General features: G+C 41.1%; 1 protein-coding gene and 1 pseudogene across 15 annotated transcripts; both read right to left on the minus strand.

Moving 5' to 3' along the window:
* Positions 1 to 79,085: 79,085 nt before the first annotated feature.
* ARPP21 (cAMP regulated phosphoprotein 21) lies at positions 79,086 to 195,115 on the minus strand. Of its 15 annotated transcripts, none has more exons than XM_075548920.1 (19): positions 194,981 to 195,115; positions 194,070 to 194,111; positions 193,228 to 193,314; positions 189,076 to 189,220; positions 187,554 to 187,632; positions 186,831 to 186,890; positions 185,975 to 186,115; positions 168,289 to 168,397; positions 166,316 to 166,417; positions 161,533 to 161,570; positions 159,629 to 159,685; positions 155,211 to 155,440; positions 148,076 to 148,309; positions 139,716 to 139,900; positions 138,378 to 138,482; positions 137,004 to 137,264; positions 132,444 to 132,570; positions 80,595 to 80,743; positions 79,086 to 79,343 (listed from the first exon to the last, which is right to left on the minus strand). In XM_075548920.1, the coding sequence occupies exons 1-19, from the start codon at positions 195,113 to 195,115 to the stop codon at positions 79,086 to 79,088; spliced, it is 2,544 nt and encodes an 847-aa protein (XP_075405035.1). The 15 variants fall into 15 exon arrangements, with proteins under 15 accessions (XP_075405035.1, XP_075405034.1, XP_075405033.1 ...); XM_075548919.1 differs by having other exon boundaries at positions 155,208 to 155,440; XM_075548918.1 differs by having other exon boundaries at positions 159,629 to 159,688.
* Positions 195,116 to 256,251: 61,136 nt separating this feature from the next.
* LOC142447227 (NADH dehydrogenase [ubiquinone] 1 beta subcomplex subunit 3 pseudogene) lies at positions 256,252 to 256,548 on the minus strand (annotated as a pseudogene).
* Positions 256,549 to 288,358: the final 31,810 nt, after the last annotated feature.

The raw sequence follows: 288,358 nt of genomic DNA on the forward strand, positions 1-288,358 counted from the left end.
GTTGTGGTAGCAACTCTGTCCATCCATCTCACTGGGGGGCGGCATGGGGGTGCTCCCTCTTTTTCATTGGCCCTCCACTTGACTTAGGAAAATGTCCTTCAGGGCCTGGTCTTTCCTGACAATGTGTCCAAGGTATGTAAGAAGTCTCGCCATCTTTGCCTCTAAAGAACATGCTGGCTGTACTTCCTGGCAGAGATCAGTTTGTCCTGTGAGCAGTCTATGGTGCTTTCCATGTTCCTTGCCAGCACCACAATTCAAGTGCACGGATTCTTCATCTTCCTTATTCAATGTGACTTACACCTGCATAGGAGGCAATGGAAAATACCATGATTTGGGTCAGGGCCCCCCTACTCCTCACAGTCAAAGTGGAATTGGTGCAATGCTTCCCCCTCGTCTCTACTGTCTTGTTTAGTGGCATCTCTTTTATTGATAAACACTTGAGAAGTGTCACTGAGAGGATTGCCCGTGCAAGTCTGTATCCTGCAGGATCTGCACTCCTGTGACAAATGATTGTGCTAATCCCATCACTTTGCTTTGTGGGAGCACCAACCTTCCAGAAGCGTTCCTGGTCATCCTTGTCCTGCCAATTGCTAACTTTTAAAAAGTACGCATTTTTTCTTAGACTTATCCTCTATTACTCTAACTGTTCTTTAATATTTTGGAGATTGTGTGTGTGGTTGTTAGTTACCATTGAAATGTAGCCTATACCAGCTTCATGATGGATTGGATGTTTGAGTTAGCTGTTTCAGTTGTCATGTCAATTTACCTCATTGAGGTTTCCCTCAGTTTTCTCTGATCCTTGACCAGATGTGGTGTCCCTTTCTCGCTATTGGTCCTTCCGCATGATGTGGCCACAGTAAATGAGCTGGCGTTTCTTTATCTTCACTTCTAAGAAACAAGCTGGTTGTAATTCTTCCATCTCTACTAATTTGTCCACTTCTTGGCTGCTCAGAATATAGTCAATTTTATTCTCCAACCCTGCAGTTTGAATGTATCAATTATTCTGTCTTCCTTTTTCATTCTACAGCTTTAGAATGCCCTTTCTCTAACTTAACTTCGTATCTTAGCATGTGTATTTACAGTCTAAGCTCTTGCCTTCTAGAGAATGAGACGGTGCATTTTTCCATCTAGCTTGTATGCTCAGGTATGGTTAGACTTTATGATGGCACCCTATCAATTGTGTCAGAACATGACGATGCCTCGTTAGGGATGTGGCCTGTATGTAAGAGAAACTGGGAATCACTCTTGTTCCTGACCTTCCTTCCTTGGATCTGTGTCTGCCTCCAGGGGTGGTCCCTTGTGTGTTTATGAGCCTGAGAGCTGTCAGCACTCTGCCACATTCCTACCATTCCAGTATCCACACAATGCTGAACCTACCTGCGTGTGCCCTTCGTGGTTCATCTTCCTGGCTCCTGTTCATCAGTTCCTGCAGCTGCTTGAGTCTGCAGGGCACTCTGAGTAGCGTCATATCCATGGGTTTGAATTGGACTAGGCTGGGACACCTTTTTGATATAAAATTACTTCTTGATATAAAATGCTTTCTTATAAATATGGATGAGCGTCCTTGGTTTTCTCTAGATAAACCAGGCTATCACAATTCGGTACTAAGGGAGGGAGATTCTAGAGAAACAAATCATAAGGATGGAGTGGGGGGGGGGAGGCATGTCTTATCCCTGCTTGTGGGAATCCAATGGAATTGGGTTTTCCTTCTGTTTTGTATATCCAGAAGAGGTTAGATGTGGTCATGAGGTTTACTAAGTTGGTCTTTGGAGAGAAGCATGAAGTGGCTGGCTTACAAACTTTTGTGATTATCTTTAGTCTTAAATTAGTGGAACAAGGGAGCATCTCCATTGTACACTTCTCTTTCTCTCATGCATCTAGGGAACAGAAGGCAGAGCACAACGTTGATAGAATTATAGGACTCGGGTATAGGTGTTCACAGGACTGCAACTTTTAGGAATGAAGTATTTTTGTTTACTTACAGAATGTAAGATGTACATGGGGCTGATGCATTTTGGATTATACACATTTTAGTTTTATCCTGGTAGGCACAAACATGATTTTGTTATTGTCTTTGGAGATTACGTATGGTTAAAGAGTTGTGTACTGTTATCAAGTAGACAAGGGGCTATCTTTGGTGGTTAGATGTTATGTCAACTTGTACCTGGATGAAAGGGTTGGGGTGGAGTTCAAACTGTCAGTCAGGTCCCATCATGACGAAGCCTCCTTAGAGGTTAAAGAGACACTAGGAACCCCTCGCTTTTTCCCTTGGCCACCTATGTCTGCCTCTAGGTGTGTCCCTAGGTGGGCTGGTGACCCTAGCAGCTGTCGTCACCTTGTCATGTTCTCAGCAATTTTATATTCATGAAACGCTGCTCCCCCACCCTGTGGCACTCCGGCTGCACACTCCTGCTTAATGTTCATCAGCTCCTGCAGCTCCACGAGTCTGAAGAAGGCTCCAGCTGACATCAGCTTCATGGACGTGAGTTGGGCTAGGCTGGGCCACCTTCTTGACATAAAGTCCTCTCATACAAAGATGACTGTCACGGGTTTTGTGTTCTAGCCAACCCAACCTAACTCAGCTCATGATCGATTTTCTTTTTAAGGACGAGGTACCTAGTACTTTGGTTGGTCAATCTTTGTTTGGATGGGCTTTTGTGTGCCACCGTCTTTCCTCTTCCATTTTAGATTGCTGTCTTTCTGCCCACGTGACATCTTTTCATTGAGTATTTTATTCAAGGGTTTTTTTTAGCATTAAAATTATTTTCTATTTTTTCAATCCCAACACCTGTACGTTCTTCATATTTTCATGTCACTCGGTGGATTTCTTTAAAACACAAAAAAACTCAACATACTATAATTTCAATGCCTTCACTGTTTGTGCTTTGATTGTAATGTCTGTGGTTTCTGTGACTCATGTGTTGTTAGGTACCATCGAGGCAGCTCTGACCCACAGGGACCCAATGCACAATAGAGCGAAATACTGCATGGTCCTGTGCCTCGCTCACAATGGCTCCTCTGCCTGAGCCTGTGGACGCAGCCACGATGTCATCCATCTCATTGAGGCCCTTCCTCTTGGTCTCTGCATAACTTTTAATGACTAACTTATGTACCCTCTTTTCAAATGTTGTCTTGATTATTTTGTTTCCTGTTAGCCGCTTTCTTGTTTGTGTGTGTTTTTCCCCCTACAATTTTGTGTGTGAGGCTTTTTTTTTAACTTCTGGACTAAGTGTAGGTTTTTAAACACAACGTTTAACTGCTTCTCTAAGGTGCCTTGAGGGACTATCCTTCAAAAAAGAAATACTTTGTTTAATTACTTTTGGATCACACAGGCAGTTCATTTGAGTTTCCTTTTCTGTTAAGAACCTAGTTAAGTCATTTATCTATTTTCCCATTGGTCTGCTTGTCTCTTTTAAATCGATATTTTAACAACTTTAAATAAGAATCCTATTTTGGTTTTCTCACCATCACCAAGTTGATTCTGACTCATGGGCTACCTTATCGGGCTGAATCGAACTGCCCCTTTGGGTTTCCAAGATTATAAATCTTTATGGGAGACACAGCCTCATCTATCTCCCTGGAAGCAGTCGGTTAAACTCATGTATGTCAAAAATTTTCCCACTGTTTATATGTTTTTATTTTTGTTATGATGTTTTTCTAAAATGCAGGAAATTTACTTAATTCTGGGAAAAGTTATTGTGTCTTTTCTGTCTGTGGTCCTTGCATTTTACTTAAAGAACACTTCTGCACTTTTAAATCACACGTGTTTTCCCCTATTCTCTTTAAATGTTTTACAATGTATACCTAATTTGTTAATAGTCCTGTGTATCCTATTCCTCTGCTTGTTATTTCCCTTCAGTACTTTGTTATTTTGGCCTCTGACTTCCTATATGTAGTTTAGGTTCAAATTTTGATCTGATCAAATTTTGTCAGTCAGTTTACTGGAATTAGATTGCATCATGTGATTAATTTGGGGATAGCTGTCGCCTCTACTGGAGACTTCCCATCCACGAACATAAGGCCTCCTATTTAGATTTATTTTACTGTTTTAATATAACATGGCATGAGATCATTGACAAAGAAACGAGTGCCTTTTATTAGTTTCATTGATGGATACTTCATCACTACTACTACAGAGGGAAGTGGGCAAAAGCCCACCCTGTGCTAGTAGGATCCCTGGAGGTATAGGGAACTACAGGTTGGGCTGCTAACCATCACGTCAACAGAAATGCCTCTACCAGGAGCACCATGAGAAAGATGATGCTTTCTGCTCCCAGAGCGACTTACAACCTTGGAGACATAAAGAAGTCGTTCTTCTGGGTCCTGTAGACTCACTGTGGGTGAGCATCCACTCCCGGGCAGTGGTTTTATGACTATGTGACCAAGCTCAGCACGAGTCCAATTCTTACCTGCAAATGAGCCCATGTTTTACCTTCCCACATCTACGGGAACCTCATTTCCAGTCACTTCTTCTCCCTGAAGCTAACATTCCAATTCAGTCCAACCTCATCTCAAGGCACCTTGAACCAGCTTATTGATTACCAGCTGTAGGCTCAGGGATCTGCACAATTCTTGCTCTTCAGACCAGCCACCCTCTTTTCGCCCACTTCTCAGGTGATATCACAAGCTAGAAGGACTCTGTGTTTATTCATCAACTGCCACATAGCCTTTCTATACACCGTCCATGCCGAATGAATTCCTTACAAGCCAGGACTCCGTCATTGTAATTCCCTGCACCGTGCTCGCAATTAGCCACTCTGAGCGAAGTCAGAATGCCCTTGCCCCATGTGAGCTTAATCACTCCTTATGATGGCTCACACAATTTATAAAAACAATTCCCTAAGCTTGAGTTACCCATTTATTATCATCAGAAAGATTGTTGTGCATTAAGCAAGGGCTAGGAGAGTTCCTTGGGATGGAGCTTCTATTATCCCCAGAGATGTGCCACACTCATCAGTTTGTGGATGTTCTCGACAATCCAAAAGGCCCCAAAGAGAAAGGAAAATTCATGACTGTGACCTTAGCAGATGACTAAGATCAATCCCATTAAATATAAATGACAGCACAGGTTAGTCCAGGTAGACCAGAGAAACAAATTCACAGACACTCGTGTGTATAAGAAAGAGTTTTATATTAAAGAGCAATTGAATATTGAGAAAACATCCCAGCTGAGTCCAGATCGAGGCCATAAGTCTGATATTAGCCCATATGTCCAATTCCAATCTATAAATTCCTCTTCAGACTCACGCAACACATGTAGTGACATCAAGTGCAGGAAGATCACAGGACAGTGGGTGGGAAGTCTTGTGGATCCAGTGGGGGTATGAGCATCTCGGCTCTGGCAGGGGTCTCTGTGGCTCCTCCAGCTCAGGACACTAGCATAGCTCCATGTTTCTCCACAGGAATGTCTCCCAGGAAGCAAGCCTGTGTCCCGCCTCCAGAGAGCTATTTGTCTCCTTAGTGCCTCCAAATGAGGTTATCAAGCTGCGACCTGATTGACAGGCTAAACCCCACCGCTCACTCTTCAGTCTCAAATTGACAACAGATTATATAACTTCCACATGTGCTCTCCCTTCTGAGGCTTGTTGTCAGTCTTGGGGTTGTGTAGCCCTCTATCTCCATGTTTAAGTGTTGCCTGGCTATAGAAAACAAACCGCATTTTCCCCCTAAAACAAAAAAATACCAAAGCAAGTTTTTGTCTTACACAGAAAAGATGAATGTGGCCTAACTTTCATTAAAACGTCTTTTGGTCCATATGATTTGAACTGCATCATCCCTTTGTTTCTCATTCTTTGAGTGATTGGTTTTGGTAATTCGCGAAACTCAATTGCTAATAATTTTTGTTGTGCATCCACCTCCAGGTATTTCAGGAATCAGTAGTAATGTACTCTTCTCTCTCAAAACTGTAAGTCCCTGCCTTCCTTTATTAGGCAATTGGAAAAGGCAAACACTACATGCAAAAGAAAGGGAATGGGATTCCACTGTCTGAGTCGACGGGGCAGCTTGGGGTCTCCTCACCAAAACCCCAAATGCTACCTGGGACTCTATCCCTTCTGAATTCTGGGATTCTTAATAACCTGCCTTTGTCCATAAAAAGAGGTTCAGTTGGTGAGTCATGTCTCCAAGATGCTCTCTAGACCAAAGCTTCTTAAACTCATGACCACATTTGGGGGGGGGGGTGAACGTCAATGTGGGGGATGGGAAAAATGTGTTGTTGCTGTTAGGGGATCATCCAGTGGGTGATGACCCATAGCGACTTGACACACAGCAGAAGGAAACACTGCCCGCACCCTCCTCACAGTTGCCCAGGTCCTTGAGGGCTTCCTCTGCTTCTGCCTCCTCTGCTTTACCAAGCATGGCGTCCTTCTTCAGGGACTGTTTTCTCCTGACAACGTGCCCAACATACGGAAGATAAATCCTTGCAATCCTTTCTCTTATGGGACACTTGGCCATGCTCCTTCCAAAGCTTGGATTGAGTTGTCCTTCTTGCAGTCCGCGGTACTTTCAATGTTCTTCTTCAGCACCATGATTCAGACGTATCAATTTTCCTTTGGTCTTCTTGACTCAGTGCCCAATTTTCATATGCATATGAGGCAACTGGAAACACCATGGTTGGGGTCAGGCACATGTGAGTTCTCAAAGCCACATTCTTGTTTTTCAATATTCTAAAGAGGCCTTGTACAGGAGATTTACTTAATGTAACTCATCCTTTGATCTCTTGATGGCTGCTCCCAGCAGCATTCATTGTGGATCCAAGCAAGATAAGATCCTTGACAATTTCAATCTTTTCACCATTGTTCTTGATGCTACCTACTGGTCCCAATTGTGCAAATTTTGGTCATCTTTACATCGAGTTGTAATCCATACTGAAGGCTGCAATCCTTGACCTTGATCGGCTAGTGCTTCAAGACCTCCTTGCTCTCAGCAAACAAAATTATGTCATCTGCATGTTGTAGGTTGTTAATAAATCTCTCAATCCTGATGCCACATTCATCTTCAAATAAGCCATTTTCTGATAATTTGCTCACCACACAGATCGAATTAATATGCTGAGAGGATGCAACACTTTCGTCCACCTTTGCTGATGTTAAATCACACAGTGTTCCCTTGTTCTAATCTCATAACTGCCTCTTCATCCAGGTACAAGTTCAAAATAAGCACAATGAAGTGCTCTGGAATTCCCATTCTTCTCAAAGTGATCCACAATTTGTTATGATCCACGCTCTCAAATGTCTTGGCATACTCAGTAAAATACAATTGTTTCTTGACTTTTCTGCTTTGAGCCAACATCCGTCTGACATCACCCCTGTTTTTCCATGATCTCTTCTGAGTCTGCATTTCTAGCAGTTCCCTGCTGATGTACTGCTGCAACTTTTGTTGAATGATATGCAGAAAAAATTTACTTCCATGTGTTATTGTTCTGTAGTTGGGCATTCTATTCAGTCACCTTTCTTTGGAATGTGTGAAAATATGGATTTCTCCCAGTCAGTTGGCCAGGTAGCTGTCTTCCAAATTTCCTAGCATAGTCTAGTATGTGCTTCTATTAATTCATGAGCTTGTTGAAATATTTCAGGGGGTATTGCATCAATTCCTGGAGAGCTGTTCTGGTTAATGCTTTCCTTCAGCACCATTGGTCCCTGCTCACATGCTACCCACTAAAACAGTGGGATATTAACTCATTCGTTGTGGTCCTGTTACTCTGAGAATTGTTTCTATCTCCTTTTGATGTTTCCTGCTTCATTCAATATTTTGTCCCTAGAATCTTCCAATATTTAAACTTGAGACTGTTTTTTCCTTCCATTTTTTTCCGTTTAAGATGCACTGAGAGGGTTCTTCCCTTTTGTGTTTTTAATTCTGTGTCTCTACACATTTCATTCTATATTTGGCTTTGTCTTCCTGGGCTGCCCTTTGCAATGTTGTTGAGCTCTTTGACGTCATCAGTTCTTCCATTTGCTTTAGATACTGTATGATTCAGAGCAAGTTTCAGAGTCTCTTCTGACATCCACTTTTCCCCTGCTTTCCTGTCATTTTAATGGCTCTTTGCTTGCTTCATGAATGATGTTCTTGATGTCAGGGTCTTCTCTCATTCGTGGTTAAGGTGTCAAATCTGTTCTTGAGTGATTCTCAAAATTCCTGGGAGTGTGTTATAAGAGAAACAGGAAAGGATGCAGTAGGGTTCCTGAGGTATGCTGGCTGCCTGACTGCTGAAAGTTATCTCAGAATAAGCAGTATATATATATATATATATATATATATATACACACATATAAATATATATATATATAATATATCCTGCATCTTTGGCTAAAGCTTCTCCTTATGGCTTTTCACAAGTTTTTTTTTGTTGTTGTTGTTGTTGTTGTTGAGATTTTCACTAGTTTAACAAGAAAATACGAAACCAGATACCATATTATGGCCTTGTTAACTTGTCAAAAAGTCCTTTAAAGTGAATGTCTTTGAAATTCAGGATGTGTAACCAGAATGATATTGTGGCGATTTTAAGTTTTATTGCTATATAATCCACATGTCATACAAGCCAATAGTTCAGTTATATGAAGAGGAGTTGTTCAATCATTGCCACAATCGATTTTAGCATGTTTTCTTCTTCTTTTTACTCTTTGTCATTAGTTCCCCATTTCCCTCCCAAACCTCCCCCGTCAGACCCCCAAGAGCCCATTAATGCAGTAACTGTCTCTATAGCTCCACGTGAGATGGATTTTATATTTGGAACAACATACAAACCAAAAATCAAAGAAACCAAAAAGCAAAGAACAAGAACAAAATAGAGGAAAAGCCTCAGTTGAAAAGAAAGTAGAAAATATTAAAAACCAGAACAATTTTGAAACGGATCTAAAGGGAGATCAAGTGATAAAATGTTAAACTTTAACCTCACTACATCTGTCACAAGCCACTTGCCAATGCACTCTGCAGGAGAGCACGGCTATTCACACCCCTGCTCTATGTTTGGAGGGGATTCATGAGAGCTTTAATCCACATGTATACTCCCCCCCCCCCCGCTTTGCCCTTTCAAGCCATTTTATTAAGACCTAATCCAGACATCACACCATTCCGTAGTTCGCTCCTATCAAGCCGTGTTTCATAATCATAGCCCACCATTTTCTTCCTTATACACTTTGATACCAGTCCTCTCCCCTCAAAACACAAACACATAGCTTGGGGCCAAGAAGGCTGCCAACAGTGACAGATTACAACAGAGACACACTACAATACGATAAACAAGCACGCTGAAAATTTTAAAGGCCAGATCAAGCACAGTGTGTCAAGAAGGGGGGAAATGAGATGGTTTTAACCATTCAAGTCAGATTTATCATTTACATCTACTGACAGTTGGCTCTAAAAGACTCTCTGTCTGTTAAACAGGTTAATCTCATCCCTGCAATTCCGGTGAGAGGGCAACCACCAGAGGCGCGTGCTCGGTGCAGATCCTGCGAGGGTGTTTGGAACTCCCACTCTCATCCGCAGCCTTCTGCAGATGTAAATTTTTTAAAAGACCTCCAAATCTCTGCATTTGGAAATGTAAAGGAACTAAATTGAAAGTATTAGTGTTTAGCACACAAAGTAAAATGAACGGTATATCCACTCAGTGCTATGTCTTTGGTTATATTTCTATCATATTTCTCATTTATTCCTTGTCCCTTCCATGAACCAAGGCATTTATGCATGTAACTCTTGGAAATCAGCAATTTCCATTCGTTTGCAAGTACACGCTCTCAGCTCATTTGGAGCATCTTCCCTCTCCCTCCTGAAATAGCTATATCATGGAGCTTTAAAAACAAACAAACGATGTGCTTGGAATAAAGATGCAGTCTGGACTCCAGTTGAACTATTTGCTTACTGCTTAATCTGAGATGACTTTCAAAAGTCAATAAACTATCAAACCTCAGGAAGCCTGTGAAATCCCCTCCTTCTTGTCCAAGGGAGGATTTTCACTCTAGCTGGATCCCCAAATACCCATCGAGTACCCAGATTTTAACTGACTCAAACATCATGAGTGACAAAGCAATGCTTACGTGATTTCTGAATTATCTGGTGTCAGTAAAGGATGATTTTATATATGGCAACCCTTCTGGAAGTCTTTCCTTAGAAATTTCGGATTTACTGGGAAAAATTCCGTTGTCAGAACACTCTTGTGAATCCTCGTGAATGCTGCCCAATCTAGATTGTATTATCCTTCAAACAAACTCGCTTTAATTTAAACAGAAGTTCTAATTTTCTTTTTGACACCTACGCTGTACCATAATTTATAAAATTTATGGTTAACATCTACTTCCACTCGATGTGTGGACAATTCTCAGCTAGGCCTTAAGATGAGCCATTAAATGAGGAATGAAAATAAGATTATGTATGATCTTAAATTAAAAGGCGTTTTCGCTAGGAATCATTCGGAAACCTATTCATTCTCTGAAAGTGGATCTTTTTTCATAAAAGAACTTCAGTTTGCTACTTGACCCCTAGTTTTCTTGATGTTAACTTGGGTACTGAAATGCTAATAATAGCCATGTGCCAATGGCAAACAGCATGTTCGGCCCAATACAGTTAGAGTAGGGGTAGATTAGTAAGGATGTTCAGTAAATACTTAATTCCTTGGGGGATTAAAGAAAACATATTTCAAAAACATCTTTAACTGTAGTTTGGCTATTTCCCCCTGACGTATTTCAGGAGGTTTAATTCATAGTAGAATGCTTTTTTACACACGCACGTGCACACACACACACAACACATCACAACATTCTATTTGTAGCATCAACATAGTTCAGCAAATTTTTGTTGGTGGAAAATCTAAACCTAAAATGTTTCTTTTTCTATTTTGGTTTTAGCAATACAGTCTGAAATTAGAACTGTGACTTTGAAAGGTTAAATTTACTTACTACATTTGGAGAAAATGGTTCCCCTTTGAATATTGTATTTCAGCCAATATTGATTGACTACCTTTTCCATGTCACACTCTTCTCTGGGTGCCAGAGACAAACATTCAGGCAGAATTGCCTAACCTGAAGAAGTCACAGTCTATTAGATAGAGAGATATTTAAGTTTTTGCCTTTACTTATTCAGGATTTAATTTGTGGATGACACTTTGGGGGAATTAATCTCTTGATATTATAAAACAAAACCAAATTGTGAGAAACTTAGCATATATCTATATTTATTTGAAATGTTCTTCACAAAGTAAGCCTGACTAGATACAATTCTAAATTCTAAAGTGTGTTTCAATTTAGATTCTGAGCACCAGGTCTGCAGAAGACTATGGTTAACATTGGCAACCCAAAATCCATTTGCAGGGTCCTCCGTGGGTTAAGCGTCCACTGAATTCCTTCTGGTTATTAACCAGGGATGTGAACAGTCTTGTCCTCAGGCAGAGTGCATTCGAAAATGGATTACATTCCACCACCTTAAACCTCTGGGGAAGGGTAGTTTCTTTTGTGTGCTTACCTTTGGGGTGTCTAGTGGAGTCTGCCATAAGGGGGTCACATATCCCGGAGTCATGTCTGATTGGCTTGGCTAGAAGGCCCTGGACCAGTCTTGTGAGCTCTTCTGCTAACATAATGTATATTTTCCAGTCTTGGTTCCGTTCCCACTGCTATAGTCCCATGAACAGCTACAATACATCGATCCCCCAGCAATCAGGCTTCTGGGACCATTTCCTTCGTCCTCCCAGATCCTTGTAAATCTCTGACTCTATGCGAACTCTCAGACACCGTTATGATATCCTGGGAATGGTCTCCCTTATCAGGGTGATGTGCCATTGTCTTTGTCTTGTTTTCTCTTGTTTAAGATTTAATAACTGTTTTCCCTACACTGTTTGATATATAGAGTTTCTTTTGTACTCTAAAACAGGAGACATAGTGGCCTCATCATGACCTCAGAATCTAGTATGTTAGATTGAAAACGAAGTAGATAATTGGAACATCATTCGACTAAGATAAGCGTTCACCAGTTTAGATGGGCTGGGAAAATTTTTATACCAAGTAAATGCTATATGAACTGATGATATGAAAGGGCAGTGAGTTCAGAAAAGGTAAAATTTGTTATGTGGACATTTTATAAAACAATTAAAATACAGAGACTGGGAAAACTACCTGGGGCAAACCCAAGATTCTATTAGTGATAAAAATAGAATAATAAAAAGTGAAAACCTAGAATAAGTATTTTTCTGAAAAAATATGCTCCTCTCAATAGACAAATACATCAAACAGCAATGGCTTGCAGAAATATACCGAAAAATTCTCTTCCATGGAGGAGAAACGCTCTTTGAAATGGCTTTTAATGTCAAAGAACATTTCCCAGCTGTCTCTCAGTATGTAGGAACTGTCGACTCTCGTGTATGTTACCTTGCTCCTTGGGGTCTCTCATTTTCAGCTTCTCTGATCCTACAATCAATCAGTAAACTCTTCCTGGGGGTTACGAAGTTCGGATGTCAACTAGAGGATACATGCGTCGCTTTGTTGTCACCTCGCTGTTGATCTTATGCCAGTAATCCTAGAAGACAGCTTGTACTGTAGGAAGCCTCCACGTAGACTAGAAATGGCACTGAGACCACTTCGTGTGGAGATAACAAGTGTAATTGACTGAGTCATGTTGAGTATGATGGTGATCTTAAACAAAGCTGCTCGCTCGTTATGCAGGACCGTTGCCCCTGACACCACTGTATGGATTAACTAGAAAAGGTAAAAAGAGGAAGAGACAACCATGGCACAGGCGTCCTAGAGTAAAGAATAAGTCTGAGGGTTTTAAACGATATCTTTCACAATTCCTCATGGGTGAAAATTCATACTCAGGCCATGGATGAATGGACAGAACTAAAGTTGATAGCTTTACATCACCTTCCAGTTCATTCTTTTCTCCTACTTGAACCTATTGGATTGGTCTTAGATAACAGTCAACAATGACAAGCAGCAAGTACAAATGGTCAGCATTTCAATGTGCTTAATCCATCAAATATGAGAACTATAGGAAAATAAAGCAAGGCCTGGTCTGTAATAGGAGTCCCTGGGCGACACAAAGAGTGAGGCACTGAATCATGAATAAAATGGTGAAATTCAAACCCACCCAGAGGCTCCTTGGATGATAGACCCGATGATCTACTTCTAAGGAGGCGCACAGCCTTTGAAGACTCTGCGCAGCATCATGCTAAGTCAACACACATAGGTCTCCATACGCCGGAATCAACAGGACTGCAACAGGTGTGGTTTGACTGCTGATACTATAATGGGTTAATCGATAGCTGCAAAGTTGGATATGTGTTTCCTTATCATTTAGTGAACAAGCATGTATTACTGCTGTTATAACTGGTCTCTTGGTTGCATTGGGGAAATCTAATGCCAAAGACCTCTTTTACATGCTCACAAAAAACAAGGGTCACTTCGAGGACTAAGGTACGCTTGACCCAAGCCATGGGATTTACAATCACTTCATACCGTGAAACTTCTGAAAGCTGCTCGATGAATCAGGAAAAGCAAATGACTGATGCATTTAAGTTAGGGTGTTGGTGAAGACTAGCGGTGGGATGCTTTAAAATGTTGACTAATCAAAGATGTTGCATTGAAGACTAAGCGATACCTGACCCAAACCCAAATTACAATATTTTCCATTGCCTCATATGCATGTGAAAGTTGGCCATTGAAGAAGGAAGTTTGGAGAAGAAGAATTATGATGCTGGAGGAGAATAGAGAATGTACCATGAATTGCCACAAAAACAAGCACATCTGTCTGGAAGAATAGCTGGAATGTTCGCTCAAGGCCAGGTATGGGGAGACGTTGTCTCCAGGACTTTGGGTATGTTGTCAGGAGGGAGAGTCCCTAGGAAGGACATGATGTCTGGTGAAGTCGAAGGGCAGAGAGCATAAGGCCCTCGACAAGATGAAGTGGCACAGTGGCGGCGATGAGCCGTAGCACAGACACCATGGTGAGGAAGGTGCAGGGCAGGGAGATGCTTCCTGTTACACAGGACGGTCTCGATGGGTCAGAACCGACTCAGTTGCACATAACAACAACAACAATTGGCCTGCCGGGGGGATTAACATCTTGGAAGAAGTCCAGCAGAATGCTCAGGATGGAAAGACTTTGTCTTACGTGTGTTTAGCATGTTAACAGGTGGGACCCATCCCTTGAGAAAGAATGGCATCATGCTCAGAAAAGCACAGGGTCGCTGAACAAGAAGACCGTCAAAGAGAACCTTCGCTGCAGTGGCTACAACGGCCTCACAGAGAGGAATGACTGTGAGGCTGCTGAGGGACCAGGTACTATTTTGTTCTGTTGTAAATACGGTTATTATGGGTTGGAATCAAGTTGTTGCCACTGATAGCAGCAGCAACAACACAATAACAAACATAAAGTTATCAAAGGTAGTACTCAGCTCCTCAAGCTCTCTCATTTCTGAAGTCGCAGGGGACTTTGGAAGAAAGATAGCTTCAAATGACCACCTCCCCTCTCTGAGTTTTCCATTTTTCCTAGATCTTTCTTATGGTAATTCTTCATACCCTATGTTTTCCCTCAGGTCTTAGACATCATGATATTAAAATTTCCCAACAGGATAACTTAGTCTAATTTGCCTTGCTTGTCAGTATCAGAAATAAAAGACAAAAATTCCTCTATTTATGATTTTTAGAGCACCTATCAAAGACAAACTCCATTAACCAAGTGCACCTTGTCTAGAAAGGAACACTTAGGTTACCTTTAACTGAAATATGTAAGTTGTGAGTATCACCATATTTGGGGTTTTTAGTTATCTTCATGATGAATCCCTAGAGAACTGTTGATCTACGTCACATGTAAATACTTTGAGAATCATTCAAGAAGGAATAGTTATGAGAATATTATCAGCTTTCGAAGCTATTGAAGGAGAAAATTTAAAAACGATTTAGAGCAATGGCTTTGATGGGCTTCACAGAAAGGCCCGAGAGAAATGGAAAGGATGCTGAAGAGTGACTGAGAAGGGATTGCATTGTCATGAAGGACAGCAGAGTCAAATCCAAGAATATGTAACTTCAGCAGAGAGGCATGAGTTAAAGGAACAGAGACATTTGCATAGGTGCATAGAAATAATATATATTCTCTCTCCCTCCCTCCCTATTGGTTGGTAGACAAACACTAACCCCACTGTCATGGTATCTCCAGACATTTCGCAGCACAGCATTCTGTTGCAGCCAGTGTCTCAGGATGTGTTGCCATGAGAACATAAAATCAGACAGACAGTATTTTTTTTAACAATAAGATGAAAGCAGTTTCTATCTAGGGCATGCAATAAAGCCCTTGAAATTCCCCACTGTGAAATTCCAAAGCCACAATTCATTTGGAGCCTGAAAATACTGGCAAAGGACTATAGATATATAGCGAGTAGACATAATAGTGTGACATTGCTATTAATAACAATAATTAGGCAGAACATAATGACATCTACAGTAACATGCTTCATACTGATGTCTGATGGATATTTGTTCAGAATGATCCATATGACTGCATCTTGAAAGCCTTGCTAACCACCCAAGTGCATTTTTTAACAACTAAGATGATTTTCACCATTTATTCTCAAGCTCTTACAATAAGAATATGTATTTTTATCCATACTTGGATTGTTACCTTTAAAAAGCTCATGCCTCTGAAGAGTGGCAGAACAGGCAGCTGCAAACTCCTCTCCCCGATGGAGACACTGGCAAACAAGCAGAGACTGCCAGATCCAACTTTGTCAGACTCAAAAAAACAACAACAAAAAAAACAGTCCAATGTTTGCAGCAACCAAGTGAATGCAGAACCTAGAATAGAACACTTAAAGATCGTACAAAAATAGGAGAAAGCATAGCCAGAAGGAGAAGGACCATTGGGAACTCTACTTTTGTTTACTTTTCTCCGTAAACCAAAAACTTCTAAAAATATTCTACTAGTTTAAGAAGACTATAGAAACATTTTATGGTACTGCTACTTTCCATTGCTCTACTCTCCCATTCGATCAGTGAGCCTTGAAGTTAGAGCCCTGCAGTCCCAGCAGGGGACCCTGCCCACTGGTTCTGGTAAAAGCAGAGACATTTTATTCTCATATTTTTGGGGTATGGCAAGCCTGTGTCTAGACTACCTGAAAATTGACTCCAAACCTTTATCGCTATAGTTCCAAATTTATACTTCACTCCGGTGACAAAAAGTGTTGGGCATTGTTCTAACATATTATAAAACTAACAAAATATGTAGATGCTCAAGGCTAAAAGGTTACACCTGTAATATACAGTAGAGCACCTAAAGTTCTGATGGAAAAAGTGAGGTTTCCTTGGTAGATTTGATCACTCAAAAGCATCCATAAGTAAGAGGGAGGTTAGAAAGCCCTGGGCCCACAAAGAAGAGGTGTATGCTCAGGAATCTGTGAGAAGACTGTGCTTGGGCCTCACGCAAATCTGTAGGCGCAGAGCAAGAATGGCTTGTAATGAAGGACAGCAAAAATACAGAGCAGTTCTTCAAAATTGGGGGAAGTAGTTATTCTCCCTCTCACTTCCTGGCTTCAGCCATCCAAAGAAATTTCAGTTAAAACATGATTTGCCCATAAAGTCAAGGAACAGAGCTAAGAGGTCAAACATGAAAAGAATTATAATTATTGACAACAAAATTTTAAATGTCACTAGACAGATGTACTACTACAATCTTCAACAACAATCTTCATACAAGAGCATGCCTAGTCAAGAAGAAAAGGATTTTTGGAGTGATCGCCTTATAACATGTGAATGTCTAGTTTTCCACAGAAAAGAAGCACAAGGCACACAAAGAAACAAAAATATCTGGCGTTTTAAAAGAACACTTAAAGCGGCAGAAACCATCCCTGAGATAATCCCAATTTTGGGCGTATTAGAACTTAAAACACTGTCTTCAACATGTTCCAAGAGCTAAAGGAAAACACATACAGAGAATAAAGAAAATAAGAAAAAATCTGTCTGAACAAAATGAGAATATCCATAAACCGATATAAAGTATAAATGAAGCCAAATTAATGTTGTGGATCTGAAAAATTCAATCACTAAAATGAAGAATTTATCAAAGGAGTTCAGTATTAGATCTGAATAGATTGAAAAATCAGAAAACTTAAAAACAGGGAGCTGAAATAATTTAGTCTGAGTGCAGAAAGAAACAGAATGAAGAAAGGTGTGACTGGAGCATCATGGTCCTGTGAGACATCCTTAAGCAGACCAAAATAGACATCACGGAATCCAAAAGGGGAGAAGAGAGAGAAAGAGGCCGAAAGAATACTGAAAGGACCGGAGGAATATTCAAAGGTATGATGTTTTAGAAACTTCCAAATTTTGATGAAAGGTATAAATCTATATATCCAAGAAGCCCAATAAACTAGAGGTAAGACAAACTAAAAGGACACAAGATAAATACAGGTGTGAAGTGGGAATGGTACTATACCATGGTGAGGATTGCAGCTAATATTATAAAACATGTATGAGCTATTGAATGGAAACCCAATTTGTTTTGTAACTTTTCATCCAAAGCACAATCGTTTAAAGATCCAAAACGAGATAGAATGTAATTCAAATTTCAAAAGGCAAAGAGAAGATCTTGAGACAGTGAGAGAGAAGACATTTCTCACTCAAGAGGGATCCTCCGCCTCATGAACAGCTGAGAGCTCCTCGGAAATATGGAACAGGTGTTGGCTTTAAAAGCCACGCTTGATCCTATGTAGCAAACCGCTTCTTTAAAAATGAGGAAGAAAGTAAGATATTTTTAGATAAGCCAAAGCTGAAAGTGTTGGTTACCCCATCTTTTCACTAGGAAACACTAAAGAGAGTCTTTCATGTGAAATCAAAGAGCAGACAGTGACTTGAAGTCATGAAGAAGTGAAGGTATTCCGTAAAGGGTAACTACACGAGCAAATCTAAAAGTCAGTATCATTGCATTTTTGGTTTGTAACTTCACCTTTTAAATGTCTTATATCATTTAAAGGATAAACACATACATGTAATGATAGGCTCCCCCACTGCTACCGATTTGATTCTGAAGCAGAGCGACATTCTAGGACAACGTGGAATGACCGTGTGGTTTCCCCAACTGTCCATCTTGATGGGAGGAAAGCTTCATCTTTCTGACTCAGAGGACCTGTGGGGCTGTAACTGCTGACCTTTCAGTTAGCAGCCCAGAGCCTAGCCCCTCCCCCTCCAGGGCAAATTTGTTATTGGGAACACACTGATAAAGATATGATGCCAACAATATAAATATAAGGGGAAATGGACTTATCTAGAAGTAGCATAGAACTATGCTAAATCAGTATGAACTTACGATAGATTATTATACACTTTGGGTTTCAAATATCATCCTAAAGGTAACCACAGAGAAACTTCTGAAAGTACACACAAAAGGTAATAAGGGAAGAAAATTATTTCACTACCTAAATTCATTCAAATACAAAAGAAATGTGGGACAAAAAATGCAACAATATAGTAAACATCGAGAGAAATGTGTGAAGTTGTCACTTCTTACCAGGAATTACTTTACCTTTACATGAATCAAGCTCTCCAATAAAAGGAGACAGAGAATTAGGCAAGAAGGGGAGGGATGGAAACAGGAAATACCAGGAGAAAGTGGAGTCAGTGATGGTACATTGAGGGAATTCCAATGGATAAATTGAATTAAAAATGTGTATGAATTGTGGATTGTAAAGTTGATCTACTTTCTTTACAGAAAACTTCACCTAATTCAAAATAAAAGTTTTAATAAAGATTGAAAGTCAGTGCTTTTGCACATCAATGTATCTATATGTATATATATATATATGCTGTACAAATTCCTAAAAGCACTCAAATGATCTAATCTTGCGCTAAAAGAAATAGAATATCTCTATAGACCTATGTCAAATAAACATACAGAGTCAGTAATCAAAACCTCTATGAGAGAAAATCCTAGATGACTTAGCCTGGGAAGATCATCTAATAATAATGTTTCTGGAAGCATTAACACTAATCGTTCTCAAATGCCTCCAAAGTCTCGGAGAAGGGAACCTCAAAATTAACTCTGTGAAAACAATATTACACTTATTTTAAGGTGAGAGTGCACCACAGTAAGCAAAACTACACAACAAAATCCTTTATCAATATACTGTAAAATTCTCCCAAAGTACTACTCTGTTCTACCCAACAACATCCTAAAAAGTATACCCCTCGATCATGTAGAAGTTGTCTCAAGAATGCAAAAGTGGTTCTTCAGAAGAAAATCAAGCAACATAATGCACCCTATCAACAGAACAAGTGGCAAAATAAGAACAACCCCTACATAAACACTTTAATTGATGGAAAATACATGGGGAAAATTCTAACACCCTTTATGGTAAAATCAACACCACTTTGTGGCTTATAGCAAACTGGGAAGAGAAGAGATTTCAACATGATAAAATATGTTGATGAAAAATTCCACAGCTAACATTTCATTTAATCAAGGGTGGAAATGGAAAGTTTTCTCTTAATATCAGCTGTTATTCGACAGCTTTGATATGATATGATATGATCCTCATACAGAAAACTCACGAAGACTGCTTTATTTACAACATGGGAGAACTAATGAACAAGTTCCACAAAGTTGGAGAGTTCAAGGTCAACATGTAAATATCAATTGTGTTTCTATACACCAACTCTAAACAATCCAAAAATTAAATTAAAGTAATTTCATTTATAATGCTATCTAAAAAAATAAACCAACTAACACTAAATTTAATTAGAGGTGAATTATTTATACATTGCATTGAAATTACTAACCACAGAGGAAAGAAACTAGAAAACAAATTAATGGAAGGGCAACTCATCCATGAACCTGAAGGCAATATTGTTATGGAGTCAATACTATCTAAATAAATCAACCTCAATATAATTGTGTAATTACAGTATTCAATATAATTCCTAAATTTCAAATATACTTTTGGAAGAAATAAAAAAATTCACCTTCAAATACATGGGAAATTTTAAGGGACCCCAAAGAGTCAAAATAATCTTGAAAACAAAGAACAAAATTGCATGATGCATAAATGCCGGATTTCAATATTTGTTACAAAGCGACACTGCGTGCTACAAATGAGAATAGTGTGCTACTGACACCAAAATATAAGTAGCACTAGTATACGTTTTAGAATTCAGAAATAAATCCATACATCTTGATAATCAATCTTAAAAGCAAGTGTACTATGTCCATTCAATAGGAGGCAAAAGTCTCCAACATTGCTCTGGCTCACCTAGATTCCCACAGGCAAGAGAGTGAAGTTGGGCATATACATCACACCTTGCAAGAATGTCTTTCTGCTGCACGTAATTCTCTCTCGAGTGGCTGACAAGTAGGTTCTCATTCATGACGACCTCGTGGGTTGCAGCGTAGAACCCAGTTTCCTTGGATTTTCAAGGCTGTGTTCTTTGTAAAATAGATTACAGACCTTTCTTCTGAAGTCTGTTGGGTAGATTTGAAGCTCTGATCTTTTGGTTAGTAATCAGGACTCCTATGCATGTGATTAATGCCACTGAAGAGAACAGTTAAAAGGGTTAACGTAAAAAGTGTGCACACGCACATATGTATACTATGTATTTATACTATACATATATACTGTGTGTATATACATGAATGTATATATACAAACATATGTATTATGTAAAATTATATTTCATATATACAAATAGTAAATATAATCTCTTAACATCTATCTCTCTACTATAGTGTGTTCTGTGTTACTTTCAGGGGCAGGACAACAGTAGACCATAAGTAGCTAGCCAAAGGAGCCAGGACCACCAGTAATGCATAAAGCATCTTGGTGAGAATTAGAAATTGACTCTCTTCAGGTATAGACACAAGTCCCCTGATGTGTGGGGAGGGAAGGAGACAGCGCATGCAGGAGAGCTTTAAAGAGGTGCTCTGGAATGATGTCTAGTGGATTTCTTTGAGAGTCTATTGAGGGAGTCTAGTCATCTGGGGGTTGTTGTGCTTCTTAGTATTCTATTTTCTTGTCTTTTATGGTATTACAGAAATTTTCTGCCACCAACATTTCAAAAATTTTCTTTGGGCTATTATTTATTTTTTTGTAATGTTTTTGGTTTTACTTGCTCTCTTCTTCTGGAATATGAAAACACCTAGATCAATTATGTCCCACACAACTTTCAGGGTTTCTTCATTTTTTCCTCGTCCATTCCCCCTCCATCTCCCCCATCCCCCCCATGGTTTCTCTAACAGATTGGTATGAAGGGATCTTTCGTATATTTGCTGACTCTGACTTACATCGATTCCACTATTCCCCTTTGTCCTGCCAATGTGGCATGTTTCTGACATTTAGTGACACTTTTCTGATTTTTTATGGTTTCCAATGGTCTATTTGCTTTGTAAGTTTCTCCTTGTATTATTTTCCTGAGTTCTAGATTTTTTGTGTGTTTTCCGTGATTGTATCTGTCTTTTCATCGATCTTTTGCTTTACGTCTTGGGGCTTCATAGGGATGTGCTTTGAATTCTTTCTCGGGTAGTCACACTGCAGTGTCTTCCCTAGAAAATGTCCCTGTTCCTCTGGGGATACAGTGCTGCTAATCATGAGCCTGACAACTCAACTGCACGAGTCACTCGATAGGCAAAGGATGTGGCTGCCGGCTCCCCTAAACGGGCTGTCTTGAAAATGCAGTATAGGTTTGTTATGACGCAGAATTAAATAGCAGTGGGGCATTTCCAAGTATTCAAGTGTTATTATGCACATTTATTGATTGTGTTTGTTTGTTTCCATTTGATGTATTCGTGTAGGCTATTATCTGTAGTCTCTATAGTGACCATTTTGGTCCACTCATCACCTGTTTTGTAGTAGGTGGGTAGCGACCGGGTGTGAGTCAGGGTCTGGGTTTGTTGATCTTTCGGGGTGGTTGAGGGTTGATTGGTCAGGCATTGGCCATTATCTCTCAATGTCTTCACCGCACAGGAGCAGGCAGCAGCACTAGACAAATCGGTGGGGTGGCCGTTGTGGAAAATGGGGCTCGCTAGTGGGAACATGATGGCTACCCTCTGCTAGATGAAGGTGACTGTCACACAATTGCATGATCACACTGCCATCGCCTCTTACGCAGTGGAGGGTGGCAGGCTGGTGTACATTTGCTCATGCACTAACCACCACTGGCTTGGTAGGGAAGAGGCAATGATGGACTGGGGAAAGGAAAAGGTGGGATGAGCCGTCCATGTGCCATCCCCCTGCCATTTTCACTGAGTGAGGTGGGGGAGAGGGAGCTATCAAGGGGGATGGGCGCTGGGGCAGGTTAAGAGCCATCTCAAGCAAAGTGGTCTATGACTATCGGTGGGGCCAATGGGCAGGGTACCTTGGTCCCTGGCCATTCAAGGATGTGGGAGAGTGTACTCTTCTGATTGCCAGAAGAGGGTACCTGGATTTTCTCATTGGCTGCAACCAGCCAGCAGAGCATTTTTTAACTTTCTATGTTTGCACAGTTGCTTTGTGTCCTGTTGGGGATTCTTTCTATCCTCCTCCTCTGGGTGTGATGTTGTACTTCTATCGAGATTGTCTGAGAAATTGTATTTCCATCAAGACTGTGGGGAGCCAGCCAACAGGGCCCCTTTGCTCTGTTTCTTCTCATTTGCTATTTCAGTCAGGTTTTCTTTCCATCTCTTTTCAAACTAGTTCTTATACCTTTCCTTTTATGTTCTGAGTTTCAGAATTGTCTTCTGCACATATTTCACTTCGTTTCTCAGATTTTTGTTGTAGGTGAAATGGCATGCTGGGTCTAACTAAACCACCATTTAGCCAGAAGTCTGTCCATAAGCCTACCATTCTTCTTATAAGACATTGCCTCAAACTGGAGACTCTTAGTAGTGTGTTGGTATTAAGACACTAGATGTTATGTGGCATGACAAACCATATCAGTTTGCTGTCTTTAGTTACATACAGTGTCTCTGATCCTTGCTGATATAAGTGAAATTTGAACATTAATTAGTAGTGTCTCTGGCTCCTGAGATTGAGTGGTGACCCAAGATAGCATATTTTCAGATATTTCTGTCATTGTTATCTATTTATATCTCTAAAAAAACATAAAAAAACATTCTAAACAAAGCTTTTCAGCAGAATAGCTGTTCTATTTTTCAGATAGTACAAAGCTTAGATGGGCTTAAGGTCCCTGAGTCTAGAGTCTATCATTGTGACATCTAAGGACGCTGTCAATGTTACAAATATTTCTGGATTCTTTATTTCATGTGTCTGTGTTCACCCACCACCACCTCGGCCCCCACACTCTCCAACATTTCATTATGCACAGTTTTCTGCCTCCCAAGTAAAACCAACATTGCGTGCAGTACCAAGCTGTGCATGAAGTTTGGGTGCTACATAATTTCTAGGGCCTCAGGAAGAATCTCTTTCAGGGCAGTACCGATCCAGCTATAGTTTATTTGAACAAGAAATCTCTGGAAGGACAGACCACACACTGCTGCTGATTACGCTAATCGATGCATATGTTACTTCCTCATGTTCCACTTGCACTCTCACCCTACCTCCACAGCTCACAAAATGGAAAACTGCCTTTTCCCATTCATCTTAGCAAAGTGGAGAAAACACATTTTTGGCTACTCTCATGCACCTGAAATGTCAATTAAGGGTTATTATGTCCAGTCAGGAACAAATATACTTCCATGAATTTTTCCAGTGACAATCCAGAGGCCCAGAATCAACAAAAGAAATGATAAAATGATAGTAAAATATCATGTCTATGCAATAAGACAGGGTGACTTACCTTCCAAAATTTGGTTTTAATGTTAAGACTGTTGAGGACACACAAACATACACACACACGCACATGCACACATAGAAGGAATAAAAGGCTTTTTGGTAATTACATGATGTTGTGTCACCTTGAAGATATAAAAGTGTAGGGGTGGAGTCTAGCCTGTCAATCAGGTCACCTCCTTGTGGGTGGGACCTTCTCATAAGGAGGGTCCTGGGAACCCCCACCCCACTCTCTGTGCCTTCACCTTCCTCTGAGAGCTGTGGGAACCCTGTGATATGGCCACTGCCACTGCATCCACAGAACTCTGCACCCACCGGCCTGTGATCTTCCTGTATCCTTGCATGTGGCTGCCTGAGTCTGGAGAGAGACTGATGGACTGGTACTAAAATTATAAATGTTAGTTGGGCTGGTATATTTAATGATGCACAATTACTTCTTTTGTACTCATATATGGCTATCTCTGGATTTGTTTCTCTAGTCGACCCAGCCAAACACATGTCTTATCACTCATATTCTGAGGACTTCCGGGAACTGTAGGATGATGTATATACAAATCTCAAAATGGCTTGAAAAAGCAAAGAGACTGGCTTTTGCAATTTCCTATAGTTAAAGAGTGTGGCCAGGTAGGTTGAATTTCTTTCCACTGCCAAAGGAGGGCGTACTGGACTTTCTTACTCGTTTTCCCTAAATTTGGTTTAAACCCATGTATTATGTGTTAAAGTGGAAAAGCACATGAAGGCAGTCAATTTTCTTTTCAGATTTTCAAAATGACAGGGATATCTGATGCTGTGTGATGCTGATGGTAAGAACCAGGACATATATGAGATGGAGTCAAAAAGTATTGCTATAAAATTATAACAACTGTAATAGAACCAAAAATATTTTTTTAAGTGAAGCTATTGTTTCTCAACTTTCCCTCCATCTAGGTCAACTCATCTTCTGAAGATGACATTTACATCCCTCTAGCTCTTCCGGGTAGAATGCTATACTATAATTCTTGATTTACATATTAAAACAAAATCAGCACCCTCAAGTTTCTTAAATTATTCTTTTTCATTTTCTTTCAGTTTTCTGACTAAAACGACATCTGCAGGGGCAATAGCAGGGTGATAAGGTATTTTCCATAAGGCTCCCTGTGAAAGTCTAGTAGGATAATACGCAAGTCCTCACTGTTGCCTTTCAATGGAAAAAAAATCCTTGGTGGAGCTTTCCTGAATTTTTCTCACCAAAGTCGTGGTCATTTTTCTGAAAACCTTTTCGCTAGCATGTTTTCTAGGTCATCCTGTATCCTTTGAAAAAACAAATCGAGATTTCTGATGCTGAAACCCCCAAATAAATAGCCGTCGTCAGGGCTCTCTTGAATGGCCAGGCGCAGTAGGTTTCCTTGGATGTCGCTGTTGGGATTGGACTTGTTTCTTTCCAGAGCCCTAAGGATGCTGAGGGAACATGTGTGCAGTCAGCCCCTCTTGCAAACATGTCGACACATGTTTGGTTTGAATCAAGCCCATGCAGGTATGAACTGGAACCATTGTAGCCGTGCCCATTTACTTCATTGCGTCCCACTGCAAACACGTTTCCCTGACCCTGCCAATTGCCCGGATACACACTTTTACTGTCATCACGGTCCTCCCATTCTTGGGAAGTAATAGAAAATTATTTATTAATAATTATGTATATTTTTTTAAAATAAGCCTGGTATATTGTAAAATCAAATAGAATAGTTTTAATTCCTTTATTAAAGGAAGCTCATCAAAATCTGTAGTAACTGCCTAAAGAAACCAGCCTGTGTCTTCCTGCATGTCAGTGGTTTCTATGTTTCTTCCATTGTGCTCTCATTCTAGAAGAGTATCCAGGGACGTTAAGTTCTGTTGGTTCCAAGCACACCTTCTTCAAGGGAAAGACGCTCCTTACTATAGGTTCCCATCCAGACGCTTTCTGAGTCCCTGACCCATACACATCACCACATCTTGGACTTCTCCACCTGCTCCTCACAATCGCTGTCTCCAAAATCAGGTGGATCGTTTTTGTTGGGCTTCCCCAGTGTTCTAGTCTTCCATAGTTTCGCAGGCAAGCTGGGAAACCGTGGGGTGCCTCTCCAGTGATTTTAAGTAGGGAGCCTCTTCAACGTTTTTAAGCAACACATACTTGTCAAAGGTCTCCTTGTGCCAGGCAAAATATTAGACTCTGGGGCTAGAGCAGTAAGCATGACTGCATTTTCCAACTTGTCATATTGCATCTACTTTCCAACTCTTCCACATATTGTCTGACCATCGGCAATTTCCTCTAATCACACCCTTTCTCCTCCAGTGTGTTTTCCCCACCAGCTTTTTTCACCTCAAATATTTGAACATGCTGTTTTCCACCTAGAGAAATTCCACAGCCCCTATATCCTTTAAAATAGAATCATCTGTCACCTGACTTGCAAAGCTGTCATGATCTAGCTTCTGTTATTTCACTCGATTTATCAGCAGTCACTCTCCATTTTTCTTCATATGAAACCAAACTTTTTCTCAGTCTACAAATTTGTCATGACTGATATTGAATACCTGGTTTGTCCAATGTGCGATATTTGTGTCCTTTTCTGATATGGTTATTTCTCATCTTTCAAGACCCCTCTGAGTTCACCTTTTCTGAGGGGGATTCCCCTCTCCACCTGTCTCTAACTTATTCCATATTTGAAATTGCCTCTGGTGCATTAGTGATGCAACATTAGGAGTAGCGCTTCATCTCCTACTATAATGCAAGTCCCACCCGAGAAAGACAGCATACCTTTATAGTTTTACTTTTGTATCTCTCCCTAGATGCAAAATAAATGCCATAAATGGATACAAATTTTACAAAAAAGCTTAGGCTTGAAAAATATTGCATTTCTTCATTTTATGAAATTACATAAAATAGTCTGCGTCCCCGCAAACCCCAGTTGGTGGCAAATTCGACAAAAAGAGTGGTAGCATGTTCCGTTTCTAAGGAGATTCAGGTTGTATGCACTCTGCATGCCGAAAGGCTTCAAATGGTTTTCATCACCAGTCCATGCATAACACCACCGATGTGATCAATATGCAAGAAGAAGAGAAATTTGGCTGCTTCTGTCCCAATCACGTTCATGCAAATTTTCACCCCATATCTCAGAAAACCAAAACCAAACCAAGTCCACTGTCATCAATGTAATTATGACTTTAAAGAATCCTTCAGAACAGCATGCTCAATAATGAAACGGCAGGAAAAAGAGGGGAAGACCTTCAACAAGATGGGCTGGGACAGTAACGACAATGGGAGGCTCAAGCACAGCCCAGTGGTGGCGATGGCACAGACAGGGCAGGGTTTTGCTCTGCATTATGAGTTGGCACCTAATAGCAACAGGACAATGTAGACCTTCCCCTTAGAGTTTAGGTTTTTGGTTTTGTTTTATTTTTATAATTGTTAGTAGGAGCATTAAAAATATTTTTATTCTTTTATATTGGGAGTCCTTACAGCTCTTATCACAATCCATGCATGTATCCACTTTGTCAAACGCATCTTTATATATATTGCCATCATCTTTTCCAAAACATTTTCTTTAAACTTGAGCCCCTGGCATCAGCTCTTCATTTTGCCCCCTCCCTTCCCTATCCCTCCCCCTTAACCCCTTGATAATTTTTTTATATGTCTTACACCAACCGCTGTCTCATTTTGCCCACTTTTCTGCTGCCCAACCCTTGGGATGGGAGCCATACATCAATCTTTGAGATTGGTTCCTCCTTATCTCCCACCCCAACCCTTCCCCTCCTAATATTGCTCCTCCCCTTATCGGTCCTGAGGTGTTTATCTGTCCTGGTTCCCTGTGTTTTAAGCTCTTATCTATATCCATGTACATGTTCTGATCTAGCCAGATTGGTAAGATAGACTTGGAGTCATAGTAGTGGCGGGTTGGCGAGAGGAAGCATTAAAGAACTAAAGGAAGGTTGTGTGTTTCATCAGTGTTATACTGCACCATGACGGGCTCTTATTTTCCTTGTGGCCATTCTGATAGGGGGGTGTCCAGTTAACCATTGATAGACTTTGGGTCTCCACTTTGATCTCCCCCTCATTCCCATTGATATGTTTTTCATTTGTTTTGTTTTGGGTTTTTGATGCCTGATACCTGATCCCATGGACAGCTCATGATTGCACAGGCTGGTGGGCTTCTTCCATGTGGGCTTTGTTGCTTCTCAGCTAGCTGGCTACTTGTTTATCTTCAAGTCTTTAAGACCCCAGATGCTATATCTTCTGATAGGCAGGTACCATCAGCTTTCTTCACCACATTTGATTATGCACCCGTTTTGTCTTCAGGGTTTCTCAGGGAAGGTGAACATCAATGAGTGCTGTCTCAGTAGAACAAAGTATTCTTGCATTGAGGGAGGGCATGAGTGGAGGCCCAATGTCCATCTGCTACCGTAATACTTTATAAATAAATAGATGTACATAGCTCTATTCCCCTGCCATTGTATATAAATGTATTTACATATATGCATGCCTATATTTAGACCTCTCCAACTGTCCTATGCCTCCCAGTTCTTTCCTCTATTTCCTTTTACTTTCCTTCATCCCACTGTCAAGTTCAGACTTCATTCTGGTTTTGGTAATTCCTCTTGGGTACATTGCCCTTGATCGAGGCCACCCCCACCCCCACCCCAAGCATCCTATGCCCTCCTCGCCATCAATTTTAAATCACTTATTCTTCCCTTGTCCCTGGGTTTTTTGGCATCCCCTCCTTTTCCCCATCTCTCTCTCTCCCATAAAGAAATTAAAAAAATAAATCAATAAGAGTTAATACAACAAAACAAAATAATAAAGAAAGAGAAAAAGGAAATCCAACGGCAAAATGAAAAGCCTCCAAGCAGTTCCAGTTCTGTCCATTGCCCTTTATGACTATTTTTCAATCAAGTCTGCTGGGGTGCCACGCCCTGGACCCAAACTCCACCTTTGGTATTCCTCAGGGACTTCATTGCTTTGCTCCCCTTGATGCTTGACTGTACGCCCTTAGTGCTCACTCTTGTACGGTGGGATCGGATCAGGAACGTCTCCCATACTGTGTCCACAGTGCTGTCCCCTAGCACTATGTGTCAGTGAGGGACATGTCCTCCTGTCTCATCAGGGGGCCGGCCTGTGATCCTCTCTGCTGTTCTGAGTTGTAATATTGTTCTCAGGGCTCTGTGAGCCAAGGTGTGTTCCACTCTCCATACCCTTTCATTTGCTCCTGATCAGATGAACCCCACTTCCTGAGCTGCAGCTTCAGTGTTGTCCTCTGAAGTGTATTTTCTGGGGTGGGGGTGGGGGTGCTCATGTAGTTGAATTTGGGACCAGCCTGCTGACCCCTTAATTGATTCCGTGGTTCATACCTATCTGCTGCATTCACATCTTGGAGCACCAGAGTGAAGTCTGGTCCCTCTCTCCCTCTCCTGTGGAGATCTAAACAACACCCTCCCTTTGGGTGGGTTAGTGCCCTGTTCCCCCAACATCCCTGTCTCTCTCTCTTAGAGTTTTAGAGATGCAAATATTTGTAGAGGGAACCCTGGTGAATTTGAACCACTGACCTTGTGGTTTGAGGCCCGATACTTAACTCTTTACACAGGGCTTCCTTTCCAGACCCAGGGCCCCGGCCGATTCTTTTCATTCCACGTCTCCCCTATCCTTGGTGCTTTTTCATCATTCCATAAATGGCCTTGGCCCTTGAAGGCACTCGTATATGTCTCCTATTCATAGAAAAGCCATAACATTTGGCAATTTCCTAATCTACACAACCACTCCCCCTGCCCCCCCCCAAAACCCAAACAAAAACATTTCATTGCCATCAAGTCAATTCTGACTCATGGCGACACTATAGGACAAGGTAGAACCCCGCCCCACTGAGTTTTGAGACTGTGACTCTGTAAGAGAAAAGAAAGTCCCATCTTTGTCCAGAGGAACGCCTGGTCCCAATGCATAACCACCACACCCCTTCCCCGTCCTCCTGTGGCACAAACATACTCTTCAGCCATGATGACCTCTTCTAGGTATTTCTCACTGAGGACTTCCTTTCTTCCCTTTCACGCAGTGTTATGCCAGGAATCTGACAGAGCTGCTTTGGGTCCTATTATATCTATCATAAACTGTATTCCATGACTTTTAACTGATAGGTAGATCACTTCAGGATGCCTTTGGATTTTGTGATCCATATGGAATCGTTCCCAAAACCTTAGCTGATGAGTGTGTCACGATGATTAACTAGTTAAACTCCAGAAAACTACAAGAGTAGGGCAAGTAGGAATTGCTTCCTTTCCCCTAGAAAGGTACCCAGTCACTGAGAAGCTAGAGGACTCCTTTAAGATCATGATGTCACAGATTCTTATAGTTAAATATATATCCACTCATTAATTCATTGTACTGAACAATTTCATGTGCATAAAACCTAACTGAAAAAATAAACCTTGGGAATACATAAGGCAAATTAAGATTCTGGTGGAGCCATTAGGCATGGTAAGGAAATATAATATATATATACTCAAAGAATTCTATGCAGTGACAATATGTGACTCTTGAGGGTGATTCAATGAGGCAATATCTTCATCCGTTTTCAAACATGAGTATAGATTTTCCCTACTGGCGATCAAGTATGGTTGTATTGGATAGGAAGGGAAAGGGGTCTATGTAGAATGTAAAGAAATCATTGAGCATTGAAGCACAGCGAACTGAGGTATCACAGGGATCAGACCTGTGCATTATTTATTACAAAATTTGTGAATTATGTAGCAAATATAATTCACATTTCCTGAGCTCGCTGAGTTAGACCAGAAGCATCTTGAAGAATCTGGAGAACGAGGCCTCTTCGAGAATTATGAGAATTAATTGGAAGTAGTTCTGCTTCCGTCAAACGACATGCTACACTTGTGCTGGAAGCCTTTCTCTGGATGAGAGAAAAATCTGAATCCCCAAAGTAAAGCGGTAAGAGGTAATCAAACAAATAGGTTCAAGCAAGGACAGCCATATATTATTTTAAAATCATTTTTCCAAAGTGCCTCTTGGTGGGTTCAATCTACCACCCACTCACTGGTCAATAGTTGACTGTTTAAACCTCTTCACAACCCAGGGACTCCCACTAAGAGGTATAGGGCAGAAGACTTTGTGGGTAGGATGTATTAGGCTTAAGCTCTTTGGGCAAATTTTGTGGATGGAAATCCTTTAAATAGCTTAGAATTAAAAGTAAAACTGGAGGTGACCAAATCCTCCTTGATTATGCTCCTTTATGCAAGCATCTTCAACCTCATGTGGCATAGAAACATTCTGCTCTACAAATTAAATCTGCTTATTTTTTGCAGATTGACATCTGCACTTTCAATTCTAAATTCCTAATCTTAATAGGCTTATCTTTTTCCACCCATTTTGTCAGAACTCATAGCAATCTAACTAATTGCCTTCCTTGCTATTTCCTCCCTCTGGCATAATGAGTTGTACTTTTCTATAAAATAATTCATTCTAACCTTGGTAGAAAAAGCACAATACTTTATTATTTATCACAACTCTATAGTTCATGACATTTCAGCAGGAGCAGCTCTTCTGTTCCATATGCTGCCAAAGGGGGTCACTCAGATGCACTCACTGCAGTTAGCCAAGTGCTGAAATGTGACTCAAATATCCAAGATCAAATTTTCTGACTCCAGTCAGAAAATGACTCAAGTCATTCAATAGAGTAGCCTGGACTTCTATACAGAATGAAAGATGGGCTCTGTGGTGGTTACATAATCTGTCAACTTGAGTTAGCCTGTCAATCAGGTCGCAGTTTGACTGCCTCATTGGAGGCACTAAGGAGATAAATAGCTCACTGGAGGTGGGACACGCCCTCACTCCCTACATGACATTACTGTTGAGAAGACACATGGAGCTACACTAGAGCCCTGAAGCGCCATGTGGAGACCCACGCCAGCATTTAGATGCTTCCACTGCCACTGACTGGATCTACAAGACTTTCCACCCCCTGGCCTCTGATCTACCTGCATTTGGCATCATTGCATGTGTTTTGTGAGTCTGAAGAGGAATTTGCAGATTGGTATCAGACATATGGGCTAATATAGGGCTTATGGACTTGATCTGGACTGGGTTGGGATGTTTTCTCAATATTCAGTTGCTCTTGTCTATAAAGCTCTTTCTTATACACATGAGTGTCTATGAATTTGTTTCTCTGGTCTACCCAGACTAACACAGGCTCTAGGACAGAGAAAGTAGATTTTGCCTATCCTTTGAAGGCCTGAATTCTGAAATATCAGAATGTGACTTTCCCCTCATTCTATTGATCAAATTAAATTACAAAACTAGTCCAGATTCAAGAACAAGAAAATAGTCTCTACTTCTTGACATGAAAAGTGCCAACTGCTCCAGGGATGAGAGGAGTTATTGCAATTGCCTTTGGAGGCTCCCAAACCGCTCTCAGAGTGTGTTCATACACAGATGAGCTGGCTGTCAGTCTACTCTCAGGGTGCTTATGCGCTCAGATGGAATCCAAGGTTCATTTTCAGACCATTAAGAGCTGACATCAGCAGCAAGAGATATTGGGTGATTGCGCATGTTGTCACTCTATCCAGCATTTTAATACGTTCTCTTTTTAAAATTACTCTTGAGAATAGAGATAGCTGTGTCTCATTTTATCTTTCATAGTTACTAGCATGGTGCTAAACAAATTATAAACGTGCACTGAAGTTAGTTGGGTTTGATGAAGTGACTTCTCAGGATCATGTGTAACCTCTCCAATGTGTAAATATATACATTGCCACATATAAAATCCCACTCAGTTGAAATTGTCTGATACAGAGAAAATGCAGAGCTCTAAGTTCAAAAGTGCACTGTGGACTCTAAAACTGAGCTACAGTCTTGATATCGGACATCATTATAATGGTATCAGGCATAAATATTATATAGCAATATTTCAATCTCAGGATTGAGCCTCCTTACTATAAAAGGGCTCATATAATTTTCAAATGTTCCCCTTTTTCTCTTTATTTTAATGATTTGTAAACCATGAAAATGAACACAAAATAAAAAATAAATGCAGTTCAATTACCTAAATAGTATCGCTTCTTACATTTGAGGTGTTACATTTTTAATCTTTGATTATAAAATAATTTAATGATTTGAAGGGCTCTGATTTTTTATTTTCTATATGACTACATGGCTATAATACATTTGACAAGGTATGGTAAACTATATAACTTGAAGGTCAAATCTGGCTCAGAGCCTAATTTATAAATGAAGCTTTATTGGCATGCAACCACATAGAATATAATCTCCTGCCTATGGTTACTTTTGTGCTAAAATCACAGAGTTGAGTAGTGTGACAAAGAGTATGAGTTGCATAGAACTGAGAGAATTTTTACTATGTTCTCCTTTGTAGGGAATATTTGCTGACCTCTGTTTTAAAATTCATGTTCTATCAGAAAAGAGCCCAAGTCTGTCACATCAATTGGCATTTCCTGGAGTCTTACAGAGTGTCTGGCGCAGCATGGGTGATAAGAATATATTTGCCAACAAATTGTAACTGTATTCATAATACTGACCCTGTTTTGTGTGCTTAACATTTTATCACACAAATGTTTGAATTTTATTCAATAGCTGATCTATTTCATTTTTTTAAATAATTCTGTACAATAGCTCACTGGGGAAAGGAAATGAGAACAGTGCCATTTAACATGCATTTTCAGGCATTTTTATTATAATTCTAATAACCCTCTTAGGTAAGAATTATGATCTTATTGTTGCATATGGAAACAGCTGAGTTTCAGTGAGGACAAATAATTTGCATAAATTGACATTGCCCTATATTTAGATTTTTTTCATAGGTTTCCACTATATTTAATAGACAATGGGGAACAAAATCACAGCACACATGGGCTCCTTCTATCGATGAATTAATTCTTTTGAAGAAGCCTCCATATATAAAATTGTGAAGTCAATGATCTTAGCCATATTACTAAATTCCTTTTTAAATATTCAAATACTGAAAACCAAAATCAAACCCACTGTGATTGGCTCATGACTTATCTTGGAAAAAAATATGACTCTGACCATCAGTTTCCTATGAACCAGCAATTACCTGGTAGGTAACACACACACACACACACACACACACACACACACACACACACACACACCACCCCTGAATGATGAGTCTGAATCTATTGAGCAGAGCCTCAGAATCAGCTCTTTAATATAATTTTTTGGGAGATGGTGATGCTCATTAGTGTGTGAGGAGGCCTGCTCTCAATCTGAGCAGACTTGATACGCTGATGTTTGCCATTCAAACCATGAATCTGTCATTTGAACGGGTAAGGGAGAGATGGCATTTTAACACATTGAAGCAGTAAAACAAAATAATGCCGTTGCCTTCAGTCGTAGATAAGGCCTTTCCCTGTAACGCAGCGTATTGAAATAAGCCCAAAGCCAGATCGTCCACTCAGAAAAGAGTTCTATTCGTAGAAGCCATAGCTGCGTTGCCAAGCCTTACTAAAGTAAACAATGACCAAAGATCATTCAATATCAACAACTTAATTAAACATTTCTTTTATTTTTATTATCTTTTGTCATGTGTTGCTTATACAATTTGGCATTTTTTTTTATGAGTTTGAGATACCAATTTGTCAGATTCAACATTCCTGGTTTTTAGGTCCCGGACATAACATAAGGAAAGAGGTTAGATGTGGTAGTTACATAATTTCAGATCAACTTGAAGTGTAGGGGTGGAGTCTATCCTGTCAATCAGGTCACAGCCTGATGGTGCCTCCTTGTGGGAGTGACCGCCTCATAAGGTGGCTCCTGGGAACCTCTTTCTCTCTCTCACTCTGCTTCACCTTCCTCTTCATGAGCTGTGGCTGAGACTTGCTGGAGCCTTATGAGACTTCCATGGCCCTTGGATCCCCAAGACTCTGCACTCACCAGCTTGTGATCTTCCTGCATTCTTCATCATTGCATGTGGCTGCTTGAGTCTGCAGAGGGACTGATGGACCAGTATTAGACTTTTGGAATTCATCTGAACTGGGCTGGACTGAGAGGTTTTCCTAATATGTAACTACTTCTTGATATAAAACTCTCACTTGCACCGACATGAGTGCCTCGGGATTTGTTTCTGTAGTCAACCAGCCTAATGCACTAGAGGTCATGAGCGAGGTCAGAGAAAACCATGATCCAGCGAAAGAGAGAGGAAGCAGCAGAATGCTCCTGGCTCACTTCTGGGCGTGGCCTTCTACGAGGAATGGAATTTTGGGTACAACAGCCCTAGCTCAGTTCCTGACACTGCCAACACCACAAATGCTGGGATAGTGCGGTGGGTGGAAAGCATCCAGCCTTTTCTGAGTCCCAACTAAGTGTGTGACTGACACACATTATGTGTCCCCCTCAGGAATTTGAACATTTGCATCTGCTTCCTTGGTGGCTGCTATTGAGCTGGCTCCAAATCATTCTAACCCTCTCTAGATAGGGTTTTAAAGACCAGATCTTTATGGGCGCAGACATTCTGATTTTTCTCCAGCACAGCGACTAAGGGCTCTAAACTGTTGATCATTTGATTAGTAGACAATGCTTAGCTCACTATGCCACCCAGGCCCCTTGGTGGTGATATTAACGTCCAAACCAAGCCTGTGCCTTCTGGTCAGTTCCCACACATAATTACTCCGTTTAGGGTTTTCAAGGCTATAAGTCTTTATGAAAATAGATAGCCTCATCTTTCTCCCAAGTCTTCAGTTGTGTGTTTGACTTACCAAATTTGTGGTTAGCAATGCAACATCAGGGAAGGTCACGTATCATCCCTCAACTATATCAAGATTGAACCAAACCTATTGCCTTTGAGTCCATATCAACTTAAACGACCCACTTAAACGTTTCACAGCACAGCTGCTCGGCTATACCATTTTCTCGGTTGTAATATTTATGAAAGCAAATTGCCAGGCCTTTGTTCTAAGACACTGCTAAGTAAGTACAAGCTGCCAACCATTGGTGCTTAACAATTTACACTTCTCAAGGACCTAGAACACAGCACCATGTCCACAAATGGAACTTATTCCTTGAACGACAGGGATGAACAAGTGAAGAATCTAGTACTATTTATAGAAAGTTCTACTCAATAACTACGCCTTGACATACTACCAGGGCTAGTTTTTGCCATTGTATCGTAACGAGCCCTATTCTCACTCTCAGTGTCTAAGTCCTGAGAACGGAAATATTTTACCTGGGACTCCCTCCCCACCCCCGGTTTTGTCTTTCTTGCATGACATTCAACTGTCTTTTCCCTCCTAGTATCTCTCCCAGGTGTCTTGTCCCAAACCAGTGCTGATTGTGGTTCTGTTGATGCCTACAAGCAGTAAACCCATGTGCTTCAGAGTATAATTGTCCTTCATGGAGCTTACATGACGATGACCTGCTGCAAGCATATTGCCAGGGCTGCCTTTCCTTAGGGCTTGAACCAACAACCTTTTTGCTTGCAGCCTAGTGATTAGTCCTTTGCGCTACCCAGGGATTTCCCTTCCAGATCTCCCACTGTTGATCCAAACCATCGTTTTACTATTTGCTATTAGAACTATAATCAACTCATTGGATCACTAACAAAAACAGAGTTAGAACAGGAATATTTGAGGAGATGAACTTAAGTAAGGGATTTTTTTCAAGTATTGATTTTGAATCTCTCTCTGATACTGTTTTGACCCCTCTTACATTCCCTCTATATCCACATCTTTGTCCTTAAAGTTTGCTCACTGTCGGCATTTGAGATTCTCCACCTGAAGGCTTTTGTCTGACTACACAATACCGTAGGGGTTAATGTCCCAAGGCCGGAGTCCCAGATGTCACTGTGTGCTTAACAATTAGTTGACGGTTTAGCTGTGCGACCCATTCAGAAGCACAGACTTGCTGAGCGATTTCTGCAAGGTTGCAGAATTGAAAACCCTCAGAATGCAGTTCTGCCCTTCACATACAGGTGGTCATGACTTAGAATGGACTTGTTGGCAACTAGCAACAGCAACAGTAACGATGCCAATGCTATAAAACAGCCCTTAACTAGTAATGAATGGGACAGAGGGGGGAAATGCCCAGACCCTGTACCCCGGCCATGGAATCAGACTGGGGCATGACACACACTGTCCCTCCGAGCCCCTCCAGTAATGTCTCCTGACAGCATCTTCACCACTGTCTTCTTCCTCTTCCCAAGCTTGCTTCTGTGTCAGCATTTCCTGGACTCATATTCCATGTTAACAGTTAGTCTCCAAATCTTGTATTAGGGTCTGCTTTTGAAGAACACTCAACCCCATGAAGAAGCCAGCAGAGACGTTGGCAAAGAGTTCTGCAGTGTCTGAGAAGGCCCACGACCCACAATACCATTCTACCTTTCTTCTTTTCTTTTGTTCACTCTTGAGACCTTGGTTCTTTCCTGGTTAATTAGCACAGCAGCCGGCACAGGGAAATGCTCTGGGCATGAATCCAAAGGATATTTATTGAATTAATATTAGGAACACCAACAAAAATAATTATAGTAGTAGATGCCATTTATTGAGCAGTTTTCCTGTGCCAGATCTAGTTAATCTGCTCGGCTCCTATTCATATTCGTTCCCTCAATCCTCCCACAACCTTATAAACAAAGTTCTATTAATATTCATGTTGGGAGGACTGAAAGGGGGAAAAATTAAAATCTTAACTTGCAGTTTGGTTGAGTTAGAGTCCAAGTGTGGTGGATTTAAGAGCAGCTGGTGGATTGGAACGACTGACTTTGTGCTCAGCAGCCCTATGTATAGCACACTATGAAGCCTCTCTTTCTTTCTCTCTCTCTCTCTCTCTCTCTCTCTCTCTCTCTCTCTCTCTCTCCCTCTCCCTCTCCCTCTCCCTCTCCCTCTCCCTCTCCCTCTCCCTCTCCCTCCCTCCCTCCTTCAGAGCTACACTGGGAAGTAATCAATAAGGTCCACCTTTCAATGTGGTCTTTGGAAGGCCATCATGTATGTATTGACGCCTGTGTGGACAGGCACTCAAGGAAACCCTTTAAAACGAGAACTCAAGTAAGGAAATGTGGGGGCTAGTTCTGGCATCATGGCTTCGTATTTATGTGAATTTGAGGAAATTACATGACCTATTTGGACTTTCTTCCAGTCCTGGGAGGTTGAAGGAACTCCATGGTTTTTAATATATATATATAGATCCACAACCATTCCCTATCACGAGTAAGGGCAGAACCATTTCTCCCATGTCAATTGTTCATATCATTGGGGCCCAGGTGTGATATTTCTTCTCTTCATCTTCTTGACATGATTTCATGTAATTGCCATGCCACTCTGTCTTTTCACGTACTGTATTGTTCACAATAAATAAAATGTGCTGCCTATTACAGACTTCTCTTGGTTGCCTGATCACCCCACACACTTCTATATACCTCTATTAGGCATTTCAAAGCAAACTAACTGGTATTGTTATTTGTTTGGGTGTCTTCGTAATTGTGCATGTAGTTGAAGATTGGGGCCAATTCATCACTTCTTGTTTAGTGCCTATTCACACTTTGCATTTAGTAGAAATCAATGTATGTTCATTGAATTCCATTTAGCAACTTCAATGTGTCTTCCTGCTCTTTCATTCAGCACAAAAGTGTGGCTATAGTTCACTTCTAGCATATGTCCCCACTGCATTATGATTTTTCCCTTAAGAAGTGACACGCAGTAGTGTATTCTAAGAGGTAAACACATGTTCTCAAGGTTACGAGTAGAAGATTACATTAAGGCAAGTAGACGCATTAAGAGGACAATTCAATTCTCTTGGGATAAATCCAGGTGCTAATCTCAACAAGTTGTGTGTTTTCAACGCTCTCTGAGAAAGATGTCCCTCGTTATCAAACGGGAATAACAAATGCTATTTCTGAAGTCAGCTAAAAGGATTGAATTATGTAAAATAGAATGAATGCGTGACATTTTCCTGGGTGCATAATAATGTCTTAATAAATGGTATCTGTTATTATCGTTAACTTTTTCATCACTACTACTACCACTGCAAAGTACCAAGTACAATTCTACAGAGGAATCTCCGCCTACAATTACCATTTCAGGAAATGAAAGCACATTCGATACGATCTTGCTCAGAAATAAGAACCATACTCCCTTATAAACAATAAGGACAGCATACATTTCAGTTTACCTTTGAACGAAGGACAAAGGACAAGGAACATTTTTACAAATATGCAGATGTAAAGCTAGTTGACTTATGTTTATAGAAAACACTGGTCTTATATTCTTTAGTTCAGAATATATAACTATTTTGTCAAGGCAGCTTTTATTACTGTTAATTCTGATTTGGGCTAAAAGATGGAAAGAAGAGGGAGAGAGAAGCCTGATAACAGTCCACTGCATGAGGATGGCCATCGTGTAGATGACATGTTGACAGCAGCAAACCTACCTGGTTATGCATTTTGTGCTGCACCAAATACGACAGGATCACTACAGGTACTTAGTAAGTCCCCCGCCTACCCCACCCCCCACTCCTCATATTTCACACAGGGGGAAAAAGGACTCTCTTAAGCTTCAGGAATGTGGGCAGCTTCATATAAGAACTCGAGGATAAAGCTAAAATTCCAATTTTTGGTGAGTGATTTGTTTGTTCAGCCTCACAAAGCCCATTTGTCTTCCCGACTGATCCCATTTTCAGATAGAACCATCACATGTCCAAACACAATTGCTTAAATTGAATACGTGTGACTCACAGCCATGTTGACATAGTATTCTTTCAACTCCAGAGACCAGGCGACTGATTTTGTCATCATCACTGGGAGTCAGCCAGCCTCCATCAAACACCCAGAACTCATTTGTTCTCATTAAGAAATAAATTTACTGACCACCTGTGCCACAGCCACACGTGACGAGGGGAAAAGAGCAAGAATTGCAGAGAGTGGGGCAAATGGCTCCTGGGCTTTCCAAAAGAATAGTTTCTGAGTCTTATAATTCCAGATTGCTGGTTATCTCCTCTTTGCTTCTCTATCATGACATTGCTCTTTCCATCAGCCCCAAAATTATTTCCTCAAAGTGCAGTTCAAACCCTGAACTACCCAGGCCACCTCTAGCAGCTTGACTTTCAAGAAGTGATTTATAGAGAAAGCAACATTGAACCATCACTTATAAGGATACCAATAAAATGGGACCAGGGTTAAGATAATGCAGGAGAAAGGAAACAATATGAGCGAATAGAAAAATCAGAGTAAGTTTGGGAAGCAGCAAGTTATGCTTTGCTGTTGAAGTCACTCTAGTCAAGCTGCAAAAAGACTGAGTGGTGCAATGGTTAACGTGCTTGACTGTGAAGCTAAAGGTTGATTGTTCGAGTATATACTGAGGAGGCTCGGGAAAAAAATCCCGGCAACTTACTTCCAAAAAAATCCTCATGACTTCAAATTTTAATTTTTCATCTATAGGTGAGGAAAGTATTCAAGGTTATGGGATGCTCTGGTTTATAGTACATATTAAGAGATTCTAGAAATACCTTTCTTTTGCATTTACATAAGGTGTCTATTTTCCAACCACTTTGCAATGGATACAAGGGGACATTTGAACAAAATGCCAAAGAAGTATTGTTTTAGATTAAACAATTGTCTAGGGTTATTCTGATTCTACTCATCCCCAGAACCGTGATCATTATCCATCATTAGCATGTGCTAATCCCTGCTGACCACTGCGATTTTATCTCCCACCTTTTTCAGCCTGGTTTCCCAAGTAGAATCCACCATGACATTCTTAGAGTTTCTATTAGAATGCATGCTTAAACTGACTTACGATCCTTCACCTCTTACTCTCATAACTGAAGAATCTGTTTTCCTAGCTTGTCATGGAATAAGCTCCTTCTCTTTATTCAGGTTTCTATCGCATGGCATCGCCTGGAGGAGCCACTCTTTAATAACATTGATGAAATTAGCTTACTGATCCCTCTCAGCCACAGTTTGCTATATATTAACTTCACTAGTTTTAAATGATTTCATCTATTCTTTGGCTTACAGGTTTATTATTTGTCACCCTCTAATTAACAGTAAAACTGGAAAAAAATCACTAGATGAATGAGCAAACAAGCTATGTTACATCCACACGATGGATATTATTTATCAATAGAAACAAATGAACTATTGGGCCTGAATAAGATATGGATAAACTTAAGTTTGTATTGCTAAGTGAAAGACGCCACTCTAAAGACTAGAAGTATATGACATTAACTTAATAATATTCTGAAAATGGCAGAACAAAAGATATTAAAAATTAGAGTCTGCCCAGATTCTGAAGCTTAGTGACATTTTATAAATGAAGCACAGGAAATTTTCACAGATTAGATGATGAAACTAGACTGTATAGTACTTTAAGGGTTAATGAATACAAGCATAAGGTATTTCTCAAAACCTCATACTTAGCACAAAGAGTAACCTTAATTTATTTAAGTGAAAACCTCATTTAGGAAGATATACAAAATAATTTAACTGTATTACAAATGTATAAAACCACTTCACTGAAGGGGCTGAGGTAATAAAGTTTGATCTGTATAACTTTGGAAATGAATGGAGTCTATGAAACAAGCACTATAGATAAGAGCTCTCTTCTAATTGAGAAAGTGATTGCCGTAGGGTGAGGATCGTGATCATGAGGTCTGAGACACTGGTCTGAACTCGTGTTTAACGTTCGGCTGATGCGAAAGGTTACATACATAGCGTTGTACACGTATGTACACACACGTGCCAGCACTCATATCCTTTTTGGTTTGTCAGCTTGGAAGCTCTAAAACCAAGGATACAACAGCAGCGATGGATACACCCAGCATTCAGTACTTGGGTATAACTCAAAGTGTACAACAAATATCTATGAGCACATACTTATATAAATAAATAAATAAATAAATAAATAAATAAATAAATAGATAGATAGATAGATAGATAGATAAATGGTGATAGATGCCAAATAACTTACATAAATACTCTACCTTCACGGAGATGGCGCCTACTTAGTGAACTATGCATAGTGACTGCCATACAAAAGAGTAGTAAGAAGACACACACACACACACACACACACACACACGAGAAAGAGAACTTAAGGTTAGGGAAACCTGCCCCAAACTACTCAACTGGGTTATCAATGAGCAATGGCAAGTCATGTTGATGCTAAGCACCCTTAAAGGTATGTGACAAAAATGGCATTTTTATCTTGGGATCTCTTTGCAAAAGGCTGCAACCAAAGTATAATCATGACGAAAAAAAATACCAAATAGATCATGGCCTAGGGACAGTCAACAAAATATCTGAACAGCAATTCTCAAAACAGAGTTGTGGTCCTTGGTGAGAGTCCAGAAGAGAAAAAAAAAAACACATGAAAAACCAAGGAACTATGAATAAAGCATGATTTTTAGTTAATAAAATATATTAATATTGATTAATTATGAACTGTGACAAATGTGAATACTGAAAGGTGCCTCTGGTATTGCTGTCAGGTTGACATTCTAACCCACCAGGTACTCGGAGGGAGAAAGAGGAAGTTGTCTGTTCTAGTCTAACTCATGGCAGTCCTGGAGGTAAGAGAAGGACACATTGTCAGCCCTGGACATCCTCACAAGAGCATGCATGTTTGGAATCATTATGATACCTACTGTGTCAACCCATTCCTTGAGGGGTTTTTTGGTTTGTTTTCTTAATGACCTTTATTTTACCAAGCACAATGCCTTTCTCCAGTGATTGGTCCCTTCTGATAACATGTCCAAGGAAAGTGGGAATAAGTCTTGCCAACCCCATTTCTAAAGAGGATTCTGGCTGTAATTCCACCAATACAGATTTCATGATCTGATAGCCCATGGTATATTGAATGTTCTCTGTCAACACCCAAATTCAAATGTGTCAATTGGTAATTATTTTTCATTGTCCAACTGTCTTATGCATAGGAGGTAATTTAAAAGACAATGACATAGACACCTTAGTCATCAAAATTATATATTTACTTTTTAAAGCAGATTATTAACGCTTAAGACACATGCCTTGCAACCCAGTGGTTTAAATGTATTTTAAAAAGTCATGCACTGAGACCAAACTATGTCTGCAGAACTAAGATAGGTCACAAAAATTGAAATAAGTAAGAAAATAGTAAGTATATGGTAGTCAATGAATTGCCAATTATTGGGGAGATATTTGCTTTCAAAGATTTTTTAAAGAGATTTTATACAGCAGATTTTCCCAGTTCAATGCATCATTTGTTAACTTGATTGCTGCTACCATAAGCATTGATTGTTGATCCAAGTAAATTTAAAGTTTACATACATTCAATATTTCCTCTGTTTATTGCAATGTTGCTTATTGGTCCATTTGTGTCAATTTTTGTTCTAGTCCATTTTGCAGATTATGTTGAAATATAATCCATATCTTCATCAGTAGCTACTGCAAACTGTCGTCACTATTGACAAGCAAGGTTGACATCATTTTTTGCCAGAAAATTGAAATTTTATTTATTAACTACAAACCAAACAGTACTACATAATTTTATATTCAAAATCTTATATAATTTCTGCCAAATATTACTTTCCCAATTTTGAAGATGAGAACACAGGCTCATAAATATTAAATAACAAGGCCAAGCACACATAGCTAATAAGAGAACTAAGATTCAAAATAAAATATATTAAAAGTAACAATATGACACCCGTCTCCATGTCTCAAAAGATGATTAAAATATAGAAGACCGGTGCTTGAGCATGGACCTATTCTCTCGGTAGATATCAATACAGCCTCTTATAAAATCATAGTGAAAATGATTGAAAAGAGAGAAAATAAACTGAATAGAGCTGGAAACAATCTCACTGTCAGATAAACAGACAAAGGTGATGAAAAACGGTGTCACCTTCATGCAGACAACCTGACTAAAACATGTCTGCATTAATGAGCACCCGGATGAGAGAATTGTCTGTTATGGAAGTTCAGGACTTCCTCCAAACAATTTCTAACACTATGTCTCTCCTGAAACATAACATGAAAAACACTTGCCCACCACTCACCTCTGTGGTGTCTTCCTTTCTTTTCTTAGTCATTTTATTGGGGGCTCGTACAACTCATCACAATCCATCCATCCATCCATTGTGTCAAGCACATTTGTACATTCGTTGCCATCATCATCCTCAAAACATTTGCTTTCTGCTTGAGCCCTTAGTTATCAGTTCCTCATTTCCCCCTCCCTTCCCACTCCCCCCTCCCTCATGAACCCTTGATAATGTATAACTTATTATTATTTTGCCATACCTTACACTGTCTGACATCTCCCTTCACCCACTTTTCTGTTGTCCATCCCCCAGGGAGGATGTTATATGTAGATAATTGTAATCGGTTCCCCCTTTCTACTCTACCCTCCCTCCACCATCCTGGTATTGCCACTCTCACCAATGGTCCTGAAGGGATCATTTGTCCTGGATTCTCTGTTTCCAGTTCCTACCTGTACCAGTGTACATCCTCTGGTGTAGTCAGATTTGTAAGGTAGGATGGGGATTATGATAGTGTGTGTGTGTGTGTGTGTGTGTGTGTGTGTGTGTGTGTGAAGCATTTAGGAACTAGAGGAAAGTTGTATTTCAACAGTGCTATACTACACCCTGACTGGCTGGTCTCCTCCCTGGGACGCTTCTGTAAGGGGATGTCCAGTTGCCTACAGATTGGTCTTAGGTCCCCAATCTGTACTCCCCCTCATTCACAATGGTTTGATTTCTCTTGTTCATTGATGCCTAATACCTGATCCCTTAAATACCTTGTAATCACACAGGCTGGTGGGCTTTGTTGCTTCTCAGCTAGATGACTGCTTGTTTACCTTCAAGTCTTTAAGACCCAGGTGCTATATCTTTTGATAGCTGGGTACCATCAGCTTTCTTCACCACATTTGCTCATGTACCCATTTGTCTTCAGCAATCATATTGGGGAGGTGAGCACACAATGGTATGATTTTTTGTTCTTTGATGTCTGATACCTGATCCCTTCGACACCTCATGATCACAAAGACTGGTATGCTTCTTCCATGTAGACTTTGTTGTTTCTGAGCCAGATGGCTGGTGGTTTACCTTCAAGCCTTTAGGATCCCAGACGCTATATCTTTTGATAGCTGGGCACCAACAGCTTTCTTCACCACATTTTCTTAAGTACCCACTTTATCTTCAGCGATCTTGTTGGGAAGATGAGCATCATGGAATGCCAGTTTAAAAGAACAAAGTATTCTTGCATCGAAGGAGTACTTGAGTGGAGGCCAATGTCCATCTGCTCCCTTAATACTAAACCTATAAATATATGCACATAGATCTATTTCCCCATCCTCACATATAAATATATTTACATATGCACATGCCTTTATTTAGCCCACTCTAAATGCTCCTTGCCTCCTAGTTCTTTTCTCTATTTCCTTTTACTTTTCTCTTGTCTCACTATGATGCTCAGCTTTCATTTGGATTTCAGTAATTCCTCTTGGTTACATTACCCTTGGTTACACCCTACCAGACCTCTTACACCCTCCTCACAACCGATATGGATCACTTGTTGTTCCCTCATCCCTGAGTTTGTTAACAGCATTTCCCTTCCCCCACCTCCCTCTCTCCAATGTCCCCCTGAAACCATGGGTACCGTTGTTTACTCCTGCAGATTGTTTATCAAGCCTATCTTATTTAGACAGACCTGTGGAAATAATAACATGCACAAAACAAGACAGTGCAAGACAAAGCAACAAAAGAAAACAAAACACCACCAACAAAAAGCCAATGACAAAACAACAACAACAAAAAGAAAAGCCTGTAGTTAGTTCAAGGACTGTTTGTTGGCCTTTAGGAGTGTTTACCAGGAGCTGAGCCCTGGCCCCAAAGTCTATTTTTGGTTTTCCTTGGCGACTTCGGTGCTCTGTTCCCCTTGCTCTTCTGTTGCACGCTCTTTGTGTTTTGCCTTGGTGAGGTGGGATCAGATCAGGCACAATTCTCACACTGTGTCTCCAGTGTAAGTTTAACATCTTTCTATAACAGATTGCTGTGTTTCTCCCTTTATCGTGATGCCATGTTTTTCATACCATCCAGTTCCTGGAATTACTTGCTCAGCATACAGATTCAATACTGCGGTGAAAGATACAGCCCGTATGCACTCATTTTCCATTCCTTTTAAGTTTCCATTCCATTTAAAGCATTCCTTTTATCTAAAAAGAATATTAAGAGCTTAAGTACTTTATGCCAAACAAATAATTGAAAGCATTATCCCCAAAAATGACTAGGCATTTTTTTTCTCACCATTGTATTTCCTCTTTCCACAGTGTTCTGTTTTTTGTTTTTTTGTTTTTTGAGGTTAGGGGTGGCGGTAACATGTATTAGACCAGCACATTAGGTTGCCAATTTCCTCTGAATGTTGTCATATACATGTTCATTCTTCCCTGAATCTGTGTTCATTCATGTGGTATCTTCCACAATAACAGAGAAAGCCAAACTTTACCAATCTCTTAAAACCCAGCAAGAAGCTTTCTTCATTTTTTTTACTGACTTGTCCCTCATCCTCCCTCCAATCTCCCCAAGCATAATTGCCTCTTAGATTCATAATACCTACAGGTATTTCTCAAACTATCCTTTACACAGTCATTTCTACGTTTTTGTCCATAACTTAGCTGTCTCTGTAAATTATAGTCTTGATTATCTAACTGTAGGCCAACTTATCTCTGTATTCCCCTATAGCACCTTGCACAAAGACTGATGCTCAAATCGTACATTTTCAATAAATTACCTAGTCAACGAATACAGGGCACAAACCACAGTTCAATTCTATCTGATTATGTCAACATTCTCAATTGTGTCTTAATATCTAACAGTACAGGATAGATGGGCCCTCTGAGATTAATTTTACCTAAGCAAGGCAGTTGATGTCAAAGGAGAAAAAAAAATCCACATGGGCTTCGCTTCTGAGTTTGACATATGCGTTTCACGGGGCCTCTGGGCATCAGGGCCTCCCTTGCAAGCTTTGATACATCACTTCATCACTAATGAACATCTTCTTCAAACTCCTCTTTTTCGCACATCCAGCTTCCCTTGAAAGATCGGAACAAATGTCAATTGCTTCCTGTTCCAGTTAATCACTCAAGCTGCCTGACAGTGTCCTATTTTAATGAACGCCACCAGCGCCCCTGGTACCTGTAACAAGGCTCTCTCCCCTTCTTGGCTCACAGCCCACAGGAACACAGCTTTGATGATGTGGATACAACAGAGTCTGTGGAACAGACGTAATCACCAGCTACCCTCCATTTAGCAGTCAATAAATTTGGCTGACATGATGTCCTTTTGGCTAGGTGTTTATGTACTGATAACTCTGCTTGGCTGTTAGTAAAATTCTTAGATTGATGTGTTTTTCTTAACATGTGCAGTGGCTATGCCCATTCCTCTGACAAAGTTTTAATCCCATCTTTATATCTGTAAATCAATTTAAATTTAATTCTGAGCCAGAGCTCACCTGTGACAAGGAATTCAATCATGTTTGAAGACATCACTGTTCTGAGGTTTGGAAGTTTGTTGGGACCTGTTACCTTGAGGGAGTAGGAGAGGAGATGGGGCTGTAGTGGCATCACTGAAGGGGTTTGGGAGGTGCAGACCACATCCAGTAGCATTATCAAAAGGATTACATAAATGATTGTCTATTAAACTTTTGTGCTGTGTTTCAGCAGACGTGTAGTATTTTAAAAAAATATATTTTTGTGGTTAAAACATTTTTCATAAACTCAGCTTACATGTAATAATATTCATGTAAGGCTAGAACTCTATGCTAATCTACTTTTTGAAACTTCTGATGTGATTCTTTCAGAATTGTCATTAACTCCTAATGTCAGTGATGCTTCGGCTCATGTGGTTTCATCCACAGTACTACTCCAAGTAGATCCGGTTGCCATACTGCTGCTTATCTTTTTATATTCACCAATGGTGTCAACTTTTCTGGTGTTCTGGCTACAAGATTGTGGCAAGTAATATTTGTGAACCTGTCAAAATCTGTTCTAAATAGTTTTATACAATTTCAATTATATCAGGAAAATTCTATAGTCATCACCACAATCAATTCTAGAACATTTTCTTCTTCCTTGCACTCATCGGTATTCGAGTGATGACTTTATAATGTGGAAAAATATACACAGCAAAACATTCTCCAACCAAACAATGTTTACATGTATAATTCAGTGCTATTGATTATACTCTTTGTCGTGTACGACCATTAAGGATATCAATACTCTTTTTGAGAATGAACTAGTAATTAAAGGAGAAGAAGGAGAACAAAAATCAATTCTGTGTGTTAGACAGTGGAATCCTAGGTCAGTGGTTCAAACCACCAGCCATTCAGCAAGAGATTGATGAGCATGTCTACTCCATAAAAATTTACAGTCTTGCGGATGCTCCGTAGGGTTTCTATGAGTCAGAATTGACTCAATGGCAGTGGGGTTAGGGACCTATGCAGTAAGAATGTACAAAGCGATTTTCTTGTTAGTATTAAACATTGTCAAGGATTTTATCACGCTTGGACCCAACAATCAGTGCCTTGGAAGTACCAGTCGAGGGATCAAACAAATCATTGTATTGGTTACAACAGTTATATAAGCCCTCCTAGAAATATGGAAAAGGAAGGAGGTTACTTTCAGAACCAAGGTGCACTGAGCCTGGCCATGACATTTCTAATCACCTTTCATGTGTGTGAAATTCATTCAATTAATAAGAAAGACTGAAGAAGAATAGATGCATCTGGATTATAGGGCTGGCAAAGATGATGAACATTCCCACGGACTTTGGAAAGAGCAAACCAATCTGTCTTGGAAAAAGTACAGCCAGAATACTCTTTAGAAGCAAAGTTTGTGACACTTTGTCTCAAGGACTTGGGACATATTATCAGAAAAGACTCGTTCCTGGAAGGGAAATCATGCTTGGTAAAGTAGAGGGGCAGTGGGGGAAAAAAACGAAGGCCCTCTACAAGATGGATTGCCACCGTGGCTGCAACAATAGGGTCAAGCATAAGGATAATTATTGGGATAGATTAGATAGAACCAGGCAGTGTTTTATGCTGATGTACATAGGTCGCTAGCAGTTGGGACAGACTTGATAGCACCTAACAACAACAACAAAATGGAATGCTAAATGAACAAAGCAATCTCTCTCGGAAGAAATACGGTTAGAATTCTTCTTTTAAAAAAATAATAACTAGGTTTCATGTCAACTATTTTGGACATTTTATCAATAGATTCCAGTCCCTAGAAAAGCTATCATCATGCTTTAAGAGGACCAAAAAACCCAGCCAAACTCACTGCCAACTCAGAGTGACCTTATAGGGTTTGATAGAGAAAAGCCGCCATGAGATTCCAAGACCAGAGCTCTTTACAGGAATTGACAGCTCCGTGGCTCTCCCAGGATGTGCCTGGTGCTGTGGAAGTGCTGTCCTTGCAGCTTGCAGTCCAACTTGTAACGACCATGCCACCAGCGCTCCTTGGTGAAGTGCAAAGGTATTGAAAAAAAATTTTTTTTGACAAAATGGATTTACACTGTTGCTTCAAACACGATTGCAAGAATGTCACAGGAGAAGCAGGTGTTTCTTGCTGATGTTCGCAGTGACTCAGTGAGTCAGAATTCACCCAATGGCACCTAAGAGTAACAAAGAAGCTTATCTATCTAGTCAGTAAAACCTCTTCGTAACCATATGTACAAGAGAACAAAACACTATGAATTCTGTGCCACACTCACAGTTTCCCTTCTACTGAGTCCACTGTTGCAGCTCTGGTGTTATCCCTCAATGTGAGGGTCTTCCTCTCCTTGGCTGATTACCTGCTTCCCCAAACATGATGTCCATCGATCTCCAGGGACAGATCCTTCTTGATAACTTTTCCAAAGTAAATGAGACAAAATCCTGCCATCATTGTTTCCGAACTATATGCTGAGTCTATGTCTTCCAACACAGATTTTGTCATTTCTCTGGCAATCTTTGGTACATTCAATAATCTTTGTCCCATAATTCAAAAGCAATGATTCTTTATCACTATCTAGTTTTATGTGCATGTGAGACATTTGAAAATACCAAGATTTGGATTACATGAACCTTAGTCCTCAAAGTGACAGATTTGCTTTTTAACACTTTAAAGAGATCCTTTGCAACAGATCTGTCCACTGCAATATATCATTTGATTTATTTTTCCCACACAGTTTTCCTGATTTTTAAGTAATTATTAATTGGGAGAAAATACATATATCGTTCCATGTCTGATCATGTCGAGTAGAATTCTACAGTTGCTACCACAATCAGTTTCTAAACATCCTTTTTCTTCCTGAGCTCCTTGACATCATCTCCCCTTACCCTCCCACCACCTCGGTGCCCCCTTCCCCCAAATCTTCATTCTACTTACTGACCCCATAGGTTCATAAATCCTGTATTTCATACACTGAAATACCAAAAAACATATAACAACTTCAAGAGGGTGATCCCGAGTAACATAACACCTTTGATATAAACCCTAATATGAACAAACAAAACAATACAATACAAACCAAAAAGTTTGGAAACCAGATTTGGTCCAGCATGCATCCGAGGGGCATCTACTGACAACGTTTTAACAGTGAGATTTATGCCTTTGAACTTCTATATCAATCTCTCTGATGAACTCTGCTTAGGAACCACTGTCCTCCCGTCCCTCAATGGTAGACAGAGGGAGTTCTCCAGAGGATTACTTCCTGTTGGTCCACGAATGAATCGTGGGCTCCACTGCCATCCGAAGCCTTCTGCACACCAGATTCTCACAATGTAGCCTCTGATACTGACCCCCCCTTAGGCTTCAGATTATATAGTTTACCAGCTTTCAGTGACTGATGATGGCGCGCTTCTTCTATGTGGACTTAGTTGACATCTCACTTAGATGGCTGCTTGCTTGAAGACAAGCCTTTAAGACCCCAGGTGGTATTTTTTCCCCACTTAAAAAATTATTTTATTTTTTTTAAATCATGTTACTGGGGGCTCATTCAACTCTTATCACAATCTTTAAATCCATCCATTATGTCAAGCACATTTGTACATTTGTTGCCATCATTGATCTCAAAACATTTTCTTTCTACTTGAGCCCTTGGTATCAGCTCCTCATTTTTCCCCTCTCTCCCCACCATTCCTCCCTCATGAATCCTTGATAATTTACAAATTATTATGGTTTTTTCATGTCTTACACTCTCCCATGCCCCCCTTCACCCACTTTTCTGTTGTCCATCCCCCAGGGAGGGGGTTATATGTAGATCATTGTGATCGGTGTCCCCAGGTGCTATTTTATCTGATATCTAGCCATCATCTAAATTCTTTGCCACATTTTTCGATAGCACCTGTATCTTCAGTGGTTCCTTCCTGAAGGTGAGTATCAAGTATTGAGAAGGGCATGATGTAAGAACTAATTGTTCTTAAGTTGGAGCTAGCATTTAGTGTAAGCTCCAAACCCATTCCTGGATCTCTATATATTTTCTTTCAGTTTATTATGTCTTGGGAGATAATGCATATATCCTATCATTCCATAGTTCAAGCTCGTCAAGTAGAATTTTACAAGTTCTTCCATAATCAGTTTCGAAAACATACTTTTCCTTCCTGGACTCCTTGACACCACCTCTCTTTTACCCACCACTAACCACCCCTGTACTGTCCCCCCACCCCCACCCCACCATCACCACCCTTAAAACTTTGCTCTGTTAGCTATACCTATAGGTTCATCAATCCTGGGTTCCATTTATCGAAAAAGAATAGAACAAATAACACAACTTTAGGAGAATGATCCCCAACAACATAGCACCTCTGAGATACACCCTAATATGAACAAACCAAAAACAAAATAAAATAGAATGTCCATCACAGGTTTGCCAGAAAAGATGCTTATTTTAATAAAGCACAATCAAAATCGTGTTTGTCTGCCTACCAACAGTTCACCCATGTTGGTACCAGCTGTCTTGTGCTTCCTCAGACACCGTGTATTTTCTGACTTAAGTCTTCATGTTACAAGTGTGTCTGGTAGAGGCCAGTTCACCCAGAGGAGTTCCTGCAGGGGATCTCATTAATGTAGCCTCTGGAGCATGCTGTGTGCCCTGCAGATCTAGGACTCAGTATCCCAGGATTCCATGGCACCCGGCACGGATCCCAGGATACCCAAGGCTCCAGGTTCATTGTGACCCATTTGGTTCATGCCACCAAAGACATTGCCCCATTTTGTCATTCTTCTTGCCAGTTGGAGGTCCATCCTCTTTTACTACCAATAGGCGTGCATTTGTGTTCCCTCAGATGTATTTTTCCCTTTGCCTTCTCCTGTGTTGTTTTCCCATCAGTAGCCCTCATTCCTCTGATAGGGCTGCTGCCCTGTCTGGGTGGAACTCATCAGGGATGTACAGGGCAGCCAGTCAGTAGACAGCATCCCCTTCACCTCCCTTGACCATTTGATCCCAGCTGATGCACGGTGCCCTCCAGCCAATTGACCTTTGAAATCCTTACCTACAGCAGATAGTGTCGGGATCATTGGGCCTGGTCAGGGTCTCTATCAGGTTGTTGGCGCCCCTCAAACACTCCATCCTCCAGCCAGCAGACTAGATGTCTTACAAGCCGAGCTTGTTGTGCCCATTCCGATGCTTGTTTCTAGAGCAGTGGACTAATTTCAGTAAGCATAATGTCTTCCCGATTCTTCTACATCTTAGAGAGTTTTATGGTTTCATCACTGTTTTTAGAGATATGTAGTATTCCATTGTATGTGTATACCAGATTTTTTGTTTAATCCAATATTCTACTGATGGGAGGTTAGGCTGTTTCCAAATTCTTGCTATTGTGAACTGAGCTGTAATGAACATAGGAGAACAAACATCCATTCATGAACTGTTTCTTATTTCTTTTGTGGTATTTGCCCAGTAATGGTATTGCTATATCATGTGGTATTTCAATTGACATCTGTTTTGGGTATTGCCTTATCACCTTCCACAGTGACTATATGTATTTACAAGTCCACCAGCAGTAGATAAACGTTCCTATCTCACCATACCCTCTCCAGCAATTGTTGTTCTCAGGGTTTTTTTTTAATTGGGCTAGAGTTAAGGGTGTTAGGTTGTATCTCATGGTTATTTTGCATTTCCTACATGGCTAGTGACTGGGAGCATTTCCTCATGTGTTTATTAGTCATTTAAGTATCAATCTCTGTGAGTAGTCTGGTCAAGTCCTTTGTCTACCTTCTCAAAGAGTTATTAGCTTTCTTCTAGTCATAGACTTACAAAATTCTATAGATTTTAGTAATTCGTCTTGTGTCTGTTATGTTGTTTCTGAATATCTTTTCCCAGTCTGTGGGCTTTTTACTCATTTAATGAAGTCTTTCAAGTACACAAGTGTTTTATTTTCAATAGATTCCACTCATCTATTTTGTCATCCATGGAAAGTGTTTCATTTGTCATTCTGATAGCCTGCACTAGGGAACTTAGATTTGTCCCAATTTTCTAATTGATAATCCCGAGAGTTTGGGGTTTTACATTTAGGTCTTTGATCCACCTTGAGTTTGTTTCTGTGCATGGGGTGAGATATGGGTCTTGTTTCATTCTGCAAGCAGAGATCCAGTTTTTCCAACACCATTTACTGAAGACAGCATCTGCTTCTGATTGAAGGTTTTGGGGTCTTTGTCAAAAATCAGTTCCTCCATACTGTGGTGACCCCCAACCATAACATTATTTTCATTGTTACTGCATAACTGTCGTTCTGCTACTGTTATGAATCATAATGTAAATCTATAATATGGAGGATGGATCTTCATTGTTACAAATTAAAAAAAAATTAAAGCATAGTGATTAATCACAACAGCCATATGAAATTATATATTGTGAAATATTTATTTCTAATTACAAATAAATGAAATTTTGTCTTGAAGCATGATGTAGCATGGATAACAGCCTCCACACCGGGTGCTCGTAGGTGGGCGTGTCTGCATGTGGGAAGACTTGCCTGCAGACTGATAGAGGAGCGGTGTCTCAGTTCCTAAGACCATCGGAAATATGTGTTTTCCGATGGTCTTAGGCAACCCCCGTGAAAGGATTGTTAAACCTTCAAAGGGGTTACAACACACAGGGTGAGAACCGCTGTAGTAAACCATTAGGTTTGGGTCACCTTCAGTAACTGACTTTTGTTTCTCTATATTTTTTTACGGTAGCTGATGTTGGCTGCTGTTTACACTGCATTGTCTGTGAGCAGAAGGTGCTGCGTAGTCTTCAAGGATGTGAAGTTGGATAATTTGACTGCTATATGTTTTGTGCTTTGGGGGAAGTTTCATCTAATTGGTGTTTTCTCTGCTTCCAGGATAGTTGTTGTCTCCTCTTTTGTAATACTGGGGACATTTTCTTGTAAAAATTCTCTTATTATTTTAACTGTAGGCTTTTTAAAATTCTGATCTTTTGAGGCTTATTTATTTCTTCCTGCTCAGGCACCCCAATAATTAGAATATTGTATCCCACATAATCCTCAGGCTTTCTTTAGATTCTTTACCTTTTTTGTTTGATTGTTTCCCTCAGTTGAATTCTGCTTGGTTATCTACTAGTTCACTTATTTGATTTTCCATTTCATTTATTCTGTTGGTCAGATCATTGACTTTTTTTCTGTTATGTCATTCCTTAACTCCTAAATTTCCTTTTGGCGTGAGGATACTGGTATCTCTATTGATAACTATTTTGCCAAATTTGTTAAGTTTGCCTAATATGGTTGAGAAAAAGAGACAACTGAAATTTTAAATTTGTCATTTCATCACGAGGGATAAAATATATTTAAATGTATTTAAGAACATTCAGGTTTACTATTTTGTAAACTAATTGGTAAGTTCTGCTTTATAGTGTGTTTTTTATTGAATAATAAGTTTTCTGGTGGTTATGGAATGAGCTGCAATTCTCATAGTCAGCAGTTAAAAACCGCCAGCAGATCCATGGAGAAAGACTGGGTTTCTTACTTTGGTAAACAGCTACAGTCTAGTGAGTCACTGTGAGTCAGTATTGACTTCATGGAAGTGAGTTTTGAGAGTTTGTATATTTTGAATATTAATTCATATTTAGATACATATATCTAAATATGGTAACTTCAATCTATAACTTCTGTTTTTACCTGTGGTGGTCATAATACAGAGTTGTTTTTTCTTTTTTGTGAAAATCAAAATGTTATCATTTTTGTTTTGTAGTAATTTTAGTGTATTTCATATATGTTAGGAAGACACAAACAGAACATGAAGATATTCTTTTATAATAATAGTGCTGCTTACTGGTTACTTTTCATGTTTAATATAAAATTTATCTGAAAGTTACTGCTGTGTAACCTGTAAGATAAAGCTTAATTTTGGGGTATGGATTATATATTACCTCACTTTCATTATTGGATAAGACATCCTTGCCTCAAAATTTGCACTGCGTAAGTCATAGTGGCCAGAGGTTAAGTGCTTGTTTGCTAACTAAAAGGGTGATAATTCAAGCACACTAGTAGTTCTGCCATCTGATTCTATAACTATTTCGGGCTGCAGAAGCCCTATGATACAGTTCTAAATACTCTGTCCAATAGGTACATGTGAGTTTGAATTTACTTTCTGACAATGAGTTCCTTTACTTTTGTCATATGTGTCTTTAAAGGCTGGTTATATTATTATTATTATTATTATTATTATTATTATTATTATTATTATAGATATGCTCATTTATTGATGTGTCAATACCATAGTCTTACTTTTATGGCTTTATGAAATGCCTTGATATTTGATATAGAAAAACCATCATCATGTTCCACAAGATTCATTTGGTTTTTATAATTTATCTTTTATATAACTGTTATGATACATTAAAAAATCATTTTATCTGTGGTTCATACAAGTCTTATCACAATCCTTACATCCATCCATTGGGTCAAGTACTTTTGTACATTTGTTTCCCTCATCATTCTCAAAACATTTTCTTTCTACTTCAGCCCTTGGTATCAGCTCTTTATTTTCCCCCTCCTTCCTTTTTCACTGCTCACCCCTCTCCCATGAACCCTTGATCACTTATAAATTATTATTATTTTGTCATATCTTACACCATCTGACAGTTCCTATCTGTACCAGTATACATCCTCTGGTCCAACCAGATTTTTAAGGTAGAATTGGGATCATGATAGTGGGGGGTGGGAGGGTGCATTCAAGAACTAAAGGAAAATTGTATGTTTAATTATTGCTACACTGCACCCTGACTGGCTCCTCTCCTCACCGTGCCCCTTCCGCAAGGGGATGTCCAATTTCCCACAGAAGGGCCTTGGGTCCCCACTCCACACTCCCCCTCATTCACAATGCTTTGATTTTTTTTGGGGGGGGGTGTCTTTGATGCCTGAAACTTGATCCCTTCGACAACTTGTGATCTCACAGGTTGGTGTGCTTCTTCCATGTGGGCTTTGTTGTTTCTTTGCTAGATAACCACTTGTTTATCTTCGAGTCTTTAGGACCCCAGCTTCTATATCCTTTAATAGCCGAGCACCATCAGCTTTCTTCACCACATTTGCTTATGTACCTGCTTTGTCCTCAGCAATTGAGTAGGGACAGGCTGCTGTGCTTCTTCCATGTGTGTTTTGTTGTTTCTCAGTTAGATGACTGCTTGTTTATCTTCAGGCCTTTAAGACCTCAGGTGCTATATCTTTTGATAGCCAGGCACCATCAGCTTTCTTCACAACATTTGTTTGTGCACCTGTTGTCTTTAGCGATCATACCAGGAAAGTGAGAAGCTCAGACTGAATTGTTACAACACAGTGTTCTTGTGTTGATGGCGTACTTGAGTAGTGTCCCACTGTCCATCTGTTTCCTTAATACTAAACCTATAAAAATATGTACATAGTTCTATTTCCCCCTCATTGTATATAAAGATATTTATATCTGTATATGTCTGTATTTAGATTTCTATAACTGCCATTTGCCTCCTAGTTCTTTCCTCTATTTCTTTGTACTTTCCTGTTGTCCCAATATCAATGTTCAGCCTTCATTTGGGTTTCAGGAATTCCTCTTGATTACATTGTCTTTGATACAGCCCTGCCAAACCTCTTACACCCTCCTTGCCACCAATTTTTGGAACACTTGTTTTTCCTTATCCCTGGGTTTGTTAACACCCACTTCTTTTCCCTGCCTCCCTCTCTCCCATGTGTTCCTGGAACTGTCAGCCCTTTGTTCATTCTTTCACCTTGTTTATCCTATCTATCTCTTCCAGGTAGACATGCAGCAACAACAATATGCTCCATCACAAGACAGTACAACGAAGCAACAATAGTAAGTAAACAATAGTTACAACAACCAAAAAAACCCTATGAGTAGTTCAGAGTCCATTTGTTGTCCTTTAAGAGTGCTTTCCAGTCAAGTGTGATGGGATGCTATGCCCTGGCCCCACATCTATCCCTGGGGACTTCATTGCTTTGCTCCCTCCTCTCCTCTGCTGCATGCCCCCAGTGGCTGACTTCCTCATAGTGGGCTCAGGGTGGGCACAATTCCTGTTGTGTGTCTCTAGCAGACACAATTCCCGCCGTGTGTTTCTAGTGTTGTCCGCAATGGTGTTATGTGTCAATGAGGAACGCTGTATCCCGTGATGAAGCCGGCCCTGTGGTTGTTTCTGTGCATTGCTGCTCAGAGCAGAAAAATTGTCCTCAGGGCTTAGTGAGCCAGGATATGCTTTACTCGCCCCCCACCCCCACGCCATTGGTTCCTGTGTGTGCTGATCAGACTAGCTCTTCTTGAGCTGTAGTTTTAATGTTGTCCTCTGAAGTGAATTCTTTTTGGGGGAAGGGTGTTTCTGTCCACCTAGTTGGTAATGGGGCCGGCCCCTCAGGCTTCTCTATTGGCTCCCTGCTTTATGTCAGTGTGTTGTGTTCTTGTCTTGGAGCACCAGGTTGAAGTCTGGTCCCTCTTTCCCTGTGGAGACACAATCAACACCCTTCCCTATGTGGGTTAGTGTCCTGTTGCACCAGCTAACCATGTCTTTCCCCCACCCCTCCTTTTGAGTGGGCTACCATATGTATCCCATATGCATTCAGGATACATTTTTGAAGCTCTTTAAATCTGTGTTGAAATTTTGTTTGGGATTGGTTTTAATTTATAGGTTAACATGTGGAAAACTGACATTTTTATGAAACTAAATTCTCACTGAAATATACACATTAAACATGATGCATAACTATGTTTATTTTAATGTGCTTCAAAAGTTTTACTATATTTTGGAAAAGTTCTTTCATATAGTTAGTATATGTTTTTAGATTTGGTAGTATTCTAATTTACATACACTTCATAATTTATATATTCTATCTTCTAATTTTGTTGCTCTTGTTATATGTTCAAATGATCTATTCTAGTTGGTAGACTGTGTATTTTTCAAATCTTTTATTATACACATTATCATACTTTGTCTTTATTGCCCTTTACTTCTTCTATATAAAAAATCTTATTATGTGGCAATGACAGTTTTGCTAATTTTCTTCAAATCTTATACCCTTTATTATCACTTTTAAATTGCATTGGTTTATATCACTAGTACAATACTGAATACATATGAGGGTAAGTAAAAAAGTATTTCTACTACTTTTCAAACATGTCCACGTTTACCCAAACAAAACATATTTAAATATGTCTTGGCAAGCATTGGGTGACAGCAGCCAAATTTTCTCAGGAGTGTACTCATCTTATAGTCTGAGGTTTCCTTCCAAACAATAATCCAATCAAAACAATGGCTTCTAAGAGGATCTGCTTGGTCAGTAAATCCACAGCAGAACATTATGGCAACTTTAAAAAAAATTTGCATCGGAAGAATGAATTAGAAAGAAATAATCTTGATAAAAAATTTGAAGGCAGAGGATGCTTATGGGGGGGGGGTGTTATTATGTGGATATTTTAAGGCAGGTGATAAAAATGACAGAAAAGTTACACCGAAGATTTTTTATTCCATTATGACAATGAGCCTGCTGTGTTTGAGGCTAGCTTTACCTGGGAAACTGTACCTAATCCACTCTGAATTCCTCATCTTGTCCCCCTCAGACTTCTTTTTGTTTCCAATACTCAAAGAATATTGAAATTGTTGATTCCACAAAGGATACTAAAGCTGCTGTTAAAGAGCCCAGAAATCTTCAGGGAAAAGTTATAGAGATGCTTTCAGGGTATATCGACATAGGTGGAGGATATGTTATACAGCAATAGCTTCACATTTTGATATTGGTATTTAATACAAGTTTCTATGATTTCATTGTGATAACTTTTGACTTATCTTATTTAATATTATTATATATCCTTGTCAACTCCTTACTTTAAAAATAACTGTAACTAGTGTTTTACATTTAATATGGTGTGCGCTGTAAATTTTATTAGATACATTTATATTTTGCTTGAACATTTAGTTTCCTATTAGTCTTAGTGACCTGGGTAGACTTTTGGTTGTTTTCAATGATAAATGGAACCGTATCAAATAATTGTTTTACTGCATCTATTGAATTTTCTTTTTGGCATTGTGGGTTAAGTGTCGGTTGGGCAGTTAACCACGACACTGGAGAGTCAAACTCTCTGGTCATTCTTTGTGAGCAGCGTGAGGCTATCTGCTCACACAAACTCTCTCAGAAACCCCATTGACTAGTTCTTTATGTCCTATAAGGTGATTAGGAGTCAGGGTTGACTAAAGGGAATGGGTTTGTGCGTATATTTTTTTATTGCTGTTGACGTGGTAATTTGTGTAAATTAATTTTACTAATTTCAAACCACCCCTGCATTCTTAGGATAATGTCAACTGGGTTGAGATATATACATATATGAATGTGATTATACATATTCACTTTTGTTGGGTTGTGTTTGGTGGGATCGTAGCATCTTTTTTCACAAATGAGCACGGTGCTTAAAATTTAACTTTCTCCTACATTTCTTGTCTTGTTTGAATTTTATGGTTTTAGTTGATTTCTTCTATGCTTTGGGAAATTATCCTATTCAACCATTTATAGAAGAATCTACATATATATATTTGTTTTTTAAGTGGAATTGCTTATAAAAACCTCTCCTCATGGGTTGAAGGTGTTAATATATTGTTAGGGTGTCAGTATTACCCAAAGTGACCTACGGAGGCAGCACAATTCCTAGTAACGTTTCAGTAGCCGTCTCTGCAAAAAATGTAAATGCGAATCTTCAAACTGTAACTCTTTATTGGGAAAATTATATATATATATATATATATATATATATATATATATATATATATATATATATATATATATATATATATTTACTACAGCATGGTCAGTGGGTCTTAACCATGATAGGCCTTGTGGTTAGAAACACACTGCCTAACAGAGCAGTCGGGGTTCTTTAAATACCTAGCAGAAGCTTGAAAAAGAAGACTGAATTTGGAGGTCTCCGACTTCCTGATTTCAAAACTTGGTACATTTCAGAAATCAAATCAGTAGGTTGCTGGCCAAAAGATAAATACATACACCAATGGAATAGAATTAAAAGTCTGGAAATAAACCCATGAGGATTATCATAAAAAGGAAAATAATAAGGGTAGGTGATGGAGAAATTGGAATCCTTGTGTATTTCTGGTGGGAATTTAAAATGGTACTGTGGGAAGACGGTTGGATGTTCCTTAGTATGTTAAACATGGAGTTATGATATAACCCAACAATTTAACCATTAAGCATATAACTTAAGAAATGAAAACAGGGGTTAAGCAAACACTTATACACAGATATTAATAGCAGCTTTATTCCACCAAAATGTGGAAACAATTCAAGTGCTCATCAATAGATGGATGGATAGACAAATGTGTTACATCTAGATGATGACATATTATTCTTGACTATTCAGTGTAGATCACATATCATTACTTCATGATTTGCCCTCATTTAATATTCTTATGTATCTTTATCAACTCCTTACTTGTAAAAGAGTTATAAGTAGTGTTTTACTTTTAATATGATGCTCACCATAAGTTCTATTAAATACCTTTATTTTTGTCATCATACATACTATAAATTGGTTGAACCTTGAAAACATGGTAAATGAAATAAGTTGCACATAAAAGAACAACTATGAATAGTACCTCATTGTATTTATATAATAGAGCTAGAATAGGCAACATGCATAGGGACAGAAAATGAGTTAGCAGTTAAAAGGAGCCCAAAGGAGAGGTGAATGAGAAGATATTGCTTAATGGCTACAGCGTTTCTGTTCAGGGTGATAACAAAGTTTTGGAAATAGTTAGTAATTATAGTTTTACAACATTGTGAATCAAATCAGTGGTGCTTCCATTAACAATGCTTAAAATGGCATATTTTTATTAGATGAATTTTAACAAAATAATATGTACATGTAAAAACTAAAAAAGAATACTTGGTCAATGGAGGAAAGGGTAGGTAAACAATTAAGGAAAAAGAATTAGAAGCATTTGTCAGCAGGATCCAAAATGAACATGGTATTTTGGGGGACAAATTTAGGACAGACATCTACAAAAAAATGAAGAAGAAGAAGAATGGAAAAACAGGAGGGGAAACATGATTTCTACAATAAGACCCTATAATCCCTTGCTTAGTTCCAGACAGTTTTTGAATCTGGAAGCCATTGATTGACTTGAAGAAATGAATCTGAGGTACTGATGTAAAATTTGACTATTTCAGACATTCTAAATCAATACATAGGTCAATTGACCGAATTGGAATCCTGATGGCACTGTTGGGTAAATGTTGGATTGCTATCAGGAGAAAAGTGTTATCTCATCTGCTCCAATGATAATTTGCATGTTGCACCTCACAGCCATAGAGTGGATTCCAATTCATTGGGACCTTACGGAATCTGACTTCCTGGGTTTCCAAGATGGTAACATTTTATGAAAGTAGAAAGCTTTATCTTTCTCCCACGGAATGGCTAGAGGTTTTTAAGTGCTCACTTCGGATCAGCAGTCCAACACGTGACCAACTATTCCACCAGGGCTCACAGCTTAAGATCCCTACATAGGGATGTTATGAGTAGGAAGCAAATTGATGGCGATGGGGTTGGCCTGGTTTAGCTGAGCAATAAGGGGGCATATCCAGGTACTTCAAGGATTATTGGACACATCGTTCCTAGGTACCTGGCCCCAAAGTGTTATGACGGTCCCCCTGTTAGAGTAGGAGTTGTAGGAGGTGTCTAATGCATGATGCTCTGGCTAAATCTGATTCACAGTGGGCCTGTACGTTTATGAACTCACAAAGTGGTCATTTTCTCATTTCTTAAGTAAATAATGAAGGAGCCCTAGAGGCTTGATAGTAACTGTTGGGCTGCTAACTGCAGGGTCCGAAGTTTGAAACCAGCAGCCACTCTGCCAGAGAGAGATGAGGGTTTCTCCTCCTGGAGAGACTGACAGTCCCAGAAACCCACAGGGATCATTGTAATCTGTCATCCAGGGAGCACTAATAGGCCAAATCAACTCGATAGCAATGAGTTTTTTGGTTCCGTTTCTGTTTATTTTATTTAAGTGTATGACTAAGGGCCTTTAGTGGTGCTTTCAGAGAAGTGTTGGACTGATAACTGCAATGTTGGTGGTTGAAACCTAACAACTACTCCATGGGAGAAAGATGAGGCTTTTTTCATCTGTAAAGATTTATCATAACCTTGGAAACTACGAAAGGTTGCTATGAATTGGGATTGACTTGACGGCAGCAGGTAAGTATATAACTATGAGGCATGATGGTCAGTGGTAGGATTCTAGTCTTCAGCACCGGAGGTCTGGTTTAAGTCTTGAAACTGATCCAGGGCCACAGTCCATCAGTGGTGGACTGAGCATTGCTCTGATCCTAAACAAGTTTCAAAGGAATTAAGATAGATAAGGAAATAATGACCTGGCTATCTGCATTCAAGGACCAATCTGTGACAACCCTCGGTACATCGCCATAATCCAGTCCTCGGGGAATTATGAGGTAATTAGAGTATGTGGGAGTTAGAGGGACCCCTATGGGGTTATATGTAGGAAACATCATAGTAGGCAATCTCTGAAACTGACACCTCATCCCTAATCAGAATAGAAAATAAAAGCAAAATTGTATACTGGAGGGTTAGTGAAGATTAGCATGACCCTTTAAGACCTAAAAATAGGTAATATTTACCTGCCATAGCTGCTTATGTAGTTCGTTAATGTACCCCTGAAAATACTGAGCAATTTGATCAGTCCTGACACATAACTTAACTACCCCAGCTCAACCAAGCCCTGATTACTCCTGCTGAGCAGTTCATGACGTCGGCACTAGCTGCTGCGGACTGGACTCTAACCTGTAAGACATCTGCACCTGCGTGAGCAGTGAATTTTGTTTTCACAGCCTTCTGAGTGTTTGGACTTTTTGTTGTCCTCATCGATTGATAAAAAAAAACAAAACAAAAAATGAATCACTGTTTATGAAAGTAGTACATCTTCTCAAATCCCTTTTCTCTCATACATGGACACCACTTTTCCCTCCTCAAATTTTAAAGCCGAACAGGTGATGTTTGTTCCAGTTATGAGAGTGAATACAGTGAGTTCTTTTTCAAATGTTTATGAAAAGGTCACAGACCAGAGAGAAAGAGAAACTCTGCCTTTCATCAGGGAAGGGATCTATACTAAAGTCATATTCTGGGACATAACCCCTCCTATTAGAACCAGAACTCTAGGTGGTCCTAAATCATTCCAAAAGAGGGGTTAATTAGCATGTAGCCATCCTGAGGATGACTTCAAGACTGAGTTATTCACAAGTATGTGAGCAATTGCCAACGCACCGTTTTTTCTCCCACCGGTCTTTTGATTTGGAAAAAAGGCCAACACAGTGGCGAGAGAGCGCAATGGCAAATTAGGAAGCACTAAAAGGAAGTACTCTTTGCATAAAGAAACATTTCACTCTGTCAAAATGAACATTTTAAATCCCTTGTGTTCAGTATGAACTTTACCACTTTGTCAAGAAGAAGATAGATTAGAGATATTTTGTAATTAACATTGGCTGATAGGAGCTATTAATTACAGAAAGAACTTACTGATTGATTTTTAAAAATATATATACAAGACACAGAAAAAAAACCCGAGGAGATCCTAAGTGCCGAGTTTTCTGGACTTTTTAAAATTGAGCTCACCTGAGTAATAATTATTGGAAAAAATATGATAATATCAGCACCCTAGAAGCCCCTTCTTGTTCATCCAATCATTGCCCCTCTAAAGTAAACACTATTTTGGTTCTTTACGTTATGCTCTTTATATAATGGAACCTTTGTACGTACTCTTTTCTTTTTTAATAATTGGCTCCTACCCTTCCACAGCATATGGACATGGAGGACAGAGTAAAATATGAATATATTCATGGTTTGCTCTTGCCTACTAGAGGGAAGTTTGGCAGTTTGAATGCAATCAATAGTTCTACATAGGAAAGGCCTGGTGATCTGCTTGCAAAAGATGACAGCAAATTGAAAGCCTTATGAAGACCTGAAACGCTCTGAGTGAGGCACACATGATAAGCATACAATTGTAGCCATTGAAGTTCTTCTGTTAGATTTTTGTGCAAGGTATGAGGTAAGGGCTATTTCAACCTATGATTTATTGAGATCCCCACTTCTATCTGAAAAATTTATGAAAGCTCTTTAAGTAAATGAAGAGTCCCTAGGAGCAAAATAATTTATACTAAGAAAATAATTTATACTAAGAAGTGATAAACCAATGATTAACTATAGGATAAAGGATAGAGACTAGAAGACAAACTTTATGTAAAGAACATGATATCTACTTAATAAATGGTATAGTTATAAAAAAGTCCCCAAACAAATCCCACAAAGGAAAACACCTAAGCCTGAGTTTCCTAACAGCCAAGGCGCGAAGGGAAAATAATAAGTTACACAGGATTAAATGTTTACCAGAGAGGCATGCCACTTCCCAATGGGAGAAATAAATTACTCCTTATGTTTTGTTTAGAGCAATTTGCTACAAAGATTTGTAGAAAGGCATTGTTTGTTTCATTTAGTGTTCGGGAAGATGAATTGCAGCCACAGAGCAAGCACTGAATCACAACCACTTTGCCTGCCTGTCCAACAAAGAAATGGTGTGTGTTTAACTGGATATACAGCAACTAAATTCTACAATGCAAAAAAAAAGACACCTCCAGAAACTACAGCAAAATTAATTTGTACAGCATGGAAACATATTTAATAAGTCATAAAGATTTTTTAAAACCTGGCAACTAATCCAGAGAAAATGGGATGCAAAAATATTTCCATTATCTCCTAGATTAGATTTTGTCTCCATGAATGGCATGTTAAGGAAAAAATGTATATTAGAAAAGAATATTAGCCACTGCTAGCAGCCTGGAAGACAGTATAGACTCTTTAGTAATCAAAACCTCCAGCTAGTTCACACTCATATCTAATCTTTGTGGTATACTCTTTTTTATTAAAATATCATTTTATTGGGGGCTTTTAGAACTCTTGTTACAATCCATATACTGATTGCATCAGGCATGTTTGTACATATGCTGCCTTCATTCTTTTCTGGACATTTACTTTCTATGGAGACCCTGGTATCATCTCCTCTTTTTATCCCTTCCCCCCTACCCTCATGGCCCTTTGATAGATGGTAAATTATTATTATTTTCTTTTTTTTTAAAACATTTTATTATGGCCTCATACAACTCTTATCACAATCCATACATATACATACATCAATTGTATAAAGCACATCTCTACATTCTTTGCCCTAATCATTTTCTTTTTTTTCCTTTTCTTTTTTTACATTTTATTAGGGGCTCTTACAACTCTTATCACAATCCATACATATACATACATCAATTGTATAAAGCACATCCGCACATTCCCTGCCCCAAACATTCTCAAAACATTTTCTCTCCACTTAAGCCCTTTGCATCAGGTCCTCTTTTTTTTCCCCTCCCTCCCCGCTCCCCCCTCCCTCATGTGCTCTTGGTAATTTATACATTGTTATTTTGTCATATCTTGCCCTATTTGGAGTCTCCCTGCCCCCCCTTCTCTGCCGTCCATCTCCCAGGGAGGAGGTCACATGTGGATCCTTGTAATCAGGTTCCCATTTCCAACCCACTCACCCTCCACTCTCCCAGCATTGCCCCTCACACCCTTGGTCCTGAAGGTATCATCCACCCTGGATTCCCTGTGCCTCCAGCCCCCAGATGCACCAGTGTACAACCTCTGCCCTATCCAGTCCTGCAAGGTAGAATTTGGATAATGGTAGTTGGGGGGAGGAAGCATCCAGGTTCTGGGGGAAAGCTGTGTTCTTCATCGGTACTACCTCACACCCTGACTGACCCATCTCCTCTCCTAAACCCCTCTATGAGGGGATCTCCAGTGGCCGACACTTGAGCCTTGGGTCTCAACTCTGCTCTTCCCCATTCATTCACTATGGTATATATATGCGCATACACACACACACACACACATATATATATACATACATATACATACACACACACACACACACACACACACATATATATCTTTTTTTTTTGCATGATGCCTTATACCTGGTCCCTTTGGCACCTCGTGATCCCACTGGCTGGTGTGCTTCTTCCATGTGGGCTTTGTTGCTTCTGAGCTAGATGGCCACTTGTTCACCTTCAAGCCTTTAAGACCCCAGACACTATCTCTTTTGATAGCCGGGTACCATCAGCTTTCTTCGCCACATTTGCTTATGCACCCATTTGTCTTCAGCGAACCTATCATGGAGGTGTGCAGCCAATGATATGATTTTTTGTTCTTTGATGGCTGGTAACTGATCCCTTTGGGACCACTCGATCACACAGGCTGGTGTGTTCTTCCATGTGGGCTTTGTTGTTTCTGAGCTAGATGGCTGCTTGTTTATCTTCAAGCCTTTAAGACCCCAGTCACTATCTCTTTTGATAGCCGGCACCATCAGCATTCTTCACCACATTTACTTGTTTACCCACTTTGGCTTCAGCAGTTGTGTTGGGAGAGTGAGCATCATAGAGTGCCAATTTAATAAAAGAAAGTATTCATGCATTGAGGGAGTGTTTGAGTAGAGGCCCAAGGTCCTTCCGCCACCTTAATACTAAACCTATAAATGTAGACTCTTAGATCTATTTCCCCATCCTCATATATATGTTTGCATGTACATGTCGTTGTCTAGACCTTTATAAATGCCCCTTGACTCCCAGCTCCTTCCTCCATCTCCCTTGACTTTCATTATTTTCATATCTCCACCAAATGCTGTCTCCCTTCCCCCATATTTTCCATTGTTCTTCCCCCTGGAGAGAGATTAATATGTGGCATAACTCTTTGAAGTATGAGTTCTGTCATTCAAAATATGCCTGTTCTGTATATGATAAAGATATGTCATGAGTTTAGCGATCTCTGCGTGGCACCAATGGTTTGCTCTTGCCTGCTAATAGAAAGGTTGGCAGTTTGAATCCAACAAATGGTTCCACATAAGAAAGACCTGGCGACCTGTTTACAGTTACTTGAAAGCCATATGAAGGCTGCAGTACTCTGATACGACCAGGGTCGACCTAAAATTATAGTGCTTGAAAAAAGACAGTTCTGCTCTGACCCAGATGGATTTTTCAGAAGTCAGAATCAACATGGCTCCATGACTGGAATTAACTCAGTTCAATTTTTCAAGGAAACTCTAAGTTTCTGAAAGCTCTTCTCAATTCTATTTGTCCTCAAAAGCTCTAAAATATGTCTTCCAAAAGAAGTTAAACATGATGGCTTAATCTTAAAAAAAAAACAAAAAACTTAGAGAATTACTCAAAATACTCTCATAGTCACGAATAAACTATGGATTGATATTTTCATCTAGAAATATGCTATGAAAGTCATGTGCATCTGCTGTGTTATCAATTTCGCACAGTGGTTTTAAGCCTGGCTAATGAGCAAAACCACTGGTAGATCTTTGTAAGCATGTGAAATCCTAAAGTTTCTTTCCCTACCCCCGCTTCACTTATCGAATGTGAATCTCAAACACCACCATGCCTCAGGGCAGCCCAGGAAGTGGTTTAGGTAGGAAGCCACAGAAGTCTGGAGAGAGCTCTTTTTCTGGAATCTCACATTTTTTCTTCAAACTGTAATATGACAAAAGAGTCATCTGCTTTATTTGAAAGACGAGTCCAACAAAAGTCAAAGAATGACAATATTGCGTTTATGAGGAACAGAACAACCTTGGTTGTGTAGTGGGTTACATACTGGGCTGTTACTCTCAAGGTCAGCGGTCAGAATTGACTTGAAATCTGTGGAAGAGGAGCAGATGGACCCTCACAGTCAGGAAGAGGTGTCTTAATTCACATACCTGAAAGACACCTGTGGGGGAGAATATCCTTATTCTGCCTCATTAGGGCACCCAGAGGCTAAAGTAAGTGTCCAGAGGAAAAGAGACTTCAAGAAATAGAGACCTGGTCAATCTACCCAAGTGTTATGTTCAATTAGTTGAGATTGGGTCTTCTTTATCTAAAGGTAGAGCTGATGAAATAATTCAGCAGATAGCATAGACTGTGAGTTAACTATAGTTTGAATCTTATAGTTTTTGTATTCGGGGACAAACTGTGCATGTTCTTCACACCTGGCTACCTTTCTGAGTTCTCTGCTTTTATGATTGATCACTCATTATGAAGTAGAATGTGCATGCAGTCAGATGGATCCACAGTGTCTGTGGCCCCCACTGGTAGTGCGGGACTTAAACCTATATGTGTTAAATACAACGGGTAAAAACACTATATATTAGTATCTCTCCAGGGTGGAGACACCCTGTAAACACAAATCCCTGGCCTAGTGTTGGTGGAGTGAAAACAATTACAGATTGATCATATCCACCTGTGGTTATAATCCCATTGGGGGATACATTTTCTGTAGGGTGTTAAAGAAGCCACGTCACCTTTGAGAGATCGAGAGAGGCAGATTAGGCATAGAAATAGGGATGGGACAAACAGATGCCACGCAGGATGAATCCAGACAGAGTTAAAGCAGAGGGGCCTTCCCTCAGAGCCACAAGAAAGAGACAGCTTTCCATAAGAGCTGGCCCTTGAATGCAGGCTTGTGGCCTCCTGGACTCTGAGCAAATGAATCTGTTTTCTGCAACTTCCGGCTCTTGATGCTCTTCTTCCAGTAGAACTAGATCACAAAGGCAGCGATAGAGACCGGCCTCGGGGGTGCCATGCCTCCTTCCCTAAATGATAACGGGAGAGCAGTCTCAGGAAGGGACGTCCCAGTAGAATGAGTCCTCTAGGATGGCCTAAGAATACCTTTCAGTGTCCACTTACCATGCACAGACTTCCAGAAAGTACCGTAGCAGTGATGATTGTAAGGAATATTTCCCTGGCAGATTCTCGGTTCATTTAGCCTCACATATACAGGTAAATTAAAAGATACGTATTCTCTCTATATGAACACTACTTTGCCAACTTGGCATTCAATGTTCATATCTATGTAATTTTACAAAAGTAAACTACGAGATTGAAGGAGGTTAAGGGAATTTGCCAAAGTGGTCTTCATGTGTGTGTGTGTGTGTGTGTGTGTGTGTGCTTTGTATGTGTGTATGTGCTTTGTGTGTGTGCATGTGCTTTGTGTGTGTATGTGCTTTGTGTATGTGTGCATGCACATGCACACACTCGCTTCTGGTAGTTCAGACATAGGCAAGGAACACTCCTTTGCATCCCATGCAGTAGGGTACAGCAATACGATCCTGTGAAGTAATCACTATGTCATCTCCCCCATGCCTAATAACACAGACTGGTAATCAGCTGTCATTTGCAACAACAAATCAATTAGCTACTTGAGAAGATTTGAATAAGATGATTTTGTCATAAGTCCCTGGGTGGTGCAAATATTTAATGTGCTCAGCGGCCAAGCAAAGGGTGTTCAGAGGGTCTTCTCAGTGATCTTCTTTGGAAAATTTAGTCATCAAATCTTTACGGTTTTCTTTTGGTTGTTCTGATGCATGTCACCTGGACTTGGGATTAAGTCGAGGGCAACTGGTTAGACCTGCACACACAAACAGATACAAACATGTACACACGTGTATATAAATGGGGGTACATGATGTTTCCCCATATAGTCCTCCTAACTGATTTGGTTTCTAATTTTTCCTTGCCCCTTTCACCAAGATTCTGTGTAGAATTTCCCCTTTTTTTGCATAATGGAAACCAGGATACAGAGACAGACATGCTGGTGCAGTGTGGAGTCTTCCGCGCTCATTGTAAAGCAAGCTAGTCCTGCCAGGTAAGTCTCCAGTGGGGCTGACACAAGGCATAGTAAGGCAATAAATCATAACATGATCTACCAGCAGATTTAGTGTTTTTATCTACTCTCCTTTAAACAACTCTTTTAATGCCATCTCACTCTTTCCCCCTTAGGAAATTATTTCATTGTATAATTGCTTTTGCTTCAAGTGAAAATTTCTTAATGTCCAATTTAACTTGCTTCTTTTTCCAGTCGCAGACCATTGCTCTCCATTACATCACTATTAAGCACCTTAAGTAATTCCTCTCTCTATTTAAAAGGATGAAATTGGCTTTCACATTTCATTTGTAAATGTGGTCTCATTCTTTTAGACCAAACATTTTAAACACTTGAAAAACATCAGGTGATCACCCTGCTTCTTGAAAAGGTAGATGGTTTCCTGCTCCTGCGTTTTTCATCAGCTTTGAGATAATTCATGGGGCTTATAAAGCCCCAGAACTGCACTATGGCACATGCTTCCTATGAGCCTGTAATGGAAAAATGTAAACTCCCAACACATTACTTCAAGGAAATGTGAGCCCTGTACCAAGTGAGTTTTACTCTTCTTTCACACAAAGGGAAAAGGAGCGTGTAAAGCCCAGCAAATTGGCCTGCAAACTCTATTCTCAGTTTGTGAGAAAATAGAGAGTGTTATGCTAGCATTATGGAAATGCACATTTATCTTGTCAGGGATATTGATCCGGTAGAATCTTCTGGGGTCAAAAGGGAACAGTATGGCTCTACACTGGTACTTACCCATCACAGCTAGTTTCCTCCCACCATTCCTGTGGCTGTCATGGATTTTACAGCGAGAACTATTATTGGAAACTTCATATCACACTGCCCTATTTAGAATTCTAGAGCCCTTGAAAGGGTGTGGGATTAAGTTCAGCTGAGGTACCTCAAGAGCAAGGCCAAGCAAGTAATTAACTTCCCCGAAACCAACTATAGAAAATCCCAAGAAGCACATTCCTGTCCTGACACATGTAGGGTTGCTTTAGGCTTCAGAACTGACTTGATGGCACCTGGGTGTCATTTTCAGTTCCAGAACTTCTGTGCCTTTTCTCCCTCCTTGCATTAAACCAGAAACTAAAAGAACAGGGCCCTGGGTATCAAAAGTGGAGCCCCCTCCACTAGGATGCTATTCATCGAATGAATCTGAGCCTGCTCATCATCTGAGCACGCATCATATCCAGACCCAGCTGGGTTTTCCCTGTGACTTCAACCGCTGCAGGGCTTGTCCATCGAATCAAGTTTGGGGCTCTGTCTTATGACCCCTCCTTTTCTCTCTCCTTTCTTTCTATGCTTTAGGGGCCAGGCTACACTGTGGGTAAGATGAATAAAACAAGATGACACAACAACAAAAGAATACACTAAAGAGTGGTTTGAGCTGTTACAATTAGGGCTATGTGGTTAGCATTCCCTTAGAGAAAGGATCATTTTACCCAGAAGAACCATTTATCTGGGAGGACATCAAGCAGGAAATGACTTTGCTCAGTTGGAAAAGTATCATATGCCACTTGCCCCAGTGCATACAACAGCCATAGCTGCAGAAAACCCAGCCAAAGGTGTGAGCTCTTACCACATAATCGTGGCTGGAAAACCCCACTGAAAGCAGAAGGTAAATACTCGACACTTGAAGCAAACATAAAGACCGAGGATTAGTGCCTATTCCCTGAAGAGGGAAAACAACCAACCAAACAAACAAACAAAAACTGGAAAAAATAATATGGGAAGCAACAAAGACTTGTGAGTTTATGTGGCAGAAGTAGCATACCTAAAAATTATTTTGTCAGCCATCATAACCAATGGTTTTTCATTATTTTAAAACAATGGAAAATGAAAAGTTAGTACCAGATGTCACTATGCATCGAAATTGAATATAGTGTGAAAGGGACTTAGCACCCCTCCCTTTAATGCTTTCACCACATTCAGGTTAGTCATTGCATCAACAGAGTGCCGTAATTGGGCCTTTAGATGGGGCTTAATCCAGGGTTTTGAGGCAAAGGGTTACGTCAGAAGGTTAAATGAGGTACAGACGTCTAACACTTTGCTGTGCCTGCAATAGAAGTACTAGGTGTTAAAAGTTAAGAGAGAGAACTCCTTTCAGACTTATTCCAATAACGCTAATGGTAGTTATAGCTCAGTGCCAAATTTGATCAATTAGTATGCTCATCTCTGGTTTCTGATTGAAAAGCCTTTTCATGTCTAATCCATCTTACTTTGCAAGGTACACGCTTCTTTATGAAACATGGATGAGATCATATTACCTTGCATTCTACAATCTGGTTACCTGTTACCTCTATGGTCAGCACAAAAGACCACGTCAGTCATGCTCACTTTGAAATGCCTGATACTTCTCTCTAGCTTGTCTAACCAGTCTCCTTATACTCTAGCCAACTGTGTTAGTCTGGATAGACTAGAGAAACACATTCATAGACACTCATAGGTGTATAAGAAAGAGCTTTATATACGAGAGCAATTGAATATTGAGAAAACATCCCAGCCCAGTGCAGATCAAGTCTGGTATTAGCCCATGTCTGATACCAATCTACAAATTCCGTTTCAGGCTCACGAAACACATACAATGATGCCAAATGAATCACAGACCAGTGGGTGGGAAGTCTTGTGGATCCAGTGGCAATGGAAACATCTCAGTGCTGGCAGGGGGCTCCATGTGGCTCCTTCAGCTCTAGAACCCTAGCATAGCTCTATGCGTCTTCTCAACAGGCATGCCTCTCAAGGAATGAGTGTATGTCCCACCTCCAATGAGCTATTTTTCTCCTTAGCACCTCCATCAAGCTGCGATGTGATTGACAGGCTAAACTCCACCTCTTTGTTCTTAAGCCTCAAATTGACAACAGATTAAGTAACTACCACACAGCCCTGAATTATATTCCCTGTTTTCCTGAATTCCTTTCTTTTTCTTCCTGGCAGTTCTCTTGGGGTTATGAACCATCCATTCTCTCTGTATGTCCAAACATTACCCATCCAAGATGGTCAAACTCAAAAGCCCAATAAAACCACAACTGAAAAATAATCTGTTTTTTTCTCTAAAATTCCATATGTTACATGCATTTTTTCATATGAGAACTATGACTAATTCCTATAATTTTAGCTCTTAACTGTATTGATGTATTCTGAAGATTTATATATTTCTTAGATTGGACCATTGTGGCAGAGGGTCATGATATTCATAAAAGACTGGCAAAAATCATTGCCAGTATAAATCATTGCTTTTATCTTTTATAGACACATAGAGTCATACAGGATTATTAGAGACAACTATGTCTCTCTCTATATAATGCTACCTAACTATATATATATGTACGTATATAAAAATTATATACAAAACCATATCTATACACTTGTATTTATTGTTGCTAGTATTGGGTGGTGTTGAGTGGATTCTGACTCATTGTCACCACATGTGACAGAGTAGAACTTTTCTTTAGGATTTTCTTGACTTTTGAAAGATCTTTTTTCAACCGAGCTTCTAGACAGGCTCAAACTACCAACTTTTCCATTATCTGCTGAATGCTTAACTGTCATGCTATCTATCTCTGTATATCTATCATTTCCCTCTCTATGTATCTCTGGAAATAGAAGCATTTTATTTGTATACTATGTGGAGAGACTGAGAGAGTTGAAGTTCAACATCAAGAATTTTAAAAAGTAAAAGTAAGGGATTCTCAGCACTATCCTTTCTAAGTTCATATGTCCATAGAGAGAACAGTGCGCTCCAGAGGCTGTGACCAGAAGATGTCACATCGGAAGGATGGTTGTGATATTACATTTTGATATATGGCATAGTTTCTATAGTAATAAAAGAACTGTACATGTGTTCTTATTTTTGGACTCTCTACCATCATGTTGTTGGTTTTTATAAATATGTTCGTTACAATCATAGTCTTTTGATATTTTCTTCATGTTCCAATAAACTTGAGAAATACTGCCAATTATGTCTTTCTCTTGGAGAGTCATAATTTAAGGTGATATGTTAAAGGTTTTTAAAAAGATTGTTTAACCTTGGTTAACTCCATTTCCCATTTACAGTCATCCTTGGAATAATCTTTTTCATGGAACAATTACAAATATTCCGAGGAAAAAGCATTACATGAAAAAAATTTTGGAAAATGCTTTTCTAAGATAGTCTTTAGATTTCACGCTATCTATAGGATTCTTCTTGTTTGTACCTGACCAAATTACCTGTAATGTAAGTTCTGAGACACAGCTAAGGAACAGGTCTATACATGGTGTCTAGGATTGCATGTGGCCATGACCCAGAATAAGATGACAAGAAGTTGGAGGTATGTGAGCATGTTGTTATATTCTCACTGCTGGAAAAGTTGAAGCAGTGTCTAAATAGGCATTTATTAAATCTCAGAATCTATTCCTGCTGCCACAATCTTTCTTCCTCAATTGTAACTGCTTTGTCCCTCAAATCGTCCTTGAAAATCCATTTGGATTAAAATATACTGGATTCATTTTTCTAATGGTAATATAGAAATCCATTTCAATAATGTTGCAAAATAAATTGCCCACCCCACACCCTTTGGACTATATTTAAACAAGATCATTATGTCAAATTCACTGACATCCTCATTAGAGCATTTACTTTCCACCATCAAGGAGTAGCCAAATGTGTGATAAGCTGTATTAGAATAAACCCAAGGAGTTCAAATTTATTTACACGATCGTATTGAATGGAGCCATATTCTGAGGGTAAATTCATGTATGCAATCAGGGTTTGCTAAATGAATTAGTGAACACATCACACTTGATACCTTTTATACTCACATAGAGTTGTAATGGGTTGTTAGGGGTGATGATATAGGAGATTACTTCTAAAAAGCTTGTGGGGAAATTGTACTATTTTGTCATTTTCCTTTTCCATGAAGTTTTTGGTGTGTGTAGGTTTTTGTGTGTAGACAGATACTCTTAGCTCTTTGAAAGTTCACTTGATGCCACTTCACCTTTACTAAAGACTTATTATTAGTACCTGTGTGCATTAAAATAAACCCAGAGAAGATTTCTGCTCTTATGAAAACAGGTGAAAATCAAAACTTGAGCTCCAGGTTTGTTTTGCTGAGAGCTGCTGAAGAGGCAGCACACACCCCAAGGGGCGACAGTGACCGACTGGCTCCCTCCCTGGGAAGTACATGCAGACTACTGCCATTGAGTCTTTGCTGATTCATAGTGAATCCCTTTGGGTTTCTGAACCCATAAATGTTTACTGGAGAACAAAGCTCGGTCTTTCTCCCTCGGAGTTGCTGACGGTTTTGAACCACTGACCATGTGGATCGCAGCCCAGAATTTAACCACCATACCACTAGGGTTCCTGAGGAATACACTATGCATACATTGTTTATACCATAGACAGTTATGTGCATGTATCATAGAATTCCTGATTTTTTATGTTTATATTGTTTTGTGTGTCATTTGAGAGGTGATTTTTTTAACCATATAAATTAATTAATGGTGTTTCTTTGCTTCATGTTATTCAGTTTACAAAAGGTCATATAGGAATGTTCTATTTTCATGTAGTGAGGGAAACCTGTAGACGGACATCTATGTATCCATACATCTCAATATATGCTTATAAGTGGAATCATCTGCAATTAAAAGATGTGATTGTGATTAAACCAATTATTAAACATTGTGGACAACAACAAAAAATGTTCTCCTGTCAGTAAATCAAAATCTATAAATGTTTCGTTCATAAAACCAGTGAGGTAGTTAGTTTATTGTGCCAACCTTCCCGATAAACACATGTGGGATTAATTGAAGGGCGGAGAGATAAATGGCTATGTGAGCCTCACCTTGTTTGTCTCTAGCTCTTTGGTCATCGGACCAGTGTGTAGCTGCCTTGCTTGTTCTTTGCTTCAATTTGCAAGCTACACTACCTTTGGGACACCTAGCCCATGGACTGTGTCACTGTAATATGAGGTTACTTCACGATCTGCTTCGCCACACCATTGGAATTCACATCTCTTGACCTGGGGACTGTTAGACCCTGTCATCTGGCTGACTGTTTAGAGACCTGCCTTCCTGTTTGCTGCCTGTGGCCGGATAGCCTGAATTGCCCTACAGAGGACTACCCGGCGGCCCTCGAGACTTGAAGGACTGCCATTCTCTCATAACTGTCTCACAGGAGTGAGTTGCACTGAGCCATTTGTACTGCTTTATAATTTCATTAACTGTTTACTTCTTATGTTATATATCTCTCTGTATAAATATATATATATACATACAAATATAAATTATTAGCATTCTGGTTTTGTTTCTCTAGAGAACCATGTCTAACACAACCAGGTATCACTCTCTCTATAGAGTTATATAAACTATCGCAATGTTAAAGAACAAAGACAATATATAAAACTGTTAGTATAACCTAAGATTTAGAGAACTGTTATACTCAATATATGTTTGCTGACAGTAGAGTAGAAGGTTTAATATGAAACAAAAATGAAATGGATTTATACAACAGAAAAAAAAATCTTAACATGAAAGAAATTATATTAGGAGAAGAGTAGCCCAAGAGGAAACCATAAAAGCAATTCCAAATATCCAGATCTTTATGAAATAAGCAAAGAACAAAAACAAAAATCTCATGACCACAGAGTCGATTCTGACTCATAGCAACCCAATAGGACAGAGTAGATTTGTTCCTGTGAATTTCTAAGGTTGTAAATCTTTATGGGAGCAGGGACCCTCTTCTTTCCACTTTAGAGTGGCTGGTGGCTTCAAACTGCTGAACTTATGATTGCAGCCCAATGCATAACTTACTCTGTCACCAGGGATCCTTTGTTTCCATACTAGCATAGTGTCAAAATCAAATTCATGGGCAGGAGGCTCAGCAATTAATGGAGTCTTTAAAAACAGGGTCAGAACCCCCCGGAATCCTATGAAAAGAACATCCAGGCTTTTATTGGATCCTTCAGTTTATATCATTTCCAAGATAAGAAGGCCAAATGAAGAATATATTCTGAAACCAAATCAATATGGTTCAATATTCTCCTTCAATTAAAGAAAGTACTAATTGGAAAAAAACACATTACTCCTTCTAAGAGCAGATTTTGGTTTAATGGCTGTTCAATTGATTGGTCTAATGGTATAGCTAGAAAAAAAGAAAGAGAAAGGCAAAATTTACATTTTGATCATTTTTCCTGTGGTTAGAATGTATTAATGATGAAGATATCAGCACACTGAGATACGGAGAAAGGAATCTGACTAATGAGAATATGAACAAAGGAGCCCCTTAAAAAAAAAAAAGGAAAACAGTATCACACTAGAGAAGGCTGATCTCTTGGGTGGAGATCTTAATTAGATGCTTTTTATCTACCCCTGAAGAACATTAAAATGGAAAATCTAATATAGAGAATGATACAATATGAAAAACATTGGGAATTATCTGGACATACTTTCCACATCCCTCTCATTAACGATAATGATTTTAGGCAGAGAGTATAAAATGCAAAACATTAGCCATGGTGCTGTGATAATAAAGTGAAAGTTATGGGGTTATTTTGTCCATTAAATATCTCCCAGAAGGATGAGAGCTGGCTCGACAGGGCTCTGTGATTATTTTGCAGGGACTGTCATAACTCTACTGTACCTGGAGTAGCTCTAGAAGGGTAGCTGTTTTGGGGATTAACCAGTCATAGTCTTCTAAGTATTGTTGCCAATTTCCTCTGTTTTTGTGACTGAATTATTATTACATTTTGTTTTAAGTTACAAGGACAAACATAGTGTCCTAGAGCTACTCAGAGACTAGTGTTAAAACTAGTGATATTTATTGTATATTTAAATTGCATGACCTTATGTAACTGGTGGAGTTAGATTGTGCCTGGTTTTATAATCCCTCTGAAGAAAGGCACCTTGTTTCCCAGGAATATGGTAGAACCAGAATGAAGGTGAAGAGTAGTTGGTATTGCCTCCCACACTCAGATTTTATGGGTTAGTGACTGATAGCTAGTTATGGTTGTTCTTAGGAGCCGTCAAGTGGATTTTCTGCTCTTAGTGACCCCATGTGACAAAATTATCCCAAAGGGTGCTTTCTGCTCACTACATTCAGCAAGAGTTAACTGACACAAGATATGCTAGAGGGAGTGTGGCCTTGCATTCCCAGAACAGGTGCCCCAGAAATGACAAGTTAGTGTTTGATGGTTGGGTGTAGCTGATTCAATTTTGATTCAAAGCTATCCCAGGTGATAAAGTATAACTGTGTCATGGATTTTTTGAGGCTTTAATGCTAACGGAAGCAGATCACTAGGGCTTCTCTCTGGCAGAGCCACTGGGTGGTTTCAAACCACCAACCTTTCAGTCCATAGTGGAGCACTTAACTGTTGCTCTACCAGGCTTCCTTGAATGATAGCTCTATGTATTTAAATATCTTAAAACTAAAAAATAATTGTACATTTAAAAAGTGTGCCTTCAACGAAAGAAAGGAATATATGTCATCTTATCTTGGCCCGCGTAGTAGTAGTAGTAGTCAGATGACTAGAAATGACAGCTAAGTGTTTGCCTATGACGTGGCCCAACCTGGAAGACATTTTCAGTGTTGTATTCGTTAGATCATGCTCAACGAGGAAACCAGAGACACTTAATAAAACACACATGAGAAGAGCAAGTGAGCCAAACTGGTAGTAAAAATGACCTTCCTCCATAAGGTCAAATAACTTTATTTCGATTAAACACTACAATACAGTATGTATCCATTAAAAAAGAAAACTCTATAGTGTATATAAATTATTCCTTCCATTCATCACTTCTTCTTTTCCCCTTACAGCTTTGGTACAAGGTAATTTCAGTATAGATTTTTTTAAATACTTTTCTCATCACAAACTCAACACAGAGTACAAAACTAATTCAAATTAGAGATATTATCGTCTACACAGTGGTATTCAGTGGTAGGAAAAAATCTTACCTTGATGAATTCATGTCACTAGCTAAGCTGTAAAGGTATACCTAGCAGACATGACAGAAATATGCACCGTTAACCAGCTAAGATGTGTATCAGTCTTTGTTTTGTACAGAATACCAGCAGCAACCAGTTGAGTGTTAAGAGAATAGTGAAGTCCTCGGCCAACTTTTCCACGTGGCACCTCTTCCCTTCAAGGCCATGAGCAATGTTTGAAGAAATGGACCACAACCAGAGCTCTCAGAACTTGACCTGCCATCCTGCATTGCTCATGCTTGCACAGTTTGTCCTGCAGCTAGCTGACATCACCGGGACAGTACTGGAGGGGCAGTGGGGGCCAATCAGCCGCAGGCTGTTCTGAGGGGTTGGCGGTGTGACATTACAGTAAACAGGTATTCCAGTTGTTGGGAGTGACCCTTGACCTGTCTGGTTAGGTAGCATGATTGGCTGTTGGTATGACTGTTGGGGCAGTCCTTGAGAACCTTGGGTCATTGGCACCTGTAGGAAGACACAAGAGAGAATTCTGCATGAAAAACGGAAAGTGTTTGCATGAGCTCAACAGGCCACCAATCGCCACTGAGCCACTCATTAGCTCGTTCACATTCAGCAAGTCACATCACCTCTCTGCTCATCTAGACCAGTGTTTCTCAAAGGGGTGCAACTGCTCCCAGGGGATGTTGGGGGTGGGGCTGCAAAAACAGCTATCTACATTTTGTTCTGGATGATGTGTTGTAGTACAGAAGCTCTTCATTGCCAGGGGGTGCTGAGTGAGTAATTTCTGAAACCTCTGATTCAGGCTCCATAGATAATGGCATGTATAAGGGACACACATGTCACTTAGAGTGCCCGGTACCAATGCTTGGAGTGCAGGGCAGGGGGAGCTAGTTCTTTCCTGCTTCTCTTGATTCCCTCCAGGGTCTGTGATCTCGGTCTCCTCGCAGATTAGAAAATCCTGTTCCCATTCTGGTTTTAGGCAAAGTAGGAAGTTGGAACTCAGAAGTCGGTAGCCTTTCATAATAAGAGGGCGATTCATCCCAGGAATTAATCAATAATCATTCTCATCTGAAGTTTTAGAGACCATCTAATTTGGAGCTATAGATAGATCTTGATATAATCTGAACAAGGATAGAACAGGGTCTGTGAGGACCCAGGGCAGATTTTTTTAGTGTCAGAAGGAACTGTGATAACTAGATTTAATGACAATATTTCACTAACCCTTCACTTCCACTTCCGGAATGTTCCAGGAGACAAGTCACAAAATAGTGCGTAGCACTTTATAGATATCCAACTTGGGTTTGATATGAAAATTGCAACTGTTAGATCCCACAAAAGCCCTTTTAATGAATCTGAGATGCCATTAAAATATAACTGAGAATTATGGTAAAACAAATGTTTATTTGAAAGTATATAAAAATGTACACCCGAGGAATAGCTCATGAAAGCTTTCTATCAAGAAACAAAATATCAATAGAACACCCCAAAGAGCTTCATGAATAAAAATTTAGATTCAAGAATTTTCTTCCATTAATAGAAAGTTTATATAGAAAGACACTTAGCAGGTTATTCAAACGTCATGGCAGCTACACAAGCACATCTCTCCCCTTTCATATCTATTATAGTTTCAATTGAAAGACAATGATCCACACTGGCTAAATTGAGCCTCCACTGCCCAGTTGACTTCAGCCAAGGGTGTGCCAACACTCTCCACTTTGACAAGTGCTGTTTCCTGACCCACAATTTCCCCAGCACCTGATAAGAAGACATTGTTGGATAGGAGACCATCACGCTTTGCACCGGAGTTCCTTGTTGGTTGCTCATCACACTCTGGCTTTGAGGTGGCTGCTGCACTCCTATGAGGCTTTGGAACCCCTGTTGACCAGACAAGACTGGCTGGTATCCTGGGGAGAAAAATCATGTTTTGAACTGGCTGTTTCAAGAAGAATAGGAGTGATGTTTTATGGCGTAAGAGCACTGGTTTGCAAAGACAACCTTCAGAAATCTCAATCTCCATATCAGGAGGATGCTACCAGATGGCTATCATTGAAAGATGCATTTTGACCTTTAAGAATGGACAGAATTTTGGCCCTGAAAAATTCACCAACATTTCCACGGTTATGCAGTGAGCATTTTGTGAGAATAGTAAGTTCCTCAGGCCACACTGACAGAAGTTGTTATTGATGTGATTTGCAAGCTGTAAGGTAAACCTTTAATATTTGGCTGTTTCCTTGGTTTTGATGATATTTGGAAGTCAAAGATTTTCAAATATTTCTTTAATTAAGTTGACAGATTTCCCCTAGTCTCCAATCTTCTTATGCTACTTTATTTTACATGGAAACCACCCAGCAATACTGAGGTTGGGTTGCATCTTTGTGTCTCCCGGGGAACAAATAAAGTGGCTACGTGGAGTGATACGCTGTCTACATGTTGCATATGCTCACTCTGTTTCACCCAGTCTTCCCAAGAGCACATGTGGTAAAACACTCTAATAAGTGACTAAGAGATAGTCTAGAAAAACGAAAACAATTTCACTGCCATCGAGTCAATTCAGACCCATGGAACCCTACAAAGAATCTAGAAAGCTACACACACACATATGTATATATGCACATATATGTGTATGTGTGTTTGTTCCTTTTATATGGGTCATTTTGCCTTTCTGCATGATTTCTTTTTAAATTGGACCAGGATTTATTGTAATTATTTTTTTTAATTTTATTTTGCAGTCTAGAAATGTAATTTATTTCAGCAATATCTTCTTTTTTTATTTTAACAATTTATTGGGGCTGATACAATTCTTTTCACAGTTCATACATATACATACATCAATTGTATAAAGCACATCTGTACAGTCTTTGCCCTAATCATTTTTTTCTCTTTTCTACTTTTACATTTTATTAGGGACTCAAACAACTCTTACCACAATCCATACATATACATACATCAATTGTATAAAGCACATCCATACATTCCCTGCCCCAATCATTCTCAAGGCATTTGCTCTCCACTTAAGCCCCTTGCATCAGGTCCTCTTTTTTTCCCCCCCCCTCCCTCCCCCTCCCTCCCCTTTCCACCCTCCCTCATATGCCCTTGGTAATTTATACCTCGTTATTTTGTCATATCTTGCCCTATCCGGGGTCTCCCTTCCCCCCTTCTCTGCTGTCCCTCTCCCAGGGAAGAGGTCACATGTGGCTCCTTGTAATCAGTTCCCCCTTTCCAACCCACTCACCCTCCACTCTCCCAGCATCGTCCCTCAAACCCTTGGTCCTGAAGGTATCATCCACCCTGGATTCCCTGTACCTCCAACCCTCATATGTACCAGTGTACAGCCTCTGTCCTATCCAGCCCTGCAAGGTAGAATTCGGATCATGGTAGTTGGGGGGAGGAAGCATCCAGGATCTGGGGGAAAGCTGTGTTCTTCATCGATACTACCTCACACCCTAATTAACCCATCTCCTCTCCTAAGCCCCTCTATGAGGGGATCTCTATTGTAATTATTTTAACGCACCCTACAAGTACTTTACAATACACTTTTAAAATAAGATTATGAACTGTTCCCACACATGTTGGAAAGAAATGTATGACTCATGACTTTAGGTGGAAATAGCAAGTGGCAGAGAAATTAAACAACTCACCTAATGCTATAAAAGAAGGTTCTTCCTGAACGCAAGCTATTAACCATGCCAAGTACCTGAGAATCCATGGAATTATCCCAACACAGCTTTCTGAGAGAGAAATTCTTTGAACATGTAGATTTTTCTTAAAGCAAACATTAGCTAAAATTTATAACTAGGTCTTTTAAATTCAAACAAAAGGAAAAAATGTAATTAATATATACTGCTAAAAATAATATATATTGAATGCATTTGGGAGTTTTTGCTTTATATTGAGAGAACAAAATTATAAGTGATCCCAACAGGTGACAGTAATTCACTACGATTTGTGTAAAATCCTCAGGGTGTGTGTGTGTGTGTGTGTGTGTGTGTGTGTGCAAGCAACACACACACATACACCCATGTGTTAGATAATATGGGACAAAACCAAGAGCTTCAAACTGAGTCTTTCTGGTTTTACCCCTGGTACACATTTACCTTTTTACTCCAGATATACCGAGTCAGAACCGACAGATTAACAAGAACTCCAGATCATTTTTATAATTCTTATATACCTATATAGGAAAAGTTGATTTAGTTAAACTGTAGATTCTGATTCAATATGTCTAGGATGGAAAGGTAAACTTTCAGCTGGGAATCGAACTAGAAAACCAAAAAAGCAGATAAGTCATTCCTGCATTCAGAAAGATGCTCTGTTTCTCAAACAAGATAGAAACCAGCTGCAGCCAGTTGGGAGCACCCAATCAAGGAAGGCTGGGGAAACGCCAAGCTGAGAGGCCTGCCCCAGGCCTGCGATTGTGAGAGGCACACGTCTGTAATTTGTACCCTCCCTTTCACCTTCTTTACGTGTCCTGTCTGTGACAGGGTGCTCAGTACACACTCTAATCCTTTCTCATAGTGGCTTTCACTTGCTGAGCTAATTAAAATTATTATTAAAAATACAGTACATATTATGATTAAAATTAAGGTTACCAGCTACCTTCCCTCCGGCTACCTAGTACATAGTCAACATCTTCCTTTAATATGCTTCGCCTATTTTAAGCCCTTAAGAACATCAGCTCCACAGACTGCATACTTGAATTGGTTATAGTTTATACAAGAGGGAGTTGGGAGGAGGAAAGAAACACCAGCTTTGAGAACAAGAAAGACAACTGAGGCCAAGTCACTATCATTTAACACCAGAAGGTCTATTCCGTCAAGGCACTTGAGAGAAAAACATTTTTAATACTAAATAATACAAAGTTCTCTAATATTTCTCATTGTCTAGATTGTTCATTCTAATTCCTCTATCCATTATCACTGAAAAATTCTATTGCTATTTTATGACATTATTCCAAGCCCATCAAATTAGTTGCATGAAGAGTTCCATCCGTAAGAAAATAACAGTGTAAAGGTTGAAAGCTGGCTAACAACAGGCGTCTTTCACATTTCGGTCTAAAGTAAAGGGTAGGCAATGTGGACTCACTCGGAATCCATGTGCTTGTAAATATAATTATTATAATACACAAGCAATATATTATCAATACCAAATAAGTACAATTAAAGAATGTTATTTCTGGATGAACATTCTAAGCATACGTTGAAAATGAAAGAAATGTCTTAACAATTTGGCTCATATTTGATCATTCGACCAGAGGCGGATTGGCTTCAATGGGCCCTTTACACACACACACACACACACACACACACACACACACACACACACACACACACCTATCCTATAAACAAAAATAGGTGAACAGGAGAAAGGATAGGAGACAGGAGGGGAGGAGAAGGAAAGGAAAGAAGGTGGGGTGGTCTCGGGTCTGAAGATTATTTATCTGTTTGCTTATTTAATCTTTCCATTCTTTCACAGAATTATCTTGTTCGAAAATAAATTGAGGTGGCCTCTGAGAGATTCATTTATTGCATCAGCCTCCAACGCAAAATGGAGGAGAAGGGAAAATCAGTCTTATGATAATAGAGTTGTTAAGACACTCGGAGAACAGATGGCCTTGGAAGGGAGAGGACGCAAAATCAAGGGGAGAAAAAGAGTGAGGAGGTAGGGAGGCTTCATGGTAATAAAAGCTCAGAGCCAAGAGAGTGTGATTCATCTCTGCTGAGAGCACAGAGGCAGCCACACTGAAGTGTCTCCCTCCCTGCCTCCTCTGCCCCATGATTTGTGAACTTTAATATTCAGTTATGTATAGCATCTGCACTGGGGTTACTATAGTAAACACACTTATGACATAAAGATTTATGTGGGGAGCAAACACTGTAATTTCACAATGAAAATGGAAGGCTAAGGAAGCCCCACTTAGATCCACAAATCCCATTCATTCCTCAATTCTCTCTCTCCGCGAGACCTTTACACCTGGAATGTTTTAATTGGGGATTTGCCCATTTCTTTAAATAATGATGCCATGGGAGGTGGCAGAATGGCCTTAAAGACAGGAGGCTGTCTGAAATGTCAGTCTGAGATCTGGCCCAGTAATAGACATGAAGACATGAGGGAGCCGTGACCTAAGAATGAACCAGCAGTGTCTGCCCAGGGCACAACACACTCAAGGCAGCTATAGCTGCACTGGTGGAAACCTGTTTACCTTGTCTATTCAAATGAGAAATGTGTTCCTTATTGTCAATTGTTGGCTGTGAAGAGATTATTTTTTTCATATTCATTGGGGATTAGCAACATAGAATGAATGCTCTCAAACAGACGAGCAATAGTATCTGCCCGGCAGGATGGCCATGAGGATGAGAAAGACATTAGCTATTTTTGTTCTTTCTTAGTCAAGATTGATTCAATTTTAAAATCACTTATGTCATTTGCTTTCCGAGGGCGAAAAAGGTTAGGGATGGACCAAGCAATGAAAAGAATGCTGTCTGCTAAGACTGAGACATTGTAAGACTTCAAATGTCTGAATTTTACATATCTGAAAATTTAATAGGATTTATATTAGAAATTAGCACTAGCTGTTTGCAGATAGTCTGCTAGTATTCAGGCAAAGCAGCATTTCTCTTAATTCATGGAAACTAGAAAAAATAGAAATGTGAATGGATTGGGGTTATCAATTGATATGCTTGGGAGTATAGTTAGTTTAACTCTTAAATGAGCACTTGGTTAAAGAAGCATAATTCTAGACATGGATGAAAAGGTAGACAAAAAAGTAAGGTCTATTTTCACTTGTTGTTTCTGTCATCACTGTAGCAGTGGCTACAAATAAGGTAAGAACTGGGGAAGGGAAGAATCAAGAGAGCACATTCCTAGAAGCAGATTTCCTGAGAAAGCCATTCTCCCAACCCACCCAAGCCGCTGACTTCACACGATGAGTTAAAAAGGGTACTCTTATCATGATTGAATGTGTTTATAAGTGGTTATAGTTAATAATCTACTTAATATGAAATTTATCTGGTGCCACCTCGAGTCCATTCAGAGTGAAGGGGTGGAGTTTAGCCAAGCCAGTCCCTGCTCGATGACCTTACTTGGAGGTGCTATGGAGATAAAAGAGCTCACTGGAGGCGGGACACAGACACTCTCTGCTTGTCTCCCTGTGAGACATTCTTCTTGACAAGCCACTTGGAGACACACTGATGGCAGACAGAGCCCTAGAGCTGGAGAAGCAACGTGGAGACCCACACCAGCACTGAGATACTTCCACTGCCACTGGGTCCACAAGACTTTCCACCCACTCACCTGTGATCTTGCTGCATTTGGCATCATTGCATGTGCTGCGTGAGTCTAAAGAGGAATGTATGGACTAGTATTGACATATGGGCTAATATCGGACTTATGGACTTGATCTGGACCAGGCTGTGATGTTTTCTTAATGTAAAATTGCTCTTCGATATAAACTTCTCTCTTACACATATATAAGTATATCTGAATTTGTTTCTCTAGTCAACCCAGGCTAACATAATGCAAATAATTCTCAAAGTTTCTAAGATGCCTGATTCTGATTTCAAACTCCGCTCTGAGTATCTGCTTGGCTGTCAGTTTGTCATTCTGTGGTTCAAAGAGCAGCGAGGTAATCTGTGGTTGGCAGGTTTTCACTGAGTGTCCAGATTAAGACAGATTAGGAAGAAGAGACAGAAGGAGGACCACATTGGGGGAAAAAAATCTTATGCATACCACTTGAACATTGTGTGGTATAATGACGGAAGGTAAGCAAGCCTCTTATGCTGGGCGTCACTGAAACTACAAGTGGAGATGAGCTGTCTCCTCAAGTAGAGTCGCCTTAATGATGCTGGACTAAAGCTTTCAGGGCTGCATTTGCTGTGCTGGAAGGACTGAACATGGCGAGAAACAGCTGCGGAGAGTCATTAGTAACCAGAATGTTACATGTATGAAGTCTGTATGACTCTGGGACAGTTGAAGTCTTCAGAAATTGAGTGGAGTACATACAATTCAATATCTTGGTCATTTGTGAGCTGAAATGGACTGGTATTGGCCACGTTGAATCAGACAGTTATACGGTTTACTAGGCAGGACATGACAGATTGAAAGGTAATGTCATTTCATTCATCATCAAAAAGATCATTCCCAGGTCTGTCTTCAGGTACCATGCTGACTGGTAGGATGGAATCCATAGAGCTACCAGGAATACCAGTTGTTAGTGTTATTCAAATTTACATCCCAACCAGTACGGCCAATGATGGAGAAATGGAAGAATCCTACAAACCTGTTCAGTCAGGTTGATTATATTCTAATCAAGATGCATTGTTAGCTAATGACGACTGGAATGCGAACATTGGACACAAAGTGGAAGGATCAGTAGTTGGAAAATATGGTAATAGAAAAATAATGAAATCCTGTGATAAAACTTGGCAAAACCAATGACTTACTCATTGAAAATGCCTTTTTTGTTGTTCCAACAATATAAACATTGACTATACACGTAGAACTTGATAGATGGAACACACAGGAATCAAATGGACTACATCTGTGAGAAAAGACAATGTAAAAGCTCAACAGATACAGGATAGACCATCAATTGTTCATATGCAAATTCAGTTTAAAATTAAAGAGGGTAAAACAAGTCTGGAGGAGTCACAATATGATTGTGGGTTTATCTCACCTGTATTTGGAAACAATATCAACAACGGGTTTGACACTTTGAGCACTAGTGACCCTGGTGTAGAGGCATTCTGGGATGATATCAAGACTATCGGGCACGAGAGGGCCCCGGGTTATTCAGAAGACAGAAAAGAGAGTGGAAGCCAGAGACGAAGGAAGACTTACTCTTGAAAGTCGATCAGCCAAAGAGTAAAGGGGAAATGATTAAATAAAAGAGATGAACAGAGGATGTCTTATGGTGGCTCAAAATTCAAAGAAAATATTATAATAAAATGTGTAAAGGCACAGAGCTTGTAAATCAAAAGAGAAAAACATGCTCAGCCCTACTCAAGATGAAAGAGCAGAGGGAAGATCTCCAACTGCAATACTGAAGGGTTGTAAAAGAGGGTGAGTGATTTGGGGCACAGCAAACAGAAAAGGAAAGAATACAGAGTAAATACACCAAAAATAATTGGTCAACATGAGATCATTTCAAGATATAGGAGATTATCAGTGATTGAAGTTGTTGAAAAAAGAAGCGCAAATTCACTGAGGGAATTAATGAAAAACAAGTCTCCATGAATTAAAGGGATATCAAGTGTTTTTAAAAAATGGATGTGGTGCTGGCAGCCACCTGGACAACTGACTGGAAGACATCCATATCTATGCTCATCTCAAAGAAAGGTTACCTAACAGAATGAAGAAATGATCAAATACCACCTTTAGTGTCACATGCAAGTGAAGATTCCTGCTGACAATGAGAGACAAGTTGCAGCAATCCATTAATAGGAAGTTACAGAAATTCAAGGCGGACAAACGAAGACCCGGAATAAGGGATATCATTGCTGACATCAGATGAGTCTCGGCTGAAAGGAGAGAAGACTAGAAAGATGTTTACTTGTGTTTTATTGACTATGAAAAGGCATTCCACTGTATATATTGAAACAACATATGGATAACATTGATAAGAATGAAAATTGAAGAATTAAGAACCCAGAACACGTAATTGTGCTCCCAGAGAACTTGTGCATGGAGCAGGAGTCAGGGTTGAAACAGTACGAAAGGGTCTACCCCATTGCCATCAAGTCAACTCTGATTCACAGCAGCCCTGTAAACGGTTCGTGAGACTTTAAGTCTTTACAGATGTAGACATCTTAATCTTTCTTGTGTGGAGAGGCTGGTGGGCTTGAAATGCCCACCTTGTGGTTAGCAGCCTGATCATTATTTGACAGTGCCCCAAGTGCTCATTCAAGCAGAGAATAAGGGGTTCAAAATCAGGAAAGGTATGCCTTTGGGTTGTATCTTTTCATGACATTAAGTCAATATGTAAAGCAACCAATCTGAGAAACTAGACTTTATGAAGGGTACAGGCATCATTACTGCAGGAAGCCCCAGGAATAATCTGAGATGTGTAGATGGCACAGAAAGCAAAGAGGAGTTAAAGCATTTACTGATGAAGATCAAAGACTATAGCCTTCAGTATGAATTACACTTGAATGTGAATTCAACAAAAGTTCTCAGAGCTAGAGCAATAAACACCATCATGACAAATCGGTTTGGGGGAAGATTGACATTGTAGGGGATTTCATTTTACTTGTATCCACAATCAACGCCCATGGAAGTATCAGCTGATAAATCAAATGATATATTGCATTGTGCAAATTTGTTGAAGTGTTAAAGAGAAAAAGATGTCACTTTGGGGGCTAACGGGCCTAACCCAAGCCGTGGTGTTTTCAATTGCCCCATATGCATGTATAAGGAAGACCTCAGACTTGGTGCATTGGAATTACAGTATTGGGGGAAATATTGAATGTCGAATTATGACACAACAAAAACAAGTTTGTCTTGAAGTAACTATGGCCAGAATGCCCTTCAGAAGTGAGGATGATGGGAATTCATCTCCTGCATTTTGGATGTGATATCAAGAGGCTGAATCCTTGGAGAAGACATTGTGCTTGGTAGAGGGTCCGCAAAATGGAGTGAGAGCCTCATTAAGATCGATTCCCACATTGGTTGTAACCATGGGCTCAAACCTCACTTTGTGAAGATGGTACAGGACCATGCAGTGACGGACCTTTCCCATGGTGATTTTTCTATCTTTCTGTACTTGCCAACATTCACCTGCTTCTGTCTCCGTTTACTGTTAACTCCTTTACACTTTCATCTTCTTGAAGGTATTCCATTATCAAGTCATATAGATTAATTACTTATTCATCCAAGCTGTGGCCTAAACATGTTCCCCAATTGTCACCAAAATCCTCAGCAGTGATCATTATAAAATTATTGCTAATAAAAGCGAAAAATCTAACAATGATTTGTGAAAACTTCTCAGGACTGCAAAACTAGCATGAGGAAAAACTGAAAGTTAGTCATGATTTTGGCTTTTCTACAATTTTTGATTGTTGATTACATGGGAGTTTATATTTCAGATCATCAACTTCATACTGAGCAGTTTGCTTACTAAATTGTAGTACTATTGTTTGATTTTCCTACCCCTAACATAATTTCTTTTCATATGCTATGTACTCAATGACTTTTTATTGTACTAATTGTTTCCTTAACACTTGATGTAATTAAGTAGAGGACAAAAGTTATACTCCACAGTTCAATGAGTAAGATCTTGCTAATATCAAAGAAAGAAAATCAAAAGTAAAGGCATGACTGCTTTCTCGAAACAAACTCATGTCCCTGAGCTGTTTTAAAGGCTCGCATAAGGAGGCCTATATCCAGAAAGAGAGCTCATTAGCTTCTGGTCAACCTATGCTACAGTTTTCAATTACAAGAGTCATTTTAGCTTCTAACTTTCCTCAAAATTCTTGAAGAGCCTGTATATTTTCTTTAAATTATTTTCTCAAAATATTCTTAAATCTTGAATTATAAGATAAAAACAAATTAAATATCTACCTTAAATCTCCACTTTCTAGCTGTCAACTGCATGTGCTGTGGGGGCTTGTGTGTTGTCATTATGCTGGAAACCGTGTCACCAGTATTTCAAATAGCCGTAGGGCCCACCATGCTGGTTAGACTTCAGCAGCTCTTCCAGACTAACACACACTACGAAGAAAGGCCTAGTAATCAACTCCCCAAAATTAGCCAATGAAAAGTTTACCGATCCAAACATCACGCTGTTGAACAAACTATGGGAAGATGCACCCTCTACTTTGAAACACTCAACAGCTACAACAATAGACTCAAATATATCAATGATAATTAAGATGGTGGAGCAAATTATGTTTTCTTCTGTGATTTATAAAATTTCCAGGAGCTAGAGTCAATGCCATGAACAATTTGACTAATAGAATAATATTACGTGCATAGGTAATTCAGTCACTGACTGTTTCAGGTAGCTGGCTGACCCTAGGTGAGTCAAGAAGCAAAAATAAAAAACCAAAACCCTGCCACTGCATCAGTCCCAACTCCTAGGGCCCTATGTAGAGTTCCTTCAACTACATCTCTGGGGGGAGCAGACAGCTGTATTTTTTCTCCTTGTTGCTGCTGGTGGGTTGGAGCCATCAGTTTTGTATTTCATAGCCCAAAGTCTAATCCGCAGTACCACCAGAACTCATCAGAAAAGTCATGCAACCCAAAACAAACCTAGCTGCCTACACATCGATTCCAACTCATAGCAACTCTATAGAATGGAGTCGACTTGCCCCCTGTGGCTTTCTGAGGCTGTACATCTTCCCAGAAGTTGGAAGCCCCATCTGTCTTCCTTGGTTTGGTCTGCTGGCCTTGTGATTAATAACCCATTTCAGAACCAATTGCATCACCAAGCTCCTGGAGGAACGACACCAGGCTTTGGAAAAAAACATGGGCCTCAGGACTTCCAACATAAAATTTAGGGAAGTGGGGGTGGGGTGGGGGGGGATACACACAGACTTTGAAAAACAGCATTGGACATCAAAGGACCTAGAAATCAAGTTCCCTAGAACACTTAGACAGAGTGGTCCTTTTTGAATCTTTAGGCTGCTCCCATTGTGTTTGCAATTCTGAGAATAATATAGATTTGTTTCAAAGTTTACATTGTTGCCAGGCATTATCTCAAGGTCCCTAGGGTTTCAGCTACCTAACCTGACTCCCAGCTGATAACTCCCAGGTGTAGCAGTGTAGCTCAGGGAGCTGAACTTGGAACCGTGGACTCAACTGTTAATCTCGACAATTTCTGCTTCAATGCCAAGTACTCAATTAGTTTCTAAAAAATTTACAGCATCAGAAACCCCATGTAGGTTAGGAGAAATCAGAGTTGCCTCAATGGCCAGGTGTGTGGTTTTGGGTTTGGAGTGTCATGAGTAGAGGCTTTACAAACAGAATAGACTCCATGGAGATGATTCTCTCTCTCTCTCTCTCTCTCTCTCTCTCTCTCTCTCTCTCTCTCTCTCTCTCCCTCCTATACATACAGACATAACACTCAAGTATAATAAAAATTAAGATAAAATATTTCAAATCCTAGCACTAGCTTCGTACTCAGGTACCATTGTGTTCTTATAAATGAAGTACAACGGCTCAAAACCATTCTAAACATTTGACAACGTAAGTGCAAGCACTGGCCTTTTCCTATCTTTCTTGTTGAACAACGGCGATGACGTCTTCCCTGTTGGATGGCAACGGCTGCTTTCACCCACTGACCGGCAGTCTCTGTATCTAGCCTCTTTCTTTCCCTCACCGTTCATTATTCAGTGGTTTTTATTCTTCAGGAAAGTGGTTCAGAATGACCTGGGGTGGGAGCTGGGGGTGCCTGTGCAGGCGATGCAGTCCACGTCCCAGTGTAGACCATTCCATCCTAAGGAATTTGAGGGAGGCTGTGGCAGGTCCTAAGTGGAACCATGCTTTCGGGGTCACTAGTTTTTCTTCGTGCTCGCTCTTTGCTCATTAGCTTTCATGCTGCAGATTGTAATTCTGAGAAGCCTCTTCACCATCCCCTGAGAACATACATGCATGGGTCATTTTCTAACGGCGGTACCCATCAGACGAGCCATCCTATTACTGCAAGCTCGGGGCCTCTTCACTGCAATTACACCATCCTGATCCATGTTATTGCAACTACAAAGCTGGTTTTCTTTCTCTCTCTCTCTCTCTCTCTCTCTTTTTTTTTTTTTTTTCCAAATCAGGGCAAACATGAGAGACATTGCTAAATGACTACAGGAACGGATCATGCATGGAATTTCAATGAATGCCTCAGAGGGAAGCCAGCATTGAATTCCATTTTAAATGGAAGAGGCTGTCATATTATTGAAGTAATTCTCTGAACTTTCCTGGCCCATGGTGCTGTGCTGATAGCCAGAGAGCTTCAACAACCCAGAGAGGGAAAGCTGCAGGAAAGACTCACAAAGGTTGTACTTTCTTAATGAGGCTATGTGGCTCAGAAGAAAACGTGGCATTCTTATACCTCCATCAGAAGTGTTCATTGTGGATGTATTGAAAAGCAGGCCGTGTGACATTAAACTGCTGCTGAAGCCACACACTGGACTTATTCTCCAGACTAAGCTTAGGGCAAACACAGTGATACTCGCTGTCTGTGAGCCAATTCCTACTCGTTGTGAGCCTATGGGACATAGTCGAAGTGGTCCACGGGGTTTCTGAGGTTGCTGATCTTCACAGAAGCCGAGTGCCATATCATTGTCCTATGGAATGGTTGTTAGCTTTGAGCTGGCAACATTTTAATTAACAGCGACTGATTAACCCATTATTTATAAAGCTTTCATTATACTCGCCCACCTGGTGGATATTTTCATTGCAAAATTGCTGTTGGCCAGCAAACTACAACATGACAATCATAAGGTTAAATTTCACGGGGGGTCAAATATTTTGTTACAGATGTATTTAGCACTATAGAAGGAAACAAAATATGGGGTCAACAGTACTGTGATTGAGTTACTGTTAGTATCTCATGGCTACACTGTGTAATCTTGTTCAGAGCAACTATCATGAAATAAGTAATGTGACCACACATTCAGTCTGAAGAAATCTACCTATCACTCTATCTGGACATCTAATCAATGGTGATCCAAAATTATCCTCCTTACAGAGAAAATCCAAAAAAATTACCAAGCCACACTGACTGGCAGCAAATCGATTCCAACTCACAGTGAGTCTGTAGGGTTGGGTGGAACTGCCTCTTTGAGTTTTCTGAGACTGTAACTTTAAAAAAATAATAATTTTATTGGGGGCTCTTGCAGCTCTTATAACATTCCATACATCAGTTTTATGAAGCATATTTGTACATATGTTGCTGTCATATAAGCTTCTCTTTTCCCCCTCCCTGCCCCACCGTCATGAATCCTTGATCAATTCTACATTGTTGTTATTATTTCGTATCTTACACTGTCCATTGTCTCCCTTAAACCACATTTCTAAACTATATATATACCCAACTTTGTGATGGGTTCTCCCTTTCTCTCCCTCACCCCCCACTGACCATCCCCCTACACTCACAATATCACGATTCCCACTACTGTTCCTGAGGGGTTTATCTGTCCTGAATTCTAAGCAAAAGGGAGAAAAGAGAGTGACAACAGCAGGGATCCTACACAAAAGAGAGGTGGAGCCACACTCCCCCCTTGCCTCTTCAGCACAGAGAAAGGCAAGGTCAGTAAAGCAACATTTCCTGATCAATGGAAAAGAAGGATAGATGGCAAAAATATGTGGGTTAGGGAAAGACAGATGTTCACTCCACAGCCCCCCCCCCCCCCCACAAATGGTTGAATTGATCCTGGGATCTGGAGGTCTTGGGACAGGGGCACAGCACGAACCCTGGGCGCAGAGGTCTATGGACCTGGAGAGGGGAGGTATGATAGAGAACGTTAGCCAATAGGAGAGGATCCACTAGAAAGGCAGTCAATGGTGGAAGGATTCCTATTAGCAGATTAAAAAGCTAGCTCTTCATTCTACACAGCCCTGTATTAGTTGGGGCCTCAGTAAACTTCCTCAGAGTTTTTCTCTGACCTTGGTCTGAATGCGGTCCCTCCTCTGAATTCTTTCTTGTGAGTGGCAAAGAACTGAGAGGAAAGGCTCAAACCCTTCAGTCCCCTCCTGGTAACAAGGGCCATGGACGCTACTCAAGAAAACTTCTGATAAGAATCTGAAGCACAAGAAAGTTCTCAGTCAGTTTATGGACATGATGAGTGTTGCTTGATCCACATGGAACAGTAATGACCCCAGGAAGTCTCACAAAGAGATGACTGAGAAGCCCCGGGGCCTCAACACTCTCCAGTCCAAATCAGTAGTCAAGATCCAATATCGGCTGTGCGACACATATGCTCTGCATTAGCTACTAAATTGAACAGCAATATTAAATCCACGAGGAAATAGAAGCACATTCTCATACATAAGAAAGCACACACGTGAAGGACGAGAGTGAAGAAGGCATGTACTCAGCGGAGAGAGCCCAAACCCTGAGAATGCACGAGGGGCAGTGGATAGGGCATGGTTTATCATCATTAGAGCAGAATAAAGAAAAATCTGTCCTGACAACTGCTTCCTCTTATCTCCTTTGCCGCTGGCAAAAGACGTTCCTTCCGACAGGAAATCAAAGGGGCAGGGCAGAGTCCTCTAATTCCATATCATGTTACTGAGATAGGGGTAAGGATAGGGCCAAACAGAAAAAGAGAAAGAAAATGTGGAGAGGGGTTAAGGAAGAGAGTGAAGGCAAAAATGTATTCTGAAATTACATTTGCCATTTTCGGACCTATATGTTAGATTTCAATGATTGTCACACTTTGAAGTGTGCTTCCCCAGCCCCCCAAAATGAATGCGGGAAGATATATTGAACTCCTAACAACAGTGCCTATAAATGTGACTCTCTTTGGAAAAAGGGTCTTTGAAGGTGTAACCTGCTAGGTTAACACAAGATCATGCTAGAGTAGAATACTAATCCTAGATGACAGGGATGCTTATATGAGCAAAAGATACATAGAAGCAGGGAACCAGGGGCGGGGGTTACTATATGATGCTGCAGCTGCCAACAGGGGTCACCGGAAAGCTCACTTCCCAAAGTCAAAATAGTTAACGTAGCCAACATTGGGATTTGGACTTCCAATCTCTTGAACAATGAGATAACGGGCATTGTTCTCTAAAGCTACTGACCCTGTTGTATTTGTTATGATGGTCCAAGGGAAATCAACAATAAGCTAGTTGGGAAAACAAGGGAGAGCTTGTAGCTTCATGGGTTTCAGGAAATAGCTTTGCGTTTGAGCACTAATGGTTGTGCTCCCTTGTGTCTGTTCTTCAAAGTTAATTTGCCCTAAAAGAAAAGTAACCGAGAAACCTGGACCTCCTGCCCTCACTCACGACCTCTTTGGGGTGTCATCCAGCTGGTCTTTTAGGTTTTCATAAACTTCTTGGCCCCCACTACACACTGTATTCACCTCCAGTGTGAACAATGGTACTGGGGAATCTCTGGGTCCAACCACCTCTGAAGGATAAAACACAGGCTTAGAAGACTAAGAAAGCAACTGCAGGATCACACCGGAATTTCTCAAGAATCTGGGACTAACGCCCATTTTCCCCTTGGTCACTTCCCAAGCATCATGTACCACAATGCTTCCTCTGAATACGGTAACCTGTGCTGTCTTACCTATCTAGAGTTTCTGCATGTCCTCTCTAGGGGATTAAGCTGAGTCATTTGGGGGCAGTCTGTACATGTTTCAGATTTGAATCCGAATGTCATTCTTATAATTAAGGGCTTTGAGAATATATCTGCTCATCGGCATACATGGACCAGAGGACCTCGTTGAGTTGGCCAAACAGGGTTTCTCTGATAGCTTACACCATGGCATCAGGGAGAAAGAAGATAAAGGTTTGGAGGCCTTATACTACAATGAGTTGAAACCCTGCAATCAAATGATTTCTTTTGGCATGATCAGGCCAATTGTATGGGGATATTCAGTTATAAATATTAGTGAATCTTTACCAACAGACAATACTCAGAGGTGGCCATAGAGTTGACTAGTAAAGACAAAACATATACTAATTCAACCCAAACCCAAACCAAATTAATGACGCTGTCAACGAGTCGATGTTGACTCATAGCAACCCCATAGGACAGAATGGACCTGCCACTGGGAGTTTCCTTGTAACTCATTGTGGGAGTAGAAAGCTCCACCCTCCCCTTTTGGAGTGGCAGGCGGTTTCAAACTGTTGACCTTGTAGGGCTGCATATGCATTCAAACCAGCCAAAAATTCTAGCTCCTTCAGGTACATATAGAGTAAGGTTTATTGCATGGGTTGGTTAGGCTAAGTGGCGACAGACACATTCCCATTTATGGAGAATGAAAACTAAAGTACTAGGAAATGAGTCGGTTAAGCCCAGAATGTACCAGGATTGGGACACGAGTTGGCTTTAGGGTTGGTAATCCATTGACATCTCCCACTACCTCAGGCTCCCACAGGCAACAAAATTCCACTCAATGGATTCACCAGAAGGGATAGAAATAAAGGAAGTATTTCAAAATGTGTAGGCAAATTAAGGGACCACCAAGTAGGACTGAGACACTCAAGAGTCTTATTGGCCGTAGAAAACTCATTTTCCTCTAGGCCTAAAGGTTTTAGGAGGAAGAGGAGAGATACCAAAGCTGGGAAAAGGGTCCACCTCTCAGGTCAAGTGCGCTCAAAGCGGGGAGTAAAGGCCAAGGGCACAGTGATCTTTTTCTCCAGGACCCTAGGCATCCCAGTTATACTTCCCATTAAGAAAACCCGCCTGGAAGCCACAGAGAAGCATGGAGAATGGCTGGCTTTGTGATGGGAGGAGAGACAAACAAGCAAGAGGCAGCATGCCCATTTCTTTCAAAGATAAGAAGGAGTGCCCTGCTAGGTCATGGAGAATGTCCTAAGCTACTGAGTCAACATGTGCTAATGAAGATTTAGAGAGAGTTGGATAATGTTTTTAGGAGAATACTGTCTCTTGGTTTTATAGATGTCTTTTTTTCCCCCTTCAGAAATGATCCTTTTTAACACCTGATAATATGTCAGATTATGCACTTAGCATGACTGCTTCTGCAATTAAGTAAATGTTAACTCTCACATTTATATGTCATTAGCTCTGAGGGTGGAATATTTGACTCTTTGCCCTAATGGCAAGCTTTGTAGGAAATAGATACTAATGTAGGAAGTGCTGTTTAAATATCCTGTATTACCAAAAAGAAAAAAAGTCAAATTATGATTTACCCCCAAGCAGAACTGCGCACTGCATTGAGTTTGACATTCCCTTTGCTGGCTGCAGAAGCACATGCCTGCGACCAAGTGGATAATAATCAGTGACTAATGTTTCTGGGGAAATGAAAATAAACCCAAAAAACCCAAACAAACAAAAAAGGAAGATCTAGTCTATTTCCACAGCCGATCCTAAATAATGCTTGCACTCTGCAAATGTTTTTGGTTTAGAAAATGCTGTATGTAATTCAATCTCAAATTTAGTGTGCTTAGCTATAACGTGTACAAATATTTAAAGCAACTACCAGCAAGATGAAACAGACAGGATACTTAAATGACTTTAAATAAGCATCCGTCTGTTAATGTAAGAAGTTTCTGCATCATAGTGGAAAAAGCACAGGCTCTAGAATCAGACCGATAAGTCGCTGAACACCAACTCATTACCCACTGGGAATGCAACTCTGGGAAAGTCACTCACGATCTTTTCACTTCTTCTTATTTGCCTGTTTTATAAAGAAAATCCATAAATCCTCCCTGCCTTTGAGTTAATTCTGACTCACAGTGACTCTGTGGGACAGAGCAGAACAACCATCCCTGTGGGATTCCAAGACACGTCTTACAGCTAGCATCTCCATGTGTAAGCCACCAGTGCTTCTTGTTTGTCTCTCAGTCAGGGAACAACTCCCAATGCCCCAGGATTTTTATGAAGGTGAAGTAGCTACTAGGTAATGTGACTCACACGTTGACAGCATTGTAACCAACATTGCGGATGCTGCAATTAGCTGCCATTGACCTGACCTCCGACTCACAGGAACCCGATGTTCGATGAAATAAAAGATTGTCCTGACCTGAACCATCCTTTTGCTGATCAGATTATTGTGACCCATTGGATTTCATTGTTAATATTTGGATGTTTCCTGGGATGATCAGTTGTAGATTGAACTACTGTGTTCCAGAGGGTTTCCAGGGGATGATTTTCAGGAGCAGACCACCAGGTCGGGCTCTCTATTCCGTCTTCCTCTGGATGCTCCTCTGAAACCTGTTCCACATCACAGCTCCACTCAAGCTGCCATTGACAGAGAGGTGGTGGCTGGGCATGAAGTGTCTTCACCAGGAACGAAAGCCAGCTCGTCCATGTGGAAGGCAAGACTCATACCGCTGACCACCGCTGCTTCCACTGGTTTCTACAACATTGTGCTAAATAACTGGCAATATTTTCACCCAGCTAGAATAGTACCTTCATGTAGTCCAAACTGGGATGTGGTCATTTTGGAAGGGACTCTACCTCACTATCCCAACTGGCCTGGCAATGCTCCTTCTACCTGACAAGAGCCATGCTTCCATACCCAACCTTTCTTGGTGAGCCAAGGCACCGTCAATCATGGAATATACGCACTTTATTTGCTTTGGGGTCAGATGGGAAATGAAACCTTTAATAGGAAAAGCAGCAGCAGCAGTTTTGATGGCACTGGTGGACCATGAAGGAATGGATCATGGCAAACTGAAGGCCAGTGGAGAGCAGATGCTCCGACAAAGATCACTGGGAGAGGTGCAGGACGCAGAAGCACTGGTGCAAAGCTGCTTTCTGTGCGAAACTTTAGGGCCTTCAGGCGGTCCTATTCTTTAGGTAGAGGCTCGACTCCATGCACAGACCACAGACCCAGTGAAATTGAGACCTTCTCTTGCTGCAGTGTAAGACACGCACACCCACGTGCCTTCTTGTCTCCCGTCTCCTAATCAAAGCGCTGCCTGCACCTTCCCAGGGCATCTTTCGTTATCCCTGTTCAGAGTCCTCTGGGAAAGACATTCCCTTCATTTAAAGCTGCCCCAGAGCCAAAGGAGGCTGAGCACACTTCAGGTTCGAGGAGATGCCTTTCCAACTCTTTGTAGTCACTTATTAAACGGAACCCCCGGTCATCGCATCAAAGACAGCGTACACAGAAGCACACTGGCCCCTCTTCTGCTTCCTGTGACCAGCTGCTCACACTAAGGGCCTGTCTCCTTCTCTACTATATAATTAGAGTTTCCCAATGCCTAGGTTACCGGATGCCTTGGAACTAGACAGAAAATCTGCTTTCTGAATATTTCTAACCATTTTGTATTTCTTTTGCTGTAAGTGATTAAAGAAGTTACTTAAAAAACAAAAAATATTAATATATTACTAATTCTATTACAGTGTTTTTAAATGTAATGATTAGTCATCTTCGTAAGACACATTGATTGATTTGACTCTTTCCCATTACAATACGTGACACATAATTTTAATTGATTTTCAATATAGTTACATAAGGGAGAAAAAAAAGGCATGATTTGTGAGCAAGTATCCTTGGAAATGTTCATGTTTGGGCCCAAATGAGTAATGTAATAGATTTTTAAGCTAAATAAACATTAACGCATTGGCTAGAGAGGAAATGCTTTTAAACCTGTTTGGGAATGTTATAGTTCGTGCATTAAAATATCATGCAACTTCACTCATTAAAATAGTCTAGTTTTGACAACTGGCATATTTTTTTCCTAAGTGATGCTATAAGACCAAGGAAGTCAATCAGCCCACTGCACTATTTTCACCCACCAAACTGGAAACCATTGCTGATAGCCTTGATCCCTCCCCCCAAAAAAGCCAAACTGAATGACTCTGCTTTGCTCTATGAAATGTGTTGACATGTTTGTTTGTATGTAAATACCCACTTTTCTTTCTATACTGATAGATAGCCAATTTACACAGTCCTTCTAATTCTAGGAGCTCCAGTGGCATAGTGGGTTATTCATCAGGCTGCTAAGCATAAAGTCAGCAGTTCAAATCACCAGCCACTCCAGAGGGAGAAAGATGAGACTTTCTACTTTCATCAATTATTACAGTTATAGTCTCAGGAACAGGCAATTCTACTGCCCTATAGCCTCCCTAAGAGTTGGATTGAGTCGATGGACAGTGAGTTTCTAGCCATAATATCCTATATGATGTATTATAATCTCTGGCCTCTCTCCCTGTGGTTCTGATTCCATTTTGGACGGGGTTCTCTGCTATGCTAGTGGCTAGAATTAAGGTGGCGCTAAGTCTCCACCATAGTTGAGAATGAGAATCAAGACACTATCCTCTGTTTTCTTATAGGTCTAGTCTGCTGAAAGACAAAGGCTCCCTTCCATCCGAGCCGTGCCTCTGTATGTAAGACCATCTCAGAAACACCCGAAGAGCATGCTTGACCTGGCAGAGCCAGGGCCAGATGCTCCAGAGGGTGGACTCATGGGCTACAGCAAAGAAACCAGGCCAAGGCTAGAGGCCAGGCAAGGAGGCCCCAAGACTAAACAGAGGAGCAGCTCAGAGACTATGAGAGGTGAGGCAGAGTGGCAGGTGGGCTTCCTGGTCTACAAAGGCAGAAGCCCAGAGGCCATGAGGGTGAGAGACTAAGCACTAGAGAAAGACTTGGCTGATTGAAAAGAGACACTTTTGTGGACCAATGACTACATCCTTATTGATCCTAACTGGTAGTAACCTGCTCACTTTCCTAATAAACCCGCATTGTTGTGAGTTTTGTCCGTGAGTTACATGTGGCCATTGCCAAAAACTTATCCAACCCAGCATAGAAGTAGAGTACCGTAGGAGGAGCTGCTGTCAGGATAAGTAAAGAGATGGCGTGTGGAAGCATGTTTAACTTCTGCCTGCAGCCATAGGGAAGCCAGGGGAGGTCAGATATGGCCTTCTGCGTGGTTTCATTCATATATATATATATATATCACAAAACAGTGTGCAACAAATATTAAACTCTATTTTTCTCTTTCTAATGTTACACAGTATGTTACAGAGTAGAGGCAAATTTTGAGGTTATATACATAAGTTTCAAAGAATTACCAATATCTTTTGATTCCATTTCCCCACAATTCATTTGAAGCTCCTTTGTTTGTTGTTGTTGTGTGCGCCGTGACAGTAACTCCAACTCATAGTGACCAGCTAGCACAGAGGAGGATTGCCCAAGAGAGTCTCCAAAGCAGGGTTCTTACAGAAGCAGACGACTGGGTGTGCAGTCCTGCGGAGCACCTGGTGGATTCCATCCAATGACCTTTCGTTTATCAGCTTAGGGCTTAACTGTTCATGTTACCACTGGGGAAATGCATGGAATGACCTGTATGTGACACATTTCCCAATTTATGACTATTGCTCTAGGACATTAAGAAGAGTACTCCTTTTCTCAAATGTATATGTGTTCAGATGATCAATTGTATGGTTACTCTATATGTATGTCGATACCCATATACATACATGTGCATACATACACACATATAAACACATCTATGACTAGATACATCTCTATGCATTTATCATGGTGCAGTGGATTACATGTTGGACTGCTAACTGGAAAAGGCAGTCAGCTCCCATAAAGATTAACAGCCTCAGAGACTCTAGGAAACAGTTCTAGTTTGGCCTATAGCATCACTGTGAGTCAGAATCAACTTAATAGCAGTGGGCATACATCTTTACAACTGTGTTTAAGTGTATACATATGCATAAACATATGTACATGCACATATACCCTGTTTATGAATAGTTATGATTTTCTTGATGTGAGTTAAGCGATCAGCTACTAAGTGAAAGATTGTTGGTGCTGGTCCAGCCGAGGCAGTGCACAGGACATGCCTCCTGTTCCACTTCCCCAACAGCATGGCCATGACAAGCCTCTTCTCCTCCACAACATGAGTTGGAATCAATTGACTGTAATCATTTATCTATTCTTTATTTTTAATTTCTTATCTGAACTTAGAGTAATGTTACTCTTGTTGTGCTACTCACAAATAGCCTGGCAACATTTCCTCCCCTCTTATTATCTTTGGCCAAAGATTCATTAAGTTAAGGAATGCATCACTCAGAAGTAGAACTATTGGAAATGGTCTGGTTGCTATTTGGGTGCAGAGCATTGCAGAGAAGCTCATGACCGAGTCATAACCATGCCACTCACATCATGTCTCCTGAAGCCACCTACTCCTAGTGCATCTTCAGAATTTTGGATGGAAGACAGAGTGTGGCCATATTAATTGGATATATTAATCCTTTGCAATTTGATATGTTTAGTATCTTTAAAAGCAGTTGCTCCCCAAAGTCCCAGTTCTACAGCTTAGGAATTGCTGCTCTATTTTCTTCATCAGTTTTTCACCAAAGTGGAACAAGGTAATAAAACAATAGGCACCATTGAGGAAGTAAACTGAAGACAGGTCCCATCATGTATGCTTGCCTGGATGCAAGAGGAAAGGACCTTGAATAAGGACGATTGAAGACAAATTATTGAATATCCACCCCATGGTTGCCAGAGGAACAAGCTAATCTGTCTCAGAAGTACAACCAGAATGCTCCTAAGGAGGATGAAGACGCTGTGTCTAACATATTTGGGGCATGTTATCTGAGGGAGTGGCCCCTGGAGAAAGGCACCTTGTTTGGTGAATAGAAGGTCGGTGACAAAGGCAACCCTTCAGCGAGGTGGACTGGCACAGTGGCTCTAGAATGGCACAAGGCCCGGCAATGTTTCCCGGCAATATTTATACGCCGGTTGCTCTGAGTTGAAACTGATGCCCCTACACCTTAAAACAATGTCACTGAAGGATGATGGGAGAGCATGGATGACAATGAAGATCCAATGGCATCTTAATCTTTTTTCCTAGACAATTGTATAAACAGACAAAAATTTGCCTAAACTGTTCCTGGTTGCAGGATTCTCCCACTCCCCCCAAGTCCAAACCCACAGCCATCAAGTTGATTGCCATTCACAGCGGCCCTCCGTAGGGTTCCAGGCTTTGTACACCTCTACAAGAGCAGAATGTCTCGTCTTTCTCCCACAGAGAGGCCTGCGAGTTCAACCATCAAGCCTTCAGCAACTCCAGACCTAGAGTCCAGAATCCATGGTCTAGCAGGAGCGGTCAGCCACTTCTTATTTTTCATTATTCAAATAGAACACAATTAAAGTTGAGTCCACTTCTTAATCTGCTCCTCCAGCAAGAGTCTAGGTATTAAATAGGCGTGGGAGATGTATTCACAAAGAATACATTTGCGTGGATAAAAGAGAAATGGAGTGTCCGTTAGACAAGGGCTGGCATCACTGACTGAGCAGAGTGACTACCAGCTAAAGGCAGGCATTCCTTTGAGAGGTCTTTGGGAATTGAGTTAAGGAGGACTACTGGCTTATAGGGACATCCCGAAATATGAATCATTTCATATTTCATTTAAAAGGTTCTCATTTAGTAATATTTTCAGCTATGTTTTAATTGCTTGTCATATGGGAAAATCTTTTAAAATCTATTATTACACCGCCTAATGCAATTTCTAGAATTTCTCCCCAGGAGCACTTAACTAAGCCATTAGGCTTTTGTACTTTGCCATTCACGTGATTGCCTCAGCAAAAGCTGGACCCTGACACCGTCTTACAAAAGTGTTTGATTAAACAGAGGCATCAGACCCTCCTGATAGAAAAACCAGCTTCATTGACACCAGTGTTTCTGGACGCTCACAATGATTCATTTCATTACTACTAAAAACACATAGCGCTGTTTCTTTTGAGGACAAAATGTTAATTAAAGAAAGTTGATATCTCAGCAGGTCAGGGCCCATGGAAATCTCTCATGATGAAATTCCATGAGGGACTCCTAAACGCCCCGGTGGTATTAACAAGGTCATGATCAGGGCCATCACTGAGCAGCTTGAAAATAAATGATTACAACTGCTTTAGCTAGGAGTCAAAGGGCTGTTGTGCGAGTCCCTGACATCCAGGACTACACATCTCCTGGTATCTCCATGGATGCCCACATTTCATCCTATGATGGGTGAACAATGTATTTGTTCTGGTGATGGCGGTGGGGGTGGGGGAGAGGGGGCAAGTGTGATTATTGTGTTGTTTTATAGGCACAGATTCTGAAGTCACAAAAGAATATATTTTGGTGAAGACCCAGCCTTAGAAAACAGAGTCCTTGTGCGTCCTAGAACAGTGGCCTCCTCTTGCCAAACCTCTATCGTCCGGAAACTGGGGAAGGTGATTCAGAGGGTATGAGCCTCATGGGGTTGTGTTGAGGATTATGTGATGGATGCTCTTAGGTACCTCGACTGGCATATAGAAATAACTCAAGCTGCTGATGGTTATTATTTTTCAAAGGTGATATCTACTTGCTGCTAAGAGTACACCACCTCCAGGGTTCACCCCAACGGCCCCATGCACTAAAAACCTGCTTTGTCTTCAGGATGATATGTTTTTCACTCAATTTTCAAGGCACAGACTTCAGCTTCTATGAATAATAAGAAACTCCGTGTGTACGCTAAAGATACGGCCAAGAAAGCAATTTTTTAAAGCACAAAAATCCTTTGATCTCACTTTAATAAAAACTAAAATGTCTATGAAGAACAGCCTGCTGTAGGCAAAAATAATTGCAACCTAATCATACCAGGCTCTGTTACCAGAGTGCTATTGTGAAGAGCCACTGATCCAGGCGCCAACAGGAAGCCTGCACGCTGCAGCTGACATCAGAGGAGGCTCCCAGACAAAGCCCTTGCCTTTCTCTGTGACTGAGAAATCTGTGATCAGCACACAGATGATTGCCCAAAATAAAGTGAAACGAGAAAAGGAGGATTAGGTCTCTTCAAGGTATGTTCACAGGACCCAGAAGAAAACACGTTGGCTCTGAAAACAGCCTCCTGGAAATGGGATCCAGGATGTGAGACTTGGGGCTCGCCAGGGAGGCGCCAAAGGCAGAACACTCCGAATGCCTGACTTCGGAGGCAAGGAGGCTATCCGGAAGACTGACTAATTGTTGTGACACCTGGATGTCAATGGACAACTTTTGCTTAGTTTTGCGATCCTGCGAAAGTCTATTAGCCCTCTTGGACCTCCTTTTAATGTCCCTGGCCTGCATTGGTAGGAAAAGCCAAACCGAACCTGCTGTACTTGAATTGATTCCTACTCATGGTGAAATCCCTGAGTTTCTGAAGCACAAAAATGGTTTGCAATCAACCATTAGCCCCAAAGTTGGCAATTCAAAATCACCCAATGGTGGCTTAAAAGTAAGTCCTAGCAACCTACGTTCCTGAAGATGACAGCAAAGAAACCCGATGGAGTAGTTTTACTTCATAATATACGGGGTTGGGTGTCAAGCTGGGGTCTCCGGCTAAATTGAGTCTGTGTAAAAGCTCTTTTGTGGTGAACATTCTAAAACTCAAAATAAATTGGTTTACTAGGGCAAGTAGGTAAATAATCACTCTGAAGCAAGCTTTTTAAACTCTGTGAGATTTCTCCCATTTAACTCTCCTTTCTGTTTATCCCACTTCTAAAAATAGTTGCAACTGGATACTCCAACAGATGCCACCAAATGCTTCAAATTAAACTTGTCAAATTCATCAAAGGTTACATTTCTGACTGGTTGCAATAACCATCTGCAGCCAAAATTAGAGCTTTAGTGGCTTCAAAGAAAATCTACATTTGCTACTTTGAAAATACACTGTTGAGCCTGAACCAAATCTGAAATTGTGGTATGTGAATTTCCCTTCATTCTTTTATGTGAATTAGATTTCCTTGGGTCCATCAAACTCAACCTGTGTATCAACCAATCCGAGGAAGAACAAACAAATCCAAAAACTTGTGAGCAGAAAACAATCCCAAAGGCCGCTCAACCTCTTTTCTCCTTATCGTATTGGCTCACTATGAATTGGCACCGACCTGGGGATGGTGAGTTTGAGTGAGATACTATTATGCAGTCATTTAAAAAATAACTTTTACTCTCCTTCTGGAATATAAATATTTAAAGAGACTCCTATACCATTTGCTTTGCCTTAGTTTTTTCATTTCAACCACATCTGCACGCCATACAAGGTCTATATGCACAGGTGATGCCTACTGAATGCTTTGTTATTGTTTCAGGGATGTTATTATACAAAATATAATTCCCTCTGGATGTTATATAATAGTGCATGCATATACTCTGTTTCTATAAACTAGAAACCCAACCAGCAAGTTAAAAAAAATAAAAAAGGCAACAGACCGCCATCTTCATGTTGCCCAGGGAAATGTATTGAAAGTCCCGGCTGGGAAGAATTGGGGTTGTCAATTCTTCTGGTTTCCCATCCTGGCCAAGAATGACCTCTGGCCCTTGGGAAACACAGTTCCCAATCAAAGTAAAAGGAAAAGGTTCTCTTTCAATAGGCTAGGGGCAGGTACAGAGTTCTGGGTTTGGGCAGGTGCATGGCCTCTGCATATCCCTTTCCTTAGGTTAAAAATGAGAATATGGAATGATTCCAGTAATTAATTACTTTAATGTTTTGCCAATGTCATCCAAAAAAGTCTCCTAATCTACAGTGGAAATTATGGGCCTTACACAACTCAGGATTATGTTTGCAATGTGGAACAGCTATCCATTGATTAAAATAATGTAAAAGTGAGCCAGCATAGCATTTGTCCACAGAAAGGATTCCAAGTGTGTATTTGGGCCCAAAGAATTGTGGCATGGGGATGCCCTCTGCAGAGGACAGCTGATAACGTGTGGGCACGTTCTGCATAATTCTTTTGTAGGCTCTTTCCGATGCTCCAAAATAGTGTCCAGTTCTTGCGGCATCCGCTACAGCTAGCACCTCTACTTTCTACTCCTAAGAACTCAATTTCAAAGGGGTTCTCACTTCCAAAATCTGCGTGTGTCTATTCTTGGAGACCCTTCTTGGAAACGCCACAGCCATCAGATATCCACACACAGCACATGCTTGCAGTGAGAAGAACCATGCGCTGCTCCAGAATGTTCTCTTCCCACATCATCGAGATGCAAGCTACATACATCTCCAAGAGCAGAGGCCGCCTGTGGTAGAAAAGCACCCAATGGTTGCTGAGACTCAGTGCACAACCGTTTTACTCATCTAGCCAACACATACGCTTGAGGAAATGCCTGTTGGCAAAACAAGCGACGCTTTCCTGCACCAAGCGGAACATAAAGGAGTGTGTGCAGCCAGGCAACTCAAGGATTTTCCTCTGTTTGAGAATCTCGGAGCTCCATTTGGGGCACAGTCTGAAAATACATATAGTTTTGATTCCAGAGTTAACAACAAGGAACTATTTTTCAGATGATTATTTTTGGTGGAGAAGTTTCCTCAACAACAATTGTTCTTTTGAGTGTGGTGTCCATTTATCTTGTCAAGAATCTTCCTCTTTTTCACTGGCTCTACTGATCTGTACATGGTAAAGAAGGCTTCACAACGTTCCTAGACCAGGGAACTTAAAAGAAACATTTTTTCATGAACTTTTGAAGCACCCCTCATATTCTGTGATTGTCTCCCACAAGTAAACTAAAAGTGTTATAAGCTATTCGAAATTAGTCCTGGATCAGGCGTCAGAAAGTTATTTCAGAAACTTTCTATTTATCAATAGAAGAAGGTGACAACCTCTAATGATGATTGGCATTCCACCAGCATGCTCTGATAAAGAAGCTGTAACTCATAACTGGATAGTATCAATAGAAAACCTAGAAATGTATCTCATGATGTAACATAGTTAAACATCCCTGGATTAGCTTGTCACATACATGATGATAAAATTTCCCTACAGTGACTCAACACCTACGTGAGATGATACCGGGGTTATAACATATAAAATGATATCTCTGTAAGCTGGCCATGAGCCACTGAGAAAGTCATAAGCAACCGCTTAATCTTCCACCTTGAAGGGGGGAAAAAAGATATACCAGTCTTTGTAAGCATGACTCCTGGCTCTAATTCTATGAGGCTAAAGTTCAAAATGCCTACATCTATATGCTGGATGGGGGCTTATCTTTTGAGAAAAGCGCTCTTTCTCCAGGCTCAACTCTCCCTAAGACTAAGACTGGTCACTCGCTGCAGGACTCTAGCCCTAAGGGACCACTCGCCACTCGAGAGGTATATCTACAGAAAATATTAACTGTGGAAATTGGTTTAAATTGTTGAATGATCTCTCACTGCTGATCATAGAAACCGCAGCGACCAACAGGAATTTCTCACTGGCACCCAACATGGCCAGCTCCAATGGTGTCCAGGGCATGCGCCATAGCCCCCACCGCCGTGATTTACTGGGATGGCTATTAAAAGCATCTTCAACAGTGAGAAGCGCTGCAGGGCACATCAGATATTCTTCTTCTCAGGCAGCACAGACCCAATAGGAAGGAGAGTGCTTTGTCCTGTTTCTTTTCAGACTGGTTTCACTGACACGAGAGCAGCATCTCTAAATGGCGTTTAACCCCAACTGCAAGCATTTAATTCCTACGTTATTATCATCATAATAAAGAAGTAAACTGCTGCTGTGAAATAAGCAGGACAAAAAACGTGCCCTTTCCTTCGCATCCTTGAATATATTCACACATAAGTTTGTATATGTACATATATACATTATATATAATAAGCTACCTAATTTCATTTTAGGAAATGGGTTATGATGCATTACAATTCACACAAATAAAAGTCTTGGAGAGCCTCATGTCTATAAAGCATGAAGATACCTTATTGTTTTGGCAAATGATAAAACTGCTTACAGTGGCAGCTGTGATTTATTGAAGCAATTCAAAAACACTTGGAAAGTATATTAGCTTCGCCTCTGCCCACAAAGGGCGCATTTGAGCAGGGTAGGACACTCCAATGATAAATCACAGACCAGAACCACGTAAAGGCAATTGGCACATCAGATGCCTAAAGGCTCCAAATTACAGCAAGAATGTGTTTTTCATGATAACCCTTTGCATGCAGTAGCATCTAGGGCAGGCAAAGAAACAAATTAGTGCTCCACTGTGTGATTTGGTCACAGTGTTTTTGTTTTTCTAAAACAAAGCTTCTCTTATTTATTTCAAGAAAGAGATTGGCACCTCCGTGCTGCACCCGAGGTTACCTTAAGCACGTGTGCCATTAAAGCTCAGCAAGTGGAGATATGCAAATTGCTTCCAGGATGGAGCTTGGCAGAGCTGTGTGTTCATGACTACCGAATAAGCAGAACTCAAAATGCCCAGGTGCCTCACCAAAGAGTAAAATTATGACTTGAAATGTGTGACCAAGCCTTTAAATCCAGACAAATTTCTAATGGAAGATCACGGAGTGGAACGTTTCACTACACTAGCTATTGGGTACTCTCGGGACTTGAAAGAGGGTCTTAGAGTACAGCATGTTTTCAGAATCGGTGCCCATCTCTTCTGTGGGGTGCTAAGAGCGACTGTAATGATCTTGTCACGGCCATCTTTGTGTCGACACTTACAAAGTGCCAGCAAGCTAACTAAGCAATTCACGTGCATTTCTCAATGTCGTCCTTGATGACTAGTCTTATGATTACCTGCATGGTCTTGAGGATGAGAGCGTGGAGGCACAGAATGGTTAAGTTACATGTCTGCGGTCGTACAACTAGAAATAGCAGAGATGAGAACTTGGGTAACTTAACTTCTGGGTTCTTTTTGTTAATCACTCTACTAAATACGATAAATTATTGCTAGATAATAACAATTGAGGCATAGCCATTTAAAATGACTTATAAAATCCTTTCCATCTTCTCACTTTTGATATCAGTAGGAGGAAACTACTTACATTCAATTAACTTTCATGAGCATCCTAAACTCTCTGCATTCATTTCTAACGTCCCTGCTTTGGTTTGAGGAATGGCTGCGCTTTATTACTTGAGCAGCAAGTAGGCAAAGCTTTATCTCAGACTGATGTCCAATATACTGATGTTTCACTTACAGCACCACAAAGTCAAGACCTTGGGGCAGAAGAAATGGCCCAGGTAAAAACTTGTTACTGATTGCTTACTAAACCCTGTTCACTTCCTTCTTCGCTCAGTTTCTTAGCTATCACTCAGAATCAGCCTCAGACACGTTTCTAACAGGCTTTTTATCATCCCAAATCACACCAGAAGGTACAATGCAGGACAAGGCACACCGCTTAACATTTGACTTTTTGACAAAAGCATGCCAAGACAAGAAGTACCATCTCAGAACAGTTAAGAACAAGTGATTTCATCTTCCATGTAGCCGCTGCTTACTAATGCAGAGAGCAAAATCGCTGCCGTTAAATTTCCATCCCATTCGTCAATTACTTATTTTACATATATACATATACACATGTATTTCGTATAAGTAGGACAGCTTGTCCTTCAACAATACTGTATTTTCCATGATTTTAGTTCTGATGTGGTAACGCTATGTTTAACCAAGTAAACATAAAGCATCAGATTCTGTGGAGATTACTTTACAGCTGATATTTATTGAATTTCTGGCCATAATGCAGTACTTAGTTGAAAAATCCTCCATAGACCCTTAGATACACAGACATATATGGATTTTATCCTTCACATATAAATGGCAGAACTGTATTCTTTTTTTAATAAAAGTTATGAACTTCCGTTTATCTCTCCTCCACCATTTGGAAAATCAGAATGCATATACATGCAAACAGAAGACTAAAACTCTCACAATAGGAAGTGTTCTCTATCAAAGATCCCTCGTTTGCTCAGTAATTTTGTATCCTCAGTGACCTCTTTGGTGACCAAAGAAAATTGCCTGTAGTAAGAATTTAGGTTTAGTATTTTCTGAGGTCAGTTCCTGACCCCTGTCCACTATATTAACTCAGCTATCTTGCCACGGGGATGCAGATGGGAAAACATCTAAGGATGCAGATCTAAATTAGAGGCTTAAAGGCATAGCTACTAGTACTTGGAGAAAAAAAGGAAACGAAAGAAAATTTGAAGAGAAAACAGCAGCTAAATTCTCTTGCCACGCCATTTGATGTTAGTTTCCAGAGTAAGAGGGCAGCTCTTAAAATAACAATCATATTCAAAGGAAGCATTTCTAAAAACTCTTTACTCATTATGCAAAAACTATGTGATTGATACAGCCATAATTTCCCTGGAAGAGTATATGTCTGTGTAAGAGATTTTACGGGGCCCATGCTAAATGCTTTAAGACTGATGAAAGCCAGAGCCTGTATAAGGTGGAAACCTGCCAGAGAAGGAAAATTCGAATATTTCCCACTATAACAAGTGATTAGATATTGATAACTCTGCAATCTGTCCAAGACTAAAAATGTGTGCCCCCCTCCCCAAGCAAACAAAAAAATGAAAGCTATGGTCTGTTATGGCTCATACATATTTCACTGTATTTCTTTTTATCCACTTTATATTTTTACCTCTGAAAGGTTACGGCATTGAAAACCCTGCCTGGCAGTTGTAGTCTGCACATGTGGGGTCATGTGTTAGTGGCAACTAACAACGTCCTACTGGATTCTTTGCTGATACTATGGGACGTCCCTCCTTATCGCCACGGAAGTCTGTCCTGCCTTCAAACAGAAGATGGATACGTCAATTTAATCTGATAAGATTGATTAGATTTTACAGTGGCCACTGAAAGATTGGAAAATGCTAAACATTTAGTTATCGGGTTATCATTTGGGTGTCCATTCAAGCTCCACGTGGTTCCATGAGATTAAATAACAGTTGTTGTTGTTGTTTAATAGCTGTAAATTACCCAGTGAAAAGCATGGTGAAGGAGGAAGTCATTACCCAACTGAATGCCACAGATGGCCAAGTCTTGTTAGAAGTCTTATCATATACACCAACTATAGTTCTGGGTCACCCCCAAGTCATCCTACGAGGGTCGCTCTTCTAGGAGTTGTCCTACCACGATCTAAGCATTCCACCTTCTTCCATGAGCCTAGTAGGCAAGAAGAGACACAAGAGAACTGTGATTCCAAATTGATGGGGTCTTCATAGACCTTTGGCGTGTCATTTCACTATGTCAGAGAAGTTCTTAGTTTTCCTCAACCACAGCTGGGTAACTGTATTCTTAAAATGACACCCAACCCACTAATCTTAGACCTTTGTTCAAGATGTCCTCCTTTACCTTTCCCAACTATCTGATAGAACATTCATTTCTTCTATTGTGGCCTCTGATTCAGTTCTCTAATGGACATTTCAAATGTTTGAATGTTTAATATTTGAAAAACCTGGTCTGTCTGAGCATTGGACTCAGTTACGTGCAGTAGCAGGATGTGTTAGGCAGTGCCCTTAGACTCGGTTTCTTCAACACTAAGCACTAGTGATTTAGGAACTTTTGTCATTTTTGTATTCAACAAGGAATGCTTCAGAAGTCAAAGATGTCTTCATACCTCAGACTTTGACCTCCGCAAACCCAATATTGATCACATATTATAAAGCTGTGAAGGGATATGAGGGGCCCGAATGCTTCAAACTAAGGGTCCAATATACTCAACTCAATGTCATCAATTCTATTCCAATTCATAGTGACCCAGTAGGACAGGTCATAACAACCTCTGTGGATTTCTGAGACAGTAACGCTACATGGGGAGTAAATGTCTCCTCTTTCTCCCGCAGAGAAGCTGATGGTTTCAACCACTGAACTTCAGTTAGCAGTCCAAGACGTCATCGCTACTCTACTAGGGCTCTTCTCCAACATATTAGTGACCTAAATGATAACACACCTGCACATATATGCAATGTCTGTTACTAACGCTCCTGCTTTTATATAGAAAAAAATAACAGAAATATGAGCATTTTAACTGTGTTCAGGATATAGTCTATCGTATTTACCAGCACAAGTCTATTTTCTACAAAAGAACAGCTCTGTGATTTCAGGTAATAAATATATGTGAAAGTAGTATCTGACCTTGAGAAAAAGAAAGTCCCAAGTGTAAGTGTAAAGATAGATCCCCCTTGTCGTTGTGCGATCATTACACGCTTTCCAACCTTGTGGGTGTGCAAGGCTCTGCTTGGCAAACGCTCTTTACCTCGTTACTGAAATGTGTTGTCGAATCACAACAAAGTTGAAAGGCTTTGCAGGTGGAGGGAGGAGGGATCATCATCCATGTGGATGCTAGCAGGTCTGCATCTGCAGACATCACTGGATTTCTGCCTGGGCACAGTACAGGCACAACCAACAATTGCTAGATCAATACATATCTGGCTGCAGAATTTCCATTCTTCTTATACTTGGACATGAAATATGGAGAAACAGAACTCATGTTTCACCTCCAACAAACATTTTCTCTACGCATGAAAATCAGCCAGGCCTGGAGTGCTAGTCTATCTCATCACCCTCCATGTAGATGGAAAAGGGATGGGGGAGTTGCCAGGGGATTTCCAATATCTCTCAGAATCCCTGTTCCATCATTTCCTAAGGATGAAGTTCATTGGTTCTTAACTTCACTCAGATGATAGTTCAGTTGTCAAATACTTCTTTAATTTCCACCACCCAAGCACTCTCGTTTTTCCATTCCAGGATAAAATGAGGCTTTCTATTCCCCTAAAGATTTGCTGTCAAATATTTTTTTTTTTTAAGATTTGCTTTCTCAGAAAACCACAGGGTGCGGTTATATTCTGTCCTCTCAGGCTATCGCTATGGGTTGGGATCAACTTGATGGCAGTGAGTTTGGCTTTGTTTTGTTTCTTTTTAAAGCCTAGCGGAGCTCAAGGGTCCCTGGTAGCCTCCTGACCCCCAAGCCCAGGAAGGAGGTGGCCTAGAAGAGGAGTCCTCAGGAGGAAGGCTCTGACTCAGGTGAATAGTGTTAGCATATAAAAAAGAAGCCCTACAAGAAAACTCAGAGATCTCTGTGCAGCTTTCATAGCATTAAAGGATAAATACTACCCAGAAATGACTTGATTATTGTTTTTAATAGCCATCGTCCCCACTTGACTATCACCCTCCTTGTAGTCTTAATCAACTGTGAGCTTGTTGCCAAACAAAGAGAAAGCAAACACTCATGGCATCGGATAGTTCTCAGATTCCTGACAACATAAATGCCTTTGAACATGGGAAAAGGAAGTAAAAATCAGAAGAACTCTGAAAGCAAATGAGCTTTAAGCCAATCGTTTTAAATTATTAATGGCATATTCATTGCTTGCCAAGGCATTTTGAGACTTGCAGAAGATCATCTGAGCAGTAGAATCAGTTACATTTATTCTTTAAAAAGCTTTTGAAACAGACTGGCTGTATGAATGCTCCCCTCGGAAACTGAGTGATGCAGGGAGAGGAGGTGCTCTCCCTCAGCTCTCAGCACTGGGGCTACGCAGATGTCTGGGGGGTTGACACTCTGCTCCCCATGCCAATGTAGATGGGGACATCTAAGAAACAATGACCCCGGCACCCTGAAATCTCCCCGTGGCTAATTGCCATCCTATCACCATCTTTTCTGGACAAGAGTGGGCTATTCAACCCCCAACATGTGCAGTTCTCACAGCACCTCTAATTTTGTTCATTTATGTCAATTTTCTCAATAAATTAATGAGCCTTACGAGTAGCAGGCATCAGACTTGCAGTCGATTTCTTTTTCTTCTTCCCCTTTCGACTTGCCCCGATAAAGCCATCAGTGGCCGTTTCACAGGAGTTCTGCCTTCCCTGGAGCCTCCCATCCCCCAAATCTGAGACAGGCTTCTCTTACAACCCGACAGAAGGAGCCAGATGGCACTTGTCAACGTGTAAGTGCTCGCTGTCACCACCAGGCAAACGTACAGAATTCAAACAACTAGTCTTGGGGACAAGACCACAGACCCCAAAGGTCGCCAGTGTAAACTCAGAAATGAGATGAGAGGATGCCGGGAGACAAGGGATGCTGACAGCTGACCTTACTAACCCGTCTCATGTACAGCAGGGGCTCTCAACCGTCCTGAGCCACAACCTTTTCCTACACTCCCTCATGTGGCGGTGACCCCCAAACATAAAATTATTTCATAGCTACTGCATAACTGTCATTTTGCTGCTGTTATGAATCAGGCGACCCCTTTGAAAGGGTCGTGCCACCCCCACAAGGGTCTTGACCCCCAGGTTGAGAACCACTGATGTATAGTCAGTTACTGTCACTACACAAACCCCCACCCAATAACAAAAGGAAAACGTGTTTTAACTTTCTTTTTCACAGGACTCTGGAATAAATCCTAGCATGTCCTTTATTTGTGTGTGTGTATGTGTGTGTGTTTTCTGTCCTACTCATAAAGACACACACATGTACTGTGTTTAATCTAAGCCATCTCTTCCCTAAAGTTATAATGTGATTCCTACCACATCAGAGCGATTCAAAATGGGAAGGAACACCCAAGATCACGGTTTCGATTCTAGTTATTTCTAGTTGGTGGTAATCGATCCAAAGTGTCAGCATTTGTTGATAACATTATAACAACAGTTTTGGCAGAGCACATTGGTTTTCTGAGCTTATTATCTCTTTTTAATTCCTTTGTTTATAAAGAATGTGCAGACAGCCCCTCTCTTATCATTTCTGCTCATGCTGAAGTCTGGTTCCTAAATAAGAGACAAAACTATATCGGCAAACTCAGAAGTTCTGAAAGTTCTAAACTGATCAGGCATCTCAGTTATCATGTGGGGGAGAGAGGAAAAGCTAACAGCACACGAAATATCCTTCCATAAGTGACAAGTGCAGCTTCCGAATCATTAAAACCCAACTGCTATGTAAATATGCATTTTCTTTGTCATTATTCTGAAAAAGCAGGAAATGGAGATAATAGGTATAAAGTGGATTAGGAACAGGTGAGCATTGGTTCCTAACTGATGTGAGTTTATTAATCTCCTGGGGCATAGACAGCTTAGGACTTAAAATTGCACCAGTTGATCCCCACACTAGCTAGACGATATGTCTGGAATTAGATGTCAGGAAATTCACCTGCCTGTGGACCCCAATGTCTGTTATTTGTGTTGCCATTTAAAAATAGAAACAGAAAAGCATTTGAAGTTTCATAATCATAGGGGCGAGCGTCCTTAATGCACGTGTCATATCCTTGCTGTGGAGTCGATTCGGACACACAGTGAGGACAAGGAAGAACTGTCCCCCAAAATGTCCAAGACAGTCATCTTTAAGAAAGCACTTTCTCCCTCAAAAAGTGGGTCGTTTCGAACAACCTACCTTTAGGTAAGCTGCCCTGCACTAAATCACCATGCCACCCAGGCTACTAAATGCACCCTAAGTATTGATACAATAATGTGTTTATTTCACAGTCTTAACCAAACATGCCAAGAGTTTTCCTATGAACCTCAGAAACTGACAATACACGTATAAAACTCAGATCTAATGGGCATTTAAAAATCAATCTGAGTTAAAACACACAAACACACACACACACAGAAATACTTGTGTCCTTTTTTTTAAAAAACAATTTGAATGGTATAGAATTAACTAGTTCAAGACCATATTGAGACAGTGACTAAGTGACCATTTCACAGCTTAACTGTTTTCACGAATGGGGAAATAGAGTAATTATGTTTTGTGTTGTTTTTGCCTTGAATTGGAGGGAGAGTGTTTTGCAGCCAGCAGTTCAGCCTCTAGGAGCAGGGAGCGGGTTTCTGGGTCTGGCCAACAGCAGGCTGAATGGCACCAGGAAAGGAGGGGCAGAGCCAATGTTTCCATGGGGTTTTTGCCACATTCCCGTTGCCAAGGAAACCAGTTTCTTTGTGTGGCCTATTCAGAAAGCCTCTCAAGGTAGACTCCACCTGGAAGAGTGCGTGCTCATTACAGTGTGTCATTTATAACAATGGAAAGTTAAAAAAATAAAAGCACTTGACAGGAGGTGGGAAAATACCTAGAAATTTCTATGGACTCATCCCTGTTTGGGCAAGAGTTGCAATGAAATTGATAATAGCAATGTCATAGGAAATCTTTGTTGAATCAGGAAGGTAAAGAAGATAGGAACATGATGGAGTTGGACGATGCATTTTCTATAAGCTATGCTTCTTCCGGCCCCACAAAGCACCGCAGGAAGCAGCTGTCAATGCACAAATGCTGCATGAGGTCGTTACTCTTACTGGACAAGATGCTAATAGGTGCGTGGGCCGGGCTTTGTGTGGGCCTGGGTGACTGAGGCACGGCCTTACACCTACAAGAGAAGAACCTGCACCTGCAAGGAAAGGTAGGGCCATTCATTGTAACAACCCCTCCCCCCACCCGGTAAACAGCCTTACAGACACCACGCACAGCCTTTTAGTGTTATATAAGTTTGCTCTCACTTTGAAAAGACAGAACTAATTCCTACTGTCAACACATTCTTCATTAGTATGATCATCTTTGCTTGCTACGATGTGCAATGTACTTTAAAAAAATCATTTTATCGGGGGCTCATCTAGCTCTTATCACAATCCGTCCATCCATCCACTGAGTCAAGCACCTTTGTACAGATGTTGCCATGAACACTTTCAAATCATTTTCTTTCTACTTGAGCCCTTGGTATGAGCTCCTCATTACCCCCCACCTTCCCTCTCAAGGCAGTACACATTTTAAAACACACACACACACACTAAATCATAAGGACGCACACTGCCGTGTCTTTCTCACGCAGAGCCTCGGGGGCTTCTACTGCCCACCTGTGAGCTAGCAGCCAAATGATGAAGCACTCCACCAACAGACTTCGTGCACACTCATGCCAGACCCACTGCCGTCCAGTGGATTCTGACTCATCGTGATCCTAAGGGCAAAGGAGAGCAATCGCTTTGGGTTTCTGAGACGGAACCTTGCAGAAAGCAGGCAGCCTCGTCTCTCTCCTGCAGAGCAGTCTGCAGGTGCCAACTGCTGGTCCTGAGCTGGGAAGCCTCGTGAACCTCCTGTACACCACGACCCCTTCTCTGGCACTAAATGACACACCCTTGGTCTAAGTGCTCCGCACGTTACCTAAGCTACCTTAGTTAGGGATGGATGTCCTTCTGAGTCCAGGGGCAGCCATATGGCAATTACAATTGGCACAGGAATGGAGGCGGGATCAATGTACATGCAAACGTAGAATAACAATGAGGAGTTTTGAATCAATAAAAGTGCTGTGTTAATAGACATGAGGTATGCTCTATGATGATGATAATGATCTGTCTGTACATATAGCAGGAGCCTGGTAGTGCACTGGTGAAGCACTTGGCCGCTAACTGAAAGGTTGCTTGGCAGGAGAAAGACGTGGCTGTCTGCTTTGGAAAGATCCACAGCCCTGAAAACCCTAGGGAGGCAGTTAGAAGGTGAAATGTACCTGATGGCAAAGGGTGTGGTTTGGGGTACATGCAGCATGCACATAGATGGGCTCAGAAGCAAAAAACAAAAAGGTCAAAAATAAAAATTCAATGATGTTTCAGGGTGAAGTTTTCATTTTTTTTAGCTTTTCTATCAATGCTGTAGAGTTTTCATAAGTTACAAGATATCATTTATGCAAGATAAGATGGCACAAAATAGCACAAGGTCAGTACTTTGAAACCACCAGCTGCTCTGAAGGAGAAGGAAGCAGTCTCTGCTTCCATGGAGATGTGCAGTCTTAGAAGCTCACAGGGGTTCCTTCAGGGCGGCTGGGAGTCCCAATCAACTCAAAGGCTGTGTGTGTGTGTGTGTGTGTGTGTGTGTGTGTGTGTGTGTGTGTGTGTGAGAGAGACCTTTTCCATCTCTTATTTCTGACTACAACTTTCAGCTAGAGAGAAGCTTTACTCTCTGTCTTGTATTTTGTTCTTGGATGGTTCTCTTCGACTCATCTCAATCCCAAGGCTTCAAACCCAACCACGCTGCGGTCCAGCCCATTCTCATCCGGAGTGGCTACAGAGGACAGGGGAGGATTGCTAAAACTGCTCTTGACGGTGCTTGAGACTGCAACTCTTCATGGTCATCAAAAGCCCCTTCTTTCTCCCTCAGAGCTGCTGCTGGTTTCAAAACCTTGACCTTGAGATTAGCAGCCCAGCCCATAACCACCCCACCCCTGGAGCGCCTCAGCAAAGTGTGAGCCTTTCCTGCTTGATCCACGTAGTGAAAGGAGTCCTGGTGCTGAAATGATTAAGCAGTGGGCTACGAACCAATATATATATATATAGATAAATATCTATATCTATATCTATCTATCTCTATCTATCTATCTATGTCAGGTTGAACCCACTCAATGTCTCCATGGTATGTGGGGGAGGGGAAGGCCAAGCCATCTTCTCCTGCAACGCCTAACAAACCCTATGGGACAGTTCTGTTCTTTCTCATAGGGTCTCTATGAATCAAAAACCCACTCCAAGGCCCCAACAACATCACCCCACTCATTCCCTTCATGCGATTCCCATTCTGAGGAGCCTGAGCCCGCAGGACAGTGCAGAGCTGCCCTGGTGGGTTTCTGAAATGTTGAGCCTTGATAGGAGGAGTAGCAAGCCTTGTTTTTCTCCCAAAGAGTGGCTTGTGCTTTCGAATTGCTGACCTTGTGATGAGCAGCCCAACACAGAACCACTACACCACCAGGGGTCCTCTGATGACACAGGTTGGATATCTTCAACAGAAAAATCAGGGACTCTCTCAAAATTAACTGCAGGGTGCCTCAAGCCCACTGGGCTCTGTTTTGGAGTACCGCATCTTCTGGTTAACACCACTCACTCATAGATCATTAAGTTAAAATGGTATTTTTTTTAATAAGGCACTTTTCTTGAAAAATGCACTTGTAGCTAGCTTGACGGATTTGACCCCACAGCCTCCTAGTACTTACTGCCCAAAGTCCTCTCCATGCATCTCAGTATCCAAGGTATGTTTTTTGGCTTCTCTTGTTTCTCTCTCTCTCTCTCTCTTGTTTCCAGGGAACAGTTTTGACCCATAATGGTTTATAAAATGTGTACACATGCTGGGCCTACTGACGGAGCCTCTGGGTGCCTCCAAGGAGGAATGGTGTGGGAATAAGGGGTAAGATACCAGCGGGCTATCAGGACTGGTGGGGTCCTTGAAGGGCTTTGAAGCCGCACAGCCTTCAGGGAGGTCTGGCTGCCAACCTTGAACAGAGCCAGGATGAATCCACAGTGAGAGGAGGCCTGTCATGGCTTCTGGGATTTCAATAAAACCCAAGTGTGGAGGCTCCTGCTCACAGCTGGCACGCCCGCAGCATGAACCCAGGTGCAGGTGAGACACGGCCACCGCTGGGGAAACAGGCTGTAACCACTGGAGCAATTAGAGACTCTACATGTAAGCAGGGGACCCTCAGGCTCTAATGAGAGTGTAGGAGTCCCTGAATTTCTAATACAGCTTTAATGACTTTACCCGGCACTTCTAATCCTGGAGCCTCTTGGGTGACAGCCATTTCTGCTTGGCTCCATTGTTGGCCCGTTCATCTGAATCCCATGGACAGAATCGCCCATGGTGTTTCAGAGGTTGTGGTTCTTGCTGATAGGGGCCATCAAGCCGGTTTCCACTCATGGCAATGGCATGTGACAGCATACAACTGCTCCACAGGGATTCTGAGTTTGGAGTCTTTGCAGAAGCAAAGGGCAGGTTGGCTTCCCTCTCTTTGTTTCCCTTGAGTGGCTTGTGAAGCCATTGAGTGAATTTAAATCACCCACTTTTGAGTAGGGGCCAAACGTCTAACGACCGTAAGGGTCATTAAAACATGCATCATACGGGCATGGTTTGAGCAAGGGGAAAAACCTAAATTGCAGTACGTGAAATGAGCCCACACCTATGGCTTTTGTTGAATCCATATGTGTGTTCCTGCAGAAAGCCAGTGCAGCTGAAAACAGGGAACTGAAGGAAGATTTGATGTGCAGCTGATTTCATGGATCGCATTATTTCTGAGGTAGTATCATTGAAATGTAATGATCGGTAGGTTGCTGTCTATTGAAAGTTGCGACATGGATATATTAGAACGAAATGGAACCTTTTGGCAGTGACACATTTGGACCCTGAGAAAGCTTCCCATGCTACCGTGTAGATCAGGTTCCGCACCTGGGACACACTATAAAACTGAACAAGATGCGGCATTCTCTCTTCCTCGCTTTTGACCACTACGAAACGGAACGTGAGTTCACACGTTTTGAGTGCCAGTTAGACGCTCATTCTAGGACAATCAACATGCAAAGGAGTCGTCTGGGTAGTACACTGGAGTTCTATGAAAATGTCCAAAAGGAGTGTGGACTTAAACATGTTATTCTTAGTCAGGTGAAGGTTCAAGTAAGGACACCTCTGCAAATGGGATGCACCCGATCTCACAAGGAAGAGGAACACAAATGAACCAAGTAGATGAATTGACAATAAAGGGGGAAATGCAGACACTGAAAATCTGACATGAAAAGCAATCACAGCTACAGAGAAGAGCTGGAAACAGGGAATCCAGGACTAATAAACCCGTCAGGACCAATCATGAGAGTAGCCACACCAGGAGGGTCAGGGGAGGTGGGGAGAAAGGGGGAACAGATCACGATGATCTACAGTCAACCCCCTCCCTGGGGGACTGGCAACAGAAAAGTGGGTGAAGGGAGACATCAGTCAGTGTAAGACATGACAAAATGATAATAATTCATAAATTACCAAGGGTTCGTGAGGAAGGGAGGGTGGGGAAGGGAGGGTGGAAATGAGGAGCTAATACAAAGGGTTCAAGTGGAAAGAAAATGATTCGAAAATGATGATGGCAACAAATGTACCAATGTGCTTAACGCGAAGGATAGATGTATGGATTGTGATAAGAGTTGTATGAGCCCCCAATAAAATGATTTTTTTTAAAAAAGAAAATAAACCAATTTGGAAGGATTAAACATTGTTCAGTGCAAGGAGAAGAAAACTGGCAAATGGAGATGGAGAGAATTTTCATAAATCGCGTCAGGAATTAAAGACAGAAAACAAAAAACACAAGGAGCTAGATGTGGAGTAGGGAGAAGGAGACTACCAAGACTGAACGGTGAACGCGCTGCTGAAAGGAGAGGAGACTGAAAAACGAAACCATCCAGAGCACCGAGTGACAACTGACAGCAGTAGACATTGGCAAAAAAAAAAGAACACTTAACAAAATAATCCCCTGGAAACACAAAATGAGAGACAGCCGACATATGCCAGGAATTAATAAAAATTAAAAATCCCATTTTCATTTAACTCGGTTAAATTATCATGCAAACCTGATGCTTGAAATTTGCATTTGATTCCCCTAGGACCACTACAGAGTGGGGTTTTCAAAAAGCACGTATTTGTCTTTTCTTGCTATCTTCTTTCTTTAGCAACATTTAGCTCTAGCCCAACTCTTTTTTGCTTTTTTCTTTGCTTTCATAAGCTGCTTTTTATTTTCTATTACACACTACAAAGAGAACAGGGAGCGTAATAGTCTGTCTTATTTTTCATCTTTACAGAAAAGCCACATTTCCAACTATAACAATAGAGCTTAATTGCATCACAAATGAAGATGGAAATACCTAAAGATAAATAAAGTGCACAACGTTAAAGCAACTACTGCAAGCGGGTTAAACGTATCCCTTTTACTATAAAATCTGAAGGCACAAAAGGAACCTGACCATCTCAATGGTTTGGTAGACTTGCAAGATTCTCAGTCTCAAAATAGCATGATTCCTATTATTGCTCCTAATAATGTTAACATTTCTCATAATCCCAGCATAATGCTTCTCACTCCCACTTCTCTAAATGGAATAATTAGGCCAATTAATGAAAGAAACTCACGAACATTTCCATAGTAACCTTTCCCAGACTAATATTTTTGGAACAATGTGTCCCGCAAGGATTTATCCATGTGACTCCCTCTGATGTTAGCAGAAATCTAACAATTAAATCCTCGTGTAACTCTTTGATAATTTTTTTCTCTGCTGTTGGTAACATCATAATGTAGAGATTCAGTGCATAAATCACTCCCTTAGAACTGTCAAGGTTAACAACTTTTGTATTGTTTCTTTGTGTGTATATTGGGTTTTTCCTAATTAAAAATGTATATAAGTGGGATTTTCTTTTTGTCCCATCCCCATAAGTGGGGATTTTAATGTTAAAATATATGGAAAATATATCTATGATGATTAGGTAAATTTATCTTTTAAAATTTTTGTGGAAGAGAATTTAGGTAGGAAGTGAAAATGTCCTTGTCTATTAACTAATGGACCTTAGTGGTCAGACTGATATCTAGAACTATTTTTTAACACCCTCCCCCTAGAATTATTTTTATCAGAGATGCCCACCTTCCTCATCTCCAGCTAGCCTCAAAGGGGGGAAATTATCCAGCAATGAACTCAAACATAACAATTATGAGGATGGACCAGGATTGGCTACCAATGTTTGGTTCTGTTGTGCAAAAGGTCACTCTGATTCCAAACCAGTGGTACCTAAAAGTAAGATATGTTAATGAGACATGACCATTTAGCTGATGCCAACTCAGCAACCCTAAAGGACAGGGTAGAACTGGTCCTGTGAGTTTTCTTGACTGTCATTCTTTACTGAAATATAAACACCCCACCTTTCTGCTGCAGAGTGACTGGCTTTTATTGAATTGCTGAACTTGGAGGATTGCAGCCCAAACATCACCACCAACCACTGTGCAACAAGGGCTCCTGTTAATGAGACAGGACTATGTTATGTTCAAGAGAAGTAGGTTATGTCTGTTGCATAAATAAGAAAGGATTCAGGTGGGATACAACACTCTTTCTCAGGTCCCTGTCCTGATCCAGTGTCTGGGGTGTTCCCGCTGACATTGCCATAGTGCCATTCACAATACAAGAAAGCAAGCAGAGACAGGGGGCCTGAACACTAGCCAGAGAGAAGAATCAGGAGATTCTGTTTGGACCCAGTCCCTGCCTGAGAAATCCGTAGACCCGAGAGAACGACTGATACCAAGATGCATGGAGATCTCAAGGAACACAGGACCCACAAAAGGAAGAAGGAGGTAGGGACCTTCCCTAGAGATAACAGAGAGAGCCATTACTTTGAATTGTACTCTGAGCAATCCAAACTGTGAGAAAATATATTTCTGTTTGCCAAAGTCATCCACTTGTGGTATTTCTGGAAGATGAACACTAGACCAAAAAGCGACACCACTTCCTCTCCTGCTCACTCAACTCACTGCCATCAAATCGATCCCGATTCATCGTGAACTTGTAGGGTAGAATACAACTGCCCCTGGGGTTTCCAAGACTTTAAATCTTCGCAAAAACACACAGCCTCCTCTTTCTCCTGGAGTGGCTGGTGGATTTGAAATGCTGACCTTGTGGTTATCAGCTCCATGCATAACCCACTGTACCACCCGAGCTCCTCCCGTTCCTACTACATACTGTTAATACAGACACTGTCAACACTTGGTAACTTCTATGGCATGGAATCATGCGCATGGCTCTTCAGAGAACATCTATTCTACAGTGATTTATCAGGACATGAACTATGACTTCAGAATATTTTCCAAATGTGTCACAGATAAGAAAGTGCTACTTTTGGTGGGTTTCCCTGGGTCCAGTTAATTGTAATGCATTCAAAGAAGAAAGTAAATTCCAGGAGTAGAGGGTGATGTGGATAGAATCTTCAAGACCTACTTATCTCTGTTCTATTAACGAATCCTTCTGCGTTTCAATGGTAACATTGCTATTTTAAAGTTTTGGAAACTTCCAAATTGCTGAGTTCAAAAATCCAAACACACCATACCCCTGAAACTAGCCCAAAGTACCTGGAATGTACTCACTTGGTGTGGAAACTTTGAACAATGTGCTCACGTGTTGATATGGATTGTTTTGTTGGTCTTTCTATTTGTTTCCATAATATTTAACTACAGTCTTATTCTTACTGACATTTCAATTGAATTAATGGCTCCAGAGAATAATCAATGTCTTAATCAGCCCCCATCCACAGCACGCCACATAGACATATTTGAACAGGCACATGCCAAAGTTCACATAAGTTCACATGTTCTTCCATCTTTCAACACTTATAAGTGCTTTCCATGCCATGGAATCATGCTATAATTTTCTCTTATCTAAAATTTGGATTGAGAAACACAAATTTTCAATGCTTTCTAATTCTAATCCATAAGACCAATTGTGCTATGAAATCCATGATTTATGACAAAAATAGAGACACCATCACATGAAAGAGTGAATTGGGGCTGTTCTCTTTACTCTGTACAATTTTCTAAGTATCAAACATGGTTGAAGAAGTAGTTTATTACTTTGCTCTTAATATGGTAGGTAGACCAGTAGCATCAGCATGACTTAGAAACTTGTTAGAAGTGAAAAGTCTGTAGAATCACTATATCAAAATGCATATTTTAATGAAATTGGGGTAATTTCTGTCAATTTCAGAACTGCTGGCTACAGTAACTCCTCTTCCTCTGTAAGTCTTCATGACTTGTGAGCTATCCACTCCATTCCTAAAAGACCTAGCATCAATTTGTGGTTGGAAGGGGCTAGAATTATATTGTTATCATGGGATCAGCTGCCAAAATGTGAAATAAAACCAAAGCTAGATCTGTAATACTGACTTGGTTTCTGTCCCTCACTCTTGTTCCATAAAACATTTCTTTATATATTTTTAAATTATATAATGACCTATTTTATCTGCACCCATTATTCTCTTTGCCGACTGATTGGACAAGCAGAAGGCCTCTTGTCCACCATATTGCTCCCTTCTCCACCAGGCGGAGAAAGATGGGGCTCTGAGAAGTGAAGGATTCCCCATTCCTCTGCAGGGAGGTGGTGGACACTGATAGCATCTCACCAAGTCATTCGTAGTTTAACTGGCTTGTGTGTTGTCCCTTTCAACCGGCCTACAAAAGTGACATGGACTTTTGCAAGAGGGTGCATTTTTAAGATTTCCTTTACCTAGTTCCTTTCTGCATTATAGTTAAAAGAAAAGCAGTGGAACAGCAAAATCAACCTATAGAATATAATGAAAATATATTGAAAAATTTTCCCAACAGCAGCAGAACATATATTTTCTCAATGCCTTAATCACTGTCCACTGAACATTCACCAAGATAGATATGCATCATAAATGCAATACGAATATATTTTAAAATCTAGAGTATTTGACTATACTGGAAAACAAACTAGAAATCCCTAACAGAACAGCCGCAGGAAAGTCTATAACAAACACTTACACATTGAGCAACACAATTCTAGATAACCCATGTTTTAAAGAAGAAGTCTCCAAAGATACAAAACGAGCGAGGTCAAGAAGAAGAAAAACACTGGATGAAAATGGGACCCATCAAAATTTAAATGACTGACATCATAGCAGGTTCTCTGTGATGGAGTGGAGTTCAAAATCAGTAACACGAACACCCCAAGAGAATCTCCAAACACTTGTACAATAAACACGTCATTTTAAATAATTCATAGATCAAATAAGATACAAAAGCCAAATAAGTGAGTGGAAACAAAGCATATCAAAATCCATGAGGTATAGCTGAAATAGTGGTATTTACTGCTTATATTAGAAAAACAAAAGGTCTAAATTAATAATCTAACCTCCTACCTTCAGAAAATGCAAAATCAATAGAACAATCAATTCCATGTGAGCAGAAGGGGGACATAAAAAAGAGCTAAAACAATCAATGACATTGGAAACAGTACAACAATAGAGAAAATCAGTGAAACAGAACTGGCTTATTGCACCACGGTCAACCAATGGCCTGTGGAGCAGAAACACCCAAATCAGATAGGGTGCAGAAGACATCACTACAAGTCCTACAGTCATTAGGAGATGTCCAGGGAGAACCATGAACAATTTTACACTTTCATCAGTTCAAATGATAAAGGTACAACATGTCAAAGAAAGAAACCAAATCCTAGAAAATCATAAACTACCAAAATTTAACAAAAATGAAGTCTCTATATTTCCATAAACATTCAGGAAATATACTGAATTCATAATTTAAAAGCTCTTCAAATGATCTAAGAATAAAAATAAAATCATTTTAGAACTCCTGGAAATATCTAGGTTTCACTGGAGAATTAGACTACATGTACATATATTAAAAACAAATCCACAACCAAATAAATAAAAAATCCAAAGTTGTTGAGTTTATTTCAATTCATAGAAACACTATGTAAACTGTAATGCTTTCCAAGACTAAATCTGTACTGGGGCAGACAGCTCCATCTTTCTCCTTCAAAGCAGGTGCTGTGCTTGAACTGCCAACCTGGTGTTAGCAGAACAGTGATTACCTGGTATTGCAACAAGGGTATTACACACACACACGAGTTGGAATATATATATATATATATATATATATAGTCTTTTCACTCTGTGTGTATGTGTGTATATATATATATATTAGTAAATAATTTAGAGCCAACTTTATGCACTGTCTCCCAGAAAAAGGGGAAAATAGGGAATATTGCTCAGTTCCTTGAATAAAACTAAGAAATGAGGCTTCTTTCATTCTCCAATATTCACCTATGAAAAAAGAGACTTATGAAAAAATGCCCAAGATATTGAAGAGCCTAGAAAAAATAAACCAAATCGATTTTTATTGGCAAATCAAAAGGACGTTTGAAGTCAAAGACATGATCTAAGATGAATTCTTCTTTTTTTTTTAACCCCTTTTCCAATGTGTGATTTAAGTACAAATGTCTTGGCTTTTTCTACCATGTGCTATTCTGGACCATCTTTGCCGAATAACAAGAAGCCCAAGCTGGATCGAAAGGCAAAATTTCAGCTATTTTCTGCTATTAAGCCAATCTGTTCACCTGAATGATGGCTTAAACGTTATTTGCCTCTGGAACATGAAATTGTTGGCTTTGTTCCAACATTCTGGTTTCTATATAATTATACATGCCAGCAAATAAAGACAAAACCAGTAATCATGTTTATACTGTCATGATCAAGTGGGTAACATGCATGCATGAAAACAACCAAGCCTGAGGCTGATAAGGGTCTGCTGTCAGAACTAAGCCGCTGGGTCAACAAGCCCTAAGATGAAGGCTTGACAGGAAATCTATGGGTCAGAAAAAAAGAAAGAAAGAAAGAAAGAAGGAAATCAAAACTATCGGCTTCAAAACTATCGGTGTAAAGTCCTTATGAAAACCATGTATGAGGGGTGGGGGCGTTGTATGAAAATTTGTATTACACAGATGTTATCTGTGTAAAAATATAGTAAGCACTTCATTTCAGTATTTGACTACTGAGAACATTTGTTCTCGGGTACGAAACTTCTTGAGGATAATTTAAAAACAAAAACAGTCAATTTAGCTATATTTCATAACTGCATCCCTGCCAATAGCACAGCCTCATAAAGCCAACTGTCCCCCACTGTTGGGTGACCTGAGATATCAGCTTTGCACTAAACAATTTTTCTACTGGAAACATTCCTATATTAAGTTCCCTTATTTTCTTCCTAAAAGCCAAGCATATACCTACAGAATCCAAACATCACTGTATGAAATCTACCATTTTATTTCTCTCAAGTTGCTAAAACTTAGTAGCTTTAATTTATTATCACCTGTTTCTTATTTATTATCACAAATAGGCTTCTTATGTCACTGGTTGGCTTACAAGGATAGGTTAAAAAATACATTATTAGAAAAAAGAACAAAAGCCTTTCCCCTGTGACTAGGTATAATCTCAGGATCTTATCTAATCAATTGCAAAATAGTTCAACGACATCATAAAAATGCCCTGTGCACAGTTTTAAGACCCAGGGAAGATGCAGAGATCTTAATTCTGCCAAAAATAGAAGAGAAGGCGGAGGCGCTTCTCGAGGCAATTAAGAAAAGCTCCCGATTGGCGCCAAGATGCAAATTGAGATTAAAACCTCATTTGGCTTTAACTCCATAATTTTGCCCCCACTGCAATGTTTGCTCATGACAGCTGAGGACATTTTGGTACCATGCTGACTCGGTAGGAGGTAGGGGCAGGAGACACAGGGCTGTAGCAGACAGAGGGGAGCAAGAAAGGGAAGTCAGAGCCCCCCTGCTAAGCAATGCTGCTGTGGATTGGATTGTGTTCCCTAGACTATGTGTTGGGCTCCCAACCTTGATATCTGGGGATGGAAAATTGTTTGAGAATAGGCTTTTCCTTATTACACAAATGAGACCATATTGGTGTAGGGCAGCGGTTCTCAACCTGTGGGTCACGACAGGTTGGAAGTCGAATGACTCTTTCACAGGGTCGCCCGTTTCAGTAGCAAAATTACAGTGATGAAGTAGTAATGAAAATAATGTTATGGTTGGGGGTCCCCACAACCTGAGGAACTGTATGAAAGGGTCGCCGCATTAGGAAGGTTGAGAACCACTGGTGTGGGCTTGAGTCCTCCACCAAACCCTTTCTTCGTGATAAAATGAGTCGTTAAGTCACTATGGGAGCAGAGATGAGGGAACAGAAGGAATCGACAGTGCTCAGACAGTGATGGGACATAACTTGAAAAAGAGATTTCTGTTCATTAAAGCCACCCACCTATGACATCCCTACTAGAGTAGTAGCAGGAAACTCAGACAGGGGCCATGCCAACAGTGGTGTGACAGGTTGACCTAAAGCTAAAGAAGGTTTCATGTAGAACTCTTCCAAGTAATTGAAAAAAAAAATCCCCACTATGAAGTAGTCCAGAAACATAGTGGTGCTTGCTTCAATAATCTGCCATGTCCCTTTGGCTCAAGTTGGCTATCAAAAGCCTGCCAACTGTGGTGCGTGTGTCTTCACATATTGCCAGTCATGAGGTGAGCACGGTTACCTGGACTTCAATGGCAGTGGATACTGTGTTGGATTTTATAGCTGATGTAGTAGTCACAGTAAGGACACATTCAAAGGGCTCAATCAGCATGTGCATCTCAATGGTATCCCTCTTAGGAGAAGAATGGGTCCTTATCATTTCCCCATCCCTGTAGACTACATTATTGGTCACTCATTTCCTTGACATGGAAAATATTGCTCTTTCTTCTCTCTAGAACCATACTAGAAATATAGTTTTCTTCATTAGAGGGCCATTATCTTCCCCTGGAGCTGGGATTTCCAGAGTGCTATGGGAGCTTAGACTCTCTCAACGCCACCAGCTTGTCACAGAGATGAGTTTGGGGACAGGCAGGACTTGCTTAAATTGAGTCGTGGTGGTGTGTGGTATGTGGTGTGTGTGAGGAGGTGTCTCTCCAGCTCTAAGTACTCACACATGTTACAAAAGAATACAAAAACGCGTTACACATACTCTCCATGGCATGGACATTCATCAGTGACATCAGTGGAGAGAGGAAATAGCAAGGCAGGAGGCAGTCGCGGGGAGGGGCGGACACAACAAACAAACACACACAAATTCACTGCTATGGAGCCAATTCTGTGTCATAGTCAACCTGTGGGTGTCCAATATAAGCTTTATCTTTATCCAGTGGAGTCACAGGTAGGTTCAAACTGCTCACCTTGTGGTTCCGAATCCAAAGGAGAACCCACTACAAACCAGGACACCACAAGGGCGCCTAGGAAAGCTGAGACCTGCAAATCTAACTCTGTTCCCCTTTCAATCAACCAACGTACTCAACTTCACTCCTCGCATATACCCAGAGCTTAGAGCATGTTTGTAAAGACAACCCTATATAGGGGCTACCCCCTAACACAAGACTGAAATATCTCTGTATCAAACAACACAGCACAATGACACTAAACTAACTAAAAACACAATTATAATCATTAGATATCTGCATCTTTGTTCTTCTAAAGGCAACATCACCAAAAGGAAAACTTCACTGGAGCCTTTTGACCAACATCTGGTACATTATAAATAAATTACTTGATAAACAGCGGAAGAAAATATGGCATTTCAAAAAGCAAGCAACTTATCAGCCCAGAATATATTTACACTGGTAGCAAAGGTGACCCCAGATGCTGGAGACAATGCCGTTTGCCAATCACCAGAGAGAATATTACCAAATGCATTTCTGGAAATACTTAGCAGTTTGACATTGTTTGTATGTATGCGCCGGTTTTATTAAAAAAGCATTAAGTCTATTCAGCAGTATATATTGTGCCCCAACAAATACAATGCAGAACTAGAACATGGCAGCTTCGACTGCTGTCCATTCCTCTAATCTTCCCCCACAGACGTTCAATCAGCCATGAGATGAACTGAAACCTATAGCTCTCGATGGCACAGCCATATTTAATCCTTCCCCAGCTGGCAAAACGCTAGAAATGTCAGCTCCAGTACTGTGAAGGCATGCTCTTGATATGAATCTCTGCTAGGGGATCTGTCTATCGTCATGATTTATAAGAAATGTGCATACCATGCATATATTACATGTGCTGACGCTTACATATTTGATGGGTTTGTATGTGGAGTCAGTGCAGAAAGCAGATCACAGAGCGGGCTTGGATGAGTGGCAGCAGGGAGCATGTGTTCTTTTCCATGACCTACTTACAGAGGCAGCCTCTCCAGCCAGGTAATCTTCAGCATGACAATTAGCAGTTTCCCCCGCAGTTTGGTCAACAGGAATGACACAGCCCTGTCCCCAGCTCAAGTCAGCAGCCCGGCTGGGTTCTGCTGTTCTCTGGACACTGGCATCCACTAGGAGTGTGACACAGTAGGGAAAGAGACCGGTTCACTGTGAGACCTGCTACTCACTCTCGTACAGTGTATCGGCCCCCCTTCCCACTGCACAGAGGGTGCCGGGGCTCTGCGCAGGACGCTGTGGCGCTGGTCCTCCTCCGGAACACGAACTGGACTCAAGGTTGGCTTCACTGGCAGGGACTTCTTTAAAAAAGGCAGGGACTTCTTTGAAAGACAGCGGGTTTTAGGATGCCTGAGATTCAATGGATCCAGACTTCCTATCCTTGGAACCAGGGAAGGACCTCACTTGGATGTAAAACATCCCTTGTTGTTGTTTAATTTTAGGGGGTGGCAGGGAGCACGGATTAAAGGATATGGGACTGTGATTGTCCTTTTAAAAATAAAGGAATAAGGTTTACAAACATAATGGAAATGTACCGGAGTTGTGTTTAGAATGCACGCCTGGGCACCATTATCTTGTACCTTGCATTTGTTGCACATACCGATCAAGTGCTTTGTTACCTGCCTAGAATAAGAGAGATGCGGCGATTTGAAAGGCTAAAGTTGGATGCTCGTTCGTTCAGTGAGGGCAGCTAGGAAAAGCACCTGCGCCAGGTCAGAAGAGAGAACAGGAAAGGAGCCCAGGTACCTGCTTGTTGTGCTGCCTGTGGCATCTGCTGGTTCCGCTGAGCACTGTACTGCACGGAGGCCATGGGCCGGTACTGCGGAGCGGTTGAGGTAGGGTACTGACCAGATGGGTAATAATACACGGACATCTGGGGAAGAGGAGAGGAGCAGGGATTGAGAACTGTATGTAATGGAAATTTTTAAAAACACTGTCAAGCAAAGATAGAGTAGGCCATCTTACATGCCTGTGAACATACTCCCCAAATCCATCCCCTCTGCATGGATGTAAGGGTGAGCTACTCCTTCCAGGAAAAGGGGAAATCTATGCCCCTACCCTTTGAAACTGAGCTGGCACTGACATCTTATTTGCGCCATGCAAAGAGGGTGCAGCTTCCACTCTTCAGGAAGGAAACCCACCTTTAGATCAGTGATTCTCAACCTTCCGAATGTCGCGACCCTTTCCTCATGTTGTGGTGACCCCCCAACCATACAATCACAAAATTATTTCCGTTACTACTTCATCACTGTAATTTTGCTCCTGTTATGAATTGGGCAAGCCCTGTGAAAGGGTCTTTCAATCTCCAAGGGGTGGTGGCCCACAGGTTGAGAACTGCTGCTTTAGATAAGCCCAGCCTTTAGATAAAGAGGTCTGTACTTTCCTGCTGTGGAGAAATGCCCTGAAGGAAAGAGAGTCAGCCCACCAAGCTCCAGGTGTGCAAATAAGCTCCAGTCCAACCAGCTCAGAAAATACTATGCAGAATGCACACTGGCCGAATCCTGATCAATAGTTCCCCAATGCAGAATTCACTGATCGAATCCTGATCAATACAATGGTTGTTGCCGTTTTTCATTTTAAACCAGTGCATTATGATTGTTTGAAATGCAGCAAAAGCCACCTACGATCAACAGAGCTTGCTGGTGACGGTTTAAAAAATTATACCTACATAGATACTTTTAAATAAATAAGATGCCTCACTGTTATAGATTGCATAGTGTCCCATGATTCTCAGTATTACATCATTATTTTCCATTTTCTGGTCTGCTGTAATTATCTCAGGTGTTGTAAATCCTAACCTGTATGATGTTAAGGAGGAAGATTTTGAGGTCATTATGTTAATGAATCAGAATATATTCAACAGGATTAGGTTGTATCTTGAGTCAATAGTTTTTAAGAACCAAAAGAGACCAAACAAGCGAGCAGAAGTCAGAGAGCTCTCAGAAGCACCAAGATAGAAGACAGAACTAGGAGCAAAGAGTGCCTTTTGAAACCAGCATCCCTGTGCTGAGAACCTCCTAGACTCAGGTGATGATTGTGGCCAAGACAGTCGCAGCTCTCCAAGGGATGTGGAGCTCACAGATGTGGAAAGGAGATAAGGACCTTCCCTCAGAGCTGACAAACATAAAAAGCTTCCCCCACAGAGTTAGAAGCCTGAAACTGAGGGAACAGATTGATATTCCAAGACAGAGACTCTCATCATCCCAACTGAGAAAGGAACCTGAACTGAGCTAAGAGGTATTTTTGAAGAATCAGGTATTTTTGAAGATAGGTCAGAAGACCCTGTGGGAGGAGGGTGGTGAGAAAGGGGAGGAACACCCCAAGGCATGAAACATGCAAGTTTGACTGACTGTGGTAGAGACTTGTGTGTTGCTATGATGCTAAACAGATTCCAGCGGCATTTCTAGACTACGATGGACCAATCAGAAAGGGCTGGTGATCTATACCCCTTGACTCACAAGTATCCAATTCTCAACCGACCATGCAGCTGGGGCAGGGAGAAGCCATTTGGTCCTATTAAATGTGAGGATGCTAGAGGTGGGTGGGGGTGGGAAGGGAACTCGATGGCACTTAATAAGAACAACCCGGGTGTTAAAATATGGAGAATAGAAATTGATGAGTGGATTAGAAAATAAATAAATAATGGAAAACATTAGCATTTTCTCCACTTGCCTTCTTTAAATCCCTGTTCGATTTGTTCATACGCTTCCTGCTTTAAGAAAGCATTCAGAACTCATGCATAAAGAGCCAAAAAAAAAAAAAAAAGAAAGAAAAAAGATCCTCAAAGCTTTTTTGTTATTGTTGTTGGTTTGTTTTGTTTTCATCAAAGCTTTTGAAACAGGGTCATTCTCTGAAACCTTTCATGCTTTTCTGATAGAGTCATGAGCTAAATCTCAAGCGAGCTCTTTTAACAACTGTTCGATAAAGTTTTAAAATGTTTGCTACATTTCAAATCACTATACATTATCTACTATACGTTTTCCTGTCGCTCAAATGAATTTCGCAGATGCCCAGACAGATCATGAGCCATGAGAGTGTGTTTTTGTTGTGTAGTCTTCCCCCCTTGCTGTTTGTAAAAGCATTGAAGAGGAGACAAAAGTATGGCCGAAGCAGACACAGCAACCCTCAAATCAAACCCACTGCCCTCTAAGGATTCCGATGCACGGCAACCCTGTGTTACAAAGTGGAACACTCAGTGGGGTGTTCCTAGTTGCAACCCTTGCAACTCTGGAGCAGATCATTGGAACTGTTTTCCATGGCACTACGGGGAAAGTTTGCCCCGCCAACCGTTAGCTTAGGAGACGAGCGCAAACTATCTGTGAGTCCATAAAATATAGTTTCACAGATGTCTAGACTGAGCATGAACCATGCACATCTGTTTTTGCTTTATGTTTTTATTATCCCTTTCCTTGTTTTTCCATTTGCAAATGCACTGAAGAGGGCGTGAAAGTGTTTCTGACGCAGGCACCCTGGGGGCTCCGCATTGCCTTTTCTCAGGCAGTGTACAAATACCGAAATCCCTTCTTCCAGGAAGAGATTTTCCTTCCTTTTCTTGAAGACTTCGATGAACTATCCTATCATCTCTTGTCCTTCACAACAGAAATGGGTAAAATACTTAGATGTCATTTAGCTACATAATTAAAATCATTCCATCCTGATAATGAAACTTGAAGTGCTTGAATTATTAAAAAAATTAACATATTAATAAAGCCCCTTCGCCTGCGATTCGCATTATTTTTTAACATCTCCTACATGTTCTACTAGCAACGAGATATTTTAGAGGAGATATCATAGATAATATAATACTCTGAATTATTAATCACTCCAACAAAAATGAACTACTGAGTGAGACTCATTCCATGGTCTGGTGTGACAGGTAAAAAGAAACAATTTATTCAAGATGTTAACAGAGAGAAAGGCATGACAGAAAAGTGATACTGCACTTTACGGAGCTTGTCTGATGCAATGCTTCTTAATTAGGATGAGATTTGCTTGGGATATATGCGCCTTGAAAATGGACCAGAAAACACCTCTGTGCATTTTGCATCTTGGCACTAATCACTTCCAATATTCTGCAAGGGATACCCAGGAGAGTGCCGGCGATGTTTGGTGGTGAGCAGTAACACATAATCAGTCTTTGAGAAGACAGTAAAAATCAGTGATCTGTGGTGTCTTACATGCTCAAGTCAATTAAATATGATTAATGGCTACCCGGCAGAGCACAAGTGAGCCCTGCTTTTCCCTAGGGAGAGGAAAGGACTCTGGATATCGCTTACCTTCCTCCTTTATATTCATAGCAGAACTCCTGCCTGGAGCACCAGATTAACTCCAGAAAATGCTTATGAATTGACAAAAAAGGAGAGAGTGCTTTGTCACTAGCTGCAGCAAGAGAGTGCCAAGGCCTCCCAGGTGCAGGCCTCCCCCTTCCCCCGGGAAATCCCTAGGCCATCCCTCAGCAGCACCTTGTATTTGTGGGAAAGCTTCCCTGTGGTCTCTTCAGGAGCAGTTGAAAAAATTGGATATCCCCTTTTGAATCATAGAGAGTTGGGTCACTTTCATGACACTTGCTCTCTGAGCTGCAAGACTCTGCATATGTGGATGAACAGAAGCACAGACCAGGCCCTGGCCATGGAAAACATCAAGAGGGGCCAGACGGGCATGGCAGATTGACCTGCGACGTTCTGCATGGAAGACAGAAATCAACTCACCCAACCACTGCCCTGGAGCTAATTCGGACCCAAACTCACTGCAATAGACTGGATTCTAATTCCTAGCAACCCTATTTAGACAAAGTAGACCTGCTGCTCTGTGGGGTTTCCAGGACTGTAGGTCATTGCTGGAGCACCAGCCTCATCATTTCCCCACCAAGTAGCCAGTGGGTTCAACTTCTCGTCTTGTGGTTAGCAGCCTGACACGCAACTCATGATTGTTCCCATCACTCTCACCGCCGCTGCGTCAAAGCTGACTCCTAGCGATCCCCGTGGACAGAGACTGTGTGCGGGAGCAGAAAGTCCGGTCATTCCCCCGGGAGCTGCTGGTGGTGGTTTCTCCCTGCTGACCATGGGGATCCCAGCCAAACTCATAACTATGCCCCCAGGACTCCTTGAGACCCTAACTGGGGTTTCTGAGGCTGTCCGTCTTTATGGGAGCAGACAGCCTCATCTTTCTCCTTCAGAGCGGCTGGTGGGGTCAAAGCTAATTTTGAATTGAGCAGACCAAAGTGCACCCTAAGGACTTCTGTGTGGAGGTAAAAAGGCCCCACAGATCCGCTGCATGTCGCAGGTGTGAGGGGAAAGGCACACATACCTGTGCAGGTGGAGGCTGTTGCACAAATCCCTGTGGTGGGGGAGGGGGCTGGAGGACTTGTTGGGGGATGGGTGGTCCAGAGCCCGAGAAGCCCCCTGGTGGGAGCTGCTGGCCAGTGGAGGCGATGACATAGCTTGGTTGTTGGGCTGGTTGTGGCATGAGGGATGATGGGTAGACAGGACCTGAGGGGGGCTCAGGGGTCTCTCCTGAGGACTGTCGACTCAGGTTCATCTGACTGAACTGTGTTGCCACATCTTCTCTCTGCAAATCACAGAGACATGTGAGAAGGTCAGCAAGGTATTAGTCATGTGGATGGACATCAGGTAGCCACAGGCCACATGCTTGCAGTAATGAGAGGAGGAAGAAATACAATTTAGAAAATAAATAAATAAAGGAAAGCAATTCTCTGGCCAGTACAAGGAAAAAAAACCCCCAAAAAAACACCCTAAACTAAAAAAAACAAACCAGGTTTTAAACATCCTCAGGATCCTACATGGAAAGCAATTTGATCCAAATCTCCCACTTTCAATGGATGCGAATGGATTATTCTTTCCCTGGGAGCACAAGCTCTTCAGGCTGGTGCTGCAGAAGCGAACGTCTTCCCAGCAGCTTCTCTGCACCGTGTGCCTTCTGAAGAGAGGCACAAGCACCCGTACCCCTTGCCATTTGTGGGTGCTGCAGAAGGGAACGTCTTCCCAGCAGCTTCTCTCTGCACCGTGTGCCTTCTGAAGAGAGGCACAAGCACCCGTACCCCTTGCCATTTGTGGGTGCTGCAGAAGGGAACGTCTTCCCAGCAGCTTCTCTCTGCACAGTGTGCCTTCTGAAGAGAGGCAGAAGCACCCGTACCCCTTGCCATTTGTGGGTGCTGCAGAGAAAGATGGAGCTAGGCCTGGTGACACCGCCAAGCTGGCTGGTATTTAATTCCCTCATTAGAGAATATTTGTTCCCTGGCCTTGCCTGAAGTTAGGGTCTTTACTCAGTCTTTAAGCCGTTATGGAAAAGGACTCAATACATTCAGGGAGTGGGAAGCCAAAAGGGGGCTGTGGAGTGGCAGGAGTACAGACTTCAGGATATTTTCCAAACCCTTCCACCCAGTTCATGACTCTAACTCCAAGAGCATTCATTTCCTGCTTAACTGGTCGACTCCTGGAGGGGCACCCAACTGCAGGAGCACTAAACAGAGGGCAAACGAGAGAAAGGAAATCACCATTTTGCAGAGGTGGGCTGCAACGTTCAGGAATGAGACATTTATACACACCCCCATCACAGTCAGCACAGCATACCCACCCAGCGTCAGCCAGCCCTGTGCAAGAAAGTCGTACAACTAGAGCATATGTTCTCACAGGGACAAGCCATACACATGTAATACAGTACCACAGGGAAGTGCTGCGTTGGAGACACAGGCAGGAGATGCTGGGGAGGAAAAGAGACTGCTGGATATTGCACTGACTGAGAGGAAGCCTGCAGCCCCTGGACAGACTGGAGGAAAGAAAAAGCTGATCAGGTAACAGAAAGCACTGTTGCATCTCACAGAAAGGCTGTGTTATTTGAAGCACGCCACTGCCCCTCAAAGGTTCTCTTGGTTTAGTGGCTCTCTCTCCAGAGAGAGCCATCAGCCACCAAGTGAAATCAAGGTCAGGTGAACCAGAGCCAGTCAGCCTGCAGGGAAGGCTCATTTCTGCATCGTGAACACACACTGGCCTCTGCTGCTAGACAAGACAATGGTGGTGATTGAACAGCACATTGACTATAATTAATGTCACGAAATTGCACATGTAAAACATGTTGAAATGACAAAAAAATTTTGTTACATACGTATTACCATCATTTCAAAAAAGAAAAGAAGAAAAATGTGGTCATACTTTTGATGGCAGCAGTGGCAGATAGACTCTCGGGGTATAAAAATGTTTCTCAGGGACTAAGAATTAAGAAAAAACCAAACAAAAACAAAAACTTTCTAAAGTGATTCAGACTGGGCCACATTAGGTTTCTGGATTTTCTTTTTCTTTTTTCCCATACATAACCCAGGAAAGGAGCTCTGAGTGATGCCAAAGGCTCAGCACTCCACCCAAAAGTTAGTGGATGGACCTCACTGAGCATCTCCATGGGAGGTGGCCCCGGGCGATTTCCTCCTAGAAAGCCTTGAAAGCTCTAGGGAGTAGTTCTACTCTGAACATATGGAGTTGCCACAAGTGGGAATTAACTGGACACAAATAATAACACAATAACCAAGAAAAGAGTGTGGCTGTACGTTCCTCTACAAGGGCATATGAACAGCTGGGCAAGCCTTGCAGTTCACCATTCTTCCCACCAATAAAGACATCAATTCAGACCCAGAGGCATGAGCACTTGGATTGTGATGGGAATGGATGGCGAAGAGGATTCAAAAGAATGGATGCTATTTTGAGTTTAGCCTCAAGATAAAAGTTTCTTGATATGTACAACCAGCATTTATACTAACTAACAAATTAGTGATAACCCTTTCAGTGCGAGTCATAGGATTGGATATAGGTCTTCATCTGAACTTAAAGATTCAGATGAAATCCTATCAACAGGCAAACCAAGGATGCTAAGCTGTCAGCTGTCACTGACAAGGCATGAGTGGATGCAGCGACACCTGTAGGCAGTCTACCCTCTCCCAGGTGCACCACTGCTCTGAAGCATGCAGTCTTCCTCTTGGGGTGTGTCCTCGCCCTGTTTTCCCCTACTAACCTGAGTGACCAGTGGGCCCGCCATCTGCGCCTGTGGTGTTTGGACCTGCTGCTGCTGAGGCTGAGGAGAGGGCTGCTGCTGCGGGTGCTGAGGAGACTGCCCCACCATTGTGTTCCGCAGAGGCTGCTGGCTGGTGGGTGGGTTGTATATTGCAGGAGTTCCATCAGGATTCACAAACGGCTGGCCTGCAATGGGTTCAGAGGTCGATCTGGTTACCTCAGTCTTTTCTGTGGCATAGAGAACTGTGCTGAGAGGTATGCTACAGTACCAGGACAAGACAGGAAATGTGAGACACTGCAATCTATACCAACATGAGGAATCGACTGCTCGTTACACTAGATGACCATGGAAGCCCAGCAATTTGAGAAGTAGTATGTGCATCCACCACTTTAGGCAGACCTACTAAAGTTCAATGCATCCATGCACAGTGGCTCTCGGTCGGAAAGGCCTGTGGAGAATCAATCTTCACAAAGCCACATGTTTCCTTGCCCTGTACCTCACAGCCATCAGCTTGGTAGCACATGCCAAGAGATAACAGCTGCTTTCCCCTTACATAACTTTGACTGCACTCTGTTACAAATTATTTAGAGAAACAATTGTTTCCACTATCTTTTCACCAATTCAGAATCATTGCTACTTTCACAAATGTATACATACATTGAGACCATAACAAATCCATTCATTCTCTGCTTCAGATAGACACACTGAGGGGTAAAAAGGAATTTCGATTTTCAAGCTGATGCAAAATAAATATCATAGGTTCCTCTTATAAGAGCGAAACATTGACTTTTTACATAAAGATATGGTTTCACTGTTGTTACGGTGACCATTGATGACAGCATTGCGTTGTATTTGAGCAGTAGGATATATTCAGGGTAGAGCTTCTACTCTTGGATACTGTTTATCTTTGGAGTCCCATGGAGGCTCTGTGTGAAAGGGAGGAATCAGTTCCCAGTTATTCAGTAGAGAAAGCAACTTGACCAATGACTGCACTTCATTGTATATAAGTAACAGAGTATTGCTACAAAAGCCTGGAAGCTCTTGCTACGCAAAAAAGATAAACCTATTGTTTTTCTACATAGCGTCCATATAGGTCTATGTAATTCTAAAGCAGGTGTTTCTATTTTGCTAACACTTCCCCAAATAACTTTGTGCTTGTTAATTTACACCATTTCAAAAGGCAATTTGGGCATCTTTGAGGGAATCAGATTACATTCTCTCTAAATGGCCCTTGGATTTAGAGCACCAACATTTGTTTGATCAGAGTTATCTGGTGGGAGGGGACACATTTCCAAATCAAGGTCTTTGTGTAGGGCAACCCTGGCTACCCTCACAGAAGGTGTAGAGGAAATGTCATGGTAGAAAAGAAAAAGTCAATGGTGTCGTTTTCCTGGCCCCTTTTTGACCAGTGCGGTTTTCACTTTTCTTAAATCTTTATAATAAACTCCATGAAAGTCTTATGTTCTTGAGATAGATTTCTCAAAATGCCTCCTTTGGAATCCCAGAAAAACAGTCATCATAACCTTCTCTGTCTTGAATTTTGCTGGACCCTCATATCCCTTCCAAAGGCTGTGTTTCGATTGGGCCCTTTTTAGGGCACCTTAATGAGATTAAGATACATGTATTATGGAGGCAACTTGTCTGCAGTCATCTGCTGATCACAGAGACATGTTAAACATGTACCTCTTGGGGGCCATGCATGAACTCTACATGTAAGAACCTGAATCATAAGAGAAATGCTCTTTTTTACATCCCCCTGGTAGTTATACATCAGTAAGAAGACTCAGAAAGTGAAATGGGGCAATGTGGGGAGACAGGCTGATGCTGCAGGGCAGTCCTACAAAAGTCTCCCATGTAGAAAGTCATGTCGCTCACTTTAGATTAGGTAGGAAGTGTAATGGACTTGACCCAAGCCATGCTATTTTCAGTCATCTCATATTCATGCAAAAGTTGGACAATGAATGTGGAAGACTGGAGAAGAACAGATGCATTTGAATTGTGGTGCCGGTGAAGAATATTGAGGTACCATGGACTTCCAGAAGAAGCAACAAATCTGTCTTGGAAGAAGTACAGTCAGAAGGTCCCTGTAATGTGTGAGTCTCTGTCTCATATAATTTGGACACGTTGTCAGGAGAGACCAGTCCTCGGGGAAGCACATCATGCAGGTAAAGGGGAAGTGGAAGTAAACAGGAGGAAGGCCCTCCACAAGATTCATTGGCTCAGTGGCTCCAAAAGTGGGCACAGAGATTACAACAGTTGTGAGGATGGTAAAGGACCGAGCAATGTGTCCTGAATCAGAACCAGCTTGAGGGTGCCTAACAACAACAACAACAACAACAACAGAACACGGCAACCACAATACAATTCCTTATCATTACCAAGAGTTCATAGTCCACGGTGATGTCTGCATCTGCACTACAAACCCTGAAATTCTGCATACTCATGAACGCACAAAATCTGAGACGGTGCTGATAGCAGTTTCAAGAGCAGCCACAATGCGCCGAGACAAAAGCAACAAAAGCACCAGAGTGACACAGATCCCTAGAACAATGCCTCATTTTAATGTTTTTATTTTAAATGTTCATCATATTGTAGATGGATCTTTCCCTGTCTTTGTCATTTAACTTTAACCACGTTTTGTAGTTTTTGATTCTTTCTTTTGGCAAGTTTCTTATAGATTTAAATCCTGCAGCTCATCCATTTTTTTCTCTCTCTCCTAAGTGGCAATTTGTGGATGAATGAAAAGATGCTTACATTTTCAAAGTGCCATCGCACACAAATATACACACACATTGAAAAACAAAAATTAACTAGCTTTTCTATACTACTATTTACTTTTGATTGACCCCTGTGAGCAGTAAGAAGCTGTGAAAACCTGAGCATAATTAACAAGAAAAACAGAACTGCAAACTGTTCAGGCATCTGTTTTGATAAATTCTATATTCTCTGCTTGAAATATGATTCATATTCGGTGCACTAGAACAAAGAATGCTCTAAAATAAGGGCATGTGGAAATAAAGCCTAGAGAGATGTCAGGCTTTCTGCACACATAAAAAGGGTGTGAGTGACTGGTGTTTGTGTGTTTCGAAGAGAGATGGAAAGAAAGGACTGAGAGAAATGACAGAGTAAGTTGGATGTCTGGGAGAGCAAAAAACCGCTTCCGAAAAGAGCCAGGATAGGCGGCCATTGGTTTCCAAGTCAGGCACAGGCAGTCTTTCTATATTCTATGATTTCTTCCAATCAAGATGTCATTTCAACTGAATACAAGCAATTAGTTTGAATGACAGCTGCTGAAGTCCTAAAGGGAAAGAAAGAATTGAGCATCCCGGGTGTATTCAGCACGAAGAGGCATTCATGCCAGAAACTGCACCCGCATGCCCAGCAGGTACTGGCATGAGCACTGGCAGCGGATGACAGAGGTTAAGACAGGGTTCTGTGAGCTCAGAGCCCAGGCAGAGGAAACGATCAAGGGCAAAGCAGTTCTTCCTGAAAGCTTCCTTTAAAAAGTGAAGCAAGGAGTGCAAACATGAGATTTTCATTTCTTAGCCCTTGTTTTTGTCAGAGACAGTTGAATTGGTCCCCGACTGATGGTAACCCCATGCCTAAGAGAACAACATGTTTTTGGTTTCGGCCCTTCTCACGATCAGTTGTCATTTATACTGTTGTCATCCATAGGGGTTCATTGGCTAATTTTTGGAAGTAAAACAGTCTTTCTTCCTAGCATGCCTTAGTCTGAAAGCTCCACTGAGACGTGGTCAGCATCATAGCAACATGCAAGCTGCCATTGACAGATGAGTAGTGCTGGACATGAGATACACTGGTACAAAATCAAGCTCAGATCTCTCACACAAGTAAGAATTCTATCACCAAGCCACCAACATCCCTTTCAGCACACAAAACCAAACAGCCTGCCATTGAGTCGATTCCAACTCATAGTGACCCTCTAGGACTGGGGGAATCCTCCTGCGAAATGGCTGGTTGTTTTCAAGCAGTTGACCAACTGGATTGGAGTCCAAAGCGTAATCACGATGCCACCACGGTTCCTAATCCTTACAAGGTGATATGCAGATTACAAGAGAGCTGCTGGCTATGGGTAGAAATGACTTATGCCAGAGTCTGCAAACAAAAATGTATAGATAGTTTATACCATTTTCATCAGACACTGAACAAGATGAAATCAGTTGAGAGAAATACTCTAAACTCTTTAAAATATAGGGCTGCCATTTGGAAGTCTACCAGAGGGACTTGAAGATGAAGTTCCTGCAGGTGGAGTTCCCTTACATAACATGGTCACAAATTTGTGCGAGATGACAGTAAAGGGACACGAGTGAAGGAATGAATGCATGCGGGTGCAAATGCTCGCTGGTATCTCCAGATAGGACTGGGCTGAGCGAAAACAGCTCAATCAAGAACAGCTGTCTATGAAGATATTTGAAGGAGGCTGGATGAAAGACATCTGGATAAAGGTCAAATCCAAGATTCTGTGCTTGCCTTTACAAGAATGAAGCCACTGTGTAGAGAAAACTTGGAATAAAAACCCCTTTTGACAACTCATTGGCTTAGGTGTCTGAGAAGCATGGGGCATGGAGGAGGGGAGGCAATAGGGAAAATAGGGAATAAATAAATTTAAAACTAAATAGATAAATCAGGGTAGGGTGGGCGAGGGAGGGGATCAAGAGAAGCTGATATCAAGGATTTCAAGAAGACAGAAAATATTTTGAAACTGATGGTGGTAGTAATTATACAATACTGCTTGATATATTGATATGATTGAACTATGGAATGTAATGATATCTATAAGAGCTCCCAATAAAATGATTAATAATTTTTATAAAGGCAAGATAGTCATTTGTTACTGACCAGTGGAGATTTGTGGTTGTATGTGGGGCTGATTTCACTGTGCCAAATATTTAGTATTTAGCTCGGTTATTAGAAGTTCAAATTCACCAGCCATTCTGTAGCAGAAAGATGTGGTAGTTTGCATCTGTACATTTTAACCTTGTAAATCTTGTGGGGGAAGATCTACTCCATCCTATGGGGCTGCTATGAATTAGAATCAACTCAACTGTAGTGGATTGAAGAGCCAAGACAATTGGGCTAGTGAAAGATGCTTCGTTTTAATTTCATTTAGTAGATGCATGACTATCAGGCACCTTAATGTTTTCAAATCATTGCTTGTCTAATTCTTGCTTGAAAGATATATTTTATTAATCATAGTTTTAATCATGAGCCACATTCTAAGTATATAGGAGCAGGTGAAAGAACTGCTTTACTATAATAACAAAAAGAATAATATGTAGTACATATTATTTCAATAATATGTTGTACATATTATTTCAATAATATGTAATCATTGAGTGCCTACACGGTGCTTAAGAATTTGTTACACGATCAACTGAAATCCCAAAGACAAAGGCGCTTATTAATGTTCTAGTAATAGTGAAAGGCAACCAAGTGTAATTCACACAAGAAGCAAAAGAGTCACATGCTCTGGATTCTTAGTACTAAAGCATTTCTGCAGCCAGGTATTTTTGAAAGGGCGAAGGGAGAGGATTCCAGGAGTTCATAACAATGCCAGAAATTAGAAATTGAGTTCAAAGGAGACACATATCAGTCACAGCCATATGGGTAATGCAGACAAAGATAGATAGACAGACATACAAACCGATAGATATAAGTACAGATGTGTGTAATACCACAGATACATATATACATTTCATTTAGTATATATGTGTGCATCTATATGTTTATATTCTCTATATAAGTATATTTTATAACAATATAAAATATAATATGGGAGGAAAAATATAATAGTTTACTTTGCAGCCCATTTACACAACCAATGTGTACAATATATTAAAACACTTTCTTCTGGTCTAGAAATATTCGATTAACTAGGTTTTGTCAGAACAGCGAGCTTTCCAACACCATTTTGGATCCTTTTCCTTTTTGGGATCCATCCCAGCAGGATATTGTGAGAAAAGCTCTAAATGACTGGTCCAGTGAATAAGAATTAGGACTTGGCACCAGCTACCGTTCTTATTTCTTTTTCTATAAACAAGATTATTGATGATCACATACACACACACACGGACAACCTTGCTATCATTATAAATGATATTGCTAAATTTTACCTTAAACATTTTTTTAAAAATACGATAATTTTGTTTAAAGCACACCATTGAAAACAAATGCTTAGTATGCGCGCTTGTCTGCAAGCTCTCCATCTCGCTGAAGCCAACAGTCAGGTCATGCTTTGTCCCATGCTCAGAGTAATGAATACGATCCTGATCTTCTTTAATTTCCTTCTGGTGTGTACAACCACCTCATTCCTCCCCAACTCCCGCAAAAGAGATAAAAGCAAAACAATCGTCTCCTTAGAAGTATCTAATCTGAAGCTTTCAAATGGTTTCCAATAAAATGATTATGCCTTCTTTCCCCTCCAGCTTCCAGCATTTTCAAAACGTCTCAATCAAGTTCGCTGCCTTGAGAGGGTGCCATATGTTTGCATGAAAATGTAGCAATTATTCAAGTAATTATTGTACTATCATTCTCACGTGTTCTTCCTGAATGCCCTCATCACTAGGCACACTATATGAGAGAACTTTTAACGTTCGTGGAACACTGGAGTGAAAAGATGAAATTTCCCATGAACTCATTGGCACCAGCCACCCTTCTACCCCTCCATGTGAGAAAACTGAGTCAGATCACTCTTATGAGGTTTTCATCTGTTTTGAAATGTTCAGACTTTGCTAATTGAAGGAGGGGTCTGGAACGATCCACACCAAACCCTGGTTATATCCAGCCAATTCCATTTATACCCAATCACTTAAAACAAAGGCCTGGGGAGAAGTGATTAGTCAGCGGCAAGCCTCTGAAATCATATATATATATATATATATATATATATATATATATATATATATATATATATATATATATATATATATATATATATATATATCATGGTACTAGTATGATATCGTGCTACCTAAAACAATTTGGCTGAATGATTTTCTGTTGTGTGGGAGGTGTCCTGTGCACAGTAGGAGGTTTGCAATATCTCTGGCTTCTACCTGCCTTGGCAGAGAAGTGAAGCAAAGGAAAGGAGAAAGACCTGCCACAAGATGGATCGGCACAGTGGCTGTATGAATGGGCTCGAACAAAGAAACACATGCAAGGATGAGAGTGTATACATCTGTGCATACATCTGTGTATACATCTGTGCATACATCTGTGTGCCTGGGTGCAAACTCTTCCCCAACTGAGAAATGTTCACGATGAAATAGATGTTCTTCAGTCTGCTTGATGATGTTAGAATCTCAATGCTCTACTTTTCTTGGGAGAGAATCCGTGTGGGACTTAACTAATCTCAAAACAAACAACTGCTGGCCATAGATGAAGGACCTAAATGTACACACCAGAGCCATGAAAATCATAAATAGGAAAATTGGTACAAATCTAAGAGCTCAGTTGTGGGGCATACATGGAACCCCAAATATAATAAAGAAAGAATAAATACATAATGGAAGAAAAAATGGATCCCTGGAACCTATTACAATAAATAAACAAAACATTTATGCACATCAAAATACATGATCAAAACGGTAAAATGAGAGCCCATGGATGGAGGGCACTGCTTGTCTTAATATAGCTCAATGTTTAACCTGCATGTTACGTGAAACATTTGTCAATAAAATGATTTGAAAAGAGAACTAATTGCCATCTTTAAAAATATCACAGAATGACCAATTTTCAAAGCTCTGTTAAAATAAATTTACGCTCCAAATCCCTAAAACATAAAAATTTTATCACTGGCCTCTTTCTTATAGTTAGTCCATTAAGAATTGAGCCAAAATTGAAAGCCACAGAGCAGCTCCTATAATCCCCTTATTGAATCTGACTCCTAGAATCTACTACGTGTCTCAAGTGATAGCTTAAATTCCTGAAATCTTTTTGGATGCCAGCACACGTCTGATGTAATGCAGAGATCTAGTCTGTGGGGATAGGAAGACTCAATTCACACCTACCAGCCCTTTAGAGTAGCCTCTCTGACTTTAGGTCTTGGGAGGACCTAATAACCACGATAGTCAGGAAAGAGAACAGTTAGGCAAATAGGTACTACTGGGAATATCTATGTGAATGAGGAAATGTATGGATATGGACAAGGACATCTGGAAAGATGAAATTGGAAATAGACCTAGAACTAGAAAGATCTACAAATCTCTATAGACAAATAACTGCTCTCCCTAAACAAGCATTGCTCTCTCCTACTCAGAATTTCTCAGCCATCCTGCTGGTGAATTAATTACTTCAAACAATTATGCCCTTGCCAAAACATAGGTAGTACCCTCACTAACCTGTGTGTGGATTGAGAAGGATGCTTCCGGGCGGGATCCCCGTTGCAGCTTCCAGTGGAAGGAGAATGTAACCGGTGCTGGTGGGCGCCACCTGCCCTGCCATTCCATTCTCAGGATAGGGCACACAGCCCGCGGCACTGGCTGCCACACCGGCGACCAGGTTTGCACTTTGGAGAGGTGGATGGGTGCGAGACAAAGATCCCGAGGAGCCTGTGCTGCTGGAAGACTCAGAACCTGGCAGAGATACAAGTCATCAAATCATTTAGCACGTTGAAAGGAGGAGAGAAAGCACAGCTTCTGATCTGCATGCTGATGTTTCCAAGACTCATCTCTCAGGGACTTGAAATGCAGGCCACAGGGCTACATGAATGACTATCCCTTTCGAATTCAGACTCCCATCTTATTGAAATTTCTGTTTTTTGAGATGTATCACCTTTTTATGGGGGGGGGGGGGAGAAGGGCTAGGGCCGAGCACTTTCTCAGTCTTCTCACCTGCCACTGGGGTAATACATTGGGAAAGGGTACCCTACGTCTGTGAACTCAGTGCCTGAAAAGTCCCATCTTCCCAAATAATTAATGCCAGGGGAATGTCTTACTGAGCCTGGACAATGGGAGCAAAGAGACTGAGATGGCAGTTGAAGAGACAGTAGTTTAAAGAGACGCCACAGGCAGGTCATTTTCATGGGTCCAAAATATTCAGAAAGCAGAAGTGTGAAGGCTCCTGGTTAATTTTTCATCTTTTCCTGAACGTGTCAGTAGAAGTACTGAATCACCCATACTGGGAACATAACTTTGCTGAGTGAACTAACTTCAAAATGCAGCCAGAAGCAGCATCGGTCAGGAGAACATACAAAACAGCAAAGGTCAAGAAGACATGGTCCAAGGCAGGACTCTAACTGTCTAACACTCTGGCCAACGGCCACATTAGAGCACTCCAAAAATGAAAGATGTAAGAAATCAAATAGAGAACCCAGCACCCACTATAGGACAAATATATGGCCAAAACCAGACCAAAATCCATTGTCTTTGAGCGATTCCAACACATAGCAACCCTACCAGACACAGTAGAACTGCTCCAAAGGTTTCTAAGGCTTTAATCTGGCACACAAATCTGTCCTGAAAGGAATACAGGTAGAATGAGAGTGGCAATACCAAGAGGGTGGAGGGAGGGTGGGGTAGAGCAGGGAACTGATTACAAGGATCTACATATAAGCCCCTCCCTAGGGCACGGACAACAGAAAAGTGGGTGAAGGGAGACGTCAGACAGTGTAAGATATGACAAAATGATAGTTTATAAATTATCAAGGGTTCATGGAGCAGGGAGCGGGAAGGGCGGAGAATGAGGAGCTGATGCCAGGGTCTTAAGTGGAGAGCAAATGTTTGAGAATGATGAGGGCAATGAATGTACAGATGTGCTTGACACAATTGATGGATGTATGGATTGTGATAAGAGTTGTATGAGCTCCCAATAAAATGATTAAAAAAGAAGAAGAAGAAGTGAGGGTGATGGGATAACATATCATGGACTAAGGACCTCTTATCAAGAGGGCCCAGTTCCTGAAGGAAGACATCACCCTTGGTAAGGCAGAGGATTACCCAATTAAAGAGGATTATAAAGAGTGAGCTGGCTGCCACAAGGGCCCAAACATAACAGCAATTGTATGGATGGCCAGTGCCTGGGTGGTGTTTCAGCCTGCTGCACATACAAGAGTCAGTGTGTTGAAGCTGGCCCAAAACCACCTAACAAGAAGAAGCTTTGCAAAAGCAGAGTTCCACACCTTCCTTCGGGGTTCAAACAAGTGACCCATTGGTTAGCAGCCTAATACGTTAACTACTGTACTAAATATATGGTAGGTGTTATCATCATTATTAACATCATGCATTTATATCCTTGAGATACTGCACTGTATTTTGCATAGATGCAGAACTATTATTAATATAGTTAATAGGTGGGGGGGGGCTCTTGATAATAATGAACCATTCTTCAGATGACACAGAATTGAGAAATCATGGGGATGGGAGTGGGTTGTGCACCTCACAAATATACACATCGCTGATAGAGTGTGTAGGTGCTTGAAAGGATGCATGTAGCCTTAGTCCATTCCCATCTCTCTGAACTTTGGACACTGAGAACCACCTTGCCTTGCTCCACATCACAGTACTCGCCACCCTTCACTGCAGTCAAAGCCAAGGACCTTAACTATGGTGGCTTAGTGAAGTGCTCATTAATCCGGACATCTGAGCAAAAGCAAAGCAGCCAAAATTTCTATATTCATAAGTTCAACTAATAGTGAATTTGGATGCTATCATACCTATGTCATAAGAATAAGAGATTTATTAAATTCGTAACATACAGCTATTAATCTGTATCATAAAAATAGTTTCTTGTATCACTCAAGGTCAAAACATATGAACACCAATGAACATGTTCTTCAAGATTTAGAAATGCACTCTGTCAACTAAATCTTAGGTCTTTTTAACAGTGGGATATCAAATACAGCATGCAACTCCAGACAGCAGGATAGGATAATTTTGAGGAGGAGAACAGTGATATTAATTGCATATTGGCAGATGTAAGGACCTGCATGAACACCATTAGAGCTATGTACTATAACTATCTCACAGAGAGGGAAGCTGAAGAATAGGGGTCAGATCCTGTCAATTGCCTCCGAGAGCTAGGTAATGGCACAGCTTGGATTTGATGAAGCTAGCCCAAGCTTTAACTACCACCTCGTATGACCTCCCCAAAAGCATCTTTATATATCTTTACATGTCAGGGTCTTCCACAAGGGTTCTCAGCTGGCATCGCCTCTTCTTTCCCCGTGATTTGATTATTGGTGGTGAGAACATCATGGGTTCGTTCAGGGTGTTCCACAGAAATGGTTCAGAATGCTCATGGGGTCGGAGAAATTATGAGGGGGGACAATCCAGGCTGTAAGAGAAGACTGAAAGTGGTCTTCCTGCTAAGAAGAGTCTTTAATCCATGTTGCTGACCTGCTCTCAGGTCACAGTGCTAATGCACACTGTCGTGTGTGTTTGGGATTTGGAATGTATAGTTGATGCTGCACCCAACTTGGACTTCAGTGCAGAATGAGCAATGACGACATGACCGTAATGATTCAATGGAACCTCTTGTCTCCTGGCATTTAGCCAACCTACCAACTACCATCCAATCAATGATGCATAACAGTGCTATAGGACAGAATATAACGCTCCCCAGGGTTTCTGAGGCTGCAAATCTTTACAGAAGGGAAAGAGCTCATCCTTCTTTCATGGAGCAGTTATCGAGTGGAACCGCTTCTCTGTGGGTAGTAGCTCAAAGCCTAACTAGCCCACGATGCCAACAGGGCTCCTTCCAGGAACGTAAGGCCCTGCAAAAGCAGCGGTTGCACACGTGCCCAGCATCTTCCAAATCAGGATTCAGGGTCTGAGAGCATTTCGAGATTGCAAGGACGAAGCGCGAATCCAGCACGCACTGGTGCAGCTCTGAGGATAAGGAGGAGCAAAGGGTGGGGGGAGGCTGCAGGCGAACGAGGAAGGCAACAACAACGTAACGACAGTAAACATGACACTTCCTCTAGAAAGTGAAACGCTAGACCACTAACGTAATCCAAATGAGTCGAACGAGCATCGTGTTACTCTAAAAACAGTTGTTCTCAAAAGGGTGACCACCAGACCAGTGGCATCGCGCTGGTCAGAAGCACAACTTCCCTGGCACCATCGCCGCTGGTCTCAGAGCTCTTGGAACAAAACCCCGCGGTTGGGTTTGGACCCGGAGCTTGTCAACATCCCTCGGTGTAAATTTAATGGAAGGTAACCTTGAGAACCCTGCTCTGAAAACCGAGCAGGGATGGGGAGGTGAGAGCAGAAAAGCCCTCTTGAATTTGTTATATGTTTTTTCAGTCTATGGACTTCCAGAGACAATGAGCAGAGTAAGGGTTCTTTGGGGGTCCTGTTGGGGTGGGGGGGCCAGTAAACGGGAGCTGATAGCAAAGAGTTCAAGGAGGAGAGAATGTTTGAAAACCGCTTGCAGTAGGAATTGTACACAATTGCTTGATGTGATTGAACTGGAGAATGGTAATATCTCCTTATGCGCTCCAAATAAAATGGTTTGTTGGGGGGAGGAAAACACTATGGAGTTTGGCTAGAATGAGAAACCATCGTTCAGTGTATTCTTATTTCTTAACTGTATTATCTACCAGAAAACAGCTGCAAATGAGGTAGAAATATCGTTCGAATGGTGCTCCTGGAGAGGATCGAGTAGCAGCATCTCACGCTGCTGAGCATGCTGGGAAGCCCTTAGGTGACCATCACTACGCTCAGAGAGGGGGATAAAGGGAGGGGAAAACCCAGACCAAGAATCTGCTTTTATGTTCAGCTGTCAGTAACATGACTTTCCAAAATGTAGGAAAATATGTTCCCAACACAGTAAACCTTGTATTTATGCATGTAAAGAAAGAACCTAGGCTATTAGAAGACCAGAATAGGAACTTCAATGTCACCAATCCAGACCTGGTTTCTGAAAGGTCAATAAAGGAAATAAAACAAAGCGTGGAACACCCGTGTGGACAATGAGGTGCAAGCTGGGAAACAGCCTGCTTTGGAGCTGGCAGCACAACTCACGGCTGAGCTTTCTAAAAGCATCTTGGGAAATTGTAAGTTTGTTTTGACATCCTAGCTTGATCTCCTGAACACACAAAAATGTTTCCTTTTCCTGCCTGCACCTTGACAAGCTTGCAAATGGAGACACTTCGATTAAAGGAAGAATGGGGGGAAAGTCAGAAGCATTTACAATTTCTAATCGTTCTTTAAAGAACATAGCATTTAGCATTCTTGAAGTGTTTCACATATTTCCAAAGAACTTTCCTTTGGAAATGATTGGCGGTTGGTGTATAGAAAATGACGATTAATTTAAACATCTTAAGAGCTCTTTTGGTGTGCTGGAATTTTTAAGTGCATCATTTAAGGTACTTGGTCCCAGAATTTTAAAGAGATTTAAAACTATTTAACCTTTTTCACTTTATAAGAGCTCAAGTGCTCCACAGTGGATTTCCTTGACTTCAGTTGCTGCAATAGTGGAAGAGAAGAGAAATTAATTAGAGAACAATCAAGAATTCACCAATTGGTGGTGGTGTAATAAAGATTACAGGAGGGCAGCGTGAGCCCACCAGAACCTTTCTAAGAATCAGGATATGTTCATATATATTATTGTGTATATGTATATATGTCAAGGAACAACGCATATGAGGGATAATTTATAAGCTCCTTTGAACGTGGTGTGCAGTTGTGTATGTGTATAACATGTGTAATAGAGCACTATTAATCTTTTGGCTATGTAGGAAAACATGAGACAATTTCTTAAGAACCATTAATGACCGATAAAATTATGCTAAACTATCAGCATAATACACCCAGTATTTACGGAATCTCCCCCTGATCCTGAACATGATGCTTGGTTAGGACAATTCACAGTTGAGGTCAGTCCTTGCTAAATTCTAGCTGTCATTTTTCATTTATCAATCTCATCCTTGCTTTAGCCTCCATTCACCTGTTACCCTGTCCCCATAATTATACCACCTAAACCAGTATATCCTGAAACTAGGCCGTGCCACGGAATCAGAACTCCTAACTCCGTTTAGGGTCATGGACCCCAATCTTCTTGCAGAGAAAACAAAGCAATTTTCTGTCAAAGCACAAAACCCGTGTGAAAGGCAGACCATGGGCACTGCAGACACTTCCGAGAGCAGGAAAATGAGGCTGCACCCTGTCAACGACTCAGGAAACCCAGGTGGTCCCACTGGGTTTTATCATCTCCCACATGTCTCACTGTCTGAATGTAACTCATAACCAGCCCCCGCAGGGGCCCTCTCACCTTCACTGAAGTTGATTTGGTGTTTTAATCCTAACTACTTGAACACAATGCTGACGCATCCTTAGGAGAGCGAACAAAGAAATAACGCACATGAGGGGTGATTTGCAAGTTTCTTTGAGCATGGTAGTATGTATGCTTCCCTTGGGTTAAAGTTGTTTTAGGTGGATGGTTCTCCTAGGTCTCACTTTATCCCTGCCTTTCCCAAAACTATCTACGTAAACTCAAAACGCTACTTCAAAGTACCATGCTTTATTCAGGAACCAAGCCATAGTATATCAATGGCCTCACATGCATGCGAAAGTTGGACATTGAATAAGGAAGACCAAAGAAGACAGATGTGTTTGCATTTCGGTGCTCTAGCAGAAGATGGAAAGTCCCATGCACTGCCCTCAAAACAACACATCTGTCTTAGAAGAACAATAGCCAGAATGTTCCTTAGTGACAAGGATGGTGAGACTCCATACAGGTGTCGGGAGAGATGGGTTCCTAGAGAAGGGTCTGATGCTTGGTGAAGTACAGAGGCAACGGAAAGAGGAAGGTCAATCCACATAACGGATTGACAAAGTGGTTACAACACTGGGTTCAAGCGTGGGGACAATGGCGAAGGGGCACAGGATGAGGCCCTGGTTCTTTCTGTTGTACCCGGGGCCACTATGAGTTGGATCTGGGTCAATGGCACCAAACAACGACGACGACAGTACTATAGAACTGAGACACTTATGCAGCAGCGTTCCCATGTGTTAGATTGTCTCACTGTCGTCTTTGAAACAACACTGCCCTGAATTCTGGGACTATTTCCATTTCTCAGACAAGAAAGACACAAAAACCTAAAGGTGAAAGAAGTTTCTAAGATCATACTAACATTGTGCTTTGCAGGAGTCCAAGCCAAGTATATAATACTTACTTTATAAGTGATTTTAATTCCTACATTATATCACCGAATTAAAAAAAATAGCACTTGACATGCATTCCATGTCAGGGCAATCATGTTCACATACGTGTCTAATTTAAGCAGAGGTGGGTTAGCATAACATTTTATTAAAACTACATTTTATAATGAAGGAAACAGCATTAGCTTAACTCGGGTACATGAGTAGTAGGAGGGAAGGATGGCATTGAAATCCCATCTTCTGAGCTCTCAGGTCCCCCTGCCATTAATATCGCCACCATTCGTCAACACGTAGACCCAGGGAACAGTGATCGTATGGCTTGGGTAGAATCCAGAAGATACCACAGGACACAAATCCATTTAGTCATAACTACCTGCTTTGGACAGTTTCCCGGTACTCCTGGTACTGGATGTGCTGTCTCCTCTGGTCAGCACTGTGATGCCACCGAAACTCGCTGTCTTGGTCATGGCTGGTTTCAGATTGCGGTTGGAACTGTCAGAGTCGGTGCTGCTCCAGGCCCTTTGGTGGTCTGGCCACCTGAGTTCATTCTCTGAGCTGCTCTGTCGACTCCCAGATGTTCTTCCTGAGCCATCTCTGTTGCCCCTGAAGCATGACCACGAGAAAGACGCACGGGGACAATGTTACATGGCACGAGCAGTACGGGTACCAAGCAGGCCCCGTTGTGGACCCTTCTTGCAACTCATTCGGTGACAGCTTTTACACCTTGCAAATAATGCCACAAGCAAATCAGTGATGTGCGGACAGAACATCTCACACAACCCCCCAGGTCACAAACAGAAAAACCAAACCTAGAAAGGTCAGGTGGTCTCTCTGCCAGTGCAGGAAAAACAATGAGGCGGGAAAAAGCTATAGAAGATAAACGGGAACTTCTCTCAAGAGAAAGAGAGCAGGGTAAGTCTTCTGGAACCAAGTGAGCCATGAATGAATGTCTGGGAAGAAAAATGGTATCAGATGTTTGTAAAAGCAACTCCCCCTGAAGAAGAGTTTTAGTTTTCCTGCAACATTCAGTAATTGAGCTCCCTAGAATAGATGTATGTCCAGTCAGAGAAAAGCGACCAATGAATGGAATTTCCAACTTCCTGACATGTCTAATGTTGGCTGTCATGGAGTCTATTGCATCCCATAGTGACCCTACGTGTGCAGAGCAGAAGTAGAGTCTATGCGGTGTAGCTGTGTCGGCAGCAATCTGTTAGACCTTACTCCTAAGGTACCTCTGGGAGGGTGGGAAAAGCCAACCTTTTAGTTACTAGTCCAGCATCCAACCACCTGCCCCACCATAGCCTATACACACATTGCCAGGCATGGGCACCAGCCAATAATGATCCCCGGTGAAGTCTCCAGGGCACTACTGTAAATCCCCAAGGAGAAGAGGACCTCATATTTCCCCCTCAGAGCTGCTGGTTTGGTTTATACCCCATCCTTGTGATTAGCTGTCCAGTGCTTATGACAGACAGAACATCACCAGGGTTTCATGGATAAATATATAAGGATGTAAAAAAAAAAACCAAGCCCACTGCCATTGAGTCAATCTGACTCACAATTAATCTGCACAGGGATTCAGCAGCTGTCAATATGTATGGGAGCAGAAAGCCTCTTCTACTGGTGGGTTTGAACCACTGACCTTGTCGTTAACAGTCTAACACTTTCCAAACAGTGCTACCAGGGCGTAAAAATGTACAAAAGCCATTGTAAAAATTGCTTCAACATCACAGAAACTTTTATTAAACAAAAATAACAAAAGGCAAATCTATTGTTTCTTGACGTATTTTCCTTCTAGGTCTAGCCGCTTTTGAAGTGTATCTCTACCCAATAAATTTTATCAACTACCCCAATAATCCTTTTATTTCATTCACATCAAAATAATCACTTTGGCATTGTCACGGGCTTCAACATTGTCTCCCTTTGAAATGTTCTTCAAGATTGGGGAACACAAAGGAGTCTCACGGGGCAGGATTAGCAGTTATGGGGTAAAGATTCCTAACAACATTCTCATAGGATAGCCCGTGCTAGTCTCAGAGAGTGTAGCTTTCCTGGAGACTTTTCTGATCACTGCAGGCTTCAATTTTCTTAAAACTTCATTATAATGAGTCCCCATGATCCCTTGTCTTTGGAGAAGCATTAACAAGATAAGCCATAAACTTCTGATTTCTCTGCCTTTAATTTAACTGATCTAGCAGATCCTTTCAAAAACCAGTTTTTGTGGTACATTTTTAAAGGGACTCAAGTCCAAATACATTACCAAGAGAAGCTGTCAGCAGCCAGCTACAGAGACAGGTTTAAATATGTTTCATTTTAAAAATGAACCCCTGGATGTAGGAACTAGAAATTTAATAGCAATGCCTTTTTAGTTACTATCATATGTGTATATGACATGACTAGAAATGTCTAAATATATATTTCCCTGTCTGAATTCAACAAGACTTAGGTAGATAACACAGAAATCAGTTATTACCCTGTTAACCTCTGGTGAGAATTTTGCCAGTGAATTTAACCTTCAGGGGCAGAGGAAAGAGTCTTTTATCCTTTTACATAGAACAATCCTGTGATAGTAGCAAAACAATACTGTAAACACTAAAGTGACATGAACCTGTCCAAGGGGATTAAGAGGAATAAAAATCATCCGGAGGTAAAAACAAAACAAAACACAGAATTCGAACAGAAAGAGTGAATGTATCGTAAGAGGTCCAGAATCATAAGTGAATTTTGAAAGCTCCTACGTTTTGCTAATAAGTGTGCAAAATTGCTCACATTTTATAAAGTAAATTGATGAAATTTACATTTCCATTGGTTTCTAATCTGCTTTAAAAGTAACCTTATTGGTACTTTCAGTGTCTCCCCCGCCTCTCCCCATCCCCTCCTGCAGGCACAGGTGGAAATAAAGCATCACTAAAGTGCATTAAGCGCTTCATGGATTATAAATAAGTAGCCTGGAACTGTGGAGTCAATTCATATTCATGGGGTCACATGTGTTACAAAGTATAGATGCTGCAAAGAGTTTCTTGGCTATAATCTTTATGAAAGTAGGCCTCTGGGCCTTTCATTCATGGTGCTATGGAGGGGGTTTAAACCACAAACTGTTAGGTTTATTAATCAAGCAGAATTCATTTGCATGACCAGGGGTTTCATATGTAAAGGAGATGTAAACCATGGGCAATAGAAATGCTTCTAATTTCCTATGAGTCAATGATGTGCTGTATCAGAGTCTTCATCTGAAGCTCACAGATGTGATCAGTCCCTTTGCGAGTAAACAACCTATTCGAGACCACAAAGGCCTGTCAAGGTGTTCCAAGGATGCCCACCAACGAACTTCACACAAGGTACCCAGAAAGCTTTAGGTTTTACTTGTATTTTATGTACTAAACATCGTTCATTTCTGGTCAACTACAGATGATAAGTAAGCCCCTAAGCCAATAATAATGAACTATCTCATCTGTTCTGAGGAGTGTTGAAGGTGCAAGGAGGGTGGAACAGGGAAATCACCACTCAAAGAACACTTTTGAGGGAAACATTGGATAAAAGTACTCAATACCCTGCTGCCCTCCAAGCATGTTTTCTTCCAGAAACTCCCTGTTTGCAGCACTTTGACAAAGGCTGGTTTTAGGTACGATGGGCACATTGACACAGAAACCAAAGCACTGTGCATACGAAGTACCAGGTTCCCATGACTGGCTAGGATGCTGGTTCTTAAACTTCTTTATAGTTCAAGAAAACCATAGGTAGCTCATGGAAAACTGACCAGGGAAAGAATAATCTGTTCATGGGAGTGGAACTCACTCAATCTCTAGTTTCAACTTTATTTTTCTCATGTAAATGAATTATTTTTTTATAATGTCTCACCCTTTTAAATAGATGTAATTATTATTTAACAACTGTGAATGTACCCGGGAAGTGATAATTTAGAGAAAGTCTATGATATTTATTTTAGGGAAATATTGGCTAAAAGATGGTGTGCCTTACCCTCAGCATACGGGGAAGTATAACTGGGAGGATATCCATGGGGATGATCCTTGTTCTCATTACTCTGCTTCAATTTTCCCTGTACCTGTGAATGTCCCACCTCTGTGGGAGGAAGCCAAACTTCCTTTAAATGCCAGCAGGGCTGAGGGTTTTTGTTTTTGTGTTTCCTGTAAAGGCGGTGGTCATCACTACTCATAGGGGAGATCTAGGCCACTGTTTATATTTGCCATCATTGCAAACCCTACTGCCAAACTTAAGCTATATACAAAATCCTGTCCTTTTAGCCTACGCAGACTTGAATCTAGCTACATCATTATAATTCAAAGGAACCCCATGTCTACTTTAGGAATAAAATCAATTCATGATTTAAAAAAGCAAAGCAAACAAATCAATTACACTGGTTGAAATATTTGATGGTTACTAGTTTCTATTAACATCAACCATCCAAATAGTCATCGTTGACTTCTATTCTAGAGTTAGGACTGTACTGTACATGCAATTGTAACCTGCCAGAGGAGTGCCATTCACCCAATGAATTGATTTTGCAAGTATTAAATCAGCTAGCCCTTGAGGATAAACAGCAAAACCAAGGAAAGATCCTAGCTAACAAAACGTACTCAAACACATGGATTCCCAGTGCCATCTCTCACACTGTTCAATAGACCCTCACACTACCCATGTGACACCCTTTACAAAAGCCAAATATAGTTTAATTTTATGAACAAAAATAGCTTTCACTGATACACTTATATTTAACATTGACTCTGCAACATAATCTGAAAACACAGTTTAAAAAAAATAAACCATACCAACCGAAAGAGCTGTCTTTTCTTATAGGTCTCATTGCATATGTTACTGTCTTCCAAGTGCCTACTGGAAATGAAAAACATGATTTTTATGATACAAAATCTAAGGGTAGCAAATGCCCCTATTTTACATGGGTACGTATTCTACGTCAGCACACCTTTCTTGTAAACCAGAACCAATACAATGTCATTTAGTTGTATGATGTTAAATTTCACCATAATAAATGAATGTAACATGGCTTTAGCTACTGTAGGATTAAGATTTCTACCCCGTGATTAAGGCACGGTTCTATAGAAGGAAGGGAGGAAGGGTAGAAGATTTAAATACAGGGTGTAGAGGAGGAGAAGGGAGTAAAAGATGCTGATGTAGTAGATATAATAGATATCTCATTCAATTCGTGAGCTGTTGGGGTGATTATATAACAGCTATTCACTCTTTCTTGGGCATAACTGAAATACTAGCATTCAGGGAAAGTTATCCAAGAAATACTTTGATTTCTAGAGCGGAGCCAATCAATTAAATTGTTGCTCATTGGGACCATCAATATTCACAGATACAACATAAATGTGACCAACTAGTATACTGTTCAATATAATACAATTTGGATATAAGGGGCACTAATTAGTTCTTTTGTTTGCTTTTCTTTTTAATGTAAAACCCAAGTACGTGAAGATTAGGAAATTGATTTGGAAGAATATTTGACCAGATAGTTGTAAACACTCAAGAGGCCATTTTAGTTAATAAAAACATTTGTGATTTTTGAGTCACCTCCAAGATGTCCATGCTCATGGATTCTGACTCTAACTGTCAATAGAAAACATTTATCTGAATCTGAATGGATTTTCAGGGCAGCCTTTGTAGGTTGTTTGGAATCCTTCATTCCTCTGAATTACTTTTCTAATTCCTTCATTTCTTCTGAAAGAGTCATGGGGGTGTTTCTTAGTTGATTAATTTCGTGAAGAGTTTTGACTGTTGATATGAAAAATGCAATTTCTTTTTTAACTAATCATCTCTATTGCCCAGTTTGTTTCTAAGTAATGACATTTAATCAAACAACCTCCATTTTAATCAACTTTATAGGAGCACCTATTAGGCTGACATCTGAGATAAAATTAACAGCCACTTTTCTTTTTTAATGCAACACTGTATTTCTAATCTAAGTTGCCCATTTTGATAGATCCTAAATGTGATTAGTGTAGTTAATGTGAAATTCCTTCATTACCTCTGGAAATCGTCAATTAAACCTTGGGACACTTTAACACTTATGTCTTATTTAGAAGTATATATTTTTTAAGATATATGTTAAATATTAATTTTTCCTGCAATTTTTGCCAAGATCTTATCAAAGTTTTAAATCCTCATTTGGAAAATATCACCTCCCTTGCTAATCTGTTATCCAAGGACATGGATAAATGTAGAATAGTTTAGATAAGATTTGTAAATTAGCCTTTTATGAAGACTGATATACAAACCCAAGCTAAATGCTCATGGCATACCTATATCTAATTAAGGGTACCAGTAATCAGGTCAAATATGTTAGCATGTTTAGCAGACGAGTCTGTAAGCCCATGAGACTGCAAGTGCCTGTGTCATCTCAACATTTAAATATCTTCTGGCCTGGTGAAGGGATTTGGAGTAAGACTTTGGGAAGGACCAGATAGTGAGATCCCATGAAGAAAATGCTTAAACTTATATTTGGATGAGATAACTTTTCTCCTAAAGTAAATAATATTTTATGTGTGTTAAATTACATGTGTGCATATATAGGTACGTATACATATATATGTATTTCTTCATACATATATTCAAGCACACACATATATGGTGAAAAGATATCTATCTATCGATGCACAGAACACACATGACAGACTTTGTTCTGCTAAAGACATGAAAACAAAATGTCATTTTACCTGTTTTCCACAAAAAGGCTTTCCTGGGAGCAAACTGACTGAAAAATAAAAGAAAGGCATTGTATCAGACGTTCTGGATATGCTGAGGAATTCCAAATCCTCACCTGATTTTTAAAATCTATTTTCCCCTCCTAATGGAAAAGGAATAAGGGAGAAAAGAGCATGTGCTCTTTTCTGAAAACATGGAAGTAAACAGAGGGGAGAAAATAGGTTAGGGTTAGAAGAGTAACCATCCTCATGCAGCCCACGGTGTTTCTCCATAAAGTCATTTCCAGGAAGGAGCTAGATTCAGCCTGTTCAGCACTGAGGTCAGAAGGACGGGGAGGTGGTGAGTGAAAGTGCTGGAGAAACAGGATTGTCCGATTCTGAGCTTCTGGCTTCCTCTGGTTGGCTTGCTCGGGGGGTGGCGCTGCCCAGGTGCAGCCAACAAGAGTCCCAAATCAGGAGGTTCAAATCAAGGCAGAGCATGCAAGCATGGTACAATTCAGCTGAAGATGGAAAAGCAGTAAAGCCACAATCCTGAACGTATTACCTGACAATGCTGCATCTCACAAAAGAAATCGATTGTTGAGCAAATGCCACCAATCATTAATCTTACAGAAGGAGGGCAGAAGAAAAGAAAGGAGGAAATGAAGCTAAATTGTTTGAATCAACCTCCAGCTAACATTCCTTAGCTTTTGTCGTGATAGAAACTGCTTTTTCCTTCATAGTGTTCACTCTCCTACCATTCGTTTCTCTGCTGGTTTGTGCATGAGGCACAGTGTAGGGAAGGGATAATCCACCCTCATTTTATGCTGGGAAAAGGCTGATTGCATTGAACTGAAACAAACAGAAGAAGTAAAAAAAAAATTTCCCTGTTCCTACAATATAGCAACTGTGTTTCGGAATGGAAACACATCTCAAAGTATTGACTTTCTAAGTATAAATCAATGCATTTGTTTTTTTGTGTATCTTTGGAAATGATGAGTCAATGGCTTGTCAAAGTAATAAAAAGCTTGTGTGAAGACAAAATACAACTAAAGAAATAAGAAGCTTTTATTAACTGGTCCTTAAATCCAAAGATGCAGTCCTGTGCTTTATATGACTGCATCTGCAGAACTTTGTCTGTGTTAAGTACCACACATCAGGTATACATCATTAAGACTGAGTGTACAGAAACAAAACAAATTAAGAAAAAAGGCTTTTCAGAAACAGCTTTTAAAATTTTGATACTTGTACATAAATGGAATTAGATACAAACAATAAGCCATTGACATTATTCCTATGAGGATCTTTTTACAGCCAACTGCATATCCTCCTGCGACTTCATTTCCTACCAGCCTGAGTCCAGTAACGGAAGGGGAAAGAAAGGAAGACTGTTTCAGATAGACATGGGAGTTCAGTATTTGCTACTTCTCTTGATGGTGTAAGGAGGTCAGTTTGCATCTACAACATTATGGTTGGGTATAGGAATGCCCAAGACTCAATTCCTTCTTGGAAGAAGTGCATCAAAGAAACACTGGCCTTTTCTGACCTCTTCAGCCTTATTCATCTAACAGTGCTTGGTAGAAAGTTAAGGGTAAAGCCCAAATTTTATGAATTCAAAAGTAAGTCACAGACAAGGCAAAGATACTTTGCCCCCAAGCATCTCAAGAGGATTTGATCCTTATTTTTAGGGAAAGATCACAAAAAAAACAATCCATGATCCCTCTGCCCATGCTAATAAGACAGAGAAGCTAATAAGCTGCTATTCAGGTACAGATGAGAATAAACTTTTTTAAAAAAGTAATATTAATAACTTGCAAATTTTAATAGCATAGAAAGATAAAATTGTCACAGCAATTAAGTGCTATATTCAAAGCTGTCACTTATATGCACTTTCAGATATAAAGAGCTCACTGTTTTTAAAAAAGGGAAAATGATTTTGCCTAATGGCTTGCACAGTTCTCGCCCACATCCCATCCCCCACTGCTAGTGGCACCCCATGCTCTTCTCAGGAGTTCTTACTGAGGAAGAATCTTAGCACGTGGTCAGGGGCCCTTCCTGAAGACCTATTTATACATGCAAAATTATTTCAGAACTCACACTCATGGCAAAACAGGGTTTCAACAAATATATTGCTTTATCGACCTAACCTAACCTTTTCAAAGGTAGCAATTTTGCAACAACAAAAACCCCAAATTATAATTTTTGTAAAAGAAAATAAGAGACATATGATGCTCAATATTACTTAAACATATTTATTATTTGAGAACTAATCAGTATGTCTGAATGTATATTTGAGATGATTTTTTCTAGAACACTCCCAGAGCAATACACATATTGTGACTGTGCCCACATCCATCATCATCCACACAAACAGGCTTATGTGCACACACACATGTGCACAAGCAGACACCTTAGACACTGAGATACCTGTACAAATATTTCATAACACTCCTAATTTCAAAATAATTCTGACTTCTTCTAAGCTAAAAATAATCCATAGAAAAGATTTTTTGCCTTGTCTATTGTTGTCCTGAGTAGCAAACAAAGAAATTTTACTGAAGTGTATCGATATTTCAACCTGTTTGAATGACTAAACTATAAAATAAAGACTGCCCCCAAAAGCTGGTTTATCAACTCCATTTTTAAATTCCAAAGAAGCTAAAGTAAACTAAAGGACAAATAGAATAGAAAAAGGGACTTTTGCAATGTCGTTTCCTTATGCTGGATTCCCTGCATTTGCTTCATGATTTACTTCGAATACTCAGTCATCATATTGTGTAGCTTAGCAATTTGGGCAGCAGTCACTGCCATTTGGGAAACAGGAAAGTGGAAGATGAAGCTCCCCAAAGGGTCCTGTTTTTAGGTCAATGTTAAGGAAGATCTGTCACTTTATGTATTCCAGGACATTCATATGACTATGTTGTATCTCTGATGTTTGTGTTAATTGAGACGTAGTAATACACTGCTAATTCAGAGTGGCCCCTAATGGTCTCATTTCTTGTTCTACATTACCCCGTGCAGTTCTTTTAACGTGATACCAGATTTCTTCTCTAGGTCCAATAGAAATAAGCCTAAAGCCAGTGATGTTATATCCAATATTAGATTGTAAAGCAGAGTACAGTTCCCATCTTGGTCCCTCTCTAGTTTTGGATCACAGCAGCCGTGTTATGAATACACACAGACTCTATATGGAGAGCCCCACTCTCTGAGGGGCTGTGATCTCTGGCCAAGAACCAGTAAGGAACGGAGGCCTGACAATGACTATGTGAGCGAGCTTAGAAGCCATCAAGTAAGCCTGTTCATGACATCTTGGCAGCCCCATCAAGAGAGATCTTAAGCCGGAACCACCAACTAAGTAGCCCCTGAATTCCTGACCCGCAGTAGCCATGAAGTAATGTTTCTGAAGGTATAAGCTATCAAAAGCTGGGATGCTTTGCTGTGCTGGAACAGTTAACTCACATTCAGAGAATATCAAAAGTCTGTCCAAATGTCTCTAGGAGGAAAGACAGGACCAGAGTAAAAGACCCTGCCATGATTTCCCCCCTGTAGGAGACTGCAAAAAACTAGGGAAACTGGAAGAGTTGGCCATCAGCAAGACTACTACATGGGTCAGATCTCCACCCTACTCTGTCAAGAACAGATCCTCTGACCGTTTCAGAAGAGAGAATTGAAACTCTACCACCATCTATACTTCTGATCATAATATCAATCTATGTCCTTCCCACACGTGCACAAAATAATATCTCTAAACATGACTACTTCCTTCCTCTTATCTATCATCTCCTAATCCAGAGCCCTGGGCCAGATCTAGTCAACTCTTGGAGTGTAGTTTAGTATGTGCAAGAAAGAATGGTCAGGAAGAAGTCATACAAATCTGTGAAATCACGGAGTAGGTGTCGTGTTGGAGGTGTCTGACCTCGCCCCTCAAGGCTTCCCGTTCCAGGATTCAGAACTGGCTGAAGGAGCAGATAAACAAGTTTGGGCCAGAAACCACTTGCCACAGCAGTGCTGATCCAGGCTAACTAATGGGGCTCAGGTGGAACTTTAAGCCGCTTCTAGGAGCAAATCACAGCAGAACTCAGGTCCCCCCACTGACTTAGCAAAGGCTGGAAGAGTGAGCCATTAGAAAGTCTACACAAAGCTCCCACGTCTACTTCTGCAGAGAAAAGGATGCGCAACATATAAGAGATTGCCGGATGAGCTCACAGAATGGAAATGCTTGAGCGGTAGCTCGCCATGTTAACTGCCATGCCCTGAACTCCTACATTTAGGATGGTTGTTGTTGTTGTTCATCTTCCAGTTTTTTATCAATTTCAATAATGTTTTATTTTGGTCACAGTGAGCAACAACAACAAAAAGGAAAACAAAATAGATCGTCTGGGTTGGGATGCCAACACAATACATTATGTCATGATTAGTTCCTTGGCAAACGGCTCTCTTCCTCTTCGGCAATTTGTTCTCTGCACCGCGGGGACATTACAAAGGCCACAGCAGTGAGCGCATTTGCTGCAGAATATGGACGTGAACGCTTTGCTTTAAGTCTCCCGGAGGTTATGTTTTATTGTATTGATCAAAAGGATACCTACATACCCACACTGGTCCTCACCTCGAAACGCACCCAGCGCCTCTGGCTAGGTTTCCATCACTCCCTGAACTAGGGTCTCTTCCAGAAACGAACACCTCTAGTTTGTCGCCATGTGATTTGTTCCCTGGCTCCAGCCTCCTCAGTTGCTGCCAGCTCACTGTCTGGGGAGGGAGGGCGCCCTACTGCTGACGGGAGGACGGCACTAAAGAGGCAATTAAAACAACTACTCACATCGTGTGCAAATATTCTCTCCCTCACTCTCTGATACTCCTCTTCTCTCTCTTCAATTGATTTACTTCGTCTGTCATCTCTAAATGGATGCATTCTGTTTTGCTGAACAGAAAAAAGAAATCGGCAGCGTTATCCAAGTCGAGCTTTAAGGAATCTGCAGTTAAGCAACTGGCCGCTGAGACTATGAAATGTTCACTTAAACAAAGAAGAGAAGTCTCAAGCCCTCTGGTCCATAAGGAGGCCATAGAGGGGTACACGTAGCGTGTGCGCATGTGTGTACACGTGTGTCTGTGTGTGTGCGTTTCTGTGTGCATGTGTGTGCATGCAGTTGGCTGGAAACAGCAAAGACATTTTAGGAACAAAGGCACCTGCAAGCGTCTCGGGTGTTTAGCCAATTGGGATGCGGAATTGTCTCTTTTGCTAAACTCTGTGAACCTGTGTCCTCTCAAGGAAGCAGACTGGATGAAAGTGGCCCAGGAAAGGAATGGCTTTGAAAACCTGGGGACTGGAGAAACTAACCAGAGGGGTAAATAGATTTAGGGACCAAAAGGATTTTGTAGGCTCTCTTTCTCTACATCCTAATTTGTGACTTTCATTGACTCATTGGCCCGATGGGTTGTATCTGCCATGAGAAGTAAGAGCCAAGACTCTACATTGAAAATGATAGAGGCTGGGAGCCAGGCTCAAGAGAACAAAAGGAACAATTCAAAGAACCCAGCATGAGGTTTCCTCCTCTTCCTCCTCTCATCTGAACCCCTACCTGCACCCCGACTCCCCTCCTGTTGGACGGAGCCATTCCTCACCAAATGCTCTGCGCTAACCACGTTCAGCCATCCACTCGACAAACACCCACTATGTGCATGACACAGGTCCATGTTTCATAGTCAACAGAGGCACGGTTTAGCTTGGTGATGGTGTGCTGGTGGGCGGAAATGAGATACAAATGATGAACTTTTTTTTAAGTGCGTCAGAGATGCACATACTGAGTTTCCGTGACTCACTGGAAATAATTAAAATAATAACTTGAGTGAGATGCCTATTGTCTTACCTTGAAGGATTCTAAAAGCGAGTTATTTTCAAAGGAGCTATTTTGATTGTTTGAAGGCTCACGGCGTCATGGCATTTAGAAATTGTACTGACATTTATATGGCTTTCTACTATTCCCTTTATGGTTTAAATGTTTCCTTTTCTTCTGCCATTTATTTCGAATCCTTCTTCATCACCCTCCACCCATGAGACTCCCCTCACCAATCTGGAGAGGCTTTGTGACCTCTCCGTCCTTGCCCAGGGATCGTGAATATGGCTACTCTAGCACCACATCATGTTTTGTCACAAGCGAAATACAAAGAAGGAGAAAGTTCTGCTACAGTTCATGCAAAACAAGCAGACAATTTACATGAACGATATAACATGGGAGGAAGGAGGGGCGGGAGACTAAAACATGAACTCAATTCTCTTCCGTGAAGACTTATTTTAGGGTAGTTTCAAAATCCACCTGTCCTCACCATAACAAGGTTTGTTCTTTACAGCTACACCGGTTGATCATCGGTCCGTATTGATAATCCAGCTCAATGTGTGCACAACTGAAGGACAAAGCTGTAGGGAGTGGAACGACTGCCATAGTTACACAGACATCTGGAAATGCGACTGACAAAGCTTTTCCCAACAGCTTAGCGCCTGAAGCATCCCAACCACCACCCAAGACATGCGGCAGGGACTGCGCCAAGCACCACCCATGCAGCCCAACACAGAGCCACTGCGAAGCCATCAGGACACGAAAAAGAAACAATTCGCTTTTGCTACCCATTGAATGCCAAAGGGGGAGGCCAGGGGTCAAGGAGGTTGGAGAGAGGCAGGAGTGTCAGAGGCAAGGGGGAGGTTGGAAGAGGGGAGAGGGGACAACAGAACAAGAACATCAGTCAGCCCACCTTCCAAAACAACAAGGCCAGCCACTCTCAAACTTGAGAACCAACCTGATTGTCTTCTTTATCAATACTAGAGTTATCGCGCTTCAAGATAAACCGCTTCTGGGAATCTTCACCTTTTTCATCTTTTAAATGTTCACAAAACCTTTGCTCTGGTCTGCCAGCAAAGTAAAACATATCAATAAAAAAAGCTTTTTCCTCCTGCTTAAAATTATCTCTTAGTGCTTTTTTTTTTTTTAATCCCCACAACGGCATTCACCTTTTTCAAAAGTAAGTTAACAAATAGTCTTGGCACTAGAATGAGACGAGGGCCGCTGGCAGCAGACACGTAAATGGCAATAATTGATTCGGAACGGTTTCTCAGAACCCTTTGGGCTGCTTTCGAATCTGATGACTTCATGGATGAAGTTCACAAGCCACTTGGGAAGGCCTGCCCACGCCTGACAGGCTTCTTACTTTCATTATTTTGATCCATTTTGCTCCTGATTTCAAATACGTCCCCACCCATCGTCTCAAGCTAAAATACAGGTTTAGCATGCATCATTTAGGCATATCACATGTATCCACCAATGACTGGACATGGAAGGACATCACCCGACAAGAGCTAAATGAATCTAGTTACAAAAAAAAAAAATCATCTGAAAACGGATTCTATTTTTCCTCAGTGTCCAATGATCTGTAATCTAGCATCACTACACTCTGATACTCTTGACCGTATCCTGTAAATCAGTTCGATAATTGGGGAAACTGGAGGTATTTAGTTCAAACAACTTAACGGCTGATTAGCATGGGGAAAGTTCTCCAAGCAGTTACACACTATTGATTAGTCAATTGATTTTTTATGTCCTCTTAATCATTCTGCATTATTACAGGAAAGGTTGTACTTCCTTGTTAATTCCCCACAATTGTCGCAGCGCATCATCGAATACAATGAATGGCCAGGGCTTGGGTCCATCCCAAAGGAAGGCTAAGATATTTGTCCCTGGTTTAGAAACAGCTATAATGGATGAGTCTCATTAAAGTTGCTCTGTCACATCTGATGCATCACTTCTGAAGCCCAGTGTGTTTTCTGTCCCCACCGGGCTTGCTGTTCACTCAGTCACGGGAAGTTACTTCACAGGCATCATATCTGTGGTTTCATCTGGGGGGCTAGTGATTAAGAAGCAGATCATGCTTTTAATCCGAAAGTGTAGTCTCTGTCTACATAAAAGCTGGTTGAGAAGCACTACCTTGTACTATCCACCGACATACATTATGATAGCATTAGTGAGCAGACAATAAAGGAATACTGCAGCAGCATCAGTTACACTTGCTGGCATTGCTACCAAGTGGTATCGTCATCTTGGTTGAGGAAATCGGTGAAACTTTAACAATGGAGGAGCCAATATTGTTTTCACCTTTCAGAAAAAAGGAACCCAGCCCTCAGTGATCCTTCTGACACCAAGTTTTCAGAGGCACAAAGGAGCTTGTTGGCTTCCTCCCTGACACTCAGCTCAGTCTCTGCAAGATAGTCCACAGTGGTTGAAGGCCCTCAATACCCCACGATAAAAAGCAAAAACTCTCCACCATCCTTGAAATCTATGTAAATACTCCCCGCCAAATTGGAATGTATTCAAATAAAAGAAACAATCCACAAGTGCAAATATGACATTTTACAAGGAGGGTACTTGCACTTTGCTCTCGAGAAGCCCTTTAGAGAGCATAGAAATCCTGCTTAGCCCGAGGTAGCAAAATCACAGTCCATTTCAATTACGTAGACACTGTGAGGTTTATCACATCATCTTGTAGAGTAATAGGACACTGTAGATAACAACCGTTCTCCAAAAAGTATTTAAAACACCCCAATGGTTTGTTGATGTTCCTGCTGTTGTTTTCAACAATTGCTTACAGGTTGTTCTGTAGCTTTGTTACATAGCAAGTGGAATTAGGGTATTAACTTAAATACAAATGTGGGTTAAATCAGTAATAAATAACCCTTTCCTAATATAACTCAGACTCTGTAGTTTGATAAACACAAGCAAATGAACTAATTTGATTGCTGTTAAACTTACGAATATTCTTTTTGCAGGAGTGTGTGTTACTGATAGTCAGCTTGTTCTGTGGATTGAAGACTCTTAGAAGGCACATAGTTTGAGATTTTGGACGTGCTTGTTTGTAAGCATAATAGGGCATTCATCTCAAGCTAAATGTGCCTTTGGGTCCCTGGGTGGTGTAAATACTCATGTGCTTGGCAACTAACCGTAAAATGGAAAGTTACAGTCTGCCCAGGTGTGCCCAGGAAAACAGACCTGGCAATCTCTTTCCAACAATGCCAACCATTGAAGGCTATGGAGCACAGTTCTACTCTGAAATATTGGGGGTCCCCCTATGGCAGAATCAAGCTGGCAACAGTTGTTTTCTTTAAGTTCTTTAAGAAGAAAAGCTTTGAGAGTGAGTCTTCTGCAGAGTGACCCGAGGAAGAATGGAAACATCGGAGGACACCTTGCTCCTTCATTACTTAACCCATAGGGCTTGGCATCCATGGAAGATTTGGGGTTAATGAACACGTAGGGCAATGCCTAAGCAAGTGAAAATTTGTCATAGTTGCTAGAAACCAGGAGTATGATTTAGCGAAAGATTCAAAGGTTCACTAAATCAGATCGATAGTTAAGCATGCTTTAACTATGGAACAAACGAGCAGAGAGTTTGGTTAGTAGGAGCATAAATTCAAGTTTTCAGAGTTGGGAAATCATTAAGGATCATTAAGAAATCTTTAGACTAAATTGACCAAATAGAATTATGTTGTAATCAAAAGGGTGTGTGTGTGTGGCGGGAGGGGGGTGGGGGAGGCGATAAAAACTGAGGGCATCTGGTGAAGAGAGGAGAAAACAGAAATGTGGCCTTCCCTAGCTGTAGAATCTCTCTGTTGGAAGTGACAATGTAGCTCTTGGAGGACTATGGAAATTTTAATTTGGAAATTTCAATTGCATGACCTTGCGATGCTGGTTTCTTTCTTTCTTTCCCGTGGCAGGACATATTGGGCAAAAATGCATCCATCACATAAGGAATAATAGTCAAGAGACTTTGTTCTAATCAATAATGAAAATATTGTTAGAGCAAGACTATAGCTAACTGTGATATAAATTATGCAAAGTGCATTCTCAGTAAGTGCTTTTCAGAGATCTTGTTTTAATATATATGCACACACACACACACACATATAACTTAATTGTCCAAATGATCGATTCCTTTATGCTTCGCCAAAAAAATTTTTTTGAGTGATCATAAAGTAGTCATTTGGTGGTTGCTTATAAAAGAATAAAATATACCAGTAAGATTTTTCCAGCTGGATTTTACAGAGAAGCTTCTACAGCTCTCAGGCTATGAGAAACGTACAGTTTCAAATTTTACGCAAACTCAGGTATACAACAGAAGTGATGAAGCTAAGAATGACCAGTAATGCACCATTATATGATAGCTTTAAAAAATCTTTCACCTCTAATTTAACACCTTGGCAATATTATTCCCAGCTGTAAAGTGAAAGGAGCTAAAATAATGTATTCCAGTTCTTTAAAAATTATATTGAATGATTTTAATGTATTAAATCATTTAATGTATTAAATATATTAATAAGAGACCTTGGTAAAACAATGGTTAAACATTCTGCTAATAACCAATATGAGGCTGTAACTCCACGAAAAAAAATTCCTCAAAATACAATAGATCCAGATATTCACTGAAGATGACTACACTTTCCTAGTATTTCATTTCTTTGCATCGTGCCTACAAAATTTGTTTTCTGTTGGATTTTAGTATGAGGCATTATTTAAGCATTACATATAGCATCACAAAAACCTCAGGGAAAACTTTTTTATAATTCCTTTCAAAGAGAAATAGCATCTTCTTCTCAAGGTAAAAAAAAAGGTTTTCTGTTCGACGTGTAGTGAACAGCACTGGTGTTTTCCAGTGAGCATCTTGGCATTCTCAATCCACACTAGACAAGTTAGGAATTAACTCCACATTGTTCCCTAGTTATACATAGCTCACTAATTAAGATGCAGTGCAGCTGACTGAAAGGCTGTGTAAGACAATCAAACTCCATCTGCAGTCAATCAATTTTAATTTTATTTAGATTATTTTTCCTTTGAAGCTTGATATAGATTCACACTCATTATTATTATTTTTCAATCTTTTGATCTTGAAGTATTTACTTTCCTTCACATAGTTAAATCCAATCTCCTGTGCAGAAATGATGGTTCTATTCCATCTAACATGAAGGAGCACAAAGGAGACGTCTTTGAAACTCACATTGAGCGGGAAGCTAAGAGGGGAAAGTTACGAAAAAGACAGTGTCCATGGCAGAATAAAATAATTTGATGTTGTGAGACATCTATCAATAATATTTAATTGTCAAATATGAGGGAAATCTAAGTGGTGCTGCTCACTTAATCCTTTGATGTTTTCCATTGTAAAATGCTAAAACCTTTGATGCTTTTTATAACGAGAGTCCGACATGCTTTTAAAATAACTATCTTACAACATCCACGCTAATCTGTCATTTTGTACTATTCTGTTTTTTAAATAAAAATGCACCTTACAAATTCACTCAGCACTAAGTATTGTGCTTCCCGTATTAGCATGTCTTACATGCATGATCCCACTTATCTGTACTTTGTGAAATATACATGTATTCTCCTCGGTCTCTATTTTGTATTGAATGCAGAGGGACAGACAAAATAATCTAAAATTAGAGACAGTCTTAATGTCCTTTAATGGAAAGCTATTCATGAACAACAACACAAGCAGAATACTCAAAGACAGCATGAGTCTGTAACACAGACTTCTCTTAAATGGGTATCACCATTTAGTCAATATTTTGGTTATATGCAAGAGCCTTAAAAGAGCCATAACCCACTGTAGCAAAGGGATTCTATTTCTGAGAGTGGGCTCAAAGGAAGTAGTCATAAATATACACAATTCTATTGTTCACAAGAATAAAACAGTGTAAATCCATTGAGTCCTAGTTTAAGTAACTTGTCTCTGTGGTGATGTGCGAGTATGGTTCTTCTATGCATTTGGCTGTAAACCCAAAAGCAAACTCATTGCCATGGAGTCAATGCAGACTCCTAGGTTGGTCCATAACACCCACTGAATAAATGTGTAGGCCCACAAAAATAACCTGTAGCGGGCTCTGTCTCTAACTCAAGATTGGTCATTGTTGCCATTCCCTTGGGTGGAAGAGTGTCATCTCAAAAGCAGGGAGAGAGGACTGTTGGGACCATGAAGGAAGAAGAGCCACCAGCAGGGCATATTCTTTCCAAAGCTCTGCTTGAAGGGGTTAGAGGGATCAGAGGCTACGTGTGCAGAAACCAGAATCATCAGAGCAGAAGAGCTGAAGCTCTGAGCCCAGAGACCTTGAGGCTGTGCGAGAGAGTGCGAGGAGCAAGTCAGAGGTCAAGGGGCTCTGTACTGAGAAGCTGAGGGCCAGAGAGGACCAAGCTTCTGGCTGAGAAGTGCCTCTGCTGTGGACCAACGATGGTATTATACATGTTTTCTGATACTGACTTGTAGTACCCTGCTACCTTCCCTAATAAGCCCCATAATTCAAAGGACTGTCTGTGAGTTCTGTGAATATTGAACCCAGCAGAGAAGATAGATGGAATGAATGATTGGTCTCAGAATAGCCTAAAAGAAGGATGGAGGGTGGAGGCACGTCCGATCTCTGCCTTGCAGCCATTGCCCTTCTGTTGGAGTGGAACCGGAGTCTCCTTCTCTGTTGTACAGCCAAAGGAAGTCAGTTATGGTTTCCTCGCGATTACTAAGTCTCCATATATAATAAGCAGCTTTGTGAGGTGGTATACAGTCATAGTGGTTAAGACAGGAGCTTAATTTTTAAACTGTAAATAGACCATACTCACATGTATGTTGAAACTATAATACCAAAGCATTTCCAAAAGCTCTTGGAAAAATAGAATGAAAATATAATGAAATACTTCCATCAGCTTTTTTTATACTTCCCTCATAGAACTGTAAGGAGATGGTGAGCAACTGTTGCCTCCACATGGTGGGATTTGGGGCAATTTTTATATCTAACCTTTTATATATTTGTAATTATTATAATTATATTATAATTAACATGAATTGTTTTTATAAAATAATGAACATTGATATTTTAGAAAGGTAATTCAACACATAAAGTGATTTATATTCAATACTGAATTATGGAAAATAAATGTTCATATATTTGTAATATTTTCCATTTTCTCCATAAGCCTTTATCATTTTACAATTAGCTAAAATTAGTATTCACTGTGTTCTTTTTTATCAAACCAACTTAAATCTTTCTACTACACTATTACTTGAAAGAAAAAAAATACTAATTTCACTTACTGCTTCTTTTCTTATTTTTTATATTAAGGGTCTCCAAATAAATGGTAAAGCCTCTTCCAGAAAAAGAAAACCATCTATGTCTCAAGTTAACTAAAAGATAAGGTCCAACCTGAAGATCTATTTTCCCTCCTTATAGGAAATAATCAAACTATGCCATAGCAATATAGAGAAATAAAGAGAGTAGCAAAAATATACAATTTTCAAAAGGAAAAGAAATCCTGTGTCATTGAGGGGTGGAATATCATATTTTATCTTTTAGAACATTATCATTCTGAACTGTACTGAGCTCAGTCTCAGCAACAACAAAGAGGCACACACATTAGATTGAACTACTTGGCTTTACAAAACAGGCATACTTATAAGCATTTCCACAAAATGAAAAAAAAATAATGTATGAGTAGCAAAGCTCCTTTATGGAAATGCAGTCCTTGAAAATGATAGATGGATCTTCTTATGTAAAAGGTCTATGTAATCAGGTGCATATACACTCTTAAACAAGAGAAAATTTCAAATACATCCTTAGGCTCTTGAACTTATAAAACCATTGCAATTTTATCTCACCAATACCAATAAAACTATAAAAACAACTGCCAGCTGAGGATTCTTAAGAGACAAATTTTAGGCTCCTTCTGTGGAAGGATACGGCGCCCTACTGGCGCTGCTGGGTAAGTGTTGGACTACAGTGTTCAAACTCATCAGTCTCTTCTTGGGAGAAAGTTGAGGCTGCCTGTTCTCATAAGGAGCACTGGTGACATAGTGGATTACACTGTGAGCGGCTAACCACAAGGTCAACCGTTTGAACCCACCAGTCATTCCATGAGAGAAAATGAGGATTTCAGCTCCCTTAAAGATGTACACCCTCAGAAACCCCCAGGGACAGCTCTCCTCTGGCCTGTGAGATTGCTATGAGTTCAAATCAACTCAATGGCAGCAAAGGGGAGTTCTGCTCCTATTAAGATTTACATGGGGTTGCCATGAGTTGGAACTGATTGATGGTAGTGAGGTTTGTGTTGTTCTTTTCAGAGGTAAACATATTTTTAGGCTTTGATGTTTATAAGTAAATCTATAGACAAAATTCAACCTGTAAAAATGGCATTCATTCCCAAATGGCTAATCACCCACACCTTCTTTCATTGTTTTGACCAGCAGGCATGGCACCGTGTATATTAAGTTCCTTCTTATTCCCTCTCAGCACTGAACTGATGAACAATTCCTTGTTCATCTCCAGGATTTTCATATTTTGAATGGTTTCTATTATGAGATCTTTCTTTTCCAGAGCAATAAAAAAAACTGAAAGGAGAGCTGAACATTCAGTGCGCTAAGGTTCTCTTGGGTATCCATCTGTCCATTTTAATATTATATCAATATTAAATATAGTAGATTAGTATACCCAGGCTCATAATTTTATTCCCTAAAAAATTCCAATGGATTTTACAGCATAACCCCTAAATTTTACATCAAAGGGATGTGATCTAGCATATTTTATTGAACACCACACTAGCTGTAATAAGTAAAACAAGTGTTCAACCCCAGGGGTGAAATAATGGAGAAAAGTCGGCTAAGAAATCATACTTTCAAAGTATACCACATAATCTATCTTTTCAGTTTTGCAGCATACTCTGTAGCCTTTTGCAGTTACTCAATTTCTTTCAGAAAGAAGCCTGTTTTCTTGTTTTGTGTAAAAAATGAAAAGTAATAGTCTTTACCTTAAAGCACTTAGGAGAATTAAATGAGACACACGATAATAAAAATAAATGGCAGACACTCAATAAAGACTAGCTACTTGTATTATCATTGTTCATACACATCAGTGGACATGGAAACAGAGATTTTATTACTGTTACTGTTAATTAGGGTAGATCCAATCTCTAGTATAGTACTGAAAGAAAGTTTTGATTCGCATATCCTCAAGTGAAGAGCTTGCAATTTTCTTACTGTTTTCAAGAAAAGTGCAGAATGTGGCTGTCATCTCTGTGGGATGATAGAAGGGTTTCCTAGGGCCTATTGTCAGGTTTGGTATAAAAGCATCCCGTGAACATCACAAAGAGAGTGGATTAAAAATTATTCTGGCATACTTAGAAATACGACAAAGTGCAGCCTATGTTCTTAAATTCTGTTACAGTTTGAGCCAGCATGTGTACATGTCTATATAATATTTCAGATGCTCACAAGATCCAGACTGATCACTACATTTTAATGATATCGAGCTACCAAATACTTCTGTAAATTCAAAGAAAAGCTCAGTTTTCCTGTTTGAAAGTCAAAGAAGTGAAAAGTACAGGTTGAAAACAGGGACTCCGTTCTCCTGGCAACCTGTGGCAATCTAGAAGGTCGGAGAGGTTGGACAAAGCCAACTTGTTTACTCAAATGCATTGTCTCGTTCTCTTGGTAAATTCCAACTGATTGCTTGAAGATTTGTGCTGAACATTATAATATTTAAATACATACTTTTATAGAAACTAAACACCTTCAATTAGGACATGAGAACCCCCTTTTTTTTTCTATGTCCCCACTGCTCTTTCCCTATCAGCCAGAGTAATATAGTAATCACTGCTTCAAACTGAGCAAGTTGAACAAGACACGAAGCACTATCCTCATGCCTTTTACATAAACAGGTTTTCCCTTTCAGGTTTCCCTAAAAAACTTTCCAAAAACAAAAACAAAAACCCAAACTCACTGCCATGGATGCTGGCAACCCTTTGGGAGAGGACAGAACTGCCGCCTCCCACCTTCCACTCCCGTGAGTTCCCAAGACCGTGACTGCTTACTGGAGAAGAAAGTCCAGTCTCTCTCCGCCAAAACCTCTACAGTTGCTAAAATATGACCCATCCTATAAATGAGTCTAGAGTCAAAGAAGGAGGCCCACAGATCCAAGGCTGAATTCTGTAGTAGGCAGTGTTGCAGGTTAAGGAAACCATGGCACAATAATCTGACACCCTCCAACACCATTATCTGTTCAGGGCAAACCTACAGATTGAGCTCTATCTAATAACACAGTTTATGTGCTGAAAAATTCACACACATACGCTGAGCCAGTTACTTTGGCTCTTGAAATAACTATAACCTTCTAGTGGGGATGTTTTATAGTCTATACATTGTTTCAAAGCATAGAATTAAACAGTTCAGAAAATATTTTTGCTGGATTTATGACACAGTTTAAGAACATAAAGCTGGGCTTTGTCTTATTTCTAAGTACGTGAGCACAATTTTTAATCCACTTTCTTTTATGATTCTGAATTTTTGTGTACACCCTAGTTAAAGGTTCTACCTTCCAACTTAATATTAAAATTATTTCATCTGATTCCCTGTTAATGCCTAAACATAATTCATTGCAAATTAGGATTTCTGGCTGGGTTCTGTGGCGCAATGGATAGCGCACTGGACTCCTAGCTCTTTCCAATAAGTGATTCAAATCAGGATTCCTGGAAGTGAGCCAATGGTTACCAGTGTAAGAATTGGGCTTGTTTTTCTTCTTGGTATTATAATTATTTGAGAGTAGCTGAAATAATTCTACTAAAGCTCATCATTCTTTCCCTAATTTTAGAAAAAGAGTCACAACTGAATGGTAAGGACAGAGAGTCCTGGGGCTCTGAGAAGGGACCAGGTTAAATCAAGGAACTTTAACCTCAGTTTTCACTCCTACACAATGGTTGTGTTTTGGCTATTTAGAATGTTGTGCAGAAAATAAATAATATGCGATTTTAAATTTTAACAAAATATCACTTATGGAAAAGCTATTGGGAGAAACATTGCAACACAGATATTAATGTTTTGGGGGCAATGTGCATGCTTAAATATTAAAATTAAATGGCAAATTATGCATTCAGACATTAAAATTCCAACAATAATTTTAGGAGGGGAAAGGAACATGGACAGGATTATACTGCTCCCTCCAAACTATTTGCTGGCTCCTACACCTAGGTCCTGTGGGTTTTCTTTGTTCTGTTAATGAAGTCAGATTCCTGGAGGGGATGGGGGTGTCCTAAATCTGATCATCTCTAAATTAAACAGAAGGGCGGGGATGTTGAAGAAGACAGATGATATGAGGGGAAAAAGCAGGCCCAAGGCTACCAACAAGGATGGCCTTGAGACCCTGGTTTGGACTTTTAGATTCCCAAATTTTGAGAAAAGATTTTTGCTTTGCTTCTTAAAATCACCCACTCATGTTAAAGCGATACTAGCTAACTGAGCCAACATAATAAGCTCTGTTCCCTGCTCATAATAAACTTCTAGGGTTTCCCTTTAGCACCTTCTTTCCCTGAGATATATGAGGTGGAGGACAGGAATGTTTAATAAAAAATCATAAGAAGTTTCAACAATCCAAACAAAGAAGTCTTAGGGAAGAACTAGATGTCTGTTCTGTAGATAAAGCGGCTTAGTTTTCCTGAGAGTAATGTGACTCTGAGTTACAATCTATGATCATCAGCATCTAGTCAGGTACTTTTGACTCCATTCCTAAAAACAAGTGCAGAGTGAATTTACCATGCTCAGCAATGAGTGGATGTCAACCACTCACAGATTTCCAAGAGGCACTTAAATAAATTGATGTTTGGTCTTCTTCTGACACTTATTAACCAGCATCCCTGTCAGCATAGCATGCTGTTGGATTTAGTCAGAGGCGCCCACATGCCCCGGCAAAGGAAAAGCAATATGACAAGGAAGGGAGGGAAAACATGCCGGATGCTTTGTGGTTGTTATGAATGCACTTCATCACCTGCAGGGAATGAAGAGCCAAAGGGTCAAGAAAAGATACTTCCCGTTTAAGTCCCAACCTCTTCAGGAAATTAAGCCGAGAGGATGTTCAGTGACCCTGTACACTCCATCTACTCGTCTCTCGGCCTGCCCATGGAGAATGTGGCAGGTGCCACAATCCTGTCTCACGGGGGTGTAATTACCCATCATTTCAGAGGTTCTTACAAAAATCAGCTGGGCTCAACTGCTTTGCCTTGTAACACCATAAGCCAAAACAAAACCAAAATAAAACGCAAACCAGTGCTAATGGATTGGTTCAGATTCCCAAGGACGCCACGTGTTACAGAAGATTTTCTTTGTTGTAATCTCCATGGAAGTTGACCAACAGGATGCTCTTCGAAGGTGGGTTTGAACAGCCAACCTTTAGATGATCAGCTAAGGGCCACCTAGAGACCTCTTGAAAATCAACCCAAACCTGCTGCCTTGAATCAATTCTGACTCATAGTGCTCCCATCGGCCACAGTAGAACGGTCATAGGTCATCATAGGGTTTTCAAAGTAACCTCTATGGAAACCAACGACTTTATCTTTTCTTCCCGTGGAGCAGCTGGTAAGCTTGACCCACTAAGCTGTCTGTTAGTAACCACGTCCTTTACCCATTGCACTCCGGGCCTCCCTCCAGGGTCACTGGCAACTTTATTTAGCACGAGTGAAAATCCCATGGTTCTGTGACTTCCCAAATAACCTATGGCCATTGAGTTGATTCACATTCACAGTGTCACAGAGACACAGTAGGGCAGAGTAGATTGTAGACCTTTAGGAGATAAATGGCCCCATCGTTCTCTTACAGAGCTGGCAGCTTTACCACTGAACCCATTGCTCCACCAGGGCCCGTGGATGGACAACCTAGTCAGCCATCCTTTCTGGATAAACCAGGGGAAGGCAACCTCACTCATGTCTCCAAACAAATTCCCTGGCCCACCCTTCTTATGAATGCATAGGGTGTGCCCCTGAGAACCTGACTAGGAAGGGGCAACCCCCAAACCAATGCCAAAGATCCACTGTTCTCAGGTGTCAGCTTGTGAGCCGGAAATCACTCTCTTTCTTTGCTCTACCCCATGAGTGAGCAGGGGAATTGAGGCAATGGCAGTGGGTGGATATGAAAGACAAAAGAAAAAACCTATTCAAGAGATGACAACCTTTTAACATGAAAATTATCTGGAACTAGTTAAACATGTTCTCTGACATATGCAAATGCATGCACATCCACTTGAGGCTCCTCCGTTGCCTGTGGATGTATTTGGGTCTCTGAAAAACACTGCTGTACGTGGATGATCTTCAGACTCTGAAGGTTCCGACCTAAGTGTGTATCTTTCTTCTGGGGTACAAATGAGGAACTGGAAGTCACAAGAACACAAACAAAGGTCTACTGACAGAAGAAAGCACTGCTGTGTGCTAAACACAGAAAGGAAAGCTGAGCAAAAGAAGGAAAAAGTAGAGATCAGAGAGAGGGAGAGACAAAGAGAGGGGGAAAGCTACTCAGATAAAGATAGATCCTTAAACAAGATGCATTTGTCACACTGGCTGCAACAATAGACTCAAAGGCAGGAAGGATTGTGGGGCTGGCATAGGTTCTCGCAGTGCTTTGTCCTGTTGTGCAGAAGGCAGCTGCGGGCTGGAACCAACTGCAGGGCACCAAACTATTCTGAATGTATTTGCGATGCTTGATTTCTTTTTTGTTGTTTTTTTTTCCAAAGCACCATCCCCACTTTAACATCCATCTTCAATATCCAAAAGATCATCATTATAGAGAATAAACACAACATAAATAGTTGTAATACTAGAGTAAAATAGAACCTTTTCTCCTTTTTAGTCAAGATTGCCAGGGGGGTTATTTGGCAGCCACACCTAATCTGGTGTCCTCAACCACTGGGAAGTTGCAGGCCACGGGTTCACCCGATTTTACCCAAGTTCACTCAGAGAACCAACAAGGATACCATGTTAGAGAACAAGATGACTTCCTTTACTGATACTCTGAAGTATATCTGTTCACTCAAGTCCTAAGCCCTCCTTGGAATATCTGCCACATGAACCTGGTTTTGATGTCCTAGTCTCCCTTTTGTCAGTGATGTCTTAACCCTCATCCCAGGCCCTGGTGAATACTCTGCCATGTCTTTCTAACCCTGTGTATTCCCTCTTGAATGTTTCCTTCTGAGCCATGCCAGATAACGCTTTGTAAAACCTGATGCCATTGGCACCAATCCTTGGGTTCCAAAGTTTGAAGACCCCTCTTCAATCTTATGTAGTCCCACCAACACCTCTACGACCGGTCCATATTCCACCTCATCTCAGCCTTTCCAACTCTGCCTGTACGTGACATAGCACTGCTGTAAAGACCCCCTGGGTCTGAGTTCAGAGGACTGAGATTAGAATCCTGACCTCACCTCCTAGTAGCGTGACTTTGGGAAAAATTTTTATCCTCTCTGAGGAAACTTCCTCTTCAGTAAGATTGAAAGAAGATTTGGAGAACGACCTTTGTTATGTTTCTGTGAGAATTAAATGCAGCAGTCTCAGTTCAGTACATGTAGAGGTTATTACCATGGCTTTTTAGCCAGCCCCCTGCTGTGTACCATTTCCCACTACTGGGTGTGTGTTCAGGTCTTCAAAGTCTCCTAAATGTCCATGTGAATCAGGAAGATGATCGCTCCCCTGAATTTGCCCGGTATTTCCCCCCAGACATTTGATATGGAATGTCTTCAATCATACAGCTTTTATGTCTATGCGATGGATCCGCAAAGAATTGCACTAAAATGTGCAGGTTTGAAGACGATTGGGATTCTGAAGTTATTTTATCAGCATCTATCAGCAGTGCAAAGACTCTCAGATGACAGGAATCTTAAGTTGTTTCTGTGTCATTACAGAGCTGAGGTCAACACACTGAAGATAGAGTGCTTGTTAAGTTACAGTGCTGGAATATGCTTCAAATGCCTGAAGAATTTTGCTTGCTTTTTTTTTTTTCGTTTTCAAGGACATACGGTCTCTGCTTTCAAAAGGTAAATCACGAATTTCCCAGAAACCTTTGAGGTATTAGCAGGGAATGCCTAGTGAATTTACTTCAGAGATCTTTCCATCTTGGCTTATTCCTCACTGCACGGATGCACTTTTGGAAATGGCAAAAAGCCCTGGATTTGGACAATAAGGTTGCTTACAGCAGTAATTTCAGAATAACACCATGAATAGGCTCATCTTCTAGACTAACATTATTGACATGTGTCCCTTTATAATCCTGGAAGAAAAAGAAGGGTAAAATAAAATAACACAAGACTGATGTTTAATGGATACCCTCATTATAAAATCTTGCAGCAATAATAGGCAAACACAATTTAATATGAATTATCAAATGGTTAGAGAGTTCCTTACTGAGGCCAATTCATTTATTTTTAATCTTTTCCTCTCTTTCAATGTTTCTCATCAGATGTAAAAGACAAATTGTTTCAGTTATTGAAGGTCACATACTTTTTGTCTGAGGATATTGAGTGAAACACATACTCAGTGTATTGTTATGATCTGAATACTTTGTATTTCATTAAATAGTTTGTACACAAAGAACAATGACTTCAAGTCATATGCTTATAATTACCTGAAATATCTATCTAGAAATCAGTGACCTTGAGAAATAATTCATAGCTAATATGGAGGTGATATGATGTATATATCAGAGGCATACCTACTATGCCAATCCACTGTCACCAAAATGACAAGAATGCTCTCCCTCCCTCTGCCCTACGGTTCATTGTTTATGTGCTCCAACCACATATCTATTTTGCAGTTTCTCTGCTGAACTTTAGTATCACTGAAAACTATACATTCACATGTATTTGCATAAGGGGACTATACAGCTGCCTGCCAAAGTCATTCCCCAAACATAAGCCCTCAACTGAGGAAACCCCATCACACTCCTACCTTTAAGTAAATGAAAGCATTTTTACCTGATAATATTTCTAACCAAACTTTTTAACTTATTTCCCATGACCATCTTGTGTCAATTGCATGAATAAAATAACTCTTTAAATTTCAGACAATCTAAGCACACAAAGCAGGCAGATTTGAACACACTGTTCTTTTTTCAATTTTGACTCAAATATCATGACAATAGACATTTTAAAGTCAAACAGATACCTGTGCCCAAAACAACATTCCTCCGTTACCAAAACTGTTAACATCATTCAGACCCTGAATATTTTGACTTGTTATTATTTGAGAAAGGCACTTAAATTGTGTTCTACTTGTTTCTCCTTGTTGTTCTAGAAGCTACCAGTCATCCTGCACAAGACCTATTCAAGGGGTAGATATTCCAAAATGTAATAAAGAGAGACTCGGATGACTTAATAGGCTGGAATACCATTGAGCGTGATTCTTCATGAAAGGTCTACAGCATCCATGCCAGGTCCCCACCAGTAGTTTCGTTTGGGCTGATCTGACTCATGGAATGGCAGCTGCAGGGAGGAATCCAAGAGCAAGGAACTACGCCTGCCGAGAGTGAGCCCTAGAATCCCATAGCCACCAAGCCTTAAAGTGGTGTTCTCTACCCACTCACTTTCCACCCTTCATTAGGCACATATTTGGGGACCTATTTGAGAAAATATCCAGAAAGCAAAAACAAAAATGGATGCTCTTCTGGAAATGAGGACATCTAGTAATATTGTCTATTAGTCAGAAAACACAAGGGGTAAAGGACAAGCGGTATCTCCTAGTGATAGTCGAGGACTTGCTTGGGAGAATCAAGGATGTAGAAAGGGGCTTTCTGCAGTGATAGAAATATGTTACGTATGGTTATGTACCACATGCACATGACACTTGGGATGTTAACATCATTTACATTGACTTTAACTACAATTTAAATTGTCACCTATGGGTAGAAGCTGCCATATTGGACCAAGTAAGCTTAGAGCCATGACTGGAAGTTTACCAAGAGTCTTTAGATAATGTCCATTTTTTTCTTTTTCAATAATGATCTAAGAAGGAGTTGTTCTCACCAAGCATGCTCATCATGACAGTGTCTGCATCAATAGACTCAAGCATGACAGCACTCTGACTGTCATCAGGGTCTCTGGGAGTTGGAACAGATGCCCTGGCACCTGACCAAACCAGTCACAGCAGCAGCAGCAGCAGGGAAACCAACACAATGTGAATTAGAAATCCATCGACTGTTCCAACAACCAAGATGATTGCAAACTTAATCTACTTATCTATGTTTTTTTCCATGTTGGCTATAGTCTTACAGATAAAAGGGGGTAGGGAGGGACTTCAAAAGAAGATATTCTATTTTGCAATCTCAGTGTCCTGCCTTGTGTTAACTGAAAGCCGTAAGCAAAACCAGGATGCCAAAAAGATAAAGCAGGGAGTCAATAAGTTTAAAATGCATTTTGCTAGCGCAGTAGAAGGCAACTGTAGTAGCCAATAATACTGAAGTTCCAAGAGTCCTTAACCATTAGCTCCTCAATCCTGTCCTGCAAATAAATAAGTAATTTGGTGCCCAAGAACGTGAAGTGCTCAGTGTCCCAGAAAAAAACATTTGGGTACCAGAGCTCCTGGCCTGTTGTCATCCAACTATGACCTTCACCCCACTCTACTGTGAACAGATCGAGCATTGAGTAGAGAAAGCCTCACCTCTATCCCCACTGGTCCCAGCCTCTGGTGAGCATTGCATCGAGAGAGCGTCTAATCCTAACTGGACTGCACAGTGTAACAAAAAACTCCCTCCAGAAACAACAGCAATCCTAAAGACCATGCAATGTACAGGGCACAATGCGAAGAAGGAAGTTACAATACGCGAATGTTCGAAGAGAACACTTTTCAGAGGGTTTTTCAGTGTACCATGTATTTTGCTATGCAATCGGCTAGCAGTGTAGTAAAAGATGCAGCGTTCAAGAGAGAAAGCTCCACGTGTCCACAAAACAAACGACTACTCTGTTCTCTTTCGGTGGTTTCATGACAATGAAAACATACTATTAAGATAAAAACCAAGCAATATTCAGGGGGAAACAAACCAAAACTGACTTTTTCCTTTGAGATGTCATCTATCTCAAAACTTTCCCATTGGAGAGCCTGGAGGTCCAAGACTAAATGGCTTTCTTTTTCCAAGTCACACAACTGCTACGAGCTGCATCTCAAAGCGAGCACTTCTGCCTCTGGGTGCAGGGCTTTGGTTGTTGTTTTTCACTCTACAAATGACAGTCAGATAGATGTCTAAAACCATAAAACTCGAAATGAAAGGATAATTATCCTTTATGTGTCACCGTTATTTTGTAAGGTTTTATAGTTTAAACTTGAGTGATATTGTGACAAAAATTTTCCCATGGTTTTGTATGTCATGACATGGGCTACTGATGGGCAAAAGCCACCTCCCCCCCACCACCCCGCCACCACCATATGGTTCAAGAACTATGTCAAATATCAGGGCACAAGTCTAATTTATTGCCTGGATTTCATAAACTTGCCCTGTTCTCAGATAATCCCCGACAGATAAATGCTGCGTGACTGGCAATGAGAGCAATTTATAAAGGGTATGGCACATTTTAACTGCCATGTGCATCGATTTTTAGACTGTGTTCTCATAAGTGAATTCCTAAGAGAAAAAGAAAATCCTAAATAAACGCAAGAAGCGGGCTTACATTCTGGTGCTGCTGGTCTTGTTGATGATAACAGATTTCCCTGTTTGATCCACATTGTGGTCCAGGCCAAAGTAAGCTGCCACCCTGTGCACAAGCATCCTCTGATATGACGACATCTGAGGGAATTTCTTATAATGGCTGCTGTGACCGAATTCAAGAAGAAATGCAGTCGCGGGTTAATTTCTGTGCTGTGTTATGTTTCACAGGTACCTCCATAAATCCACTTCATTTTCATCCCGCCCACTGGGCCCATTTCATCTCTGGCAGCCCTTGATGTCCTCACTTCCAGACCAATTTTCCAAATATTATAGATTTATTGATTAAGCTACAATTAAGTGTCATTGTTTCATACTCGCATGTTTCTCTTGCCAAAGAGAACTTGATGTCTCTTGGAAAGTGGTCTCTTCTAGCGGATGAAATATGATTCCCAGAGTCGGGCACGGGGCAAATGACATGACACCATACGTGATTGCAGAGTCTGATCTGGAGAAGGGTCATGACACTGTTTGCACTGAAAGCAGCACAATTATTTCCAGGCCTAACTGACTGCAGCCAGCTGGAGCCCATTAAAAAACTATCATAAAAATGGAAAGGGTCGCTTCATGTTACAGCTACTTTATGCTAATCACTGGCCCCCTGTTTATAGTTATTTTGTCAGGAATGTAACAAGCAAGAGCTTACATGGCCCAAGTAACAATTCTCTCCAGCATCCAAGTCCTAACTCCAAGAGCATTGCTATTAACCAAACCAAGAAGCCAATTAAACAATGGTTTCCCCATCCCTAAATAGGTAATAAAGCTCAAATACCAAACCAAGGCACAGCTTAGAAATTAACCAGAATGGCAAGGAAACGTACTTGTTGTCACCAATGAAGTCAATAATTTCCTGCTCCATTTTCAAGAGTATCATCCTGTCCCTGGAAAATAAATATTAAAATAAGTAAGTGTCTTATGCCCTTCCCACTCCCGAAGCCTCCTTAATTCCTTTAGCGAGGTGCTCCCTGTGAGTACAGAGCTGAGCTAACACTTCTCTGGAATGTGCTGCCCACTTCCTTAGTATTTTGCTACACTGATGAGAATTTTTTTCCCATTTGGTAAGTTTTTATAATATTGGAACTTCCATAGTTCCAAAGTTATGGTATGCAAGCTACTAGGCCTAGAAAACATAAAATAAACAGTAGCGTTCATATAAATAGGAGCAACGCAAAACCCGTTATTGACGGTAGATGAACATTTAACTACATTGAAACAGAACTGGACTATTTTAACACTGATCATTCTGAACCGAGTGGAGTATTTTTTTTCTTTTTTACCCTTAGTAGGTAACTTTTTGGGACCAGGAATATGGGACTGGGACATTATAATTTATTCACTTGGGTGACCTTCCCAGAAATTGAGACTATCTGTAAACACTAAACGCGCACGCAAAAAAAAAAAAAAAAAGGCCATGCACGGGGAGGCCTATGGGAGGGAGGCACCTACATTTTACAACTGCCTGCCTGGGAATATTCAAATTAGCAACTTTGATTCCAAGATTCTTACTGACCCTTGTGAAATAAGCGGGTTCTTTAAGATGTTACCTGGAGTTATTCCTTAACGTATTAATCAGAAACCCGTGTAAATCTACGCCTGTAGAATCCGTATACTCTTGGCTGCAATCTGAAACAAACAGCAGGACGGCGTGGTCAGGGATGATGGCATGATGGGGAAGAGGCGAGCAAGGGGGCTTTTTCCAGGTCTCCTCTTGCTCTCGTGCTGAGGTCACTCTTAGATGAAAGTTACATGGTTGAAACTAGCACGTGGCAGTATGACCAGGGAGTGAAAATGACCTTGAGAGAGAATAGAGGACACCCAGGAGATTCACAGGTGAGGAAGTGGGTCCAGTCAAGGTAGGGGTGAGGGTGGCTGGGAGGAGCCAAATGTCACATGTTCACTCTGCACTGCAAGTCACGAGAGGCACACCCTCCGCATGACAGGTGCTCCCAGCCCACACAGAAAGCTCTCTCAAATTTATGAAATACCTTCCCCATCTCTCCCTTAAAACTGAGAAGGCAGAGGAAATGTGCCTCACCCTACAGAATGGATATCCAAATAGCCACCCGTATAAAACAAAGGACACTAAACACTGCCAAGTCGTCTGAGTCTTCTCATGCTGGGGAAAATGTCCTTTCTGAAACCGTTTTAGGACTCTTTACCTCTCTCCTCCTGTAGATACTATTAAAGACCCTCTGTGACAAGTTGGTGAGTTCAGCAGCTACTAACAGAAGTCATTGTCATTCCTGCCAATCAAAATGCCCTATTCTGCCTCAGTTAATAAAACAAACAAATGCACCAACTAAAAACAAACAAACAAAACAAGGACCCTACTGGGACCTGTTCATCCCTGTGTATCTCATCTGGCCACCTCTAATTCAATTTTGCTTTTCTCTTTATACACTTACTAATATGTCAACCACAACTTATTATCTGAACTGAGTTTTGGGTTGAGACTTCGGAAGGATTGGCTTTATTTTTCTGGCAAAGCTTTTATTGAAGTTGATGTGTATATTTAAAAAGAGAGAGACCTTATGAGCCAGAGTGTGGATGCTGAAGCCAAATGCATCTGTCCCCATGAAGATCTTAATCATGCATCCCATTGACATCTACAACCGTGCTTTGGGGATCTCACTAGCTTTCTGCTGAGAATTGCTCATCCTCTTTTGTCTTTTAAGATAAGCAGGAGAGTTAAGCTATAAAGCCGAGTGTCATCACTAGACATCAATCACCGTCATTTGAACTATTAAACCCGAATCAAGAGCAGATTTATATTCACTCCATTGTGTGGGGTTGTCACTGGAGAACCAAGTGTAAATCCAAAAACTCTGTGATCCTGAAAGGAAAAAAGAAACGAAACAAAACAAAAACCAACTCTGGCTCCACAAACGACAGCGTGACTGGGAAGAGAGCACGTGCACATACACATACCTGCACATATGGGGCTACAGGTGAGGAGCGTGCGGGGACGTGACTAGGTATTCGCTCATGAGCTCTAGGGCATACTCGCATTCTGTGACTGCCTACGTGCCCAAATGGAGTAAGTTAAGGAAACATTTCCCCATTCACCTTTTGATAACATTCTGATCTTGGGCTTTTCAGAGGTTTTATCTTTGTTTTTATCCTTGTCTTTTTCTTTCTCAGAGTCATCTTTCCTAGATTTATCATCCTCTTGCAGGCTGGGAAAACTGGAAAGCTGTAAATGAATTGATTCCTGTTGGGGGAAAAAATATAATCATTTAGGGCCAGATTTAATGATCTCTGCCTGGTTTCCATTTGGGGTGGCGGTTTTTAAGGAGAGGAAAATGAAAGCCAGATGCAGGGTTTCTCTTTTTCTTTTTTTTTAATTGTAAAAAATTAAACCTGTCAGAAAAATAATTGCCCTTTAAGGAGAGTTGAACTTCAGAAGTCAATGGGAGGTCATGAGAATCGGCTAGTACTAAAAGTTTGCCTCATGAATATTACTTTAAGCATGTTAAATGCCTGTAGATCACACAGCTTATTTTCTCCGCGGGCTTATTTTTAAACATTAGAAAAAATTCTTTTTCAATAAGTTTTCATCATAGCCACTGTGTTGCTCTAAAAACAAAACAAGGCGTCTGTATTTATTTGCTCTAATTCCTTATAAGGAGAAATTGGCACAAAAACACAGACAGACATATTATGAATCATAACTACAGATAAAACAGACACAAATAAAGGGTTTAAGAGATAACCTACAATAAAAAGCTCATTTTGGAATTACACCAACAATGATTTTTAATATTGCAAACTAAGACAAATTATATAATTGCAGGAATACTAGATATGGATTATGTCATAGTTGTTTACAAATTCTATTAATGAACCATCATGATATATAGATAGGGTCAACAGGAAAGAAATATAATTATGTTCACCATAAGTGAAAAAAATGAATTTAATATTTTCATTTTTGTTACTGGATAATATTTTCCAATCCAAAGTATACAATTCTCTTGAACAAAGCCATACCAAATTGACCATTTAAAATATTGGGGTTGTATCCGCTTTTATAATAGTTTTTGGTTGCTTGTTTGGGGTCCTGAAAATCAAAATCATTTTGTATGCACCAAGATATAGCAGCTATTTGGTTGATAGAATGTTCATTATTTTGAAGAAGAATGAGCCAAATCATGGTGAGGTTTTTTTAAAAAAAATTGTGAAAAAAATATAAGCTATGATTGAAACTTTGACAAATGAGCCAATATCAGTCCCACCTGCTCTTATGTAAGAGCTTACTTGATAGGAAAGCTTTCTTTCACGAGTGACATTAAAATTTATGATGGGGGGGGGATGTATTCCCAATGACTAATGATGTCTCTCACTGCAAACTAAACGAAGGTTCCCTCTACATGCGACTAAATTGATGCCTGCTCCTCTTCAAGTTATAGTCGATCAGAGGTTCTTAGTGATTCCGACTAAACTCAGCCTATGGAGTGAGCGTCAATAAAACACAGCCAAGTTTCTTTTTAAGATGTGGCTCCATTGTGACAATGATGGCTGAAATGTCAAAAGTTACCCAGGTTGGGAAGACGTGATACAGTGGATGAAACACCATAGGTTTTCATGCTAAATATTGATCTTGGCTGGATCTCCTGACTTCCATATATTTATCCTGGGAACCAACATAGATGAGAGTCCTTTGACTCTAGGGTCTCTTATTTAGTACATGATTTGGAATCGAGAAGCCTTCACCTGTATGGCTTCTTGGTAGGGTTCTAGGGTTGTGATTTGCCTCCACTTTTAAAGGAAACAGCTGGAACATTCCTGCCTTTGAAGACATGGCATGGAGGGGGGTAGAATCAATTTGATGGGTGATCAAGGGGGGACATTTGGGGTACCAGAGCCATGAAAATGTTCTCATTGCTTCTTCAAAACTGACTTTACCAGCCCGCCTATGTTAATGTAAACATAAAATCAATGAGGCTTGACATAGATTATAAATGCAGGATGAGACACTAAAGAACATCATCTATAAACACATACAAGCTAATAGCATGTGTTGGCAAATAGTATACTTGGAAATGATCTACCTTTTCTGCACACAAATATACATAATGGTATCAAAAGAACACACAAAAGTGCTATAGAGTTGGTAAAAAACAATCTGTTATTTTTCAATATTTTTATTGATATGCTCAATAATAAAATACAAGTGTTAATAAATACATTGGTACAGGATAAGTTTATATCCAACAACAGAAAAAGAAAGTTTCAAGTTGCAGCAATACAAGGAAAAGGTAAATAGTATAACATTAGAAAAGCAAAGCTCCTTTAACTTTAAGGACAGACGGAACCATCCGGTCTGGGTCTGAGATCAAGTAATACAGGTAGCAGGAGGTTTGGTTTTCCCACACAGGAAAATGAAGGCAGTTCTCCAAATACTGTGACTATACAAACATTGGGGAAGCAGTACAATCCATACACTGTATACTTCTGCCAGTGTTCTCTGGTACTCCGTTTCCCCACCTGGTGCAAATGCCCGTGGTGCCTAAGGAAGGCTTTGCATGTAAGTGCAAAGGTTTGCTCCCTTACGCTCTAAGAAGGCAGCATAGCCCCTGCTTTATCTGCATGTCTGGATAGTTTCCATCAGTGCCCTGTTTCCAACATCCCTCAGCCAGTTCAAAGAGGAGCTGTCATGTTCTAATTCTCCCCGACAAAAGCTAGGCTTGCTTTCTGAGCTTGCAGCCAGAAGGACCAACGCATCTTTTTGCATCTGATTTCTCTGCACCAATTGAATGGAGAAATTAGACTTAGACCCAGGATGGGCACTATAAACACAGATGATCTCTTAAATACATTTCCCCCTGCCATCTTATCAAATGGGACACAAAGCAGATTACTTCTCCAAAGGCCACCCTCCTCTGCCTGGCATTGGGAGTGGCAGGGGCAACTAGGGCATTACATCTCCGGGGTCTGTCATTCTGCAGAGTTAGCATGTATCGTGTGCCATCCTTTACAAGCTCATCCATCAACATTTCATGATACAAACTGTGAGATTCACACTGTTCTCCTTTTCAATCTCCATGAGAAACACAAGCACAAATAAAATACTGAAGAAAAGCCACACATTTCTCAGAGCCCCAGTGGAATAAAGCTTGTGGTGGAAAGATAGTGATGGCCAACTGAAAGCCTGGCTGTGCCTTTTGACATGAGTGGCATGTTAAGAAAATGAGGCAAGTGGGGAAAAAATAACAACAACCAACAAATAAAAAATAAAAGCACACTCTTAGGAAAAATCTAGAAAGAGTTTATTTTTGGTCCTTTTAAAGAAAGTGCTTTCAATGCTCTCTGTCTTCATGAGGGGACTTTGGGGGTATTTCAATTAAAGCAAAAAGAGAAGAACAAAACAAAACTAATGATATATTAATCAGTGTTCCCTCCCCTGGGCTCAGAGAAATCATCTTGCTGTTACCTAGACTGCTCACAGCCTCTGATAAAGGAAAGGACATTTCAGCAGCAAGATTTTTTTTATATATAAAAGCTAATATGATTCCTACAAGGCAAACCAACAATAAATGCGATGTGAAGTTTCCCGTTTTGCCATGGATGGGTTTTGTTGGAATTTGAATTTTTAGAGCTAGTCATCTTGCTGTAAAGGAGCAACACTGCGGATGAGGATACACAGCGATATATCAATCATACAAAATCCACCATCAGTTCAGATTGTCTTCTAGACAATTTTTGCAGGAATTGAGAAATCTCCACCAAAGGCCATAAGAGTGCTCTGTCCAAGTTCAATGTACCTCATTGACTATTTTCTTAAGTCTCCTAAGAGCCAAGAGTTGTGTTTCCTATAGGCAAGTGCATCTTGGGGGTCTGGGAGGTAAGTCGTCTCCACTCAGGCGGGAGACGCGATACTTGGGACTATATTTGGTGCAGCCTTATCAGAGGAGAGCCTTTGAGGACATACCGCACTGCTGTGCTTACATTTTATTTAAATTTTAATCTAAATTCTTTTGAACGCCTTTCCATTTGCAGTTTTCAGAGGGTCTGGAAAAAAAGCAAACGTCATACTCTGTGACACACGGTAACACTGTTTTAGAACTTCTTGTAAACAGAGGACGAAGCCAGGAAACTAATTCTCGTCTTCAACAACTTGTTCTTCCTCTCCCCCAGAGCACTGTCGGAACCAAACTAACACACATGCACACCAACGTGGCTCCTCCCATGCAGCCAATGGTAAAACAGGGGCGGTACCTGGTCCTGAAGACTGTCTCCTCCTGGTCTTGCCGATTCCTCACAGACAGCGAGACTGCGAGTCAGTTTACCTTTCCCTGCTCCTGACTGGGAGGGCAAAAGACAAGGGCAGAGAAAGGGAAATAAAGAAAACAAACAGAAGACGTTCTCAGTCTAACAGCATACCTTCAAGTTCACAGGGAATGTTCAAAGCACATTTGAAAAAGGAGTGCCCAGTCAGCTGCCCAGGGCTGTCCACCGGACCCACCAGGCATCGGGGCTCTGGTGCTGCTGGGGGTGGAGCGGAGAGGAGCGAATCTGCATGCAGCAGGGCACACTGTGAGCACAGTGCCCATCGCAATCAGAACCTGTGTTGAGGGCACACCGGTGACCACTTTCACCAAATCCCTCCCTCTCCCGAGGAATGTCTCCTCAAACTAAGTCTGAATAGAATTTGACTGAAAAGATGCTTGGAAGGAGGAAGAATTTGTTATAACACCACGTTTGCTTCAAGTTCAGAGTTCATTTGGGGATTTGTTTTATTTACCCTTAAGTTTTATTTAAATAGAATCGTGTCACAGCCAATCTCTTTGGTCAAGCACTGCCAATCTCCAGATGTGAAAATGGGATTAAATGTTTACACCGGCAGCCATGCCATCCCACATGTTCTAATTTAAACAGCACACAGAGCCAGGATGAACGCACACTTGAACAAAACCCCGATAGAAGTAGATAGCACAAAATATCCGGGGTGCACCCCAATCTCTGTGCACAGCCATCTGAATTGCTGGCAAGCCCTTGTTAATTGTGATGTGAAATCCACCACGATACTAGATCTACAAAGAATTTCCCGAAAACCTTACCTTGGATTTTCTTCTCTCTTGGTTCTGAGCTGCAAGTCGCCTCTGTGTGTTATAAAAGAAAACAAAATAACACAAACAAATGGAATGCCAACAACCACCAGAAAAAAAAACAAAACAAAGAGAGAAGGAAAAAGAGAGAGATGTTAAAGGTGTCTTCTAGAGTTAAAAACTAAACAATGGTGACTGGGAGACATTATAACCTCCTCCTTCCTCAGCTTTCCAAAACTTGACCATTGAAACTTGGGCTCTCTCCCTGTACAGCAGCTTTGGGTAGTGGAGAAATTCCACCTTGATAACATTGATCATTATTTGATCATGTGCAATACTTACAAGCTATTGGTGAGCATAATTTGTCTGCTTTCTAACCAATCTCTTTGTCTCCTACTGTGGCATATTACTTTTTCAATCCCTATCAATCACACTCAATCTTTTCTGCCCCCTTCTCATCTCTCTCTTTGCCATGAATTGCTAGCTAAGGAGATCCAAACTGAACAATGCCCACGAAGGGTGAAGAAGCTCATGTGTTTTGACTTTTCCTCCTCTACCATGATTGAGTCTTCCGGTTTTCCCATGGAATAGCAAATCTCTGTTTGAAAATGTGTGGGGTGCAAAGCAGTACTGGAAAGCCGTTTGCCTATTCTGACATTAAATAATTTCTTTGGAAAGTTTTCATTTCCTAAAACCATCTTAGGGACCAGAGCACTCAGGGGATAAGAAGCAGCAGTATATCAAAAGTTGAACAATAATTGGGGGAAAGAGATTCAATTCAAGGTTTTCCTATTCCTTGAATGATTCATTCATTCAAAGAAAGAGAAGAAAGAGACAAAGCAGAAAGGTTACAATGTATTCTAGGAAGGAACAACGTGCACCCAAGATGTGTGAGAATCAGGACAAGGTCAGGTTCGGCTCACCTGAAGTTCCTGTTTTTCCTCTTCATCCAGACTCTCTGATTTAACTATGCCATTCTCCGGAGTGGCCGGCTCCTGTTCAGTTCCACCTTCGCCTTCCTCCATGATAGTCGGAGGCAGGTCACTTTGCTCAGACATGCTCCCAGACACAAATTAAAATAACAAGATGAGATGCCCTGAAAGGTCAAGATGCAAAAAAATACAATTGGTGGTGAGTTTACAATGTTGACTAATATCCTTGAGCTACTAATCCTGCCCAGCCGTCTGCCACTCCCCCCCACCCCCCTCTGCCAAGGTTTCAAAGCCAAGTGAGCAATGCAGGCATTCCTGCCAGTTTTATTGGAAGGGAGACAACAATAAAACTAAGTACTGAAGGCACACACAAGAGGCTGACATGGCAACCCATCCACATCCCCAACACACACACACACACACACACACACACACACACACAAATACACCTTGCCAGAAAGTGGGCCAACAAATCTCACAAGGAGGAGACTTTCAACCCTAACCAACCCCCCCACCCCCCCTACACACACCACTACAAGAAGAGTCGCTTCCTCCCACTCCTGAGCCAATGATCCTTGACTTCTGAGTCAAGAAGTGGCATCAGTGTCCTGCTGCTTCTCTCCGATCACTCAAAAACGATTCCCAAGGTTCAACCACAGACACACTTTAAGAAGGCAGTGAATTCTACAAGGGGCAAAAATCAATTGGGGAGGTAATAATTCCGTATAAAAATGGGCTCCACATTTGGCAATAAACCTCTCAGGGTCAACGTTTTCAGACTTCACACTGACAGCTGCGTTATTAAAAGCAGAAGCCGTGTCCCCAGCTCCTGTCAGAAGCTGGTGCCTCCCGGTCCTGCAGAAGGGAGCCTTTGTCAGGCAGCTAAAATGAAGCCATCACAAGTGACTGCCCTACTCTGGGGCTCACCATAGACCGCTACACAAACTCCTGGAAATGGCTCTTCCAAGTTAAAGCCTGCTATTATTCTGTGTCTTTCCCTACCTTCGTCGAAAGCCTGACACCTCACCCTCTGATGTGCTATCAGTGATGTGTTCATGAATAATTTAGCATTTACTTTTTTTAAGATGTTTGGGGAGCAGGCGAGGAGGGGGGTCAGAAAGAGAATAGAAGAGGGAGAGAGAAAGAGAACTAAAGAAAAGAAACTAGATTCTTAAGTCAATTCTTTCACAAAAAAACCCCAAGCCATGGCTGTCCTGTCCTCAGAGACGACAATGGTAATTATTATTAGACAAATCAGTGTTTTGATACTTTCTTTGGGGGTGTTTAATTACCATGTACAAATTCAGTTACTTTATTTCCAACTGGAAACAGGAGGCATGAGAAAAATACAGAACCCAGCAATTTTTTATCGTTGCGATTTTGCTAAAATCTACCGTGACGGAACAGATGGTATCGAATGATACCTTTCACACACACACACACACACACACACACACACACACACACAAATCCACGCTCATTTGGAAAAGGATTATGGGAATTTCAAACGAAAAGTTTTTCTATCGGGCACGATTGTAATATAGGAATGCCCTAGTCAGAGGCACTTTTAGGTTTGGTGAGGTTTTAAGATATGTCATTCCAGAAGATCCTAATATTTCCCTTTTTATTTCAGCAGTACATGGCGTGTGTGTAGATAGCAAAATAAAAAGTCACATTTCCCAATGGTAAACAGCTTGCTTCTCAGTGCACGGGGTGGGAGTGGGGGGAGCAGATGGGACTTCTGTTACCCTCTGTTAATAATTTTTTATTAGAGCATTTCAATAAATAGCAGATCACAACCAGGTTTACAATGCAGTGAGCAAACTGAGCTTTAATTTCCCAAACTCTATACCGATTGGGCGTCTAATACAGACCCTGCCTCGGCTACATTCTACATTGACTCTTTCAAGCCTCCAAACCCACTCGTATCCATATACGAGAACCACAGAGAAGGTAGGTGGCAGACAGACAACAAGCCCTTTACCTTCTTTGCCGAATTCCCGCGGTGGGTCCAGACAGCTCAGGGACGGCTTCTGTGTCTCTACAGCAGGGAAGTCCACACCAGTGATCAGAGGCAGCCGGAGTCCCATGTCCCCATTAACGGTGCGGAATGCCCATCTCCACGCGATGCCCTCACACAGTGTGACACATCCTCGTCAACCTGAAGAAAGATGAAAAGTAAATGACAATGATTGCGGTGATCGTGGCCGGGTGAAGAATGAAATAAATAAGACTGGATTCCTGACACTTAATGACCAGCTTCCAGCAAATCACGTTCACAGCGTGCGCCAGCTCCACCTGTCTCAAGCTGCCTGCTTCTTCTCTAATGAAGGCTACAGCCGGCTGCTGAAGTCACAGCGGCACCCACGCAGGGAGCTAAAATTAACAATTGCATTATGCGCCGAAGATTACTCACTTCAATTTTAACCTTTTTTAGTGAAATCTCGCACTTTGTATTAAAAAAAAAAACAACAAGCTTGTGTGTTTGCCTCAATGAGATTCAAGTTCACCTCTGAGCAAAAGTCTTGCCTCCGTTGTTTCTTTTGTTTTGTTTTTTTAATCCAAAGCTTTTGTCTTAATTATAGATGAATATGATATGCTTGAAGGTGGTTTTTATGGCTCCGTTTTTTCTTTTGAAGGTTGTCATAATGAAGTATAGTTAAGGACATTGATTGAATAAGGCACGATCCACGAAAGTGAAAAGATAAAAAAGGGAGAGGAAAACTTTCTTCGTGGCCTGAATGAGAAAGCGCTTTCCCAGTCACTCACGGTTCAGGAAGAAGAATTCCTAGTCTCCTTGTGGTTGCGGTGAACGAGGTCTCTCCCATAGCCCTCCCACCCCTTCAGGATTGCCTGTGCCAGCTGGGCATTCTGTTTGACAGCAGAGATGCACTGTCAGAGGGATTCGACAGATTTGCAAACTTTGAGCCTGTTGAAAACGATGCATGCTCTCATGCGCACTTTCTTTTTCACACAACTCCTCCAGAAGCAGTGGCGAAGGCAGCGTGAGGGCAAACACAGAGACGGGTTCCTAATAACGATTGCCAAAACCTAGCGGGCTCTTCCTCCCTTCCTACAACTCCATGTGGGTGCACAACCTCAGAACCCAGCCAGGGGTAACGGACCCAGCTATGACAACACTAAATGCATCCCGCTTACATAGGTGAGGGTTGGCATGCTCTGGGCTCCCCTCCATGACACCCTCTCCCACAACCTCCAAATTTAAATGATCACAGCTGGTTCGAGGATTCTTACTGCAGCTATATTAACAGCATATTGGGTTACAAAGCCATTTGCTGTACAAGAAGAAAACAACTGCTGAAGATAGGATCACATATATGACCAATCATCTGGGGCTTTATTCATATTGTAAATATTTTAAAAGCCCTTTAAAATATATTTCTTGGCTGGCACACATGACAGAGCTATGATGAGTAAGCAAACATGCCGTTAGGACAAACCTAGATTGCTCATCAACAGTCAATTAATTTTGAGCAGATTCACTATGGATACAATGAATAACATAGGATATGAAACAGAAGCCATGAGGCCTTGACATAGGATCTATGGGAATTACCAGCCCATAGAATTAGGAAATGCGGTTCTAGAATAGGTTCCAGTAATATATAATATCTCTAAATGCTTTCTGGATTTTTGTCTCCTTTTATTTCCTCAGTGAGAGTGAAGTTCTCAACCACCTCCACATCCCTTGCTTCCTTTTTCTTCCTCTCTTATTCGCACAGTGGCATAAAAAACTCCAACAGGTGACAGGCAAGGTGGTTTGCATAGCTAAGCCCTAGATGAATTATTCTAGGCTCAGTAGGAGGATACAAGATATAATCCTTTCCAACAAGTAAGGGGAAAAATAAACTGGAATTCACACTGTACATAACCAACTCAAGCAAGCACAGTCAGCCTGGAGATGTGCGTGTGTGTGTGTGCATGTGTTCAATTATCAGGACACATTTTGAAATAGCACCGAGCTCTCTAAAGCCAGGGAGGTATTCTTGCATGCCTGAATCATAAAGTCATCATCCACCAAGATAAAAGAGAATATGGGCATATGGGAATGTGCAGAGAGAAGCATATGGATCACAAATATTTTTGTAACTGATTAAAATTGTTCTCTTTGCTAAGGAAACAGTGCCAGCAAACCAACCCTTCTCCAGCTTTCTGTTCACCACACCAGACTGACTCTTCCGTGCCTATTTCTTCTTAATCTGCTCCAATTTCCTCCATTTCCCCAAAGATCCCAAATCACTTATAACAAGCATAGTTGCTGAAGTATTTCACTAATAAGTACGCTGGCCAAATAGCATGCACCACAGTGGAAGCTCAGAGGGAGAGTGTGGCGCCTATCTATACAAAACCATAAAACCAAAGTTCCTAAAGGAGCCATGGGTGAAGCCCTGGTGCCAAAATGGTTATGTGTTAGGATATAAACTGAACGGTCAGCAGTTCAAAACCACCCACTCCTTTTCTGGAGAAAGATGAGGCTTTAAGCTCCTATAAATAGAGTCTAAGAAACTCACAGGGACAATTCTACTCTGTCCTATAAGGTGAGCATAAAACATGATCGACGCAAATGGCAGTCAGTTTGTTTTATAGGAGCCCTGATGCCATAGTGATGTGCTAACCACAGGGTTGGTGGTTCAAACTCATCAGCTGCTCCAAAGGGGAAAGATGAGGCTGCCTGTTCTCATAAAGTTTTCAAATCTCAGAAACCCAAAGCGACACTTCGATTCCGTCTTACGCAGTCAGTACCATTCAGATTCCACCCAATGGCAGTGAGCTTTAGGTTTAGTGGAAATTATTCAGGAAACAAATTAAATGAAATTAATCAGTACTGGGAACAGCTAAATGAGGAAAATAATAGCCATATTACATTAAATTTTTTATTTCCTTATCTTACATTGATTTCTTTATCTTACATTACAACAACCAAACCTACTGCTATTTAATTGACTCCAACTAATAACGATATAATGGAAGGTTTCTGAAACTACAAACAATTAGCTGAGCAGACAGCTTCCTATTTCTCTCGAGAGAGGTTGGTTGGTTCGATACCAGGCAGTTAGCAATCCAAAGCCTAATGCATGGCAGTACCAGAACCCTTTAGGGTTGGAAAAAATGTACCCTTTTGTATTGTGAATATGTGTGAGAAGAAGACAGGGAATTCACACTATGAGGCACCGCACAGCCTGTCTTACATCATCACCAACACGACCATGACGGGTGTGTCTTAATTGAATGTGTGTGTTACATAGACTAATCCTTGTGGTGTCATCTGGGGGAAGAAAGATCAAGATTTCATTGAAATTCTAGAGGCAACAGTGACTTTGTTCTCAGGGGATATCTAAAATGGGAAATTAAACTGAATTCTATTAGCAAGTTGGGAGGGTCATTTTTTAGTCACTTTCCTCACAATACTTCTACTAAAAATTAACATAAGGGATGACTAATCTGATCCCAAATTTGGTATAGGTATTTTTTAATATAGAACGCAATCAAGAATACCAGAAGGTTTTAGAAACTCGTGAAAGAAGTGGAAAAAATGAAAATTTATTATTCCACAAACTTTTGGAAGCCCATCATGAGCAACTAATGTCATAAAACAAAAGTGTATCCATTGTTGAAAACAAAGCCTTTAACCCTTCACTCAAAGGGTTTAAAATAGTTAAGGAAGGTTTATTGAATCTGACAGCTGAAATGCTTCTCACGTACACTGTCCATTCTTGTTTGCTTGGTCACAGTTCTGCACATGTATCCCTTGCATGTCATACATGGTGATACTAGTGAACTTCAGCATTGTGCCAAAAAGTATAAAAGTAAAAACCTATGCAGGACAGACATCTATCAAAGAAGGAAAACTTGGATATTTTCCATATATTCCATGTGACACAAATATCACACCAAATACATATATCACACCAAAGTCAAATCCACACCAAACTCAAATTCACTGCCACGGAGTCCATGCAAACTTCACACCAACCCCTAAGATGAGACAGAAATAGCCAACTCTTTGAAGGAGTAAAAGTCCCATCTTTCTCCTGTGGGGTGGCAGGCAAACGGATGGCCTTGGAATTAGCAGCCCGATGCATAACTACTACGCCACCGCCAGGGCTCCTATCTCTCTCTCTCTTCTCTTCCCTTCTCTTGTCTCTGACACACACACCTACATGACTGTATGCTATCAGTGGAACACTTCCAAGAGCTGGGAAAATAAGGCAGTCCCATCGAGTTCTGGATCTTACAGGTCTTACTGTATAAATCAAAGCCACATGCCTGCCCCAGGATGAAAACACTTGCCCCTTTTACGTTTAAAAAGGATTTAGAATGTGTAGGATGACGTCTGAAAAAGAGGGACAACAAAAGGAGTAGGAATTTAACCTCTTCAGAAACAAGAGCAATAATAGCACAAAATCTGCACAAACTAAAACCTCTTAACACCTTTGAAATTTTCCCAAGGTGAAGAACAAACAAGGCTGATGTAAAATGTCACATAAATTTAATTTCCCAAAGAAAGGTTTATTTCTCAGTAAATGTGCAGTAAGCTTTCAGCCAGGATCTCTCCCCTTTCATTAAATTCTTTTGGTCAGCCTAACACTAAGGACATTCTGGAAGATTCTTGAAATCTCTGCACAAATGCCCAGATGCCATGCTGTTACTTTGAAGAAAGAACTTAGGAGGACATTTGAAAAAGAAAATTGCATGCTATTATTCTAGGTAGTAAAATATTTTGCATTACTGCTATTGCTTACCCTTTACTCTAAGACATAGATTGCTTATAAACACATAGCAGCTGCTATGTCCCATTTCTCTTTTCCTGCATTAACTATTAGAAGATTCTGGCACAAGCCTGTCCTAGACCAACCGTTAGAATGATCAGAGCAATGAAAAGGTGATACTAAAACCTTAAAGGTAAGGGCAGTCGGCGTGAACGCTATCAATACTAATATCTGAAAATGGAGCGCCTTGTGCCCGGTTTCCATGTGTCATTAGTCAACAAAGCGTCCCTCGGTCTCTGGGACACATGTAACTGTTATTCCACACTATAACAGGTCTTGAAGGATACTAAGACATTACACGTTAAAAAGCAAACACGCAACCTTACTTTCTTTTTAAGTATAGAGTAAAGCAAAATTCACAATACATCTAACAACAGATCACAAGCACAAAATAATAGTACCGGAGAGAGAGGAGACTGAATTTTTATTTTACAACATGTCTTGTTGGCCCAGACATACACATATTGACACTCCATACATACACAAACATGTTCTATGAATGTATGCAGCCCAGCATGGCCAACACATACGTGAAAAACCACAGCTACCCAATAAATACTGTCTGCATTGTCTTTTTGTCATCTTGGCAGTTCTGTCTTTGGAAAGATACACTCTGTCACTCATCATCCGATGCAGACCTGGCAAGAACCAAACGATTCAGGGACATGGAAGGTTTAAAGAAATTTCCCATGACCCCCTTCCAGAGGTGAACAGGAGTCACCAATGTGCTCTCCTCCACATAAGTGAAGAGACAAGTTGACTGACCGAAAAGGACAGTTACTTATTTACTTATTCATAATCCCAAAGCTTACCCTGATGTGGTGTAAGTATCAGGTTGTCAGTGATCCAGACAAGAGACCTGGATAAAATGGAACAGCTGACTGACTAGTAGCTTTGTCTCATCGCTGGCCCTATTTCTTGCATAAACTGTGCAAATAAGGAGACTATGCCCACCCACAGCGAATAGAGCTATCAACCGGAGAAAATAAATCAGGACTCTGAAAAGCATGGAAGCTGACTTTGCTTGGATTGATGGTCTCTGGGAGTCGTCCCAGTCTTTTTAAATTCATCATTAACTGGGATTTAATACATGCAACATATCATTCCATAGTTCATTTATGTCAAGCACACTTGCTACCACAAAGTTTCCAAACATTGGCTTTCTACATGGACTCCTTGACACGATGTACCTTTTACCCCACCTCCTCCACTGTAAAGGAGCTCACCTTTCAAAACCAAGACCCCAAACCCAAAGCCCATCGCCACTGGGTCCATGTTGGCTCATGGTGACCCCATCAGTACAGATTAGAACTTGCCCCAAAGGTTTCTCAAGACCAGCCTCTCGGAAGCAGACCACTGTTCCTTTCCCCCCAGTCACCTCTGGGTGGGCTTAACCTTTCACCAGCCTTTTAAGTTAGTCCTGTAGTGGTTACGACTTCACACTGCCCACAAACACCTTCATAACTCATGCAGGCCAGTCACCACTGTATATTTTCAACCACTTTCTCTGGAGAATCTAGGCATGACTTACCCCCACACAGAATGGAATCTTCAGTCTCAGTCAGGTGAAGATTTGAAAAAAACAAAAAAAAAAAAAATGGTGCAAGGACCCAGGGTCCTACAGAGTGGAAGAGAACTTGGAAATCAGTCAGTCTAGGTAAATACCGAAGTTAATTTTAGTTATCTTCCTTTGTGTATGAGCTGGCACATCCCACACCGAAACTACACAATCTGTTTCTTCCCTGGTTCAAGCTGATGACATCCCATGGACAGGTGGAGGTTTGTGGACATAACACTCGGTTTTTCTTTAAAACTCCGAAAAGCCTACATATCTTCGCTCTCTGGAAGTCCTGAAGTGGTCTGCTTCATTTCCTCCTTCCACACCTAGTACTCAACATTCCCATTCTGAGAGGGGCCACATAGGAGATCACCTGCTTGCATGCGTCTTAGGTACAGTGTGTCCAGGGTTTGCTGGTAGGAATAAATAGTTTATCTTTTAAAAATGGAGCAACTCACTAAAATCCACACTGGTGCCAGAGGACACAGCACATTTTGAGAGGGGTGGCCCCTTCATCTTCAGGCATCAAGCCGGGCAATATCTCAAGATGGGGAGTGGCCTTGTCATTCCACATGTAACAAAACCAGAGCTTCAACTGGCCCACAGTGACACTGCTGAAACTTCACGGATAAAACAAACAACAAACAGAAACCGCTGCCTTCCAGCCCATCACAACTCTTAAGGACAGAGTAGCAGGGCTTCATATTGTTTCCAAAACTGTCAGTCTTTCTAGAAGAAAACTGCCTCATCTTTTCCCTTCCGAGTGGCTGGTGGGTCTTTCAGTTAGCCCGGCATGGCTTTAACTCTTGCACCCTGCAAATAAGGGCCCCCCATCATATCTGGCTAAATACACAACTATTCCTAAGTATTTAGATCCTCTAGAAACACCATCAAGTAACCCCCTTTCCTTGGAATAAGTGTCATGTGACCTCCTCTGATGAGCCATACTGTTTCTGCAGGGAGGGATGGGGGCATCATGGTGGGAGGGGGATGATCCACTAAAGTGGAGCTCTTGTTTGAGAATTATTTTTTAAATCATTTTATTGGGGGCTCATACTACTCTTACCACAATCCATCCATCCATCCATTGTGTCAAGCACTTTTGTACATTTGTTTCCCTCATCGATCTCAAAACATTTGCTTTCTACTTGAGCCCTTGGTATCAGCACCTCATTTGAGAATTATTAATCTCACAGATGCTTGCTAGGACTTCCGTGTTCTCAATTCAGTTTCTTTAGCGCAGCACTTAAAATTTTCCTCTCGATCTGTGTGCCAAGAAAATAATGCATTATTTATTTTTCAGTTATTTATAATAAAGACATCCGGAATGGAACAAGGATTTATCACCTAATGCATATTTTCAGGTCTGTCCTATAGGGTTCCAAAATATCCAAATGCATCATGAAAAGAAAAGGCACTTCAACAACCGTGGAGGGAAGTGTTAGTTTTAAAGGGAATAGGCAGATCTGACAGGAGCTCATTCCTCCTTCATTCCTGTGAGGAGCGAGAGAGCATCTGTCATTTCCAAAACAATGACATGTGACAATGGGGTGCAGTTCTAGGTGCCAGGGTGGGAGCGAAATGCTTGTAGAAGGAAACACCCTGTCCACAGAAAAGAAGAAAGGACGACTGGAAGAGACACTTCAGTAACATAGACACAAGCCAAGAGGAATTGAGACGTGATTATTCTGTCGGGTTTTGCTAATGGCAATATAAGCCATGGTTTTACATGTAAATCTGGTGGAGGGGGGGAAATGGAGCTCCTTGCTGTAACCTCTTTGTGTTCCCTTGTCAGTGCTTAGCATTTGGTGTCAGCACCGCATCACACCTGGATACTGCTTGTGCAGCATCATCCTGAGTGAACTCGGCACCACTAAGTCTAATCAAAAGGAACCCACAGAAGTTCAGCTTGCCCACCTTTGTCAGCACGGGGCCCTCTCTGCCTGGAGACAGCAGCCCAGATGTGAAAGCAGCATCCAGGGGTGCTAAAACATGCATCCCCAAAGCAAACATGAAAAAATGTCAGCCCAAAGGGGCTCAGACTGCAGGAGCTTTGTGAGCTGGCACGATGGAGCAGGAGTCTGCCTGGCAGAGCTGGATGCATGCTGCCATCCCAAGTATAATATGGAGAAGTTCAGGAGAGGTATGAACAAAGGAACTTTCCAGTTGCCCAGAGTAACGGTGTGACCATGTGGGGCTACCATAGTGACCGAAACCCTTTCCTGCAGGAATCAACAACTAAGCAATGAACCAACAAGGAACTGCTAAGCAAAAAAGTGGTCAGTCAGAGGTATCGTGGAACAAAGACCTGCTGATCTGCTTCTGGACATTCGGCCATTGAAACTCTATGGAGTTTCGTTCCACTTGGATATGTACGGAATTGACTTGATGGTTCACTGGTTACTGGCTAGCTCTGACTGCTTAGTACATAAGTCCTCGTGGACTTCCTGCTTTTAATTTCTCACACTTTCCTACTCAGCCTGCCAGTGAAGACAGTGAGCGACTGCCTTGGCTTGCCTGTGTAATTTGAGGCAAGCTAGCTGATGGAGTCTACCATCTCTGGATCCCTCGGGGTCTAGCAATGCCGCTGAGTCATTTTTTAAGACAAGGTTCATATTTTGAACCAAGCATAAAACACACACTTCCCTATCCCAAAGTAATGTTTACCTGTTTTGTATGTAGGGGATATGGGGCATTGCCTCTGTAACTCTCCTACTAAGACAATCCATGGCACATAGTAGGACTTGTTGAAGTAGTGAAAGAAAGGAGATTCCCATTTCTAACTAGATTGTAATCGTACAGAAAAAAAAATGCCCAGAGTATGTAAGTCTGTGAGTCCATTTGATTCCCCGTGGAAGTCAAGGCATTAAATACATATTACCGAATGAGGTAAGGGTTAAGGAAAACCACGAGATGACATAACCAAGGGCCCAACAGGACACACTTCTGGGTGCACCATGTCAAGAAGGCTCTGGTCTGACCCAGCCCTGTCCTGGCCCATGTGTAATGGGTGCTCTGTAAATGAAATAGCATTTCTTTTTGTGTGCAGCCTTTGTGTGAACATTGTGTGGCCTTCTGGAAAGGGCAGCTGAGGAGAGTGAGAGATGGCATTGGCCCTGAAGCAGGTACCAAATAATTAGAGTTCAACAAAGGGATTTAAGAGCCAGGCAAAGCGGAGCACTAAAGGATGTGACATAAACATGACCTTGCAGACCCTGCAGACCTTGGGTGGCGATGATTGTGAGGTGCCCTCCAGTCAGTGCAGAGTCAGAGCAACACGAAAGAATGTTGTCCATCCTGCACCATCCTCACAACAAGTGTCTTTGAGGTCGTTCTTTCAGCAATCTCATTGCGGGTCTTCTTTGGCCGATACTCTCGGTTGCCAAGCAGAAGGCGCTGCACCAGTGATTGGCCTCCCCCGATGACATGCGCAAATAAGTGAGACAAGGGCTGACCACTCTCACTCTGCCTAGCTCTCTGACCTGCTACTTCAGGCAGGTTTTCTCGCTCTTTGAGGGAAGAGCAAATTGCGGAATCAGTTTTTAGAGAGAGGGATAAGAGTTATAGTTCACAGCAGCAACAACAATAGATGTTCTGTTAGAGATTACGGGGACTCCTGAAGTACAAAGATTCTTTGAGATTTTCTGAGAAAGAGCTGCATCTACGCCTTGCTCATGTCTCCAGGCAAAAACAATACGGAAGCAACGCTTTGCCTTCCAACTCTACTCTTCTCAGAGAGTAAGGCTGCCTTGTCCCCTAGGTGAGGAGCAGGCCCTAGGGAGCAGTGGCATTATGTGCCAAAGGAGAGGACAACAGTCCTTCAGCACACTTGCTCGCTGGCCTCTTGTCAAGCACTGCACTTGTTCCCCTTTGTTACGTTTTGTTTTTCTCTTTTCTCTACGCTGCCTACCATAAACCCAGCCGGCCAACTCGGGTCATTCAGTCAGCTGCTCCCTCGGTTCCCAAAGCTGTCAGTCTTCACAGGAGCAGACAGCCTCCTCTTTCTCCCTCAGAGCCTCCGGCGGGTTCGAATCGCCCACTTTACAGAGAGCTGCTCAACGCTTACCCAACTATGAGCGACCAGGGCTCCTTCTGCCTGGTAGATGCTCCACACAAGCACATCAACACCCTGCCAATGCAGCCGTGTCAACTAAAGGCGCCGCTTTGCTGGGTTCAGCATATTTCTTAGAGAAGAGCATACATGTTCGATCGCTAATCCTCAGTGTCGGCAGACATCCTGAAAGGCGGTGCACTGGAGCTGTGAAATAAATTAATTCATTTGACGCTGACACGGGTTGTATTTTTTAAATAAGGGTGGCGACCTCCTATTTGGATTTTTTTCTCTCTCGCCATCCTTAAGTCTCCAGAAGCCTACTTAACCTGCTAGACATCAGAACCCAAGTCAGCCTCACTGACATCAACTTTATTTTGATGCTCAGAGGTCCTATAATAGGGCACGGTAGAAACCCCCTCCCCTATGTGGGTTTTCGAGACTATAAATCATTACAAGAGCAGAAAGCCTCCTCTTTCTCTGGAGGGGAAACAGGTGGGATGACCCTGCAGGAAAGGGTCCCAGTTCAGAGCGGCAGGTGCTAAGGTGAAGGGTGGGAGGGGTGTGTCATGATCTGCTGCGGGTCCTCCTTCCCAGAGAGGCAAGGAGAGCAGCAAGGGGCGCAGACAGAGTGACGTGCCTTCTTTAGAAGGATTGACTGAGACTCCGGCAGAGCAGAGTATAATGCAGGAAAGCCAACATGTGAACAAATGTCCCTCGGCCTTCCCCTTAAGCCACCAAGGGTGTAGCCTGCGTTTGGATCAGCTTGACTTTCCCAGTTGCCATCAAGTGGAATCTGACCCATATCGGTTTCACTCTGGTCAGGGTAGAGCTATGCTCCAGCCGGGTTTTGATGGCTGATTGGGAGTAGATTTCTAGGCAGATCTTTGGAGGTCTCTCTGGGTGGGCTCCAGCTCCCACCTTTTGTTCAGAGCCAAGTGGTAACAAAAGCACCCAGAGTCCTGCTTTGAAACTCTCGGGAGCAATGGTCAGGGTCCCTGGTGGCACACTGGTGACAAGTTGGATTGTAAACCACAGGCGAGTAATTCAAAACCACCATTCATCCCGAGAGAGAGACAGATGAGGCTTTCGACTCCCCTAAGGAGTTAGTCTCAGAAACTCACAGAGACAGTTCGACCCTCTCTTCTAGAGTCGCTATGAGCAAGAATTTGGATGACCCTGAGTTTTTTGGAAGCCATGTTCCAGATGACTACTTCTGGCCCCAAAGCCTAACTTCCCAGAGCAGGGCCAGAGACAGGGATTAATGCAGAGCTGGGACCCAGTACATGCCAGTTTGCTGAAAGCTGAAATAGATGCATTCCTGAGGTTGAAAACATTTCCAGGAAGGTTATGCCATATTGCCAGAGCGCATTCCTTTTTGCATGTGCCCAGGGCTTGGTCAGAATAGTATTTCCTACTTAAGACATCTGAGCAAACATGTGTCTGCTGGGTTGTGGGCAGTACCACTATCTGGAGCATCTGCCAGTGCCACCCAGAACCCAGACAACCAGGCTAGCAAAGGAATCCAAAAGGAGCATGGCACGGAGGCTGTGCAAACCGGCAGCTGCATGCAGTGTACCTGATCAGCTCACCTGCCTCCCAGCATTCAGTGTCAGAATGGACATCACATCGGGTCACCACCCCAGGACTGACTGCATAGTGTTTTTTCTGTAACCAAGCTGGGCTTTGTCTTATTTGTTTCTTTGGTTGGATGGTTTGTTTTGTCTCATTTTTTTCTTATTATTTTTAACGAAGCGTTCTCAATATGATAAATAGTCAGCTGTCAAAATAATAATAATAATTAATAATAAAAGGACTAGTTGTCTGCAGGGGGTGCCATTGATCAATTGCCCCTCGGCTGCTGACTGGCAAATTCACGGTTTGATTCCACTCAGAGGAACCTTGGAATAAAAGCCTGTTCTGAACTACTTGAGGGCACCGTGAATTGAAACGGATTCAGTAACAAGTATTGTAAAGAGTTTTCAACCAGAGTATTTTGCTGATGGCTGGCTCCGGCTTTGATAAACTCTCCTACTTGGGTCCTCCATGTACACCCCTTCCAACCAGACCTAAGAAGCCTGGGTAAGGAGCAAGGGTGTCAATAGTTTCTGCTTCTCTCTATTTTTTTCCCAATGCTAGAGCCTTCATCATTTAATAAAAATGATAGCAGGAGAAAGCTCTGTGAGTTACTGGCACCTGGTAGAGGTCTTCGTTGCTGGAAAAAGGGTCAGCACAGCCCTAACAAGAGTCAATACAGGTTCTAAACTCTACAAAGAGAGTTAAGATAGGCTCTAATCTCACTGTCACCCAGTTGAGGCAGTTCAGCCTCAGGGATTCCAGAGGACAGAGTCAAAAAGCCCCATGCGATGTCTAGACAGACGTGAACCTTTACCAAACCAGACTGCCTTGTCTCTCCCTGGGGAGCAGTGGATGGGTTTACACCAGCTATTTGGCAGCAGCCCAATGCTTAACACACTGAACCACTAGGGACCTTCCACAGGCTTGAATGAAAATAAATAAGTAAACAAACGAATGTGCTGCCATCGAGTGGATTCTGACTCAGCACCTGGGAGCAGAGAGCTTCATCTTTCTCTGGTGATTTGAAACATCGTGGAACTAGCCTGGTGCCTAGTGGTGACCGGGTGGGCTGCAAGCCGAATGGTTCGTAGTTGGAGACTGGGCTTTCTACTCCCGTAATCCGTTCCAGTCTCTGGAGGTCACGATGAGTCATCATCGGACTTGAGAGCAGGGAGTTTGTTGGCTTTGTCTTTGTGATTATCAGTCAAGCACAGTCACCACACAGCACCATGCGGCTCCTTCACACAGGCTCCCCAAACCGAAAACCACTGCTCCCAAGCGGCTTCCCAGTCATAACAACTCTTTATTGAATTTCTGTGGCTGTCAATGAGGAGCCTGGTGACTTGGGCGGTGATATATTGGGCTACTAACCTCAAGGTCAGCAGCTCAAAACCACTGGTCCCTCCATGGGAGAAAATGAGACATTCTACTTCCATAAAGAGTTACTGTCTCAGAATCCCACTGGGGCAGTTCCACTCCATCAATGGGTCACTGTGAATTATAATCCACATGATGGCAATTTTTTTGAAACGTTATAAATCTGTACAGGACCAGAGAGCCTCAATTTTCTCCCTCGGAGTGGATAATGGGTTTGAACTGCTGACCTTGTGATGAATAGTTCAACACTCCCCCCCAATAGAGCCACCAGGGTTCCTTACACAGGCTTTGTAAATAAGACGAGCATTAAGGAGACACATTTTAGTCTGTGGCGTTCTACTCCTGTGTACACTTATGATCTCGGAACCTCACAGGGACAGATGCCACCTGTCCTGTAAGGTCGCCGTGAGTGCCATCAACTCAGTGGCAGGGAGAGTAGGGTCTTGAAATCCTAGCACCGAGTAGTGTGCTGGTTGCCTAGAAAAACGGGTTACATTGCATGTAGAAATTCCCTGGTGATTGCTGAGGATGGAGTGGAAGACACAGGGACATTTTATCCGTGAGTTCCATAATGCTTCTGCCACGAGCCTACAGGAGCTATTAGCTTTGTGCGAGTGTGGTGTGATCAGACAAAGTGCTTTTGAAGTGCTCTCACTTTACAGAGACTTCGATTGAAGAAAGCTGCTGATGGACCCAATGTCAACTGACATAACAGCATAAAAGACCTGTCACCTTTGTGTCTTTCATTGGCCAGGGTACACGTCAAACCCTAAGGTGGTGTAGCATCTCAGCAACTAAGCAGGGCAAAGTGATCCAGGGCCAGAAGACCTAATCAGTCACCCAAGAAAACTAACATAAGGGGATACATTTGTTAGAAGTATGCTGGGGTGTATATGCAGGTGATCAGATGTGGAAGTTTCAAACAAATAAAATTAAATGAAATGAAAGATAACCTCCAAACTTGCTGCCTACTGAGCCAATGCTGACTCATAGCAGCCCTCTGTGGGTTTCTGAGACTGTCACTTTAAGGGAGAAGAAAGCCCAGACGTTCTCCTGAGACGTTGCTGGTGGCTTGGAACTGCCAACCATGCAGATCGCAGCCTAACACGTAACCACTGCACCACCGGGATTCCGAGGGGGAAGCTGCTAGGCTGAGAATATCTGACAGAGAATCAAATTTTGATATAGTAGAGAAATAAGAGACCTGCCAATTTCAATTAACATGCTATACTCAGCCTTATTTGGGATGACTTCAAGATTCCCCGAAGAAGACAGGAAAGGAGAAGTCAGTATGTATTCCCAGAGAGCGGCCAATTTGGTGTTAGATATGGTGTCTTTGGTAAAATGTATAAGACCTGAAGGTGGAGAAAAACCATCCTGTGAGGAAAATATCCTAACAGTTATTTCCTCAAGCTATTTTGGAAAGAAAGGGAGAGAGCGAGGAAGTGAGGAAGGAAAAGAGGAGGGTTCACTTGTCAGACTGATGCCCCTCACGACATAGATAAGATAGATGACCGCGACATAGAATACTTTGAGGGGAGAAGTATGCTGAATCCCGCAGAAAAGTTTAATTTACATACACATGCAAAAATTCTCAACTATGAAGACAAAAAAGACTCATGCAGTCATGATGACTACTGCCCACTAGAAAAAGAACCACACAGTATTATAGATAAATCCTATGTTAGGGATAGCATTTCCTGCATTTATTTTAGCATATAGAAAACATATTTCATATGCACCAAATGATCCCATTTTACCGAAATGCAAACGTATATATAAAGTAAATACTGAACAAGGCGGTCTCTGTACTCCTCATGTAAAACTCTTCGCCATGATGCAAGAGAAGTAATTTGAATCTATAAGCACCCCAGAAAACAAAGTGCATTTATATAAAAGACTGCCTTTAGTCTCCCACGGCAGCATTGGTATCCTACCAATAAATACTAAGGTCTGGCTGTGGAGGTGCGCGAATGTGTGTACGTGTGCACATACTTTGAACCCAGGACACGCACAAGGTCAAAAAGCAGTTCCCAGGCCTTTGAAATATTCTAAGATCCTGAATTATCTGGACAGTCTGGAAGATTCTACTTTCAGTTTCAGGAGAGTGACGACTCACTGTAAGTAGCTTTATCAAGCAGCCATTCCCCAGAGGTGCAGGCATGACCTCAGATACGAATTCCAGGTTGGCTGCCCTGCTTTTAAGTTCAGAAACGCCAAACCAAACTAAACTCACCATCACAGGGGCAGGTCTGACTCCAGCATCGCTCACAGAGGCAAAGGGAGAGGAATCCAGCCAAAGCTCACATGCGCTCGTCCCTCTCTGGAGATCTTCCCCACTCACCAAGCTGCCAAGTTTAAGGTGATTCTGCTAAAGTGAAACCTGGGCACATTGTCTCGATGTGGTTAGCCACCTGAGCTGAGTGACGAGGCCCCGCTGAGGAGCATCACTATGCCATATTTGATGTTTCCCAGAAGGTACATGTACAAATAAGTATGTATATATATATATATATATATATATATATATATATATATATATATATATATATATATATATATATATATATATATATATATTTCTTAAGACCTCACAACTAAAATTTGAGGACAGAAAGTAGTACAAGGAAATGTTCTTGGGCAAGTCTTTTAGTGAATTTCAAAAGATACGTCTTAGGACTGGCCTTTTCGGCTTGAAATAAACCCTGGAGTAATAGCTTGTTTTCTGGCCAGAAATAAGAAGCTTTGGAAATCTGCAACACCATGGCCAGTGTAAAGTGTAGTCTCCATCCATCTTAATATACCCTTACAAACACACATCTACATACACATACTCGCCAGGGATATACATGAAAGATGGAATAAATATAACATTTATGAAGAAGCCATTTATACCACTTTCCTTGTCAAGGTTTGCTTTTCTGTGCTGCTTGTTGCCAGAAGGTCCGATTAGCGACTCATGTCTAAAACATGCTCTCTGGGGTTGATGGTACATTGACAACCCTGGAAATTTTCATTTTAACTTAAGTGTCTATGCTTTCATAAGTATAATTTCACTTTGCAGGCTAAGCTGAATTAAAAAAATAACCATAAGGATCTTAAATTGTTTGCTTGCTTTCTTTTCTTTGTATTCAAGCCAGCACGCCTCCTAAGTGCACCAAAAGGTGAGCACGTCTTCTGGTGGCTCCTAGTTCCTCAGGCACGTGGAGGAAAAGGCTGGTCTTCAGAAAGCAGGCTGAAGTTACTTATACATAAACGACATCAAAATAAAACATAATGTGTAAATTACTCAGGAAAGGGGTGACAGTATGCTTTGGAGTCCCTGGGTGGTACAATGGTGAACAGGCTCAGCTGGTAAAGACAAGGGTTGGGGTCCTAGGTCCCCCAGAGGCACCGCAGAAGAACCATCCAAGAAAAAAAAATCAGCCAATGAAAACCCCACTGAGCAAAGTCCCACTCTGACATCCATGGGCTAAGCAAGCCTCGGAATCAATCAATGGCAACTGACTTTTGCTTTTTGTAATATATAATATATAGTAATATAAATAAAGTTAAATGTGTCCAAAAGCTGCTTTTAAGAGAACACTTTCTAAAATATGTAACCAAAGTGCGTGTTTCCCGACTTGGTCTCTTATGTAACTTCCCCCAAAACAGGAATTGCTCTTTTTTATTGTAATCAAACACGTCAAAGAGTGCCTGGAATTCAGTCATGGTTTGATGAAAGAATTACTTAATTAATTTAAAATTAAATTTAAAAGTCATGGGATAAAGGTGCTTAATCATAAAGCAAAGTCAACGAGATCACACTTCTAAACTCCCAATTAGTTTCTCATGATCATTATCACTGTCATAAATCACCTTGGAAAAGATAACTACTTTCACTGCTTATGATTTGAGGTTTTACCAAGAAACAAACAAGCAAAACCAACCTGCAAATGGCAGCAAGGTCCATTTTTTTTTAAATGCCCGATACACTTACTGGGTATTATTAACTCTGTACCTGTCTTATTTTTGAGTACTTTATTGGGATTCTAATAGCACACTGTAGGACAGAATAGAACCAGCCCTGTGTGTTTCTGAGACTGTAAATCTTTATGAAATGAAAACGCTTCCCTCTCCCCTGAGGAACTGTGAGAGACTTAGAACTGTTGACCTTGAGGTTAACTGGCCAGCAAGCCACCCACAGAGTAGGAATCAACTCCATGGCAGGGGTGGTTTTTATTTAGGGCTTATTACTTAAATAGTTAGGAAGAAGGAAACTCAGGAGGCACAGTTATGTCAATATCATAGCCAGGATCACACACTATGAAGTCACGGGACCGGTCTTTAAATTCTAGCATACTGATTGCAGAAATTGAACTTTAACCACTACGTCCTTGAGATGGGTGGGACAACCAAAAAGCCAAGCTTGCTGACAGATCCGGCCTCCCTCATCTGGGCTCTTATAGGGGAGGGCAGACTGCCCCTTTGGATTCCTGACGTGCTAACTCGTCACAGGAGCAGAAAGCCTTGTCTTTTTCCCAAGAGTGGCTAGTGGTTTTGAACTGTTGGTTTGGGGGTTAACATACCAATGGGTAACCCCTACACCACCAGCCTCTTGGGTGAGATCAAGCATTAGTGAATGGATTTACATGGGCAGTGTGCCTCACAGGGTGAATTATGTTTATGACTACAATGTAGCTACCATTTTAATCAGAAAATAGGAAAGCAAATGCAATGCAAAGAACAGTTAATGGAGCCAAGAGTAAACAATAGGCACATCAAATGTACAATGAAAAGAATTAAATTGATGGGAAGGTGTGCCTTACATCATGGCAAGGAGAAGGAAGCATTTCTTCAAACCAAATGATTTACGAAGATTTAAAAATTATTTTGGTAATGCCATTTAAGAATCCTGAGGCTAATCAAATCTATAAATGATTTGATTCCAATAAATATCAAATCAAAATAACTCAATCAAATTTTTCAAATAAAAATTGTAGGACTGACTGGGTTGAAAATTCTTAAGCATTCCAGGACCCTAGTTTCAATATTTTGTTCTCAGTGCTATATCATCAATCAGGAATTGACTCAAAAATTTCAAGGGAAAATAAGAGTTTTTGGACAGACCTATTGCATCATTAAAATAGGCAGGATAAATAATTTGGAAAAGAACAGAACGGGACCAATGGTTCCGGGGTATATGAGAGAAGGGGAGGTGGGAGAAAGGAAGGGTAGTGGGAATCGTACCAGGGACAAGGGAACAAGGGAACTAAAACCAATGGCAGGAAGGCCACAGGATGCCAAGTGGGGCAATGGAGCAGCGAGGATTTACGACACCCGAATGAAGGCCGAACATGGTGGCTGGATAAGGAGGAAGTAAAAAGGAAATAGAGGAAAGAACCAGGAGGCAATGGACATTTATAGAGGCCTAAATACAGGCATGTACATATGTCAATGTATATATAATGAAAGGGGAATAGAACTATGTACTCATTATCTATATGTTAAGAATTAAGGCTGTAGACGGACAGTATACCTCGACTCAAGTGCTCCCTTAATACAAGAACACTTTGTTCTAACAAGCCGACATTCTGTGATGCTCACCTTCCCAACATGATCACTGAAGACAAAATGGGTGCATAAGAAAATGTGATGAAGAAAGCTGATGGTGCCCAGCTATCAAAAGATATAGTGTCTGGGGTCATAAAGGCGTTGAAGATAAACAAGTGGCCATCTAGCTGAGAAGCAACAAAGCTCACAGGGAAGAAGCACATGAGCCTATATGATCATGAGGTGTTGATGGGATCAGGTATCAGGCATCTAAGACCCAGAACAAAATCATACCCAAGGTGAATGGGGGTGGGGGAGGCATGGAGTGGAGACCTAATGCCCATCTGTAGACAATTGGACATCCCCTCACAGAGGGGTCACAGGGAAGAGATGAATCAGTCAGGGTGCAGCATAGCACCGATGAAACACAACTTTCCTCTAGTTCTTTGGTGCGTACTTCACTCCACTATCATGACCTCAATTCTACCTTACAAATAGAATTAGACCAGAACATGCACCCTGCGACAGATAAGAGTCCACAACACAAGGGATCCAGGATAGATAAACCCCTCCGGGCCAACAAGGAGAGTAGAGATACCAAGAGGATTATGGGAGGGTGGAGGGATAAGGAAGGAACTGATCACAAGGATCAATCTATAACCCCTCCCAGGGGGATGAATAACAGAAAAGTGGGTGAGGGGCGATGGAGGACAATGTAAGAGATGGAAAAATTAATCTATAATTTATCAAGGGTTTGTGAGGGAGGTGGGAGGAGGGTGGGGGAAGAAATAGGGAACTGATACCAGGAGCTCAAGTGGGCAGAGAATGCTTTGAAAATGTTGATGGCGGCATATGTGCAAATGTACTTGACACACAGGAGGACTGTGTGAATTGTGATAAGAGATGTAAGAGCCCCCAATAAAAGTATTTTTGAAAAAAAAGAATTTTGATTCCCTTCTACTTAGGTTTGGAATAAGGTGACAAGAGCATCTCAGTAACACAAATGGTTAGCAAGGGACCACTAACAGAAAGATTGGTAGTACAAGCCCACCCAGAGATGCCTAAGAAGTAAGGCCTGCCTCTCTGCTTCCCAAAGATCACTGCTTGGAAATGCTGGAGAAAAGATCTACTCAGCTCATGTGGGCTACCACAAGGCCAGCGCAACCAAAGGGCTCCACAGCAATCAGCCAGAAACCTGAGCAACACCTGTCATGCTGTGTTGTATTGCCTGTATCCACTGTCTTGTCAGTTCCCTTTGCTGAGCAGTCCGCAGAAAGGTTTGTCATGCTCACTGAACACCGATCGGATTCGATGGCAGTGAAAGGAGTCATGTGGCCTCCAGATAGCTCTCTGAAGGAGCAAGGAGTCTGGGGTTGAGACTCTAAGGAGCTGGGCCCAGAAGGAAAGGGCCTATTGTGCCCTGGGTGATGATCTATCTCTTTGTAAAACCATCAACACACGTCTATCAGTTGCCATCCACTCTAATATAACTCAAGGGCCGCAGAGTAGCACGGTGCTCCCCAGGGCCTTCCGGGGGAAGATCGTCAGCCCTTTCTTCCAAGGTATGTCTGGGTGGATTCGAACCACTCATCTTCCAAAATACATACCGAGCAGCCAGGCTAGAGGGATACATTGCCTTGCTCTTTTCTCAAAGAGATTAGCACTCATTAAATGTGTATTCATCAGCAGGAGTGCTCTTCAGGAAAAGGAAGGCGGTGCTCTGAATTCATGCAATTTTCTTAAGAGAATTTGTTTTCTCATTTTTTGGAGTCTAAGAAATAACTAAATCCCAAATGCTTGATATCATCACTTGCTTCAAAAAAATGCATTTGCCAACTCAATAGTAAGGCATCCTATGTAGCAACGCCTACACAGATATGTGCATGTGTGTGCGGATTAACTAAGGTCGCATTTTGGAGCTGGGGGTTATTTTTAGAGTGCCCAGGTCACAGCATTTTGCCAGGGACTTTCTACGGAGGTTGACGCCTTTTCTTCCTGAAAAACAAGCACCCTATGGTGAAGTTTCCTGCTCCTGGGTTTCATATTACAAATGCATTAGATAGCTAGATAGATAGATAGATAGATAGATAGATAGATAGATAGATAGATAGATAGAAAGAATTAGCTTAGGCTAAGGGCCATGTTGGTGGTACAAATCCCTTCTCTCTTTACTGAAAGGCCACAGGAAGACAACACTCCCATCTTCTTCCTGCTGGCTTGATGCTCCCTCCAAGTTGCCATTGTGCCCACTCCGCTGAAAGCTGTACCGTCTGAGTTAGGATGGCTTCCTTAGCTTTACTCTTTAAAACAAGTCCTTTAAGTCCTTGGCCTGAGGGGAGTTGAAAGCCTTAGGTTTTCCTCACCAATCTAAACTTTTTCATACAATTCTAAACTGGGACATAAAAACAGAAAAGAAACCATCAAAAAAAAATCCCACCCAGCAGGTGGGTGCAGTCACTCCCAGTGTGCAAGTCTCCTTCTTTGGAGGCCCCTCCCCACCTGCCAGAGCCGGCCTGTCTCAGCCTGGAGGCCTTTCCAGCTCAGAGAGCAGCAGCAGCTGCTGAGAGTTGGCTGAAATTCAAGTCTCAGCTGCATTCTTGGCCTGGTGCCTTCTGCGAGCGCTTACTAAGGGCGCGTGACCAAGGAGACAGCTGAGCCCCCCACCTCAAAGAGGAAACACAACCGCCACAAACCCCCACCACCACCACCACCTGCTCCCTGGGCCAAACCACCCTCCCATTCCAGCTCAACTTGCCTAGGCGAAGGGGACTGCTGATTCACTGCTGGGCTGACTCGGGCTGCTTGAGCTCAGGACAGAGTTGGGGGGAGGGCATGGAAGTTATGGCAGAGGCTAACCCCATCAGGCTAAGAAGTAGTGGTGGACACTTGGGCCAACCTCCCCTGGGGACATCAGCCTTTTGTGAATCAGAAATGACTTGGATGCTCAAGGCATAGGGATCTAGGAAAAGATCCCGTAAACGGGATTCAGATGTTCCTGCAGAATCTGCTCCAAGTTGTTCTTCTCCTTACCCAGACATCTTCAGTTATATTTTGGGTGGGCCCGAAAAATGGCTGAGCGTGGAAGACACTGTCAGGTCATTTTCTTGCTCAGAGAGTTCCAGGAGGCCCTTCAGTTAGAGAACAACAGTAGGAAAATTCAGCAAGTGTGGTCTGATGGCCTGCACTTATCTCAGCCGATGGCTCCCTGCACACCCTGGCCACAGTGTCAGGGAGCACTGGGACAGCTTTGGGGGCATCAGCACCCATTTCAGGTTCAAATCCAATTCTCCCAGTTGGGCTGCCAAGCCTGGGCAGTGGGCATGCCAGTGGCAGGCGAGGCAGTGCCTTGCACAGGTCTATGGGCAGCGTGCGCTGCTTCCCAAACCTCGGCTCTGACAGCGTCATTGGCACTCACGTCAGTGCTATTATGAGATGTTCGCAACTTTAAAAGTTGTGAAATCTCACCCCACTCAGAGGGTTCACTCCGCCAGATCCGGCTCCTATCAACCGAGAAGGCTGTGCTTTACGCCGTTAAAAATTCTGCCGGAACAAGTAGGGCAAACATTGATGTTCCGTGATGTGTCCACATTACATAATCACCTCTATTTTGCGAATGTTTGGGAAAGTCCAAAGAATCAAAAGCTCAGTGCTTAAATGTTCTCTCTGATTAATGCATCTTCAAATGCCAAGACAGTGCCTCTCAGACTGTCCAGGCCTGAAGGAGATACTGATTTCAAGGTGATTGATGAATATTTCCAGGGAGAATGTGAGAGACTTGAAGGCCTTCCCCCAACCAGTTAAAGCTTTTCTCCCTAGAAGTGATGAAAGACATGCTTTCTATCCAGCATTGAGGAACGTGCGGAGAAATGTTTGAGGATGTTGACATACCTGAACCCAGGGCATCGTATGGTGGTGTTGTTAAGCTATGATGGAGGCCACCACCCGTGGCGACCTTGTGCACCATGGAGCATGGTCCGGTGACTTCCTGCGATTGGTTGTAGATCACTGCGATCAAAAGTGGCATTCTCTTGGTGGCATTCTCCTTCAAAAAGGAATTTCCCTTTCATGTAGCGGTGTCATGTAATGCCCTATTCCTTTCTAGGGTGACTCAGGTAGAAGTGCATCTGAAATGATTTAGGTGCTCTGAAGACCATTCTGACTGCAGAGGGTCTGGTGGGGTCAGCCAAGGCCACCCCTGTCTTTTGGCCTGAATCACACCTTAACTTTTCCCTCTGTCCATGCTTGCTCTGGTCCCAGCCCTTCCACTGGAGTTAGTCACAGGCATACGCCCCATCGCAGGGTTGCCTTCCTGCAACAGGACTGGCAGCACCACAGGGCACCGGGTCAGAGGCTAACAATGCATTGCGGTGCTAAAATAGTCAACTTTAGGATTAGCTGTTCAGCTTACAATGATTCTTAGGTCTTCTACATCACTTCTTGCTCCAGACTCAACACTTCCTTGGTCCCAAATGTTTCCCTACTTATAAAGGTGCTAAAACAGGTCTATAAAATCAATACTTGTATGCCGATCAGCAGTGGCGAGTTACTGGTTCTTGGACAGGCACATACTTAATTCAAGTAACAACAACGACAAAAATCGACCATTCTCAATGCTATGAATTTTAACCTATATATGAAATCTGATTCTGTTTTGGTTTCAGTTTAAACTCCAAATCTCAGAAACTATGAAAATGTTTTATCATCCTTTAAACCAAATTGGAAACTCTGTCTACTTGCAAGCACTTTTGAAATTCACATTCCCAAATAAAACGGAAAGCCTTATACCTGTTAACCCCATGCCCAACACATACTAGGCACGCTGCTACCACGGTAACACATTAGCTTATGTCTGTAACGTGTAAAGCAATCAATGCAAGCTGTCTTGGGTATTCCTCACTCGCTACTAGTTAGCTAGACATCACTGTTCTCACTCTCTACCTGAGGCTCCCTGAGGCCAGGAAACTTGCCCTAGGCCACACGACAAGTCACAAGACACTTTGCTTTACGTTGCACCCAGGAAATAATATAGCAGTGCTTAGACCGAGGACCCCTGGTGGTGGAGCACTTATGCGCTGAGCTCCTAACTGCACGGAGAGCATTTCAAAACCACCAGGCGCTCCATGGGAGAAAGACAGCATTTTAGACTCCCGAGCAGAGTTCCAGGACGCCCACAGGGGCAGTTCTACCCTGTCCTCCAGACAGGCTCCTTATGAGTCAGGGTTGACTGCATGGCAGTGAGTTGTCATTTTAACTCTCATGGCCGTTGCGGTGAGAAGATGCCCTGGCGCGACACAGTGCTTCAGCTGGGCTGCTCCCTGAAATGCCAACGGTTTGAACCCCAGCTGCAACCAGGAAGAACACGATGCGACGCGAGTGCGCGTGCGTCAAGATCACAGTCAGAGGGCACAGTTCCCCTCTGTCTCCAACCGAGTCCCCAGGAGCCAGAACCGAGTCAGCAGAAATGGGTCATGCACTGACATGACATGATCATTGAGGAAGAGGCAGGATCGTGTTTACTAAGAAATATGCAAACGTGCTGATTTCTCTGCCTGGGATCTCTTTCCATGTTCCCAAACTTCCTGCGGAGCACGTGGACGCAGCATCGATTGGCCTGGAGGAAGAGTCTAGACAGCTAACGTGTGTGGTGGTCCTGTGTGCCCAGCAGCGAGTCTTCCTCCTGGGAGCTGCGAGTCACGCTATGCCTTTTCCTCGACACATCCCACGGTCGAGGGCCTCTCTCTGCAGAGCGGCCGGGAGGTGCAGTTTTCGCAGTATGAATCATCATTATCCTGAGCAGAGCTCAATAACTGATTTTCATACAAGGACAATGAATCAATAAAGAAATATTAAACTCTATTCAGGATTTGATGTTCTACAAGGCTGAGGAAATTTGTATTTAAATGAATTAAAGTGAAATGTTTGGTGACTTCGAGGACCCAGCTTAATCATCTAGACAATTCATGTGTGTGATCGTGAGTGATCATCCTTCTGCAATGTCAGAGGATTTGATAGACCGTCCTTCCCTCAGCTTCTAGTAGGTGCGCAGCATTGGTCTAGAAATGCAGATACATAAGGGCCAGCACCCATCTTCATGAAATTTGCAATCTGGTAGCGGGATGAGGAGTTACTGCATAGAGCTTTCCCAGGACTGGGAAAGTGCAGTGTTTCACTTTTCAGTAGGTGTGCCAAATGTTGACTTCCAAATGAATCTAAAGTGGGTGGTTCACCAATTATCAGGGGGGAAGGTTAGGCTAATTCACAACTCAAAGAAAATGTATTCTCACTCAATAATAAAGCCTCATCACTGTGACGAGGGTGGTATCTCATAGGAAAAGAAACAGTAACTCAAAGTCTTCAGCTGAGTGTGAATAATCCGCCCTTTGAGGCTGACAATCGTCCATCAAAAGGTGAACTTTGAGAACGAGGTCAGTCATTTTCTCAGCCTGACAGCACCCTCATGCAAGAGTTAAAGCGATCTCTCTCAGGAGATCCACCTTCGAGAGCCCAAGCTGCATGCTATCTCTCCCAACTAAGAGCCAGATACCCAAAAGACAGGCGCAGGCCATGGTCACCCAAAGCACAGATGCTTTGAAAGGGTGCAGGAGCCGAGTCAAAGCCGAGATACACAGGTGGAGCCTGGAGGCAGGGGGTGGACAGAATCAGAGTTTCAACTGCTCACGTCGGGAAAGGACCTTATCAAAGTCAGAAACAAAGAGCCGAGAGCAAGCACACGGAGTGAGTCGCCCTCTGGTGCCACACAGACCATTGATACTTGTCATCTTGCTGTGATTCTGACGGACCGGCCCCATGTGTCCCTCGGGAGGAACTGAAAAGAAGCAGCATTTAAGGGTAAACCTTTAAAAGAGTCTTCCGTAAGGTAGATGCGATGACCTCATGATTCTATGTTAAACCACCTTGCTCACTGCGCCTGGCCTGAGAAGAAGGCAGTCCCGGTCCCTGTGCTGTGAATCCCGGGGAGGGATGCCAGAGAGACTTGTTGGGACTGGAGTGCTGAGCTGGCCCTTGGCAATGCAGCCTGTGCCCTCCCTCTGCCAGCAGATGGTGCAATGCACACCTGTGACACTTGTCACAAAGCAGCTCTCTTATATTTTTATGACAAGAGCATACGAGTCTTTATGCATCCAGCCGTCACCACGTATCCCTGTGTCGCTTGATTGAGCTGCCCGGGTGCCGAATAGCAGGGCTTTGGGTACAACTATAACCACTTTGCCCGACTACATTTAGAACCACCTCCATTCACCGAAGATAGACTCGTCCGTGAATGCGTTTGCAATCACGGCTTGAAACCCATAAATTCACCCACCAAGAAGCCAGAATGCCACCTTGTACAGGCCAGCCATTCAAAGCCACTGGACATCCCCATAGCGAACAGCCCTGGTCATCTGCTACAGCCTGGGAAACTCACGGGGGTAGATCTACTCTGTCTTGGCAAAGAAATGAGTGGGAATTGACTGCGTAGAATCGACTCTGTAGTATACAATCACAAAGACAACCGACACCAACGAAGGGAGACTGAGGCTCCACCTCCTCCCTTGCAAATCCCTAGCTTTCTTTCACCTGCGACCGTCCCTCTGTGTTCACATCTATGCCTCTGTCAGGACACACGCTTCCATCTCAGCACCCATCACAGCCAGGAAGGTACCCGAGAGTCAGGCTACAAGTCACTCAAACACGGGGACTGGGCCTTGCTTATCTCTGGATATCCAGCATTTACTTAGCAAGGTGTCTGGAATATTACACGATGTTAACACGTTTCTAACCTGGCAAATGCCGTCTACGACTGTTTCTAAACCGGTCAGTTTTCAAAACTGCTGACACTATTAACTGTTTACATGATAAGAATACTATCATATTTGAAAATATGCTTTTAAGGAATAAAGGCAAACCCTTGTTTATGCCCGTTGCTGTACATTATAAACCACCCAGTTGAGCAAGTATTTCCTTGGACACACCAATGACCTTATGCTAAAAGTCACCTTTCTTGGACAAATGATTAGTGAAATAATGCACCCTCACCCATGAGTCCCAAAATAATTGGACATATCAGTAAGTATCTATTGAGCAGCTAGTAATAATTCTTGGACTTTGACGGGGACAAATTAACTTGTATTAACATTGATACAGAAATACATTTTGGTCAGTGTATAAGGTAGCATGCAACTAAAATTACCAAACCGTGTGAGATATACACAGAGGAGGTACTTGGGTAAGCACGTATATGTGTAGACTAAAGTTTTCCAAACTTTAGGATGTGGCCTGGGTTTCTGAAATGAACGTAAGAAAGTACAGAATGAAAGGGTGGGAATGAATGGAAAGGATGAGAAGAGAATAGGAGGAGTGCACATACCTTGGGGAAGCTATTTCTTCTTCTGTGAAGTTTTATTTCATGCATGTATGCTCGAATGCTTGTGGTCTATGTCTACGCGTGCCTGCATGTGGCTTGTGTATGTACAGAGGATCTATACAAAAGTGATTTGTTAACGTGTGCCCCTGCCTGTCAAAGAAGTTGCCGGAATAGATCACATTGCATTTTCATATTGTTTTGAAACATGCAGAGCTCAGAACTTGATTACCAATGTCAGCAAGAGAAAATGCGGACTGTGACATGGTCCCTGCTGTGAAATCCAAACATAATTTGCGAGATTCAAAGACCTCATCATTTAAATATGTGGATTGATGCTGCTGATGAAGACAGAGCATCTTAGTTAAAACAAACAAATGATTATCTTGGACAACAGTATAAACAAGGCCCTAATTCATGAAGCTGCTAATTGCTCTTCCCAGCTGCAGTCGATCGGCCTGTGCACCATCTCTCACCATGCATACTGTGAGTAACATGTGCACACTCGTGCCTACAATCCAACCCAGCCCCATCCCAGCTGCACCCACCAGAGCCTGTGGAACAAATGAGAGCCTAAAAAGAAACAACCTAAAAGACAGCTATTGACAGACGGCCAAACCTCCCCTTTGTCGGTGTGTTGGACAGTGGTGGCTTACATGTTGCTCTAAGGGTGGACACTGTGTCACCACTATTCCATACACCACCTGCATGTCTCAGGAGAGCTTACAGACGAAAACAGAGACTAGGGCTCATAACAGGGTTAATGGATCTGTTTTTAGTTTCACAACATCAGCCAATGAATGCCTTATGGATCACCTCCAAACAGTGCCTGGCTGACTTGCTTTAGACACTTCACCAGGAGCGGCCAATGACTGGAGAATAACAGCCTGTGTGTGGAAGCAGAAGACCAGCAAGACAAGGGAGACCCAAGGTGAGGTCTACAGACGTAACGGCCACAGCCAAAGACTCCAACATGCCAGTGACGGTCAGCATGATGCGCACAGGGGTGAGAGCTGTGAGGGAGAGCTGACTCGATTGCAGCTGTGTGCTTAGGCACTCTCCGTATGAAGTGCTCCCTGTAGCTACACTGGAATTTAACTACACTTAACTTACATGAGGTCTTCACAAGGCTCACAGCTCTCTCGCCAGAAGAAGAAGGTTGGCGGCATGCCACGGAGTGCAGTGATGATCCGTTATCATTTTTGATACATTGCTATTCATACAATGAAAACCACAACCTCTCACAGTAGTTCATTTTTAATTATCTCAGAAACAGATATATGAACTCATATAACAAAATAAATATAGCCCCCCATAGTGTCATATGCCATCTTACAGGCCAGCCCCCACTTTTAATCCTGTCTACAGCTAATCTCATTCACACACATTAAAAGACAAGGGAACATAACCAAAGGAAATCTGGTTCAGAAAGGATACGTCCTTTTTCCAAAATATGGTGTGAGACTGAAACATCATGCTCTGTCCACTGCCTCCTACCCAGTCATTCAAGGTATTTATTAGAGAAAGATATTCCACCATATAAGAAGTACATTTTTAACATAAGGGAGCAGCATTCTGCACTCCCCAGCCACAAACAGGGAACTGTTTTCCATCAGTAAAATTGCTTTGGATAGCTCAAGAATGTAGGGTAAAAGCATACTCAGTATTTGATTCTGCAGCAATCTCTTGAACCTGAGAACTCGAGGAGAGCTGGTCATTGTAAAGAAGAGTCCTGACCCATGGACCAAGGGCACCCTACGCAAGCTCGCGCCTCAACCACAATGGTAGAAATGCAGTCTTGGGGGTTCTGTGAGGAATGGAGCAGCCCCAAAGGGGGGCACCCTCACGCATCAGCCCGCAGCTGCCTCTGGGGACTGAGTTGCCTGCGATCATCTCAGAGAAGCAGCTGTTCTAAGGAAGCATCCGCCGAGCACACCAGGAGAAGGAGCTCTTTGCCTTTCTCTCCCACAAACGGAATCGTGGCACAGGGGTGCTTCTCTGCACGCCTCAGCCAAATACGTTCTTATCTGGTCGTTCAAGGTGGTTGGACTCACCAGGCCAGAAGCCAGGGCCATGAATACCTTTCCTGATTTCATGGGATAGCATAAAAGCCTGATCAAGGTGAGAGCAAGTTTCCCAATCCTGTGGATCCGAAGCTTCTGTGGGGACAGATAGTGCAGTGTTATCGATCTTAACACAATGCAAGTTTCCACAAGAGCACCGTGGTGCTTCCATGTTGTCCGGGCTTTGACCTGCCAGCTGGAGTAGAAGTGGTGGCGGTCATGTAGGAGTGGTTCCGCGTTTGGCTGAGAGCTGCAAGGTGAGCAGTTCAAACCACCAGGAGGTGTAACGAAGGAAAACTGGTCTCTCTACTGCCTTACACAGTTACAGTCTTGGAAACTCACAGGGGCAGTTCTACCCTGTCCTATAGAGTCGCCTTGTGTCAGTGCTGACTCAGTGGCAATGAGTTTGTTTTTGTTTCTTTGAATCATGTAGTGAAAATTAATAGGAGTGTTGACAGAGGATCAGAAAAGGCCTGAGATATTGAAGCCAATATTAAAAGATTGGTTTAAGAGGAATAAACTGATTAGGAAACAATGAATTTTAATAGTAATTTTTCAATAATCTTAATTCTCAGCCAATAGCTGTAACTTGGCCCACAGTCACGTCCACTCCAGTAGGTTCCAATAATCCAGTGGTGTCTTGTATGGCTGGGTTCCAGCACTGGCCTGCGCATGCACTGTCAGCTCAGTAAGTGTTTGTGAATCATTTCAGGACTGTGGGGTCAGGTGCAGAATGACATGGAACAATAATTAATAAAAAGGTCAGTCTGTTGTACAGAGAGGAAGCATAGAGAGGGAAAGCAAACCAAAATGAAGACCATGTCGTGCAGTGGGCTCTGAAGATGAACAGTTAGGGCACGGATGCTAAATGCACCCCAGAGAACTGGATGTCCCTGCCAAGTTACAAAATATCACCATCTTTCAGTTTTCCAATCCTGACAACCAAAATGAAGAGGAGTCCCTAACTCATAGGGTGACTGTGAGGACACAGGGACTGTTTTTAGAAGGGAACTTTCCACGTGGGGATTTCTGTATTGTTGTGTGTTTTCAAGTTGATTCCCATCCATCGTGACCGAAAGGGCAAGTAGAAATTCCCGAAGATGGTTTTGAAATGCGTGAACCTTTATAAGAACAGATTGCCGTGCCAGTCTCGCCAGGAGCAGTTGGTGGGTTTAACAAGCAATCTTTCCGTCGGCAGCCAAACACTGCACCCTGCAGGATGGGGCTCCGTTTGTATGTGCATGAAAAACAGAAACGAAACCGCACTGCCTTGGAGCCCTTCTGACTCATGGCGACCTTATGGGGGGCTCGTGAGGTTGTAGATTATAGAAAACAGACAAGACAGCCTCATCTTTCTCTCATGGAGCGGCTAGAGGGTCTGAACCACCGGTTTTGTGGTTAGTAGCCCAATGCCAAACCATGGTGCCACATATGTTTTAGCTGCTGCTTATCTCTTGGCTAAGGGAAATGTCTGCCTCCTTGCCGAGAGAAATTCATTAAACAACAAATATTTATTGATTTTGCTGATTAGGACTCCCTGCCTGCTTGCAGAAAATGACATATGTATCGAGTGTACAAACCCTTTCTCAAAGCGATGGTATATTCTTTGGTTTCCCTCTTGCTTGAGATAAAATCTTTTATCTATTTAAACACATTTATAATTCGTTTCATAACTATAAATCTGGTTACTTGCTTTAACTAAAAAGTGGCATTCTCATTTTGCATACATTAGATTTGACTTTGGGGATGGTGAACCCTGAAGTCCTATGAATTTGGATACATATACGAAATTCACACAAGCACCCCACAACCAGCCTATAGAACAATTACATTAGTCACAAAAAATGTTGACATACCACTCAGTTACAATCCCATCTTCCCCCTACTCTACCCAGGCACTCACTAAGCCATTCTCTGTCACTACAGTTCTGTCATGTGCAAGTTTCATATAAATGGAATCAGACGGTATCTGACAGCCGTAGGTTGAATACTTTCACTCAATATAATGCCCTTGAGCAGTCCAAGTGGTTATATAAGGAATCCATTCATTGTCGAGTGCTGACTAATATGTTTGTTGCTGATGTACCACAGTGTGGTTAGCCATTCATTTCATAAAGGGTATTTGGTTGTCTCCCACTTATAAATATTCATGTACAAGTTTTCGTGTTCATGTTTTTAGTCTCTAATCATCTTTTTATTTTCGTTGAGTAATTTTTGATCCTCAGAGTCTGCGATCGTGTGGGGTCTGGGTTACTAATCTACCTTCCTGAATGGGAGACTCCTAGAATCAAGACTTTTAGAACACAATCGCAGAGGAAATGTGGATTCTCCTGAGATCACTCAGAGTGCAGGCTCCGAAATCTGTTGGTCTAGTGGAATTGTCAAACCCTCATCTCTTTTATTAACGAGCTGTGTTTTATAAATAATTTCTAAATGAATCAAATTACAGTTTGTTCTGCTTTGAGCTTGCGTGTGCTGAAATTTGGAAGCATCTCTTTTAATATTTCAGATGTGGAAATATATACATCATGCAAATTCTATATCCTAAGGAGTTTTATGCTTTGGACCAGTGGCTCCCCAGGTGCAGTCTGTGGGCCCAGGCGCAGCAGCTTCACCTGGGAACACTTTAGAGATGAAAACATCCTGGCCAAGACTGAGAGCTGTGCTAACAGAAACCCTGGGGGTGTGGCCTGGGAAGCTTCTGTTGCAAAGGCCGGGTGTGAGAACCTCTGCTTTAGGGATGGACGCTCCCAAGTGCTGAGGAAGAGATAGCGCTCTCGTCCGAGACAAACTTTTGAGATGACACAAGAAAGTTCAGGTCACCGATGATAGGATTCACATGAGAAATAGGCTGGCCTGTTTGTATTAAAATACAGGCCCTCCATCATGGTCACTCACTGCCAATTATAGGATAGGTAGTACAGGTTGAGTCCCCAGGATAGAATCGTGGCGTCAGAAACTAAATTCCACCTCCTGATGTTCATGAGCATGTGCTACCCTGGATTCCCCTCCTGCTATTTGACCAGGGCTGCTGAGTGGAGAATAGGAGCGAGTGCACACCCCACTGTCTCTCTTCAGAGACTCTGCTCAGTAACCTGTCCTTAATGGGGTGCTGCTCATTAGCTGTGCAATAAATAAATCAAGGAGAAATAGTAAGGTAAAAACAACCAGTGTGGGTCATTCCAACACAGATGCCACAATGGTGGGCTTTGTTTTCTCCTTTTATAATGTAATACGAACCCAAATTTCTGTGTGTCTATGTGTGTGTGTGCGTGTACAATGGGCTTCAAAAATTAATCACAGAAAAATGGAATGAAAAGATCCTAGAATATTCCACCAACATCTTAAGGTTCTTTTTTGTCTATATACAAATAAACATGTATACATATATGTATATATTTATTTTTAAATATTTATTTTCTGGTACTCTGTTCTCTCTTCAGAAAAAAAAACACATTACAAACAATAAAATGATGGGGAATCCACTGGGCCTGGGCTAATGTTTACCTCAAGCTATAGAGCAGCTCGACAGCATGAGCGATTTCTCAGATTAAAGAATTCAGAACAATATGTTCTCTGTGGACAATGCCACATCTATTGAAATGACATAGATCCTTTCATTTACCTGGAACTTATATTTTCGACATTTTCCGTCTCTCCAGTGCAGCTAAGAAGGAAAAGTTATCTTTGTTGGCAATTTGTTTCAGATCATAAAATATGATTTAAGCCTTTAAATGCTTAATAAATTAAACACTACCCCCCCAAAAAAAGTTACATGTTGTCTCTAAAGTTCCCTGCCCAAATATTCTAACAAAGCAATTATACTTGATAAGTAATTAGTAAATAGGTTTATTTTTCTTACCAGACTTGACTTTTACTTCAGGGTGGGGCTGGGATTTCTGCTACCCTCACCACTTCCTTGATGTGAGAAACTGACTCTGAGGGCAGAGGCATGAAAAGGCCCCTTTGATCCTGCACATCTGCCAAGTGCAACCGTCGCCCTTTGGGCCAAGCACACACAGGCAGCCAGGGGGAAGAATGAGTGTGCGAGAGCACTGCAGGTGTTTTGGCTTCACAAACAGGAAAGTTCACGCTGGCTAATTCTAATTTAAGCTTTCCAGCAGATAATGTGCAGGGGAAATATTTGTCAAAACTGACCACTTTAGTCACAATATCACTAACCTTCACCAAAAGGTGTCGGCAGGTGGGCTAAAAATAGGTGTTCCCGCCTGGTGTTAATTCTTCCTCAAGGGAGAAAAGGCAGCGTACAAAGGAATAGTGCAGCTTTTTCCACCAATCCGACAAAATAGATAGCTTTGAGCCACGGTTGAAGAGCAAGGTCATATGCCTAAACTACAAAGAACCACCAAAGGGTACCTTAGAAGGTGCGCTTAAAAGCAAAGGCCTCATGGAGCCATGAGAGAAGAGAAAAATAGAAGAAAGGCAATTTTACTTTAAACTCCACACATCACTTACGATCTTGTCTTCAGTTTCCAATACCGCATCTTCATCTGTTTGCTCAAAAGGTTTTGGTTTTCCCTAAAGATTTAGCATTTCCCGTTAGTCACGTATCCCTGGGTATCGACTGATATTTGAGCAAGCTCCTGGCTCCCTTAACTCCACAGGATAGTTTCAGACTGATGCGGATGGATGGTGAGTACAGGTATGGGTTCAGATAGTTATACCATGTTTACTAGTATTAGTTTGAGTTTTTTTGCAGTCTTATTTAATTATGTAACATGTATTACTAACACCTTATAAAATCGAATGCAACAAAATCTCACCACTCAAAAAAGGGAAAAAAATCATTGTGTATCTTTCCATTTCAGTGATCTGTGGACAGATATACTTGTGCCTCAAACTACAACTGTGAAACATGTCCAACATAGGTATTCATACATGTGATATGAATACAATGGTTGTTCTAGAATTTAATGAGTAAATAGTTTCCATAGGAGAAAGCAGCATGGAGCAAGCATTTCTCAGGGTCTCTCATGTGCCAAACGTTTTGTTCATAACTCAGGAGGGGAATGTTGGTACCCAAAGGTTGTAATATAAACTTTGAAGCTCACTGCAGATAGGTTATGTGGCCAGAAGAGTGAGAGGCAGAGATGTCATTCAAATTTAGGTCACTATCTCTTTTCCATGACCCCAGAAGAAAGCACACCTGGCCCAAACTCCAAACTCACTACCTTTGAGTGGACTCCAACTCCGAATGAATCCAAAGGATGGGAAAACGTAGGAGCTGATAACTCATGGCCCCATCCACGCCAGAAAAAGGGAAGGACACATTAAGGAGTGAGATGTCAGCGGACAAGCTTTCACCCACCCTGCCCTTGTTCGAGAAGTCAACATGCATGGCTGTGTTTTACACTGTGCCACTACACAGCCTTCTGGTATATCCTTGCTCTCCAGCCTGATCGCCAGAAAAGGTCTTCTCATTAACATTGATGATCTGCATGGCTACATTACATAACCTGTCCATAGGTTTACTCTTATGCTTCCCCCAACATACTGAGGGGCGGGGGGAGCGGGAACAGAAAAAGAATGAAATAGACCTCTTTCTTCTCTCCTTATACAAAAATCTCTTAAGATTCTGTAACAGAGAGGTTGACACTGTGTGATTACAAACAAGAGTCAGATCAGGGAAATATCACATGATACACAATATCCCTGTCACACAGGGATTTCATAAATAGAAACTTTCATAGTGCAAAAAATAACAATATTTTCCCAAAATAACAACCCCATAAGTATCTTTTGATTTTAAAAAATGTTGATTAAAAGAAAAGAATCCTAATCAGTAGAGGAATACCATTTTTACATCTCCTGGTCCCTGAGGCTTCAACACATTACACATCCTAGGGCTACAGAAATCTTGTATCTCTATATTGATAAAACTTTTGCCAGAGAAACTAGGCAATTCAGAGCAGAGAAAGAACAAGCCAAGTAAAACATTCCCCACAGAGCAGAACAAGTGGCACTAATGACCTAATCAATACAGAAGTAAGCACTGATTTCCGCTACAAATGGCCACATGGAAGCTTGCCTGGCAAGTTCAGAAAAACAACACTCACTTCTCTTAGCACTCCCTCCCTTGTTATGGGTGTATTTCATCAGCAAGACTCAGGTGTTGGTTTTCAGTCAACTCAATGGATTAGGTAAGCTCACCGAGGGTGGGAGGAAAGTAAGTCCATTCCTTCAAGTTCACAGGTCTGGTCTACCTCTGTGCTGTTGATAATTCCCTTAGCTAACAGGGAAAACACTTTAATCCCACCTAAGCCCAGAGATCGACTTGGTAAAAGGTGAAGCCAGTGATGCGCCCACCTCCTTTCTTAAACTATCAAGACCAATCTAATTTCACACCTAGGTCAAATAATGTAGTGACATTTTCCACTGATTTTAGAAAAAATGATCTCTAAGGGTAGTCTTTTTGCTAGCACTCCTGGTGAGATGACCATTTAAAGTGTTCAACTGCTCCCCAAAAGATCAGTGGTTCAAAGCCGCCAGGTCCTCTGTGGGAGGCAGGTATGGCAGTTTGCTTCCATATGCACGATAGTCTTGCAGCCCCCCAGCCCCAGCAGCAGTTTCACTCTGACTATGGGCTCACTACCAGTTAGCACCAACTCGAAGGCCATGGCTTCTTGTGTTTGATTTTCCCCTTGCTATATCAGTTGGACAAATCTCTCACTATACAGATGACAGTTTTTTGAGTATAGACCTTGCATTTATCTTCAAGGAGCCCCCTGGATGGTGTAAACAGTTACAAACAGGTACAAATCCACCCAGAGGAGTCTCTGAAGAATACCTGGTGATTCACTTCTTTAAAAACCAGCTGCCCAAAACCCTGGGGAGAAGCACAGTTATACCCTGCACAAGAGGGACTGTCATGAAAAAGAATCGACTCAGAGGCAATTGTCAAATGCCCAACTAATTTTATGAAAATCCCAGTCTGTGCAAGAGTATCTTTCAGAAAGAATGATGTGGACTTTAGCTTGTTCTCAAGTGTCGTTTCTTCACTGCATCATGGGCATGAAATACTTATCACAAATAGTTTAGCTGTGCCCAGAACAGACTCCAACTATGCAGAAGTAAAATATCCAAGGTAACAGCTTCACCATTAAAATATTCTCTTCATGAACTGGAAGGCAAACTCCAAACCAAACTTGCTGCCATTGAGTGGAGGCCAGCTCGTGGAGACTGTATAGGAGAGGGTGGAACTGCCGCTGTGAGCTTCTCAGACTGTAACTGTTTATGAGAGTAGATAGATCTGGCAGAGTGTCTGGTGGTTTTGAACTGCCAATCTTGACCTTTGCAGTCCAACACATAACCACGATGATGTCACTCTTCAAGAACAGGAAGGGAACTCTATTTGCAGCGCATGGCATCAAACATACATAGTGATAAGGTAAAAGCAAGCTGAACAGCTGAGCACCGGGGCAGGGAATATACACATTAATTACTGGATGAGTAAATTAAATTTAATCCTTACAACAATATAATTTCAACCAATGAGTAAGGTGAAGTTTTAAAAGCTTAAGAAATTTGCCAGTGGGTTGCAGAGGTGGATTTGAACCCAGGTCTGGGATTCAATATCCTTACTTTTCTTCTCCTTCTCCTTCTTCTCCATCTCCTTCTCCTCCTCCTCCTCCTCCTCCTCCTCCTCCTCCTCCTCCTCCTCCTCCTCCTCCTTCATCTTCTTCTCCTTCTCCTTCAGCAATGATTCTTGATAAAAGCTCCCTTTAATCATGTCACTAATACTGTGGTAGAATTCAATCTTATTTCCCAGGAAAAAAGGTGCTTCATCAAAATTTACGGACAATGTGAAACTGACACATGAATGACCATGGAACAAAAACCTCCCACTTCAACCATAGAGATTACAAATTGCAATTGGTCTTAGAAATAATTGCTAATCTTATGGTTTTACAGGTAATTCGTGAAAGGAGGTCTTCGGACTTCAATGTATGATATTTGCACACGTATCTCATCTGGACAATGTATCCAGACATCCCTTTATCTCTGAATATTTAAATATGTAACACCATCTCTTCCAGTTGAGAAAACAAACAACAAAAGGCACAGCAAAACAAACAGGCTTTAAGAAGTCATCCTTGAGGCGACTACATAGCAAAGGGTTTACCCTATCAGCAGTTGCCTTACAAAAGCACATACAATTCCTTCTCCCTCTAACCATAGGCATGCTTGGTGTTCATCTACTAAGGATTCCTATATTTTGTTTAAATGGTTTCCATTTCCATTCTCAAACACATAAATATGGAATTTCACAATAAACTCACTGGGGGGGATCTACTTTTTAATTCTAAACAGATATTCTGCCTTGTGTTTTATATGTAGTATAGTGATAATACCAAGTAACTTGAACTTGAGCTGTATTTAAAGTTCTAATTCAATTTGAAGGAGTTGATTGCATCTGTCGGAAGTAACATCTTATTTTGGGAGCTCAAAAAGGAAACCATTATTGGCTCATCCCAACTCCATATATATTTGTCTTAATCAATTGATTTCCTGTCTCTTTGGTTAGAAAGCTACCTAATGAATGGTAGTAACTGGAGGTCTATTACCACCAATGGTAGTTACTAATCAAAATGACCACTGTGTTTCTTCAGTGTTTCTATTCTGGAAACCTCAAAGAACATCCCTTGTCAACTGTCCTAATTAACCTTGTTGGTAAAAAAAAAAAAAAAAAGCTTTATTTCATTTATTGCATTTCTCTATTATCCAAGATATAGTCTACCAATCATTTTTTTAATTTTCCTCTTACTCTCAGTTATGCACCTCGTTGTTCAAAGTGTTAAATGCAATCAGCTCTTAGAATTGTTTATAAAAATTGTTTCTTGAATCATAAAGTGCAAGATCTCCTAAATATATAGCTTGGGTGGACACATAGAAAGCCCTCAATATGTATTTTTAAAATTAGAATGAATGAATGAATGCCATGGATGCCTGAAACAAAGACAGATCTGTCTCAGTGTCATCCGTGAACTCACTTCAGTGTGCATGGATATTTCCCTGCAGTGGGAGCCAGACATATTTTTTAGATTTCCCTGGGAATAACACTAGCCATGCAGAATCTATTGCTTTCTGCCTGCTCCTAAAGCTGGCCATGCTCTCAGAGAAGAAAGAAAATGTGCTTCTTATTTCTCTGAATTAAGATACAATGAACTCATGCTCCTCTATCTTTGGAAATTGGATGGATGAATGGGAGTTCACGCATCCAGAATTACATTTGTCGTTATTTGCTATGGAGTCAATTCCGACTCATGACAACCCCATGAGCGCATACTAGAACTGCCCCACAGAGTTTTCAAACTATGACCTTTTAAGAAATAAATGTCAGGTCTGTCATCGGAGGCCCCACTGGGTGGGTTCAAGCCATAAATCTTTGGGCTAACAGCCCAGCTCCTAACTGTGTGCCCCGTCCAGAGGGCCTAGAGAAATATGTCCACTTAGCATTTCTTAAAGTGCATGCAATAAATTCCGGAAGCAAATGAATTTCACCCTTAATCAGTTTGATCTTTTTTTTTTTTTCGCAAACCAAGATTATTCTCATAAATGAAGGCAAAACATTATCCGTTCTTAATAGCCCAGGGATTATTAATTAAGTGGTGGGCCATTTCATCCCGGTCTAGCTTCTCCTCATGCATTCCCAAGTAGCAGAAAGAGGTGACCACCTCCCCTTAGTTAGACCAGTTTTAAGGAAGTCCGAAAGGATCAGAAATGCTCTGACGTGTCAGCATAATCTTATCCTCCCTAGCTCATCCTACTTGCTAGTCGAATGCTGACTACTTAGCCAGTCCTGTAGAGAAGTGGATGAATTTCCGCTCTCTGGGTCACCTTCACCACAGGTAATCCCTCAAGGACACGTAGCCAAGAAAGATGAGTCATCTCTTGCTTTGTGTACTAATGAGTTGCAAAGTATGAGCTCTTTGCTTCCTCCCCTTTCTGATGTTAATTCTAACACCATTCCACGTATGTGGTACATGTAGTCAGCATGTGTGCTTGCTGCTTATTGACGTCATGGCGATTGCAACTCATGGTGACCCCTTCTGTACGGAGCACAAGTGCGCCCTAGGCTTTTCAAGGATGTGACATTCGGAGCAGATAGCCAGGCCTGAGTGTGGAGGGATCAACCTTTGGTTGGCAGTCCAGAGCCTTGCCCTCTATCTGTGTGTCACCCAAGCAAACCTGTATTGAGTCTGAGCAGGCATTAGCTTTCAGTGGCATATTCTTCTCACAGAAACCTTAGTCAGTGCCTGAGATCTGAAGTAGCAGGATCTTTGTAAGGACCACAATCATGCCTAGCGTGTTCCATTTCTGTGTCCGATGAAGGCAACCGTTTTCTTTTTCAGAAAGAGGAATGAATGTCACATCCACTTAAGCTGAAAATTCAAGGAGAAAACAAACAAACAAAAGCATAGAACAAAATCCTCATCAAGCGCCGATGTTAAATCCTGAGTATCAGAAGGCATCACCAATATAAAATCTACCTTTAATTCAACAAATATGGAGTACATATTTGCCACATACAAACAGCACATGGGCCAAGAACTGCTAAGGACAATGAAGGAATCGATCAGGAAATATACTTTGGGGCTAAAGCTTGCCACGTTATGCAAGTTCGTTAATTGACTATCGTACTGAAACATACGGTATCACATTCAATCATTATTATCTGGGGTAGAGGGGTGGGGTGGGGCAGAATGTGTTCATCCTCATCTTGCTCTTTTGCTTGTCTGGTTTCTAGCAGCTATCAGAAGAGCAAGGCATTATCAATTTACTTCCACTCCTCCTCTGAGAAGTTCCCTTGTAGAACTTTCACCGTACTCTCTCCCTAAGGACGGGCGGTATCCAAATGATGCTAAAACCAATGCACTCCAATATTGGATACGTTTACTGCATTGCATGACTCACCTTCTTCTGTGCAGAACACTACTTGTGGTTCTCCATTTCCTGATAAGGGAACTGATTAAGCCCCACGTATGGGAGAAGTTTCCTCCCGTCTCCCTGGCCGTTTTCTCACACAAGCGGTACTGACTCATTTCAGCAAAATTAAACGCAGATATTTTAGATCAGAGGCCAGATCAGCTGCTCTGTCCAAACACCTCACCCAGTGCTTGGAGACCAGAAGCCAAAGCGTTCGGAGGGTGTGTTAGGGAGCTCGGCAGCAAGCCCAAACCTTCACTCCCTTTCTGTCTCAGTTAGTTGAAAAATGCATCCCATCACCCCTACCCCCCTACCCTCCTGTCTGTTAGCAGAAGGCCCCTGATTCTTCCACCCTAGCTTCTTTCTAAGCCTTCCCTGTTCAACAATTCATTAGTTTCCTTATACATCCATTTAGATTGTAGAATTATACAATAAAAATGCCTTGGTAGAGATAAGACCTATGAGTGTATATTTACTTTTTGGCAATTCCAATTTGGGGCTATACTCTCCCTAAGAAACTAACACGAGATAAACTCTTATTCAGCATCGTGATTTTTATGTATATGTATTTGCAAAACGCAGTTGTTACCTTGGCTAGTCACAGAAGGAGTACCACTAGTTAACAACTGTCACAATCAATTCATTGTATGGGTGACAACTAGAAACGATCTGTACTTTCTGTTTAAATTAAAAATCAAATAAACCTATAAAATGAAGATACAGAATCAATAAGTGATCTACAAATTGCTAACATTACATAACCAGAAATGGTTTAGATTGGACTGCTGTTGCTACGCATTTTTTTCAATCAGAGGAAACAGAAGCATACAGGGGGTTAGTGTCTAGGCCACAGGCATATTATTAGATACTAACTCAAATCTAGAAGCCAAAAGCATAATGTTCAGGTGGTGAGTTGGAATTTATAGACCTACTTCTTGGTAGGGTGAGATTTGGATACCCTGCTATATTTACTGCCAATTCCCTGGCCCTGTCATTTTCATTTACAATTGGCCCATTTCTTCAACCTGAAGAAGTCAGTGACCACGTACTTCCTCAGTCAACTCTCTCTTCGTCACATATTGCAGTGCTCTGCTCCTTCTCAGATTAACTCCCAGCATACCTTGCATATCACAAATACATCGGTTGAGGCCTGGCTCTCAAGTGGAAGCTCTGGTGAATTCAACCTATCTCTTTATATGGCTTCACCTGCCATATTTGAAAAACAATGCAAATATTGCAGTCATTTACGGATTGAAATGATATTCCTCTTGGAGGGACATTTACACTTTTGTTCTAGAATATGTGTAGGTTTTTACAACTCTCTCACTGGCATCTAGTCCATCCTGACTCATAGCAATCCCCTGTGGGGATCTGAGACGGTACCTGTTTACAAGAGTAGAATTCCAGATTTTTTTTCTCCCATAGAACTGCTGGTGGTTTCAAACTGCTGACCATGAAGATCGCAGTTCAACGCTTACCTACTACATCACCAGGGTTCCTGGTACAAATTCTGCCCCAGCTATGAATACTCTTCCATTTCTAGATGCTGACAATCATACTATTAAAAATTAAGCCATCCATACTTGGAAGTAAAGACTATCAATTTAATAATAATTATAGATTCAGGCATACAGTTGTTAGATGGCTTAACAATGCTAGGATTAAGCAGGAGCAACCGCATGCACATTTAACATGATTATATGCTATATTATTTTATCTTTCCAGATCCCTGCTAGTAATTATGAAAATTTCAGGGTTGAAGAAAGAGCTTAATATTCACAGAGAAAACATGTGCTATATCTAAAGTTAAATCAGCACTAGCTTTCATAAAACTAAAAATTCCTAATGCCAGCTAGTTGCCTGTGCTGAGTTTTAAATGTTTGCCTAGTTAAGCTAGCTGATTGATAACCTTCTAAAATTCTTATACCACCACCAACATATATGAATATATTTAAGATAAAGAAAATATTAAAATCTAAAACTCTTCGAATTGAAAATATTAATGTAATCATTCCCATAAACCATTTAAAAGATACAGGATAATACTTATGACTGAAAAATCCTGAAGCTAATCTGGTAAATTTCAACACTTGTAATACATCTATACATTCTGGCTTAAAGAATAATCATTTGGCTATCGACTTTAAATTTATTTTTTGAGTGCCATATTTCCCACTTTATGATCTTTGAATAACGTTCCACCTTTTATTAAGAGAATAAAATGTTCTTTAGAATATTCTAAAGAAGCAATGACTAAAGCTTGCAAATGCTGCGGAAGTATTGATTTATCACGAACTTACATGGACTCTACTTGTTTTATTATCCAACAATTATTTGATGTTTAATTTAAACTGGATGTTAATATGATTAGGATTTCCATGCAAGCTAAATACATCTTAATAAGGAAAATGCTAAGAAAAAAAGATCAATATTTTCTACACATCCTGCATTTCAATAGTAATGAGCCTTCATGTGAAGATTTTATCTTGTGCTTTTTACGGACATTAAAAAAAGCCCAAACAAATAAATTTGATAGCTTTTCATTTTCCATTGAGTTTGTGAACAAGTAAAAGTTAACAATTACAGACAATCTCTGTATTTGAGTAGGTTTACCTTCTGTTTACCAGCGAGTGGCAGTGTGATCTCCTGAAATCAAGTCAAAATACTAAACGATTCTAGCAGAGCTGAGCCTTTGGATTTAGGGGCCATGCAATATCATGTGTGGATGTGGACAATAAAGCTATTAGACAAGATGTTCAATTTTGTTTTCCAAAGATGTTGACATATTTTACCTCAAATATTAGTGTTGATTCTTCATTTCAGTTAAGTCAAGAGAAATCAAAAAGCATTCTCTCTCTCTCTCAAGTATAATTCTATGGCCTGGAATATTCTGAGGTACTCATATTGTGTCTAGGAAATTAGAAGGGAAACTGTCAAATATATCAGGACCATTCCTCTGATTTCCATTTCTCTATGCATGGTCCTGGTTCTTATCGCAAGTCTTTGGTGCGTAATAAAGAAGCAGCCAAGGATAATACCAATTCCAAAGAGTAAGTATTATGAAAATTTCCAGACCTAAATTTGGTTTCCAAGCTATTGAGTTCTTCTTTTGGAAGTCTGTATCGCGAAGAATTATTTCCTAGCTAGTGTGGGTGTCAGGAAGAGATGACGAGACTTGTCTAGATAGATAACCTTTGTGAATCATCTTAACGGAAGATGAAACCTATAGTGAAAAAAGATTGCATGCACCATACACTTCCATGTAGAAAAACTACTCACAATATGCTGCCAAAAATTTCCCCAAAAATCGTAATAAAAAGTGACGCAGTTGTTTTTATGTGTAAAATCTTACATCTTTCTTTTCAATTGCAATCCAATTTAATTTGCAACTATCTTAAAATCGATGTTCTTAGTTACCAGAGTGATGTTATGTTGATAACAAACTTTAATATTTTGTGTGTAGCCTACAATTGATTTCTAATTTAAGAATTGTCGTATCATTTTAAAGTGAAATGTGAGAATAGAACTAAGATACCGCTTTTAAAAAGGACAATTATCTTGGGTCCTGCCCCCCCTTAACTGCAAAGTATATTACTCTGCATTTATTTATGAATTTATGACAGAGAAACATGAATATATGCCTTGGATTAAACTATTTTGGATGAATCCTTCACATTTGACAAGTCGCAATTGTAATTTTATCCTAATAAATATCACTTGATTATAAAACTTATAAATAAAATGCTTATACTCTCTCACATTGATAGAGTGTTCTAGATGCCTGGTGGTTAAAGTATGGGGGGTTGCTAACTGAAAGGTCAGCGGTTCTAACCCACCAGCGGCTCCATGGAAGAAAATTGTGGCAGTCTGCTTCCTTAAAGATTTACAGCCCTGGAAACTATGGGCAGTTTTACTCTGTCCTCTGGGGTCACTATACATCTGTATCCACTAGATAGCCATGTATCAGTGTTTTATGCTTATTTTTAAATAGGGTTTCTCTGATTCAGAGTCGGTTCCAAGGCAATTCATTGTTGTTGTTTTCTGTTGTTTTTGTGGGTAATATTGAGGTGCACATTACACTAGAGGCTATAAAAATTAGCCAGAAGACATTTCCTTTCAGAAAGTGTGCAGAGGAATTTACAATGTTGATCTCCTGTGGACATGGACAGCAAGTAACTGGACTTGGTACTATGAGGATCTATGCTGTCAGGAAAGAGGGGAATATCATGATATTAAAGGTTAAATCTGAACGTAGAGAGTCAGTTTGGTGTCTTTTCAGATATTCCTCTGTTTTCTGTTTTTCAATATTCCTTGAATTGTTTTGATACAATTATATCAATTTATCTTTTGGTTTGAATAGATATTTCCCAAGACACAGATATACCCCAATTATTTCAGAAAGAGGTTCATTTGAAATGTTTAATAGACGTCTTAATCCTTAAGAAAATATCACAGAGGATTTGGAGTTCCCAAGATGATTACATATATATATATATATATATATATATAATCAACTAAAATCCCACTATATTCCTTTGATATTCTGTCTCAAGTGCTGTATTCTTTATCAAGCATATTTAGTTAACATATAAGAAATATCAATACTCAACAACTCAGCTAATATCTACTCCTCTTCATTGAAATAAAAGGGTTGTGATATAAGCAGAAGTGATAAATACTTTAAATACTGAAGGCCAAATTTAATCCAACATGAGAAAAATTAATTCCAATGGTAAGACTCTGAGGCGCTGAAAAAAATTAATGTATTAGAATTTGGCTTAATTTTTCCTTAAAAAGAAAAGATACAAAAAATAGCAGAAAACTAAGAAGAAATAGTGGCAGGAGGAAAAAAATGTCTAGCTGGGCACAGACACCTCTTGCCAGTGTTCTTTATCACCTGCCGCAGACCTTTGACATGAACTCATGTCATTACTTAAACCACATTTGTCATATTTAAGTTGAGCAGCTGGAGTAGAAAATAAAAGAAGCGCAGGCAGAAGAAAGGCAGGACATCAGCACCCATAGACCTCCGACAAGTAAAGAGCCGCAGTTTAAAGTGAGGAAATGCACATTGTACAAGTTCATCGTTATGGATTTGCAATATTTCCAGAACTTCACAGGTAGCGATGATTTTTTTAAGGAAGCCAATTTTGTGTGTGTGGTTTGATTAGAGATTCATTAATTTCTAAACACTCTACCACCATGTGGTACCAGTTAGAATGATACCAAATACTCACCATATGAAAAGGCTTTCAATGTAGACATAACTTTTAAGCCCCCTCCCATTCTTCCCTAATCTTATCACAAAGCAGATATGAGTTAATAACTTATAGACAAATAGTTCATTTGCAATCTCCAACCTTATAGACTTCTAATGGCCTCCTCATACTAATGAGAAGTCTCGATCAAATACACTTCAGGCTACCTACTGTGTATATTGTCTTTCAGTGGCTGACTCATTGTACACTCCACTCATGTATCTTATTATTATCTTGTCTACAGAAAAAAACACATTAAATGCAGATGAAAATTTCCACTGACTTCAGGAGCTCAAGAATGGTATCAGAATGGTAGTTCAAATGGCATAATGACTAAGAAAAATATTCCGCCAGGATTCATTTCCTGAAATCCTGAAATGCTAAATTGAAAGGAAAAAATTATAATAGCCTCTACTACGTCCCTGCATTCGCAGTCTTGCTTGTTGATTGCTGCACACTTTATTTTCATACACATTTACAAAATCCAGATCAACTTTTCCCATTATTTTAACATCATCTTGTATGATTCATTTATCATTTTAGCCAGGCAAACTGTCCACTTTCTTATTTATTAATTAATTTTGAAACAATTTATCACGATACCTAATTCACATCACTCTGGAAAAAAATTAATGAATTTTAGTATGTTGTTAATATGAAAATGTCATTTCTGATTGAACATTCATATTTTCTACTTCAAGACAGGTGTCCTGTGCACATGCAAACAGTGCTGACAGATGGCTTCTTGAATTTGATACACTGTTGTATTTATTGAGATATTTTGGCCCTTATTTGAGCATTTCAAGTTACCATCTAGAATAATATTTAACTTTCACTAGTCAGTGGTGCTTATGTAAAAGTCAGGAGAGAAAACAAGCTAAATATTCTATCAAGTTCACTCCAAACCTCCCACAACCCTGCACAAACACTGCAAGCTCATGAAAGAAAGTGAAAAATTCAGTAAGCCAAGTTTCAGGTTACCATAATCTCTTAGAAGCTTGTTTTTTGCATGCCGAACATTTTGTTTCACAAGTTCCAAACCCTTCAGCGCAACTAAAATTTAGGAATTTGAAGTTATTTTTGCCCCTCTCACCACCCAAGATTCTGACAGCTTGTATTAAAAATAGCATGCATGCTAGAACTTCTCAATTAGTATCTCCCTCAAGTTTTAAGGCACTCAAATCATTGAGGCTTCTTTCTAAGAATTACTGAAGAGGTTGATGAAAACACATACCAACTACTCATGTGTAGTTCTCACATGAAAATGGATCCTTATTAATACAGTATAAAAAGTCCTAAATTACCATCTCCAGTAGCCAGATTTTACCTTTTCAAATATCCTCCTCCTGTATCCATAACCACACACTGCTCTGTCTTCCATCATGCTTCCTTAATCGCGGAGTGTGGAGCTCCCTCCTTCGTGAAATACTATTAAAAATAGACTGCATCGAACTCCCCAGTGGAGCATGCTCTAACAGGGCTATTGGTGCATTTCGCAAGGAAACCACACTCTGCCTGGATCTAAGAGGGAAAGCATTGAGAGACGGGCAATTTACAAATCTAATACCGCACACAAACCTGTCTGGATCTGAAGACTGCAAGGAGAGAAATCACCATGCAGTGAAATTAAGTCACCCAGAAGCTGAGAGTCAATTTATGAAGCTTTGTTTCTTTCAATGAGCCTCACTTAGGCAGACTCCTCTGTTAAATCAGTTTTCACCTAGAGAACTTTGTTACATTGTTTATCAAGCAACAAAAAAGGCAAATTAATACCCAACAAACTAAATACATAACAATCTAAACGTCCAAAAAATTACATTCCAGCCAAATCCTAGGAGTATTCAGAAACTAAGGATGGCAACAGAGCATCTTTTTGTACCTTTTGTGATGAGGAAGTAAATTCCTGGAAGAATACACCTACACTCACTCTCCAGAAATATTTTTAAATGGTCTGTCAGCAGAAGTGGTAAAAAGAAGTAAAACAAGAGGATAACAAAGATCAAACATAAATACATACCTTTAAAATAAGACATATCATCCTGAAAAGCATGCATACATAATTTCTCACATGCGATATGGATCATGAGTGCAGTTGAAGCAATTACTGCCACGACAGTACAATAATCGGCTATTTGCAAAAACACAGCTATGGAGCTCAGTTTCCAAATGACTGCCTTTTGTCAAAGTGAAGTTAATGAAAATCTGATTAAGATACATAAGCCCTGTGGTGGCGCAAAGGCAGACCAGAGATATGCACATATTTACTTGAAAGGTTTTCTGACTTTTAGCAAATGACCACCCGTTTTCTCCTTTTCCCTCCCTGCTTGATCTCAAGTGGATGGGGAAGGGGTGGGAATCAATTCAATTCATTCAGCCTTTGAGCAAAATTGCATGCAGCATCATTTCACCTTGGGGGAGGGTGCCATTCTTGAGTGAGAGTCATAGAAAATGCATTTGAAAAAATGCATATAAAGTGACATATAAATGCATTTGGAAAATCAGAAATCTAAACACATTCTCTTGTAAAAGTGGTTCCGATCAGTCTCACCCTTCACTTACTTCTCTCCCATCTCTGCAACTTATCGCTCTTTGTTTTCCTCCGAGGCATGTCCTTTCTGTCCTTACCATACATCTGCTGGAAGTGACCAGGTATGGCCCTCAAGCAGGCCGATAAGGCACCGAACCGCCCCCCCCCCATCCGCTATGTTTAAGAACGAATATTGAGTCAATTGCTTTTCTGAAGAAACTTTATAAACACCTGACTAATTCAACTCCATGGAACCACCGTATCCACGACCGAGACAAGACAACATGGAATTGCATGGTTGCAACAACACAGATTTCAGAAACATGTAGAAACAAACCTGAACACAGCCACCCTGCCCCCTCTGCCGCCTACCCTCTGGGGACCCAGGCACCCACTCCCAAGAGGACAGAAAACGGACTTTAATTCTCTGCTCCCAGTTTGTCTCTCTTTTGAAATGAAACAAGAACATTCCAAACTTTTTCCCAAGAAACCTGCGAAAATTACTGTAGAGTCATCCTTGGCGGTGGGGGTGGGGTCACCCTCTTAAATGGACTTCTAGTCTTCTATTTCTGCCTCTCTGCAGGGAGGGGGGGCCTGCTCCTTCAAGGAAACATGCAAACGCGAGACATATGGAACAACAGCTTTCGCCAGACATTCAGACAAGAACCCATACAAGGGAAAGCACACATTTATGGCAGAAAGACAGAACAGAAACAGAAAATCCACAAAAGCGTGCAATGTTCACGTCGGAAGACCTTTAGTATTACCTGGACGAAACAGTGGCTATCCCCCCAGCGTCTTGGTGGCCTTGACTGATTTGATTTAGTTTATGACTTTTACTAATATTGTTTCTCAGTGATTGATTTCTTTGGTGTGGCTTTTTGTTCTCTCTCTCTCTCTCTCTCTCTCTCTCTCTCTCTCTCTCTCTCTCTCTCTCTCTCTCTCTCTCTCTCTCTCTCTCTCTCTCTCTCTCTCTCTCTCTCTCTCTCTCTCTCTCTCTCTCTCTCTCTAACTGCTAATAAAACAAGCTCTCTACAGCACAGGCTGAGCTCCCGCAGGGCTGAGGTGGCCAAGGTTGCAGAGACGACGCGAAGGTGGTGGCTGCCGCTCTGGTCCCCAGTGCCTAATCGCTGCTCCCGGCGCGCTCCGAGGGCGCCGCCGCCTTCGCTGCCCTTGGGCTACGGGGAGTGCAGTGAGAAGGCCACTGGGCGCCTAAGTGCGCTTCAGTCTGTCTGTCTGCCTGCCTTCTGTGGCTCAGACTTGCAGCTCCTGCGCGATGTGCGCTCGCCGGCGCTGGGATGCTCCAGCGTTTCTCTGGCAGTCAGTCTTTGCGTCCGTCTGTCCGTCCCTCTGCGATGCCAGCTCCCTGTTCTGGTCGGCGGCGCCCTCAGCCTCTCTCCCTCGCCCTCTCCTCGGTTCTGGCCGCTTCCCTCACCCGGAGGAGGGCGTCTGGAACAGAGGAAGCACGCGAGTCTCTCTCTCTCTCTCTCTCTCTCTCTCTCTCTCTCTCTCTCTCTCTCTCTCTCTCTCTCTCTCTCTCTCTCTCTCTCTCTCTCTCTCTCTCTCCCTCGCTGCGCGCTCGCGCGCTCTCCGCGCGTCCTCTCCCAGTCTCAGACTGATGGCTCCACCTGTCCGTCGCTCTGTCAGTCCTACCCAGAGCCAGACAGCCCTGATCAGTTGCTCGTCCCCGCGTCCCCTGCCCACCTGCCTCCGCCGTCTGCCCCTCCGCCCGCCCGGTCCTCCCGCGCGGCTGGCACTCTCGCCGGGGGCGGCGCCGGCTCCTCCCCGCCACCCCGGCCCCGTCCGGTCCCCGCCCGGACTCCGGGCGACGGGTTTGCCGCACGTGGCCCCGCAGCTGCTGCAGCGGGAGGCTCTGGTCCCCCCTCCCCCCGCCAACCCCCATCCCCCGAGAGGTGGGCATCGCCTGGCGCTAGCTGGTGCCCCAACCTCTCTGCCATCGGACACGGCCCGAGCTGACAGAGCTGGACCGCCGGCGTCCGCACAAGGTGCCATCCGTTCCGCGGGCCGTCCCCCGCTAGCCCCGCGGCTGGAGACAAAAGCGCGTGAGCCACGCGCGGCAGCGTGAGCATCCTTCATCAGATGGGAAACTGGCACCTTGCCCCCTGCCCCTGCACACCGCCTCCCAGCTCCCCGACAGTCACGCACCCGGCGCCCATCTCCAGGGTCTGAGTGCAGGAACCCGGCGGCGTGCTGCTCTGGGCTCTCCTCCGGACACCTGGAGACACTCCTCCTTGAAGCCTTCCACCTCTTGCTTCCTCCGGAACTCACTCTCCAGCCAACTCTGCAGACAATCCCACAATCACACCTCACCCCACCCCACCCCCAATGACTCTGTAGCCAGAGCTCTTGGAGATTCGTGGCTTTGAGCGAGACCCAAAGTGCTGGCGCTCAGCGCCAAATGTATGCGCCTTGGCGATTGTCCAGACGCCTGTCCAAAGCAGCACTGATTCAGAATTGCCGCAGACACCTGGGCAGGGTAGGCCATAGGGCAGGGAACAAAGTTGACACCTGAAGAAATAAAATCTCTGCTTTTGCTGTTTGTTCTGGAGATGTGCTATTTTTATGATCTGTATTTTTTTTCAATGTCTGGAGCACACAATGACAAAAAAGAAGTGGGGAGGGGTTCGGCGGGCGGCGGGGGTGGTGGTGAGGGGAGGCGTTGTGGAGAAGGGAATACATTTCCGGAATACCACCCACCCCTCCTGAGTGAATGTGGAGCCTACTTTTCCAACATTATAGGTCACCAGCCAAGATACATCACTCTGGCTTTCTGCCCCCAGCTGAGAGCAAGGCATTTGATTCTGGGCTTCTTTGCTAGGCTGTTATTAATGTGCAGCAAAATTATAGTTGTATATGCCTGCATGGGATTGCCAAAGCTCATTTTGACAGTATCCAGCAATTCCGTTTCTGTAATGCAGAGGCTGAATCTGCTGCAATGAACGCCCATCCCAAGATCTATTCAAGATAGAAAAAATGAACTTTTACCAGCTGCAATTAGGAGCCCCATGAATAGATAACAAATAAATACCTAAACCATGTCATGAAACTTTCCACATCCTCTTAGTTTCACTTACTGAAGCCCATTCCTAATGACGGGCATTAGGATTCACTTCAGGAAGGTTTTCTGCCATATTGCTCTATAAAAGTAATAGCATCAGCTGTACTCGTGTTCATGTGTGCTAAGATTTAGATTGTCAATCTCCAGCAGATGCGCACCTCTAGAAAATGCTGTGGAGGAAAAACAGGCTAGAGATGCGAAGGCCCTTGATGAATAGAAAATTATTTTGCAACTATTAGAAATTATCTCCCTTGAGGTTCTGCTCTTGCTTGAATAAGAATGAATCTGCTGTATCAGGTTGCAGGCAAACCATGCCTAAAGAATTGAGAGCCGTTACCTTGATCTATTTTTTGACACCATTTCTGCTCAGTCCTCTCCAAGAGTGTTTTGACAAGCATTTTGTCCCTTCTTCCAGTCATATGGAAATCAAGAGAAAATTAATTTTTAAAGTATTTCTAATTCACTGCCTTTGCTTCAACTCAAATCATGTTCTTAAAAAACCCAGTTTTCTTTGTTGGAAATTGTTGTGTAAAGTTGTGTAGTGTCATAAATCAGATCATTGCCATGGCACTGGAAGAGGGTCAGGGTGTTCTGTTTTCTCCTCTGGATAGGCCCTCCCTAAGTGTCTCCCAGATAGTAAGTAACCTATTAATAGGAAACCTTACAATTTTCACTTAACACAAAGTCTTTCTGGAATGCTTCAGAGGTCACTATAAAACGGGAACTCAGTTGTATAAACTAGATTCGAACTTATAGGCATTGGGCACAGTGAGGGAAGGACTCCATTGGTTTACTTAGTATTAACTCCATCGATTGGCTAAAAAGATGGAAATAGACTGTTTCAATATCCTTACCAACACTGATGGCAAACTTTATTGTACTGTCTCACTGTTTTAAAGCTGTGTATTACAAAAAACACCCTTGAAGAACATGAATTTTCTTTCACTACATTTTTCTATCTTTTCTCAGGTTGTATCAACACAGAATGATTTAGAAAGGCTGAAGTTTATTTGAGGTCACATAGATAATTAGCATCCACATGCCTAGTTTTAAATGTTGTGTCCCAAAGTGGGACTGAAATATACTCTGGAGAATATTAGGCAGGCAGTGAGCAATAACTTATTCTAGGCATTTAGAAAGTGTCACCATTTTCTATTTCTTTGATCAATTTGAAAGAGATACTATTTTTTAAGGCCCATGACACATTACATACTGATTACCATGGAATTTGGTAAAATTGTTGTCCACCTTATCGGATCTCTGGGTGACAGACATGAAATATCAATTGTGGGAGTGTTAATGCATTTAAAGAGTCTTACCTCCAAAGATGGGAGGTGGTAGTGGAGAAAGAGGATATGGTGTTGTTACTTCCTGCGTCTATGTACTTAATGGCGTATTTGGCACCATGTTTTAAACGAAGAAACAGGCATGTAACCAGGTAAACCCAACTTAGGGAGTTGAGCTCACCTACACACAGGCTAACATCTAAGATTGTCGACAAGCTCCTTTAAACACGTATTCCCCTAAGACACTAAATTAGTGCCCTTTAATGAAGCTCTCAAATTGGATTTTCAAAATACAGCAAATTGCTAAAATAGCCCAGCTACCTTTATAAGCACCTTTTCAGCTGAAGCGAGAAGTAGAATTTCCGTGCTGTTGAACTTCCATCGCTTGTCAACAATTAGACTGCAAGGAACTCCCCTTTAGGGCATACTCCCCCACCGCAATACAGGCCCGCAAATCCCCTCGAGAGACTTCTCATTGCCTTGTTTCCAGCAAAACAACCCAGAGTCTATTAAATGCCAGTCTTGGGTTTAAAAACCAAGAGTCTATTAAATGCCAGTCTTGGGTTTAAAACCTTACAAATATGTAAGCATGGCAGAAAAGTCAGGAGAAAATAAAAAAGCAGGGTGGGAGGTGAAGGTGGGTTAGCATTTTACCAGTGAAATTGAGATCCCCGTTCTTATTTTGTGTGAAGCCAAAATAACTCTAAACCACATTTTAGAACATCAACAGAGAATGTTACATCACGTATGCATCTGAGCATGAAGAAATGTCACGATCCAAAACAAAGAGGACTTGGGAGACTAGAAACCAAATGTTCTGATGGCACCGATCCCTTGATAGGTAGCCGTGTTTCCTCTGTAGTCTGCTGTGCACAGGCTAGGACACATTCCTCCATGAACTCTTGGAATTCACACAGAGTGGACCGTGAATGAATGCTAGCCTGAAAACACACACACACACACACACACACACACACACACACATATTTTGCTAGGAATGCAAACAAACCAAGACATTGTCTCCCAAATGTATGTGTGTAGTGTTTTTTATGGAGCTGCATCTGGATCAGAGAAGGGACGACATGAGGATGTACAAAAAGAGAGCTAACGAGAGAGCTTTAGGACCCCTCACTAAAATTCTTGAGCATCAATAACCAAGAAGGGCAGCTGACTAAACCACAGATTGCTTTTGAACATTTCTTGGGATTAAAATGCCTTCGCATGGAGAAGGTTCTCCCTGCGCTCCCTCCCAAACACACACCCACACCGCCACCCATCCCCCATCCCCCAAGCCCTAAGTCTTTTCCTCCTCTGCCCTCCCTGACCTCTAGGACCCAGGGCTTGGTAGCAGCTAAGGCACACTGCTGGAATCAGGGCACACCGGAGGAGCATGGGCTCTTTATGACTGAAAGGGCAGAAATGCAGAGGCTGACTGCCCAGTAGGTCTTTCTATTTGGCTCCTGTCATCACTCGCTTGTAAGAGCTGCTTAAGCACGAGCCGTTCTCAGTGCACTCTGGAACCTGCAGAAGGTGCACTAGCCCTGAATGATTGCAAGCAGGCATGAAGCAGGTGCATGAGTAGCATATATGTGAACACAATGGGCTTGCACATGCGAACACATTGTCACCTAACAACAACAAAAACAACACGTGAACAAAGAGGTCAATATTAGCAACCCTGGCGCACCACGCCACGCCCCGCAGGACTCGGAGACTAATCTAGCATTTGTCAAGCGGCTGCTCAGGCTTGTTTGGCTCCATGTTTTAAACGAAGTCTGTCTTCCTTTTTATATTTCCGTTCCTGAGCTACAGCATTGTCCTCCACAATGCACACAGTTCCCTTTTCCACACCAAGAGAGACAAAGGTTGGCAAGTTACTCAGAACTTGGCATAATGTACCTGGCTCCCGACCGCGAGACAATACTAAGGGCCTGTGCATTAGACAGTACAATAGCGCAGCCGGAATCCACCTCTAACAAGATGCAGGGCATTTGCATTTTTAAACTGCTCTCCTTAACTTAAAAAGGTGTGTGCATATATAGAGGTGTGTAGTTAAGAGGTAAAAATATTCACAGTGTTAATTAATCAACAGAGTACTTAGATCTCACTGGAAACTCAGTTGTAGGCTAATACCCAGCACCTGAAGAATAATATGCAAATTTATAATCCTGCCTAAATATACAACTTCTTCTCCAAAGCTAGCTACTCTTTAAAGTAAGTTTCTGCCGCCCCCCGCCCCTGGAAAATAAATGTGCAGCTGCAAAATATCTACAGATAACATAAAAATCTTCCACCCAAACTTCCACCACCCAAAGTGCTAATAACACATTTTCAATTAGTCAATCTCTATGCACGTATATCCGTAAGAATACCACTATATTTTGCATGAATAGATTGTAATAGTCCAGTGAGTGGGTGTCATTTTATGTAGTGGACCTGGTAGCAAACTGGGGTACACAATGCTCTATCAACCACAAGGTCACTGGTTTGTACCCACAAATTGCTCCACAGGAAAAAGATAAAGGTTCCTGTTTCTGTAAAGATTTATAGCCTGATAAGGGCTTGAGCAAGGGCAATGTAATAGAGAGGAATTACTGAAACCAAATGAAGGCTGAGCATGAGAGGGAGACAAAAGGAAAGTAAAAGGAAATAGAGGAAAGAACCAGGAGGCAAAGGAGATTTACAGAGGTCTAAATACAGGCACGTACATATGTAAATATATTTATATATGATGATGGGGAAATAAATCTATGTGCATATATTTATAGGTTCAAGGTTCAGTATTAAGTTAGCAGATGAACATTGGGTTTCCACTCAAGTGCTCCCTCAATGCAAGAACACTTTGTTCTATTAAACTGGCATTCCATGATGCTCACCTTTCCGACATGATCGCTGAAGACGAAGCAGCTGCATAGGCAAAAGTGGTGAAGAAAGCTGATGGTGCTCAGCTATCAAATGATACAACATTTGGGGTCTTAAAGGCTTGAAGGTAAACAAGCGGCCATCTAGCTGAGAAGAAACAAAGCACCCGTGGAAGAAGCACACCAGCCTGTGTGATCATGAGGTATCAAAGGGATCAGGTATCAGGCATCAAAGAACAAAAAATCATATCATTGTGAATGAGGGGGAGTACGGAGTGGGGACCCAAAACCCATCTGTAGGCAACTGGATATCCCCTTACAGAAGGGTCGCAGGGAGGAGACAAGCCAGTCAGGGTGCTGTGTGGTAACAATGAAACATATAACTTTCCTCTATTTCTTTAATGCTTTATCCCTTCCCCACACTCCACCCCCACTATCATGATCCCAAGTCTACCTTACAAATCCCGCTAGACCAGAGGATGTGCACTGGTACAGATAGGAACTGGGGGCACAGGGAATCCAGGACAGATGATCCCTTCAGGACCAGTGCTGAGAGAAGCGATGCTGGGAGGGTGGAGGGAGGGTGGGGTAGAAAGGGGGAACCGATTACAAGGATCTGCATATAACCCCCTCCCTTGGGGACGGACAACAGGAAAGTGTAAGTTGGCCAGTGTAAAACATGAAAAATAATAATAATTTATACATTATCAAGGGTTCATGGGCGGGGGGAGGGAGGGGGAAAATGAGGAGCTGACACCAAGGCTCAAGAAGAAAGCAAATGTTTTGAGAATGATGATGGTAACAAATGTACAAATGTGCTTGACACATGGATGGATGTATGGATTGTGATAAGAGTTGTACGAGCCCCCAATAAAATGATTTAAAAAAATAAGAATTTAAGCTAAGCTCTACCCGCTGAAACTCAAAAATACACACACACACACACACACACACACATTGTTTGAAGAACACACTGAGTCTTTCAGTTGTTCTGGGTCAGAATCAACTTGATGGCAGTGAATTCTGTCAGTGTCTTGAACTCCCCTACATGCTTTAGAATAAGGCCGTGCATGGCTTCCCCAAACACTGGGTATATCAACACACTAATTGCAGCAAAATTAGCAACAACAAATTCCTTTGGCATGCAGATAATTCTAACTCACGGTACCCCCGGGGGTTATGGTATAGAACTGCTTCTAAGGATTGTGTTGACTGTAGTCTTTAGGCCTTTGTTCTGCGGTGTTAACAGAAGATGTTTTATAAAATATCTTACTATCAGTTCAAGCGCTGAAACTTTGCGACTCAAGGACCTTCATGAATAGCATACTAGCCTCTTGACTACAGTACATGTGTGTTGTACACATACATGACACATATGGGTGGGCACAGTTGCCCGTTTGGAGGATTTTATCTTTATTTCATTCTAGACATTTTTATTCCTCAATCAAAGAGTATCTGCAGCTTATATTTTGTGGCGTCTTGATAAACTAGATTCAAAGAAACTATGCCGGTTTCAGAATATCTTTTGGTTTTGATGACTAAACAGGTACAAATACATTGACTGAACTTGCTTTTCTGGTATAACCTATACAGATTTAAAACAATAAAACAGCCATAAGATCATTTGAAACACACCTTTTTTGTGCTTATAATTTAAGTAAATTATATTAAGGCAGAAATAGATTTTTGATGAAATGGGAATTTTCTAAATTCTATGAATTTACTCATTATCAATTTTTGCTTTTGCTGTTTTCCTTGACACAAACATCAGTTGCTATAAAAGGAATGGGTATTGGGGAAACGGAGTAAAACTTTTCTGGTCAAGAAGTTACAATTTGATGAAATCAAGATGTGCCTTCTTGCACTCCAGAATAAAGCAGATCTGTGGGAACTCCTGGCAAGCTGCCTGATGATTGTCTGGCTTCTCCTCTTTTGCTAATTCTTCCTACCAGAGTCAAGTGTTTTCATGTGATTACATTGCCATGCGTTTGTCTTTCAAAGACTTGGAGAGTGTCATAGACTCTTACTTAGGATGCTTCCCCAAACTGGAAGCATCAATGAAAGACAGACCAATAGAAATGATAAGCAGTTTAATTGTCCTCCCTTTACCACACGGTGGTTGTAATCCTGAAAGTGTCTATACCCAGCACTTTTTTCCTTCCGTAGCCAATGATTGACATATTCCCCAGTTACCTCTCAGTCAGGCAACTTATCCCCGATAATAAGTTCCCACCAATGAAATTTGAATGGATGGATGTGTGCCAGTTTGGGGTGGAGGTATTAAAAAGCCTCTGTGGACTTCTCTAGTTCTTCTGGATCCCCACCAGCATCGGTGGAGACGGAATGTCCCCCATTCTAAGTGCACAATAACAGAGGTTCCGTCAACCTGGATCCTTTCATACTAGATCACATAGACATGCAACCTCCACAAAAACAAAATGAACTTTATGTCCTTGAGATTTGGAGGTCTAGCCTGCCTCGGGTGTCGGTATGAGTCAGAAGCGACGTGAAGCAATGGGTTATACTAGTTTGTGCTTAACGCGGGGTTCTGCATTGGGTTGTGATCCACAGTTAGAGTCTTGGAAATGCACAGGGGCAGTTCTATCCTGTCTTACAGGGTCTCTGTGAATCAGCAAGACATGATGTTAGTGCATTTAGTGTGGCTCATTAACCTAAAGGTGGTTTGTTTGATCCACCCAGTGTGTGATCCACCTAGACAGGTGATCTGCTTTCATTGAGATGATAGCCCAGAAGATCTATGAAGCAGTTTTACTCTGCACACATAAGATGGCCTTGAGTGGGAATCCACTCAGAAAAGGACAGCATACTGGGTTGATACCATGTGCTAAGGTAACCTGCACTACAGTAGACAGAGCCTAAACTGCGATTCTGGCACCAGGGTTTTGGTTTTAAATCAGCCACTAATTCACTGAGAATTGAATAAATTATTCCCACTATGAGTCTCAATGATTTTATTTTTAAACTTCTAAAATGAGGTAATAGAACTAAATTGTTATGTAACTACTACTATATGGTTCTAATTACCGATACTTTGTAATAATGTTTGATATTTTGAGAGAGTATTTTATTTTCAGTTTTCTTCTTAATCAGTCATAAATATCTAATTTAGCTACATTTTATCTTTTGCTTTACCTAGAAAGAGGCTAGACATTTTTACAAAATATCTTACTAATATTTTCATTGCCCTTGTATCAAACTTATAGATTGATTGAAGTTACATCATTTGCTATTGTCAACATATAATGCAGCACATTTTTTAATGTTCCTCAATATATGTCCATATTATTTCTAGTTATAGCCTCATTAATTTTCAAAGTATTTCTAAAATTATACTATATTCTACATATTCTTTATTAATATTGTCAGAATTTTTGTAGTCATTTTCAAAAAAATTCTTTATATGTTGCATTCTGTATATTAAACTTACTCTTTATGTTTATTTTATCTTTTTTATAATATTTTTAATTTGTTGTATTGTTCTTTTATAGACTCTTAAGGAGAAAGCTTGGCCAATTAAATTTTAATATTTCTTATTATACACATTTAGAACCATATATTTTCATCTTAGCACATTTTAGCAAAAGTACAATAAATGTCTTACCATTAGAGATTCCTTCCTAATTTCATCTTGCTTTGTAATTCCCATTATAATTCGTAGACTAGTTTTTTCTTTTAGATTTCATTTATAAAGATTGTGTATGTGTGTGTGTGTGTTTATTTTGTCTTATTGCCTTGCCAAAACAAATAGACTCATTGGCAGTGGATTTGATCTATATTAAATATCAGCTATAGATCTTCTTTTCACAAAATGCCTTGTCTTTCTGCCCGGGTTTTTCTTTTGATTTTTTAAATTTTATTACATCTTACTTGTTTTATTTAATGAACAAATACACAGAGAAGAAGGTTATGGTATAGCTATCTTATTTCTATAAGATATTAATTAGCCACTAAGATATTTCTGGGAACCAGCTTCAGTGATTCTTCTTATCTTTATGTGGGGACTCCAGGAAATACTCAACCCCTGCAGCTATCATGAAGACAGCAAATCCCCACTTGAATCCTTTTAATATTGCACCAAGAAAGGAAGCATTGTTTGCAAATCCACCCATGTATCACCAAGCTTCATTGTGGCCCCATGGATCTCTTAGCCCCTGTGCAGCCAGTTTCTCCTGGACAATTTCTAATGGTGTCCCTTCTGTCTTCCACTGTCTATAATCTGCAAGTTCCATTTTATGATGGTCATGTCCATGTCCATGTCCAGGGGCCATGTCTACAGGAAGAGATACTGATGGCAATCTGACCTCTCAGGACATTTAAAATGTAATCTTCCAGCTGGAGTACAACCGGAAGTGGATGTTTTAGCGAGGGTTTTTATATGATTGCTAATGTGTAAGGCCAAATTTTTCTTATATAGAGTCCCAATTAAAATTCTCTGCTGCTAACTACAAAGTTGGAGGTTCAAATTCACCCATAGACTCCCCAGCAAAATGGCCATCTATTTCTGAGACACCAGTGTATGAAGAATGTATGGAACATACTTTTATTCTGAAAGATCTGGAATGATGATAACTATTCCGTACATATAAGGATAAGACAAAAAGTATTGTTACAAAATCATTGGAAACTTTATTAAATAAAAATAGCAAAAATTGAAGCTATTATTTCTTGACATTTTTTTCCCATCTAGGTCTATACAATTCTGAAGGTATTGTTTCTATCTCTCTAACTCTTCCATGAAGAATTCTATACCTTGGGTTTACAACATACCAAGAAGTTTGTTTTTGGCATCCTCATTGGTTTTACCTCATTGATAGTTTAAATTTTCTTAACATTTCTTCTTTTAAATTAAAAAAAACCATTTTATTGGGGACTCATGCAATTCTTATCACAATCTATACATACATTCATTGTATCAAGCACATATGTACATTTGTTACCATCATCATTCTCAAAACATTTGCCTTCTACTTGAACCCTTATTATCTGCTGCTCATTTTCCCCCTCCCTCCCCACTCTTCCCTACCTCATGAACCCTTCATAATTCATAAGTTATTATTATTTTGTCATATGTTACACTGTCCAACGTCTCCCCCCGCCCTCTTCTCTGCTGTCCATCCCCCAGGGAGGAGGCTATATGTAGATTCTTGTAATAACACTTCTTCTTAATAAACTCCCTTGAAAGATCTGCATCATTTGAGAAAATGTATCAAGATTCCTCTTTCAAAATCCAAAATAAACAGTTACCATAACCATTTGAGCTGATTGCTCTGTTTTGAATTTAACTGGCCTAGTAGATTTCATTGGAAGCTATTGACAAAATGTCACCCTCTTTAAAAAGACACCTTAATGAGAAAAAGAAAAGTATATTCCTTATAGAACATGTGTGCTGTCAGCCACTCATTTTTGAAAACACGATTTGTTTGGTATAATCTATGTATATATGAACTAGAACCCTAGTGGCAATACTTTTTTACTTACCTTTTTATATATACATATATACTCATAACTATATGTGCATTTATATACACATACATAAGCACAATTATATCTTTGAAAACTTGTGACAGGCTGGTTTGGGGTTTGGTGTATCTAGTTTTATCTCAGTGTTAAGATAGAACGATAATTTTTTATTTCTTATCATTTTACATCTATTCAGAAACAAAAAGTATTTAGCTTAATTAAAATGAAAATTTTATCTGAATTTTTCATATTGTAATTTTTAGTTCTAGAATTTTGTGTTTTAGTTTTGTAACTCTTTATTGAGATTTGCCATCTTTTCAATTATAGTTAATCCATTTCCCTTTACCTCAGTTATATTAGCTTTGACAACTGCTTGATAGTTATTATCTGTTAATTCCAAAATCAGAGTCAAAAGGTAAAGTTTTATTTACTTTCTCTTTCATCTTGGAAATGAATTACATTTCCCTCCAACTTTTTATATTAAGAGATTTTGGGATATCCTGTGTTGTGTTAAAGTCTTATGAAGAGCACTGGGATTCCTTATTTAGCATTGCCATTTTTATATTGGTTGTTTTAATTAGGAACTTAACAGCCACGTAGGACTGGATTTGGATTGCCCTGGGACTCCTGGTGGTGTCGTGAAGATGCGTTGGCCTGTGATTGGCAGTTAGAAACCACTAGCACTTCCAAGGGAGAAAGATTGGGCTTTCTATTCCCATAAGGAGTTACAGCTCTAAAACCCATAGGGGGTCACTGTGAGTCAGCACTGACTCAATGGCAGCGAGTCTGGATTTAGGCCACAAGCCTTAAAAGAGGCGACACAAACCATGCTGGTACCTGAAGTGGAGTCCTCAGGTCCTCCCAACAGCTTACTTTCATTCATTGTTAGATAGTCTAGGAATCTTTATTTCCCTTTTGCTCATTGTTTCTCTCCTTCCAAGGTTCATTTTTGTTATGTTAGGGAGGTATGATCTAGTAGGGATTCACTCTGCCCCAGTGAGGGCATTCTCAGTGCCCCAAACAAAAATAGAAGTAAAGATGAAAAACAGAGAAGAAAAATCTACACATGAGACTTTGGTTGGACACATGGAAATCTCTAGTTTATCCTGCTTATATCCTACTGCCCCAAACTAAATGTCATTGCCATATCTAGATTGAGGAAAATTAGACATTCACACGTTCCCTTCGTTCTTCTACATTCACAGAAGACTGGGCAAAAGGAAGCTAAAATCAGCATTAAATTGAGCATTATCTGCCAATGCCAATTTTTTGCCCCCTAAACATATTTCATTCATCACCTTCCTTGTGAAACTTGAAAGCTGCATCTATCATTCTCAGAAATGCAAGCATATCTGATTCAATTAATTTTGGCTTGGGTAGATTTTAATAAACATAGTTTGTCAAAAAGAGAAGAGAGCATCTTATTTCAGCAGCTCCCAGAGAGACTTAGGTTGTTAGGTTGTAGTAATAGCAGCAGTAGTCGTTCCACTTAAATCCTCTTACCAGATAGATATAAACAGAGGCACTGTTTCTCAGGGGACTTTGATGTCTTTTGTGCATTATGTGTTTTGTGGATCTGTTCACCAATTCAAGATGGACAAAATTTAAGTCAGCTTCTCCACATAATATATAGAAGAACATTTCATCATATCCAGGGGTTATGATTAACCATATGGCAAAATACTGGAGCACTTCAATTAGTTGTAAAATGTGATTTATTTTGTTACTAGTGATATTTAAATATCAAACATTTCCAGTTGATTTAAATATAAATTAATTTCATTACAAAACAATGTTCTAAAACTGGCATAGGATACTTGGTGACCGGGTGAGTTAAACATTGACTTTTACCCTAAGGTCAATGGTTCAAACCCACCAACAACCACTGGGGAGACAAATGGACTCTGTTTGCATTGATTTACAGTTCCTATTTAAGGTTACTCTGAGTTGGGATTGACTATAGCAAGAAGTTGGATCTAAATATGTAATTTGCATGAGATTGAAGTCATTTAATCCTCCACCCTCAATCCTTTTCAACAAATCTGACACCAACCTTCCATCATAAGGCATTTTCTGGTTTTGATAACTCATTGCAGTGGCCACAAAGAACTCACACATAATACTCACAGTTATGGGATTACTAGGTATGCAGCAGGTTACGATACCTATCCAGGAACACAGAAGATCCATTTCTTCAATTAGAACAGCCTCCTCTCAGCTCTGCCCTCATGCATCACTCTATCTGGACCTTCATCTCTGGGATCCTCCATCACTTGACCTCTGAACCGCACAGGAAAGTGTTACAAAGCTCTTCTAGCATTGCCAAGTAAGTGCCCAGAGGCACTCTACTCCACCAGCAAGCCTCATCTCCTGCCTTTCTCTGCTGGCCAACAAGCTCACCTCTCTGTTTTGTGCCTAGCTCCTGGTTCTGCTGCATCTGTTGCCACATTTATCTGCTTTCACTTCTCATTGACTTTCACCAACCCTGGTATCATAGCTCTCTGGAACCTAGATTGAGATGGTTCAGCCCACGTATTTAGGCTCCAAAGGAAGTGTGCTTCCCTCTTGGCTCTTTTTCCTTATTCTTTCTGAAACCTTTTATGGTCAATTCAGCAAAGATTTACAGAGCAAATCAGTTTTCCATTCAGCAATTCATACAGATTTTGTTTCTGGCCTTTGTTTGCAAACCTCACAAGGTAACATCACTATCCAACATCTTCCCTGTGTTTCCATTTTGTCCTTCTTTCCTAACACTTCTGAACTTCTTATGCAAATGAAGTCCTTTTGATCTCAAATGGTTGAGTCTTCTCAGGCAAGGACATGGATGTCCAACCTGATCCCCTCTAAGCCCCATGAGATCATCAACATCAACTAAGGTCACAGTCCTCACCAAAGACAAATTTCAGTCTTTTCATTAGGGGTGAGTTAATTGAAAGTTTGACCAGTAGGGCCCAAGATTGATGTTTTATACATCCAAAGGGCCCTTGGCAGAAAAAGGTCCCCAATTCCTATTCTAAGGAGCGAATGCCTCCCTAAAGTTACTGTTCATCTTATAGACCTGTGTATTGTCTGGTTGAAAATTGAGCCCAGGATTAGTTCAGTTTCTGGGCTGAAGAGTAACTGAAGGTCAGAGTCTGAAGGGTTCAGCTAGTCTCTATCCAACCAGACAGCCTGTTCTATTTTTATAATTTTGAGTTTTGTTAGCACTTTTTCTTCTGTTCTATCCAGGAGCTTGTATGTGCTCCTTTTGAGTGTCTCTTCTTTCTTGATGCAAATGAGATTCCCCACTTCCCACCACCTGCGTGGCTCATTTTCAGTCTAGCCTGATGGCAAAACTGACCAAACTACCCCCTGGCCCCCCTTAGGATTCCTTCCTCCTCACTTGCATGTTCTTCCTCCCTCGGTGGTGCCATAGACCTCATTTACATTATTAGTAAGCTAGCCACGCCTCTTGGTAGGCTACAAGTGCATCATATTTCATAGTCTGAGCAAGTCACTAGGTAAAAACTAGATAAAACAACAAAAAATATCATTAAAAAGGTATCATGACAAAGAAAACTTTCCAAATAACTTCTCTTGCTTATTAAAACATCTTAAAAATTCTAATCTAAACATACATAGTAGATTGGTTTACATTAAATAGTTAGATTATATTGGTGAAACCAGAAATGAGAGGTCTTGAGTGGATAGAAGGTATTTCGCACCAATATTAATGGGAACAAAAATAGAATAATGATAAGAAGAAGAAATGAATGCTGCAAAGCCCAATATGGTATCTGTTGCAGCTCTTAGTTAAGCCAGAAACAGGTCATGATTGAGGCGTAAAAGAAGCAATAAGAGGGCCTAATTTGTACATAATCTTCAGGTATACTTGAAGATGAAGAGCCTTAACAATATAGACACTTGCTAAGAGGTGTTTCAAGCAGGATGGAGAGCATTTACGTAAACATGGACAGAAACCAACATAGTGGGATCACTGAAGGATGCTAGTTTTCTGGTGTTAATAAAAAAAAACTGACTCAAAGTGAAGACACCACAAATATGTATGGAAAAGGGCATGGCCACATTTTCTAATGCTGGAAGATTTATTTGCCTAAAATCAGTACATGTGATAAACTCAGTCCCTCCCTTATTCACAATTTCAACTCTCAGATGACAAAAAATAGTCTTTCTAGGCTCAATTCTGTGCACCAGGAAGGAGTTCGATGACCGAGAGGGCTTTATAGCTACCATGAAATATGGCCTATTGGGAAAGCCTTCTCTAGACTTTGAAGAGTCAGACATCTAGAAACTTAAAAATATGCTGAGTATAATCTTCATGGTTTGAAGTCTAAAAAGAAAAAGTGTATCAAAAGCAGGTTGCTGTATGGATTGTGATAAGAGTTGTATGAGTCCCTAATAAAATGTTAAAAAAAGAAAGAGAGAGAGAGAAAAAAGAAAATGATTAGGGCAAAGAATGTACAGATGTGTTTTATACAATTAATGTATGTATATGTATGGATTGTGGTAATAGTTGTATGAGCCCCTAATAAAATGTTTAAAAAAAAAAGCAGGTTGCATTGAGTTTAAGAATGACTAACTCTAAACCAATCTATTAGACAATAAAAGCTGATGAAGACTAATGAGCCTAGAAATAAAGTTCTCTAATAGGACCTGATTCTGAAAGCACATGAATTAGAAACGGAAGAGAGCACGACGTGAGGGCTTTCAGAAAATGCTACAGAGCATGGATTCTTGTTTTTCAGCAGCGTCTTCAAAGAGAATTGGCACCTCTCTACCACACACCCGTTTACATTGTGCACCGTCTATGTTGTGGTGTGGCCTAGATTCATTTCTCTGGAGTCAATTGTGAGGTATCGCTAGTGAAATTTTGGTCTTTGGTCATTGTTCTTGCTGCTTGTCATTTTAGATAGCTCGACGTTCATTTCAGCTACCCTGTCGTTAGTAATTGACTGCACCGGGATTTTGTTCCCTGAGATACAAGCAGAATGTCTTTGCACAATGTCTCTTTATCAGGAAATGAATGCTCTTCATAAGTGACTCTGAAACTGGATTTTCTTCCAATCTGGATTTCTTCTCTGCTTGAGGACAATCAGAACCCTTTTGTGCCATTTATTTTCAGTAAGAAAAGTGAAAAGGCTGCATTCAAAAATCAATGCCTTCAAATTGGCTATGTAATGTTGTTTTAAACACCCCTTCTCCTTGTGTTAGAGACTAGCTCTGGCTTCCTGTGGAGTCAGTAAGCAGTATGATCAGTACAGTTGCTGTCACGCAGTGTGGACGGTGTCCAGTCCCAATGGACATTCTTCCTTAACAGACCACACAGAATCTTCAGTGATGTTTGCTATCGATTCTAATCTTAGAGCGATGTGAGTTAATGTAATTATACATTTTATGTGCACTATTTCTTAACTTATATGAATGCTAACAACAAAATTATTTGGAAAAAATTTCTCAATTGAATTTTATTAGTAGTAACTGATTGAAAGCCTGTTTAAGCCTTTCTCCATCTGCCCTTTTAATTACTAGCCATTCTGGAAAAAGTTATTGATATACGTTCAAAATACAATTCAGGATATATACTGCAGATCAAATACCAAAAGAGTTGACAAAATCAACAACTATAAAAACGTTGGTAGCACATTGAGATCAGTGTCCACAATCCTGAGACCAGAAGAACTAGAGAGTGTCCAGCTACCACTACCAAGGACTCTGAAAAGGAACCAGGAGATAGTCCTAGAGAGAGTGAAAGAAAACGCTGAAACAGAACTCCAAAAGGAGGGGGGTGGCACACTGTCAGATTGAAGCCGGCAACGCTCACAAGACTACGACCCCTATTCAAGTTTGGAACTGCGCTCATTTCTATAGTCAATTAATAGACTATTTCATGGCCTAATGGTTATGAGTTGGGCTCCTAACTGCAAGGTCAGTCATTTGAAACCACCGAACCCCAGAAAGAAAGAGTAGGGGGCTTTCTCTGAAGAGTTTGAATCTTGAAAACTCACAGAGACAGACCTCCTGTGTCTTATAGGGTTGCTACGAGTCCGTATTAATTCGATGGCAGTGAGTTTGTCTTGGGTTGGATGTTGCCCTTTTCATCTTAAAAACCAAAACCAGAACTAAAGTTCATAGGGTCCAGAAAGAAGGAAGAATGGAAACGGAACACATGGAGGAGGTGAAATAAGCAAGGATGCACTGAGTTGAGTGAAATATGTAGTTGAACCTGGATGCATATGAATTTTTGAATATAAACTATGGCCAATTCTGTAAACATTCACATAATTCACAATGCAATATTTTAAAAGGCAATAAACAAACAACAACCCAGAGAATAAGAACAACAACAAACACTGGTAGCACTGAAAACAAAGGTGAGTGCTCGCAGCTTGCTCACTCAAACAACATCATGCGATGGAAAGATTACGGTGACTGGGAAATAAAGAGAGCTCTGAGCAGAGCATTTCAGACGGCCACTAACTAAATAAGCGTAGCGTGTTAGCCACACACCTATGCTGGTTGATATATGTGCCCAAACCAAAAGCCCACTCCCTCCCTACCAATTCTGACTCATGGTGACTGTGTAGGACAGAAGAGAAGTGCCCTTGTGGGTTTCTTTTTTTTAAATCATTTTATTAGGGGCTCATACAACTCTTATCCCAGTCGACACATACATCAATTGTGTAAAGCACATTTGTACATTCATTGCCCTCATCATTCTCCAAACATTTGCTCTCCACTTGAGCCCCTGGCACCGGCTCCTTATATTATACATCTTTACAGGAGCAGAAGGTCTCATATTCCTTTCACTGAGCGACTGGTGGGTTTGAACCTCTGACCTTGAGGTTATCAGTCCAATGCATAATCCATTATAAACACCAGAGTTCCTTGATATGTACACAGATGTGGAAATTGTCTAACAATATTATTAATTTTACATAAACAAGTAAAATTTGGTGAAAAACTCTACCCCAAACAGTTGTAATCGTACACCAGTAGTACATCAGTGGTTGCTGCAATGGACTCAAACATAAGATCAATGATGAGAATGGCCCAGGAGCAGGCATTGTTTCCATTCCATATCGGGTCACTAGGAGTAAGAACCAACTCAATGGTACCTAACAGTAACACCAGCATTGAATGCCAGACATTCAAGCTAGATTCAGAAAGGGATGTGGAGCAGATCATATAATTACCGGCATTAGGTGTATCTTAGCAAAACAGAAAATGCCAGCAAGATGTTCATCTGTGTTTTATTGACTATGCCTTTGCAGAGTCAACTATGTGACGTTCAACTTTGCACATTCAATTGCGTGGATCATAACACAACACGAATAACATTGTACAGAATGGGAATCCATCAGTATTTACTTGTGTCCACAGACCAAGAAGCCTTCTTTGTAGCAGAGAAAGAGGACACTGTAGGCACTGGTTCTCAAGCTTCCTCATGCCGCAACCCTTTAGTACAGTTCCTCATGTTGTGGTGACTCCCAACCATAACATTATTTTCGTGGCTACTTCATAAGTGTAAGTTTGCTACTGTTATGAATTGGGGGACCCCTGTGAAAGGGTTATTTAACCCCCAAAGGGGTCACAAGCCACAGGTTGAGAACCACTTGCTTTAAATCTGGAAAGGTGTATGTCAGGGTTGTGTCCTGTCACCATACTTAAGCAATATATGCTGAGCAAAGAATCTGAGAAGCTGAACTATAAGGAGAAGAATGTAGCATTGGGTTTGGGGAACACCTTTAACATCTTTATATATACAGATAAAATCACCTTGTTTGCTGAAAAGGTAGAAGAGTTGAAGTACTCACTGATAATTATAAAATAGTATAGCCTTTCATATGGACTATACATCTCCATAAAGACAACAAGAAAATCCTCACAAATGGACAGATAAGCAACATCACAACACACAGAGAAAAGTTTTAAGGTGCCAAGGATTTCATTTTACCTGGACCCACAACCACTGCCCACAGAAACACCAGGTAAGCCACTGAAAGATATATTGCATTAGGAAAAGTGGTTGCAAAAGACCTTTTTAAAATATAAAAAGTGAAGGTGCAACCTAAAGAATAAGCCAAGATGTAACTCTTGAGACTCAAGCCATGCTATTTTCAATTGCTTCCTATCACGTGAAAGCTGGATAATGAAGAAAGAATAAGAACTGATGTCTTTTGGTTGTGGTGTTGGCGAAGAATGTGAGAATATACCATGGATTGCCAGAAAAATGAAAAAAATTATCTTAGAACCAATACAGCCAGAAATTTCCTTAGAAAGAAAGGTGGTGCTATTACATCTCACAGCCTTAGGACATATTATCAGTAGGGACTCATCTCTTTCTTGTGGCCCTTCTGACAGTGGATGCCAATTGACTACTGGTGGGTTTGGGTCTCCATTCTTCCCTCCCCACCATACACATCTATATGATTTTTGCTTTGTTTTGTTTTGGGTCTTTGATGCATTATACCTGATCCCATCAACACCTCATGATCACACAGGCTACTGACTGTGCTTCTTCTGAGTGGGCTTTGTTGCTTCTCAGCTAGATGGTCATTTGTTTATCTTTAAGCCCTTAAGTCCCCAGATGCTATAGCTTTTGATAGCCAGGCACCATCGGCTTTCTTCACCACATTTGCTTATGCACCCATGTTGTATTCAGTGATCATGTCAGGAAAGGTGAGCATCACAGAGTGCCAGGTAAGTAGAACAAAGTGTTCTTACATGGAGGGAGCACCTGAGTAGAGGTCCAATGTCCATCAAGCAGTATTTTGTTTTGTTGAACAGTATCATTTTGAGTCAGAACCAAATTAATGGAATTTGACAGCACAATCTGGGTTTACGAAATGTTTTTTACAGAGTTGTTTTTTAAGGAAATAGTACATTTATGCTGAAATACTGACCCAGAATTTTATAGACAATCATTGTAGTGGCCCCCTTCACCCCAACAGAGTCACCTGGTGCAGTTCTCTCCCCAGAATACCTTATGATTCCACTGTTATTAAGCCTAGTTTCCCTCAAGACAGTAACTCAAAGTCATTGCTGTTGTTCCACTTCTTCTGGAACTATTTGGCATTGGCAAAATTGAACAGTCTGTGCATGAAGTTATTTTTATTTATTTCTTTATTATTCATGTTTTGCCTGCTTTTGTTTATATTTATAAACCTAAAATGTCAGGCACAATTATCTGTCACCAAGAAAACCTGTAAGAGTAAAAATATTCTGTCATAGATTGAAAGTAACCATAGAGAATATGTGAACAAATGAGCATGCCTGCATTTTAGTATAGTTTATTTACACCCCTACCCCGCAAATGGCTTTGGCTGTCAGACTATGGTCTGTGAGTCTGAATTTGGTGTATGAAGAAAGTAGGATCTGAAATTATTGGGAAAATAAATTGATTAAGTAATAAATATTGTCTAGGTAGATCTTAGAAATAAAGTGTCACACATAAATACACAGCTATATCTTATACGTCATAGTAAAATCACATTCTAGTCTCATTAAATATTTAAGTATAAATGAATAGAGTAAGAAATTATTTAAAATACCCTTCATAGGTGACTATATAATCTTTGAATGCAGAAATTTGTTTTAAGATATGGAACTAACTGACAATATTTAGGTGACATTGGGCTATACTTTATTGGAGGAAAAATCAAACCCTCCAAAATTTTTCTGATTTACTTTAGTGAAAATTAGTTAATGGGTTTGTGTATGTATGTGTGTATTTTGCATTTACTCTTCACTGCACGTGAGGGATGCACACTCTTCTGTACTCCATCATTGTAAGAGTCTCTACCATCTCAACCAGGCCCTTGCCAGGTTGCTGTGGTGGAAGAAGGCCACAGAAGTATGTCACGCCCACCCTGAAATGCTTTGACCCAGAGGAGCGCACATCACTTCTGCTCATTGGCCATTGGCCAAAAGTAGTCACCTGGATGAGAGCAGGTCTGCAAAGGGAGGGCATTCCACAGATATTTCTGGAGAAGTAAATCTGCAGAAAACTTTGTTGGCATAATTGTCCTTAGACCAAGATGTAGGGGATAACTACTTTTAGTATCAGGCTTCTGGAAAGCATCAGCTTTCACAAGAACGCACACATACACATTATCTAAAATATATGGGTCCTGATGACATTTGGGATCTGAGACCAATAGAGTATGAGTCATAACTTTAGACCTCTACTCTCATGGTGCACACCATTTCAGACCCTGGAGGGAAAGCCTTCTCCAGGTTTTATGCCCTGGGGACTAGAAACAGAAAGTAACTGTGTTCAAATACTATAATATGTGTGTGTGCCTGCCCATGTGCGTGCATGCGCCCTCATACACACTCAAGATGAAGCTAGGCACTGCTTAAGATTGCAGGCAGGATTTGAGCGGCAGAAGCACTTAGGTAAGAGAAAAGACAAATTAATTAACATGTCACATCTTTCCTCTGGGTGTGAATGCAAAATATGTTCCCGGTATTGCCAAGTGTCTGCTTTGCTGATACTCATGGTTGTCCAATTAATGGTTCTTCAGGTATTTACTTCTGTATCACCAGGATATTTGGAACAGTTGTATCAAGTAGCTGAGGAGCATGTTGCATTAAACAGCAAATCTTATTACCCTAAAATGTGTGTGTATGTTGGAGTTGCCGGATTAAATATAGGACCTACTTAATACCTTCAACTCAATTCTGATTCATAGTGACTTTATAGAACAGAATTGTCCTTTAAGGTTTCCCAGGCTGCAATTCTTTAGGGAAATAGACTGTCACAGCTTTCTCTGGTGGAGTGACTGGCCACTTGAACCATAGACCTTTCATGTAGCGGTCAAAGTGCTTAATCACTGTGCCACCAGGGCACCTAACATACTAGACAGCTAAATTTGAAGTTCATATCAACAGTGGTTTTTAATTTTAGAATAGTTATGACTCATATAATACTTGGGGAAAGTTATTGCTGTTTATATGATGATTTATTGGGCAAATTATATTTACTATGCCTGGTACCCCTAGTATATGAAGATATAATAAGCCTTAAGCATAATACTGAATGGTTACATTGACAATGAGATGGACATTACAGTCTCCAAATGTGAATTGTTTTATGCCTAAAATGTAATGCCAATAAATTTCAAATATTTTAAAGTTAAGCTTAATTAAAACTGAAATACAAATGGAATATTTAATTTTTTCTTATTGTTTAATATTTATGAGGAATGTGGTTCTTGTAGGAGAAAATGTACTTTCCTGAAAACAAAAAATAAAACAATAAAAACCTTATTGCCATTGAGTCGATGTCAACTCATAAGGACCCTACATGACAGGGTCTAACTGCCCCTGTGAGTTTCCAAAGCTAGAATTCTTTTACAGAATTAGAAAGTCTCATTCTTCTCCAGAGGAGCAGCTAGTGGTTTCGAGCTGTTGATCTTGAGGCTAGCAGCCCAATGCACAGCTACGAAGCCACCAGGGCTCCCTGCAAACATACACTTTTGATTGCTTGATTTAATTTCTTTTATGTTTAGATTTTCTAAACTTGGAATATTTTATTATATATTTTAATCCTTCCTGAGATCATCAGCACTCAGATGAAAAATTAGAGGACAGACCTCATGATAAAAAATAAGAAATGTAGGCAGGGAAAGCAAACTTACAGAAAGAGTACAGTCTTTTCCCACATCATGCCCACCTAGGCACTGCTAAATCTCATTTAAACCTCTGATTCCAAAACCCAGTAAACCCCATTATGTGAAAAAAGACACAGGATATGTAATGGTTTACAGTAATGAATAGGTTCTATTTTGTGGCATGCATAAAAAATATTTTTTATTGTGTGTGATGAAGTCTTAGTAGCAGAATGGTTCAAAGGGCTCAATACTCACCAAAATCGTTGGTAGTTTGGATCCACAATCTGCTCCTGAGGGAACAATGTGCCAGCGCGCGTCCTTACATCGCTACAACCCTGGGACCTCTGTGGGCAGTTCTACTCTGTCCTGAGTCTCTGTAAGTCAGAATCATTCCAGGCTAGTGGGTTTGTTTGTCTTCTTGCTATTTTCATATAAGACATTTTAGAGCATGTGGAAGTGTTTCTAGGTGCTATTTTGGACAAACACATTCTATTCTATATACTAAGGAAACATTTAAATAATTGATTCTACATATAGACCATTCAGGTTTTGATTTATGTAAAAGTTTGATTTAAAAGCAGACTTAGGAAAACAAGCAGTGTGCAATCCAGGAACTGTCTGCGTATTAAGATGATATTTTCACAAAGTCCACATCACATACTGTTCTTTTTTTACAGAACGTCTTGTGGATTTTGAGTAACTCACAACGGTATATAATGATTTACAAAGCACGTGCATAAATCTCAACCAAACATTCCTGAAAGTTCCGTAGCGTGCATACCCAGACATGAATTATAATTATTAAATTAATAAAAATCCTAGATATGTATTGTCTTTCAGTCACAAGTATATAAAATATATTTACATGCTTCTGGTCACCATATATCTCTTTGCATATATATATATAAAATATACACACACACACTTTTTCATACAAAAAAATCTCATCCTTTTCTCAAGCGATAGCAATGAGTCAGCACTTTTCTTTCAAAGTCTAGGAGAAATGGTGTGCAAGACTCACTGCATCAGGTTCAGAAGGAAATGCAGATAAGATTCCAGATAGTTCTGTCTACCTGATTTGTTTCCCCACTCCCTGGCCTAGCATCACAACGTGCAGTTGGAGAACTCGAAGAGGGTAAACAAACAAAACACATTTGAAAAGTGAAATACAGGAAACAAACCATAGTCACAATTTTGAAATCCTTCCCAAATTTGAGGAGAGTCACATTGTCTTCCACCCTCAAAGTCAGATGCCACTGAGTTGATTCTAAGCATGGTGAACCGCTGAGGCCGGAGTAGGACTCCGGTCCCTCGAGGTTTCAATGACCGAGTTTCTGGAAGTGCATCTTCAAGCCTCTTTTCCAAGGAAGCATCTACAGGTGGATTTGATCCTCCAATCTTCCTGTTAGCAGTCAAGCATGTGGACCAGTTGCACCACTCAGGCAGCCCCTCTGCATTCTGGGTAGGGACCATCCTTTGCCTGTTGATGCTGTTCTCTGCGAGGAAGCCCCCTGATGATTGTCCGTACATTATCTAGACGATGTCCTCTGGGCAGATCTTTTTCTCTTACTGTCTGGGCCCTCCCAGAGGGTTGAATCATTTTCTCATTCTGCTTCCTCTCTGCAGGCATCAGAGGGTGAAAAAAAGAGTCATTTTAAGTCTCAAGTTCTGGAATTCTTTGGGATTAAGTGCTTTTATAACTTTAGTGGGCTTGTTATAGATTTCATTCCAGTAAATCTCATATATGACTAACTGCTCAAAGTCATATTAAAAACTGAGTTGCATATTTTACATTCATTACGTTGTCATTTTCCCACACTTCTCTAGGCTGCCTTGAAAAGGCTATGTGTCCCAATTGGTGGAAAGGCCACACCCTTAGCCAGATCTTCCCCTTAAGGTACATTAAGATATATAACCATAAATATGTAGGCCATGTTTTTATTTTTATGTTTATACGTATCACTTCGAGATTACTTGCGGGTCATTTAAAACCTTTCCCCACCATCTTCATGAGCACCTAGAAGCATTCTGCTTCTCCACGCAAAAAGCTCTTCTTTCCTTCATTTCTATTTGCCAGCCACCCAACGCTGTCCAGAGCCCATCTCTTTCCTTTCATACCATGCCAAAGGCATCCACTCTTATCTCCCACGCAATGCTGCACACATTCTGCCTCGCCTGCTTTTCCTGCCCCCTCCCCCTTGTAACAAATGCCCTGGCTGTCCCGGGTCATCGCAGGGAACAGTTGCAGCAAACTTTTTGCCAACTTTCCAATCCCTGGTGTCAGTTTGCTCACCACCTGCTGCCTGATTGCTTAGCTTCCTCCCTTTCATGATGCACACAGCAGACATGCTCTTCGGGTATGAATTTCCTTATTTTTAGTTTGCCAATGCCAGACTATGCTTCAGACCCCTGAGTCCCGAAATATTAGATAATGCCATGTAGTGCCGCCTTATAGCTGGCAAAGTAAAGGAAACACAGAGGGTTGATGCCACTTGACAAATGCATGCCACTTACCGCGTGACAGTAAATGCTGACAGTGGTAGGCTCCGGATTATAATTCACACCTCTTGGATTTGTTACCTTTTTGAACTTCATTATATGACTGCTTAAGAAACTACGGCTCTCCTTCATGATTAGTTCAGTTAGTGTGAACTTGTATTTTGCACCCTGTTCAGCATGTTATTTTGAACAATGGATTGTCATTAAGACAATCTTGAGACAGCTTATTTATGATGACTCCTATATCCTTGGGCACAGTACAGGGTCGCCGTGAGTAAGAGTTGAAGTGATGGCAGTGGGTCTGGTTGTTATACTTATTCACAGAACCCTCTGTAGCCTCCCCTCCTTTCCCCAAATATCCACAGCAATTTATATAGAGCACGCTGCCATTCACCAAATACCACGCAGATTTAACTACGCATTGTTCCCACTGGACAGTAATGTCCTTGAGCGAAGCTTCTCCTCCATTCATCCTCTCTGCTGCCCCTGTGGTAGCACTTACAATAGTGTTTGGGACCTAATAACAAACCAGCAAGCAAGCCCACTGCCACCAAGCTGAGACCGACTCACAGTAACCCTATATAGAGGTTCTGAAATGATAAATCTTTATTGAAGCAGATGGTCTCACGTTCTCCTTCATCTTTCTCCCACTGAGCAATTGGTGGGCTTGAACAGTGGAGCTCGAAATTAGCCGAGCATCCCTTACCTGACAGTGCCACCAGAGCCTCTTAGGAGCATCCTGCTGTTGGCAGGTTCTGTTGAGTCAGCGCCTACGCATAGGGAACCCTTGCACAACAGGACGCAACGCTGTCTGATCCTGGGCCGCCTTTGGAATCATTATGATTGAGCCCATTGTTTTAAACACTGTGTCAAGCCATCTGGACAAGGATATTCAATTTTTTTTCTACTGCTCTTCGACTTTACCAAGGATGATGTACTTTTCTAGGGACTTTCCCCTCCTGATAAGCAGTCCAACTCATGGGAGATGAAGTCTTGCCACCCTTGCTTCTAAGGAGCATCTGACCGTAGTTCTTCCAACACTGATCTGTCTGTTCTACCGGGAGTCCATGGTGTTTTCAACGTTCTTCTCCAGCAACATAATTCAAATGCATGGGTTCCCTTCCACTCCTCCTTATTTCATGCCCAACTTCCGCATGCCTATGAGGGGGCTGGAGATACCAAGGTTTTGGTTAGACATACCTCAGTCATCAACATGCCATCTTTGCTTTTCAACACTTGAAAGAGTTCTGTGCCTCAGGTTTGCTGCATGCAGTGAATCCTTAGATCTCTTGATTGATGTTCCATGAAAATTGATTGTGATCTAAGGAAACCAAAAGTCTTGACATCTTGAGTCTTTTCTCCATTTATCATGATGTCATCTATTACCCCATGAAACTTCGTAGTAAACTCACTGCCATCGAATTGATTCTGACTCATATCGACTCTGAAGTCAGTACAGCCAAAGTGCAGTAAAAATGGTTGGTTTTATGATAGGATCGCTGAAGACAAATGGGTGCATAAGCAAATGTGGTGAAGAAAGCTGATGGTGCCCGGCTATCAAAAGAGATAGGGTCTGGGGTCTTAAAGGCTTGAAGGTGAACAAGCGGCCATCTAGCTCAGAAGCAAAAAAGCCCACATGGAAGAAGCACACCGGCCAGTGCGATCACGAGGTGCCAAGGGACCAGGTATAAGGCATCATGCAAAAAAAAAAGAGAGATATAAGTGTGTGTATGTATGTGTATATGTGTGTATATGTATATATGTATATGTATATATGTATATGTATATATGTATATATATACCATATTAAATGAAGGGGGAAGTGCAGAGTGGAGACCCAAGGCCCAAGTGTCGGCCAATGGAGATCCCCTCATAGAGGGGTTTGGGAGAGGAGATGGGTTAATTAGGGTGCGAGGTAGTACCGATGAAGAACACAGCTTTTCCCCAGATACTGGATGCTCCCTTCCCCCAACTACCATGATCCGAATTCCACCTTGCAGGGCTGGATAGGACAGAGGCTGTACACTGGTACATATGAGGGCTGGAGGTACAGGGAATCCAGGGTGGATGATACCTTCAGGACCAAGGGTGTGAGGGACGATGCTGGGAGAGTGGAGGGTGAGTGGGTTGGAAAGGGGGAACTGATTACAAGGATCCACATGTGACCTCTTCCCTGGGAGAGGGACAGCAGAGAAGGGGGGAAGGGAGACTACGGATAGGGCAAGATATGACAAAATAACAATGTATAAATTACCAAGGGCACATGAGGGAGGGGGGAAAGGGGAAGGAGGGGGAAAAAAAAAAGAGGACCTGATGCAAGGGGCTTAAGTGGAGAGCAAATGCCTTGAGAATGATTGGGGCAGGAAATGTATGGATGTGCTCTATACAATTGATGTATGTAAATGTATGGATTGTGATAAGAGTTGTATGAGTCCCTAATAAAATGTAAAAAAAGGAGAAAAAATGATTAGGGCAAAGACTGTACAGATGTGCTTTATACAATTGATGTATATATATGTATGAACTGTGATAAGAATTGTATGAGCCCCAATAAATTGTTAATAAATAAATAAATAAATAAATAAATAAATAAATATTTTTTTTTTTTTAAAAAGGTTGGTTTTAGGTTGTTTGGGGCTGCCTGAACAGGTCTGACTGATAACAAACTTACGCAGGGCAGAGCAAAACACTTGGTTCCTGTACCAAGCTGATCATAGCTCTGATATTTGAGCCCATTGATGTCGTCACTGTGCCAACCCATCTTGTTGAAGGCCTTCCTCTTTTCACTGCCCTGCTACTTTACCACGCACCATGACATTCCCCAGGGATTGGTCTCTATGGAAAATATATGCAAAATAGGTGAGAGAAAGTCTCACCATCCTTTCCTCTACAGGCAGGCCTCCTCAAACTACGGTCCGCGGGTCACATGTGGCCTGCTGAGGACATTTATCCTGCCTGCTGGGTGTTTTTTGCCCCGTTTGTGAACTGGCCCCCTGTTTTAAAAGTTTGAGGACACCTGCCAGAGTATTTGAGCTGTACTTCTTCCAAGACAGATTTGCTTGTTTTTCTGGCCGTCCATGGTACTGTCAATATTCTTCTCCAGCACCACAATTCAAATACATGGATTATTTCCACACTCTTCCTTATTCAGTGTGCAATTTTCATATGCATGAAAATACTATGATTTAATAGCATACTTGCTTTCCAACCCTTTAAGGAGGTCTTGTGCAGCAGATCTAACCAATGAAATGCATCATTTGATCTGTGGCCTGCTGCTTTCATGAGCATGCATTATGGATCGTGCAAGACCAAATCCTTCACAACGTCAAACTTTTTCCATTTTTCATGCTGTTGCCTCCTATTCCAGTTGTAAAGATTTCACTTTTCTTTACATTGAGTTGTAATCCACAGTGAATGTTCCAATTCTTGATTTTCAGCAGCAAGGGCTTCAAGTCCTCCCATTCAGCAAGTGTCACCTGCATGTTGAAAGTTATTAAGCCTTCCTCCAATCCAGACGCCCAATCATTCTTCATCTCATCCTATTTCTCTGATTCTTTTACCAGAACACAGATTGAATAGGGATGTTGAGAAGACACGGGTCTTATGTGCATCTTCCCTGACTTTGCACCAAGCACTATCCCCTTCTTCTGTTCACATAACTGCCTCTTGATCTGAGTACAGGTTCCACATGAGCACAGGGTAGTGTTTGGGGATTCCTATTCCTTGTAAAGCTATCTTTAGTTTGTTATGGTTTACAAAGTAGAATGCCTTACCCTAGCCAATAAAAACATGCAAACATTTTTCTGGTATTCTCTATTTTCAACCAAGATTCATCTGATATAAGCAATGATTTCCCTTGTTCTACATCCTCTTCTGAATCCAGCCTGAACCTCTGACAGCTCCCTGTCAACGTACTGCTGCACCTGTTGTTGGAGAATCTTCAGCAACATTTTACTTGCGTGTGATACTAAAGATCTTTTTATACAAGGTGTGCATTCTGCTGGGTCACCTTTCTTTGGTCTGGATACAAATATTGATGTATCCCAATCAGTGGCCATAAAACGTAATGGAGCTGACACAGTAAGGGCAGTGTGACTCAGTAATAGCATTTCACCTTCAATGTGAAGCTTTGATTCCCTGCCAGTTAATCTCATTCAGCTATGTCTCTATCCCTGGCAGCGTGCCTGTTGCTGTGGTATTGCATAGGTTTCGGTGGATCTTCCTGCCTTAACTAGACTAAGAAGAAGTCCTCTTGAGACGAGGCCTGACAATCTACTTGCAGAAAGAATGCATTGAAGATCTACATATGACGATAATCCTCTCTGCCACCCAACTTGGGGAGAAGAGGACAGACAGTTGTTTCATTTTTGTGGTATGGAACCTCTTTGAGTCAAAGCTTTGGCTCAAGGATAGCTAACAAAGCACTCTAAGAATTTGTGAATTGGAGACACAATGTTCAACTTGGATTTGTTGATTACCTAAGTTTAATCATTTTCCTATTTGTCTTCTGATATTTCCAAAGGCTTTTATGTTTATTACATCTCTCTGCCAAGGAGTTAACAAAAGTTATTTTTCCCCTTCAAACAATAATTAATATTTTAACTCTAAAATTTTAATAGTCATTATGAAGAAGTACTTCTGTATTGAGTAATAATTCTATTGTATGGCTTATTTTCTCTCATTTCATCCAGATATGATGTATGTATGTGTATGAGAGAGATAAATAAGTAAGGTGGGGGAGAGAGATAGCTAGCAAGCTAATTGATAAACAGAACATATATTAAAGAATTAAAGATATTTTATAATAAATACAACTTTTAGTAATAATAAATGACTTGCTTATTGAATAAAATAAATAGAAATCAATATAAAGAAAAAATGTTCAAGTTTAGATATAAATCTTCTCCTTCTAAGAAATGAAATTTCCTGAAAATTCCTAGTTTATTTTAATAATTAGGAGAAACTTTAAGAGGTTGGTATTAGAGCATTTTTAGCTCCACATTTTAATTTGGAGTCATATTATTAGATACCATGCTATGAAATAAGAATAAATAAACACTCTTGAATTTCTGTTTACTTATCTTTCCCAATATTAGTTAGTTACTCAATAAGCATACTTTAAAAAAAATTTAAATCTAAGCCACACATAGCAGTAGTGATTCCAGAGTCAAGTATGACTGATAATTTCAACATAAATGTAATGGAACGTCCCACGTGAAACACTGATCTGCCTCAAAGACCCTGCAGGGCTCTTCAGATTCTAACTTCCAGGTAGGGCAAAAAGTCTTTGGGCCGAGACTCCAATCAACTTTTGTCAAAGCAATTCACAGTGGAGGAATTCTGGGTCATGAGATATTTTTCTGCTATTCAAAATCAATTGTATCGATAATGGGGCTCAGACTTCATAAATATGTTTATATTTGAATCCAGTGGTATTCAGTTAAGAGTATGTCATAGATAAGGACTCTCCCTCTTAGGAAATATCATTAGTATTTTACCAAAGACCCAATTATGAATATATTTACAAACAGATTAGACTAGGTGAATAGCCTTTTAATTTTTTTTTCTTTCCCAACAAGATCCGCCCAATAATCACTTTGTGCTGTACTTTCTTCCTCTAGGAAACATTTTTATGTAGATGAGTGCATTTTACATTATACATTTTTTTCAATGCCTACAATTGGTTAATATTATTTTGGTATATCCCATTAACCATAGATTCTCATATACTGGATTATTTTAATCAATCTCTTGACTATTTGAAGTCTGTAAAGTGAGTATATCAAGAGGGCCTCACAGATACTTTATTCAAAGATATCTCCCAGCTTGAACAATGTTAGCGTATTGCTTCAATAAGAACTTGGCTGATAAAATACCAATTTCATATGTTCCTCTAGGGCAAATAAAATGTGATCTATTTTATTTTTATCTTGAATATATTGTTTGAGCAAGGAGGGCAAATAGGTTTCAACTGAAGGGCAAACTGCCGTTTGTTGCAACAGATTCAAACAGTGTGTTCCAAAGCAGCATCTGGACTCCACGGGAAAGAGGTTCTTGATCAATTAGCAAAGTCTGGCAAAAGCTCAGGAGTCAAGAGAGATGACAGAAGGACCATGTATTTGCCATTCTAGCTAGAAGTTTCTAGGGCTGATGAAATTTCAATAGAAAATTTTGATAATGAAAATCTGTTGGATACACACAAATCTGTTTACAATGGTGAGGTTTTGAAATTGTAAATACATATATAAACATATATATGTATATGAAATGGGAGAACAGATAAATAACACTGACAAATCCACAAGAGGCAAAATTAGTAGATATTTTAGTATTAAGTGACACACTTAGCAAGTATGATATAACTTTCTACAAATCCTCAGTTTTTAAAGCCCCTAAAAAGAATATTTTTCCAAACACATGCTGATCATATCTTAGACAATAAAGAATTATCTTAAATTTGCAAAAACAAACAAAACAAACAAACCAGAAAATATATTTTGTAATCCCGATAAAGGGGAAATCAATAATATATTAATGGCTAACACTTTCCAATATATGTTGAGAAGCTAAATTGCATATTTTCAAATAATCGGTTAAAATATTAAATAGAAAAACTATTTAAAATATTGAAACCTTTTCAAGACAGGGGAGAGTGGCAACAGGTGTGTTTCCAGGACATTGCTCCATAGCCATGCAAATGCTTACTGGACAGATAAGTATAAAGGTAAATAAAACCCAAACTTACTGCCATCAAGTCATTTCTGAATCTCAGTGACCTGATAAAACAGGGTGGAGCTGCCCCTGTGGGTTTCCAAGACTGGAAAGCTTTATGGAAGTAGTGACCTTAGATAACATACAGAGTGACTATGTAACAGTTCTAGTGAACAGAAAGGTCAACTACACAGCTAAATCAAGAATTAAAAGGTTATAAGAAAAACGATCAGCTTACTGTCATTTTATTAGAATCCAAAATTGTAATTCCTTTTCAAAATAGCTTTTACTCTGCAATTCTCTAAAGTAAAAATGAAGGAGCCCAAAAGGAAGCACTGTTAGAAAGTAAAGGGAACTGTTTTAAAAGTGTGTATATTTTTCTCAGTTCTAAGATATATGACAATATTCTACCAACAATTTTAAAATCATTGAAAAATAGATAGATTTTAAGGAAAGTATATCTTTTTAATTGTTCCAAAAATAAATTTAAAATCAAACAAAACAAAGCAAACAAAAATCCCTTCTCTGCACCATACTGTGGAGTTAATTCTAACTCATAATGATCATATGAAAAACAACAAAACAAAAACTCATTACTATTGAGTCAATGTTGATTCATAGCAACCCTTTAGGCCAAGGTGATCATATGGTAAAACTGTCCCATAGGGTTTTCTAGGTTGTTTCTGGGATCGTTCAACTGAGGAAACTTGGGGTGGGTTTGATCCACCAACCTTTTGGCTAGCAGGTGAGTACTTAATCATTGTACAAAGGCTTTTATGTGCTAACCATTAGTTGAAAAGAATCGTTGGCCAACAACTTTCTCTACTCTGTAAGTGAAATGTCTAAAACGATTAGGATTAAATTAGCATAGATCTTACAGTGATCTGAATATAATATGTGTTTGATTTCTATGTTGAGATCATATTTCTGTGCTACTCATTGTATTAAAAATATAATTAGAAGTGAGCATGAAAACAGACAAAGTGGGTCTCTAGATTCTGCCATCCCAGTCTTACATTCACGCAGGTCTTCCTTCCTTCCTTTGGACTCAGGTGTCAGAGTTCCTAAATCAAGGTCCTCAGAAGAGTCTTTCCCATAGATCCTCCTTGACCCAGTAGTGTCATTTGTCTCTCTTCCTCTCTGATATCTTTTAAAATTCCTGACAACTTCTTTTTTCATTTTCCCATTTAAAAAATTAAATCATTTTATTGGGGCCTCTTGCAGCTTTTATAGCATTCCATACATCAATTGTATCAAGCATATTTTTACATATGTTGCCATCATCATTTCCAAAACATATTCTACTTGAGGCTACTTTCTACTTAAGCTACTCTTTTTCCTCCCCTCCCCTCCCATCCTTGTGAATCCTTGATCCATTATATATTGTTATTATTATTTCGCATCTTACACTGTCTGTTGACTCCCTTTACCCACATTTCTGTTATCAAGCCCCTACAGAGAGGGGGTGCTATTTATCCTACCTTCTGATGGGTTCCCCCTTTCCACTCCTTCCCCCTGCACAGCCCTCCCCATACCCTCATGATATCATTACTCTCACTACTGTTCCTGAGGGGGTTGTCCACCCTGAATTCCATGTGTCGAGAGCTCCTATCTGTACCAATGTAGTCTCCGGTCTAGCCAGATTTGTAAGGTAGAACTGGGTCATGGTAGTGGGGAGGAAGCATTCAGGAACTAGAGGACTGATGTGTGATTCATCATTGCTATACTACACCTTGGTTGAATCATCCCTTCCTTATAACCCTCTGTGGGCAGATATCCAATGGTCTAGAGATGGGCTTTGGGTCTCTACTCCAATCCCCCTTGTTCACATTGATATAGTTGTTTGTTTTGGATCTTTTGATACCTGATCCCATAAATACCTCATGATCACATAGGCTGGTGTGCTTCTTCCATGTGGGCTTGTTTATTTCCCTGTTAGATATGGCTACTCATTTAACCTCAAGCCTTTAAGAGCCCAGGCACTATATCTTCTGATAGCCAGGCACCATCTGCTCCCTTCACTGCATTTACTTATGTACCCATTTTGTCTTAATCTTCATTTTAAGTAGCTTTTCTTTTTTGTCTGAGCACATACGTAATGAAAGCGCAGCAAGGACCAAAACACAAACCAAGCCACTCGTTGAGTTGATTTCAGCTTCAGTGATCCCATGTGCATGAGTGTAGAGCTGTGTTGCATGGGATTTTCTCTGACTGATTTAGTTTTTAAAAGTAGATTGCTATGCTTTTCTTTTGAGACCTTTCGGTGGATTCAAACTGCCAACTGCCAGCCTTTTGGTTAGTAGCCAACCGCTTAATTATTCTGCCACTACAAACAATGATTTTTTTTCCCCTTCCTGACACATTCCCTGGGGATGATCCTGTATTCAGGAAACCATATCATTTCAATGGGATGAATATATTGACTGAAATTCCTCAGCCCCTGCTAAGTAAGGTTATTGTGATGAATGCTTATCTTCTTTATTTCAATCAACTTAGCTTGAGATCCAATAGTATGTACTAAAATTTCTTTATATGCTTAGAACTGAGTCCTTACAAAACTTGTGGAGTAACTACCAACTCTCTCTTATTTATATACATAAATTTATTTCCCAAGAAGACTATGTTTCCAATTTCATTGTACAGAATAATTATTCAAAAAAACAAACAAATCTTGGGATTCATTCCTGTGGACGGAAGGGAGAGGATGCAGAATTGGTCAAGGGGAGAAGACAGACGGGCAGTTGTATGGACATGATGACAGGTCAAACCTCCATGGGGAGTTCTAGAACCTCAGTGGCCCTTCAGGGTCATCCTGACCCTGTTGGAGTGTCTGGGTCTTTACAGTTCCACAGCGACCAGTCATTGGATCGGTACCATCCCAGAAAGCCACGATCTCGCATGAGGTACCTCTCCGCACTTACAGCCGTCCCTGAAGGACTGACAGTAGAAGATTGTCTTCTCCATCACGTCCCTGCTGTCTGTCTTCATGCCCTGTTCATGATTGAACATTCACCTGCAGACATGGGCCTTCTTCCCAGTGAGTCAGGTGAAAGGCAGCTTGTTGCAGGGAGAGAGAAGGATTCAAATCTGGATTTGCCTAAGGTTTCATTTTGCAACTCAGAGTTTGCAGTCATAAAACCTAACATGTATTGAACATTTATTATGTTCTGGTTGACTCTCTAACTGCTTTACATATTTTAAATGATCTTATTCTCTGTCTCCTTGATTACCGACAATGACACCAATTGAGCAGCTTTGCAATATGGATTAAACGAGCTAACATATTATCTAAATCTCTTCCCGTGTCGCGGGCTTGGCACAGGTGCCAGTTTACCCCTCCCTCTTCCTCATCATGCATGAATAATTCTAGATCCCCAAATATATGGATTGCTCCACAAGCCTTGACGTGCGATAACAATAATACTTATAATCATGGTTATTATAGCTCTCGTTTACTGAGGGTTTACCATTTGCCAGTCAGTGTGCTAGGCCCTTTACATACATAGATTCATTGAGTCCTCAGGATACCTCAGTGCGGCAGGAACCTGGTCCTCTTAAATCTGCCCTTAAAGGAAACACCAGTGAAGAACGATTCTCTTTCTAAAACAACCAGCATCATTTACAGTTCCTTTTCTCTGAATGCACACACACACACACACACACACACACACACACTCACACACACACTCACAAGCACTTACTCCTCTTCATCCTCATTCTCGCTTTCTTTCTACAACCGCCTTCTTTGTGTTTCTGTTAGCTTCCATCTCTAGACATATTTAATTTTTTCTTTTGTTTTACATTCTGAATTATTTCATGCTCAGAAATTACAGTCCCAGAGAGAAAAAAGGAAAAAAAAACCCTCCCAATTGCAAAGCTCAGCGCGAGTGGGAATCCTGCCATCGCACCGCCTGTCCATGTTCAATTTTAGCATCATATAATTTCCTGCATAATTGTTTAAATGTCCTCATTCTCATCCCGGTCGCTCTCCCCACACTATTTTTTTTCTTTATAGAAATATTCCAACTACATGTCTGGTTCAACAGGGAATTTCAAAGAGGAAAAATGCCAGGCTGCAGCATAGGCCTTTGCTTATGGCAACACCTAAAAAAGAAAAAATGAAAAAGTCGTGCATCAGAGATGGAAGTGCTCCAGTCTCGGCTGGCTGCCTTCGGTGACCTCTCTTCTCTGCCAGGCTCATCAAGGCCAGGAAGGGGAAAACTCCTCGTGTGTTTGTGTCATTCGATTCCCAAATATCACATAACCAAAAATATTAAAATAAAACTGCTCATAACATTTTCCTGAATGCCATCTGGGCCCCACTGGAAGCTGACACTGTCTGTCAGACCCAAGATAACCACATTTTCCCCTCCTTTGTATGTGTTAATGTTTGTCATAATGGATTTCACTTTAATGCCCCAATTACATTTATGACATTCTTTCAACCGAGTGGCACTAATGACTTTCATTATTATTTATGCTCCTCCTTAATTATAAGACTCTCACCTCTCTCATTACACACACTCCTTCATAACCCCCTCGCTTGCCTACATGCTCTCTGGTAGGAGGCTAATGTGCCTTGGCTTCCAATCTCAGGCAACACAATGATTAATTACTCCTCCGAAATCATCCTCCCCGAGGGTGATCAGATGGGCCAAACAAGAAGGGCCAGATTGCTGCTCCGGAAGGATTTCCCAGGACACCAGTCAAAAGGAAACATTTTCAAAGGTGTCGCTCCAAGTCTAAACAAATAAATGCTTGACATGCACACTGGTCTTTTCCCCAAGAAAGAAACAAAAGAACCCACCATTTTAAGTGAATATAAAATAACGGTGCACCGTTGTCTGTGGGGAGACGATTCAGTGAAGGGACTGAGGGCTAGCATCCTGACATGCGGTCCATCGCTCTTTCCCGCGATTCAAGGTGTGTTTCTCTCCAGAGATAGCTCTTCCACTGCAGTAGATTGTAACAAAATGGCGTCACTTCTTTCAGGTCCTCAATCCTGTGACTTTGAGTTGGGGTCGTGTGTAGATTTAGGCTATAGAGTGGGGTGGAGGTGACACTGCGTCTGCTCCAGGACTGGGGCTTAAGATGTCTTCAAGTGTCTACTCTCTTGGCCCTTTACTCTTTCCCTTGAAACAAACCTAGGTCCACGTAGAGAGCAGTCCCCACTTTCTCAGCCAGCTTCACACGATGTACCAGCTGATTAGAGATGTATGAGCAAGTCCAGGCAAGGTTAGCACAAATCATATCAGGTCACCTAGCGAAACCCAATCCAATGGCCAATCTGCAGAACTCAGAATTTAGGAGACCATTGTGATTTGTTCAGAATGGTTTGTTACGGAAAGAAAAAGACAAAAGCTGACTTCTATGCCAAAGGAGAATATTTGAACCTGAAGACTATCGTGGTGTTCCGACATCAGTAATTTCACAGAAATTGTTTTTGTTGTTTTTTTTTTTTTCTGAGTGGAAAAAGAGTGAAAGAACAGTAAAACAACCTGGCAAATACGAGAAGGGCTTCGTGTAGTCATTTTATAAATGTGAAAACTGAAATCCAGAGAGGTAAATTCATGGGTAGAATAACAGACTGAAATGAAATCATTTGCACAAGGCCTCGGGGGAGGAAGCAGGGTTCAAACTTAGGTTTATTTGGCTGCAAAAACTGTGCGTGCTCACGCCACCAAACCTGCTGTCTTGGCACACATTCCGAGACCATTTCCCCATCACACGCAGCCTATCCTGTGCCCCTGTGGCGCTCCCACCGTGAAAGTGCCAGCTGAAGGAAGCCTGAGCAGAGGAGACAAGAACAATGCTGCCTCCTCCTTCTCCTCTGAGGGAGGCAGATCTGGCTCTTCACACCCCTCTCCAAAGAGGATGGAGCTGAGAAAAGCCAGGGGCAGCTGCTTCAACTGCAGCCATGAGATACTCCCAGACGGTCATGAATGGTGTCAAATGCTGGATGGGTTTCAGTGTGTAAAATGTGTTTGCTAAGAAATGTGAGTCCCAGTAAAAGTCTGCATATCAGTATGGTTCAGGACAGCTCTTGGAATCACTGTCATTGACATGTGGGCCCTTTGCTCTTTCTTTGTAGCGATGTTTCCATCTAAACCCATAGCCCCTGAAACCTGGGATTCAGGCGGGTTTGTTTCCCCTTCAGCTGAGAAACTAAAGAGTCTGAGTCCCTTATTTTCAAACCGCTGCTTGTCCAATGGTGACAGAGGAAACGCAAGTTAGGAAATAGCATGGATTGTTGAAGGAGTTTCTAAGTAATCTGCATTCTAATTCGAGTGGCATTTTCCCTGTATTCCTTTTTGTTTTTATTTATTCAGTCATTGCTCACATTCCTTGTCAGGATTATTCTGGGGAAAATAATTTGGAGTTTACATTTAATAATTTTTTAAAATTTTCTCATTTAGCTAACCTTGATATGGGTTCATCCTTTTCCTGTCTAAGGGTGGGGCACTTCCACACTGGGGCCCCTCTGTTAGATTATGTTGATAAACTAGTTAAGCTCTGATGTCTTTATGACATCTGTGAAATGCATCATTTTAAAGGCTATCAGAGTGGAAGGTCAGCGATAAAGAAGAAGACTGTCAAGGGGATGGACAGATACCCAGTGACCACAACCATGGACGCGAACATAGCAATTGTTTCAGTGGCACAGGGTCGAGAGTGTCTTGCTCTGTTGCATATGAGGACGCGATGAGTAACTTGACAGCCCCTCACAACATAAGGAAGGGTATCCTGACTTGACCCTCTTGAATTAGGAAGATCTAGTTTAAACATTTTAGGTGTATCTCTAGATCAGTGTTTCCCAGAGGGGGTGAACTTACTCCCTGGGAGTGCTGGAATGAACGATGCCCCCAAAGCTGGTACCCACGCTTCATCCTGAATTATGAGCGATGGCCAACAGAGTTTTCATGCCAGGGAGGAGCCAAGTGAGCTATTTTTGTTTTCTTTTCTTTTCTGGAGAGGATCAGTAGCTCAAATAAGTTTGGGAAACGATGCTGTCGTTTAATCTTCTCTGAGAGATCGTTAAGAAAACTAACTTTGGTGGCTAGCACCTTACCGAAACAGATACTGACTGCCGGGTGGTTACATATAGTCAACCGAAGGAAGATGCCTGTACGGTTTCTATAGCCGTTTCCCTTGGACTTTGTGGTCATGTGACAAGTCAATAAGTTTCATGCAGAATTTTTCAGATTGAGACTGATGGTAAGACCCAATGCCCACTCAGATTATAATAATAAAATACATGTAATTCTTCCCCAAATGAGATCACTTTGTCCGTATGCTAAATGTTCTTGTTTTTAGCTGCTCCAGGGTTGGCCTTTAACTCATGGGAAACCCACACACAATGGGATCAGTTGCTGCCATGCAGAAGGTTTATCATTGGCTAACTTGTGGGGAGCAGATCACTTACAATTTCTTCCAGTCAAAGTCTGGAAGTTCTCCTGAATCCAAAGCAACAAAATAGCACACACACCTCTACTGTCAGATGGTTGATATCTGTGATGCATGTGCATTGCCGGGAATCTCTGACATCAGTGCTAGGGCCCCGCCAACCCCTATTTAAAGCATGAATTCTCCCACTGAGCCACCACTTCTCTCCAATAAGTTCAAGTGACTTTCACACACTATCTGCACATAAACTTCTAAGTTCCAAAGTTTTACACAATACAACTTCCCTAGAGTAATAACATCAGTAAACCTTGGGCCCATTGCCTGATGGCTACCTTGTTATCACTTAGAGGGTCTTACAGAAATGTGAATCTCTTGTTCTGACCCAGAAAACTTTAATCCATTACATATTGAACTGAATCAGGGATTCTCTGCTCAGCTCTTGAGGTTTGGAGATTCATTGCCTTGCAACTTGTTTTATGTGAAGTGATGAGGAGATTAAAGTTTTATTTAATAAATTCCTTATTTTAAATGGACAAAATGTTCATCTTGACTTTGTACCCTATCCCTGACATTGGTTGTTTAAGAGACCTGGGGGGAGCAACCACAGTAGAGCAGAAGGGAGATGAGCCTTTAGGTGTTCCATGACAACTTGTTATGTTAGCTCAAATGTTCAGTTAACCAATTGGGGGAGGGGAAGGACGGATGGGGCTGGGAGATCATTTAACTGGATAGTGTTGTTGATTTTTGCTCCTGAGATCGGTTGTGTAATATATGCATGGTATGGTTCTTCAAAAAAAAATTCCTTAAGATTTCTTTTATCTCAAACCTAAATAGTGATTTAATTGGCTTAAAAGGAAAATTGAAATGGACTTAGAGTCTTTAGTGGCAAGCTGGTTCATTTCAAACCTTTCTGGATATCAATGTTGATGCCTGTAAAAAATAAAATTTGGACAGGAAAATGATTTTCCCTATTTCTGATGAGGTCCTTGGAACGGCTTCTGAGGTCACAGTAGCTGCAGTGTGGGCGGGCAGTGTGGACAGTGACTGAACAGACTAGGCCACACTCGCGTCCCTCAAGTTGAGCACTCCCCTGATTTATTTACAGTGTTCACTAAAATTGTGTCTGGAGAAAGGGCTCCAAGGAGGAAAGTCTGGACATGATGTCTCTCAGGGCCATTCTGGCTCTGCTGTTCTATGTTTCTGAACAAATAGCTGTTAACAGGAGAATTATACCAGAACAGGCGCACTCGAGAGGTAATGTTGGTAACACAGTCAGCCCCGCAGTTACAGGGCAATTAGCAGTGACTTTGTCTGAAAGACGTACAGCAAAGCATGGTCTCTCATTGATTTCTGTAGCTATTAGAACTAGCTCCCAAAGCTAAGGAAACATGCCTGGCAATCCTGATTAGAGCTCAATAATTGGTACCCGCTACTTGTCATGCTGTGCCTCAGTGGTTGTACAAGGCAGAGCACTGGCCACGGTTGCTAAACAATAGCCTCTCAGAGCACACAGCACCTACGCTAATTAAAATAGGTGTCTCGGGGCAGTGGGCAATCTTACTTATTCTCCAAGACGTTGCTCAAATGCCCTCCTCAGTGCAACCACCTTTGATCTTCCCATGCCTCTCCAACTAGGCAAATAGGAATCATTTCCAAACCTGAACTTTCTCGTCTTCGAATGGTAACAATAAATAAAAGCAGTTAGACTTTCTTCCTTAGCTGGCAATCACCTAATCTTACCCAAGCCATCACCTGGTGCATTATCCTTCTTACTTTAACCTTGTATTTTCTGCCCAGACATGTTTGCTACCCAAAGTCCAGCAATCTAATCGAATGAAGGATAAAATGCATACAAACCTAACAAATAAATTGCTGAATACTTTTGCGTAGTTTCTGTTTTTGTTTCTTATTGAGGTAGTTTATTGTGCCAAGCTGGTCAATAAACACATGTGGGGTTAATTGAAAGGTGGAGGGATAAATGGTTCCATGAGCCTCATCCTTCTGACTCTCAGGTCTTTTGCTTTCTGATGGTCAGACCAGGGTGCAGCTGCCTTAGCCAGTTCCCTGCTTCAGCTGGCAAGGCTCACTTCCTGAAAGACATCCCTGAGGAGAAGGCACATGGACCTTCCCCGATGCAGCCCTGTGTGCTGTAGCAGCCATGTGGAGACCCCTGCCAGCGCTGAGATGCTGACACGGTCACTGATTCGGCTTTCCTCCTGCAGTTGGCGCCATAGTGTGTGTTTTGTGAGATGGAGGAGGATTTTGTAGTTTGGTTTTGGACATGTGGGCTAATGTTGGACTTATGGGCTTGGACAGCACTGGGTTGGGATGTTTTCTTGATGTGCACTTACTCTTTATATAAAATGCTGTCTTATACATATGAGGTTCT

This window comes from Tenrec ecaudatus, chromosome 4 (assembly GCF_050624435.1).
Source record: "Tenrec ecaudatus isolate mTenEca1 chromosome 4, mTenEca1.hap1, whole genome shotgun sequence".
Taxonomy (NCBI): Eukaryota; Metazoa; Chordata; class Mammalia; order Afrosoricida; family Tenrecidae; genus Tenrec; species Tenrec ecaudatus.

What these genes read in the sequence shown, in the direction of transcription:
- ARPP21 (XM_075548917.1), bottom strand. Translation starts at nt 195,115, where the DNA reads ATGTCTGAGCAAAGTGACCTGCCTCCGACTATCATGGAGGAAGGCGAA. An exon ending in AGGAAAAACAGGAACTTCAG is followed by an intron (nt 194,112 to 194,980) that starts GTGAGCCGAACC and finishes TATAACACACAG; the next exon opens with AGGCGACTTGCAGCTCAGAA. An exon ending in CGGGCCCACTGGTCACTCAG is followed by an intron (nt 138,483 to 139,715) that starts GTTAGTAGGGGA and finishes TCTTTCCTCCAG; the next exon opens with TCTGTCCAGGGGCTGCAGGC.